This window comes from Pagrus pagrus (genome assembly GCF_965226575.1).
Source record: "Pagrus pagrus genome assembly, chromosome: 17".
Lineage (NCBI taxonomy): Eukaryota > Metazoa > Chordata > Actinopteri > Spariformes > Sparidae > Pagrus > Pagrus pagrus.
In genome coordinates this window covers 13,318,582-13,600,193 of record NC_140201.1, presented here as the reverse complement: position 1 = coordinate 13,600,193, position 281,612 = coordinate 13,318,582, and the positions used below count along the sequence as shown (strand labels likewise).

Genomic DNA, 281,612 nt, shown 5'->3' with positions numbered 1-281,612 from the left:
GAGTGTACTTCAAATGCGAACAGCCTTCGATTCACCTTGTTATGACTGAGCAGATTTCCGACGGTTAATATCTCCCCACAGCCCCAAGCAGTTCATTAGTTACTGCATAATCTGGAACTATTTTTGACAGGGAGGTCTGCATTTCCCTGTTGGGGAGATCCTGAAACCAGATGAGGAGGGTTGCAGCAGGGTGGGGCAACAGGGTGGTAAGAGCTCCGAAAACCACAGTTTCCTCTCCCACGCCACCCAACTCATCCCCCCTGTCCTCCTGTTCACATCGCAGCCAACACCTGCTGGCTACAGAAAGAGGAACTTTCAAAGACTAGAAAACACAGGCAACTGATGCAATATGTGCTCCAGATCCGAATTATTAACTGCTGTCATGAGCTTCACTGTTATTCTTTGAGCTGTGAAACTCAAAGTGTGACATGATGGTCAACAGATCCACTTCAACCATCAACCACAAACATTTGTTTTCAGAGGATAGAGCGAGCAGGCAGAGCTGTGATGCCTTTAAAGAAATGCTACCAAGCCAACAGGAAGGGAGGATATCACAACACAGCTTCTGAGAAACAGGGTGTGGACCTGGAAGGAAGGTTGAGCAATAGTGTGTAAAATACCATTAGGTGTCTATTGCAGCTGTATTTCTCTGACAGTACAACAGACGTGTGCCACAGTAGCCAGGAAGGGTGTCACAGTTAGGAAGTGAGTCGAGGATGTTTTCAGAGTTGAGGACGACACAACTGGTCACTCAAAGTGTTACACATGTAAGTTTTCTGCCCCGGTGGTCAGAGGGACAGGGGCAGAGGGAGCTGGGCTGGAAACTGTAGTGACAGCTCATCATCACGCATGAGGGCGTCTACGAAATACCATGTATGTGTGTATGTGTGTGTGCGTTAAGTCACTCCAGAATGATGACATCTGCCGTGACTACACATCTGTCCTCCCTGGAGTGTGAGGATGTGCTAGTTACACCAACCATATATGACCTACATACATCCACTTTTTTGGCAATTAGCAACTTGTTCCTCAGGCTCAAATTATACATTTGATAACCATCCAAAGATGCAGCTATGTCAGATATTTCATACAAATCCTTACATTAAATCATGCGGCATCACGCTTAGATTAAAAAAATAATAATTCTCCGTTCAAACTCCACACCCACAGTTTGTAATGTAGTTCAAGCTGAGATAACCCTCATGATATAATTATAGATATTTTGTCAGATGTTAGAAGTGAAGTGCTGCAGAGCCACTGAGGTTATTATATAACTGTTTACAAAGGTCGAGCGGTACTCCCTATGACGAGCAAACTGACCTTTAAAAGTAAACCAAACTTAACTCAAAGCAGCCATAGAGGAACCTTATTTTCATAAAAGAAATAGAGTTCAGCTGAGAGAGACAGACCGAGACTCTACCGCAGCATTAGAGAGTCGAATCAAGGCCTTCTTTCCGGTTCATCAGCATTTGAATGTTTCTCCTCATCTGCGAAGCCAGCATGGGTTTAACGAAGTCCAGCCACGCAAGAGCACACACACACACACACACACACACACACACACACACACACACACACACACACACACACACACACACACACACACACACACACACAATTATGTTAGTCTGGCATCTTCCTGAGGGGAATGGACACTCAATGAAGCCACATCCTGACCACCATGAAAACCCAGGAGTTCTACTGAGAAGCACAAAGAAGAAACTGGCAGCTCAGTGACACGGGAACCATGAGCTCATGAGCCATGAGTGTTGCCATACACTCAGGGGATGCCAAATCTTCCAGCCTTGGCCTTCAGACGCTGAGACTTGCATCAAGTTTGATCAGTCGACCTTGTGTTTTTCAGCGAGAGCTTCTCATGTGTGTCCCAGTGAATTGAGTGAAACGATGGGGTGGCGGGAGGCGGTTCTGTCGTCTATGCAGTGTGTTTGGTGTGTGATGACAACATGAGTATAATTTGGCAAGTGCACTATAAATCCTGAGACAAGAATCTGGACACACATTGAAAAGAGGAGGAGACGGAGCCAACAGATTTATACAAAAGAAAGAGGACAGTGGATCGAGTTCTTTCGCTGTATGTGAGAAGAAATGTTTGGAAGATGGACATTTTCTCAAACTATGAATCAGCTCGTCTTTATAATCCTGCTGCAGTGGGACATTAAAGCAAAAGAAATAACAGCCTCATCTGCTCATCGATACGACACTCATTACTGATATTTCTGAGCATTTGCTGGTATTGACTGTGTAGTGTTTTTCCCTCGTGATGTCTCTTTCAGAGTGTGTTTTCTTTCAAATATTGAACCTTGTGAGTCATCATGAACGAGAACAAAACAGCAGGTAGACAAGGTCGCCCTGAACTCTATAATTATCTCTGGATTGTTAAAACAACAACAACAACATGCTACTTCATCCAGTCTATTTACTCTTTCCATTATAAAGGTCAGGCTTAGATATATACATTTAGATAACGCAGTCCCCTGCTGCTGTTCATTGGTGCGCCGTGTCAATGCAGCCGCCATATTGGTACAGGGAAGCAGTTCATGTATGTCTATTGGTGCAGAAGGTCTATCCACAATTAAAGGATATACAGGATATTTGGTTGAATTAAAAATCTGTGTTTTCATGCCAAAATGCTTGTAGATAGTAACAGAAACATTAAATTCAATTTTAGTAATATAATATTTAATATTACATTATTCCTAGCCCACAATATCTTGCACAAATTATTTTTGCCACATCCTGTCATTTGTCAATCCTCTTTCTTGGAGCGTTTGGTAAGGGGTATCACTCATTCGTGTAGATCTAGGTTAGCGACTATCAATGAATACTAATAAAAGTAGCATCAGTAGTATTAGTGTTTAGCCCAGTTAGCTTACACTTCAAAAGCTTTGAAAGTGCCGACAGTGTGTCAGTTATAATGATACTGTCTTACGTAGTCCAGTTCTGCCGAGCACCGTAAGTAGCACCCATAATCCTTTTCCCCAATAACTTCTTGAGGAAACTTGTGGACACAGATTTAGTGTCTGAGTATTGTTTCTTTTCATACTGCGTTGTAAAATTGCTGCCATGATCAATTTAGATCAATTTAGCAACTAGCTGGTAAACATAGCTGAGCATAGCAGCTGAAGAGCCAGATACTTGGAGTGAATATTGCACTTTGATTAATTAGTCGACCAACAACACGACTCCAAATGAATGATAACGTTGCTCCATGTCTGCTTGATGTGTTAGTAGGCAAGTATTTGCTAACTTGGCTGAAAGGTGGTCAGATGTGTGTAGTGTGTATGCGGCTTGTTTCCTCTGCCCTCAAGAGGCCAATAAAAAAACAATAATCGCAGCTTTAAAGTCCGTTCATTAAAATTACAAAAGCATTTTCTCATGTGGATAGTTTTGGCTTTATTTGTTCTTCCTTATGTGGCTCTTGAGATTTCTCTGAAGTTGAATAAGTAGCACAGTTATTTTGGAGTATGGGGATGAAAGGTCGATGGTTGGGTCAAACAAGTACGGGACAAAAGTCGACCGGTGAGTTATTTTAACTTAGTAACAATGTTGATTTACATCCTGTAGATTATCTAACTGAAGCAACTTACCAAACATAGTTATTGTAAGTCAAACCACAATGTTTTCCTAAAGCTGACACAACTGTGAGCGCACGATAAAGGTCCACACCTCTCGATGGTGCGCTGCAAAGATGGTAATGGCAATATGTGTTTTTGGGAGTCACTGGCAACCGACATCGTTAGGTATGAGGATGTGTTGTCTTTTGTTGTTTGGATGAACAGTTTATCATCTACAAGAGTTTATAAGCGTATATGGAAGCGCTGCTGTTAAACCCAAATGGAAATCAGAGCTACAACCGAGATAAACAAGCACAACACGCTCCCTTCTTCTTCTCCTGACTGTTTTATTTTGTTCTCTCCTCCCTCCGTCTCTCACACTCTCCTCTTGTCTTCCTCTCTCTCCATTAGTCTTTCTCTGTGTTCACAAGCAGCCCACGCAGCGGCCCCGCTCGGTGACTTTATTGTGTGAAATTACAGAGAGAGGGCCGACATGATTTTACACTCGCATGTGCCCTGAAAGCCTGTGGATTGAATTATTATTCTAGTTCTGGAGAGGGCCGGAGAAACGTACAGATAAGCAGGAGACAAAGAAGAAATAAAGGAGAGGAGGGAAGAAGGGAGGCAGAGGGTGTGAGTGAGCAGCGAGAGAGAGTCGTTTCCAGCCACAGCTGACAACTGGAAAATGAGCCGAGGCAATATGTAATCTCCTCTGATGTAGTTTCACATCCCGACGCCGCCTCCTGCATCAGTGGCAGCAGAGGCTACAGTAGTGAGGAGGCGCGTTGCTATGGAGTGGGAAGATTTTCAGAGAGCGAGCACCATTACAAATCTGGTTGGAGAGGGGAGAGGAGAGGGGAGGAGAAGGGAGGCAGGGGGGGATAATGAAGATCTGGAGGGAGGCAGGGGGGGAGGTCGCAGGGCACGAGGACGATAAGTGAAGAGTGAGGCTGAAGACAGAAAGAAAGCAATAAAGCAAATGCAACGAGGGCAGAGGTGAGGGACAGGAAAGAGGCGAGATGACAACAACAGAATGATGTAGAAGACAAATGTGCGTAAGTCAGACGGGTCAGAGAAACAGAACGGTGACAATCTGGCAAAGTGTTTTATCTAAATCACCTCCATTAAAGCTTCAGCTCCACTTACAGTAACACAACGACAGGCTGACAGATAATGAGCTCAGAGAGAGGTTTGGATGTGTTTTTGTGCATCTCCTCTCTTCTCTATGTTTTATTCATTAAATCAGTCAGATGATCCTTGTCAGTAGCACTTTGCCCTCCGCCTGGTACCAGAAACAGGAAGAATAGATTTAAATCTTAAGAGGAAGAAGAAAGTCTTTTCTGTTTTAAACCCACATTACGACATCGCCGAGTGGAGCAAAAGTGTACTCTTGGTGTTGCTTCACTTCCCTCTGAGCTAAGAAGAGGAACATGAGGTACATTACTGTAAGTGTGTCCTGTATGTTTGTGTTGAACTGAAATGAAGGCAGTCATTATATTATTAAACTGTGGAGGCCCCCTACTGGTGACTACTGGGAACACAAAGATGGAAAAAGATGGAAAAAGATACAACACTTGCATGGTGGCCAGGTGGTAAGATGTTGGTCACATAAATTAGAAATCATGGGTTCAATCCCCACCTGGGGCCTCATTTATAAAGGTGTTCTGAGGCTAAGTCTTCAGATGTTTTCCGACAGTGTGCTTTCATTTATAAAAGCTGCTGCTGAACACAAAAACTAACTTGCTTATGCAGCTTCTAAGAATCCCATTTGTAACTTTCACACCAAATATCAAATCTCACTTACACTTATATAATGCCAACACAGAGAAAGACACCAGAGAGATGGACCAAAAGAGAAAATCAAGCTTTTTAGAGAATAGGATCACAGTGATAGTGGAGCAGATTGAAGCCAGACAAAGCGTATTAATCAGTGGACTTGACAAACGAAGCCAAGCGTGCAGGTTGGGAGTTTGTTGCCGCTGCACATTCTTCATAAAACTCATGCATGTTTTCTGCTAAAGTCATCGCAAGTCCTTTTATAAATGAGGCCCCAGCTGTGCCCAGACTTCTTCCCTTGGAGGGCCAGAACTTAAACTCACTGGTCGGCCAAAAGCAAACACCTACTGTGTCGGATGCAAAGTGGTACTATGATCCCAGTTCCCCTAAATGACAGACTTCCTGCACAAAGTGTCCCTCGGCCCACCATGCTCAGAGTATGAAGAATAATTAATGATGAGGGATCCTGCATATTTAAAATAAAACAGTTGTGTGCTGTGGAACACAAGCATGCAGAAAGGGCACTGGAAGAGCACTTCATGATGTTTTAGCTGTAACAGAGGCATCCACTTCTGCAGTGCTTTGTTAACATGAGCACATCGCCTGAGTCGGTCAGTGGTTGCCGTAAAGTCTGGGTCACAATGTATGCATTCAAACCTACAGTAGGTACCAGTGAATACAGAGAATGGATGGCAAGCTAAAGACATGTTCATAAAGCCAAATATGTCTCCGCTTGAACGGTCTTTCAGCAATAATCACAATATCAGAGACAGTGACAAGATGAAAATATAAGTCCAACTGTCTTTCACAGTTATGAGCTGTCTTCACAAATACATACACACCAAGGGCATGGTGGCCAAGTGGTAAGGCGTTGGTCTCGTAAACCAAAGATCATGGGTTCAATCCCCATCCGTGCCTTTGAAAACAATGGATAGCAAACTAAAACAATGTTCATGAAGCCAAATGTGTTGCTCTGATGACAACACCCTAAAGTCTTTCTGTAAGACATCACAAACCTGGAGGACTTAGGAGTTCACTTCCTCTTTCAGGACACTTGCACATGCCTGAGATGAACCACTGTCCCTGCGTTGTTATTTTTATCATAGATTGGTGTAGATACAACTTTGATAAAGTCATCCTATCTGTTGTGCTTGGCAGAGCAGTTCATACCAAAGTGTTTCTATTTTTGCTTAGATGTGCTCTAAAAATATAAAATGTTCTTACGACACGTTCAAGGTCTCGTCTCTGTGGTCGCCGCTGGTTAAAACAAACTACCAGCTCAATTCTCCTATAAATGAATACTGAGATAATCAGCAGGGGACAAGGCTCTACAAAGACTTCTCCTGAGGAAATAATCTACAACCTTCTACCTCTGCTCTCTGAAGTGATGCTGCTGCTGACAGTCAGATTACAAAGAGCGGAGAATGAGATTAACATGCAGTTGTGACAATGTAAAATAAGTCTTCTTATGCCTGTAATAGTTTCTCAGGACTTGTTGTTTAATATTTAGTTTGTCAGCATTTTGACTGACTTGTGTCTTTGTAATGGCTGGCACTGTAAAAAAAAAAAATGTAATGTAACAGCTCAATGTAACAGGGCGGCCGTGGCTCAGGAGGTAGAGCGGGTCGTTAAGTAATCAGGGGGTCTCTGGTTCAATTGCCCGGCTTCCCCGCCAACACGTTGGAGAATCCTTGAGCAAGATACTGAACCCCAAATTGCTCCTGATGTGCAGGTTTTGCATGGCAGCTTCAGCCATCAGTGAATTTCCACTTTCCAAGCACTGTGAGTGGTCAGTAGTATTGCAAGTGTTCAGCCGGTCGATCAGCAGTTGAGCACAGAGTTAGCGAGTCCATCACAAACACTCTCTGGACAAATACAAAGCTTTAATGCTCTTTGAAGAAAGAGAGGTGTTTATGGCCCCCAAGAGATATAAACTGAATAGTTTAGCGTGCAGAGAAACAATTTTCTGTCTCACTGTCTTCATCTCTGCTTCAAACATTTCATCATACAAGCTGACAGGATGTGGGCTGCAGACAAAACTGCACTTTGCTCAACACAGAAGTTTTATAGCTACTAAATTAAACAGTGTGCACTCAGTTTCAATCGATCCACACTGCTAATGTACCATTAACACTGTGTGCCATTTTTTGTTGTTGTTGTTTGTGTATTTCATATATTTTTTAAACAAATAAAAATGCACAACACCAGATCCAAATAATAAACCACTGGACCCACTTGGAACGACCACACGAGTGCTGTAATCCACTCTCCCTACAATCTGATCTTACACAATCAACACAGATGCTGTTTCAATTAAGCATTCACTGATCGAATAGACCCGCAGTGTCAACTGACCACCACCTGTATGTGTGTGTGTGTGGGTGAGCCACAGGATTCATAATAAAAGCTCCTAGCTAACATGTAAGCGTGAGTCTTAATCATGCAGACGTGTCTCAGTAAGTGTTTAACATTTACCTCCATATTATTTGACCCTGCTCGTTAAAATTGCCTCGAGATGTGCGATTTGAAAATGGAGGTTGGTCTGGGGATGATTCCAGATTTATGATTAATGCAGAGAGAAGCTATTAGAGAGAGTTTATGTTATGAAACTGTATGCAGCCTCCAAAAACGGAGATATTCCCCAGGCAACGCCACGCTTAACATCAATCTCATCTGACAACCAGTCCACTGTGGGGGGTGTTCGTGGTTCCTGCTTGGTGGGAAAGAGACAGAACAACTCACTGAGTCACATCACTAATTCAAAACACATAATCTGGAGGATTTTTCAGTATATTGACCTGCTTAAAATCATGAATTAACATTAGAAACATTAGATAACAGTGTCTATTATCCACAGCATGCAGCATATAAGGACTTTCAGCACACAGTCAGCAGGAGTCACTAACAACGCTTCACTTGACAAGACAGAGATGACTTCACCGGGAGCTTCTCAGGTTCACAGCAGCACTCAGACAATTAAAAGTAGAACCAGAAGACAGACACAAAGTATGAGGACAGAGAAAAGTCCAACTAGCCTCTGTGGTGATCTCAGTGATCAAAATCAGCACACAACCACTAATCCTCTCATTCAACCCACTTACGGTTGAAGTGCCTGCGTCTGACATGAGGCCTCCAGGGTCGGCTTCGTATCCAGTTCAGGCGTCGAGGCAGCTCCATGATGCCAAGCTGGTGCCAGTGTGTAATGTCCAGTCACCCATCAAAGAGCAGCACATCGGTGCGTCTGCCCATCCCCAGGAAAGATGCTCCCTCCAGAGCATCAGTGGTGCAAAGCAGCCCGCACTTGTTTCAAGCAAATACCTTGTCCTCAGCCTGTCCTGCACTCTCTGGGAGACAAACCTTACAGTAGCTGTTGTGCTGCTCAGCTACATTTCCCCTCCGCTGCTTTATCTTTTATGCATGAGACAGTGGAACCCAACTCCCTTGGTCCCGGGGAGGGACGGAGCCAGGCCTCTCCCCAGGAACGAGCACCTATCGACGGGCAGAGTGCACACCCAGCTGAAATGTGATGCCCCCCAGGGAGGTAAGGTGGATGGATGGATGGGAGGAGGTGGGACTTGGACAGCCACCTGAGGAGGCTGGAGGGAAGACGGTGAGTCAAAGACAGGGACAGTTTCTGTGTGTGTGTGCAGATATCTTTGGGTTTTTTAACTATGATTCAGAACACTGAGGTGAAACATTATTTTGCCCACAAACAAAGCGATATAAATGCAAAATCTACATAGTATAGATGTCACAAAGTGGCTCGGGGAATGTGAGTTTTCTTCTCTCTTTGTTAAGTTGTGAGTTACATAACAGCACTTCTCCTCTCTGAGGCAGTTAGTAATGTGAACTGCAAGCCCAACACTTTTCCCTGCATGTTGATGATAAATGACATACAAGATACCAATTCGCCTGACTGCAGATGAACCCCCTTGGCACAGTAAATTTTATATATATATATATATATATATATATATATATATATATATATATATATATATAACCATCATACATTGAGAGCCTGAAGTGAAATATTTAAGTTGCTTGTTTCGTCAAAAACAATTCAACACCTTAACATATTCTGTTTGCTGTGACAGAAGAAAATCTCACATTTACAAAGCTCAATAAAGTGAATGTTTGGCATATTTGGTTGGATGATGACTCAAACGGTTAAGTGATCAGAAAAGTAACCCCAGATACATTTTCTATCAACAGACAAATCGCTTAAATTTCTCCAGTTGTCTAATTTAATTTGGAAAAAGCTATCCAATTTTATTATGGTAGAAAAACAAAACAAAACCTTCATGAACAGCAGACTGAAGTTTGCTCCAAAGCTTTGATGCAGTGTTTAGTAACACATTTACAAAAATGAAGGTACCTGGAGCAGTTTGACAGCGCTGAATGAAGTGTTTACAGACCCTGACCTCTAGTGGCTGTGAGCTGCCCACTGCATCACGTCTGCGTCCAGTTCAGGTCGAAGACGCAGTAAAAAAAATACAAGTGAAAGTCACATTCTGTACTCGTCTTTATTCAATACAACAGTACCTTCCTGCCTCAGTCTGGGCAAGACTTCCGCCACTGAAATCAGCCGATATGAGCTTGATATTTGGTTTGTCCCAATCCCCCACAAAACAAATAAAAACAAACAAAAAAAGCAAGTACTTTTAAAACAAGTCAGACACACAACACAGCATTGTCAAACACAACCCAAACGGTACACACATATGTTCAGAACCCAATGAAACACATGAAATATAAGTTACACTGCAACATTCAAGTTTTCTGAGTATATAAGTTCATTACATGACAATATAGGGAAGTACACTAAAATATTTTGTTTACTGCAGATATATTGTGGTTTGCTTCTGAACAACACTCAAAACTGAGTAGTTTAAATGACCACAGTGAACTAAACATTTAACAAATATCTGTGTGCTTCTGTTGGCTGGTGTTGTGGAAGTGCTCGTGTCAAGACACTTAAAATGGTTCAATCTAAGGCCAGAAGATTTCTAAAATCTGAAGCTGCTTTATTCATTTCTTTTTTAAAACTGACCACCTGAAAAACATTTGTCGAACCCCAAAGCAGCATGATGATGATTGTGCTCACTGTACACAAAAGCTACAATATCAAAAATAGACAGGGCCTTTGGCAGATCACACTCACAGAAGGCACAAACAGTTCATAAGGACCAGCGTACACTGCAAACACCACGGTTGGACTCATTTCTACACTACAGCTATGACTGTCTCACTAGACAGCAGAGACACTTTGCTACAGGCTCACTGCACTCTGAGCAGACAGATGGACCACCAGCCTGTTTCAGACCTTTGGTTATGAATAAATGGTCCAAGTACGTCATATATCAAAAAGGCAACATTACAGTAAATCTCCCATCTGTGATACAAACTGTTAAGACAAGAGAGGGTAAAAAAAAGAAAGAAAAAAAGATAAATAACGGCAACAGCGTGTGCACATCAGCATGGTTGATCCTGAGGTTTGTCTCTATCCCACTGAGGAGTACCTAATGTACAAACATCACGAGCTTAAACTTAAAAAACCTTTTAGTTACCCACAACATTTTAGTAACATTCCTCGTACCAGTCTGTGTTTGTAGATGGCTGAAAACTGAGCATAACCAGGTGACGGTAATGGCATAAACAAAATCACACAAGTTATGGCTGGACATTTGTAGTTTTGACCACTAGGAGGCTCCAGAAATCAAAAATTGCCCTGAAGATGCATTTAAAGCAGTGTTCTTCAACCCTGGTCCTTCACGGTGGAGATGTTTCCCCGCCCCAACACACCTGATCCAAATGAAGGGCTTCAGAGGAGCCTGGTAACGAGCTGATCATTTGAATCAGGTGTGTTGGGACTGGGAAACATCTAAAAACAGACCAGGATGGAAGAACACTGCTAAAAAATAAATAATGTACATGCATCACTGACAGATTTATGATCATATTCATAGTAGTATTACCACCTGTACAATAAAACCATTTAAAGCCAATGGACACATCACAACCGGCTAAACATCTCTTCTTTCTAAACTAGCTAATTATTATCCGTACCTGTCCGTTTGGTCCTTCACGTCGGTAACATATTAGAGTAAAGCTTTTCTAAAAAGAAGATGCTGTAAAACTAACTGAAAACACAAGATGTGCAAATGTGCAGCAGTTTACTGAGGTCAATGAGTCCAGGGAAATGTTGGAAACTTACTGAATGCCAAACTCATAGTTTTTACATTTATACGAGTACCACACACTTGCACATCACCTTTCCCATTTAAACCTTTATACTGCAGCGGAAAGGACCCGCCCACTGACTCAATTGAAAATTAGGGTTATTCTTCCGACATTTTGCTTTTTGCTCATGAATTACTGAGTAGCTTTAGGATCGTACACGCCCTATGAGTGTTGAATTAAATAGGAAAAATTATAAAAATGGTTACCTGTAAAGGTTCATTTCAAAGTCTAAACCACTGGTTTGAAAGCACACAGGTTCATCTCTCACACATTCAAATGAGAGTCGTGATCCAGCGCATGTAAGGCATTCAAACATTTTTCCACAACAACCTCCTGTTTGTGAATGACTCACTGGAGCCGCCTTTGCAGAGTTGATTCCCTCTGGATCGGGTTGTTGGTTTCCATTTGTTGCAGTGTCACCTCGAGGCTTTCACTCAGCTTATGTGTGAGTTGCAGTGTGTGGGCACGTATGGAAGAAACGCACAAACACTGCTTTGTGCAATAGCATGTGGACATGCATTTGAGTTAATCTATACAGTGCTATTGTTGGTTTAAAAAATGTCAGTCCTGCGTCTTCAGTTCGATGGCTCATGTGTGAGTTAAGAGGAGGAGAAAGATTGTTGACCTCATCTCTCAAGTCTCCCCATCATTCTTCCTTTAATCGATCAAGCTGTGCTCATCTAAACGCTGATTGTCTGCTGCTCGCGGCTTCCTTTGTGTCCGTTCTTCCTCTTCCATTCACAATTTCACCCGTTTCATCCGTTAATCCATCTTTTCTGGGTCTATATTGTCCAGGTCAATATCAGGGGAGGCCACACAGCACATGCACAGTTTTTGTGTGTACAGCGAGATCTTATCTGCGGTGAGAGAGAAAAAAAAAAAAGGTTTGTGCTTATCTTAGAAATGCAGCGAACTGGTGTTTTCTTTAGAATAACAGCCTAAAGCATTACTAGTCAAATGATTTTAGCCTAAAGCTTATAAGATCAGGATGAGGTACTACTCGACTGCAGAACTATAGAGCCCTTTACAGTATGTGCACTCTCTTATACTGTACACTGAACTTTGAAACAGTAATCTCAATCACTCTTCAGCTCTTAAAACTAAGAAGAGGAGTGTTTACATGTGCCTATAGTAGCTGGTTTACATGCAACTTAAAACTAGTAAGCTACTTTCAGAGGTTATCCATAATTACCTCACACAACCACGTTCATTGTCCTGGAAAATGTAGCTTTGTAGTTCTGTACTTATAACATATCCCACACACAAACGGTGTTTTACAACCAGACAAAGATATTTGTGTGTCAATTCTCTGTATGATGACATACAATTTTAATTATTTTCCTCTACTCATAGTTTAACAAATTACATTATTTATCCTTTTTCTTACTCACCATCTCCCACAGAACACTATGGTTAAATTTCAGTCTGCAAGCACAATTTTTCAGCCCAATATTGTTGAAACAGAGCAGCCAATACTGCTGTAAACTGTGACTCAGACATGTCAAGAGAAATTTAAAATAAAGGCGTAACTGAAAGATAATGATGATAATATGGATCGATGTTTTCCACTGGATCGTTAATCACTGAATCAACGTATCAGTCAAGATCGATGGATAATTTCACCCCTAATGACCAGAAATGCTGGATGCTGACAGAACCACTGCAGCATCAGTTGAAGCCTCTTACCGATAATTTTTCCGAGGAAGGCTGGTCTTGAGCTGGACGGCAGGTGGATGCAAATGAAGTAGACTGGTGCACCAGACAACGCCACTGCAATTCCCACCAGAGAGTTGATGGTGTCACTGAAGAGGGGAACCACTACGAGGAAAATGCTGCACACGCAGTAGACGATAGGGAAGAACAAAGACAGCTGCAGGGAGAGGAGACAGGGAGATGACAAGGGCAGAGTGAGAAAAAGGCGGAGGCAGAAAAGTGGAACGAGAGTGGGGCAAGCAATGGGAAGAAAAAAAAAGCAGGAAGGTTAAAACTTAACAATCACATTAACAAATACCCAATTAGATCAACCCATACTGCTGATGATTTAATTGTGGCTGTAATGGCCCTTAAATTGCTCGGCCAGTATGCAGGACAGTCAATGTTGGGGCTAGAGAATCTAATTAACCAATATATCAGATTCAAAACATCATCGGCTTTTTAACATCGTTAGAACTCATGACTAAAGCCGTTGCTGATGGTGGTGAGGCCTACCATTTAGATGCTGTTGAAACAAACCCATCAAATCTAAGCTTGACAGCAAAGAGCAGCTTTTTGCATCCTCTTACTTGTTATGTTCACCGTTAATAGTTTTCTGTTCCGCTGCAGCATCTAATGAGTGTTGTGGATGGTGATGATTTATTAAAAATCACTGCAATGTTGGCAGTATATGCAAATAAACAGTGTTAAACTTCTCTCAATTTTGCCGTTTCTCCATTTCACGTCTCTGCACGTTTATACAACACTGTACAGAGACACGCTAATGTGTCTGAAAGGCAGAGTCACTGTGGTCGGTAAACAAGCATGTCAGCATTCATAACGGATCGGTTTTTTACCTTAACAGGTCTGTGCAGATCCGGAGCTTTGACACGAAGGTAGATCTGGCTGGCTATTGACAAGCCAATAAACAGCCAGTAATTAAAACTGAAGTAGTTGATCAACTGGAAAACATCGGGCACAGCCAAGTAGAACAGAGACATGGCACCCTGAAAAGAGAAGAAATACACACAGAAAAAAACATTGTTTGAGTTTGGTGAGAGGCCAGCATCAGGGACACAAGGCTCTGGATAGATAAGTTTATTGTCCACCTCACTGGAAATGTTCCTTCTTCCAAGCAAACAGAGAGAGAAGCACAGGGTCAGCAGGCAGGCTGTGCCCCCAGCTGTATATTTGATGTTTAAAACAATCAAATAAAAAAAGTTTATTTTAAATAACAGAAATGTTTGATACTAACATTGAAGAGCAGGGCAGGAATTGGGGTGAAACGCTTAATGTGGATCATGCACAGGACATTAGGTAGGTGGCCTTCTCTGGAACCAACGAAAAACAACCTGCAGCAGAAAAAGTATGTGAACAAACAGTTAAAACCTGATTTTAAAAAAGGATTTTGTAAAATTGGTAGCCTAGTCTCAGCTGTGCTTGTATTTACTGACCTGGAGGCAGCGATGATGGAGGAGTTGAGGCCACCGTAGCAGGAAATGGCCACAGACAGAGGGATCAGCCATCGGCCCCAGCCCAGGACTTCATCTGCAAATGTCTGAGGAGACATTCAACAAAGTGCTTACTGCTCACATTAATCTATTGGTTAGATACCACTGCACAACACCCATCTTGTCTTGTGTTGTTTATTTACCACACTCTGTATGTGTGATGTTTTAGCCCTATGGGTACTAAGCTTGATGGTGTCACTTTGGGTCTGCCTGAATGTGCTTTGGATACAACTGATCCTGTAAAATCTTTCAGAGTTAAATGTACTGCCCCAATAGAAATTGTCAAGTCATGGCAAGATGAAAAGTTTCTAACACTTTCATTTACATTCTGCATCCTCAAAATCTGATTATTTTCTAGATTTGAGTGACAATTTTCAGAGGTTTCCAATCCTCACTGTATATATTCAAGTAACTGCTCTTCTATTCATCAAAGTGACAAACAGTACGAAGCACGAGGTTTTTCCACATCAAGGATTCAGCGGTAGACTTGCCAGCTGGGTGACTAGAGAGGCGGTGCCAGAAACTCTCTCAATGCTGATATGCCATCATACGATCTAATTACACAAAAAGCTAATAAACTCTGTTCTCTGGGTATAAAGTCCAAGCAGTGCTCAATGACAGTTTTTGACACCACTCCAAAATCACACAAATCAACTCATGGTTACATTGAGTAACTATTTGCTGTGTCTCTTGGCTTAAATTAAAGAAGCACACAGGCCATGGCTTGTTGGACCATTAGTATGACTATAAAAACAATTATCAAATACCATTCTCAACAAGCCTTCCTCCTCCAAGGCACTAATCACATCATCAATTTCTCCATGTTCCTGTGCGGGGCGCTAACCTCTTTAGCTAAATGAGGTTCCTGTCATCATCCCACTCGTAAAATCACAGATAACCAAAAGGCAGCACCAAACCAGATACTGGTGCCAGTGGCTGCCAGCCAGGCTGAAAGCGACGACGGGAAGGAAAGATGAAAACCTGCAGCCCCTGTGAGGCTGAGCAGCTGCTGTCAATTTGAGTAAGTCCTGTGATGTCCTAATAGAGTTACTGGGTAGACTTGAGTATGTGCACAGTCAGACTGATCATATAAAGCTTCTTTAGCACACAAGGGGCCCACATTGATCTGCAGATACTCACCACGGCAACAGCGTCACTGTTGAGCACTTTGTCGGCATCCATGACGACGTAGTAAGCCACATTGGTCAAGATGTAGATCACTGTGACAATGGGCATGGAAATAGCGATGGACAAGGGCAGATTCCTACATCGGCAAATGACAATGACATTAACTTAAAGCTCAATAAGAAATGCTACAGCACATGCACATGAAGACTTGATGACTTCAAATTCACAAGTAAGATTACTGAGTTTTAAGTCAGACAGTATTACATTTACATTATGTAAAAGGTACATAGTAAAAAAAGGAAAAGTATTTTATGAAAGACCTCGTACCTCTCTGGGTTTTTGATCTCCTCTGTGATGAAGTTAAGTGTGTCCCAGCCAGAGTAGGAATAGAGTGCTGAATAGAGGGCCAGGGCCATGTCACCAGGGTTCACCTTGGAGCCTTTGAACGAGTCCTCAAAGTTCTGGTCAAAACCTATGTCAACACAGTGTTGTTAGCCTGCATTTTCTATACGCTGAAAGGTCAAGTTTAAACATACACAGGTAATACCAGTATACTGGGCATGTGCATACTGGTGTTAACAGGTAGCAGATTGCATACTGTTGTTGATGGCTTTGTTGCAAAAAATACTACGAATAATTTTTACTTTTACGGACTGAATTGCTTATTTTAACTAAGTTTTGATTATAAAAGGTTACCAGTATACAGGCTGGTAGCATTAAAGCAACAGATGTGTTAACTAGTGCAGTTATTCTCTCAAATTTCAGCAAAGTCAGAGCAGTGGTAACAAAATAATGTGTGACAAAGAGGTCACCCCACCTTGTGCCAGCTTAACCAGGCCAGTAATGATGATGACGATAAGCGCTAGGACCTTGGCTACAGTGGAGATGACCTGAAGAATAGCACCCCATTTCACTTTCATACAGTTCACACAAGTCAGCAGACCTGATGGAGAGAACGTCAGAAAAGAGCAGTTAACCAATATCAAATCTACAGAGTGTATATTGAATGATGGACACAGGCAGAGAGGGGTAGATGAGCAGGGGTTAAAATGTACAGTCAGCAACTGAGAAATTCTAACTCATTTTTTATAATAAAATCAATTAAAAAGAGGTCTAGAAGAATATTTGATTTACTGAAGTTGTGAGTGTCCATTTATATATCATCTTGTAAATCTGTTGAGCACTTTACATGGGGTGAGAGGAAATAACTCCGACCCGAGGTGTTACATCTGGGCCTTTAAGGACTGACAGAGGGATTTCCACCTTAAGCTAGCTCACAGATTGTCCTGTTGTTAAGGTGACATTCCTACAGAGTTTGAAACTGCTCAGTCACAAAATTCAAACAGGCCTAACAGGTTTAGGCTTGAACAGCAGTTGTATTTGCACAGCCTTGTACTTCTTAAATGCCCTTAATCTCATAGCATAACAAACCTTAAGTGTTGCAACTTCCTAAGCTCAGTAGACCGAAGAGGAAATCAACATGTGCAGTTACACACGTATCCCTTTAAGCGCAAAGGAAACAGACTAAAGAAACAGACTAAGTCAAGCAGCTATTTGGAGTCCCAAAGTGTAACCACAATAAAGTGTCTCATCCAATTAAATGGATCATGCATGGTTTATCATGGATCAGAAAAGCTGCCAACAATAACTACAAAGACCAATTTAATACAGTGCTTCCTTAAAAAAATGTGACTTGTCACTGTGACTGTCCCTTTCAGCGATCATGAGAGATTCTTCTATACTCTTCCTCATTCAAGAGTAGAGGAGCAACGATTAGTCGATCGTATTCATTCGATTCAAATAATGATATCCACGCTGAGCAAGCGATGACAGCAGAGCCACTCTGGGTTGCAAAAACAGCTGCATTGTGTCTATTTGGTGCAGTGGAGTCTTTCAAAGTGATGCTTTTGGTTAAAATTACATTTCAAGATCAGTATTTTGTTCATGATCAGGATGAGGACAGACTGTCCCGATTCTGACACAGCCGCTCCACTATGGATTCTCTTACTATGGATGGTATGCAAAACACTATACTATACTAACAGATACAGCAGGTTAAGTAGAGCATGAAGTCTGTTAAGTAAAGGAAGAGCCTTACCTATGATGACAGCAGCAATGAGGCGGACAGCCACATAGGGGGCAGAGCAGGTGGGGTAGAAAGGTTGGACCAGGTAGTTGGAGAAGGTCAGAGCTATCACTGCCTGACAAGCTGGCTCAACTATCAGCAGTGATGTCCACAGTCTACGGCAGAATGAATAAGTCTTAATTATTGTAATGCATATACATAACATTTTGTGTTAACCTCAAGTAAAATAACGACAAATAATATAAGCTTGAATATGTCAATTAAGTCTTCATTAAGTGACCAGACAGGATTACAGTGTGCTAAACCTGATGCTCCTCTGTCCAACCCTGTACTTCATGCGCCATTTATACGAGCCAATTGACTAAATCTTACTTTACCCACACTATACATGATGTCTGGTGGACTTGAAAGAAATAACGTGTTATAAGTATTGATTCTCTGTTTTGTTGTTTACAGGATAATGTGTTAAAATAAGGTGTTTACAGACAGCGACAGTAAAACAAATATATACCGGATAAAAGCCAAGAAACCTCCAAAGGCCTCCAGGATGTAGGCATAGGAGGCTCCAGATTTGCGGATGGTGGTACCCAGCTCGGCATAGCATAACGCACCAAACACAGAAAATATTCCTCCAATGGCCCACACCACCAGGGACAGGCCAAATGAGCCCGTGTACATGAGAACCCCCTGCAAGTACACAATTCAGAGTAGAGTATTGCGTTAAAAATAACTACTTCATTTGTGTGTTTCAGTTTGGTTAGGATGACGTGTAAGATGACATTTAATCTCTGGTGCAGACAAAACAAACAATGATCGGTGATCTAACCAGAGCTGCAACGATTCGTTGACAACTATTACATGAATCATCTACTATTTCAACTATTTTGAAAATCAATAAATCAGTTAGAATAATATTTTAAAGAATGGCCAGAATTCTGATTGCAGCTTCTTAAATGTGAATATTTCCAGTTTCTGTCATCTTCGATGGCAGTAAACTGAATATATTTTGGTTGTGGACATTTTATAGACCAAACAACTAATTGATTAATCAACAATGAAAAGACTCATTAGTTGCAGCCCTAGTTCTTACACAATGATAGGACGAATCGGAAAATATACAGTAGATGTGTGTGAACACTTAACAGTAAAAATATAATATAAACACTTGAAATTACCTGATAAATCAGGTTTAATAATGTTTAAATAACGGTATACATCTTACATTTTTCAAAACCGAAAGAGCAAGAAACAATTGTAATTTTAGGTGGTCTTAAAAGAAATTTAAATCAAGGCTAACTATTCCCCGTCCTGACAAAGCAGAGATTCTTACCTTGGGTGAGACAAAGATGCCAGAGCCTATCATATTCCCTACGATGAGACAGACGCCGTGAAGGAGGGAAATCTCCTGCTTCAGCCGCACAGCGCTGCCCTGAGATGTCGTGTCTTCCTCAGCAACCATTCTGAGCAATGTACAGCCTCAACTCAGAGGAGAAAACAGCGGCGAGACGGGGAGAGAGAAAGAGGAAAGACTGGTTCCAGGCAGCGGCAGAAGAAACAGAGACGGGGTGAAAGAACGGAACAAAATGAAAAGAGGGGTGTTGACCAAGTCGAGAGAAAAGGGAGGTGGGAGTGTCACTGGAAGACTAAGACTGTGTCTGTCTCACATAGCCATTGTTTAATCCAAGGAGTAGCTCTCCACTGGGATAATCTATAAGAAAAACAAGGAGACACTGTCACAGAAATGCTCGATACATCTCAGTAGACTGTCTACTCGCTCACTCACTGAATCAGGATCATTACTCGAGAAGACGAGTAAATGATCCTGATTCAGTGAGTCATTGGTATATACACAAAAAGGTACAAGTACAAGGTTAATTTGTCATTTTTTAAACAAGGGTTTAAAAATAAGACTTTGTTTGAGTCCATCTTAGAAAATGGAGTGCTGATGATGAATGAAACTGCTCTGTAGTCTGGTGGTACAGCAGCAGATACTTCTGTATCTTTTGCCAGGTGGCAGCAGGGTGAACGGACTGTGGCTGGGGTTGGCGTTGTCGTTGTCAACATTTACCTATATGAGGGCTGTACTGATTAGCTTGAGGCTTAATTCATAATGTTGAGATTTTAAAAATCTTTTACCTTCATGTATCTATTAATTCTGTTCAGAGGCAGGCAGAGTCGGCCTGTCTGCTCTACTTAACGGGCCCAGAGACACTGAGGCAGCGAAGAGGGACACAGAGACGAGACGTGATCACCATGTGCTTTCATGTTGGTTTGCACTTCATGCATACACATGAAACTACTGGACATTTGATGGAACTATTTTCTTATTGCTATCAAAGACATGTCTATCGCCGCTATATATTGCTATTGATTTAGTGCCCAGGCCTATTATCAGTATCACATTATTAGTAGAATTGGATTCCAGTAGTGGCTGGGTAGGATTGTTTCAGACTTGTGATCTGCTTCAATCCCCTTTTGCTGGCGCTTAGCCTTTAAAGATATTTCACTGCAGTCAAACAACTGCCTTTATTTGCTGATATGCTGTAACCGCAACTTAACCACAGTCAACTTGTTCCAGCTCTGGCTCTGGGTTCACTGTCACTTTCCAGACACCTGCTCTCTCACTTCCTTAACCACACCTTAGAAAGGAGCTGCACTACTCTTATAACAGCCCTAACACTTTTAAAATAAGTTACTGAAAGCGGAAACACAACAACCCAACTTCCCTCCAAGAGTTCAATTTCATACCTACGTTGTATCTGTCAATCCTGTACTTCACTGGTAGTCAGTGCAGAGAGGCCAGAAGAGGGGAGACATGGTCTCATTTCCTGGTACCAGTGAGAAGTCTCAGAAAGCTGCAGACATGATAAGGCGGACTGACTGATTCATACATAAAGAAAACTGTAGTAATTGAGGTGAGAGGAAAGTATGAACCAGAATTTTGCAAATGTTTTGAGTACTGCATCAGAGTTTGTAATTGAATTGCATTAAAGCAATTCGTACGCAGTCCATACAGAAGCTGTGGTCATACTTGGCAAGAAAATGCATCTTTACAAATCTGAAGTGTGAAGTCTGCAGAAAAAAACATGTGATGTGAAAATGCTCTGACTAGCATTTGCTGCACCAGACACAATCATCATCATCATTATATATTAATTTATTTGAACTTGTTCAGCGTGGTCAGTAAGTATTAGGTCTAAAAATAAAATGTTCAGTGCAGACACAGTGCCTAAACTTAAGCTCAACTGTCTCAAAAATATAGTTTAAAGCATGATGTCAACTTCCTGTCGCATTACGAGCATGCACAGTAGTAAGAGGTCTGATGGACAGGCACCATGTGTCCCATTACTTGGCCAATGAAATTAGCGAGCATCACTTCTGCCTGTTAAAACCAACAACATGGCTGCTGCTCTCCTATTCACAAGCTCATCCAACATCTGAGTGGAGGAACTGACTTTATCCTACATCACTCTGAGCGACATTTGCCTCTTACATACCCTGCGTTCATAAAGAAAACATGTATATATACGCTGACAAAAGTTATTCAACTTTACGGTCCACGGCTTAATAAGTCACACACAAAGAAGCATCGTCCACTCGCGTGTCAGAGCAAAGTTTTCCGCTCTGCTGTCAGAGGCGTGGACTATTTTGCGGTCGCAACGTTAACTAGAAAAACAAGTTAATACTAATGAATCCAGCCGGCCATGTATCTCTGAAAACACCCGCTCCTGCTCCTGTTATTCCGCTCTACCACCCCAAAAACACCATGGTTAATGATTTAGCATCAGATTGATTGATTGATCCCCTTGTTAGCACTGGTCTGACGCACGCGCGACAAGAGGTGAAGGGGGGGGACCAATTAATAATTAAACGATATTAATGTTAACTCACGAGCTGACATCGGTACTCATCCTATACTCAACGTGCTGCTATGTGGCACATAGCTAACAGAGCTAGCTCAGCACGTCACAGAGCAACCGTTAGTGATGCTACACATGTTCATGCTAACATTAGTATGTGATTTACGCTGGCGCGTTGGTTTGAGGGGAAACGCCTCGACTAGGTGTCATTTAATGGCTCAGGATAGGATCCGGAAGTAAAATATTAGAGTAAAATAATTACCTGAGTGTTGCCGGCCGTTTTCTGGTGGAGAGGGCTGCACATGTGCTGTGTTTGAGCTTCATGAGATCAACTTCAGCCAGTCAACATCTGCAGCTAGCTGAGCTCCTCCTCATCACCAACCGTTGAAGGATGGTTGGCACCACCCGCCGGCAGACAGAGGGGGGGCCGCGGCGTGCAGATGATCAAACAACCGGTAAAAAAACAAAAAAAACAACATAAATGTTTATCAGATACTTTATCTTTAATCAATTGCAGCGATTTTAACGTCGCCTCCATCTCTCAGCACTGTACAATTCAGATACACGCACGAATATTAGTGGTATTACCTTTGTGCCAGCGCATTGATTTGAGTGTGATGCGGTCCCACAGGTGTGCCGCTGTGAGATGGCTGTTGATGATATGGCCGAGTAATGCTTTATATACGGTGTTGTGAGAGAAAATAGTACCCAAAAGTCACTGTGAGTAGAAATAAAGGTAGTGTTTTGAAATATTACTTTAGTAGAAGTAATTTTGGAGACAAACTTAAAACTCAGAATTTTAACATTAATGAGGTAATAATACAAAATCTAATATGTATCTTTAAGGTCCCAAGCACACTGTTTGAAGCTAGACAGGTGGCAGGGTCCGCCACATATAAACAAAGTAAAACAGTATGACATTGTGTTGTCCTTCAAGGTCAGTTTGTTTATTTAGTTTATTCAGTCATGAAAAAGAGAGAGTTTGAAGAAATGTTCTTCCCCAAAACTACATAGTGCACCTTAATTTAAAAATGTACTTAAGAACAGCACTGAAAATGTGGCCTACTTAGTTACTGTTTATTTACAGATGATTTGCTAACTCCCTGTATTTAGGATTTTTCCCCCTTAAAACACATTATTTTAGCTTTTTTACAGCATTGCTTCCTTTAGTTTCGGTGTATTGTAATCTTTTTAATTTATATTCATACAACATGATCTGGCTGTCTTTTTTTGTTTGTTTTTTGAAAGCTGCTATATAATAAATCGTTGTTATCTTATACCCCAACTTGAATTTTTCATGCACTTATTCTTTAAATGTGCACAGCAGAACTACAGCTTTATCACAAACCACAACTAAAACTCTGCTCTGGTTAATCAGTGACCACTCACGAGGTCCCACTCTTGACTTTTGTATATTAACTAAACAGAAGCAATGTTACGTTGCTTTATTGTCTTTGCAAACATGTGCTTATTGATAAGGAACCTGCCGGTTGAGGTGGTGGTACTTTGTTTTGTACACATACTCTTGGAGTTGGATCTCATGCAGCTGTTAGTAAAACTAGTGGGCCAGTAACTGCAACAATTGGTGAATTAAACTGGACATCTCTCACTGAATGAAGCAGGATATAGGATGAATTATTCTATAAGGTCCTTAAGGATAAGTGTTGTAGAATAAATTCCTTCAAGATCATATAATTTGAGATTTGCTGCCACCTAGTGATCGTTGTTTTAATTATTCCACCCATTTATTTAGTAAGCTATGATTTCACCATCAGTATTTTCTGCAGTTAGCCTACAAAGAAGACATCACTGGTATGATTCAGCTGGTTGACCCTGTGCGTGGATTATAAAGGATGTTTTAGGCTTTGGGTGTCAACAAATAGGCCAGATGAAGCCTGTGCAACTACTTGTAATTCATCTTCTAATGCATCACACACATGGTTTGTCTTTCCAAAAACCAGCCATAAAATCTGAATTTTATGAAAATTATATATAAACATTAAAAAAAGTATCCTAAATCTAAATCTTATCCTTTCTAGAGTCTTCCTCTTCCAGCACCATGGACAGAGAGTGTGTCTGTCCTGCTCATTAGCACAGAAACAAAGGGGGAAACACCCACATTGTTGAGGGCCTGAACTCTGCATCACAAGGGGACATTGGATTTGTCAGGCCTTTGGTTAGAAGAGGCGCGTCAAGGGAGTGTGGTAGCCAATATGCTCTAGAAGGCACATAAACGCTCATTACTGGCCCAGTGTCAAGCCAGTCAGATTGTATATTAGGACTTCCTGACTGTAATTTCAAAATAAAGCGTTTTAAAGTCTTGTGCATAATGTAATGTGTGGGTGTGTGCAGTTTTTTTCCTTAGGCTGTGTGACTCCTCGATTCATCCTCTGCATGCCACCATATGATTTTATTGATTTTTTTATGTAGCATAAGTTTAATTCTACAAACCAGGTGTAAAAATAACTCATGAAAAACTTGTAACTTTTTTAACCTCATGTTTTACCATAGCCGTCACTGTGTACCCCTGTGCAGCCTAATTAATGATTATTTTATTTATCAATTAATGGGCTGATTATTTTCTCAATTGATGGTTTGGTCGAGGGCTTTCACAATATCAGATTTTCACCACACAATTATCATAAGCAGACAAATTCATGATGACGATATTATCGTGATAGCTATAGACATTTTGGGGGAAATTGCTAGCAATCAAATATATCTATAACTTTGTTTACTGTGTGCTTTGTCTCTCTTTTTGGCAAATGAATCACCTCAAAATATGTGGGAAGGTGGCGAGATAACCATAACCGTAAAAAAATAAGTGTACAAAATGAACAATTACTATCAACTACTCAACTACCAGTGAAAAGCAAACCCGATGAACCCATAAAAAAAGCTGAACACCTTTGCTGGATTATTCAGAAAATATTATGTGTATTGAAAGCATGATATCAATATATCAATTTTTTAGTTTCACGGTTATCGTGAATATCACAATAGTGCGACACCCCTTTAAATGTCAGAAAATAGTGAAAAATACCAGTTGAAGTGAAGTAAATACAGCTTATAATAGTCGACCAAATGCCCAAAAATCAAAGATAGAAAACATTATTACATTAGTACCCGCACATTTGAGAAGCGTGGAGCAGGAAATTGGTTTGTTTGCTTGAAAAATGACTAAAATGATTAATCAATAAAGCCATCAAGATGGTTTGCTGATTAATATCGATTAACCGACACATTGTTGCTGCTCTCTGTCATGCCAGGGTAGGTAACGACCTCATGAAACTGTGTGAATCCACGTCGTTCGTGTCTTTTATTCTGAAGGATGCGCCTCCACACTTCCGGCGGTGTTCTAGTTATTTCCCGCCGACCTGACGCAGCTCATTACAGACCACCAGGCGCACCGGCAGCCCCCGTCTCTGCTGACTCAGTGCCTTACCAGCATTCCCTTCACCCCGAGATACAGCATCCAGCAACCGACGCACACTCCTCCGGCCAACCCGCCCCGGCACCACCACCACCACCGTACAGAGATGGCTAAGACCGCAATCGGTGAGTTTTACTTTTTAATTTTCTTTTCATTTATTATTGTAAGATTTTCCTGAGACGAGAGCGGCTTCGCAGTTTTGAAGGATGCAGGGAGGCTGTGGCGACACCCATGGCACAAAAGGATGCTGAGGGTTGATGACAGGGAGCGGCCAAACTCCCCTGCAAGTCTTTAAATTCATTACATTTGCACAATCGTCTGTTTTTCTTTCAGCTAATAAAAGTCTAATATTTTATTATTATTATTATTATTTTAAAAAAGATCCTAAATAGTGCGGATCAAAACGAGCCAGTTTTGGATCCAGCTTGCCATATCAGTGACGCATATTTAAAAAAAATCATTTTAAAGCTGCAAAATTATCAACAATTGGTACATATCGACACGAGAAATGCGTTTTTTCTCCCCTCACGCATCAGACATTTAGTCGATGCCTTGCCTGCCGCACCTGCCCCTCACCGCCTGACTCAGAGCCGTGCGGCATAATGCAGCGCAGGCGACCCCACCCAACATCTCCGGTCCCCTTCAAAGCCAGCTCAGCCTCAGCTCTCCAGGGTGTGGAGTGTGTCTCACCTCACCGTGACGAAATCTCCTCATGAAAACTGGGTCATGTTAGTGTAGAAAAGGGCTGTGGCGAAGCTATTTTGTGGGGTGACCGCTAAAAGGCGTGGATGAGGGAGGGAGAGAGAGAGAGAGAGGGAGGAAAAAAAGGAGCATCCTTTTCTAGACTGGCTCTGCAGTCGAGGGATGAATTTACGACTGGCGATGAAAAGGAGAAGATCAGACTCCAATCCTATTAGGGAGGTTATAGACTGTGAATGTGGCTCTTTATGTGGATTATTATTATTATTATCAGGCCTTTGAAAGAAATATAATAAGATTGCATGTTATGGCCTTGTGTGTGTGTGCCAGCCTGATGATCTGCATATGAAGGCCTGGTGTTTTTATTACATTTGATCTCTTTGTGAGGCCTGTAAACACTGGATGTGACCTGCAGAGACACACCTGACATTAAAGGGATGGTGTGGGTGCTGAAAAGTGCGATGCGTGTGTGGCCGGTCGAGGGGATAGTGTGTTTGTTTTCTGCTTGACTAGACACTTGATGGATGGAGGGGCATGCAGACAGACAGCGGCGAGGGTCCTGGACGCCTGCGACTAAACCCTGACTGTTATATTTATTCCCCTCTCCTCCTCCTCCTCCTCCTCCTCCTCCTCTGGAGGACTGGCAGAATGGGATGGGCAGGGAGCAGACACATCATGCCAGTCAGCACCCGGCGGGTCATTGAGTTCATGTTGGCGCCTCGTATTTTAGGTGGTTCACGTGAAGACGCAGCAGCTATCTCACACACAAACCGCTCCTCTGTGCATTCGGCCCTCTGAGCCTTATCCTGCACACTTGTCATATCCAATTAGGTGTGGTCATTCAGCCAGCACCCTTAAAATCAATCCCTTTGTGCACAGAAACACAAGCAGGAAATTGTACCGAGCAACTAAATCCAGCGGTGGGTCTCATCTTCATCATCTGCATCGCTAATGCAGTCATGTGCACACAGCTCCAAAGTCTCCCCGACTCATAATTCATCCTGATTTATCACCGGGTCCCGTCATCGATCAATGCAGCACACTCCCATTACTGCTTCGTGTGACTGTTGCTCTTAAAGGAAGAGGTGACATCAATCCGATTGGTGATGGTATGCCATACGCTTGTGATCTGTTCATCATCCTCCGGGTGAGACGGTTCAGACATTTTAAGCGCCCTAGTCTGGCAGAATTGAGATCCACACAGTTAACTGCACTTTTTATATTCAACAAACAACTGTAAGATTAATCAATTAATCGCCTGACAGGAACTTAATAAGCCGCCGTGATGATGATCGATCATTTTGTTCATTTTTCAGGCAAGAATGCCAAAAAAATCTCTTGTTTCAGCTCTTTTTCTTGGTTTTTTATGACAAAAAACTGGGAATCTTTGGGTTTTTGATTGATCCTCAGACACAACAAGACATTTGAAGGCATCACTGTTGTATTCAGGAAACTGAGATGTGCACGTTTACAGTTATCTGACCAAAGACTCATTGATTAATTGAAAACGATCACGTAAGGGTGTGGTTTAGCCCATCCCTCCTTCCTCAAACGACCAGAGCGACTCTTGGTCATCTGGGAGCCATATTGTTTTCTTTTAATAGCCAATTTTGCCGCTGTAATACCTTCACAATTTTGCCATTATATGGCTGCCGGGTGGCTTTGCTGTAAAGGGGCCTGAACGTGCCGAAGACAGACGCCAGGCTCATTCTGTTGCTGGGTTATAGGAGCCAGGAGGGCAGAAAACACTCTGATACACCGGGTCACATTAATGGTCTTGCTGATCTTTATACTTGGATCACACTGCAGTGTTCAGTCCTACCGATACTGAGCTATTTTCATTTGTATATTTTGTGGTTGTTATGGGGGAAGAAGCTAATGGGATCTGATAAAGAATAAAGAATAAAGCCTCGTCGACGGTATCTTCGATGTTTTTCACTTTAAGCAGAAAGACAGAGTCTGGGAGAGATGAAGGCACAGAGGAGGAGTGTGGCTGAGAGAGGCGAAGGCAGAAAAGTACCCAAAAAAAGAGGTGTGGTGGTTTGCGCTAACGCAGAATTATAGCTCCTGGGAGAAAACGGGATGGAGATGGAGAGGGAGGATACGCCAGCAACAGATGAAACGGAGGGTGCTGGTAAAGAGGGATGCGTGCGGGGGAGGAGGAGGTACAGTAGATATTGATGATCTGTGCTCTTTGGCTGATGGATTGAAAGAGGAAGTGCAGCGTGCTGGCTGTGCTGGCTGTGTGTCTGTGGTGGGGACGGGAGGAGCAGCAGCTCTCTGAGAGGATGCAGAGCTGACTGGTTGAAACCAGCCTGCTGGCGAGGACTGGAGTGGAGTGGGAGCATTGAAGTGGTGTCAGCTCCGTCTGAAATTATTTTGTCTCGTCTCAGATTGACAGACTGACCCAGCGTGATTGAAACGCAGCCCGGTGCTGGTGTTTGGACACTTCCTGCTGTGGAGTGACACGATCATTTGTCATGTGCCTGATCCCCCGGGAATCAGTTTATTATCACAGGAGCTATATTCTCTCTTTTTTGCACGATAGAGAATCTCATATATTTCTGATTAGGGATATGAAAGACAAATCGACACGGCTCTGAGTTAGAGAGCTGGTTCAACTTACACAGAGCGCTTATCTCCCAAGATAACAGAGACACGAGACGTTCTTTGATGCATTCATAGTCAGATAAAACTAAACAAAGTAGAGCAGAGCTGCAAGGATTTGTCTTTTGTTTTTGTGGAAAAATGCCAAATATTTGATGATTCCAGCTCTTCAAATGTGAAGATTTGCTGCTTTTTATGTCATTTTAAAGGGAAGAGAAGAAATTCAAACTCAGAATTTTAATATTTACAATATTAACGAGGCGATAATACAAACTCAGAGATATTTATATTTTCCAAAACTGAATAAACAAGCTGTCCTCAGAAGAAAACACTGTTTGGATGAGAAAGGTGGCAGGGTCCGCCACATATAAACAAAGTGACACAGTATGAATGAGAGTTTGTTTATTTAGTTTGTTTAGTCATTAAAAAAGAAATCGAATGAAGATGTTTCTCTTCTGATTCAAATGTTTTTTTAAAACTACATACTGCTCCTTTATATGTAACATGTTTGGTTTTTAATGATCCCTGAGGAAAATTGGTATATTACAGTTGCTCCTCAGAATAAATAAAGAATAACCAGATATAAATAGAGAAGACAATAACAAATAAGAGTAAGTAAAAACAGAATATATAAAGTAATAAAATATAAATAAAATTTAAAAAAAAAAAATCTTTAAGCTGCCGCCCAAAACCAGAACTCTAGATCTACTGAGCCCAGAAAAGGCCTCATCCACAACTTGGCAACCACTAACCATGAGCCTCTGCTGATGTGCTCCATGAGCACTTAACCCAAATTACCTGCTCCACTGGAGTGTTAACTGTTTGAGTCTTCAGCTGTCAAGTGCTCCTGTGTGTGGGAGAAAATGGCTGCTGGGGTCTTGACATATACACAGCACCTAATGAGCCCCTGACAACCCGACAACCCTCCAAAAGCTCTTCTCCCCCCCTCATGTCAGCAGAAATGGTGCGGTCCACTAATTACGAATTAAAGTGCCATCCACCTGAGGTGGCTGCTTCCATTAGGCTGTCCTGGGGGCAGATGATGGCGGCTGCAGGTCCCACTGGGAGCTGCCCCCGCTGCTGCTTTTAAATCCCCCTGTCTGCCTGGTTATATGAGGAAGGTGTTAAGCCCCACCCGAACATTTTCCCCATCTTTCCCCATCATTTTTTTTATTTTCTGCTTCTCTACCCAGCTCCACCTTTATCTTCATTCCTTCCCTTTCTTTCTGTACTTCTGACTTCTGCACCCCCTTTGCTATGCTCCCCTCCCTCTCCCACTTCCTCCTCAGGGAAGGGGTTAACAAGGCCATCAGAGAGTAGTGAGAGCTACATCTGAGAGTTGATCACATTACCGTGGCGTCTGCCAGTCTGCAGGGCAGAAAGCGAGACACAGAGACAACAAGAAGAAGAAGAGAGAAAGGGAGTGGGCAGGGAATATGAGCGAGGAAGAGGATTTGGATTAATCATACTGTACACCGCACCCCACCATGGAGAAGCTCTTTCACAGTAAATCTCATTTCTGGCTCTGCAACTGTAGCCTGCTGCAAATCATGAATCAATGTGGCACAGTTCAGCCCCGCAGGCCTCGCGCTCTGAGTGATAAATGACGCCACGATATGACAGTCGGCATGCAAATCTTCCGCTATGGGGCAGTGCACCTGAACACAGCAGCCATGTGCTAAACGCAGAGTATTTCACAAACTGCAGTGGGATGCAGATATTTTTGCCGTTCTCCCTGCAGGGACTGCTGCTGAACTCAGGGCTCACATTACAAAGCAGTAGGTGCCAAAAACACAGGAATAAAAAGAAATCAAGGTTAGAGAAGGTTGCCTGTTCTTTTCTTTTCAGTTTTTTCTCCATCTGCCCTTTGAAGCGCTTCGTCGCTCTCTGTTGAGGAGGGTGCCAAATGCAGCCAGTGTGATTTGATGCCAGTGTTGCTCCAGTGCTATTAACTTTTTGGATCATAGCTGGACCCGGGGTGGAAAGTCATTTTGCTGTGTTATACTGATAAGCTAAACCCTCGTCTGCTATCTACAAGCCACAGACAAAAGCAGATAAGAAACAACCCAAAGATTATCTACATATCTGTCGTTCTTTGCTTTCTAAATTACCTGAAATGCTCTAAGCTAATCTTTGTTGTTTTCTTGGCGAACGGCTCAAAGGCTGTAGGGCGTTGGTCTGGCAATGGTAATAAATAATACACCAAAATGAAATGCATAGCTAATGATGTGTGGAGAATCCTGTGGGGACGGCAGCGTCTTGGCTGTTGGGGAAATTAGGCCAAGAAAGGACACATCCCTCCTGCTCCCCTCGCGGCTCGCTGGAAACAAAGGCTGCAAAATGCCGACGAAACCCAGAGCAGTTCGGCTCCACGACACTTCCTTTGAAGAGGGTTTCTTCTTGGAAGACTTGATGAATAAATATTCCTCTAAAAACATCTGGAAATTTACATGAAGGCCCTCCTGTGGAGTCAGAAATGGGTTAATGATGCTTCACATTTTTGTGTGTTAGTAGGCTAATGATATGTTGTCTGTGTGCATGTGTGTTTTAGCAGTGCAGTGTAACACACGGTCCTGTTTGCCTCCACAGCTTACAAAGAGAAGATGAAGGAGATCTCAGTTCTCTCGCTCATCTGCTCTTGTCTGTACCCCGAGACTCGCAAAAACATCATGGGGGACTTTGAAGGTACGATTTTCTATCTTCTTCCTCAAACATACTTAAATGAAAAGTCACACAGAGACAACAAAGGATTTTTCTGTCTGTTTCTCTTTCTCATTAATTCACACACACGCAGACATGGACATCAAGCCCATTAACAAGCGAGCCTCAGGCCAGGCCTTTGAGGTCATCCTGAAGCCGACCTCCCCCGTGTCCGATGCTGCCCACTGCGTCACCAACCCCCCAAAGAGGGACCTTTCCCTGGAGGACATCCAGAAGAAACTGGAGGCAGCTGAGGACCGGAGGAGAGTAAGGATGCGTCCAATCAATATTGCACCGAGCTACCACAAAGCACTTTGTTTCAAGAGCCACAAAAAGCTGCAATAAAGCTTATTGTGACAACAAACTTAACAAATTCTGACCCAAAACAAAAACATAATTTTACTGGTGTGCTGAATTAACTGCTTGACTTTCCTTGACATCTAATCTGAAGTCTGGTTGTTTGGTCAATAGTGCATCACATTGACTAACGCAGCTGCAAAATTGCCGTGAAAAATCTAATCTGACATCGGCTAATTCCTGCAACTCATTGATTCGAACGTCAATACAGTCAGCCGAGCAGCTGATGAATCCAGCGACCCGCCAACAAATCAATCACGTGATCAATAACACAGTTTGACAGATGTTTTTTTAACACCAGATGTTCAATACTGTAGGTCAAACATACATTATATCAAATTATCCTAAACGCCAGGCGAAGGTGGAAAGAAAAAAAATTCTCTTACATCCAGACGTTGACACGCTGAGTCTGATTAGTTGCACCAGCTCTGACTCACGCTTAAATTTTTAGAAAAATCGATGGGTGCTCTTCAGTAAATCAACGCCTCGCTGTGTGACTCATCTGACTCATGCTTTCTCCTCCAGTCCCACGAGGCACAGGTACTCCGGGCCCTGGCTGAGAAGCGGGACCATGAGCGCGACGTGCTAATGAAGGCCATGGAGGAGAACAGCAACTTCAGCCGCATGGCCGAGGAGAAGCTCCAGCTGAAGATGGAGCAAAACGAGGAGAACCGGATGGCTTACATAGCCGCCATGATGGAGCGCCTGCAGGAGAGGGTGAGGAGCAGAGGTGTACATATAGTGAAGTTATAAACCCAAATCTAAAAATGTCAAAGCTTAAGACTTCAGTAATGTATAAACCTGTTGCGAAAAACCTGTCTTTAGAGGCATCCTATCAAAAGCAAACAACCATGTAAACAGGAAGTCACTGTAGCATCACAAGCCATAACTTAACTGCTATGCTACGAACTAATAACCGATTATGCTAACGTAACTGACGCTATTTAGCTCGTCCTTTAGTCTGATGTTTTGTCATTTGAGGTATATAATGTTATCTATGAAATATAATTTGTTATAAATAATAATTTCACCAGTATTTCAAGGTAAAACAACATATCTGATAACCTATAGGCTAACATTAGCATTCAGCCGCTTCCTAGCTAACATTACTGTTTATTTACGTCCAGTGTGTTTCACTGCCAGGTTTAAATAAATGTGTCCAAGATGCGCGTGATATTTTAGGATTGATTTACGCCTTTCCTTTCATATTGTGTAACTCTATCAAACAGTAATGTTAGCTAGGAAGTGGTTGATTGCTAATGTTAGCTGTTGTCTACTGAAAGCTAATAGGTCATCAAATATGTTGTTTTATCTTGAAATATGTCCTGATGTGAGGCAGTATCAGGCTCTCTTGGCTAAGCTTACACGACTTTCAACCTAGGAGAAAGCAGTATGCTACGCCACCCTGACTGTGACGTCAGAGGAAAATGGCCGCCATGTTAATACGGTCTATTTAACTCAGAAGTTGGAAGTCAGAGCTGGGAATGTTCCAGTACAACAAGTCGGAAAACCAAGATGGAGGCCTCCAGGAAACTATGCTGTAACTAGCTTGTTGGGGGGGGGGGGGGGGGGGGGGGGGGGGTACATCTGTTGACAAAGACAAAGACGCATTGTCACTCCAAAGGCAGAGAAAGTAGAGAAAGAAAAATGTCCGGAAAGACAAAAACATGACCTCCTCAATCTGCGTTTGTGTTTCCTCCAGGAGAGGCATGCTCAGGAGGTGCGCAGGAACAAGGAGTTGAGAGAAGAAGTGACAGCGTGAGCAGCCCCAACAGGTTCTACGTCCCACCCTCAGACCCCCAGCCACCACCCCCGACCCTGAGGAACACCCCTCTCCCCACCTTTTTCCCACATGTCCCCACCTTTCCACCCCCCTGCCATACTCCCCCATACTACTATGAAACTACCACAGCCTGAGACGCCACCCCGAGACAGTGGGAGGTTCAAATGGGGTTGGGGGTGGACAAAAAAAAAAAGCAAAAATAATTTAAAAAAAGAAAGATTAATGTCTCCCGCCCACTCTTCCCAAAAAAAGAATGTTTTTGCTTCATTTCAAATGAGAAGAAAAGAAAAAAAAATCAAATTGACAAGCGACAGTGGGTATTGGTTTTTGTAAATACTTCTTTTTTTGTTATATACAGTACGATACAAGCAGCAAAAGTATTGATTGCAGTGTGCCATTTTTTCTATATAAGTTTCCTCTCCTTGCATATATATGGATGTAATGATTTGTTCATTTTCATGTTTGTTCATTTCAGCCTGGGAATCATCTCAGGCGTAGGTGTTTGTTGTGAGTTTGCCAGCTAGCTGATATTGTGCTGCGACGGGCTGCGTCCTCACAAGACCCGCATCCTGGCTCCGCTCCCTCGTCACTTGTTTGACCCTGCAGATCTGGAAACAAAAATCGGATCTGTGTTCTGTCGGGGTGATTTTCCATCCAGTTTTTTGCCAATGTTCCAATTAGCGAGGGACATGCGCAGGGAAGTTGGCAGAAGGAAAGGGGGCAGTTTGCTTCCTGTGGGGACTGCAAGCCATCGCTGCACAGCCACTCCTGTGAGGTAGATGGTGACTGTGCCGCAGGAGAACACTATAGCATTTAATGAGCCCATCCCCATCCTCCTCCCCTCTGTCTGCAACCTCTCCATCTCCACATACATGAATACATACTGTAGAAGCACTCGCTCACACGCTCTCCACATGGGCAGGCATTTGGCCAATCATAGCACAGAGCTCAGCAGGAGCTCGCTAGATTCTGTCCATCTGGCACCGGAAAAGCTCACATTAACATCCCCCGATCAATGGCGGGCCCCTTGTACTCTTCAGAAAACAAGCTTCCAATCACATTTCCGATCACACTTTACTGTAATATACAACACAACTGAGGTTAAGAACTCCACCTGAGATCAGACTGTGAATCTTACACCGGAGAAACGACAAATAAATCCCACCTTTCTCCTTTTTCATAGAGGCTAGAGTAGTGCTCAACATCATCAGCGCCTACTGGAATCATTACACTTCACTCCACTACGAAGGCTGGCACGAGAAAGATATTGAAGCCATAACAGGTATCGCTGCAACAATGATCCATGAACACAGTATTGCCATCTGTAAAGGTGTATATGAGTGTATTAAAGTACCCAAATAGTTTGTAACCAGGGGTGTCGAAGCCTGAGGTTGAACCCTGTCGGTCACACACACACACGCTAAGGCCCGTGGATGTGTGTGAGTGTGTGTGTGAGTGTGCGAAATTTCAGAAAGGGCGGGTAGATAAGCGAATGTTTGTGCCATGTGATTTTGAAGTATAAACCAACACCACTACAGTGTGTAACGGCTGTCACGAGTACATCACAGACAGTGACGGTGATCCTACCTGCCTCTCTCTCTCTCTTTCTCTCCTCTGTCCATTTGTGTGTTTCCCCCTCTCCACATATATCTTTGTGAGCAAGCAGTGGTTAATAAAGATTTGGGGTTCAGTGAATGAAACTGGCTTCGAGACTGACTTCTTTCAGAGGCTTTTACACAGATTGCGCCGGGTCGAATTTTACTTTCGGAAACATTTGAAAATTAACCAAAATCATCAACAGAGTGTGAAGAAATAGCAGTTCTGATGTAATGATGTCTGCTGAAGTTAGCGTGCTAACCTGTTAGCCCTGTTCCGTGCTAGTATAGTGCACAGTCTGGACCACTACATGCACAGCTAAACGGGCTAAATAGCTAACGGTAACTCTGGCGATATGCTGACTCCCATTTGTTTTTGATAATTGAATTCAACAGGTGGCCATTTTTTTTAGACATATTGCATCTTTAAACAAGAAATCAAATTAAGCAGATAAATACTTTATTGATCCCTGAAAGGGAGATCAGGTTACATTACAGTTGCTCCTTATTTAATTTAATTTAATTTAATTTTAATTTAATTGTACTATTGTAATCCCACAAGGGAAATAATTTTTTCTCACATTACACACAGACACACACACACGCACAGTGTATAGAGGAGATGAGTGAAGGGGCTGCCACATGCACAGCGCCCAACGAGCAGTGTTAGGGGTCGGTGCCTTGCTCAAGGGCACCTCGGCAGAAATGTCACAGCATGGAGAAATCAAAAGTATAAAGAGAAATGAAATAGATATAAACAAATGAGATGTAAAAGCAAAAGAAAAATGTAAAAATATGTGCATTAAATACGATATGAGACTACTATATATACAGATATAGACACATGTCAAGATATATGCCTCATACTTCACTGTAGGTGATATATTGAAATAGATATTAACAGTTAGATTATTGTTCAGTTAGTCAGTAGAACAATGTGTTGAGACATAAATTACTATCATGTTATGAGGGTTGTTTTCCCTGTGGATTGATCCGTCTATTATTATAACAATTAATCATGTATTCATTTGGTCTGTGAAAGTCTATGAAGTCATCATTTCCCAGGGAGCTAGTTGCCGTGCCAACCCACAGTGGAGTTCTGCTGATTTCATCACAGCAGAAAGTATCAGCTGAGCTAAGCACAAAAGTAAGAAGCTCGAAGTAAGAGGTGACAGTGCAACTTTTTCTTAATATCCATTTATGTTTTTGTTATTTTTAAATGTGAGTAAAAGTGAGTAACTTCATGTGACTAACGACTAAATATAGTGGGATGCAGAAATGGCTTACAGAGTTACGTCAAACGCTGAGAACCACTGGATTCTGATCAACTTCAGTTCAATTTATTTTCAATAAAACGTGCTTTGATGCAGTGTAAATCAGATATTTAGCATGTAAAATGAATGTTAAACTTGCTTTTTTGACTTTCCTGCGTTTTAAAAGAAAACAAGGCATGATAAATATGTGAAATCAAACATGTAAACAGGAAATGCTATACCTTTTATTCCACTACATTTATGCAACAACTGAATTTAACACACAGAGAAGCACAGTAAGTTCTTATCATGTTTTAATCAAACAAAACAGTCTGGTCTCTGGAGAGCTTCAACTCCAAAGCAGTGCATGCTGGGAATACTGCTGTAGTGCTGATTATATAATGTGATGAGCTGAGTGGACTGAGTGGTACATTTGCTCGTTTCATAATTTCAAGCACTAAGATTTCAAGTCAGGTGAATTCATGTTGACATGGTCTGAAAATTGTATTTTAAACGGGTGGCGACATTACCCACAATGCAACCAGCAGAGCCACTGAGTGACATCATCGGAGGGACTTTATCAGATTACATGCAGCCTCCTCTGGAGCCACAAAAGGCTTTATACTAGTTTTTCACATACGCAGTAGTAAGACCTGTAAACACACTTTAATGTGCCGGTGGAGTTATCCTTTAAGTACACTACTTGAGTAAATCTACTTAGTTACATTTAATTACTGATTAATATACAGCTTGCTTATAGGTGAAAGCATCAGTAATGATAATGTAATAATGCAATATACCATTGTCAAAGGTTTAAAGGTGTCGCTCTGTATTACTTAAATATGAATGCAGCACTTTGAATTGTAACAGATTATTGTTATATTGTGAATATTAAGTATAAATGTCTCAGCTCTGCACTCACACTGTCTCTGGACCATCATCCATGTTCCTGTTCCAGGCTCTCAGTTGATGAAGTACCATGTATGACCAGCTGGGGGAGACAAAAGACAAGCTGTCTCCACTATAAATCTCACTGACCTTGTGGTTTTGGCTGCAGTCAGGCTTACATCATTACCTGGCCTTGCATCATCCTCAGTAATAAAGGAAAAAAAGGTAAAGAATGGGGATGACGAGAGACATTAAATAGGGAAAAAGGGAGAGTGGACATTTGAGAGAAAACAGGGATATTTTGGCGAGTAGGTAAACGTTGGGGACGGCGTGCAGAGCCGAGAACAGAAGGTGCAGCTGGTGCGAGGCTGAAACGATGGCAAAGAGACAAATCTGTTCCCTGCACACTTCCTTTCTCACAGTTTTTGCTCCCTCTCTCCTGCTCTCTCTCCTTTGATGCCCCTGTTGCGTTCCTTTCTTCCCCCCTTTCAGTCCATCCCTCCTTCCTTTCCTTCTTCATCCTCTTCCAACCTTCCCTCCCTCCTTCTTCCCTCCTCCTCTAGTTCCCACGCAGCACATGGGGCCAGCCGGGCTGCTATTGTCCAGGATATCCCCTCCTTGTTAATGGTTTCCTGTGCACACACAGAGGGCTGCTGAGAGAAACAAGCAGCCTCATCTGATACCAGGCGTCGCCACGTACTGTTGGCGGCACACACACAGGCATCAATAAGCAAACACACAAACACACACACACACACATGCACTATCTCGAACTCTCTTGAACAAACACATGCAAATGCACACACTCACACATTAAAAGACGCTGATAAAGCCACAGGTGATTTATCTGAACTCTTTTATTACAGGGAAGTTGTCATTACCACCAGCAACAACTCTGGAAAAGCGGAGAAATCTGATTTGTCCGTGCTCGCTTGTGCTTTTTTTTTTCTTTTTCTTTTTTTTTTTTTACAACCATAAAATGTACAAACTCACAGTGAGGTTTACAAGGAGAGCAGGAGTCTTGGTCTTTCTACACGAAGAACTAAAAAACAAAATTAGCTGACTGATAGCGCTGCAACTTTGAGCAGGAACAAGATAAAATAACTTTGCTGACAAGGTGACGAAAACAATCACCGAAGCGTCAGTTACATGCGGAAAAAGCTGGTAAACATATGTGAATTCTCAACTGTTAAAGGGGCGCTACGTAGTTTAGGAGACAAGATTCAAACTCAGAATTTTAATTTTTTCAATATTAAAGAGGTAACAACACAAACAAATATGCATCTTTTCCATAACTGAATAAACAAGCTGCTCACAGAGGAAAACAAGGTCCCCAGAACACTGTTTGAAGCTAGAAAGGTGGCAGGGTCCGCCACATATAAACAGAGTAAAACAGTATGTAACTGTGTTGTCCTTTAAGGTCAGTTTGTTTATTCAGTTTATTCAGTCAGGAAAACAAAGAGAGTTTCTCTTCTTCCCCAAAACTACATACTGGACCTTTAAGGACAAGATTTACTGTAACATAACATGAGGAAGGCGAGCTTAAACAATGGCTTGTGGGTAAATCACGGCCTCAGTTTATTTCAACCAAGCTGGTAGATAACTTCTGTTCCCAGTATTTAGTCAAACAAACACCTGGTTTCGGTTATTCCACCCCATAAAATGCTGTAAAAAGGGGGTGACTCTGAACTCTCCACCGCCCCACCCGCCCCTCCATCCTCTCCGTATGTAACCAGGGCACCGACACCGGGTGGAAAACAAAGGGGGGGACAGTTTCGCTCAGGAACTTTGACGGGCGGCGACTGCTTGACCATCTGGAAAAGCCATTCCTGATAGGCTGAGAAGAGTGGGTGAGACTTCTAAAGGGGTGGGCAGGAACAGAGATCAATCACTATAAATCACTCGTGTTGCTTTTTAGTCACGGTCTCCCTCCTCACTGCTCTTTTTTTCTCCTTCTATACAAAACACATTAGCAAGAAAATAAAAATCCTACAGCTATAGGTGTATCCTCTGTCAACATCATAGAAAAAATAGCACTTTCTTAAAGAGTCTTGTCCTTGAAAGTCCGGCTCAAAGCGAGTCACTTCAGTCAGAACGCTCCTATCTCCATCCCCCAGGGTCTGTAGGGTTTGCCCACGCTGGACGTCGGAGCTGGTGGGCTGATGGCGGTGGTGGGGGAGATGAGGGGGAAGGCGCTGAAGGGGAAGGGGAATGCCGAGAGGGAGGAGATGAGAGGAGGGGAGAGCTTGGACGCTGATGAGGACACCAAGGCGGGGTGGACGGTGGTAGGGGCGGCGGTGGAAGGAGGAACCCGGATCGGGCCTTGATCCGAGTGAGGGGTGGCGCTGCCGCTGCGCCTGCCTGGGACGTGAGAATCAGATGAGGATGATGAAGAAGAAGAGGAAGAAGAGGTGGTTGAAGTGGATGCGGACGACAGAGGAGTCTGTGGGCTGCTGGTGGCGCTGCGGGGTAAAGGTGCCAAAGGTTGGTGTTGGTGTTGGTGCTGCTGGTGCTGCAGGAGGAGGGGGTGGGTGAGGTGGGCAGGAGGGGATCCGAACGCAGAGCCCCAGGCCAGGTGGCTCAGCCCAGAGTGAGCCTCTCTTTGACTGGCGTAGTTGTTGAGGTGGGAGACCAGGCGGAGACGCAGAGGGTCCGTGCTGTCCAGGCCTTCGATGATGCTCAGGTAGCGGGCCGTCTCAGCCAGACACTCCCTGAAACCCAAACCACGGTAGTCCATCGCCAGGGCATGGGCGTCAAAATAACCTGAGGGGACGGGAGGAAGAGGGAAGATCAGTTAAAACTGTCAACCGCAGAACAAGTTTGTCCAGAAGTGAAGGAGTCTGGCTGACATGAATCAATATGCCCCTGGCTTTGGGGCTAATCACTCAAAACAAGACACATATGAATGGGAAACCTGACGGACCAGTTTTGAGTCATTTTAATTACTTTATTATACTTTTTTCTTCTTCTTTTTTTATGGTTCAGCATTCAACGTCCAGTTTCCCCTCTCCAGCATATAAATACAGTTTGACTCTTTAATCAATGAAAGATGTTTCCCTGTAAAGTTTACACACCTTTGCCTCCAGCAGCGTGAAGCATCTTCAGATGGTCAACAGTCATCTGCAAAATCTCTGCTTTCTCCAGTTTGGCTGAACCCTTCAGAGAGACACAAATGAGACAATTTAAGAACATGGAAAATGACATAAATGAACAAAATACTTCTACATTTCTGGACTTGAATGTTCACTCTGCATTAGTGAAATTAAAGTCTGGTTGCCTGTTGCTCACCTGTTTCTCAAAGGCGCTGGGGACCAGCCTGCGCAGCTCGCTCAGGCTGTTGTTGATCCTGTCACGGCGCCGTTTCTCGATGATCTGAGCAGAGACACCACATGTGTTATTTGGCTGTTTTCAGAAATTCATGCACAAAAAAAAAAAAAAAAGTCCTTTAAATATAAAAGTATCTACTTACTCCTCGACGCCTCTTCCTCGCCTGCACCTGAGTGGACGTGGTGGGAGACATGGACCCGAGAGGAGAGCTCATGTTCCTTAAAACAGAAGAAAACGAGAAGATTCATAAATATTTTTGTCCTGTTGGGCTTCCCGTTATTTTTTAATTAACTTCACAAGAGGAGTAAATAACTTACCCATTCTCATCCGCGCTCTCCTTCTCCACCTCTATAGTCTCATCCAGCTCGCTGTCCGAGGAGCTGAAGTCGTGATTCCTCTTCATGTTCAATCCTCGACAATAAAGTCCTTCAGTGTGTCTGTGTCTGTGTGTTGTGTCTGTGTCTGACGTGCGTCTGCCCAGGTTTGCCCGGAGCGCCTCCGTTTGAAGCGCTCGGCTTTCCCACGGTGTCATTTCAACTGTGGTGCCGGCCAGCAGGGGCGGGGCCTCCGGGCGGAGCAGCCAATCCCAGAGCGGCGGTGGGTTTGAGTGACAGCGCAGTTGGTCCAAGCGCATCCCAGTGCGCGTCGACGAGTCAGAGAGGAGGGAAGAAAGTGAAGACATCTCACTCTGTGGGTGTTACTGGAAGCTGTCAGTGAGAGCTGACCCTTGGTGTCAGATCATGTAACTTATTTAACACAATAAAACAAGATCTCAGGTTTGAATTAACATATTAACACATTGGTCGACATATTGTTTATCATGAAGGTCTATATGTATACATCGCTGTTTTTATTTCCTGGCACTTGTCGTCCATTGTAGTTTTCAAATTTGAGATCTAAAGTTATCTTTCGACCTTTGAAACAGTAGTTTGGCAACTCTCCCACAGAGACTGTGTGATATGATCAAGGAAATATCCTGAAAGTAAAAGAGCTTGTGAATGATTTATTTTGTTAGCTCGCTTCCAAGATCAACAATGAACTTTCATTCTTTGTCTTTTGGTAATACCTGAAGAAAGATCTGGTCCCTCTATGTGAGCTGAGCCACTGATAACTGTGCAACAATGACCCTCCTCCAAACCTCAAGTGAAACTGACCTTTTAAAGTAAAGCTAATGGCTTTCTGTTGCAGCTGTTTCACACCGTCCATCTTTGTAGTCTTGTCATTACTTCTAAAGTGATGGATACTATGATTGACTTTAGCTGAGGTTAGGAAAAGATCCTTCTTATGGCATTAAAAATCAGTTTGTCAAATACTGACTAGGTTTTAGTCTTCAGGATTAATGTACACAGACACAAATTTTACATTTTAAACTTGGGTGTCACAACAAAAATTTAAAACTTGTGCCCATGTACACAAATACTATAGACTATTTCACAAACTGCTGTGATGCTGGTTTGGTTGCAGGCATATTGAGTATTAAGGCATCCAAGCCATGTCTTCATTGGTTAAGTCAAACCACACCAGTTTAATTATATACCCGCTAATTACGCATCACAACTTTGCCTCAAAGGGCTCTATCCTTAAACCCTGCTTTTTGAATACTTTCAAGGTTTTGTTCATTTTTAAAGGGGCACTGCGTAATTTTAGAGAAGAAACTCAAACTCAGAATCTTAGCATTTACGATATTAACGAGGTGACGATACAAACTATGAAACATTTATTTTTTCCATAAGTGAATAACAGTATGAACATGTGTTGTCCTTTAAGTTCAGTTTATTCAAAATGTTAAATTTCTTCCCCAAAATCTACATAGTGCACCTTTAATTCATCACATCTCTATATGATGTCACGCTCTTGTCACCTGGGCCTCGCTCTCTGCTGCCACTCACTGAGTGTTTGTGCACAAACGTAGTGATCCATCTTCAGGAACATAGAGGATCTTTGGAGAAACTTTGACAGCGGCCCAATGGACTTTCGGTCCGTGACTGGCCCTCCCTCCCTCCCCCTCCTCCCCCGTGTGTGTCCCGGTGGTGATGAGGAGTGGCTGGCCGGCTGTCAGCACGCGCTGGCCGTGGGAAAGTTCCCTAACCGGCGCTGATAACCAATCAGAGGCCGGCGGCCGTCTCCGGCGCTGGAATGAATGGAGCAATTGGTCGGGGCGACGGGCGGTCTGCGAGCGAGCGTGTGAACCTGTAATCCAATACTAACTCAGCCTGGGAGGAGAGACAGGGAGCACCGCCGCAACCAGAGGAAGCCACCAAGTCTAATCTTACCCCACAGAGAGACCTCATGCACGGCAGAGACGCTGTGGGGACTTCAAGGACTCTTGTGTGCTCACTCAACAAAAGAGCATAATGCAATCAAAGCCCGGTTTCCACATCAGCAGCACCACCACAAGACTGGTGGCTCCTATAATGGTCACACTCCCCAAATAATTTGACAGAGCTGCTGGTGTGTGTTTGTATACAGGGAGAGCTCGTGTTACTGCATGTGGAGCTGGAGCTCTTCAGTGGAGGGTCTCCTGCAGGGGCCTGCGCCATTTAAATGACACACTGTCAGTCAGGAAGGGATGATATTATATAAGACAGGCTGTTGTACAACTGCAGTTGTTTTACATCAACATGAAAGCACATTGTTATTTTACAGTGCCTTGTAATTATTATTATCTGAGGGATTTATTGGAGTAATATAATAGATTGTAGTTATTGGTCATGTTATTGTTAGGCCTAGCTAATAAAGATTGTGTATCCGCTGTGAGTCAGGTGTTTATTAGTTTGTTTGCAGCGTGGTGAAGAGATGAAGGGACACCGCTCTCTGTAGGCTACAGTAAATATGAAGCTGATGAAAGCTTAGCTTGAAGTTACTTTACGGACGAGAAGAAGAGCTTTTGGCAATTACAGCCAGCAGCTGATTAGCTTAGCATAAAGACTGAAAACAGGGAGGGAAAACAGCTAGTCTGTTAGGCCACAGTCGGGCCTACAAAATATGTCTACCAGCACCTCTAGAGCTCACTAATTAACATGTTATATCTAGTTGATTTAACCTGTAGCCTACAAAAACGAAGGCAATTCGCTGTTTTACGGGATCTGTTAGCAAGACTGTTTCTTAAAGGGGCATTATGTAGATTTGGAGAAGAAATCCAAACTGAATTTCAACATTTACATTATTAATGGTAATAATACAAACTCAGAAATATTTTTTTTCCCCATAACTGAATAAACAAGCTGTTCTCAGAGGAAAATAAGGTCCCCAGAACACTGTTTGAAGCGATAAAGGTGGCAGGGTCTGCCACATATAAACCAAGTAGTAACAGTATGAAAATGTGTTGTCCTTTAAAGTGAAACTCTCGCCAAAAAGCAACCGAGGCTTTATTTATGATTGGGTATGAGTCAAACCTTCACGTACAAGCACACTCATGACCAAAGAGGCACTTTTAAGATTTACCGTAGTTTCGTTTTGGGGCAAGCTCATTTTGAACGGGAGTACATAGGGCATACCACGACGGCATCAAAATGTCTATTTTTAGACCACTAAGAAGGCTCCACACATCATGAAACTTTACTGGTAGCATCACCAGGGTCTCTACTCATGACACGAGCAGTAAGAACATTGTTTGTGTACACAAAGTGTGTGAAAAAGACGGTTTTGAACTACTTACGCTTAGCTACTGGGACTCCGGCGCGCCGCCGCCATTCCAGGCAAAAAGTGTCGATCTCCGGTTACGTGACATCACCGGCTGTTGATGCCGTACTGTTTGTAATATGTGGCTCCCTTGTCAACATGGACGTCAGTGTTGCTTTTGACTAACGACAGAACAACGAATTATCCGCGAATTCATCTGGAAATAAGCCCGAGGAGCGTCCCACCGTTACTCTCCGTCATGATGGCCGCACTCGGAGATCGACACTTTTTGCCTGGAATGGCGGCGGCGCGCCGGAGTCCCAGTAGCTAAGCGTAAGTAGTTCAAAACCGTCTTTTTCACACACTTTGTGTACACAAACAATGTTCTTACTGCTCGTGTCATGAGTAGAGACCCTGGTGATGCTACCAGTAAAGTTTCATGATGTGTGGAGCCTTCTTAGTGGTCTAAAAATAGACATTTTGATGCCGTCGTGGTATGCCCCATGTACTCCCGTTCAAAATGAGCTTGCCCCAAAACGAAACTACGGTAAATCTTAAAAGTGCCTCTTTGGTCATGAGTGTGCTTGTACGTGAAGGTTTGACTCATACCCAATCATAAATAAAGCCTCGGTTGCTTTTTGGCGAGAGTTTCACTTTAAGGTCAGTTTGTTTATCCAGTTTTTTCAGTCATGACAACAAAGATAGTTTGTTTATTTAGTTTGTTTAAGTAAAAACACTTTCACCAAAACTACATAGTGCACCTTTAATTATTGAGCCTTAGAGGGCAAATTTTGTCACCATCACTTTTAATTCAACACCACCACTAACACTTTTCAGTTTCTCAAACTCATTAACATTTTTAGCCAGCCACAATGAGGCCAGTGCATATGTGCTGCGCTCTTCCAGCCTGTTTTTTTTCGAAATGTCACTTTAAAGGTCACTTTGTATTAATAAAGCTCCTCAGAAACGTCCCCCTGCAGGCAACGAGACTGAAAAGCAGCGAGGAAACAGAACCGTGATTCATCGGACATGAACGCAATAAAGCAATATGAATTAGAAACACCAGCGTTCATTCTCTGAGGGAATGTACTGTTACTGCGCTGATACAGATCAGCAGAAAACACTAAATCAAAAAAAAAAAAAATGGATCACACACACACACAGACTCACACACAAACACATATGCAGTACTATGGTGATCCTTATCAGTGGGAAGCAACCAAAGGCGTAATGGTCATCACAGAGAGAGGAGGCTGCCTTGTTTGGTTTATATGAATGAGAGGAAGCACTTAGAGCTGTTTTCATCTTATTGTTGTCGTACAAGGCTGCGCTTATAGCCGGACAGACACACAGATGCACTCCCACATTCATCGAAGTGATTATTGGCGAGCTGCGTGCGTGTCGGGAAGTGGGAGTTGCGTTCACATGTGTCCGAGTTCATGCAACCTGAAGCCTTTGTCACAATAAACACAGGTGTGCGTCCACATTAGTTGCTGAGTGTGTGTGTGTGTGTGTGTGTGTGTGTGTGACTGGGGGGAGTGGGAGGAGGGGGAGGAGGGGAGGGAGAGGAGGTGGGGGTGAGCCCTCTTGTTGTATTTCAAGTTCACCCAGAGTTCCCACGCTGTTATTTTCTGCACGGCTGTCTTTGTTCTACCGGTCTCATCACATGTTGTGATTAGTAGGGCCTTTCAGGGGCCGCCCTTTGAAGGTGAGGGCCCGCAACACGACATCATCAAATCCTCCTCCTCCTCCCCCTCCTCCTCCCCTCTCCTCCCGCTGCAAATCAGGCCACCAAACCGACTCAAACTCTGGGGCCAAAATAATCAGGGCTGCAGTGACGGTTCACCTCCACTGCTCCCTCCACTCTCGTATTCATTTCTGTTTTCTTTCACGTCTGATTTCCTGTTTTCACATATTTTCTCTTCATCTTTTCCCCCTCTCGGTCTGTACTGTTGCTGTCAGATTAAGCTTGAAAGAAGTTTTGTCTCTCCAAACCTTCTCTCTGGCTTCTGAACACTGATAGGGACGTTAGGGTCAGTCAATGATATGACATTAAAGGTGCAATATGTAAGAACTGGCCACCTGTTGAATTCATACTCCAAACAAACAGGGGGCTGCATATCACTAAGGTCACCGCTAACTGCTGCTAACTGTAGCTGCTTTTAGCTAGTTGGCACAGTTAGCATATCACCAAAGTAACCGCTAACTAATGCTAAATGTAGCTGCTTTTAGCTAGTGAGCACGGCTAGCATATCACCAAGGTAACCATTAACTGCTGCTAACAAGTGTGTTGGCATTGTTTTGGCGAGGGGCTAGCTGGTTAGCATGCTATCGTCAAAAGATATTTCTACAACACAGTACAGAGACGTCTTAGAGGTAATGTCAAAACTAGTATTTCTTCACATTCTGTTGATAATTTTAGTCGATTCTTGAATGTTTTAAACAAAACAATATTGCACCTTTTAAAACATTTTTTTTTTTGAATCAAATTTGAGATTTTCCTGAAATTTTGGCCAGAAAACGAGACGTTTCGCTGTCCTTTTTTTCCCTTCTGTCCTGTTTCACACTGTACAGTCAAAAAAGGGATTTAAATTCAGCTTATTCATAAGCCACAAGTAAATTTTCTTCAGCACTAGCTTGTCATCAGCGCCGACATAAATGGAGTCTAGACTGTCTTACCAGAAGGAAATGGTTGGAGTTGTGTGTGCACACTCACGCTTTGAAGTTTTAAAGACGGATTCCACCAATAAATTCACTCGGCTGCAGCACACAGTCCATATTTTTGTGTTATGTGTAACTACATCTGCTGCTGATATTTGTACAGTGGCCCACATGTCATTAGGTGTGTACTGTTTGGTTTAGATTTGATTTCCTGCAGAGAGCTTACGTGGATCTACACGACTTCACAAGTGTAAATTAAGCTGAGCTGCAGCGACGACAGAGTGACGTTGATGAATGATGTTGATATCGTGTTCAGGAACTCTCAGTTACTCCTTAACCAAACAAAGTCCCGCTGAACTGTTAAACGTGGGCTGGCTTCTAATGAGACGACATTTATCAACACAAGGGAAACGTTTCATTTCACGTCAACTGTGTCTGTAATAAAAATATTACTCATTAATGAGGTTGATTGTACAGAATGACACAATAATTGTAGTCGTCTGGGTCAAAATGAGGGCAAACTGTAATTAAAGTACCAAGGAAATACATTTGGCCATGTGAACCAGCTGTGGATGATAACAACAACACTAATAATAAAGAAATCATCACTTAAAGCATCCGTTAAACCTGCTCACCACATCCTCTGCTTTGGTCCAATGAATCACATCCTGACTGACTCAGCTGACGACTGACATTAATTAAAAGTTAACGCTGACGTTTTCTCTCTCCGCCTCATGTTCTCACTCAGCGCGTTGTATAATACCGTACAAACCGAACTACCTACAACGACCTGCATTCATTCTTTGAAGCTTTCTTTGGAAAAACAATTGTGGTTCATCATTTTGAGGTCTATAGAGCAACATTATGTAACTTTTTACCTTGAAATAACAGCTTCAAAATCATTTTGATGGTACAGTGTCACTTAAGATGCAAACTTATGCTTTTGTTCCAACAATGACCTACTTCCTGTGCAAGGTATCTGCCAGGATGATCAAAACTAATTAATAACTGGGGATCCTACATATTTAAAAAGTTAAAAAATATATATCATTTTGCCTGCAACATCTCACGCGGCGCCCTGACAGCTCGACTGGACCAGCAGGCGACCCGGGTACTGGAGGCCCCAGCAGCAGCAGCAGCAGCAGCAGCAGCAGCAGACCGGGTTCAAATGCTGCGTGTCTTATACCTCTCCCTCTCCTGTTTCCTGACACTCTCTCCTGCCAAGCAAAGGCTAAAAAGCCCCAAAATAACCTTTATATAAAAAAAGGAGCATCTCACAGGCTAAATTGAACCTCATGGCGGGCCAACTGTGGCCTGCGGGTGCCACTTTGGGCAGCCCTGGACGAGAGGAATTTAAAAGTGATGACAGATAAATCATGTTGTTATTGTAATTGCAATATGAACATCCGCAATAAACACACTGCAAAAGGATCGTTTGACTTATATGTGCCTCTCACACTCAGCAAACGTTGTTGCTCTGCATACAGCAGCCCCCAGCAGCCCTCAGATTACTCTATGTCAACAGTGTACCTGTGTATTAAAGCATAGGACCTGCATAGCTAATATTTAATATTTGTTTTTTGTACCGCAAGTCATATCGTCATGGCAATACTGAACAATGCTATCACACATTACAGATTTTACAAATATGGTGCAGGCCCGATACAAACTAGACAGAAATCATAGAAAAAGTGCAGCAGACGTCTGATAAGGTTTTAAATACATATTTGATCTCTGAGTGAAAAACTCATAATGGAGGAACATGAATTTATCAGACACAAGACCACATTATTCTTAAGTTACACTTAAAGAAGTTGCATATTGGACCATGATGGTTAACCAGTCGTGAGGTCACAAAAACACGCTTCTACAAACACGTCTAAAAATCAGATTTAACGTAAGCAGAGAGAAATCTAATATCTTCAGCTGATGAAAGCAGAAACGGTCTTCTCGTGCATCTATCTGCAGTGAAGCTCAAACAAACAAGAGAAGTAACAATAAGCAAACAGACGTTTGAGTGGAGGCGCTCTTTAAATATTTGCTACGGCCAAACACTACAGCTTTTGAAGGTGAGTCACGGTCAACCACAGAGAGCCGCGGCGTCTGCAGGTCAGCCGCAGACAGATGTTCGTCCGCTCCAAACAATACGCCGAGCAGCTCTCTGGTGAAACCCTGCGGAGGGCGAGCCTTGTTGTTGTTTATAAATAGAGCTGCGTGGAGCCCTGAGGAAGGCCAACTTTGTTTCCCCTGACAGGGAGAGGAAGCAACGGCTAATTCTGCCCCAGACGTGTGTGACACCCGACCATTGTGCCTCAGAGAGAGAGAGAGAGAGACATTGTTCATGAATGTAAGTAGCTGTAGGAGGGTGTGCTGTTTGTGAGGCAGGGGTGAGGCCTGTGTGTGTGTGTGAGAGAGAGACACCCTATATTGTCCTTCAGGAGGGTGGGAGTCTGAACGTGGTTTCATTGTTTGCTGTTGTCTATCGCTGACAGTTCCCCTGTGAGTTTTGTTAACAGGGTCCTGAGTGTGTGTGTGTGTGTGTGTGTGTATTGAGGAAGTGAACGACGTGTCAAAGTTGACCCACTGACACTCATCTCTGTCTTGTCCCCCCCATGGGAAGTGTTGGAGGGCCTCCCTCTGTCTCACACACAGAAACAGAGCGAACGAGGCAGAAACTCAAACGTCTCGATGACACAAGACAAACGTTTTCTTTTGAAGATGCTGATTTTTTGCAGCTGCTTTTTTTTTTCTCCTGTTGCGCTCTTAATTATTATTTTAAGAGGATCTTGTTCTATTCAAGCACATTTTTAGCAGTTGTTAAAATCTGTCCTTAAACAGTGCTTGGCCGTTTTAGGCCTTAATAGGATATAAGGCCCTAAATTCTTTCAGATTATCAGGTTCAGCAACAATGTTGTCGTGAAATGCTTTGAAAACAACTCGTAGTGCAGCCCTGTCTCAGAGAAATTACTCTTTTGCAACATTAAATGCTTTTTAGGACAAATGTAACGACATCTGATTTATGTTTATTATTAAATGATGAGGTAATGATTCATTGCCTGGTGCTTTCAACCATGAAGATACTACACGAAAATTGAGAAAGTCATGTGAGTCCACAAAATTCATCATATAAGCAAACTGAGAGATAGAGAGAGGTTTTATTGTTTTTACACAAAAAATATGTAATAATAAGTTAATAAATAAAGGTGCAAAAATACATTTTTAAACATGATGGCTGGTAGGGCAACTATGAAAGCAGCTTATTACAACCCATATATGCAAAACAAGCGCAGCACTTAGTGTTTTGTTATGCACATAACTTAACGTAAGCTCTTACATAACATACGTAGGTGTGTGATTGAACTTACAGAAGTAACACAAATCATTTTAATCCAAACCACAATGTTTTCCTAAACCTAACCAAGTAGTTCATCAGTCTAAACCCAACCGATCTGTGAACATACTGTAAGATGAAGGTCCGGTTCAGTCGTTGTTCTTCCTTCCCTGTCTGGGCCACTCAGCCTCAAGCCCACTGGGTTCTGTTGAAGATGTAAATCTTTAAAAATGACTCACAACAACATACAGTGTCATTGTTTAGAAGAGGCTCCTCACATTGTTTGCTTGTTGGGGGACTATTTTCAGCTGCGGATTTATACACATTTGGTGCCCAGAGGGAATATCAGCACCAAGACAGTGTTTGTGGGATTGTCTGAGAATAATTGTCATTGTTCATGTTTATGTTTATGCGATGAAGAAACACAGTCACCCAGTGCAACAGTGTGACTCATGTATATGTTTTTAATAGATTTGGACAACAATGAAGGCCTATTTTTTGGCTGCACCTGAATTGGATCCATTAATGTTTTGTTTTTTGTTGTGGCAAGACAAGAAGGAAACACAGAATATCACCAGACTTATTCTTTAAAACAGAATAATAACACAATTTTAATATCCTACATATAAAGTATGTTGTTAGCATTAGCATAACTGAGTTCAGCTGAACAGCTTGAGGGCTAAACCCGCTCCGCTCCCTCAGACACCTGTAGCACTTCCCAGACAGCAGGCTTGATGGACATATGTTGCAGGGATCATGTCTGTGATTCATTTTTGGCTACAGGAAACTCAGACGACCTGAACTCAGCCCCCTTCATCTTCTAAATGGTCTTCTAATCCTCAGTCTGGTACATATGATATCTGAATTCGACAGGTGGATGGGAGGCAGACCTTAGTCGACTCCCATCCAGAAGTACCTGCTGGTGAATATTCACAGGATGTCATCCTGAGCGCTGTCTGGGAGCGGAGCGGCTGGTTTTTGTGGGGGTTTGGGTGTGACTCATGTCTGGAGTCAGCGAAACTCCTGGTGGGTGGTCACTGCGAGGAGAGAGTGAGAGAAAGTCATGGAGAACAAAGGCGCTGATTTAACTTTCATCTCAGCTCGAGGTAATTATCGCTTTGAGTTTGACCCAGTCACACTTTCAAACTGGCCTTGTGCCCCTGGAAAACTGTGGACTTTGTCCTGTTTTGACATTTCACATAACGAAGAGCATATAGGACAGGAGTGGCAGCTTAGATCCAAGAAAGGATAACCTGCTGGCATGCGACAGAAGTCACGAGTAGTGTAAGAAGTTCACGCTCTGTGCCTCAAGACTGACTGAGATTGCCTTAAATTTGATCCTTTGATACGGCTGCAGTGTGATCTCTGCGCCTGGCATGAAGGTATGTCAGCTGTGAGGCGAAAAACAACATTGGTTTCATGCATTTGTCGAATGTGCACACACACACACACACACTCCCAATGCACACAAACTCCTAATCGCTCATCTTTACCCACTAATTCGATAACGAGCCTGAACAGTCGAAACATGTTTTAACGTTTGACTTTTGGCCTCGAGAAAAAAACGAAAGGAGAACCAAACGAGCCTCCCTTCAGTATCTTTGCAGTCTTGGGATCGAGCAGCCCCCCCCTCCTCCTCCTCCTGCAGCGAGGGGTTGCCGGTCCTCTGACCCCGGTAATGATGGAGGGTCAGGAGTCAGGTTGTGTGAGGGAACCGTCTACGTCTGCAGAGCGCGTGAGGAGCGCCTGGGAACCAGAGCTCGCCGTGTGATCCCGTGAAATTGATCTCTCCAGAGGGGACCAGTGGTGTGTATTTATTTTATGTGTGGTGGTTGTGTGTGAGTGTGTGTAGGAGGGGAGCGACCGCGACAGGAGACACACCAGCGGAAATGGCAGATCCCAGTGGTCGGGCTGTCGTGCCGTGACCAGGGTGCCCTGTCTGCCTGCTTGTCTACAGCAGGGATGACAGGAGACAGTGGAGGGAAAAACTGAAAGCTTTATTGTTTCCTGAGAAACCGAAAAAGAAACAAATAAAAACCCCAAATTAGCATTTTCTTCTTGAAATAGCTAAATGCTGCACAAGGCTACCAATCTCACACAGCCAACAGAGAATGAAAGGAATAGGTTGACATTTTGGGAGATACGTTGACTTTCCTGCAGAGAGTTAGATGAGAACTCACTCTCATGTTTGTAAGGTAAATACTGTATGTAGCTGGAGTCAGCAGCTGGTTAGCTTAGCCTAGCATACAGATTGGGAAAGCAGGCCTATCCAGCTGTAGTGACGGCCCATTGCTCCAAAGAACCTGGCTGGTTAGCGTGCTAACTTCAGTTGGACATTTCTGCAACATAATACATAGACGTCTGTGCCATAATGTCAACACTGTTGTTCCTTTAAAAAGTAAGTTCGGAGGCCTTTTTATGCAGGCAGTTGTTTCTATTTCAGCTGTTTTTCGAGGATGAGAACTTAATCTGTTGAGGAAGATGAAGGGATGTAATTTAACATTTTTACTGAAGCCAATAATCTGACTTCCTCCTCTTCCACCGTCCTGTGTGCACAAGTTTAATAACGCATGTTGTTTTTCCTCGCGCTCCGGCCGCGTAAATGCATCGACTAATACCATTTCACGAAGAGTGTATCCTAAAGAGAGCAACACGCGAGAAGAGGTTGTTTTGATGTGTGAGTGTGTGTCAGTATCTGTGAGACAGACCCCTCCAGTGAAGGCCGCGGCTGCTCTTTCATCTTCAGCATCTGCTATTCTTCTTAGAGCTCTCGGGCCGATCCTCCCCTGTCTGTCTGCTCTGCCTATTTAGATGCGACCACTTCAGTCGTATCTGCAGGCTCGTTATGGCAGCTACAAAACCAATCCCTCCTTGTGCTTATTCAATCACAGAGGGATCTCGTGAGCTTTCTTGTCTGTCTGCTCCCTCTCAGAGGCTTTGCACAGACATTTCGAAACAATCAGATCTATTAGTTGGGACTTGTGATGTCTGATCCCTCCGCTGTACATGGGGCCGCCGTGGAAATGCGGCACACCCCGCTCAGAAATTCCTTGAGGTTTGAGAAAAAATGAGAGAGAGAAAGTTGGTGAAGTATCCAGTCGGAGTTTACCATATCTTTGAAGCAATGCCAGGAATGTCTTTATGAATTGATATCAACTGTTTTATTATGTGAAGGATGGCGAGGGAAACGGAAGGTGTCACATCAAACATCAAGCACTTTTTCAACAATGAGATGAGAAATAAGAAGAAATACAACAATGTGTTTTCCTTATGCACAATTTAATACAATGTACCTCATACCAACCATACTGTAAAACAGCAATTAGGAGGTTATTGAGGAAAAACTCTTAAAGGTGAAATGAAAATATTCAAAAATGTATTAAAATTATCAACAGAATGTGAAGAAATAACAGTTTTGATGTTATGACTTCATGTGTTGTGTTGCAGAGATGATACTGGAGTTAGCATGCTAACCAGGCAGCCTGTCCTGCTCAGGTCCAAAGCTCCTGTGTTAACTGTGAATACACAAACACTCCCAGTGCAGACCACTAGCTGTACAGCTAACGGAGCTAGTTAGTTAATGGCAGCTAATGTTAGCAGCAGTTAGCGGTTACTCTGGTGGTATGTTGCCCCCTATTTTGCTTAAAGTATGAATTCGACAGGAAATTCTTTTGTATTGCACCTTTAATGGAAGAGTAGTTGTACAGTAGAAACTTTCTAATTACTCATATTAAATGGATGTGGTGAGGTACAATAATAGGTTTGGGATTAACTTTATTTTTGTTATTTATTGTTTTGATTCTACTTGTACCACCACTTTTTAAATGATGTTGTTTTACTTGTGGTTATATGAGTCAATTTATTGTCGTTCAACTTCATATCGTCCATTAAAGGTGCCTGTAGTTTTTGATGAATCGTCTTTCTGAGAATTAACACAAACATTATCAAATAAGAACCTGTATACGATTTTTTATCATTTTTTTAATGTATTTTATTGATATTCGGTGCTAAAAAACTCTCCGGACTGAGATTGGCTCCTATTTTTAGAGCAGAGTGCTCATTGGCTCCTACTGTAACTTTGACATCGTTGCAATTTCATATAAAAAGATCACCTCTAAACCTCCAATTAATGAACATCACACACAACATAATGTAAAACAGTTGAGAATATAACAGAATGAAAAAATAGTTTTCGCTTTGTGCCCACACAAGTCAAATCCAGGTTTGTGGGAAGTCACACACTCACCAGGCTGAGAGAGAGTCGGTCTTACGTGTTGTCATTACATCACTCAGAAACAAGACTCAAAACATTAATTAGACAGACTTCCCCGGACTGTTTAGACTTGTGAGTGACGTGTGTGTGTGCATTTGTGTGCATGCATGCATGTGTGTACTTGTGTGTGCGCACACATACATGCTCTTCAGTGCATTGTGAGCAAACGCTATGATTTGAGTCGGGCTCACCAAGCTTTGGCTCTGCTGTGTGTGTGTGTGTGTGTGTGTGTGTGTGTGTGTGTTGTCACGGAGTGGTTAGCGCAGCGCTGATTGCTGTTTATTTGGTCTGTGGGTTGACACAGAGCCTAGCAGTGAGGAGCACTACTGACAGCTCTGTTTTCATTGGGTCCCTGTGGCCGTACCAACACTAACACTGGGGTCGCGCTCTTCCCTCTGTCCCCCGCACCCTGAAACTCCCACACTGGGCTTCCTGTCTGAGCTTCGAAATAACACACAGTAAATCATCATGATTACAACAAGATATTCTCAAAATTGTAGAGGACAATACTGAGAAAAATGCTGTTTCAAAAAAGCTCAATAAACTGAATCGTGGAGACAAAACGTGGCTGATTTTTAAGAATGTCATAAGAAGGAAAGTCGAGACATGATGATGTAAAGTCATGTAAATGGCTAATCGCTTATTTACTATCTTGCTGAAAGTTAGAAGATTTATACCACTGTTATGTCTGTACAGAAAGTATCATCCTACAGCCAGCTGCTGGTTAGCTTAGCTTAGCTTAGCATAAATACTAGTAACAGAGAGGACCAGCTAGCCTGCTATCAATAGGTGTACATCCACCTAAGACCACTTCTATGATTTTTTTTTTATCTGCACAAAAACCAACCCAGGCTAGCTATTTCCATTGTTTCCAGTCTTTTTGCTATGCTAAGCTAAGCTAAGCTAAGCGGCTGCCAGCTGTACAGACGCATGTGAGGTATCAATCGTCTCATCTAACACTTGGCAATAAAGGATTAAACATCTGTTTTGACCATGGATGTGGGAAGTAGGGGTGCTGAGTGTCCACACGATATGAAGACTTGAAATGAAATGCAGATCCTTGTTATATACCCTCCTCTCCTCTATCTAACATTTGTACCCTCACATAATAACAAACTGTGAGGCTGTTTATCCCTGGTATTAACATGCTTCGGTGATCTGATCAGAAGTGGACAGCTCAGTGTCCGTCAGTTTACACCTGGTATTATGTGTCTCGAGTGACCACTTGTGATCAGAGCTCCTGTTCACATCAGTGGGACATTAAACAGGATGTTTTTACACAAAGAAAGGAAGAACTTGTAGAGAGTGTAACATCAGCCGAATTTTCAAGAAGGGCTGAGTAATTAATAATTTGTCATAGACAACGTTTCATTAAGTTCATAAAGTTTCCCCTGACTCAACAACTTACAAAATTGAATGATTTTTTAAGGGAGTCTGGGGAATTTGTCCTCATCTCCTTGTTAACTCTGTAGCTGCAGTGGCTGCTTTGTAAATTGTTTTTTATCACTATTAATATTGTGTTATCCTGACAATTTAAATTATTACAAAACATGAATGTGGGCCCACAATTTACTTTGACGTCATTATGCAGGACACACTGACCTCTCGCAACCCCCGACTGTGACTGACGACCAGCATCCCTGGCTTTGACCTGCTTGTGATGTAAGGGGCACCGATCGATTGACGGATTGACTGAAACCTTTTTCATACAGGGGACAGCAAGCTCTCTAAACTGAAGTGTACGTGTCGATATTTCATGATACAACACAATATTGCAGCTAAATATGTCACTGACATGGCCACAAAAACATGACAGCTACATGAAAAATAAATGGCAATGTAACCAGGAAAACAGCCACAGCTGTAAAAATATCATGAGTTTTCCTTTAACATTTTTTGTTTTTTTCACAGTCTGCAAGTTTTGAATCAAGCAGATTAGTTCCTTGATTTTCTGGCCGAACTTTCTGAATACTGTGAACCACCTTCGCTCATGACTTGTCATGGTTCAGCCCCTACACACACAGACGTAAGACAAACACACACACACTCGCACACACACTGACACATGCTGACATGCTCAAGATGGTATATGGTACATGAACACCTAGTCAACCATGTAATGTGACCTTGTCTCAGCCAGCACACACACACACACACACACACACACACACACACACACACACACACACACACACTGGTAAAGAGGTCATCGCTTTACCATCTGGTGGTCAGACCCCCACCACACACACACACACACACACACACACACACTGCGTCACACATAATGATATAATAACCTGTACTGTCCAACGCACTGGACTGCCATGTCTGTCTATTCACCCAACCTAACCACACACACACACACACACACACACACACACACACACACACACACACACACAGCTGACATCTTCCTCTACTGTGAAGAAGTGATGAGAGTGCTGGTGAAGGAGAGGGGTGGGGTGGGATGGGATGCCGAGATGGGCCGGCTGTGTGTATATGTGTGTGCATGTGTGTGTGTCCCTGCTGTAACGGCTGCTCCCGGCCGTCCACACAGCTGTCTGCTAGACACACTCACACACACAAACACACACACACACACTGAGCGGCTGTGAGAGATCCCCCCCACGACTGCTTCCCAGGCCTGTGACGGAGCGAAAGGAAAGGAGGGGAAACGGCTGGAAGGGATTACACACACAAACACACACACTTACACACCAGCAACCACACGTGAAACGTCATGCATACAAACACACACGCACACACGCACAAACGTGTTATCTTGAAACAGTTTTGGTGCGAGACAGCTGACGAGCAGATTAATGTTGTTCTCCACCTGCTTCTGTACGAGCATGTGAGGTAAAGTAAGACTTAAATATGTTTTTTGAACGTCAACAGAGAAGTTTGTCTTCTGCACTTCGAATAAACTTAATCACTGACGTCTGTGAAATACAAACAAATACAGGAAATACAACCAAATATGGAAATGCATTGATTTATTTGATTTTTTTAAGGACAGCGACAAACAGCATTCTGGTTTAGGTGAAAGGAATCGTTGGCGTATTGATAATACCACGACACTTAATAACTTCATCAGATGTCAACACAGAGGCATCGGGCTCTCTAACACTTTGTCACCAGGAAATTGTTCATAGTTAACAGGAAACAGGACCCCAGTCTCAACAGGAAGCAACGTGCAGCCACTTTGGTGAAACTTTTAAGAAGGATGTGTCCATTTAACACATCTCCTCTTCATCGCGTTGCGTTAAAATGTCATTCACAAGTGTGTGTTGTCCGAACAGGGCCGTCAGATTTATTACGTGAATGCTCACATCCTCTCATAGAGTGTAGGTTTCACTTCTGGAAATGTTTTGATTGCAGAAACTCTGCTATTTTAGTTATTTGTTGAGGGCCTCATGGTATTTTGGACATGCCATGTGAAAACATGCAGCAGACTCAGGAATATTCCCCGTGTTTATGTTTGTATCGGGCGCTTTACGCTGTGTTTGTTATCCCTGCAGATGGAAATAGACAGAGGCTGGAGTTTCACAGGCACAGGAAAGGCTTTGTTGGCCGTCCGAGCTGTCACTGCAGGCGTCAGAATCGGCATTGATATGCTGTAGCCCGAGTCCTTGATGGCGATCAGGTTCAGTCCGGAGGTATTGTGTGCATTCAGTGGGTTTTTAATGAGAGACTATGCAAAAAAACAAAGAAAGACGAAGAGAAATAATCAAAGTCACTTGACAGGATGAGGCTCCGTGAAAATCAAAGTTGTGACATCGCGGCTATGATTCCCGACCCCAGATTTAATGCCTGGTGTTCACCACACATATTTGCTTTGTAGCTTTTGTGCGATTCTCATGAATATTTGGGAGCATGTTGTTTGGGCGACAGCGGGTTCCTCTCTGTGTATGTTTGCGTGAGTGTGGCCGGTGTGGTGCGTTGAGTGAGGACTGTTGTGGTTATCGATGAATGCTTCTTATGAGGGACGGTATAACGAGCTGGGCAGAAGTTAAGAGGGTGGTGGTGTGTTTGTTGTGTGTGTTGAGAGTGTGGGAGCGAGACAGAGAGGAGAGACAAAGACACTGAGACAGCGGGAAAATAAGGAAGCAAGAAATACACAGAGAGCAGAGTCAACGGTTAGACAGAGAGAGACGCTCAGGCCAAACCATAAGGAGCGCTGGTGTGTGATTAAGACGGCAGTCAGAGACAGGAAGACAGAAAGTGAGTCTACCTAGTGTGTGTGTTTGTGTGTGTGTGTGTGTGTGTGTGTGTGTGTGTGATACGTTGGCAACCTGATCTAGTGGGAACGTGGAGTCAACGTGGGCCGTAAGGAGCCACAATCATAACAACAGGAAACCGTGAGCACAACCCGGACTGTTCGACACATTCACTAACACATGTATGAAGAGTTCATACACACATGCACATAGATGATCATCATTTGGTATTGACATTATGCTCACATACTAGTAACAGTTATGTTATATGTTAGTCATATACTGGAACCACAAATGAAACCACCAATTTCCGTGAACCAGACGATCCTGAACAGCGGCTGGCGCTGGCTCTGAATAGCCAAACGATCTGTTCGGAAAAAATATAATGATTCACAAGTCATTGTGTAAACAAGATGAACACAACATGTATTTATTTTTCAACATGTGGCAATGTCAGATGGAGAAAACAGACTTGGTGTGCAAAGGCTTTATTACCAAGCCACCAAAGCTGTTATAGCTGCAGGATTACGTGTAACCTCGGTGTGTAAACGGTACGTTAGCAAAAAAAAAACACAACCCTGTTCCACCATCATCACATTGCAGTTATTAATCTTCCATGACCACAAACAGATACATGACCTCATGACTATGCATCCTGCAAACAGCTGTTTAAAAAAGGTTACCAGTATTGAAAATATGTTTCTTTCACTCACTTCCAAAATAAAAGCATGTGTGCCAGCCAGATGGAGATCTCTCAACAAAATCAACAAAGAAGTCCCACTTTATCATGTTTTATCATGCACAAATAAAATAAACAAACAAATAAGAAGATAAAACAAGAAAAAGTTGAAGAGGTGCTCAAACTCAGCAGCCGTCCCTCTATGTCCATCCGTCTTCTCTTGATATGATGATTAAACGACAGTATTCACATTCAAGACATCATAAATAAACAGTTTGACCCTGAATTCTAATTATTGATATTTCACTTGTTGTTAGTTATAATCCTATTTTATTTGCTTTATTTTGGGTTAAATATCCATGTTAGCTATTAGCTAATCGGTTCCAGCCTTAAACTTGTGTGCTCTGACCCAGAAAGACATCTGCATTAAGATGAGATTAAGATGGGGACCTATAAACAAGTGTCCCTGCTCACACAATAATGGAGGAGGAGACACTTTCCCACATTGCAGATGATACAAAACTAACGATCTTGTATTTTTTTTTGTCTATAAACAATCATTTGAGCCATCAGTTAAGTCATCCCACTGATTTATAGCAATTCCTCAAAGTGTGTGAGCGTGTGTGTGTGTGTGGGTGTGTGTGTGTGTGTGCACGCTCATGGGTGTGGGATCAGCAGCAGCAGCAGCTGGTGGATTATACAGGGCTGATGCGTCCCTCACGTCCTTCAGAAGTTGTCGTCATGCTTCCTGTATTTTGGCCAGTAGTACATGATGTCACTTCCTGTGCTGGATAACGTGGGTGTGTGTTTGTGTGTGTGTGTGTGTGTGTGTGTGTGTGTGTGTGTGTGTGTGTGTGTGTGAGAGGGTGTGGACCATGCCGGGACCCAGCTGCAGTGGGCTCCCAACTGTCTGTCCTGAATGAATGTAACTAACACACTCACACAGAACAAAGGACAAACATCATTACAGGAATCTCGACGTTTCTTAAAAGCAGATAAAAACGTTCGCACGCTGAGTCAGTGTTCATTCTTAGGTGGTGACAGCAGAAGGTGGAGGATGAGGCCTCATTAGTGAGGACTTTTCCCCCTTTAATGCCAGCTATGTCACGTCCTAAACGTGAAACTTCATCCGTTTTCTTTGGTAAATGACTGGACTCACAATTTATGTGGTGTCTGTCTGGTTTGGCAGTGATACAATTATGAAAAAATGCTGTACTGAATGTGATGTTAGTTCATAAGACTCATTTTCTGCTTCTTAACAAGAACAATAAATACCTAGAAAACCAAAAACCACTTCCACAAGCTGTGCTGCTTTTGATCTGTGACATTTCTCATAATAACACATAATAAGTTTATTCACCCGACTTTAAGTGGTGAGTTGAGGACACATTATAGATTTGTCCTTCTCATCCACATCAGAGGTAAAAACTGACTCTAAATACTTATTGTGAAGTTCAAAGTCATAATAAAACAATCCTCTCACTCTCGGCTGAATGTAGATGATCCACGCGCTGCTTCTCCACACAGGGGGAGCTGGCGTTCGTCTACTGCAGGTAAAACACTGACTAGGAATAAGTACCTCATACAACCCCGCATCAAAAGACCTGAACTATCCCTTTAAGTAAAAGTAACAATAACCTACTATACTTTATGTTGTGTTATACTTCACGTTCTGTAAGATCATCACGTGTTTGCAGTGTCGCTGTCCTGTGAGATCCACATATCTCTAAAAAGTCAACTTTTCATGAGCTCAGAAAAACAGCCTGTTTTCAGCTTTGTTATGACGATTTTTCCAGCTAATCCAAGAGGGTTTTTAAGAGTTTATTTAGCTGAGAAGTAGGAACATTTTCTCAACTCATACAGGGGAAGTTCATCCAGAAAAGTTCATCTAAAAGTAAGTCGTGACTAAAGATATGAGACAAACACAGTGGAGTAAAAAGTATTTGTTGTGGAGTAAAGTTACATAAAATGGAAATACTTAAAGTACAAGTACTGCTGATCCCGTCCTAAGGCCCTGTGGTCGGTCACATTTATCGTTGACTGGAAAGCCCCGATATTTCACATGAAAATATCATCTGTGCATGTTTACAGTCTGCTTCATGACAGAGCCTTTCCTCCAAAAAATAGCTCCCTTCATCTTCTCCTCCATCAGTCTATCCATCCTTCCATCTGTCCATTCCTTCATCTCCCTCCTCTTCTCCCCTCGTCTATCCGTTCTTGTTAGTGTGACCCCGTTTCAGAGTCTATGGTGGCAGTCGGGGCTGCTGGGACACGTGGTTCATTGACTGGGAAGGTCTGGCAACACACTCTTTCCTCTCACACCATTTATTATCTGGACTGAGGAGACTCCCAGGACCCAGGAGCTTGTGCTCACACGGACACACAATCACACACACAGAGGAATATAAGCAACAGTCAGTGTGAGAACTTCGCCGAGGTCTCTTCACCCGAGTCACACAGATGTTCCTCTTGGCACCTCAGCAGGTTGTGGTGGGGCTGCTCAGGGGGGCTTTCTGGGGTCTGGGGGGCCGCCGAGGGCCAAACAGGGCCCCAGAGCCTGAATGAGAGCTTCCTTTGTGGGACACAAAGCATTGTCTGTGCTGGGAAAGGCCATGAGGATGGGAACACCGCCCAGAGCTGGACACTGAGCAGCGATTCTAGCTCTGTGAGTGTGTGTGTGTTTATTTGAGTCCGAGAGACGAGGAGAGTCAGTCAGAGTGTGGGAGAGAGAAAGTGTGTCCTCGCTTATGACACACAGAGACGACTGCTGTGTGTGTGTGTGTGTGTGTGTGTGTGTGTGTTTGAGATACTCCAGACTGCTCCGTGTCCTATTCAGAGACTTACAGTGAAGTTGTGTGAAAATCTGTCCGGGAGTGTGAGAGAGCAGCTGGAACCAAATTCCTAACCAGTTAGCCAGCATGCTAACGGCGAAGATGCTAGCTAGCCGGGAACATGCTAGCACTTTGTCGCAACAACTCCCCTTCTTTAGTTCACTCTGAGCTGTTTGCTCCCTCATTTTGGCATGTTGTTTGTCAGGATCGAACAACATTTCGGTTAATACTTTGTCAAAGGAGGATTAAAAGCTCTTTAAGCAAGCAAACCTGCTAACTGTGAGTCAGCAAAAACATTAGCTTGAATGCTTAAGTTCAAGCATTTTATTCAAAAGTCATATTCCTATCATCAGCGCCAGTCTTAAAGCTATCTGTCAATCATTCCTTTTTTAGCACACAGCTAATAAGCTAGCATAATTTCCTCCATTTTCAAAAATCTATGGATGCCTATTTGGACACCAATAGAGAGCCATGAATGATGTATGTTTCTGAGCTAACATGGAAGTTAGGGCTGCCCTGGTTGCCTCAACAAAAAGCCTATGGGATTTTTCAAACGGACCAGTGGTTCCCTTTTGCCCCTTCCATGAAGCATTCCTGGGGGGTACATATCGATCAGTAGTAACTCTCACCCGCATCAGAAATATTTACCACACGGACAGGCAATACTCATGTAGCTCTCTGGTATGTCCATGTTTCTTTAGCTCAGAGCTGCCAAAGTATGGCCAGTGGACCAGATGTGGCCAACCATGTGGTTCGATTGGGCCGCATGTCTCTAGGAAAATAGATTGCTGTTTATACTGTTTCACATTTCGTGGGTTAAAATCTTCTTTAAACTGAAGCTGATCCCAAATTATTAATTATTTTGTAATATTCTGAGCACAGCCGACAGAGTGAGAGTCATACATTACAAAAAAAGGTGTTGTTTTTGGCTCGTGGCCGACCTTTAAGTTTCAGTTTCAGCCCTCCAAGGGATAAAGTTTGGGTACCCCAGCTTTATCTGATCACGAAATCTTTGTTCAATCTCAACTTTAGTTTCTCATGTTAACATGAAAGCTTTTTTTTGTAACCTGTCTTGCTGATGGGAACTTAGCAGAGAGTACAACAGCAGATCTGTTACTTCATAGAGCTCATTTTTCCTGAGGGCCTTAAACATTACTGTATTGTCCCAAAGCTGCCACGAAATCATTTATACTTTTACTGCCCTATGAGCTTCACCACACTGAGGATAAAAAAAATTGGTACCTTGAGAAATATGAGAGCAAAAATATTTTTTTCAACAGAAGCAAAAGTCAACACCAAATTAGCCCTAGGATAAATTTGTTACCATAGCAACAGACGGTCGAACAAGCAGTCCCACCCAGCTTTTCTTTCAAATATGATAAGATATGGTGCTGATGAAGGACCAGGAAGCATGGTGGCTATTTTAAGCCAAAGAGTGAACTTGCATGTGTGCGTGAGCGTGAGTAACGGGCCAGAGTGGGGGTTTCGGGGACGGTGGGAATGGATGAGGAATGTCAGAAAGCCAAAGAAGGGGAAAGAATGAAGACAAAAAAGCAAAGAAGTGGTTTATGCCCGCAGAACAAAGATGGAGAGAGGGGTTTTTTTTATAATTGGCCTTTTCCTTCGGGTCCCAGACTCCCTGGCTGAGAGGAGGAGACAGGGGGACAGAGGAGTGTATGAAGTCTCTCTCCAACACACACACATTCACACACACAGAGACCACAAAGATGGTCCAGACTGCAGAGGACTCCAGGAACACATTATGAGTTTGGGACCGAGGTGATGTGGAAACCTCGATAAACCATCACCGTCTAATTACTGTCGCCACTGCTCTTTTACTGGCCGAGCACATTATACCAAAACAAAACACACGCACACACACAATCGCTCCCAAAGCACCACACACTCACAAGAGCTTACAAAAACTTCTGAAAACACACACACACACACACACACACACACACACACACACACACACACAGCACTCTACTACAGCACATGTGAACATCAGAGCAGGTTGGCCCCGGGCCCTGAAGCTCTCTGTGGGTAGCTGTGTTTTACATAAGACAAGCGTGACCCTCATGCACCATATAGTTTATTTGTGTGTGTGTGTGTGTGTGTGTGTGTGTGTGTGTGTGTCCACTCTACAAACCACCCTGGAAAGCCCCGCTCCTTAAAAGCCATGTGGGTCTGCAAACCCTGCAGAGCTGCTGTCTCATAGTTTATTCAGCTATTTCTGGGCGCCCCGCTCATTTCAGCATTTAAGAAAGCAGGAAACCTGAGAGAGTTTGTGTGGAGGTTTACTCTCTCACAGGGAGGTTCAGGAAAGTTGAATGTTTGGGTTGTGCGTCTGGTATTGTTTTCTGGCAGCGTTGCCAGCGACAAGCCTCATGCACCCCGGAGTGTAAGAGAGAAAGGGCACCAATTATCTTACTCTCGTGATGCATTCACAGACATCTCGGTGTGTTTATCCACAGCAGTGCTGATCTTATCTTTATTTTTTATTTTTTTTAAAAGGCTAATTCATTGAGTGAAGAAGCAGGACACACAGTAGTCTGTCACAAATATTTCTCAAACAGAAGTAATGTGTAGATTTGGTGGCATATGTGGGATTGAAAAAAAAAACTACAGTGCCCATGTTCCTGTGACCTGGTGCAACAATGTGGCAAGCAAGATGTGTTTTTTATAGTTTTTGCACAGAGGAATAACATAAATCAGGTTTTATGCTGCAGCTCTGGCCATTTTGGTGTGAATCCACTCATTTTAAACTCATGTACTCATCGCGAGGAGTTGTGGCACTGAATGCAGCTTCCTATGAGAAAATAAGCCTAATGATGTCATCAGGGTTACTTTCAGGGAAACTAGATCAGTAAAACATTGAAACCAAATGTCTGAATTTTTAATGTTCAACTTTAATGTTTTGTATCCACTGAGTGCAAAGTGTAAGTGAGGAGCAATAGAAAGCATCCTGACTGGAAGTTTCCAAACTGGCACGGTTCATCACGGCCCAGGAACACATGAAGGCTCTACAGCGGAGGATTCAAACCGCCCAGAACATCACTGGTACCATCTCCAGAGCATCAGTGACACTGGTGAAGTGAGATGTTTGCACAGAGCCCAAAGGATACTAAAAGTTGACACCCAGCCCAGCCACAGTCCGTCACCCTGCTGCCATCTGGGAAAAGATACAGAAGTATCTGCTGCCGCACCACCAGACTGCACAGCAGCAAGATGTAGCACTATTGTTGTTTTCTACCAAATACACCTTGTGGTGCCTTAGTTTGGTTTGTTTTTAAGCATGTAAATATAGAGAAAATACACAGACGACTGCCAGTATGCGTACACACACACACACACACACACACACACACAGGCAGCCTGTACAGTAGCGGGCTGCAGTAGCTCCGGTGGCGGTGTCTAGTTTCCACATGATGAGAGTGTAATCCTCGCAGGTTCCTGCCTGCTGCTTTGTTTTCCTCGCCGTCTGACTCATCCCTCCAACCTGTGGGAAGGAGGGAGAGATGGACTGTGTCACTGTCATAACATGGGATTACTGTCGACAATACACTTTCTCAAAGGGATGGGAAAGATGCCCTGGAGTTTCTGTCGTCTCCTCTGTCTTTGTCCTCTCGCTTCTCTCAGATTGCACTTTTTGTTTGTCGGCCATTATCGCCTTTCCCTTTTCCTTCTCTATACCCTCCTGTCTTCCAGAGTTTCCTGGTTTACATTCATTTTCTAAATTACACACAATAAATTAAGACTATCATCCAAAAACCTGTTTGGCATAGACATAATACTTCCCCAAATCCATCTGATGGTAAGGACAACTTGTATCTTCAGTTTTTTTTTATTCTGATACACTCTGAACTCACTCAGTTCCAGTTCAGTTTCACCTCTCAACATATTTTCATTCTCACTCACAACAAAGACGTGCCCTCTTTGTTTTTAATCCAATTATCTCCCTTTGTTATAGCTTGCATCAAAGACTTTCAACAAGCGGAGATGATCACATCCTCTAATTTAACACTTAAGATTATATCTCGAAATTCTTTGCAAGAATGTTGTGTTGTGTTGCAGTAATGTCAGAGATTCAAAGCCTGTGTGACGTGTGCGGATCATTGTGAGATATAAAACCTTTGCTCGTATAAATATTCTTGAAAGTCTCTTTAAAGCTTTGTGTTTCTGCCCCCTGAGGAGTTTTCTGTCAGGGTTTTTTTTTTGTTCCTTTTGAAATAAAAGTGATTTATTTGATGCTGAACAACCTTTTCACAACAAGCGTCAGTATAATTACTAACATTATTGGATTATGATTAAAATACCTGGGATTTAAATGATGAAACCGACGGTTACACTGCAAGAAGGCTCCGATGAACCAACTTAGGAAGAAAAAAATCTTTGGTTGAGTGTAATTTCACTTTTAATGTTACTTACAGCAAATTGTAAGAGCAAGTGATCTTGAGCTTTTTATGTTTTAAGGAGGAATAAAGGATTTACTTACTACCTCACATTTTATGCAGCGGTATATAATTCAGCAGAAATGTGTGATTTGTATTTTCAAAATAAATACATCGATTTAAAAATTAAATGAAATTTCTGCAAATGAATTTTTAACTGGTTATGAAACAGTATTAATTTAATGCCTCTACAAGCCCTTACTCACCAGTCCGTTTTTTTGTGCAAGGCTTCCTGTCAAACACTTCTGCCCACGATTTGCTAACTCACTTTTCACCACAGCAGCTAAAACAAAAAGTCTTTGTAAAACTAAACTTCGAGGAAACCCTTAATTGTTTCCGTCAGGGGCTGTCAAAATAACTGCTACAAACAAAAAGTCTACTTGGAGTGTTTTGGAACATCCAATGTGGATGTGAGGCGCCCAACGATCTTCATCCTCCGCAGGAGTATCAGGAATCCCATCGCCTGTGGTTCAAAGTTTTAAATTTGAAGAAACCACTGAAGCAACTGTATATTTACTTCTTTCTACCTCGTTGACAGAAGATCCACGGAGGACCACCCAATACCGGAGAAGTGGCAGCGCTACGAAGGCCCGATAAAGATTCTGAGGCTGTGTCTTGTGAGAAGATCAGCAGCTGCAGGTAAAGGACGTTTAAATGGCTAATTTTTCTAAGTTATGACCGATGATTTGGTCATATCCAAAATATGTCACAGAGGGCCTGTGCTCAAGTGCTTCTGATGTCTTGATAAATAGCTTTTTAGTTTTTAATTTTCAATTTACTAAAAGAATAAACTAAAAGTGCAGAATCTTTATTGTTAATATTAGCAGTTTGACACTATCGGTCTTGATAATGAACTCTTGAATGTAACTTTTCTCTCGAGTCACAAAGACGAGCCTGTTGTTTCGCTCGTCCCCCAACTTTCTGACTCTCCGTGTGAATCCCAGGTCTTATCAGCTGGCACCTGCGCCACTGCTCAGCCCGAGCAGACTAAATCCAGCCGGATCACAGCTAAACACTGTGGGATTACAACACAGTTTAACACTGAAGCATTGAGACTAAGGCCTGACAGCCGTCTTGAAGCTGCCGCCCAACACGTTAACAATCAAACCATTTTACACCCGTTCGGTTTGATGTGCGGTGCGGCTTCGCTGCCAAAAGCCGCTCGTCTCTCAAAGTTTGACACCCTTACGTTTTTTTTTTTTATCAAAGTGTATCCTATAGGCTTATAAAGAATATTTATTTAGTTAGTAATAAACAAAAACGCTGCCTGCAGCGATATTTACGTTTTTATCAGCTCCAAAGAAAACAGTTTGCCCCTGACTCTCAAGATCCTACATGTACATGCAGCCACTGAGCTCTTAGGTCGTGCTAGTTTGCCCTTTGGGTGGAGTGGCAACATCAAAAGCTCCACACACACACCCGCTTCTTTCCTGGGTGCCAAAAGAGCTTAACAAAATACACAGCGAGGCTTATAACTCACCTTATACAGCACGAACACGGTGCTGTCCACCTGGCAGGAAACGCAGCGGCAGTAACGAAACCTCACCTGCACCTGCGCTGATTATCCGCCCTCTTTGTTTCAAAATCTTCCCCAACGGATCGGCAGGAAAAGAGTTCAAGTGCGCCGTGTCAAGTCTGACTTTGACGTGTGTTTTTGAACTTTGAAACCGTTCTTTCGCCCCAGGAGTGGAGATGTGGCCACCTAAACAAGGCTGGTAAGGAAAACAAATGAAGGTCGGCGTATTTTCATGTGGAAGAAAAGCAGGAAGCCTTGAATGCCGAATGCCAACAGTTCAAAGAGGGTACAGGGAAGGTGGACACACACACACACAAAAACACACATGCGTACATATACACACAGTATGTCATTCACTTTAAACAAACACGAGGCCTCACGGACCCTCACAAGGCCCTGTTCGCTGTCACTGAGGCTACCATTTGCCGTGCACACACACATTAGTGTTCGAACAACCCTGGCAGGCCTGGTTTGAGCGAGTCATTGTTGTGTCACACTCACACACACACACACACGCCTCTCCCGTTTCAGCCGCATGCAACTAGTAATGCGTACAGCCACACAGGGGAGGCCTTGTGTGCGAGGGGTCCTAACAACTGCGGCAGTAGCTGCACGGCGACCTTTGACCCCTGACAGCATGGGAAAGTGGGCACACTCAGCTGTCAGGACTCCGGTGGGGCCAGTTACCCCCCTCGGTAATGGTTAAACGATAATTAGACATCGATGTGAAGACACCCACAATGCTCAGCGAGGAATGTCTTTAGCATGTTTTTTGTCACACACACATACACACACACACACACACACACACACACACACACACACACTTCATTAGGTCGTTGTCCTGCCCTCTACTGTAATGATGAGTTAGTGTTGAATATGAAAAGAGACAAAAAGGGAAAAAGACACTCATTAGTCTAATTGACCTTCCGCTCCAGCCTTACTAGACCGTCCAATAATAGATTAGCGACCGTAACGAGGCCGGTCAGCCACTGAAATTGTGAGCGTGTTGTAAGAACTACTGCATGTCATTTAATGAGTTTGGAGAGTGGTGACTTTAACATTTTTAAAAGACAAAAACTGGAGCAAAAGTGTGAAGAATGGATCAAACAGGTCTTTTATCTGCGTAACCATGAGCTAATATCATTAGCATGTAACGTTAGCTTACTGCCCACAGTCATTGATTTGAACAAATCAATAACTGCATTTGTTTAAACTAGACCTGCAATTCAAAGTATAAAGTCTTAGTTATTGTTTGGTCTAGGTCGGACAAGCTTGACATTCAGAAACATGACGACATCAGTCCGGTTTAGCCGGGTGTCGCAGTGTTTATTAGGTTAGTTATAAGATCATTAATTAATAACTTTTAAAAAGACGTCAGTAACCAACCTATCTGCCCTTTTCCAAATCTTTTTAATGTTACGCCTACACCAGAAGGAAGCAAACCTAGCTGACAGTGGTGATCTGACATGAGGCTAACTCCTCCTCATATAACATTATCTACCCGTTATACGTTAGCTAGCTGTTGGAGTGGAGTTCGAACATTAGCTAACCTAAGATGTGACTGTGTAAGATGTGATGTACCTGTGAAGATTGGAGAATCAATATAATGTGATTTTCACGCGGTTTCACGTGTTTTAATGTAAAATAGTGTCGGTTCTAGCCTGGTGTACGTTGGAATATTAATTTTTTTATGTATTAATATGACTGTGTAGGTGTCCTTGATGATGGTGTTGATGTTTGTCTTCAGTGTTGGGTAGATGAACAAAATGTTTTCCACACGGCCAGGGTATGGAGGTACAGGTACAGGTCCACCAGCATCACCTTTCAATCTACTGAACTTGAAAATGGGTTAGTTGGTTGGGTACTTGTACATGCGCACAGCGGTCGACTGAATGGCTGCTTGTGAAGAAGTACACATAAAATGTAGCCACAGCGCTTCACACAAACTATCAATTATGCACTCGCTGCGTGCAGGCAAACATGTAAGGATATCACACTTGAAATGCATCTACACACACTGAGTCCGTTTTTTCCATCAAGACCTAAGAATATTTCTGCCCGTGTCTTTTGGTTCTCACAGTCCTCAGTCACTGCAGGAATGCCAAGTATCCAAGAACCCACCCCCCCGGCTGAGCAGCCAGTGGTTAGGCCCGTGATTTAAAACAGCTCTGGTTGTTCCCATGTCACACGCTGTGAAAGGGGGCATGCGGAGGTACAATATATGCCACGGCCCTCTGCAGTCCGCTCTCCATGTGGCTTCACATAACTCTGAATGTGTTTCCTTTCTTTTTTTTTGTTAGGTGGAGCAGAGCCGGTCACCTAGGGTAGCTCCACGCCGCTTCAAGGGACCGTGACAGTATGTTTAATGTTTTAGCCCATTAACTGCAAATTGCGAACATTACTGTAAACCAAAGTGTAGCGTAGGCTCTGGACAAATGTGTTTTTCCTACCTTCCAGTCAGTGCAAGTTTCAGTTCGTCAGCACTTTTGTAAAGCCATCGTGCACAAGCTTCTTGTTAAAACCATTAAACTTGATGTGAGAACTATTGAATTCATATCATCCGTATTTAAATGTCCATGTTCGCCTGCAGTTTGGCTGCTTTGTTTGATTTTGTGTCAACACAACCAGTGAATGTGAGCTTTTTGTACCTGTCAACATGTAGCCAACATTAATCTAGGCTGTTAGAGCTTCTTCAACATCACCAAGGAGGTTATGTTTCCTGCCTGTTTGATGGTTGGTTGGTTGGTTTGTCAGCAAGATTACACAAAAACTACTGAACAAATTTCCACCGAATTGGATGGCGGATGAGTCTCGGCCCAGAATAGACACCATTAACTTTCCATGTGGATCCTGATGAAAGGACAGATCTAGGATTTCTGCAATGAACTATTAATTTCCATCTTCTAATATAAGCAAAATGAAACTACAGTATGGTAAAGGTGAGGCCAAGCTAAGGAAATATCAGGGTTCTTCAAAACGCAAACTTAAAAACAAATTGTTAATTGGAGGTTGAGACGTTAAACAGAGGTAGGAGATGCTACACACCCAAACCACCGACAAGATCTCCACACCCTCCACACTTTGCTGCATTGGAGGTAAATCGAAGTCTGGGCTCACTCCAACCGGTAATTAATACGGTAAAACTACACCTGATTTAAGTGATGTACTGAAAGTATCTTTCACAAAAGAATTTAAATGTTGATGGACTAAATGTGATGGATTGATGATCTCAAGCATGTTTCAAGTCTCTGCAAGTTGATTTTCGTACCAGTGGCCCCCAGCAAGACGGGGAAAAAAGCCTTTATGGCTTTAAAACACGCACACACGTTATGGTTAAATAAATAATCAGCACTGACTTCTGAGTGAAAAAACACGGCCCCTTCCTTTAAAGCAGAGCTGAGTTTAGATTTGACGGGGCGGAGCAGTGCTGTTCTACAGTGAAGAAATAAATATATGTCTTTACTCTCATCAGGCTAGTTATAACGGGTCAGTGAACACACTACCCTCAAGGATCATCCTTCGATTGTTGTAATCCCTCAGACAGCTGCGACCCACAGACTCACAGATGCCCAGGCGAGAGGAGCTGAGGCTGATAAGGAATGGTGTGTGTGTGTGTGTGTGTGTGTGTGTGTGTGTGTGTGGTGAAGAACCTGTTACTGATATGCATGTGAATGTGTACATGTCTGTGTGATGCAGGTTTGTGTGCGTGCGTGTGGCGGAGAAGGTTTCATGCCCTGCATCCTTTCCTTGTCAGGTTGGCAGCTGACTGTGATTAATATTTCACAGCTAACAAATGGAAAGCACAGGCAGGCCTGTGTGTGTGTGTGTGTGTGTGTGTGTGTGTGTGTGTGTGTGTGTGTGTGTGTGTGTGTGTGTAACCTCGCCATGACAGCAGCATAATTGACATAATTACCCACCCTCCCTAAACATCACACACACCCTGTCAGACACACACACACACACACACACACACACACACACACACGGGGACAGCGCTCTACACCTTTCACTGTGTATGTCTACATGTCTAAACTGATATATGTGCAACAGTCACATGCAGAGGAGTGACTACATTATCCCACCCAGTGCCCGGACCAAACACACACACACACACACACACACACACACACACACACACACACACACACACACACAAACACACGCCACTGTTTCATCATGTCACTGTGCAAGTTTTACAAATGGTGCTTCAAGTTACTGTGTAATAGATCACCAGATCTGATCATGTAAAAGCAGAATACAGTCATAAAAATGTACCATTATTTACAGGTACATATGATGATGTGAAGTGAAGTTAATATTCGTTGATTTAACTGGTTTTAGTAGATTATCAATCTTTGGTATTTTATCACATTTGATAAGTTATTTTTCTGCCCTATGTTACTTCAGTGAGAGGGTAGGATCACAGGGTTACATACATGTTTACTTCAACATACAAGTTTTCAACACATAACTTTGTTATGATGTAATGACTTTTGTTCGTAGTAAGCACCTACATCACGTCTGACAAGTTGCTACAGACCTGGGATTTGTGTTTACGGCAGTGGTGTTGCCCTCAGACTCGGTGGGGGGTAGAGTAAACTGAAAACATCACACTCTGGAAATTATGATCGTGCGTTTTGATTGTTTCCTGTCAACGTTCTGCTATTATGTCTTATGTGTTGGATTGATACTACTGCTATGTTAATGTTGTAGTTCACTAGTTTCAGTTTTCATATGCTCAGAAAAACATCCTATTTATTATGCAACAATGCGTTTTCCAGATCATCAAAGATGGTCTAGCCTAGAAAGTAGGAGAACTTTCTCAACCCATAAAGGAACACAAAAAAATCACATTAAAACTCACCAAGTTTGGAGATTTCACTTGGCAAAGCTGTCAGACAGATGTAGTGAAGTAAGAAGTCTAATATTTGCCTCTGAGATGTTTTGAAGTACACGCGTAAAGTTGCATTAAATGGAAATACTCAAGTTAAGTACAACTATTAAAATGTACTTGTTACAATCCACCACTGATGTTGTTAGCACCACAGCACAGCCTCGCAGGCTTTTGACCCAAGGATGTGTGATACAAAACAAAACTTTATTGCTGTGGGGAACAAAAACACATTTTTCCACAAAGTGTAGGAGTAAAAAGTTCTTGAATGTAAATGTTGACTTCATCGAAGAAGTTGGACAAGAACTTAAAACTGGCAAAATTATAATTTAATATTAATAACTTAATAACTGTCTAATCAAAGAGTGAGTAAACTGACCAGCCGTCTGATGCTATCACTACATAACATCATATACCAAATGCACTATTTCACAAAGGTGTATACACATTTATAAATACCTCTCAGTTGTGTGACATATTAAAGCACGTTTAACTTTCAAGTCTCTTTCTTCTCTTAATCTCCTACAAAACGAGGGCGTCACATGTTTCAAACAGCAGATAACTGACAAAAATAATGCCAAAGTTAAAACAGCTATCTTTGTTGTTTGCTGTTTTTGTACGTGGAAACATCAAAATAAAATCTGTATCCCATGTGAAAGTTTCTCCCTGATGAGACGGCTTTGATGAGGCCTTTGAAGTGGAGGAGTCGTGGTAATAATGGCGATGATGGTAATTGATAACGGTGAGCTGAATGGTAAATGGCTGTTCATCGGGGATAGGAAGTCCTGAATGGAAGCCAGACTGGACGCAGCCGAGCCCCGGGCTGTGTGATAATAAACGGGAGGGGTTGGAAAGGCCGTGATAAGAAACAATTGTTTGTGTGTGAGAGAGAGAGTGTGTGTGAGTGTGTGTCTCTGGGTGTACACACTTCCAGTAGTACACGCTGTGCGCTTGAGTGTGTTTTGTGCATGTGGTGTGTGCTGGTGGCTGTGCAGCGCTGTGTGAAGGTCAAAGTGCGTGTGTCTGTGTGTGCGAGTGATTCGGGGGTGGTAGCAGGTGGCTGAATGGTAGCAAACCAGCACACACTGTCACTCTGATTACAAAGAGGGAGGATCGGGGGGAGACGAGAGGGTGAGAGTGAGAAAGAGAAACAAGAGCGAGATTAAAGGAGAAAAACTTAACTGGGGCAATTAATAAAAATGGATTTGATTGCCAGAAACAGATGGATTGCTTCAGGATGAAATGGAGCAATGACCTTGAGGGGTTGTGGCCACCGAGGGGACAATACATGGGCCTGTCCAAATCTTCAGGTTACTGGGAGGATGTTAAATAGGGAACAGAACTAGAACCCAAAACCCAAATTATTCATCCTAGGGATCCCTTTAGGAAATCAAATGTATTTATTAAAGACCTTACTTTTCATTGCCAAGAAACTCTTACGATGGTTGCAGCCCAGATCTACAGTAAATAACAATGGCAACAAAAGGTGAATGAGGTGTAACAGAGTAGAAGATCTTGAAAGTTAAAAAGGTCAAAGTCAGAAGCTCCTCCATCCCACAGAAAACACTGCTCCTCCTCGTCAGTAGTCCCGCCTTTAACTCCGTGACTTTGTGACATCACACTATGTCACCATGTCACACGTTCGCATAATTTATGCCTAGCAGCAAGGCTTGGCGCGTGAGAATTGCTTTAGCACAGCTGCCGTGTTAGCAGTGCTGGCTCTGGCATGTGTGAGCAGACCAATCAGAGGAGACGGGGTATTCACTAGTAGTGAAAACTATGAACCTGAAAATGAGCACAATATGTCTCCTTTGAATCAGGATTGCGGTTGTTGTTTTTTGCCTTTGTTTCTTATTCATGTCTCTGTTCCATGAAGTTCACATGTAAAGCTAATAACATAATGAAGAGAATGATAAAATATTTGCATGTTGTGGAAAAAAGAAAGAAACCCCCCTACTTAGTGAGTCTCAAGGAGATTACCTCCATGCCTTTAAGTAAATAATGTAGTCGAGGTGATCATCAGGAGTTACAACATCTCTGGTTCTGCATCCAGCTGGGAACCTTTATTGTGCGTCGTTCTCTCTCTCCTCTCATTTCCTGTCATCTATCTACTGTTGTCTGACTAATATAGACAAATATTTAACTTCAAGAGAAAACACAGTAGATTGGATTCACATTTTTGACGAACAGTAGATTAACCTAAAACCAAAGTCTAAGAATAGCTGGCGTGGATGTACATGAAATAAAACATTAATTTAAATTTCCACAGCCTGACAGTGGTGCTAATTGATATTTTCAAGTGCTGTGTAAAAAAAAAAAAAAAAAAAAAAAGGAGGCGTCCGGACGAATGGATTCTGAGAAAGACAGAGACAAACAGGCAGAGAAAAAACAAACAAAGTTATAAAAGGCAGAGGCGGCATGACGAATAGGAGGAGAGCACGTCTGGGCAGCCTTTATCTCGCCCTGTGTGTGTGTGTGTGTGTATCTGTGTGTGTTTGTGTGTGTGTGTGAGACTGTGCTGCAAACTAATGGAGCTGGCAGGGCGGAATCAATTACTGACCAGCGAGGATTTTCCCACAAGCTGGAGCTGGTGGGAAAACAGGAGCTCCTCCGCATGCATCTGTATGTGTGTGTGTGAGTGTGTGTGAGTGCGTTGGTGCACCTGTGTCTGAGCACGTGGACGTGTGTTTGTGTCTGCATATGCAAATTGTTTAGGTGCTTTTACTTTTGCATGTATGTGTATGTGTGTGTGTGTGTGTGTGGAAAGGCAGCTGGCGTGGAGCAGCAGACACTGGGAAAGGAGCCGACGGGCCTTCAGAAGAGAAACAAGTTGACTTATAAACGAGTGACTCAGCGTTCAGAACAAACCTTGTTATGTTTTCTGTCTCCCCTGACGCTCCCAGAGGGGAAAAAAAGAGAAGAAAAAAAAACAAATTTCATTACATGTGGCTTTTGATTTCACCCAAGACTTTCTAACATAAATCCTCCTCCTGTCAGCGTAATTGTCTGGCAGACTGAAACGAGTGAATGTGAGAGTGTTTTCCAAAACAACACGTAGAGACACAAAAAAAAAAAAGTTAGTTCGAGTGAGTCAGTGTTTTCCCGTAATCATGTTGTGCTTTCTCAGAAATGTTGTAAGCAAACATTTGTCCTGATATGGAGTCACATTTTACATGCTTTTTATTGGCGTGTCTGTGGGTTTGGGAGTGTGTTCGTGCTATTCACAAGGATTTTTATTAAAACGACCGTAACAATCGTTTCCCAGAATTAAACTTCTCCCGAGACTCTTTGTTGACTCTGTCACGAGCACACGTTCATAACCTCATGTGAGATGTTAGCGAGTGCTGGGAAATCAGTTTAACCTTGAAGCGTGTGACGATGACAAACACAGCTGACATTAATTGTGATATGAGAGAAAAATAGAAAGAGAAAACTTATTTCAATAAGTATTTCTTTGCCTTTGTCACCTTTTCATACCTGTGACATAGCAGCCTGTCACCATGGCAGCGCAAGCCACTAGTCCTTTTCCAGTCCAGTCACCAAAATAAAATGTGTCATATCACATTACGTGTTTATGAGGGGATGTTAGACACATACAGATAAAGACAGATATATTTATTTCTCCTGTTGTGATGTGGCTACAAAAACAGGTATTTTAAGCCAAAACATGATCTTTTCCTAACCCTAACCATGTGTTTTTTATGCATAAACCTAACCAGAGCATTGTCACAACATAAAAATTGAAAATTGAGCCTAAAGAAAAAATGTCCAGGGTTTGAAACGTACATTGCCAACATTTATTCTGCCGATCCTATCGGACTTTACTGAGCTTAACCAGGAAATAACAGAATATGATGTTTTAATAAGCTCTCGTTCTTATTATGCTTTTCTTCCCCAGCATGCAACTCAATCAGACTTACTCACTGCAACCAATCTGATGTTGCCACAACTTCTGGACTGGACTATTATCCACGGTCCAGTGAGCTCCTCAGGTAACTTTCTCCAGGTCACATTCATCCACATCTTCAGGTGAAGCCTGAATCTTCACAGCTTTTTTCTTTCTATACTGTGCAACCTTCAAAATAAATTCATTCTTTCTATTTTTTTCAGTTTGTTCCTGTTTGTATGAACTTCTGTAGAAGGAGGTGTATCTGCTCCAACGGTCCTGTTCTTACTCAGAGGGAAAAGAACAACAGCAAAGTCTTCACATTATTGTTTAGCCATGCTTCGTGTGTGTGTGTGTGTGTGTGTGTGTGTGTGTGTGTGTGTGTGTGTGTGTGTGTGTGTGTGTGTCTCAGCCACATGCGTGCATGTTGTCGGCCTTTCATTTGTCTGATTGTTCTGTTCAATAATCGACTCTGTATTGAGTGGCTGCTGCTCTGTAGTGAACAACTGCAGCAGGAAGCAGACCCATACAGGATAACATTGGCCTGGATTTAGGGCTCGGTGACCCAGGGGATACTGGGCCTGGCAAGAAACACACTCACACACACACACACACACACACACACAATTGGGAGCCAATAGGGCTGGACAACAGTCTCTTGGGTGGGTCTTTTAAAAACCAATCAAGCAGACATCTTGGCTCTTGTCATTGTTGGGTGTTACAGTAACGCCGCCTCTGTGAGCAGATACAAGTACAAGTAAAGTCTTTATACACACACACTCAGACACACACACACACACACATGCAGCACATACACACACACTTGCAGTCCAGTTTTAAGCTGGCCAGTGTATCTCAGGATGTAGGGTGTTGTTTCAAAGCTGCACTGCATTCACACACTTCTATCAGAGGAAATACATTGGAGCTAACACACAAATATTCAAAAAGGTTCTTGTATAGTTTCTATTTTATTCTCCCTTTATCTTTACTTTACACACTTTTGATGATTTTTCTTTAAGTTTTCCTTCTATCTGTTCTGATGTCCGTCCTTGTGCTGCTGTAACACATGACTTTCCCCTCTGGCAGATCAATAAGCTGTCCTTTCCTATCTGATCTTTAAGGAGACACCAGGCAACTTTTGCTGAACAACAGCGGCCACTGTGGCCACAAGTGGTAATTACAGGATCATGGCTCAATGAATTTGCCTTCAGAAAGACAGTATTGAACTGGTGCTCCTCAAATGAATTATCTGTTAATTGCAAGTCTAACTAGAGAGTGTTTCAGTGAGTGCAGGCCAGGTCAGCTGCTCACACCATACAATTACTCAATGAAAATGAAAAATACGTTTTTTTCTAATGAATATTGAGTATTCGCTTCCTTTCCAGGAACCTTCTTAGAAAATTATTTGGAAATTATCAAAATTTCAGCCACATTTATTAAGTTAAAAATCATATTGAGACAACTTTGAGATTTTTTTCAGATTAAATAATGAATATTTGTAGACAACAGAGTTCAGTCAGGCATGAAAGTTAAATGAAACAAGACCAGATGAGCAAAGTTTTAATGTTCAATGTTACAATTCACAGGTCTCTTTTTCTGCGTACAGTGTGTGTGAGCGTGCGCGTGTGCATGTGTGCGTGTAGGTGTGTGTTCAGGGAGGTGGCGAAGGCGGATGAGTTGTTTAACAAGAACAACAACACCTTTAGCTACAGTAGCAACCCGAACTACATGGCTGAGAGCACACACACACACACACACTCGCAGTTAACAAGCATTCCTCTTGCCTGGTGTACCGCATGCTTTTGAATCAGCAAACAATACACACACACACACACACACACACACACACACACACAGACTTGCATGACTACAACAATAACAAAGGACTGAATGCACACCAGTGACCGTATAAACACTTGAACGTTAAAACTCACAAGCACCAGCATTTGCATGAACAGCACACACAAACACACACACACACACACACACACAAACTTATTTTCACACAAACACTCCCACATGCTCTCAGCTGCTCTCTCACACACACGCACACACACCCTCCTGGCCTGTCTGATCCCTCAAGATGTTTTTTTTTTTTATGTTTATTTTCTGTCCTCCAAACACACTCACACTCTCTCTCTTTCACACACACACACACACACACACACACACACACACACACCAGCGCTCCCACACTCGCTCACATCTGTTTGGATTTGTTTTCTGTCTGAAGCAGCTTTCTCTGTCCTTCACCCCCTCCCTCCCCCTCTCTCCCTCCCTCCCTCCTTGCCTCCTTGCTTCCTTTCCTCAGTAGTCACAGCAGACCAAAGGAAGCTTTAAACGCACCTGCTCTCAAAGTTGTTGTCACACGTCAAAGTCCTGAGACTGAACACAGCCTCAATTTCTTATTTATGTAGGTCGAGTTTGAAAAAAGTGTTTTGATGATGAGTTAACGAGGCAATTAAGCTCTTCTTAGTTCAGTAAAAGAGAGAAACTTCAGTTCAGACGGTTGTTTTTTTTCTGTTAAGTAAGGAAAATAGGTATAAAAATAGGACCTCTCCTGACCTTTGACCTTTGTTTACTTACTAGACTGAGATGCAAACTCACTGCTGGAACTACGGGGGCTATCAGACCATCGCCTCTTGAGGTACAGGGTGTCATTACGAGACAGGACAGGCCGCGGCTAGCTGGTTAGCAACTTCGGCAGACATCTCTGTAATGCAACACATAGTATGTGATGTAACCTCAACACTGTGTTTCTTCGCAGCTCTGTACTCTGTTCACATGACGCTGCTTTACTCCTCTCAGCTTTTCATCCTGTTCGGCTGGATCATGTTTTGCTCTCTCCTGTCCTAGTTTCACATATTGTGTGTTTTAGTGTCGTTTTAATGGACGATTTAACGTCTGGCTGAGGGATGATTCGTTGAAAAATCAGCCATCAATCAACAAACAAACATGATGGTGTTGTAGAGCTGCAGCGGTGGAGGCAGGCGGCTCTGTTAGTGATCAGAAGAACCCGAAATTGGCTGTGAATTTTATCGGAAGCCACCGGAGAGAAATCATGAGATAATCACATGAGAGCGTTTGGAGGACCTGTTCTCAAGCTTAGCCACAACATTGTTGGTCCACTTGTACACAACGAGAGGCACACTCACAGATAAGTGTGTCCGTTCGTGAAGGATCTTTGCTGAAAGTAACTAAATGTCAGTTCGACACCTCTTTATCTCGGCTTTGCTCTCAGCTAGCTGGAAGGATGTGCATCATGTCATGTCTCATCGCCTCGGAAAAACCACACACACACACACACATCTATGCATATACACAAACAAACACACACACATCACCAGATGAATGGTAGGTATAGGGTGTCCCACTTGTATATATGAGTGTGTGTTTGTGTGTGTGTGTGAACGTGGCTGCTGCTGCTGCTGTCAAGCTCCTGGCGTTGACACAGTAAACTGATACTGAGGGGTCTGAGCGGGGAAATGTCTCCCCGCCACACACACACACACACGTATATACGCTCACACACACACACACACACTCCAGAGGGAGAGGAGAGCACTGGAGGAGCGGCACTCACACGGAGATTGAGTTACAGCTGAATTAGATCTGAGCTGTGGGAACCAGCACCTTCCCTTAGACACACACACGCACACACACACACACGTGTTGTCACTTCTTGACACCATAGACGCGCTGGGACACACGTTGAGATGATATGGTATGCACACACACACACACACACACACACACACACACACACACAAACATGCCCTCTGCACAACTTCTAAACAAATACACGGTCATGAACAGATGCATGCGGACCCTTAGGAACACACACACACACACACACACACACACACACACACACACAAATTATGACATCAAAGGAAAAACAATGTGATCCCACCAATAAAAAGCAAGTATGAACGCATGACTGTGTGTGTGTGTGTGTGTGTGTGTGTGTGTGTGTGTGTGTGTGTGTGTGGCTGGATTAACAGACATAATCATAAACACAGATACTCATGTGCAAACAGAAAGGATTAAAAATATAAACACACTTTTCCTTTGACACCAGAGAGAGAGAGGGGAAGCCTGAGGCGGTGGTGTTTATGCCTGGCAGAAACACCGCCACGCACAATGTGTGTGTGTTACCTTGTGTGCGTGTGTGTGTGTGTGTGTATTGATCGTGTTGGCCTTGACTTGGAGATGGTGGCCCTAAATAAAGCGAGGCTGAAAAGAAAAGCGGACAGAAGAGAGGCCACCACACCACAAGCCAGTAAACTCTCCACATCTTAATTGCCCTTTCGTTTTCACATGGTAATGCCTTTCCTCGTGTGTGTGTGTGTGTGTGTGTGTGTTTATTTGTGTGCCCCTGCCAGGTTCACACAGCAAAGCCCGCCAGCCCAACACACACTGTGTGAGTGTGTGCGTCTCCCTCTGCCATAAACACACACACACACATTCACTCCGCTGCCCCCGAGCTCCATTGTACACGCAGCCGGATGGAGGGATGGATGGATGGAGCGTTTCCACCCCCACATACACCCATTTTATTTCATCAACTGATGTTTCCCATCACCCTCCTCCGCTCAGCCACTCCTTCATGAAGAGGTCTGACATTTAAGTGAGTACAGAACCTCTCTGTGGCGACTCTTATTGGCAGATGATCTATTTGATTCTGATTCAAATAGGCCAGCGTTGGCAAAACCTCGATATTTAAATTTGTATCATCATCATCATGATATCACACATATAATAATATTGTGTGAATAATCTTCGTTGCTTGCCATAGAACAGAAAAGAGAAGATGAAGAGGAGGAGGAGGAAGAAGGAGAACAAGAAAAAGAAGAAGAGGAAGGAGAGGAACATGCCCTATGTTCGAGAAAAAACGGCATGACAGTGCCCCCTTAGATGCCCTCTAAGGAAGATAAAACATGATAAAGTGCCCTCTAGGGTATAAATATATCATGACTTTCTGTGCACTGTGTCCCACTGCATAAAGCTGGTACAATCTCTATTTTCACTAAATATAAAATTTGGGGAAAGCAAAAAATACATTTACCTTCCGATTTTAACCATTTTGCTTTATTTTGATTAAATACAAACAATACTTTGATGAGACTTTCAACAGCTTTTTTTCCCTGCACAATAAAGTTGTGACAATATTTAAGAAATCCATCAACTGTGCAAGTTTGAATTGACTTTAAAAGTGTTTTCTTTGATGTTATAGTAGAAATGAAACCGCAAACAAATCATGTGTCACGCAAACAAACAAATGTGTTTCATGTAATTATTTATTTATTTGGTTTGTTTTCCTCTATCTTCAACAAGTCACTGGTCTCAAGTAAATTGCATCTGTATCTGAACACTTTAAAAAAAAACAGTCAAAGTTATTGTTGAGTTATCCTTCACCTTTAGTCCCTATTATGGGTCCAGCTCCAGAAACAGTGTATCCTACGTTTCCCATCATGCAACACAAAGCCAGAGAGTCTCAAATGTCTTTACCAAACTTTATGAGAGCGACAGAAGACGTTATCCGACTGTTTTCATAATGATCTGCATTTCAGATGAACTAACAACAAACATTTATGTGTAAAATCAGTGGAGTGCCCCTTTGAATGTAGAGCAATGAGGACGAGTAGTCAGAAAGACAAAAACAGAAAGTCAGTTCTCTGTTTTCAGTCGTACAAACTGCTGCTTTCTCACTTCAAAGTGTGTTTTAAAGTGGCGGTGTAAATGCGGGCCACGTGCAGCGCGGTATTAAGCCGTCCTGCTGGGAACACTTTACGCATGAGAACCAGATTTGTCTCAACACCAGTGCGAGGTCACAGCAGGTCACACAGGAGATAATAGTGAGCAGAGAATAATCTTCTCCATTAATGTTTGCTCTCCCTTTGACCTCCGAGTGCCTCGCTGTGAGGGATCGAGCCTTTACAGAGGACGGCAAAGGGCCGGTAGGTCAAAACCGCACACACATACGCACACTTCATACCCGTACAATGGGGTGGACCCGGGGTTCCCCTGTTGACAGCTGCAGCTGTGACCACATGATTACCTCTTCCCACCTTAGATTCTTAACGTCCAACCCACAAGAGCTCCAGGAGCACCGGGGGAGAGAAAGGGGAGTGCAAACAAACTCTCCCCAGGTCCGGGGCTCCGGTTTCAGCCTTCCGTCCGCTGTGGCTGGGGGGCCATGGGAACACGAAGCGCCAGGGGCCCTGTGTCAATAAGGAGCAGTGGTTCAACACAATGGGGGCCTGCCTGCAGACAACACCGCTGACAGACACCCACACAAAAGGGCCTGTGAATGGGGAAGGAGGCTCACGCACACACACATGCACGTGAACGCACGCACACACATTAACAGGAAAGAATAGAGCAGTGTGTGGCTGCCCACAAGGCCAATGTTTGATGACTGCCCCGTGTGTGTGTGTGTGTGTGTGTACACTCAAACACACACAGCAGCGCTCATGCCCACGAGGAAATAAACACAGTACAATAAACTGAGGCTGCCGCGCACAGTCTGGCCGCACAGGACAGCGTGTACCACGGAGAATCAGTGTGACAAACACACATCAGTAGATTGTACTCTTAATGCATTCTTTGCATTTGTTTCAGTCTGTTTTCAGTCGAGTTGCTGGAGTTTGCTGCAGTCAGCCGCTCAGATAACATCAGAGGAGTTGTCACAGAGGCGACCTGTTGGAGAAACCTGCACGCTGAAAGGTTTTACTTCTGCTTTTCGTGCGTGCTTCAGAACAGGGAGATTTAATCTGTTGACGCAGATTTTATGCCTTACATGTGTTTACACGACCACCTGAGGAGCACAGAGGTCTTACCTCTTCTGAATAAAAGGATGCACGGCAAATGTTTAGCTTTTTGCCTTACACAGTGATTTGTGTTACATTTGGTCGTCTCCAGCTCGTTGATATCGTAACTCATTCACCAGCCAATAAGATTGAACCTAAATATGAACCATCATCAAATCACTGCTCTGTGCACCACCACAGTCACCAGGCCCACAACCCATGTTCATCAATGCATCGATCAACTCTTCCAACAACTGGAGCAGCACAGGCAGAAATGTAAAGAGAAGTGCTGCCACCTGGTGTCGGCTGAGACAAAAAGACAAGTGATGTTTTAATCCAGGATCTTAACAGCAGGTGGCAGCATGTTGGCTTTTAGGGTGGTGGTGGTGGTGAGTTAATGGTTTACAAAACCATTCACCCCAGTCCACCCTGTGATAAGAGAGAACACATTCCCAGGCAGGACTGTGTAGAGGGAAAAAATCTGACTTAACACGATTAGCTGATGATTCACGAGGCTGTTGAGTCTCGTCCTCCAGAGGTTTATTTGTAGATGTGTAAATCTGACGAAACCACTAACTACACTGTGAGTCGCCCTGATTTGAAGCTGTCAGTCTGAAAATATCATCTCATCACCAGGAATGAGCGAGTTGCCAGGGCCGTCTGCTGCACGTCACCCTGTTGTTATCCTTTAACCACAGGTGTGTCACCGTGCTGACGGAGGGTTTACAGTATGTGGACACGCTGACAGTTTCAGTTTCTTTGAGGACGTTTTCTAAAAAGACTGGGGAAGTTCTCAAAACACTACAGAAGTCCCCTCGTATCACATCATCGTCTCATATTTGCTTTTCAAACATGCAAAGATCTCCACTGTGACATCCTCACAGGCAGGATGTCGTCTACATGCACATTTTGTTACTGTCGTCCCTTTTTTGAGGTGCTTTTACCTTTGATGCTGCATTAGAGAGTTTTAATTTAACTTAATTTCATGGCAGTCGAATAAAAAAAACCATTTATTCTGATAATCAGAAATATGCTGAATATTGGAGCTGATATTGGTTGACAAATGGTATTCAGTAGATGCAATTATACGCATTATTTACTTTTACTCATAACTTTGATACTTGAGTACATTACCTGCCAGAAAATATGACTTTTGATACTTACGTACGTTTATTATGAGATACTTTAAGACTTTTACTCAAGTGCTATCTGTATGGGAGTATTACTTTCACACAATATCTTTACTTTTACTCAAGATAATGCACAATGATGCCCCAAAATGAGTGTACAGCTATAGTTTTATACATGCAATATGTAAAGGTAATCAGAAACTGGTTTGTAGTCTAAACGGTCTATCGGTTATTGATTGATCCAAAGATAATTTTTTGATGAATCGATTAGTTGTTTGTTGTTGTTTTTTTCCACAACCCAAAGACATTCAGTTTACTGTCATAGAGAAGTAAAGAAACAAGAAGATAAAAAAGAAAAATGTATGAAACCCAGGATCATAATAATCCCACATTCACACATTTTAAACATGACAGGGTGAAGATTTCTTCTACTCATCAGTTTATCCTGTTTCTTAACAGAAAATCAGTGTTGCTGGATAAGATCTGGATCAGAGGATATTATACGATATGTTTCATGGTCGGGAATGTTCAATATATGCCTTTATGAATTTGTGCCCTATGGGTACAGATCAATAAGTGGACAAAAAGGTTAAAGCAATATCAAAGTTTTATTCTTAAAATGTAGTATAGAGAGGAACAGTAGTACAATTCAGACAGAAAAAAGGAGAAATGTAGTTCCATCTTTGAAAACCTTTGATAAAAACGTAAAAAGAGTAACCTGAATCTGCTTTGTGTTCGGTGGGCACTGAGGCGCGGCCCGAGTTTTGCATCACTGTTAAAGTTCGAGAGAAGTTGAAAAATACAACCTTTTGCGACAGCGTAAAAAAATACAGCTGGGGAAAAAAAACCTCTGCTTTACATCTGTAGTGTTTTTGCTTCGTTTTTCGTGTTTTTTTTTTTTTCTTGTCCATATAACAAATACAGCATAAAATCTAAAATGATACATCGTAAGTTTTGAGTTTCATTCATTACAGTAAAATCAGTAGGATGGTAAATAGTATCAAAAGAACAAACAAGACAACAGGATGGTGTGATGAACAAGCACACAGCGTGAACAGAGACAGAGAGAGAAAGCGGAAGGTTAAAGTTCACGGAAATAAACCAACACGTCAGGAGGTCTGGAGCTGACTGTCAATGTGTTCCATTACACAAATCCACTAGTTAAATAATATCTTCTTCATATATATATATATTTATCTTATATATATATTCTCAACATATATATATATATATATATATCCGTAATATAACCCCTCCCACAGTGATTTGAAGGTAAAAGTGACACGAAGAGGTTGAATATCTCTATGACTTTAAATATATCTTCTTCCACAGAGTAAAGGGAAGTTACACATCTTCTGTATCATTAGCACTTCAGTATATACTGTATATTCCACTGCATATGAACAGATACTGCTGTTCCAAGGTTTCAACCCGCAAACAATCCGTGTTTCTTTAGAAAATATGTGCTTAATGAAATAACAAAAGGAGAAAAAGGAAACATCCGTGGAAAGGACAAAAATTAAACAAAATATGTATCTAGGGTAAAGTGAATGATTCTGTAGCATAAAAACATTTAAAAATCTCAACAATTACAGACACGAGCAAGGATTTCTCTACACTAAGCAAGTTTTCACCTGGCTTTTCTCATACATTATAATTCAACAATAATTAAAAACAACAATTTTGGTTGGACAAATAGAAATTAACAGTCTTGATTGCATTTTGGAGTCAATATATATAATATTAAATAACAAAAAAAAAGAAAAAAAAAAAAAGAAGAACAAAATGTCTAATAAAAAAAAGTTGCTCATTGGAAGAAAAGACACAACAGTTTTTATATAGTTCCATTCAGACCCGCTTTTGGGGGAAGCGAAGAAACATAAAGCAAATTATTTTCATGAACACAAACGTAAGTGCATGTCTATGAGGCGCCATAGAGCTTCACTTTTTGTGGAACAAAGTGTTTTTCTACCTGGCAGACCTAAAAATAATAAAAACAAACTTACATCAAATTAAACCGATGACATCTTTTATACCTTCTACACGTGAAAAATGGAGTTCTTTCGGACTTTAAACATCACACATCATGATTTTCTGCACACTTCCTCCCCCTCACGACCAAGGTTCAAGTGATTCAAAATATATATACTGTATTTACTATACTATAACTCAGTACCAAATATAAACAAACGTATACAGGTGTTGATGTCCACTTAGGTCCTCAAAACGTCAATTACAAGTACTGCCGGTAGTTCTACAAAATGGTATGTGTGTGTGTGCATTAAATAAAAGCTTAAAAACGATGGCAAAGCATACCTGATAGTCGCCGTAGCACAACAGTGTTCTATAGTTTGAGCTGATTACATATGTATAACTGAGTCAGTTTAAGCTTTATGATTATAAACATCATATATAGCCTGTAGGTCCAGTATTCTGCGACAAGCATTACAGCACCAAACGTTTCATCATTTGGCAAAATTCAAGCTTTAAGTGAAAGTCAAATGCTTCTGTTTAATAATAATAAAGTGTTACTGTGACGCCGTGATTTGTATAAAGCTAGCAATAACATTTCCCCTCGTCCTTTTTTTTAAAAATTCATCTTTTTTTCCCCGCTTAACATAAAACCTCACGTTGTCTTTTTTTTTTTTTTTTTTTAAAGCGTATTCAGTAGTTTTTGTTTCCTGCTAAATCTTGGTGTGCGGTCTGTTTGGCACAATATCGCAGCCCTCTTAAATTAATCATAAATATGGCTGTGATACATTAGAGTCACAAAACAGATTTTTTGGTTCCAAGATTTGTGCAGGGAAAAGAAAAAAAAAAAACATTAGAAAAGAATAATATAATAATATTTAGCGCATCTAAACAAGATCTACAGAGCAAGTTAAAAATCTTCCTGTGGACAATAATGCTCTTCTTCTGTGTACTTCTACAAGCACCAAGCAATATACTTTCAGATTGTGCAGAAAGCAACAGCCATTACTGCGCCTCTGCCTGCAGACAAAAACAACAGAAATAAAAATTATAGACTTTGATAAGACCATAATAACCTCTCTTCATAAATTAAATAATTAACATTTCGCTCTTTTAGATGATTGGCCTACCCCAACTCTACATCACCACCCTGCCCGACTCGCCCCCGAAAAACAGGAAATAAAAATACATCACCAAAAACCTGATTTATCATATTATTCGTCGTTATTAATCTTTCTCTTGCGGTCTCTGGGCCCAGACTTGGGACACATTTTCACAATAATAAAATCTTTACATCTTGGAGTTCCCATTCTACCAAAGCTTTTTTGTTTTAAATCCATCTCTTTGTCATATACTTGCACAATTAAGTAACCTCATGGTTTGATAGCACTTTGGAGTTGATTGTTTACCAGCTAAGTTTTTGTATACATATATATTAAACATCAACCTTTTTTTATTTTGTTTCTCAAGCTTGTTAAGATTCTTAGTCCTCTTCCGGGGCAGCACCGGCATTGCCCTCACCCCAATTTGATTGGTCGTTGTCGGTGGGTTCTTCCCCCTCCAGGTCCTCTCCGTCCTCGCCTTCGAAGTCTTCGTCGCGAGGAAACTCCATGCCCTCCATGGCCTCCAGGCCCTCCTGAGTGGCCTGGTGTGAGTCGGCGCAGTCCGCACACACGCCGTAGCGCCGCGAGCCGTGACGGATACCGACGCTGGCCGCGAGCATGAAGATCTTCTTGCACACCATGCACTTGTACTTCTTGTCCTTCTTGTGCACCTGTTGGAGGGAGAGGTGTGGAGAGTGGTGAGGAGATGAGATGAGTCAGGTCACTGATAATTCGTCAATATGACATTGAAAGGAACAGCTGGAATTTTGGGAAATAAGCTGTTTTACTTTTGCAGCCAGTTAGCTTAGCTTAACAAGAAGACTGGAAACAGAGAGGAACAACAAATCCTGTTGTTTTGTTCACTTAAATCTTTAGCACACACGGCTTTATTGGTTATTTTACTCTTAACGGGACCCAAATTTACCAAATGAACATCAGGCTGTGTTGAAGAAGACTTGAAACTAGAGATTGAGACATCGCCTGCATGCTGTTTTAAGTTTTGCTGCAAGGACAAGGATACAGACCACTGATTTCAAAAATCCATTTGTCTTGTACCACTTTGAGAGAGACTCTAAGATACTCCCTACATTAGAAAGAGCTATCAGAGCCCAAACATTTCTGCGTTTAAAAATATCTTGTTGCACTCACTCCCTTGAGCAGAGAGCTGCCAGACATGAGGTGGAGTGCAAAGATGTGAGGGTGGACAGAGCGCTGCAGTGTTTGGCAGAATATGGAGGGTGGTGAAAGAGAGGAGAGGATCCTGTGCATTCGCCAACTCACCAGGGAATGTCTCTTTACGTGCTCGCGGCGGGTGAACAGCTTGCCACAGATGTCACAGCTGAAGGAGCGCACGCCCGAGTGGATGATCAGGTGCCTCTTGAGCGTGCGCCGGTGCTTGGCGATGTAGTTACAGTGGGGGCACTTGAGCTTATTGAGGGCTAGGTGAGAGGACTCGCCTGGAGAGAGACACAGAGAGACACAAGGTCAGATTTAGTAACATCTAAACATCTGAAAACAACTACGATTTGATCTCTGAGGGAAGCTGACTAAGAGTTGCTTCCATGAACTGGAGATAGAACGAGACAATGACCGTAAAAGCTACATTTGCATCTATAGATCCCTTAATGAGAGAGGGGTGTGTCAGGAACCAATATCCTGTTTATCAGATCACTGAGTTATAATGAGGCAACCATTAGAGAGAATAAGAAACCACAAACTGATGCATCTCAAGAAGCTCCTTTAGTGAAAGTTTGCTACAGAAGTTTTTAAGCAGATCGCTAAAGCTAAAAATGAGAACAACACAAGAACAACACCATCAAACCTTGCTATCATATCATTCGTTATAGTGCCTTTTTATTATTTCAGAGTGCAAAAGACAGAAATCAAGATGTTTTCACGCCAGCACCGTCTTCATTGCGCTAACAAGCTCCTGACGACAGCTGGGCTTACAAATAAATAAGCAAATCGACTGATTTTGTGAAGGCTTCAAACGGAGTGCAGGTCTTCAGCGAGTCTTCAGAGAGTGGGGTGCCTTTTGTTTGAGCCAGGGAGCGCACAACAGAGGCGTTGTCAGGGCAGGTTGCTAGGGGGGAGGAGGGAGGAGGGGAGTGGGGGCTGGGGGGGTTGATGAGAAGCAGGTCACCTGTGTATTCCCGGTGTGAGTGTGTGTGTCGCACACAGAAGAGCAGAACCTCGCACGAGTGTAACAAGCTGTTAATTTAGGCTTTGGAGATGTAGGAAAGAAACGCACCTCTTTTCAAGTTTAAGTCAACTTGTAACCTCGCTGGCCTGGGACTTTATCTGACTAGAGCCTCCTTTTTACTTGTCTTTAAAGCCGACGTCTCCACCCACAACACCACCCGTCCAAAGGGACCAATGCATGTCAATCAAACCGCGACTTAATGCCAGAAACCTTACTGTTATTTGTTTTTTTCTTCAATTGGTTGTATTATTTTTTTGTCCCAGCAGCTGTCAGTAGCAGGGTTGGGAGCCAAACTGAAACTGTGATGGCAAGATAGTAAGCAAAGGAAAAAAACACTACAAACAGGAACAGAAGTGCGAAACATTGGGAGAATATTTCGAGCGGCCTGCTGAGATTTTGGCCTACGTAAATGAGACTGACTTTACCCATTTATTCCCTGACGCTGGGGTTAATGAAGATCTTCATTTGAGGGTCATGCACATCAACAATGCAGTTAAATGCCGTTTTAACATGAGCCCTTTAGGAGACATACTGACTGGACTGCCCACACTCATCGGAGAAAATGCATTTTTAGTTAAATATTTCAAGTTTCATTCCTGTTCTAGCGAGTGCGGCGTCTTACCATTCTCCCAGGACTCCCCTTGCTGTAAGTCCTGGATGATGCTATACTGGATCTGATTGGCCAGCTCTGGGAAAGGGGGGGAGGGGGGGAAGGGACAAGAGAAGCGAGAGGGAGAAAGAGAGATGAGAGGTGGTTGAAAGCCTGGTGGGGTGCACGCACACCTCGCGACGCCTCGTGTACATAAACTAACCACCCCCCACGTGAAACAATGCAAGTTTCAGTTGACAACACACACAAACACACACACACACACAGCCCACTATTATATGTAAAGCAGTGTGCTCCCCAGGCCAGAGCAACAAACTGTTGGTGTAACCAGGGCTCCAGCAGGGACGGGGTTAATTAGAGAATAGTAGTCGAGCCCTCACACCGGCTCAGCTTACACTCGGCTTTTGTAAGCACTTGTGTGTGAGCACCTGTGTGTGTGTGTGTGTCCGGTTCCTCCAGCATCAGCGCTTAGAGGCCATTAAAGACACACCCCAGCGAGTGAGAGTGTGTGTGTGTGTGTGTGTGTGTGTGTGTGTGTGTGTGTGTGTGTGTGTGTGTGTGTGTGTGTGTGTGTGTGTGTGTGTGTGCGTGCGTGCGTGCGTGTGTGCGTGTGTGCGTGCGTGTGTTTGTGTCCATTCTCCCTGGGTCAATATTTGGAATAGTGAGGACAGCCCCGCTGCATTAGAGTGGATTAGGGAGGGAAGGAACTGCCCCTGCTGGCTTTGCACCTCGCAAGGGATTGGGGGAAGTTTTTGCGTGCGTGAGCATGGGTGTGTGTTTGTGTGCACGATTAAACAGGGACTGGTGTGTATGCAAATGTTCCTCACCTGCTCTGTGCGTCTGCGTGCAGCACCCACCCTTTAAACAATCCAACAGTCTTGTTTGGAGAAGACCCAAGAATTTATTGGCTACGAGTGTTGGCTCTGGGCTCAGCAATGGCAAAGTGCTTATATCTCTGAAAGCTACCATCACTTTCAACTGTTATGTTCCACAACACATCTCGAGTCTGTTCAACACCGGCTGCCTCTACAGTCATATCTATCACCGCTTTGTCTTCTTTTTTGGCAAACAGTTACAGATAATTTTAAAAAGAGATAACCAGCCTTTGGAGATCAGAATTTTCATATTTTATGGTTATAAAGCTTCTAAAGATGTAAAAATAACATTTAATAGCCAAAACAATTGATTGTTTAGTTGAGCAACAGAAAGTTCATCTGCAACTATTTGATAATGACCTAATACGAGCTGCGACGATTAATAGATTAGTTGTCAACTATGAAACAAACCACCAACTATTTAGTAATCAATCATTTTTATTTTTCCAGAAAACGATGCTGTACATTTGATTGTTTCCAGCCGCTAAAATGTGAGATTTTTCTTTTACTTTTCTCTGCTTTATAAAATTGGGAACAGAATATGTTTGGACCTATGGAAACCAGTATTTAAAAGACTAGATTAACCGGAGAAAATAATCAGCGGATGAATCCATAACAATACCGATTGTTGGTGGCAGCCTTAAACATTTTAGTTGTTAAACAGCCTCTTAAAAAACCAAAAAGAGAAAAAAACAAGCACATATTATGAAAGGGGATGACCGCAGAGATCAAAGTGCAGGAAAAAAATGAAAGCCAAATGTGTGTGTGATGTGTGACATCACTGTGAGAAACTGGGACAGCTAATATTGGTGGATGACGGCTCATAGGCTCAAACAGAAATATGCAAGTAAACGCCGACTCATGGTGCAAGAGAGCCGTCTAGCTCTAGTCTGAGCAGCTCGCAACGAAAAGATGAGGCTTTGTTGCCTCGTAAGACAAATGAGCAAATTGATCCACCATTCCTTAAACCTTAATGCACAGTAGACAATTGTACAAACTCAATTTTGCTTTGTAAAGCAATATTTCAATAAAGCGTAACCGACACGTCAGACATCATGTGACACGCATATCCAGAGCGAGTCCCAACAAATGAGCACTGTATGCAACACGAGGCTTATCAAGCCTCGACAGCAGAGAGAGACTGTGGGAAACACTGTCACAAACTGAAACCTTTGAGACAAGTGACTGTCTGTCCATAAATGGCACTCGACCATTTTTCCATGTGCAATCCACAAGCTGAGGAGTGAAAAAGGATTAAATAAAATGGTTTTGAGTGATCTGACGCTACAAATACATTACATTCTCATCTATCCAGAAGTAAACAGTTGTAAAGTATTACCACACGCCACTGGATCTTCATATAAAGTATTATTTGTTACTGACAGATTAAAACACTAGTCAACGTCAGCCCATCCACATGACGCAGATTTTGAAAGGTTAGGAGGTCAGCTAGATTATTTGGGGGGAAAAACAACAAAGATCTTGCTTCAACACCACTTCTACATTTAAGAAAGTATTCAAAGAACATTTGTCTGAAAAGGGAACTGTGAAACGTCTAGGAAAACACCTTTCTGTCAAAACACTACAATGTGAGAAACCCACAGAAATGAATGCAACTTTTACAAACATGCCTACTCCAATCTGTAGAAGATTAGTCTGGAGCCTTGATCTGTTAGATTTGGACTTTTATTTTGATCTGCATTAAATTATTCTCACTCATAGATACCAGTCACCTAAATATGCCTGATTGTTTTCATTAAGGTCCATGCATTAACATGAGAAATTAACAAAAACGCCTTAATTTGTCTCTTTTATCAGGATCTGCACTGTAATTTGATGGGGTCTACTCTGGGCCGAGACACATCCTCCATCCAAGTTTAGAGGAAATCTGTTCAGCAGTTTTTGTGTAATCCTTCTGACAAACCAACCAACCAACAGAAACGGGTGAAAACCATCCCGGCAGAGGTAAAAATGCCATTTTCTCACCCTGACATCAAACAACATCTGGATGAAGCGTTTCTGCCTCACAGTCTCTCAAAACCATCTTTCACACATGTTAAACAATTGGACGTCCATCAGCCGCAGGCCTTTAATGTTCATGGCTACAGCAATAAATAATTTGACTGTCAAAACTGGGGTTGGGAGAGGCTTATTTTTGGTGATCCTGTCTACACGGACGTACTGCATCTGTACAATTTTAATGCCTTACAGAGTCTGAATATTCACAGATCTATATTCAAACTGTAAACATACTCTACATTGTATGAATTAATTCCACGGTTTGGAGGTAAATGAACTGTTGAACACAAAACTATAATTTAGAGGGTAAACAGTTGCCTTGAAACCTTTTACTGTGACTAACAGCCTTCTTCAAGTGTTCACCATATCTCTGTTTGGTAACACAGTGTACATTAGATAGAGACATGGAGCTAAACAACAGAGATGAACAGAAGAAGGTTGGAGAGTTTGCACACAAGCAGACAAACTCAGTCTTAAATTGAGCGTCTCCCTCTTGGCTATTACAACACCCTGGATCACTTTGTGCACACATTAAAAAGAGCCCTACGAGGAGTCGGAGGCACTAAGAGCATTCAAGTGCATTTAGGGAGGCCTGGGGGAAGAAATGTTTCCCCTGCTTTCTTCATTTGCCTGCATTAGGGATGGCTTCTCTCGCTCTCTCTGACACATACACACAAAATGTAGTTCTCTCTCTCTTTCTAAACACACTTTGGCCTCACACAACCCCCCCCTTCACCCACCCTCCATACCACTCCACTTAATATGTGATATCATTATGGTTACAGCGCCATGCTTAATGGGGCCAACAGAAGGAGAAGGCTGGAGCTGAGAGAACAGATTACTAAGAGGAGGCTTGTGCCAGTTGCCATCAGATCATATATGTACGATTGCAGAGATGATCACTGATGTTAAAGTGATTTTAACCGACTTATAAAACAGTTTGTGTCTTTTTCATGAATCTGACAAATGGGTCTGTTCTGAACATGGCGGTTTATGTTGGTGTCCATAACAATTCTTCAACTCTCGTCGTCCATACTACTTTTTCCTTTGGCGACTCGGCGAATTTTCGGTGATCTCACGATTGGAGGACGTGAAAATGGAAACAAACAATCGGCCAATCCTAACTAAGAGCGCTTTGCTGTGTGTGGGTAGGACGGACAAGGCGATTGATAGATTAAAGTGAAATGCCCGTATTTTTACACCCGGGTCCTGTATTGACATGATTGTGTGTGTTTAAATGATTCATGCTTACAAATCGCAAGATTTCAGAGTGAGACTTCTCCTTGAATGAGACTTGCGTTTGTGGTTAGAAAAAAGATCTTACACTTACACAAAAAGTCTGAATCTGTAGTAATTGTTTCTGTAATGTTGTCGGCCACTGTTGTTGAGCAACAATCTGTCAGTGACAAAAGAAGCACTTTCGGTGGTAATTTTGACAGTCGCATTTGCCCCAAAGGATTACGTTTCAGCCATAGCAGCGATTTTGTGGGTGACAGCTTCTGCTAGACCGCTTCCTAAACTTTTGGTAAGTATGAATCATGTACACATTAAAACACTGAAAAACATACAGCCCTGGTTTTAAAATACTGGAATTCCCCTTTAAAGTACAGAAAGAGGAAGTTATCAGAGGGTACAGAGAAAGAGAGAAGATGAGTGGAAAATGTCTTTCAAGCAAGATTGAAATCTTGATTAAATGAGTGAAAGCAGCTTAAAAAGGTCGAAGGGATTCAAAGTTTTTGCCGAACGCAGAATACAGCGTGGGTTTAACATGTAATGAAGAATAGGACAAATGATCTATTCTTATCTCCAACCCAATTTAAAGTATTGTCACGTTATTATTTTTTACTAAAAAACAATATAAACTCATACGACTCATTGAATTCAAATGATTGACTTGAACCTTATAACACATCTCATCTTTCCTTTTCAACAAGTCTCAGCAGTGATGTGGCAACACGTCTCTGTGCAGGTGGGCGTAACTTTCGTAAGCCCCCTGCTCCGGAGTGATTAGTGAAGATCACAGCCGGGAGTGGTGACTCACATGTTGGCTATGCACAGCAGGTTAAGAGCTTGACAACCAAACATCTCTGCTGTTAGGTGCAACAGCAGGACATTGATCGAAAAAGCTGAAAATTGATTCCTATTAAAAGGTGTGATCTTGAACAGTGGAGGAGGATCAACTACTGACCACGTGACCTGTAACTGTTATCCTCCACTGACCCCTGGGTGCATAAATCATTACAGGTGCATGGTGTAGGCACAGGCATTGATCAAACCAAAAAAATTAAATTCAAAACACTTTTCAATGCAGATGTCTTCTAAAAGATATTAAATATGACAAGCTAAATTTTGGGGACAAATATGTAAAATGATGTAGAAAACATCAGAATTGAAAATGCCGCGTCCAGGTTTGTGTGTGCATCATTTGGCTTCAAATGTTTGAACAGTAGGAAGCAGAGAGGCGCCAGTCTAGCTAATGATGCTACCTGACTGACCCAACTGGTTATTGTTTCATAAACAGTAGCTTTGGGCCAAGTTTGCAGACACAATGTCAAAAGCAGCACATAGATGCACAGTTACATCGAGTGCAGAGGGCCAAACATGTCCTTCACCCTGGCAATACTGTTGAGCTTTGTACACTAGAGGCTACTTAAACATGGAAAACATGTTTGACTGAACACTCTACATTGGTGTAAAAGATGTAATCCAGAGGCCTGTAGGAAAATATGTTTCTCCATATCATAAAGATGTTTAATTTAGGTGATCAAAATACTACATGCATATCTCTTCCTTGAAAACAGAGCCTCTTCCTTGCACTTGGAGTGAGTGTAAGGCGTAATATTACTAATAAGACTACTAGGAATAAGAAATTCATGATTTAAATGTGAACGCAATAGAGGAGAAGGATTTTGGTGGGGAGTGTGTGAGGTATGTTTACAGGTACAAATGTGTGTCATACCAGCGTTTTCAGAGAGGGAGGAGAAGTCCTCTCTGGGGTAGGAGGCTGAAGGCTGGACGAACATCCCCTCGTCGAATCCCTCTTCAGGCTCTGGTGGAAAGTTGTACACAAAACGCCGCGTGGTGGTTTGTTTTTTCCTCCGTCCGCTTCCAGCTGCAGCGTCCGGTGCTTCTCTCTTTATTGCCGCAGGTGCTGCTGCAGCGCCACCTGTGGTCGGTTCGTTCCAGACGAACACCTGACCTTTGCCGCTTGTCGGCCGTGTTTCATTGGTCTCTGCTGAATCAGACGAGTTGTCGTTGTGGTGGGCCCAGTTGCCGGAGGCTCCAGGGGTCACCAGGGCACAGCCCTCACTCCCAACCACCGTTACCTCTATATCACTGGTCTCCTCTTTCACCCTGCCGCCTTCGTCTTCGTCTTCCACTGCTTCCTTTCCTTGGTTGTTACTGGCCTTGATCGACAGCTTTGACAGGATGCTCGTGGCCCAGAAGTTGCTTGGCTTCCGGTCTGACCCTCTCTGTCCGTCTTTGGTCACCGTCTGCCTCTTGTTGTAGTCCACCACCACTGAGTCAGGAGCCTCCTGCTTGATGCTGATATTCAGGGCATCCTTTATAAAAGCCCTACACGTGTGGACAACTTCTGTCATCTGGAGGTAACTCGCAACAGACATCACCTCAATGGCATTTTGGCTAGTGAGCAGCAGATTCCCGGAGTAGAGAAAGTCGAGGATAACTGAGAAGCCCTGCACAGCAGCGACATCCAGGTGCGTGACTGTGGCCTGGTCTTGGGCCTCGCCCTTGGTCAGACAGTAGAGGGTTTTGAAGTAGCGGCTGCCTGCCACCAGGATGTTCTTGTGTGCACGGAACACCTGGCCCGAGACGACTATGTTGACATCACAGAGGATGCCACTTTTGCGTTGCTTGTCCAGCTCCTGGAGAAGCTGGTAACAGTAGGAGTTCTCATTGGGCTTGCTGCGGTAGTCTTCCCCTGAGCAGTTAGTGGAGGGGCTGGTGTTGTCTGAGGGCCTCACCATCTCCTTTTACATGAAAGAGAGAAAGATAAATTATTGTGGTGGATTCCATGCATGCAAATCATTTGCAAAAGCAAGCACAAATGTACTTATACACAAATATATTTTCCCTTCCTGTAACTCTGTCTTTAAAAGCCACACACATTTACACCCTCGGGGTTCGTAGTGTGACACTGACACACCTGCCCTAGGGGTGAAACTGGTTTGACAGGCTTCTGTGTTATGAAGGAGGTGGGAAAGAGGCAAAGAAAGGCGTGTTATTTTCAGCCTAGGTAGTATTACACAGCCCTATAACTCCTGTCCTCCATCAAACTTAAACTTCACAACTCCTAACACAAAAAATATGATGTGAGGTCCAATCACAGATGAAAAAAAGACTACAATTTGACATATAAAAGGCTAGATTGCAATGTTCAGTGCTTTCCTCAAGCTACTTTTGTTAAATTGCTGTAGACTTTCCTGCAAGTTGGCACACTAACTTACTTAACTTACTTATTAATTTGAATTAATAATTTACTACATTTTGACATCAGAGAGCCTGTCCAAACTTTTTGCATGTTTTTGTTTTTCCGATGGGTAGAGAAATTACCATCACTGCTTGCTTGATCTGACTGACTTTTACTTCTAGGACTGCTGAAAAACAAAATGAAACAGTGGGCCTGGAAAGAAGCCTTTGTTCAAGAGGGCTGCTGCAAAAAAACGTATACTTATTCCTGTTTTTCTACATCTTTTATAAATCCGAGGCAATACAAAAAATATTTATCACCAAACAAAAAAAAACGACATCATATTTGCCTATTCTTAAAGATTTCTGAGACCACGGTCCATCAAGATTCCCCTTTTAATGAGTTGAAAATATGATTTTAGTTTTAATTTTCTTTAAAGCAACCATGAGGAATCAATTTACCAGGGCCATAATATGGATTTAATTTGTAGTAATACTAGATGAAGCCCTCTTGACCGAGACAGATGTTTATTTCTTCATGACTATGAATACACTTTCAACTTTGGCTTTGGTTGTCACCTCCAAAGCCATGTTGAAAAGTAGATTTGCAAAATTAAAAAGACTTAACACACATAAGCTATTGTATATTAATATGATGTCTCCCTTTGACTTGGAAACTAGATGTAAAACGCGCCAGAATTAGACCAGGAGGAGGGCCGACAAGTGTCCAAAGCAGGACACACAACGTGGCTGTAGGATGGGAACTGGCAGAAGCATAGAACTACCCTGTACCAGCCCCACTCCCCCTCCCCGGCTCCCCTTTACCAGGGCAAAGGGCCAGCCTTGTACAAAGCTGAAGAGAGGGGAGCACATAAGTGTGTATGCATACAGTTTTTTATGCAAAAATACATGGTTGGACTTGAATGCACACATGCACATAGAAAAAAATATATAGCCTATTAAGAAAATGCATATACACCCTGTGTTTGTCGAAGGCTACATTATAGTTTTTACACTCGGACACACACACACATGCAGCAGCATACATCTCCAGCTCATTTTAGATTGCACAGCAGATGTCCTAATCCAGAATAATTCACATTGCTCGAGCCCTGCATTTTTGCCCCCACCCACCACCATCTCTTCTGCGCACACATGCATGTGCACACACACAAACCAAGCTGCCTACACATACACACAGCTGGGGTTTCAGCTCGAGTAATTCAGATTAAATCCATTTCTCTGGAGGTCCCCACCCAGCCCCCACCCCCACCCCTACTCCCTCCACACTGCAGCTCTTGTCCAGGGCAGCCTGGGCACACAGGATAGTATAGGGGGGCTTATCATCCTCTGCCACAGCTGGAGGGGGAGAGAGATGGAGAGAGAGATGGGATGGGATGAAATGAGAGGCAGACAGGGGGAGAGGGAGACAGAGGGGGAAAGTCGACGTACTTTGCGAGCTAAAAGACATAAAAGGAGACTGGAAGGACAGAGAATAATGGTGGATGAGACAGCAGAATGGTTCTGATGGAGAGAAAAAAAGTAGAAACAAAGCTGATAGAATTAAGTGTGGAAAGAAGATGAGAAATGTTCAGAGCATAAAAGAAAAAAGCCTGATAACACATGCACAAAGAGTGAGAGCATGAGGCAGAGATTGAGAGAGCCAGACCTTGAGCCTCGACAAAAAGGGCGGAGGAGAAAATGTGGAGCAGAGGGAGCCGGAAAGCCAGCGCGGTAGAGAGAAGGAGTTGGGTCACCCCATTTTAGCCTTTACAATAGCCCGCGTTCTCCCCGAGGCTCATTGTCCACTCACTGTGGGCCTTTGTGAAAGGGCTCTGCACTCACTCTCTTATTACACACTATCTCCCACTTGCGAGCATAGAAAAGGAGCCAGGGTGCATGTGGGTGAGGCGGAGAGGATGGGGAGAGAGGAGAAAAATTATTCCATGATATACACATCAAAGCCTCTGGAGGGGCATGGTCATCATGTTGAGTACTGTGGTGGAATATATTGGTGTGGTGAAGGGCAGGTGGACTATAACAACAAGAGGAGTTGGATATAGAGTGGGATTGTCAGTGTTCGCATACACTTTTTGCTGCTTTGTTTTCTCCTCTTTTGATATGATTAAACCCAATTTTAGAACTAAAGCCTGACGGATAAAGCAGCTGATATTCGCCTATCACAGATGTATCATATCGGCATATATGTTGTCTTTCGGCTGATCTTTAAAAGGCAGATATCTGCATACGCATGCAGATAAATTTTCAAAAAAAGATCATAACAGTCTAAATGGTGGTCAGATGATAGCTGATGGGTTCTGACCTTCCAGACTGGATTTCAATCAATGCATTTTGCCTCTTTTGCTCTCCACAAGCACTGTTTACCTGCAGGCAACCAGCCCAAATGTGCTTTGTCACTATTCGACTACAAATGGACTAAAAACTGAAATCAGAATGTTCAGTACTACATTGCATTGCATCTCTCATTAATTAGAATTCAAACAGCTTACAAACTAGCTGATGCTACTGTGGCAAGCTAGCAAAAGTCTGCAACCCGCTATCTAACATAAATAGTGACTTGTATTTTTCCCAGGATGAAGGGGTCAGAGTTAAACACAAAAATGAAGCAATGTGTTGAAAAAATGCCATAAATAAAACAAGCGCTCTATTGCTCCTAGCACCTGGGAATCAGTAGACCCATTTTATCATTTTGACTAACCAGCCATCCCTACCCCTGAACCCCATGACTCCCCACAGCTTTTATCCATTACACATAGCAAGGCAACAGGCCAGAGAGGTAAGACTTGGCCTGGCAGTTCTGATATGAGTTGTGTGTGCATGTGTGTGTATTAAGTCAGGCTAGGACAGCCTGGTACTGGATAAGTTGCTCCATACTGGCCTCATCAGCAGCATCATCCTTTCTCCAGATGTGCCACGTGTGAGCTGGGAGCCTGGAGAACCAGCAGACCAACCCTGCACGGCAGATGCTGGAGGCAAAAACCAGCCTGAGCCAACAGAGAATGTGGGGACAATATCAGCCTCCCCCAGTCATGACGTGGCTCGGCTTTTATTCGAGCCAGAGATGGAAGGAGTGGAAGAATGAAAGGGAAGAAAGAGAGTGCAGTGCAAGGGAATCCAAGAGAGTGCCGGGGAAGAAGAATCCTTTGATCTGGGTCTAACATTGATGCTTTAAAATCTGGAGTCAACGGCCAATAAGAATTGATTTACAGGTGGATTAAACAAACCAATGTGGCCATAAATTGGAGCTTACTGAAGCTCTGGCCACAGTCAGACCCACTTCACAGATCAGGAGATACAGCACTGTCCCCATGCAACATAATGACCCACTGGAGCCAGTTTTTGTTTACCTTTTACACATGTTTGCCTACACCCCCTCACTCATCTGCCCCCACCCATCATCAAGCCAGCCCCATGACCAGCCCAACCCTGAGGCCATCTCCACCGGTCCCTCAACGACTCCCTACATCTACTGTATCCTTGCCTCAATCCCCCCCTCCTCACCAAACCCGTCTGTCCCCAGATGCTAGAACAATACCGCAGTGTGCGTTTGGCCCAAGGTGTGGGAGGGCTGCGCTGAGTGTCTCCCGGCTTCCTAACAATGCTCTGACAGAAGAGGCAGAAAGAGGGGGGCAGAGAAAACGAGGGGAGGGTAGAGTCACTGACGGATTCAACAAGAAGAATTCTCCCTTTGGCTCCACCCAACCCCACCCCATTCCCCTGACCTGTGGCCCCCAATAAACATCTCATATATCTGGCAGACACCAGACCGCAATGGGTGGGTCCCCTTTCCCATTCGGGGAGACGTACTCTTAACAATGAGTGTGGTGTTTATCTTAACTGAAATGAGGGGGTGAAAAGGACCTGTATAGGTCCCCCATATCTGATTGCGAGGGTTATCTCATCTTACACCCCATTTAGATCAACACAGTGATGCAGGTAAAACATTTGTTTTGCCCTCAAACAGAATGGAGCATCATGGGTCGTCTGACCTGGCTTTATAAGCCTCACCCTGGCCTGGGTTTTTGTTGCAGTTTGGATATTGCAGGGGTTTGGAGAACAGTTGGCTGTATTATGGATGTAAATTATATTTTTACTGACATTCAATTCTAACAATTGGACGACAAAGAAAAAAGACAGCGGTGGTGGGTGAGAGAGACAGACAGAGGAAGTGTATGGAGAGGCTGGATGTGGCGAGAACTGAAACTAACTTAACTATGCAATGAATGCAATGTGAGTTTTGACATATGGATATACAGTTATAGCGACTCTATATATGGTGAAGACAAGGGACACACTGTGACAAAGAATATCAGTTTGACACATAACATTTACCAATCTGTGATTATAGAGAGAGTAAAAATGATTTCTATACGTCCGATATGTGATCTCATGTTTGATCTAAGGGAACCAATGGTCTACTTTTGCCGTGTCTTAACCTTATACCAGCGAGCATAGGGAACAATCAGAGCACAAGACAGAGTCTAGAGAATTAAGGACAACGGCCCCCTTCTCCAAGGAGACCCACATTCACCACAGCTGCCCTGGTGTGCTAGGGCTAATTGAGTTAGCTTTAACGAATGCAGCAGAGGCCTGACTAACGTCAGGAATGGGTGAATAGAACAAGACGTTGCCTCGTAACACCATAATTCCCCTTTAATGTACTGCCTCACAATGCCGCCTTGCTTTACATACACTACTGCTCATTATCTCAACAGTGGTGCATATATGAAGATTGTAGCTCTATTCAAAAGGCAATTGTAAGAGAAAAACCTAATCTCATGAACATCAAAACAGTAAAGTGATTTGATTTTCATTTCAAGAAGTGCAGCAATGGGACGTGATCTTCCCAGCTCTATTCTGAACAAGAAAATGACCTGGATAACCTCTCCGTATAGTGTCTGGGGTCCTTGTTGCTAGGGAGAAGCCATACCAAGCCCCTAATCCACTCCTACTGCTCTCCTTACCAATTAGAGATGTACACAAGTTAGTGGATCACTTTAAGTCATTCTGATTAGTGATTGCGTGTGCAAAGGAAGGGAACTAAATGTAGTAGTGCAATCCTCTTCACTCACAAATTAGAGTCAAATAGCACCCCGCTCTTAATTCCCCTGACAGCTCAGACCATTGTCAGCACAGGAGGTCGAGTGTGGCAGTGCACAAGGAACAGTAAGAAGCAGTAGTGAGGTTTTTCTTTTTCACATATAGGACTGATGGGAGAAATGCCCTTTGACACCAGATTGTTCGGGGAAAGATGCACTCCCTGTTTTTATGAGGTCTCTGAGACAGTATCGTAGAAATGTTGCCTACACCGCAATAAAAATAATGAACCAATAAAAAGATCTCACGCACATCAATAAAGACAGGGTTCACCAAATATAAAACTGGCTTCAGTGTTTTGAATTAAAGCCAATACTGGCGATAAGTTTGAACCTACCTCAAGCGAAGGCTAAAGCGACCTAGTATTTATAAGCCAACAAAATAATTTTCAGGTTAGCATGGTTTCAGTCTTGTGCATGCAGAAGAGGACATGCCCCAAAATTATAACACTAGAGCCCATTAATCCATAAATATGTGGATGACGGGGTCAGGTGATGCCATGTCATTCTATTTACTGACATCTATTTCACTCATTCATGCCTCTTCACACAGGGTGCCTGTGGGCCAGGCAGGCTGTCAGGCTCCAGGCGACATGATTTACTCCTCTCCTCTTGTCCAGCCCCGCAAGTGACACCATCTATGGATTTTGGGGGGTCATTCTAGCACAATGCCTCTAATTTAGCTCCCCAAAGGGAGGAGGAGGTGGAGGAGGAAGAAATGCGCCAGAGGTCACCCGGGACTGCGAGCCAGCAGAGCTGCAAGAGAGGCCAAGAGGCGGGGGGTGGGGAAGGGGTGCGGTTCCCCAAAGGCTGCTAGGGTCGAGCCCTTGCCATTGTGTGACCTCTAGCAAGCTAGCAATTAAGAAGACTGCTGATGCAACAAAGGGAGTGCTGTACAGTGTGCAGCTTTAAAATAAAACAAAACCTACAACGCAACAACTGGCCATCATGTGTTTTTACTTTCTGGACAGGTTCACAGTCATTTGTGACAGCCTCCGGTGTGAGAGTAGCTAGCAGGTGTCACACTGGAGCAGGTTTGACAGATGAGTGGACGGACCCTCACATTTGAGACATCAGCCGAATCAGATTCATGTCACTCTCATTGTAACACCAGTCAGTGCGTTTTGCCGTTCAGTAACTCAGTTAGTCGACATTAGCCTCGCTAGGGGCTTTCCACTGCCGTCAGTGGCCATCTACCTCCGGGTACACAGCGAAGCTACTGGGGCTAGTTGGCTAAGCTAGCTGTTAGCTCAGGTTAGCAGGCTGATGCTAGCTAATCAGCCAGGAGAGGGGATTGTGAAGCTTAAGTAATGGCCTATTTTCGCCTTCCTTGTGTTTTTAAGTTGTAAAAACTGTCGCCAACAGTGACAAAACAGAGCAGAAACTGACATACGGTGTGACAAATGCGTGACAGGTACATTAAGCTACGTAAGAAGCGAAGCGAAATCGTCATGGACTCGAGCTAACGTTACCTGTTTGGTGGGGTCATTTCTCCCGTGCTCAGAAGACAGGTGATGTCTCAGCAGCAAGGCCCGCTTGTAGTTGCGACTACCTTTGACAAGCTCGTCGCTGTTTTTAGTGGCAATGTTGTGACACCAGGAGCAGGACATGAGTCCCGTCTCCTGGCAAAATTTGAGCCATGGAAAATCTTGCAACCACGAAGCATGGAATAGTGAGTGTTTCTGAAGCAACGTCTGCGGTCTCATCTCTACCCCAGATTTCCTGGATCCTGTCTCGCCTCCCGTCGCACCGCTTCCCGTCTCCTGCCCGTCGGCGTTGTTGGGACCGTTCCCCGCTGTCAAACCGTTCCCCTCTCTGGACCCGTCGTCCCCTTCCCCGGAGCCGTCTCGATCGTCGCCGTCCGCGGCTGCAAAGCTGCCCCCTTCCGGGTCCTCTTCTTCCTCCGCCTCGGGTTCCGTGCTATCGCTGACAGACCCAGCGCCCTCCACTCTCTTCTGCGATGATCCGTTTGCCCCCAGATCCCTGTCCTCCTCTTGATCCGGCCTGTTCCCGTTAAATTGTCGGTCTTGACAGGCCGGGGCCTCCCAGCTGTTACAGTTCCCCCCACCGAGACCGCTGGAACCCGTTAACCCAGCTAATCCACCTCCTCGGAAAGCCAGCGACCTGCGGTTTCTCTCACCGGACATTTTTCTTAATATATATTAGAATCTTCACTTTCTCAACAGTATCCCCCTCCGAAAGAAATAATGTCTCTGTACAGGATGTATTTTCCGAAAGAGATGGACCGTCGTCGTTTCTTTTCTCCGCTTTGGCCCTCCCGGTGAGAGTATGTAGGTTATGCGGAAATAAATAAAGGTTTTAAACGCATAATGAATTTCAGGGTTCTCGCTGCGTCCGCGCAGGCCCCGCAGAGGTCGAATGGCAACGACTTTCCTCCCCACAATGCACCTCGACCAGAGAAAGGGGGGTTGGAGAGGGAGGGGGCGGCTTTTAAAGGAAGATGGGGGTGCTGTTTATCAGCAAGGGGTCTTTTGTGTTTGGAGGCTGCACCCATTTTCCGCATGCTTTTCATCTTTTGACTTTGCTTGTAATCTCTGCACATAAACGCTGCCTCGCGTGCCCCACTTTAGCCTTTTGCTAAACAGGGTTACCATAATATCCCTATAAGATTCCTATAGAAATTCCATTATAACTCGTAGTCTGTTTATAATACTTTCTTTTTAAAAAAAACATTTTTATTGTATTTATAAAAAATAAATACAATGCTATAGTAAATCAATATTTGTATTAAAGTGTGATTATAAAGATCTATAAATCAGCTTATACACATATATACAGTGTATGTATAAACATACAGCTGTGTGAATTAATTGTGATATTTAATTAAAATCAAAAATTGCTTATTAATCTTCCATTACATCAATATTACCACTCCATTACAATAATACAATTTTCTTTTTGTCCCAAGCATGCAAGCATAATAGTACGTCACCATGATATCAAAGTTTATAATATGTTTGCTGTTTTTATTTCTTATCTAAGTTAATATATGCTATGCTAAATGATAAATTGATTGCAATTGCTTTATTATTAATATGTTTGTTTAATAAAGGCATTGGCTGTGTGATCATTTGGATGTGAAATTGGCATCCTGCAGAGATAATTAAGATGTTATAGCCTAGAGTGAAATATTCCAACATATCAACATGTGTCTCAAGTCTGAATATATTTCAGTTCCCTGTCATCAAGTTCAGGTCCAGCAGGTGGCACTCTTTCATGTTAACATCTATCTGGCTTTCTTTCTCAGTTGTGTGTGTGATGCTTGGCATTCTTGGGTGTATAGTTTCAGTTATGTCCAATTAAGAGCTTTGCACAAAGCGTGCGAACAAGAGTGGGATTTAACCCAGGTTTTTATTACAGTTAGGTAGGGGCTGTATATCCCACCGTAATGGTTAAATTCTCAAGGGGTTAATAAGGCATGCCATGTATGATTAGTGTATCTATTTATTGCTCCAGCTCATACAAGCATGGGCTGTCAACATGACGTAACCACCAGAATGAATTAGACAAGTTTAACTGCCCTGCAGTGATCAGGACAGTGTATGTCAAAACTATTCTCTCAGGTATTACATTAATGAGTAATCCTCGCAGGTTTCGGTGCTTCAGCTCCTGCCACTGTCATGCCTCCAGCTATAGCTAATAAATCATTGACTATACTCCTACTGGTATTATTTTTTTTAAATGGTGAGGATTTCACCATAAGTGCAGGAATAAAACCTGATAGTCCAGTTCAGTGTGAACCCCCAGAGATTTCCCTTCAAGTTCCAAAGTAATTTGAAGGAAATTTTACATTAAAAAATGTACACGACTGCTTTTACACTTGTGATTTATCTGTGAATTTGTTGGTCTGTTCTGTACACTCAACATCTATAACATCCTTAGTTTTCTATCATTTCCCCCCCCTTCTTAGTGTTTTTTTTGAGGGGGGGTGTTTAATTTCTCCTTACACAAATTGAGGGTCTAAGGATAGAGGATGTTGTACACTATACAGATTGTAAAGCCCACTGAGGCAATGTGATTTGTGATTTTGGGCTATGTATATCTATATCTATATCTATATATATAGATATAGATATATAGATTATAAAAAATGACTTGACTGACTACATAGCCCCTTGTGTAACTTTAATCCAGAGGTATGTTACCTGCAAATGCTTAATAATAAATAAAAAATGAGACATACCCAGGTAATAAGCATGCTCATGTGACAAAAAAGTATATAATCATATCAATTATATCAATATATCCTTATATCAAGGCATATATCAGTTATAATTCAAGTATTATTTCCACTGATATTATATCCTCTGTATTTTATCTATATATATGGAACACGTGTGTAGATAATGTGTTTTTATTTAATTTTAGGCTAATGTAAAGGATACGTGGATTTTAATTTAAGAAGACATATTTTCATACCAGTAGATATACTGCAAAATCCTGTCCCTGCCTCTCCTTGGGATCAGAAGCATCCATCTTTATCACTTAAGTTGTATTTGCGTGTCAAACGTGGATAAAAAGTGAAGCATTTCACTACCGATCTTCACAACAACGTATAACTGAGGTTTGACGGATTTGCATGTTGAAGTTCGTATTGTACGGTACAAAAAAACCCAAGCCAAACAATGACGTGTCGTTGACACGCAGCTGTGCCTTGTTGATGGTGTAAAACTTGATCCACGTGCTCGCCTCTGTTTACACTGCTGCGTCATGACGTCACGGAGAACCCCACCCCGCACGGCGAGCTGCCTGGCAACATGAGAGAGGGAGCAGGAAGATCTGCAGCAGCCAACTGAACAACCTGCACACCAGTTAGGACAGAAAAACCACAGAAAACAACGCTCAGCGATACAATGGAGGACGCAGATAACGGTAAATGATTTTGCTGGAAAGTCTCTGAGTGAGTGTGTTGTTAGCAAAACTGTCATTACTCTTGTCTCACGTGAAAGTTAGCAAACTAGTTAGCTAACTTTGCGCAGTGACCAAAGTTAACGTTCGTTCGGTGGAAACATATGCTAACTTTAAAACCCAAAAAAGTGCATTTTTGTCACAGAGATAACAGCGTTTAACAAAATTTAGACTTCGAAAGAAAATACATTTTTTAAAAATCAAAAAAATGCCAAAAATATCACGGAAGTTGAATATTACACAGCATTTGTCAACCAACCAACCAAGTTCCAACCGTTGAGCTACAACCGTTGGAACTTAAACGAGGAAGTTGTCATTTCAAAATAAATGTCATATTAAAAGCTGGACAAGCTCTGAAAGGTACATTTGGCGTAGAGTTGGTCAGATTAAAGACTTATTCATAGATATGTTGAAAACTCACATGTTCTTAACTGATAACTTCACACGTACGTCACACCCGTTTGACAGCTTATCACATGTCCTCTAATGTGCCTACTATACCTGTTTTCGCCATGTCACACTCCCTTTTGAACACAACCATGAGTGTATACCTTTAGTTTGAAGGCAGCACAGTCCTACTGTGTGTCAGTCTGTGTTTGAAGGCTGTGAGTGAGGTCAGACAGGCCTAAGCACACGTGTAGGACTGCTAGGTATTTTAATATAAAGAGAGGAGGTGAGTGTCTGAACCACAGGTATTCTGTGAATGTATTAGTCCTGCTTCCTTTCCTCTCCTACACATACCTGGACGTTTCCGCCCTGCTCGGCAGACATCTGCTCTCTCATACCTCTACACCACTTGCTTGTCTTTACCTATCCTCATGGTTTGCTTATTGCGACAGCTGCTTCTGAGGCTATTGCATGTGGTTCTGCCGCAATACAAGGAAATAAAGCTGGTATGAGAGACTCATTTTAGTCGATAAAAACTCATTTTTCTTGTATTTCATTTGCACATAACTAGAGCTTGTATTTCTTGTGGAAATGGGCAAAAAGCGACGATTTTTTGCTAACCTCAAGGGGATGCCCCGTAGACAAGACACAGCCCTGACCTCATTTCCCTTCAGCAAAACCAGTCTTCACCCCCCTGCTTGAATATAATTTCCTGATGTCTGCATGTTTTGTTTTTTGGCATCAATATAGTGTTAACGGGAATGGTGCAGCATATTGTGTGCATTGACAAATGTAATCTGTCACTGGTTGATAAATCATGCTTACTAATATCAGACCTATTGACCAAATGTCTATCAGACAATAAGAGATAAGATAAGTAGTAATTCTGATGGAAATTGTTTGTCATAGAACTCAAAATTACAGCAAAAATACAACAGAATAATAATAAGAAGAAGTAAATGCAAACATAAGGGTCTGATAAATGTAAACTATTTAGGTAAACAACAATAAATACTAAAATAGAAAACATTGTGTGTGTATATATATATATATATATATATATATATGTATATATAATGACTTTACAGTACAGAACAGACTGTTACAGTACAGTTGCCCTGGATTAAATGCTAAGTTGTTGAAGCTCATGATGTTTGATTTCATATGGTTGAGAAGTGTTCCAGAAATGCAACAAATAATCAGTTAGTTGACAACTGTTAAATAAATCAACTATGATCAATTGATCAGTTTGACATTTTTTTTAAGTAAAAAAATATTTTCTGCTTTCTTTTCTTTAAACTGTATTTTTTAGGTTTTGAACGATACAAGACACTTGAAGACTATATCTTGGAAAGACTGGCTTTTTTTAGCCATTACAGATTAATCAATAATGAAAGTATTTGTAAGGTGCAGCTCCAGAATTCCATCCTCATGATATTTTTGAGAAAATTGTCTCTTAGTCATCTTTTGTTTGGGACTACTTGTCTTGTGACCACTCTTCCTCTTTTGTAGTGGAGGTTTCCTGTGCTTGGCATATGCTTTTACGGTTTACTTTTACCATATTACAGAATTTCCTCAGAAGTGCTTTGACTGATATTCATCAAAATCATGATATGACTCTTCTTGTGCTGCCTTTCTCATTTGTTGTTTGGTTGTTGCTCATGTAAAACAGCAAAATTGTGAAATAATTGTTTTATGCTAAAGAATTAAAATTGTCAGACAAAAACCTTCACTAAACTGTCCTTTACTGCAGGGCTCAGGTGGAGGTTTATTCACTTCGTCTGCCTGCAGAAGTAGATTTTCATTCTTCCTAGTTGTCATTGTCTCCATTTTAAACTTCATCATAGGAACTGATGAGTTCTCTTTTTTTAATAGTCACGCTCTCATGGCGACAGACAGTTAAGTCCATTTTACTGTCACTCTTTCATGCATTAATTTATGGTAGCTGCATCCTGGAACCATCTGTACCTGCATCCTTGACAATGTTTTTCCTCACTAAGTCACCAGTATTTGAGACTAAATGACACTTTGAAGCATCTCATTACAGATCTCCCCTTTCACAGTCTGCCTTTTCTGTATTGTTGGCATATCAGGTGATATTATGGAGCTAGCTTAGCAGGTTTTATTAGGAGTGTTCTGACTCCTGGGTGGAGTGGAGTCTGCCGAGATTACCTTTTTGATAACAGACATCTCTTTCTTTGTGCTTGCTTTTCCCTGGAGAGCTTCCAGTAGTGACTTTAGATCATATGGGTCGATCCTTTTAATGCTTGATAGGAATTTCTTTGCCTCAGTAGTTCTCTCGTTTTAGTACAATGCCTGGAATTTGAGGTTGTCTTTGGGGACTAGCACAGTTTGGCCACGTGATATATTGTGGGAAACCTAATATGATTTGTTCGCATTTGTGATATTTTTATTTCTGATGAATTTATTCCATGAGCATTTTTGCAATTTCCTTAAAATACTTCAGAGCCTGACAAGATCTAGATAACTTTAGATTGTTGTTTGGATGTAGTCTGTGTCTGGTATTTGCTGCTTCCTTGATACCGGCTTATGGTCTCGACTCAAATCAGATGTTCAAAAATGAGACAGTCAGGCCTACCGATCTGACTTGTTTTTCAACTCACTTGGCTAATGAGATTGATCATCTGCAGCGGCCAACATTTTAGCACTTATTAGATTTCAATTAGGCACAACTGGATGTTTTCAGCTGTGGGGCCAGAGGAAGTCTGTTACAGATAACATCCTCTCCAGTCATGTACAGCAGACTTGCTGGAGTTGGAATTGTATTTTACTCGAACAAAATGTATATGCATGTGTTTTCAAGTGTTTCAGATCATGTTGTGACTAATTTCGATCAGTGCAAACTGGGGCTGCACGATTTTTAAAAAAAATGAGTGCTATAGGGTGCAACTGTGTTGGTCACACATGCACCCCAAATAAGTGCAACTAAACATTTTCATTGGTTGCACCAGTATGCCTGATATTTAGCAGATTATTTTTTAAACAGCTTAGGTTATTATGATTTTTTGTTGCGTGTACTGTGATTTCAATGAATTTGCACCATTATTCCTGTTAACATCATTAACATAATGTGTTGAGGCATTATGTGCTGGCATTATCTGCTGGTCCCTGAATGAGGCGCACCAGTGCAACCAGTGTGAGAAGTTAGAAACAATAAATTGTGCAGAGTAAACATTTTTAACTTAAAACTCTAAGATTAAATAAAGCTCAGCAACAGTCTTTGTGTACATTTACCAGGTAGGTAGAACCGGATGTTTGTCAAAACTGTCACTTCAAAGTGCATCTCTTTCTGCACATTAGTCATGACTGCTAGTAGTTTAAAAAGCTCCCGAAGGGTTTGATTTGAGCCGCTAAAGATGCTACACAAACCTCTGCACCTAACCAAAAAACCTGCAGGTTCACTGGTGTCAGCACATTTGCATTTCATCTCAAAGATTAAAAGGGAAATCCCCGGCTGTTCTTTGATCTTTGAGCTGATGGTTGCATGGATGAAAGTTAGAAAATGTGGTATATGATTAAAATGTTCCCATGTTCTTTATAATGGACTGAATAGTCCTGCTCTTTAAAGGCTCTGCTCTTTGCTATGGTTACTGGAGCACTGAGAGACAGTAATGGAAATCACAGCATCCATAACAAGACAAGTTCAGACAAAAATAATCCAAATATAGATGTCACATCTGTGTAAATTATTAAAAGTGGCTTAAAATTCAGTCTTTCTACAATACTAGGCAATACAAGGAAGAAACTGTAGAATTTCTAAACACTTGTGTTGTACACAGTGTTGTAACTTAACCTAAGATTTTATTTGTTATTAAACCCTTTTTTGGAACCACCAATTTCATCAGACCTGCAAAGAAGGGAACAAACTTGATTGCATTTCTTAAAATCAACTACAGTCTTCTTGGGTGGCGCCATAGTCAAGATGCAACAACAGTGCCTCTGAAAAATAGTGACAGGGGAACTTGTTTTGCATATGGGGAGGCAGGTCATTGCATTAAAATGGCTAAATCTCTGCAAGGAAAGGGTGAGAGCTGCTAGCTTGTTTAGGTATGTACCATTAGTGAGGTTAGGGTGTGGGTAATTTGTTGTTGTTTCCCGTAGTGGTGGGGATTTTGAAAACTGTGTGTGGCCTGGTAGACTGAAACCAACAGCCTACATCCAGTGGTTCAGACTACAAATCTATTTTTTGTCAAATTAAATCAATAAGCCTTTTTCCCAAAATGTCAAACAATTCCTTTAAACAGCTATTCTGAAGATGTTTGTCTGCAAAACTGTCACAGAAAGTCCATTTTATATTAGACTAATCTGTGAGATGTCTGAGATACAGTACTGAGATGAAGCTATGGCACTTTCCTTTTGCTACAATCAAGGTGTTGGTTTTAAAAATTCATTCAGTTGTTTATTGCAGCACAGTACATGAACAGCATCTGTGTTTTCCGTCGGAGATGTAGCCCCTTGTTGCCCTTCTTGCTGTTCCCATGACATGTGCATCATGGGAACTTTGTGGGCACTCTCGCTGCATCCCCAGTCATCCATGTCTCATGACTCTTGTTGTAGGTTAATCATGTGACAGGGTGTGCCACGAATAGTAATGTAATTGATCTCATGCTGTGCTTCATTAACCACTTGAAAATGGCCGTTTGTTTCTGGCTACAGTCTGAGTGGATGGGTGCCATGGGCTGTTTCAGTGAATAGATCGAAAAATGTCAAAGAATACAATCCATGATCACACTGAAGTTGTTTGGTTATAGTAAATTTGTGACTTTGATGGAAATTATTTGTAATGTTTAATCATTTATCCAATTCAGGCATTGTGACATGCTGACAAATGTCACATGAATCGAGTGTTACTCATGAATCTGTTGCTCCGCTTGTCAAGATGGCTGAAGAGTGGAATTATGAAGAGTATAAATTAAGATTCAAAAAGCACCAGTTTCATTTACCTCCCCATTGATAAATATTTTGCTGCTTTATTAATCTCAGAATAATGCAGTCTAAGATTGTTTCATTTTCGGCTTTCTACTATGTAAAGGAGACCTATGGATGAAGTAGGTTTGAGTATTGTTAAATATGTCAATCAAAGACTTTAAGTAGCAGTAGTTATACAAAATTTGGTTTCTTCTTGACAGAACTGACAAAAAATAACAAAAATGAGAAGCAAGAGAGGAAGGATGTTGACGAGGATTGATTGTCCTTGATGTGGGCTTATTTTTGTGCATGTGCATGTGTGCGTGTTGATACTTGATAGTTTGGGGTGAGTGACTGTATGTGTGTCACTTGCTGGGCTGACCTTGTGCAGTGCAGTGAAGCCTGACTCTGCAGATCATGGGCACAGCACAGTTAAAGGAGTTTGCCTCGCACGTTAGCATTGCTTGAGCCGAGTGATTTATATAGAACACAAACACTTCTATCATTATGTGTATGAAAATAGTTAAACTAGTATACACAGCTTAAGTTAACAGTTGAAAACTCCAGTCTCTTCATTTTGACCTAGTCCATGCTTCAATAGCTCCAGAATAGCTCCAGGACAGCACCCAGTCCCTCTGACTTAATGCAAAGAATTTCCTGAAGATCACACAAACATGCTCGTCTGGCTCATAACCACAGGGAATGGGTGGTGGATGGGAACTATGTACACAGTGTGCATTTTTGTACAGATCAGATGATTTTCAGGCATTTTCTTTTGTGAGGATGAGCTGCTCTCATTGGCCTTAGTCCAACGTTCCAAGTCAAAATGCAGTTGTTTCAAATGAAGGTTACTGATAGAGATGCACCGATCCACCTTTTTTCAGTTACGATCTGATTCCAATACCTGAATTTGGATATTCACCAGTACCGATACTAATACACCAGAGCTGTTTTTGCTTGAATATTATTATTTCTACTAATAATATGGTTGTTCTTGTTGGTCTTACGTGTAAGGTCACACAAGGCTGTAGTCAGCCACAAAGCATTAACTTATTAAAAGAGCAAAAAATACACAAAAATGCATTACATGTAAATGTTTTCCAGAGCATTTTATTTAAACTGTAGGTCATAGTCTTCAACAGTATGTATCAACCAGATGTATGAGAGCAAATTGCTATGGCAACTACTTTAATCTTTTAAAAACTTGACCAAATTAAGTGCACAGCAAAGCATTATCAACTAATAAGTAGATTTCTACCCAAGTTCACAAGTAGTAAGAGTATTTCAAAGAGTGCAATGGGAAATGAACAATAATCAATAGGACCATGGAATCTGGATCGACACATGGATCAGTAATGTAAGCTCGATGTCCGATAAGTAAATTAAATCACCCAATATCAAATCGGTCAAAACACCATTTACTGACATAGACTTTGTGTGGGTGCTTGCTTTGCTCTGATTTCAACCAGAGCTTATTTCTGTCTTCATTTTGGCACCTAGTGGTCTGTCAAAAGGTTTACTAGAACAGTCTTAGAGCAAATTTACATGTGAATTCCAACTAGATATTGTAATCTCACAATAATCCTGATTCTATAGCTCCTCTACACTCACTTGTTCTCACTGGCTTTCTACCTCCCTCCAAACTTCATGCTGTTTAAAGAGCTTCTCTAAATCTTTGATAGCGTCTACATCCTCTGTCATAAAATTAGTGCTGGAATGTCACCAGGCTGCTTTTCCACTTTCCTGCAGCCATAGAGTATCAGCAGGTGCGTGCACACACTGAGATGCCCTCTTTCTATTGAAACTGCATGAATGTCTTTGAATGAAATGAGACATGAGACCTATTCATGCATGTTGGCTCTCTTTATGCATCTTGAATTCCTGCCTGAAATTATTGGATTGGTGTTGTATGTGGTTTGGTGGTCATGTGACTAGGGTGGCAACTAAAGATTATTTTCATTGGGGATTAATCTGTAGATTTTGTTGTAGAGTTGTTTGGTCTATAAAATGGTCAAAAATGTTCATCATGGTTTCCCAAAGCCCAAGATGACCTCAAACATCTTGTTTTGTTCACAACACAAAGATATTCAGTTTGGTGTCAGAGGAGTAAATAAACCAGAAGATATTTGCATTTCGGAAACTGGATTCAGGAAATTTAGATTTTTGTTCTTAATACACTACCCAAAACAATTAATTGATTATCAAAATAGTTTACGATAATATGATAGTTGAAAAATAATCGATTAATTGTAGCAGCTCTAAGTGTATAATGATGCTAATAATAGCATGTATGAACCAGAGGTAAAACTATTAATAATGAATATATTCAAAGGTGCAATATGTCAAAATTTCAGTTTCAAACATTTGGAAATTAGCTAAAATTATGAACAGAATGTGAAGAAACAACATTGTTGATGTCATGTCAAACACGTCTTGTGCTCCCGTGCTCCCCTCTGGTAGTACAACTAACTGAGCTAACAAGCTAACAGTAGCTAAGTCATGGGTGTATAAACAGGAAACAGTCAGCAGCAGTTAGGTTTTGTTAGGAGTATGAATTCATGGTGGCTGATTCTTATGTATTGCACCTTCAACAGAAAATTAATTGGCAACTATTGAAATAATCCATTGATAATTTAACCCTTTGTTAAGCAAAAACACCCCTATTTTATTGGATCCAGCTTTTTTGTTGAATATTTGTTGGTTTTCTTTGTTTCCTTCTATCATATAATAATTATCATATTTGGGTTATTGGACTGTTGTACAGGCATATTTATTTTTTCCTTTCTTTTGGTTATGTTTCATGCACCAATCGACAAAGTAATCTGATTGATAGTTGCAGCCCTACTTTGAAAACGCAAGCACACAGTAGCGCATGAAATGTACACGTACATGCTTAACACACAGAGAGCACTTTCTCTTAAGAACACACAATACCAAGTGTAGCCTCTGGCATCCTCTCCCCTAATAGCTGACTAGCATTACTGCTGCTCCAAGCTGGACCGGCCACCCTGGATTAGAGCTTCGCTGTAATCTGGGACACTGCAGATTATGCTTTTCATCCAATTCCCCCCCTCACACACACATATCACGTGACCAGCCCACACAAATGGGACCTCTTTTATTTCCTCCTTGGATGACAGGCTTGGTGATGGAAAGTGAGGGAGGGAGAGAATTGACAGAGAGACCTGAGAGTATCGACACCGGAGTGTCGCTACAGCGCTAGCTCTGCTAACAGTGGAGAGCACCTGACAACAGCACTGATTGCGCAAATGGATGTGTGAAGGATGGACTGAGAATTGACCTGTGGGATTACATTCAAGACGAGGAGGGAGGGTGTGTGTGGAGAGTGTGTGTACCTAATGCAACAGCTGCTTGAAGGAACAGGTAACTTATTAACAGCAAGAAAGGAGCAGAGGGTTCACAGCGTCTTGGCCTGCTGCAGAAACAAAAGGCAATGCGGCGTCACTATACTCTCATTTTAACCTTCTGACTACCTGAAAGCCAATACAAAACCTCCTCCCACCTTCACACACACACTCGGATATTGTGTCTCTCTCTCTGTCACACACACACCACAAAAGTCCAGGACGCTGCAGAGAGGACTCACAGAGGCAGCACGCGCCAGGATCACATGCAGTCAATCAGCACTTGGCTGTTTGTGCGTAGGTAGTGGTGGAGGTCGTAGGGAGTTGGTGGTCACTCCAACCAACAACACACTACAAGCTGTAAACATGGAGCCCCTGGAGGAGTACCACTCTCCATTTGACTTTGAACAAGGAGTCAACACCAACTACCTCTACCTCTCGCCGGCCTACAGCGACACGCCGCCCAGCTCGCCAGCTGTCAAAACCAGAGGTAAACACAAGGAGGAAAGGGAGAGGCTGGGTGGAGGATGTGAAGAGTGTGTGTGGGGGTGGGTGTGCTTGCGTGTGTGTGCGCATGCAGGACAAAAAGACAAAACATGGCTTTGGTTCATTTGACGGGAAGAATCTGGGGGAACACAAAGCTCTGCGTGTGAAAGCAGCATTTACCACTTTCCATTTTACTTTAATTCAGTTTTCACACTTCTTAAGTATTATTATTATTATTTCATTTTTTGATTATTTTTATTTTTAGAAAATCTTAATCTAAATGAGATTCAGTTTATGTTGCTTTGGTTATGACTATCATCGCACAACTCACCTCGCACAATCTACTACACAGTTGTGTGTATAATAGTACTTTTGATCACATTTTGATATGTTGAATAAGTCAAGATTATATTGTACTGTACGTCGGGACCAGCTGATGTGATGTATCCACCCTTGTTGTCTACAAACAAAATGTAATTATCCTACTAGTCCAGTGAATCAGGGAGAACTTATTATCGTCAGCTGAGTTTGGATTGGAGAGAGACACAAATGCCTTCATAACAAATCCAGTGTGACTTGGCATGAGCTGACTGTTTTGTTTGTGTCTTTTCACACTGTATCAGAAAAATATAAAACTGTCTTTTTTTTTATGGTTTACAGAAGCATGGATGATTGTATTTTAACACAGAAAACATGCTTTGTTTGTGGGTCAGCCTTTTCGTTTTTTTACTTTTATAAAGTAAGACTGTATCATACTTACAAAACTGAAATCAGCCTCCAGACTAGAGAAAGTCATCTATCCATGCCATATTTCCTGGTCCTGCTTTTAGATATCAAAAGTGGCTTATTCCTAATAACAAAGTAGTAATTGTGATTCAGCTGTCAAATGATTAGGCTACATTAGACAAGGCAAGTTAGTTTATACAGCACCATTTAGACACAAGGCGATTGAAATGGTTTACAGGGGCATAGAAATCGTTGGAAACTAGAATAGCACTCAGTAGAGCGCATACCTCCGTACCATACAGCTATAAATCCTGCAATGTTGAACAAAGTAGAAAGAATTTCTGGATCTGTCTCTTTTGCTTTTGACTAGTTATTACAAAAGAAATCATACACAGGCAGTTAAAGTTTCCTTGTTTCAGGCATGCTTCAGCTTTACAGCCTTGCCTTTTCCACACTCCACTGTATAAAATAGCTTCCTTTGATGTAGCATGAAGGCACTCAAAATGAAAGTGTTGTAAAATGATAAATCAATGAACCTCGAACCCTTTACAGTTAGGGTAGTTTGAGTAACGTGGTCATGGAGAAGACCATATCTAGCTCTTAGTCTAAGAGGAAATGAGCTGAAGCACAGGGGTAGGGCAGTGCTGTGGGTGGGTATGCAGTTCGGCGTAGCAGGCCAAACTTCTGGCTACACCCACATTCAAACTTCTCTCTTTCTCTCTCTCCCTCTGTGTCTGTGTGTCTCTTAGCCCAGGGTCTTACTCATAGACACACACCTCCATGGCATACACTCACTGCATACAAAGCTACATCCACACTCACACACAACTCACACTGCTGCCTGCAGGAACGTATAATAAAACTTTACATGGCCTAATAACAAAACTCCTGAGCAGCATACTGTAGGTTATAAAAAATGAAATGTAAAAGCAAGTTTTAATAAAGAGAGGGATTTTCTTCCTGGTGGCGACAAGGGGAAGTGTCCATTTCACAATTCTGTCACTATAAGCAGGTGCATATCTCTATTATTCTGTGTGTGTCTGTGTGAGTCAGTTCTTTCAGTGCTGTATCACCAGTAATGTGAGGAGAGGGTGATACAAGACGAGAAAGAGCGATATGAGAGGAAAACAAGCCTGAGGGCAGATGAAGTGTAACGCTTCAGAGGAACAGTGGGGGTGGTTTCAAGGCTGAAGGCTGTAAGAAGAATTTCCACTATGTCTTCACACTTAATTACTGTAAAGCCCCGCCTCTATTTCCTCTGTTAAATGATGTTCTGATTTTTAGTTTAATCTCGTCAGTCTTCTTGACATATAAATATTTCCACTTGAGATTTATCCAATCAGATCTTCTTATTCCCTCAGTATTAATTAATGTGAGTCCAGTCCTGAGTGTATGTTAACACTGTGTGATTGGAAGGCTGAGAAATGTTGTCATCCCACGAGCAGCTCTCCAGACAGCGAGGATATTCCACGGTGGTCTTTGTGGGAGTAATGTTGCTAGATTCTTGTGATGTTGGTATCTCTGTCCAGGACAAGCAGCATGTCTTAGTTAAAATATTTTTAAAGTATTGGGAGTATTGGGTTGTGACATGAGAGAGTGTTAGGAATGAGGTGGGAGGAGAGGATGTGCAGTTCGCTGAGGGGAAAAAAGATATTTAAGGGTGCAGCATCTTGGTATGGAAAGACTCGATTCTGACCACATCCATCAGTGATGTTGGGTGTGGTCAGAGGTGAAACAGACTTAAAACTTTAAACTAGACTTTATGAACAAAGAGATGTAAGTATGGGTTAAATCAATGACTGAAAATGCCTACTTCAATTTTGTGTGTGTTTGATGTTCAGCAATGAGTAGATCTAGCTAATGTAATCAGAAAATAAGTTATTTTATTATTATATTGAAGTTCCACACCAGCAAATGTAGAGGAAGATTAACAGCCTTCGGTTTTAAACCGCTTATCATTCAGCTTAATATCGCCACCACAACCACAGTGTTGTTCGACGTCATATTTCAGCTGGTTCAATGTGAAAGATACAGTTGTGAGACCTGTGTCTGTGGCAATGTCTAGACATTTGTTTCCTAATCTGAATGTGACTCAATGAATAGTTGCTTTGGGGAAAAACACTTAATTTGCTTTCTTGCAGTGAATAATATTTGGAGTTATGGTAGCGATCTTTTGTCTGGGTGTTATTGACCTACAGCCAGCTGCCAGTTAGCCTAGCTTAACATAAATATTGAAAACGGGGGAGAAAAGGCTAGCTTTGCTCTGTCCAGGTAACAACATCCACTTACTAGATCCTTTGAAGCTAAGTAATTAACACAGTGTCATTTGTTTGATCGGTACAAAAAAGTGTGAAAATTAAAAGTTGTTGGTGATGGTTACCTAGCAACCTCACGTTTAGTTTTATTTATTTGTACCGTTTAAACCAATGAGATATAACTTACTGAGCTTTAGAGATGCTGGTAGGCAGAGTTGTTACCATTTCCCCCAGTTTGGAGTCTTTATGCTAAGCTAATGAGTTGCTGGCGATAGCCTCATATTTTACAGACAGGCATGAGCGTATTATCAATCTTGTCATCCAACTTTAGGCAAGAAAGCAAATAAGCACTTTTTTTTTTATTCAACTCCTGGGTTCATCTTTTTTTTTTATACCACCATGTCTTTGTCTTTGTTTCTGTTTTTTTTACTTTCACTATGAATCCTTAAAAATTCTTGGAAAGACCAGACAGTAAGAAAAACTACCTCAGAGGCTCAGCTCGGCTCAGTTGTGGCCCAGAACATCCTCACCCGCTGTTGTCCTTTTGACTGACAGATCCTAACAACCCCTTTGCTCTTGTGTTCTCTCACGCTGTCTGAGCCCAGGATGTCTCCATCTAGAAAGTTCTTTGTATTATTGATGCATATTATTGATTGTTTGTGTGTGGAGTGAAAGTATGACTGTGTGTGAGAGGGAGAAGGTACAGTAGGAATAAAAGCTTGTGTTTTAGATCATGAAAAGATTTTCCCTCTTGGCTACTACAAACATTCATCAAACAGCATATTTAGCACCCTTAATTCTCGTAGTCTTACTCTTTGATTCCTCCACTACCAGCTTCCTCTCTTCTCCTCATCCTCCAGAGTAACAGCATATCAGCTCGACTTTGACAACCAACATCAGCTTCCTCTCTCAACACCACCTGTTCACTATCACACAGCAGACATGGGCACCTACAGTATATGTCTTTAAAATGACAAAAGATTAGACGGATATCCTGCAGCGTCAAAGCAGATGCACATGACTTGCCAAGTGGGAGGATGTATGGATGTGGCTCAGCATTCTTTTAATTTTACTTCACAGGTTCCCAGCAGCATCCATCCGACTCAGTCCCAGAGATGGGAGAAGATGCAGTGACGTCTGTCGGTCCATCTCCCCCTCCCCCCACCATGACAGATGAGGAGCGGCAGGAGCTACAGGAAGAGTTGGTCAAGGTCAGGAGACAGATCAGGGATCTTTCAATGATGGTTCAAAGAGTTTTTAAAGTTTTTTTTTGACTAATACAATATGCATGCACCACTTTAGTTGCTGGTTTTGAGACTGCAGTTACCTCGTACATGTATAATGTATGATTTGAATTTCAAACAAGGCCAGGCTGTCTTCACATATAGTGCTTTTTGCATTTAAAAAGCAATGCCTTCCAAAACAACAACATGCTCATTTCAGGTCCCTCGTTGAACCTGTAGCTGATCGCTTTCCCTTCTTTCCAATATTTACCTATACCTATGATTTGATTAGGTTTATGCACAAAAACTGCTAGGTTAGGGTTAGGAAAAGATCATGTTTTGGCTAAAAATACCTATTTTTGGTCACCACAAACACAGCTGGAAATGTCCAGAGGTCTCTAAAAATATCCAGTAGTTTCACTCACACACGTGTACTGAATGTATCAGTGATTTGCAGAAATGTTCACAGACAATACTTTATCCCGGCAGGTGGGCTGGATTGTGTCACTTGTATTTTCATCATCAATCCAAAGATTATTATTACTTTTTTTTAGATGGCTTAAGACAAGACAAGGTTTAACACTCCACATTTACATTTAAAGCCTCAAAACTTTCAATAGATGTCCTAACTATATATGTGTGTTTGTGTGTATGTGCAGGTTGTGGATGAGATCCAGACTCTCACCCAGGTGCTGGCAGCCAAGGAGAAGCAGTTGGCGGACATTAAGAGGAAGCTGGGCATCACAACGCTCAATGAGCTGAAACAAAACTTCAGCAAAACCTGGCAGGATGTCACCACCTCCACCGCGTAAGCCTCATAATAAGCCAACAGCTTTATCATCCACCATTTTTCCAACATATGCATCATGGCTGTGTGCTGATTCTCTGCTCGTTTGATTTTGACTGTCAGCACTGTTGAGATGTGGTTTCTCCTCTGAACAGCGAGGAAAAGAGATGTCAGTGGTCGTGACAATCCGTCTGTGTGAGACAGTTTGATGTTTTCATGTAGAGGAAATAGGCAGCATTCTGATGCTTTCAGGCTTTTTAAAATGAAAGACAGTGAATTGTTTAGCTGTGACCTCGGTGCCTCTCTGCAGTCTTTGATCTCTGATTCTTTTCATCACTCTTATATCCTCTCTGTCTGCTGCCCATTACTTCTCCCTCACTCATTGTCTCTCCTTCTCTCTTTCAGCTATAGAAGGACCTCTGAAACACTGTCTCAGGCGAGTCTGAAGGCCACAGCAGCATTCTCCAATGTGGGCTCAGCCATCAGTAAGAAGCTGGAGGATGTCAGGTCAGTCAGACAGGAGACCTCAGCCTGACAGCATATACAGTAACTTTAAAATATTCTACTGCTTAACTGAGTTACCTCAACATTTATTTCCTACAAATTGTCCAGAGATCTTAAAATGGTCATTAGGAAGGAGGGTGGGTGTATGTGAGGAGCAGTGACTTCCATAATCTCCAGGAAGAGAGCGTAAACGATAAGAGAGATTGGTACTGATGTTACCATCAAAACCAATTTCAAACTATTCCTTTAATGTACATATGTGCACACACACACTGGAAGTACCAGTGACTTGACATAACTAAAAACACAGGGTGAAATGAAATTGAAATTGAATGAAATTCATAGTTCCTTCATACTACACAAACATAGAAGATACATATACAGTACACATGGACACAAATAGACCCAGGAAATTGTTCTGTAGTGCATTTGTTGAATTTGTGTCTGGGTGAATGTAAACAGCAGTAACGTGATAGTGATGATAATATGATTTTCAACCTCACATCAAAAGTTCAGCATCTGGGAAACAGATATCCATCCACTCTGACTACGCCCAGGCACCAAGCATCGAATGTAAACACGGTTCCACTGTAGTAGTCCTGCGCCCTTTGGGCTCGGAAAACGGTCCCGTTGTGTTGGAGCCAGGTCTCTGTTAAGATGTGGCCACAACAGTCTCCGGCCTGAGTCCAGTTTTGTTAATTTAATTGTCTGCGACCAGACATTAGCCAGGAGCAGCCTTTAATCCAAGCTGGGCTAGCGTGGTTTCCATCCTGGATCTCTTCCCTCTTCTCCCAGAGGGTCCAGGTGGTCTGGCTAAACGGGCAGTGGGCAGTGATTGTCTCAAAGTCTGCTGCTCTTAATCCAAAACTTTCTCCTCCAATGCTATTGAATTCATTTATTTCAGAGGTAATGTATGTTTTATGCAGTAAAGCTAAAAAAAAATTACAGATTAAAAATAAAAGTAGTCGAATTTGAAGGAGCAATCGTCTTTTATATGTAATATATGGCTGCTGTCGTCTGTGCATCTCCTCAATATTTCCAATTTCTGTCCAACTTCATTACCTCCTGTCTATTTCATTTTGCATGATGACATTGTATTGCGTGTTATTTAGCAAATTGTGTTTTGTGTCCTTGTTTTTGTTTCCTATCTAATATGATAACACCATTTGGTTCCTCCATTAATCACCAGTTTTACCACTTCCGATCTTTAAATGTCCATCCTAATCACATTACAGTGAACAGCTGCCAGCTGTCTCTGTTGTCTTCTCCTTATTCATGGAAGTTGTTTAATGTGGCAGCTATAGATCTAATGGATTGACTTTCTGTCTTGCTTTTGAAGTCTCCTCTAATATCTAACAATGGATTATTGTTAGTATTTCCTGCTTAAATAAGGCTTAAATTACCAACAACAGATTGTTCCAGTTGTGATATAGCTTCAGTTGACACCCCCGTCCAGGTCTTAATCCGTCTTCTCCCCCGTCATCCTTCTTCTCTCTGGATTACTGAGCTGCAAACAAGATTATTAGGCCCCTCAAAGCACCAGTGTGCTGAGAAATGCAGCCTCGCGGATGAGCCTCAACACGGAGCCGGTTTGGGGGTGGGGTAGTGAAGAGCGACCTCACAGGGGTCAATGTGTGTGCCTCTGTGAGTGTGTGTGTGTATCTGCGTGCCTTGTGGGCGTTTTGTGTGTGTGTGTGTTTAATGACGAGATACCCCCCCTTTACATACAGGATTAGCACACACCCACTGTGTTAATACACAATCGATCTTAATTGGATAAAGCAGGATTTATAGGATTTATGCACTTAGAGTACCCATTCATTGAACATATAGTAAAAGAAACAAAGGTTTGTGCTGAATGTGCCTCGTTCTCTTCTTCTCTCTGTGTAAAACTGTCTCTACTATTCTAAGATGACCACTAATGCCCCTTTCTTCTCCATAACGCTGTCGGATAGCATGCGCTCAGTGCCACACTCGGCTAGCATGCCGGTCCTAAGGTAAGGAGACCCAAACCAGTGGTGCCCTCTGACCTGCCATTAAAATATGGCAAAGCTGGAGAAAAGAGACACTTGTTTGGTTTCAGAGATGTTTTTTCATGTTATAGGATTGTATGAAAAGGTCAAAAGTTTCAACCTTGAGGTTGCCAAGACCAACCACCGCTAAGAGCTACTTAAAAAGCTGTTAGTGAAGCTGCAGCTTTAATCATGTTGCCTCGACAGACCTCCGTTTTGTCGAAGCTTACAGAGGTCAAGAACAAATCTTGAAAAATAATATAGAGATAACAAATATCTTTGAAACGAGAGGTGATTAGCTTCAAAAACAGCTCCGCTGGTTGGTTTTCTAGAAAAGCTCATTGAAGTCCTGTCCATTGATAAGAGATTAAATAATCCATTGTTTGGACTAAATGTCAAATGAGCATGAAAAATGTTTCCTAGAATTTAAAATGATGACAAACAATGAAAAGGGATTTAGTTAGTCAACACTGAAGGTTAGGTGAACCTGAAAATGTTGATATTTTATGCTAAAACCACTGATTTTTTAATTATTTTTTGCTGATTCATTGTCTGTCGACAGGCTAAAATATTAATAATTTCAGCTCTGTGTGAAGTTACAACTTCAAAACATGAAAAATCATGTTAAAGCAAACCAGTCTGACCTATATCCAACAAAAATATCACAAAATGTAAGAATCTGTTTCTGGGGAATCAAAAAGGCGCTGCAGCTCTCTTTAAATGTAGCATTTAATATTTCTTTAAGTCTGTATTCTGGTATTTTACAGAAATATGTCGACTGTTGCTTCCTGTAACACTGATCATTCTGCATGCTCATGAAAATCAACACCTCTCAGCACCTTTTCAGTAGAACAGAATAGAATGAGGTCACCTAAAAAACACCTTCATTGTCTGTTTTGAGTATCCGATAGCAGTGACCTTTTTAAAGGTGTGAATACAGCGAGTCTCCTGCTCCTTGTTCCTGTTGAAGGGACGACTTGTTGTCTGCATCTCCACTTACCCAAACTTGTAGCAGAGTTTATAAGCACGTCAGATATATTCAAACCCTGTTGGTTGCTCTCTGATCTGGTCTTTTGTCTTTTTCTTTCACAGGAATGCACCAACTTTCAAGTCATTTGAGGAGAGAGTGGAGACTTTGAAGGTAACTTAATAAAAACAGGACAAGTGGCCGCACTTTCTGGTAGTGTGTTAAAGAACGTGCCTATGATCCTGAACTAATACTTATAAGGACTTAAATAAGCTTTCAATCAGTAATATGTGACATTTCCATTCATAGCTTTATCCAATAAACCTAGAGGTCACAGACAGTTCTCTGTCTCAGTGGTGGTAAAAACAGGAATACATCTTTAAATAATGATTTAATCAACATTTAAAGTGGGACATTTGTTGAACGATGACCACTAGTGGCCACAAGTGGTAACTACAGAATAATGGCACAGAAACTGTCAACATTTTTTGACATTTTCTAGTCTTCAGAAGCATCATTTTTAGGCGACATGGCTGAGATAATGTGTGTAACAGTAGCACAAATAGAGCAAAGTCTTAAAGATGAACATTGGTCATAGGAGTCAATAATTAGATTATTTTCCCCTCATGCTCATCCTGCTCCTTCAGACCAAGATAAGTCCATCACCATCCACCACTAACCCTGGAGACCAGGAGGAAGGCAGTCCGACCACCAGCGAGACTTTGCTGAATCAGCCTGAAGGCTCGCCCACCCAGGAGATGAACTGAGACCTGCCTAACCCCTCCTGACCTCCCCGCCGCCCCTCCTCACTTGACCCTCTAACCCCTGGACCGTCAACACTCGCCCCCTAAACTTTTGTGTGCCAGTCTCCCTTTATTGGAAACAAACGACTTACCCCACCCTTCTTTGTGATCTAATTGTCCGGTCTTTTTGTCTGACACGCGCACTCACGTGTTAACTGGTGTGGAAATGAAAGCATGGGACGGCGGGCATGTGGTCTCGTGCCGATTGAATATTTTTTGAGTCTGTTCTGGCTCGCTGTGGGAGAAATCTCCCCCCACCGTATGGCTTTCCTCTTCCTCTTCGCTCCTTATCTCTCTGCCTTTGTCTAACCAGCAAAGCTCAGATGCCAAATGTGCTCCTAGTTTATTTGTTCTTCATCATATTAACACTGTTTCACACGTAGTGTTTGTTCGAGTGTAGAAAATTGCACTAATACAGAACGACTTACACTTATGAAGTTCATTAGAGAAAGATTTACACTTTAAAAGCTTTTTTCTTTCTGTGTTAGCCAGGGAGATGTTGGCTTATTGCTTCTGCATGGCCCTTATTGTATACTGGAGTTATTATTATTATTATTATAAGCACTTGTTTTGCCTCCGTTTTGGGGCACTGTTGGTTTACTATGGGTTCACATTGTGGGGCCAATCTGATGTCCGTGTTCTTCATTATATTAATTTCAGGACGCCACACAATGATAAAATAGTCTAACACTGTGTTCAGAACATGAATGTATGCCTTTTCTGTCTCACGTATGTACAACACTTTAGTGAACTACTGATTCAGAGTCTCACGACTCCAGAGCTGGTATTTCAAAACACACTTGAGAATAAAAACCATCCCCTGCTCCATTGTTAAAGAGTCTGTCAGAAAATGATCTGCACGCTTAGACAGTTACAGGAAAACGGCCAAGATCAGCAGAACAGAGGCAGAGCAAACACACAGTCAAGGTTCAGCCTTGACCCGAGGTGAGAGTGAAATAGATGTGTCTCTTCCAGAGCCAGAGTCAATATTTAAACACTTGTTCATTGTTTCTGCGTGGGAGGTAACACCTAGCCTCCGCCACCCACTGCTGTAACACAGATAAAAGCAAGGCAAGAGCCTCCACCGGGTGTTATTTTGTAAAGTGGTACAGAATAATTATATTAAAGAGTAGGTTTACTTACATTTCTTATAATTTATCATTTTGACACCTACCTGTGTTAGCCATGCTAGCATCCTGGCTCTGTACTCGGCCATCCTGGTTCGTTGTTTGCCCACGAGGATGAATTGTAACAACTTGGTGTTAACTTGTCCTCGTTGCACAATCATCAGGTCTAAATTTCAATTTCTCTTAATTTGTGATTAAATAATCGTAAAGCTGATAACATTCCCACCGGTGTCAGCTTGAGGTCTGCTTGTTGTTAGTGCTAATTAAGCAAGCTAACATGCTAAAGTGAGATGGTGAACATGGTTAACTTAACTGAATACAGCCTCACAGAGCTGCGAGCATGTCCGAGACTGAGAAGTTTTTTGGAAATCAGTTAAAATGATCAAAATCTGCTTATTGTTACAGAGTCCTGGCAAACTGCAGGATCTGATACAGTATTTACTGAAGATGCCGCTTTTAAATACACCAACAACCTTCTCTAACAGTCATTTATTCTCCTGCGTCGGCTTTACAGCTTCTTATGTTTATATCTTCACATCTGTTAAACCACTGGACAGTTACTCTCACCAGACATTTGTTTCTTAGCTGATTAATATGCACAGGGCTACCGGTGGTGGTTTAAATAAAACTTGAAGGGCAAATGGAGCCAATCTGAACACAGACAGCGTTTCCTCTGGTACACAAACAGGACGGGCCTGGTACAAATGATCCCCTGCTGGTGGACAACAGGCATGAACATCAATGTAATGGATTTTGAACAGTTCTGCAGCAGCTCGTGTCCTCATGTAACATCACTTTCCAGCCATGACCTGGTTCAGTGGGAGAATTCATTACAGCCTTTTATCTGAGACATGAGGGTTTTATTTGTGTTCACACACACACACACACACACACACAGGATTTGTTTGTTCGTTAATTGGAGCCATGGAGAGAAGAAATGTACTCTAATTAAAAATACCTCTGAAGTAACCTGATTATGAGTCTTTATGTAACAACGTGGGGCGGTAATGGGAATCCTGTTTGACTGCGAGGGGGAGTTTCCTCAAGTGTAGCCGACCACTGAAGGTAAGAAAATAAAATCAGTGTCAGTCACTGGTTAAAACTGAGACTGGACGAGGACAAAACCAAACCTTCTCCAGCTGTAGTTACCTGGTTTGAACACAAGAGGGCAGCCAAGAACAGAAGCAACACCTGCTGGCTTTATTTTCCTCAATCCAGACTGACTCATAGTTAATACTGAGGCCTGTTGGATGTAGTAGATCAGTTTCAGAGGGAAATAAGTAACGACATGTTGCTATGAGAAGTCTGATGCCAAACAGTTTTGGATATTTCACAGGAGAAATGTCTGTTTGTAGTTACGTCTTCATCATGACTGGGAAGAGGTGATGTCATGTGTGTTTCTGAGCACAAATCTAGGATACAAATCTAAACTTGATAGTTGGGGTGTTTGCAAATGATTTCAACAGATGTAAGTAAAGCGACATTTGAGATGAAGCTGTCAGGGGCTTTCACAACTTCTACTGTAAAGCCTGTAGAGAAATGCCAACTCCCCCGTCTAAAGCAAAAGCAGAAGAACAAGTTTAGTTTCAGTGGTAATTCGGTTACTCACAGTCCAACGGGGGTTTTTTATAGTCTTTTGTTAATCCAACACGTGATGTAGCGAAAGAGAGCAAGCAACAACTGAGAACTTCTTGCTGCTCACCCTCAGGACGATGGAAAGTCGAGGGAAGTTTTCTCACAAGTCCACGAAACATTTCTGGAGCTTCACAGCAAAGACAGCGTTGCAGCGTTTTCCCCTAATCAACTGAAGTCGATGGGGACTTGTTTCAAAATGTATTTTTCATCGCTGTCTTTGCTGTGAAGCTCGAGAAATGTTTTGTGGACTTGTAAGAAAACTTCCCTCGACTTTCCATCGACGTGAGGGCGAGCAGATGATGACAGAGTTTTCATTTTTGGGTGAACTTTTCCTTTAAGGCATGAATTACATCCATATTGAGCTGAGATGATGCTCCATTTAAAGTTTGCTCTGAGGCTGTTTGGCTTTGTGAGGTAACGTCTAATTAAGTGTTCTGATAACGAGCACACAGCCGCCATTTTGGAGAGTTTACGGCGCGAGGGAGGGAAAAGTTCACATGTTTAACTCAAGTGAAAGCAGCAGCTCTGTAACTGACTGATGTGTCTTTGAACTGAAGGAAGACGCAGCGACAGTGGCTAACAAACAGCTGCCAAAAAATCTTTATTCAGTTACAACCAGATGCCCCCAGAGTCGGTTCATCACTCTGGAGACGGTCTAAACTGCACAAACAACAACAGCACCAGAACGCAACTCGTAATCAGGAAAACACCATTTACAACAAGAACCAAGGCAGATTTCTACACACAGAGATCAGATAAGAAAAGAAAAGAAACAATAGTACAGGAGTTAACAGTCAGTGTGTGTCGATTTCCCTCGCTTGAGAAAAATCATATATTCATAGAATTCATTTGATTATATCGTGGAAAACAATATAAGAAAACATCGTCGGTGCGACAGAGAACAAACATATTGCAGCTGCTTCGCGTGTTAATAAACAATCTCATGTACAGACTGAACGTGTGATACTGACGACTGTCTCTGTGTAACATGATGAAGCAGGCTTTGTGTTAATGTGCAGGAGAACATTCAGTTCAAATGGCTTGAGTCGAGTCTGTGTGTGAAGGAAAAACACCTTCAGAAACTGTCCCACATGGCTTCCCGCCATCCCCGACAGCGACGTTGTGGGAAATCCAGTTTTTCTTTTCGCTTTCTTGCCGCTCTCTCAACCACCAGATGCTTAGCTTAGCTTAGCTTAGCATTAAGACTTAAAGCCTAGTCTGGCTCTGTCCTACTACCACCGCTAAAGCTAAGCTACATTATAATCCACTTGTTTAAATCACTACAAAAGTGTAAAAAAACAAACATGTTTATGTGGTTTTATGTGCCTAGGCTAGGCTAAGCTAAGCTAGGCTAAGCTAAGCTGCTGGTTGTAGCTTCGTTGCTTAACTCAAGATACGGGAGCGCGGTGTCCGTTAAGAGCAGCTGTTAGAAGAATTTTCCGTTACCTTACGCCGTTTTCAGCGCAATGCTAACGTTAGCTACATACGGCTGCTGGCCTGGCTGTAGCTTCATATTTAGGCTAACGCCCAGAACTTTGTGTCAAAAATTTAAATAGTCCAATCCAACTTCTTGTACACCAATTTTTGTTACCTTTGGACGGAGCGAGGCAGTTTGCCCCTGTATGCTAGCATTAGCTAAACAGCTGCTAACACCCAAACATGTGTGTTTGGTGTCAATTTCCTCAACGAACTAACTTTCTGACTCTTGTGAACAAGCCAATTTCCCAAAGATTGAAACTGTTAATTTAAGCTTTGAACTCCAATGAGTCATTCGAGGTTTCATCTACAACACTGACACAAAACGAGGATCGCTGCATTTTTCTATCATCCGTCCTGATCACTTCTTATGTGGAACAATGAACTATGGCTTGGAGATATTTCTGATCCTCCAGTCACGACAAAACAAATCCCTGTGTGTTTTAAACCCTTCAGATGTGAGAAGCTGTATGGCTTGTATTTAAAACGGATCCTGATGTGCCTCCTTCTTCCTCTTCCCCACCCTCCCCCCTGCCATGAGCCTCACAGTGAAGGGAAGCTACCGACTCCTTTGGACGGCAGCGATTCTTATCAGCTGAGGGGGGTCACAGATGGAGCCCGAGCACATGTGCCGTTTTATCATCGCCCTCATCAATTATTCAACGACTCGGACACACGTAAACAAGCTCCCCGTGCTCCACCAGGACCCCGAAACATCCTGTGTGAGCTCACTGCTGCTCCAGACAAGGATGAGCATCAGTGCGATCACTGCATCGTGTGACAATGTCAGTGAGCTTGAACAAGATGTAACGTGACCTCTCGTTTAACCTCATCAACATGTGAAGTCCCTCCACTGTGGGCTCCTCACATCTCACTTTGGTCATCAGGCTTTGGTTGGTGTGAATAAGCAGCAGGTGGAGGTTTGTTATGCTTTGAACTGGTTGATAATGCACGAGGTATGACAGCTTGCACAATGAAACGTGTGCAGTTATGGCCGCAGGAATGGCTTGATCAGGGAGTAGAGGTGCACACACACACACACACACACACACACACACACACACACACACATGCACACTCTCACAGTGAACACAGTCAGCTCACACTTTCGTCACACAAACACACAGACAAACAGGAGGAGGTGTCAATGCTACATTGAGCAGATGGGACGTACCTCAGGCGGTCATTTGAAACACACACTCCATCATCTCACCCTACACACACACACACACACACACACACACATACACACACTTAGATGGTAACAGCTCCTTGGCGGTGCTGTGCGTTAGGACCAGCGGCCCGGCGAGACGCGAGCAGCTTCCACCAGCGAGCTCTTCACATCATCACAGGATGAGACCTGAAGCCACAGGGACATATGTCGAGCAGCGTGGGCACATATTGCCTCCACGACGTGAGCTTGGCTTTCACACCTCTTTCACTTATGATGCTCCTGTGTGTGTGTGTGTGTGTGTGTGTGTGTGTGTGTGTGTGTGTGCGGAGGGGGGTCATGGTTGTGTAATATCAGCTTGTCCTGCCCAAAAGGTATTTATGAAAAATAAAACACAGGCGAAAAAAGAGTTTCCAGCTGAGATATTTAGTTGCATATTCAAATGCTTCCTTGATAGATTCTGCTTGATGAGTGATGCAGACTGATGTGGATGTTGGTAGTTAGCTTGGAGAAGTGGGGGACGGCCTCGCCACTTCTGGCAACGCACCGTCCCCCAAAACCCTCCCAGAGCAGAATGATAAATGTCGTCTCATTCGTCCTGCGGTCCTGAAAACACACTGTTACTCCTGATGACCCAGAGGAAGTACACATGTGGGACTCGTACCGGTTGTAAAACAGCTCCCACACTTCTTTTCTCCACATAAACGTAACAAACAAGCCGCTTGGTGAGCAGAGGGACGAGCATTGCTGCAAGAGCTGACAGTGTTTGAGATATCAGAGCGCTCTGGTGTCGTCGATAATGCCGTGAAAATGTAGCTGGAGCTAGCAACCATTAGCTTAGCACACACAGTGGAAAGGAGGGGGAGAACATTTGCATCATCTAACTCTCAGCATGAAAGCTAATACGCATTTTCCCAAAATGTCCGTCTGTTTCTTGAAATTTCGTCAGTACTTGTGAAATGACATCCTGAGCGTGTCGTCAGCTCGGCACAGAAATACCGTCCCCCGGACCATCAGCCCTGTTTACGTCAGACAACATCTCAACCTATTGCACCGTCCATGAACAGATCTGGAGAAAATAATGTGTTGCATCTACGATTTAGTGTACAGTCTGGAAACACATATCAAACATTTACATTTAGAGGCTTCAAAAGGATATAAAACGCAACATACTGAGGCGGCCATGTCAGGGAGGAGAGCAGCCAGCGGAGGTCTTTCACGGGGATTTCTTTTTCTCCACCGATCTTAAAGGAGCACTATGTAGTTTTGTGGCGGACCCTGCCACCTTTCTAGCTTCAGAACGGTGTTCTGGGGACCTTATTTACCCCAGATTCTGTTATGGAAAACACAAACATTTCATTAATCTCATTAATATTGTAAATATCAAAATTCTACATACTGCCCCTTTAAAGTTTTGAAACCACAAACATGACGTAAACTGAGGCTGCTCCCGACTCCTGTCATGGACGCCAAAGCACAAATAGAGCACATTTATATAAATCTCATTAATTCCTTATTTGCATGCACATGCAGTATTAAAAATACAGTAAGACCAGAGCATATAGTTCATATACTGTTTGAAAAAAGAGTGTAAAAATCCAGTGCGACAGTCGTTGAGTTCTTGAGGTCTACATGATTGTAATCGGATTAAAACAGCCGGCGAGATGATCCGGTTCAAAGAGGAAGGCGGGTCGGCCCTCTCTGTGTTGCATATCAAAGTTTAAAACCGTAGGAGCTGAGGCAGAAACACCTCCAATGTTTAGTTTATTCTGAATAATCCAATCCATGAACAGATTTCAGGCTCATGAGTGTTTTTTTCCTTCAGGTTCGAGGCTCCTGTGGGAGTCATTTAGCGGATCATCTCGCCCGACTGTTTCACGTGCTGCTTTGCTGAGTGAGGCTTCCTTGATTTCCCAAACATTTCGTAGATTTTGCACCACAACAGCGATTTTTTTTTTCTTCACATCGACACACATTTATCTACAAGCCCTTGCGCAAAAGGGAAAGTGAAAGAGAGAGAGAGAGAGAGAGAGAGAGAGAGAGAGAGAGAGAGAGAGGAGTCATGTTTGGGAAAACAAAGAGACGGAGATATATCAAGACGAGGAAAAAACCCAACATTGAAACATCATCGAGAAAATAGTTATACAAGTCACAGCAAAGAGTAGAAAAGTCACTCTTGGACCTTGCGGTGTCTTTCCGAGAACCAAGAACGCGGCCAAAAGGGCCTCCGAACTGAACACGACTCACAGGACACTTTTCTTTGTATCACAAATCTTTGAATCACAGGTATAGAAAGCAGAACTCAGACTAGCCAGCACCAGAAACATTCCTTCATCGTCGCTGTGGCCCTGCACATCACAGCAACACACCTCCACGCGAGAGTTTCTCCACGGGAACGTGACGACTGCTGAGCTCCTACTCTAGAAACTCTACGCTCATCAAGGCACATTCAGGACTCCTATGATCCTCCACAGAAAACCAGAACAGGTGGTGAAGCAGCTCCTGGAAACACTTCTTGCTGGAGAAGGTGTTTGCAGAAGCCGCTTCATCCACTCCTCCACCCTCCTCCAATTAAAAACCTGCCGTCAGCATCTTTGAGGACACGCTGCTACTCGATCTGTGCGTAGGGGGTCATGCAAGGCAACGCTACGACTGCTCGGGTGCGCTCGGCTGCGCGCGTAAGTCTCAAAATAATTGCATTTTTCAGCCGTTTTCTCCGCAGAGCGCCCCCTGCTGCCAGACCGTCGTCGAGCGGCGTCACTGCAGAACGCAGGAGGGTCTGTCGCGAAGGAGCTGCAGGCCGGAGGGGGCGGATAACAAAACCCTGCGAGCGTCCGGCTAATCTGCGACCGCAGAGCTGAGGGGCAAACCGCTCTGACTTCTAGATCTGAGAGTGCGGATAAAAAACGGAAACGAGTAGGAAATTTGAGAGTATTTAAAGTCAGGGATATCACATAAACACACCGATACACACCGATACTGTAGCTTAGATATACTGCAGCTTAATCTGTATACATTGTAGCATATATTGACCTATACTTGGATGATATAAGGTATAATAAGTGTCAGCTCCTTGTCACAAACAAGTCTTGTCATGTGTATGAAATATTGATCTCGGTCGGGATCACATACATAAACCAGGAATGCTTATAAAACTGTCAGCTGCTGCTCAGTAGCTAAGCTGGACAACCGTGCATGGACGTGTGTGTGTGTGCGCGTGAGGACATATACACGGAGGGTCCCTCGTAACTCACAAGAGTAGATTTTTATACCGTCCGTAAGCAGAATAATGCCATCTTGTTTTATTCAGCTTATAAATCACGGCTGAACGCTCAGCTGTTTAATAGGCAGCAGTAGCAGTGGAGGAGGGGGTAAACACACCAGAGAACAAAAGCCAGAACAGCCGCTGCCGCTCCGTGTGAGGGGAGAAAAAAAGTCCTCATAAGTATTCATATCACTCTCAGCAGAGCAACAAACAAGACCGCCTATTGTGGCTCTTTGATACCGCGATCGTTCTGCTGTGCGAACACATGTTTGTGGCGGCGGCGACCATTTCTGAGCTCGTGTTCGGCGGCTCGCTCCCCCTCCTCGCACCGGGCTGCGGGACCGGGAGCTAACTTCTGATCTCGTATGATTAAGTTGGATGATCGCATCAGGTGGGTGAGGACATATGGCGTGTTGGGCTCATTAGGGTTTTAGATTCAGGAGTAAAAAGAAAATGAGTCATCATCAACAGCCCAAACATGTCTGTTCTTCAGCTGGGTACGGATTTAAATTTGAAACCACTACGACTCTTTGATGTCGTGTAAAATGACCACGTCTTCCTCAGATTGTGGCTACGAATGACTTTAATTTGTAAAGATGTTTCAAAAAGGTGCAGTATGTAGGAATTGGCCACCTGTTGAATTCACAATAGAGGGCAGCATGTCCTCAGCGTACCCGCTAACTGTAGCTGGTTAGCATGCTAACTTCAGTCGATATCTCTGTAACACAGTATAAAGACATAATAATGTCAAAGCTGTTATTTCTTCACATTCTGTTGATACTATTAGATTTTATCAATGTTTTGCAGCTAAAATTCCTACATATTGCTCCTTTAATGTACAACATGGAAAATAAATTTGAAATAAATCTCAACTCGAGGCTCATTTACTGACTCCTTCTGAAGCTCTTGACTGAATTACATGGTCGTCCTCTGTAGATGTTATGAAACAAACAGGTACAGGTGAACATCAGACAGAAAAATCAATAAAAATTCATCAATACGAGGTGTTTATTGCTCTTAATAAGTAAAAAATCTGCAAATGAAATCAGACTCAAAACAAACGGGCAGCATGTCACCAGAGTCATCGCTAACTGCTGCTAACTGTTGCTGCCATTAGCTAGTTAGCAAAAATGTCAATTTCCTCACTTTCTATTGATAATTATAGTTAATTTTTGAATGTTTTCAACTGTTTTTTGTTGCATTTGGCACCTTTAAGGTTTCTTGAAAGTAAGTTGTGATGTCTAAAAACAAAGATCACTAGATTTTACTTGAATGTTACTTGTTCGGTGTTTTATATTCAGTGTAATTAGATATTTTGACAAGAAATAAGACAAACGTAGCAACAATTGTTTGAGTTTTTGTGATGCAGTTTTGAGACGACTGAACTGATACGACTCATCTCTTCATGAAGACTCTGTGAGACGGTCAAAAGCTCCAGAACAAGCAAATGAATCAAAAGATCAAGAATGAACCGATTAGTTTTAGCATTGAACGTTATTTATGGCTCACATATAATGTTATATTCGAGGGCTCAGTCTGACAGATGAGAGACAGTAATGACAAACAAAATAAACTGATGAGGAAGCAGGAGAGAGAGCAGAGGTCTTCGGGGCGATGCCACTCACTAACTGGTGTCTGGACACTTGGTAGACTTGAGGCAGGTGTTTTTATTTTCATGTTCTACAGCATAACAATGTGTACAAAATGGAGTTTATATGATCAGAGGACACATGAGAGAAACACGGGAATATAAGTACCTCCCTTTCTCCCCCGCCGACGCCGCAGCACCAGAGCGTACAGTATGCAAAGACAGACCTGGGCTGAGTGTCTTTGTGCCACTGGCAGTGAATGAGACCGAGATGTTGTCACTACAACGATGCAGACCAGGACACCGTCCACAAACAAATCCCAGAGTGAGAAATATGGCAGCAGATATCCTTCAGAGGTCATCTGGATGAACCCTGAACGAGGGAGTGACGTTAGCTTATTTTGGCCGAATCTTACTACGAGCCGTGTGATCGACACAACGCTGAACGAGAATCAGCACGAAGAGAGAACTTCTTTTAAAATTAGCTGCCTGGAGATGCTGCCACTGAAAATATACGGTCCTGCCAGAACCTCTGAATGGTCTGAACTGCTGTAGGGACACAATCTGATTGGCTGCCAGATATTTTTTTCCACATGCCAATGGAGGAAAACACAAACATGAAGCACCACAATGATGGAGAAAGGGCAGTGGGAAGTGCATGGAGTAAAAATAAAGACAAAAACATCAGCCACATCCAGCCGCAGAGGTCTGAAGCAACAAAAACATCCTTGACCCCCTCAGAGCGTGTTCGTCAGGAGCCTCGCAGTAGACTCGACCCGCACACCCTGACAGGGGAACGCCACAGGCCGTTTGATAAAGGTGTGTCGCTCCTTGGGAGGAGCGAGTAACACTGGGGGGGGGGAGCAGAGCACCGTGCTTCAGCGGCGGCCCGCATACTTTGCCGGGGGCTCCTTCACGTTTGCGTACAGATGTGTGTGACCGAGCACAAACACACGGAGATGTCAATCAAACTAATTGAAAGTGTGAGAGGAGAATTGGAAATAAGATAAAGGTTTTAATCAACTGTGGTTTTCCCACCGCTTAGCATCGTGACGTGAAGGAGCTCCGGGCGGCAGCGTGCGGGTCACGCTCACTGGAAAAAAAGCATAACAAGCTTGGCTTGATTATTCCTGGACTCCCTCCGACAGTTACAAAAGCGACAAAAAACATTTCCTTCAGCAGAACATGAAAACAAAATTCATAAACAGATTATATATTCATATATATGAAAAAAATAAAAACAGCCAAATCAATATCTTTTTTTTTTTTTGCTTTGAATCTAAAAACTCCGACAAGTTTCTTCTTTCTTTGCGTATATATAGATTTATCTTTTCTTAAACAATAATACGTTCACATAATACAATGGCAAATCAGTTTCGAGATAATCTAAATATTTCTTACTGAAACATCGATGTAATGACATGAAAGAAGAAGCACAATGATCTTTTTTTAAAGAGTGACTTTAAGGCTATCTCTATATTCCAAACAATAGTAGCCCAACAGGTCGAACGGTACATTATCTCCTCACCTGCCTCGTTCGTAAGGTGGCGGATGTAATGACCGAGCTAACTGCTCATAAACATGGAGCTCAGAGAAAATACAAGAACTACATATATACATGAACAGTCGGAAAGAAAAAAATAGACAAAATAGAAACATTTTGAGCAAACATGGCAGAGCTACAGGTGCGGAAGTACTGAATATTGAACGGGGGGAGCGCGTGAGTTTATTAGCTGGTGTTGGTTCTGGTGTAAGATGATCCTGCGCGTGACACGAAAGCGCTTGAATGCAAACATCATAATGCAGAAACAGAGTCACACTGTGCCCGTTGGTTGGTCTGGACTCGAACACTTGTATCAATGCGAGTACATAAATGCAATAAAGTCGGACGCAGCTCCAGGTGACAAAAAAGTTGCTCCGTTCATCACGACAAAGTGAACATCTGTAAACTGTTTGGCCTTGGTGATTTTGTTTCCCGCCTTTGAGCCGACAACAAGGCTGGAACACATTCAAATGACAAATAAGGAAACCGCATTATTTAGACCAATGCTGCTCTTTACCTCCTTTTTACCTCGTGACAAGTTTACATGTACGAGAGCCCGAGGAAAAGCTTACGTTAAACAACAAAAGGAGCGACCTAATCAAGTGCTTGTAACTTATTCCACCCACCTACAAAACTCTTGGAGCGAACAGAAAAGCAGCCACGTCTGGGTGGTCAAACATTTGCTCTGTTTTGTCAGTTGTAAATGAAGAGGGCTGGTGAAACAGGAACATTTTCAACCCTCTAGCAGTTACCACAAATGTACCAAGTGCTCCGTCGCACACATACAGTGCAAGTGCCTCACTTTTGGTTTTCAGCCCTCCCCCTTTGGTTAACAGACCATCATGTACCATGTAAACACATATTTAGTTCCCTTTGGGAAGGTGTAAAAGTTGAGGAGGAGGGCAGTCTGTCTCTCTGTATGTTGTGGAAGATGTTCCAGGATCTCGCTCGCTGCTGACTTCATGCTTCCAGTGCTGTCAGGAAGGTCTTTCAACACGCTTTCTTTAGCAGGTGGTAAGTAAACAGTCTTGGTTTTGTCAAAACAAAACAAAAAAAAAAGGAAAGAAAGAACTGCATCAACAACAGTAAACATGGCACCTTAACAATAACCAAAAACAGAAAGAAGATAAAGTAGTTTTTGGTTGCGAAGTTGTCATGTGAAATGAGAGAGAGAAACTATTGAGATAGTGCTGTATATAGTATAACCTCTAGTTTTTAGCTGCTGGTTTTTGCTTTCTTTGAATCACATCCCTGATAAAACAAAGAAAATGAATCAACTGGATAAAAAAGTGAGATAGAAAACAGTTCCTGTCTTCTGCTTTGATTGTGTGTGTGTGTGTGTGTGTGTGTGTGTGTGTGTGTGTGTGAATGCTGTTTTTATGTGGTAAATCACCGGCATGGTCCATCTGCTTTCCCTGACTGTAAATTGTATCTTTTTTGCATGAATCATTCACCGTCCTTCCTCCCTTTCTGTCTAGGTGTCAACCTGCCCTTCCCGGCTCTGCCGTACATTCCCTCGGGGCTGTCAGGAGTGAAGAGCAGGTGAGGAACCGGGAGAGGCTGTGATGTCGGTGAAAAAAGAAAGAAAAATCACCTCCAGAAATAAAACAAGAGATTAACAAGTGGAAGGAACAGAAACTGCGAGCTCCACCGCCATGCTTTCTCATAATAATGTTCTTCAAAACGGCAGCAAAGAGGCCCGTTCTTCTTTTGGATAAAAAAAGTTTTCTTTTCTTTTAACAAAACACACAAAAAAAGCTTTTGGCCTTTGTTCTGGACCCTTTCTTTGACAAGACTTTCCATTTAAAAACCAGAGCTTTACAAAACATAGAAAGATGCAACACTGAACCAAACCAAAAAAAAAACAGGAGAAATCTTGAGATCTATTTTATCTTTACACTGTTTAGCTGCACTGGAGTTTCCCAAAACAGGGAACGATGGGAATGGCGAGGCAGTACTGGGAATCCTGGACGGCAATGTAAAAGGTGGCTCCGCTGTCCTTTGGTTCCCTCCACAGCTGGAATGGTTCAGTGGAGCTGAGGGGGGGTCGGGGCGGAGCCGGAGCTTAACGGACAAGTTGCGACTTTGAGCTGAAGAAAACCAAATGCATGCAAAATGATGCCCCTCCCCCTGATCTCTGGTGAAAGGCAGCAGTGCCTTGACGTTGGCGTGGAGACGCTCAGTCGGTAAATCTCTGGCAGGCCTTTTTCCAGCGGCAGGCGGTGCACCACATGTCGCGGTTCTCCATCCCGTACACCTTACGGCACTTCTTCCCTTCGCCACGCACCTTCCGGCTGGAGAGGAGAGAATAACAGATCAGGACGGAGAAGCTGTCTTAACTTAAAGGAAAAGTTCACTTAAAAATGAAAATTCAGTAACTAAATACACTTGTTTGCTGTCTTGCCGAGTTAGATGAGAAGATTGATACATTTGGATGGAGACAGGCTAACTGTTTACACCTGTTTCCAGTCATTATGCTAAGCTAAGCTAACCTACTTCTCATCTAACTCAAGAAATCATGCAGATGTCTTTCTCTAAATGTCAGACTATTCCTTTAAGTTTTGGCCCTGGTGTTTTTAGTCTTTTCTAGTTGAAGCTAAACAATCATCAACAGACAACAGCGACCTTTTCAAACTACAATGATTATTTGTGTCTGTATCTGGTAACCAGGAGACACCACAGAAACCTTAAACAGCCTTGCTCCTTATTGAAGGGGATTAGGCAAATCAGAGGCTGAACTGAGCGACTAATCACAACTTTTTAATTAAGAGTCCTTCAGTTTGATTTGTGAGAGTCAATATTTTGCCTTTTATCGTTTTCTCTCAGTGAGGTTCAAGTAGAAAATTAAAAGCATGTCTCTGATCTTAATTAAAGCTGAACATTAAATGTCAGGAAAGACTCCAGTACCTGAGGGCGGTGGTGGCTCTGGGAGGGGATGAGAGGACGGCGATGGTCTGGGAGCGCTGTTCACCGAAGCCCTGGCTTTTACTGGGGGAAACCTGAGGAGGGCAAACAGGTGTGTGATTATCAGAATCCAAACAGAACAACGTTTGTTTGGTCTTTGCATTAAAGTCGCCTCACCGTGTTCCCAGTGAAAGTGACGGGCGGTGACTGCCAGGAGATGCTAAAGCTGGAGCTGTTGGTGGGAGTGAAGCTGGTGGAGGCTGAGCCGGCTGAGTTACTGCTGCTGGACGGGATGGACACTGGAGCCGTGGCCTGAGGGCGGAGGTCAAAGGTCAGAGCAGTAGTATTTCTCTTCAAAGCCCTGATTTCCAAGTCACATTCTTTTATCTGCCACAGTTTCAAATTTTAGCACGTTTTCACCTTTTTCATTTAATAAAAAGTGTTTTTCAAATAAAATGTGTTATTTCTAACTCTGGTCCCCGAACTCCCAGTCCTAGCTGAACGGCTAACTGAACTAACTAGCTAAGGACAGCTAAAGTAAGCAGCAATCAGCGGTTACTCTGGTGATATGCTGCCCCCTATTTGTTTTGAGCATGAATTTGACAAGTGGCCACTTCTTAGATATTGCACCTTTTAAAATTGATTCATCGTGGGATTATCCTTCCTACAATTAGCTGCTCCATGTGTGTCAAAACACCACAACTGTTAGCGCAGATGCTGACGGGAGCGAGGGACCACAAGTCACTGTGACATCATTAGTTTTTCTGCAAACACATAATCAGGATAATGAGGAGCCTGATAGCGGTGTGTGTGCGAGAAATATGTGCCTTAAGTGTGTTGTGGTGTGTGTATTGATCCAGAGAGTGCATTGATCCTTTTATCTTCACGTTGAGTATGAGGGTGTGTGTTGTACATCGATCTTAATCTCACCACTGTGTGTGTTTACCTGGTAGGCGTGGTCCGTGTGGATGAGGTAGAGTGCGCTGGGCGCAGAGCGGCTGAGCGGGGTGGTGCCGCCGCCGTGAGGCTCCTTGGTGTCAGAGGACTGCGGAGGTCTGTGGGAGTCCGGCAGCTGGCTGAGAGAAGGGAGAGGAGACGGGGGAGGAGGAGGGGGAGAGAGGATGGACGGAGACACTGGGGAGAGGCTGCTCAGCCCGTCGGCCACAGAGTCCGTGTTCAGCTTGATCTCCGTGTAGTAGAAGTCCTCCTCGCCGTCGCTGCAGTCTGAGTCACAGTTGCGCCTAAAAGCAGATGAAAGAGAAACAAGGAACTGAATGATTATTTGTGTCCCCCTGCCCGCCTTTCAACAGCAATGTAGCTCCTCCACCCGACTAAACGCCGTCATCTGCAGTTAATCAGTGTGGTGCAGAGTGGCCTGAGCTTAATTGAATGTCAGTATGAATGTGTGATATCATTGTTCTCCGCCACGCTCACTTTCCCTTCACCTGTCACCTCCCCGCCCTCACCCAGAGCAGAAAGTGTTACCGTGGCGATAATCCATCAGCCGTTAATCTGCTGTTTTGACAACGAAGCTGGTTGGAGGGGTCAGAGAGGAAGTGACAAAGAGGCTTTGAGTGGACTGTAGCTAAAGTATGCAGTGTGTGTGTGTGTGTGTGCATGTTCGTGTCTCACCCCAGGTGGATGGTGCGGATGTGTCTCTGGATGCCGGCAGCGGTACTCAGCACCTTGCCACAGTTCTTCCACAGGCACTTGAACATCACCTTCATGGAGTTCTGTGAGAAACACAGTGTACAGCTACAGTCAGACAGTCTAATTCATCTTTAACTGCACCAGCAGGGGAGGAAAAATACTGTTGGATGGACAAAGAGTTGTTGATCCCAAGCCAGGACCTACAAATCATACTCTGACAAATGAGACTCTACCAGTTGTGTCATCCCTAACTGCTGCACAACATACACTAACCACCACACTGCTTGATTTTACACCCTTGTAGTCGATGTAATCCTTTCACTCATATGTTAATGTTGAGTTAATGACATAACTTCTGTAGATTTAAGTGCTCCTCACTTTGATGCGAGATGTCATGAAAGGTTAGAATTAAGGATTTTTAGTGGTTATAAATGCAGATCAGGTTTGTCGTGTCATTCAGCCAACTAGAGCTGCAACGATTAGCCAATTGAAAGACAATTTATAGCCTACTATTGAAATATTCAATAGTATATTCAATTTTCAAGCAAAGACGTCAAACATTTGCTTGTTCCAGCTTCTTAAATGTGAGGATTTGCTGCCTTTCTTTGTTATTTACGACAGTAAATAAGAGTCTTTGGGTTTTGGGCTGTTGGTCAAACAAAGAAGCTACTTGAAGTTACACTTGTGAAGTGAAGAACACTTTGGGCTCTGGGAAAATGTAAGCATTATGAGATGCTCTGAGATTTTGGGATGACATGGAACAAAGGATAAAATGATGAATTTTTAAAGAGGTTATTCTGATATTGAAAAATATGAATCACTGTACTCGCTGTATACTGACAGCAAAGGAATAAAACAACTCCTCGCAACATGCTCCTTCATCTTTGTTGTATTTGGAGAGTGCACACGGCTCGACTGTGACAGCGTTCCTGTTTATCTCGGAGCTGAATGAGGCCAATAACAGTAAATTTATCCCTGGATGTGAGCCAGCGAGGCTCCTGTATCTTTTATCCGTCTACTGTAATTACATTGCTGGCCTCCTATAGAGACTGTACATTGTTTTTCAGGGAGAGAAAAGCCCTGTGAGCGTTCTCCCTGCCCTCCTGCCTCCCTGCTCGGAGCCATTATAAACGGTTTTACAGGCCTGTCTATCAAACTATTGTTGAGGGGGCTGATTTAATTTTGACAAACAAGTTGTTTTTTTAAATTCTCCACCTCCTTTCAGAAACGCACACAACAATCATCTGTCCCCCTTGCATTGTTTTGTCTTTGGGTAACAAAAGCCTGTTCTGTGTGTTAGTGTGTGTGTGTGTTTTTTCTTTTAAAGGAAGCATTTCACAGTTAATTAAATGGTGAGCTCCAAACAGTATTGTCTTGCCAAGAGAGAAGCGAAAGCACAAGGGGAGTGTGTAGATAATTTTATGTGAAACCTTGGCATCGCACACATTGCACGTGTGTGTGTGTGTGTTTATGTAAGTTCATTGTTATCCAAGCTATTACAGAGTCTGTTTTTGTTTCTGCTCTCTCTTTCTTTTCCCTGTAATTCCTCTTAGTCCCCCTTTAATTCTTCATCCATAACCTCTTTCACACTTCTAAATGTTTCGCTCTCCCTCTCCATGCCCTTCTTTGAGATAAGTCCCCAATTAATGCAGTTTGGTGCGCCGATGTGGAGCTCACCCAAGAGTCTCTATCGATCTTTTGAGGATCTTTATGTTTGCTGGAGCCCGTATTAAAATCATTACTGCTGTTGCGGAGCGGCTGCTGGTGAAGGCTGGGAAGTAATTATGAAGGGCAAATGTCTGGGGAGGACACTCACATTCATGCAGAGCGAGGGGAGAAAGGAGACTGGAAGGAAGAAAGAAGGGGAGAAAGGAGGGATGGATGGATGACAGACAAACCAGTGAGGAGAAGCACTGAAAAGACGAGCGAGCGAGCAAAGCAATATACATCTAAAGAAATAATGAGAGTGACACTGAGCTGTGGATGTGATGAGCTGTCAGTGGTGTGTAGAAATGAGACCGGCTGAAATGATGAAACTGTGTGTGTGTGTGTGTGTGTGTGTGTGTGTGTGTGTGTGTGTGTAAAGAGCTCATAACAGGCGGACAGCGAAGACAAAACTCCCGTTAGAGCAAAAAGCCTTGTGTCCTTTCCTATCGCATTTTTATCTCCGCCAATCAGTCAGTCCGAGCCAGAACTCCACCCATAACCTCACTGGTTAATATCACAGTGTGTTGAAGAAGTGGAACCAACCAGCTCGTGCGCATCTGACAGCGTATTGAAGACAAGCTCCTGACCCATTTGCTGTCGAGATATCCGCTTGTTAACAAAAGAACTGCTTTAATATGTGACTCTATGAAACCTCACACTGAAATAAAAGTCTGAAATCCTTCTACCTAAAACTCCCAACACTCAGGGCCACATATGTTCATGATCACAAAACATTTCTATTTGTTTTAAGAGTGAGGATTGAGATGGTAACTATTTAACTGGAACTTGCAAAGCAGAGAGAAAATAGCTTTTGAAAATAACTCTGTGCATGTTTATTATTCTGAGAGCTGTTTAGACCTTGTCAACACGAAGACTATTCAATCTAAAAAATACATCTTTTTCTCTCCACTTTAACCTTCTCTCTAATCTAAACCACTGCTCGCACAGCATTTTAACACCGCAAAACAAATCTTTTTTAAAAATACCGTGAGAAGGTAAATCAGCCTTGTATTTCACTTTGAAACTTTTGAATTACTTTTTTTCCTGAAAGTAAAAGATCTGGACTTCATCACTATTTAGACTGAATCTGTGTCATTTTGTTTGTTCGGTATTTACTTTTACTTTACTTGAATTTTTATGCATGTAAAAGGTCTGCAAAGTGAAAAAGTTACTCTCTCCCACAGAAAACACTGCTCCTGCACTTCCTGAAACGCCTGGTTTGGAGTCGAAACAACGTATGTGCGTCACTACGTAACAGGCGTTATATAAATATATATTTTATTATATTTATTATAGAATATATACACTCCAGTCAGCTGGCAGACATACAGTTGCTACTGCTGTAGCGTCGTTATTTTGGATCACACTACCTTGCTCGGCATGACCCGCCTTACTCTGCCTCTGATTGGCTACATCCTGCCCGTTGAGTAATACGCATGTGCAACTCTCACCAAAGATCGAACAGAGGCAAGATGTCTGTATAGTATTCACCTTGCGCTTGCGAGGGATGGGCTCATCGAAGAGCAGGCTGCTGCCGTCCTGCTCATCCAGGCTGGGGTCCTCTGGCCCCGCAGGGCCGGGTCCCACGCCGCCCAGACTGGGCACGCGGAAGGGCTTGAAGCTGTCGGCGGAGAGTGGCGGAGAAGGTGTAGAAGGGTTAGACTGGTCACTGGGAGCAGACCAGCTCCAGTAGCCTCCTGAAGAGCTGTTGCTAGATGGGGTGAAGGGGCCAGCTGAGCCGTTGTCCTTCCACGAGCCGCTCAGACCTTCTATGAGGATGGAGGTGAACAGAAAGGGGGGAGGACAGGGAGGGAAAAAGAGAAAGGGAAGGTGGAGTGTGAGAGTAAATCTAACAACTTCTTCAGTCATATTTGTAGATGACACAACCACAACAAAACGTGGGTGTTCCTCTGTCAGTGATGGGAGATCAACACATTCAATTAGGTTCAGACAGCTTTATTTGCACTTCAGACAAGAGAGCCTCCGGCACTGCTTTTTGCGTGTGACACGAGAAAATAAAGGTTACTTTCTTGTTCAGTGATTCCGCTGAGACACTTTCAAGGGCTTGTTGTTTTTTTGGTTTTTTTTTTAGATCAAAGAGATGTTTCTTTTGAATATCGACTACAAAAGACCTCTCACTTTGTGAAGGTTGAGGCTGGGGAAAACTTTGCAGTGTGTACACGAGCGCGTATGACAAAGTTTACGAGTGTGTGTGTGTGAAGCACAGTGAGTGAGTCAGAGAGAGTTAGGAGAAGACTTATTTGCTTTTTGGTGTCTTCTTTACCACATTTCACAGAAAAGAGGAAGTGGCTCACCGACAATAAGAAAGCTGCTCTGATATGCAGTTGGTTTGTGGGACAGATAAGCAAATATTATGATAGAATGAATTCAAGTAATATCACGATAAGAAAACACCTTTTGATGAGAGTTTGAGCTCATCCCCTGCTGCAGATTAAGAGAAATACATGTCAGCTTCAACGCTTGGCTTGACTACAACCTCTATGCATGTGAATCCACTGTGTGTACTAATGCAAATACACACTGTATGATCTCCAACATGTGTAGACACATCTGTACGACTTCATTGAGATAAAACTGTACGTGGTATTTAAAACCCACTTTGTGCACATGTGCGTGATGTATGTACATTTAACATCTGACTGCGTGTGTGACTGCGATAAACGCATGCACGGTGGTTTGAGGCTTGGCCGCTTGCTTGAATGGGCAGTCGGCTGGTTGCACTGATGATTGCTCGCACGTGATTGCAGTAACGTGGGGGCACTTTGGATTTCCGCCACCGTGACGAGTGGCAGAGATCCAGACTCATTGTGCTTTTCTGCGGATATGCAGAAGTCACTGATGAGAGAATCCTAAAGCACGGCAGGTGGTGGTAATTTATCAGCCTGAGCTTCCACATGCAATCACAAGATAACAGCTGTGAGGGAATGAAAAGTAAAGCAGAACATACAAATTACAGGCTTAACTGAGCTGTTTAAAGCATATTGTATCTGTCAAATAGTCGTGATACTGACCGTTGACTTTGACAGGTGGACTCCTGACCAGCGGGCTGGTGGAGAGACTTGTCAGCACCATGGCAGCCGTCACCTTGTCCATGTCCACTTCCTCCTCCGACCGTCTGTGGAAACAGAAAAATAGGAGAATTTCACTGAGCATCTTCTGCTACCAATATATCATCGCACATTGAGAAAGATTTTGACACACACAATAAACACATATACCAATGTCTGGAATTGAACATGAAAAGGGCGAGCCAGTTGTTTTCAGACAGATATCGAGCCTTCTGGTGTTAGCCTCACTCCACTGCAATGTCTGCAACATAAGCTGCTAATTACATACACTTTTTTTTTTTTTGTCCTTCATGGGTGATGCAATCGCCCAGACACCATTAGAAAAATCAACAGCGAACAGCTGAAATGCTACTGTACAAAATAAAAATTAAGCTGGACTGATCTGGGTCTTGTATTCAATCCCTAAAGCGCTTTTTTTTAATCAACATAAGCTGTACAGTGCACACACTAGCCAATCCATACAACAGACTGAAACCACACACAACACACGTATTGTCTAATTGGTACACAGAAAAGCAGACAGTCATCTTAATCCTCTCTCCTGTATTCCTCAGAGGGAGACAATCCCAGTGATCAAAGAGATGTCAATAGCTTTATTACTGACGCTACACCTACTGTATGGTACGTGCTCACTATTAACAAGCTGTGTGTGTGTGTGTTTTGTTCCTGAGCAAGCAAGACTTTGACGTGTACGTGCAGAAACCAAATGATCAAAGCCAATTCTATTACAATGATGAAATCTGCTGCCGCCTCGGAAAAAACATGACATCAGCCATCACGAGATCTCAGAGCCGCTCGGATCAGATGGGAGTTTAGACTGCATCTTAGTTGGTTTGTTGGCAGTAATGCAACAAACTGTTGAGATAAATAATCCATCTTTTACTTTCTTAATACCTGTCAACAACATAATCCAACTTAGAGGTGAGCGAATAGAGACGATGCAACATACAGTATATTAGCCTCCATCAGCACGTGTGTCTGTACTTAACACTCATCTTATCAATACTTTTTTAATGGATCATGGCAGCTTTTAATTAGATCACTTTGTTTTTTTTAATTATTACAGAAAGTGTGTTAGACTCCCATTTCTTCAACTATGTTCTGGCTGAGTGTGATGAAATAATGATTGACACAAATGGGTTAAAAACAATCAACTGAGAAAAGACAAATGGGTGAGGATTTGCTCCACCTGCTTTAAACTACGGCAAGGACTCATCTACTGTTGAAAAAAATGTTTTAACTTGAGAAAAAAATCTATATTTATTCTGAGGTGTTAGTCAAGTTTATTCATTTTTAATGAACATAGCAGCAGCAGCAGATATATTTAGTGTTTGTAGTGTCACACTAATTTACAACACCTGTCCAAAGGGGGCCTCTTTTAAAAAAGCGATAGAAGAATAGAAAGAATTTAATAGAAGAGATGTGTGAGCTCCTGAAAAATGAATAAACATCTCTATTGTCCAGTGAACCACTGAGATTAAACAATCTGAAACTGAATAATCTAAAACAGTGATCCCCACTCCCTGGCCCATGAAGGTACTGCAGGTGGACCACAAGAGGTATTTTGCAATAAACAAATATCATCTTAACAAATTAGATGATTGTCAATTTTGTCAGTAAGTTTGAAATCACCGTAAACTAATTATATATAATTAAATTAATAAAATGATATACAAATTCAGGAAAGTAAGCACAATGCCAAGAACCACAGGAGACATGTAGAGACTTTCACTGACTCTTCAACTGTGGCAACAATTTTCATCCCAACACGACCTAAAGAAAACTGTACAACCAGAGGCAGCAGTGGACAAGGTCGAAGAACAACAACAGTGTTAAACCTGTTGAGCGGCCCAGTCGAGGCCCAGACGTGGCTCTCCATGTTTATTTTAAGAATGGCTTTAAGGCACAGATGCTCCACATCCAACTTGACCGAGCTCAAGCAAATCTTGAAAAAAGAAAAAAAGTCCCAAAATCCAGATGTGCTGAACTAACACAGATCTGTTTAAGATGACTTGGAGGACTCTGCGTATATGAAGCCCCACATTTTTTTTGTTTTCCACAACGCTCCTTGGCACAAGTTTACACTTTTCCCATATTATTTATATATTTTTGACCTTTTTCCACCAAAAATCCCCATTTTTTTCAGAGCAAATGTAAATTGTATCCTCAAAGGTCCTGTTTTTGTGCTGACGATGACACAACTGAACATAATGAATGATCGTAATGAGTCTGATCTCCACTACACAGGTGTCTTCACTCCATGTATCTGTGCAGCTCCACACAGTCTTGGATGGTGTTGTTGACCGTAGTGCAGCTGTTCCTCCTGATCCAATGAGTAAGGCCTTATTTTTGGCTGCTAGTTCCTTGTATGTGCTCACGGCCTGCATTAGCAACCGAGTTAAAATAGTGAACTGACCGAAAGGGGATTTCCAAGTTCTTTTCTAAACGAGAGCAGACTTTTGGAGGGTTGTCACAGTTTCATAAAACTGAATCAAAACGTGTGGGAATTGCATCAGTACATTTATATAATTGTAATTTTTATAAGATTGAGCTTTGTAATCAGTTCTGTTTACTTAAACTGACCCCGAGGTCCCAAATCTACAAAAACATCAAAGAAAACCAATAAAGAAAGTTAACTTGAATATATTCATAAATTTAAGTAATCTGTAACAGAACAGTGATCCAATAGATAACGTTAATTAAATATATCACTAGACTACAGATATAAAATAGCAAAACATTCATATATTACAACATTAATCAAGATGACCAGAGCCATGGAAGCAATTAGTTTCATTAGTGCACAAGAGCTGCAGTTAAAGTTATGGACAGACTCTTAAAAGTTAGTGTTATCAATCATTTTCTGAATATATTACAGCTTTAACATAAATGTGAGAGGTGAGGTGAGGTGAGGTGAGGTGAGCAGAGAAGAGAAGAGAAGAGAAGAGAAGAGAAGGAAACAAAGAAAAGCCTCAGCCTCCATTAGCTGATGTCTAATTTATTACCCTTTGCACTGTTGAATATGATGTCATTACAGCCCTCACATAAATCAAGAAATGAAGCAGCGCACACAACTGACACTTTTACCCATAACCCCCCATCCTGCGTCGCCATAAAACCACTTCCTGGTCACCTTGGGACGCCATCATGTGACTGTAGATATTATCTCCGTAGCAACAGTGACAGACAATAATTACAGGGTGCTTTTGTCTTTCTTCAAACGTGAAGTAAATCTCAGAAAAACACATTAGGAGGAATAATAATTAAGATGTGATGTATGAGAGGGAGAGAAACAGAGAGTGGGAAGGGGAACGTCCCAAATCACATTTGCCATTAGGGGCCTTATCAAACTTAGTTTTCGTCCAAGTGCTTAGTATGGCTTTAATTAACACACACGGGAGCATGTATGTGTGTGTGTGTGTGTGTGTGTGTGTGTAAGAGACAGACATGTTAAAATGAATGATACATGTGACACAGGAGACGCAGTGGGATGGTTAATGGATCGGTAAGTGAATTCTGATAAATGAGTTTCATATGTTGCCGTGTTTGTGTGTGCGTGTGTGTGTTTTAATATTCTTACTTCACTAACTTGCAATAAAGCATTTTCCAATATCTGATCCCTGAGGCTTCCTAAAAGCACCAATATCATGGAGGTGCAGCGGGAAAGTAAACAGCATGTTTACTAATGCAGATTACATGAAACAGCTCCATGTAATGTTATCTTGCTGCAGGCTATTCATAAATGGAAAATGAGACTTTATCTTCAGGGGCAAAACAAACATATTACTGTAGGTACTGCTGATGTTGTTTATACCTTTAAAGACTGTCAAGGTTTCTGACCTGAAATAGGGACACTGACTCTTTAATTGATGTATATTTTATTGAGCTGGCATCGTCATACTGAAGGAATTATCTGTATCCTATTTAGACCTGTATCACTGTGTTACAAGATCATTTTACAGATACATAAAGAGACACATTTTAAAGGTAGTTATAATGTTGCATGTTGTTTTCTTCATTCCTGAAAACATGAGAAAAAAGCTCCAGATTAAAATGCTCCAATTGGCGATTAGGAAAATAGAGTTTTAATTACAAAACAAAAGATAAATACAAATGGCAAAACTATTTTCACTGTTGATTTATTTTTCTGTTGTCTTCTTGAACTGCAACAGTATGACATTTTCATGGGTCACCGGTTCACTGTATCATAGTATACAATATTATACAATAATTCATATTTAGTTTACAATAACCTTTAATAGCATGAAAACAGAGAAATGAATAAACGTGTCGATAAATGCCCTATCCTGCAATGTTAAAGAAAGTGAGATAAAAATTCCTGGATCCGTCCCTTTATCTGGATCCGCACCAACAGTATGGGGTCTACTCTGGTCTGAGACCCATCCTCTATCCAAGTTTTGTGGAAATCCGTGAAGCAGTTCTGGTGTTACCAATAAACCAACCAACCAATCAACTGAGACAGGTGAGGTGGAGGTAAAAATACTTCTCAGACTTCTCAACCATGACCAGCAAATCACCACAGTGTGATAATCATCAATTTTCATACCTCGGCACCACTTGAAAACAATGTATTGCTACTACTTCTCTGCAAAATGTAAGAAAACAGCTGAAAAAGCCATTTCCCAGAAGTGACATCATAAAATGATGTGTTTTGTTTTACCAACAGCCTGAAAACTCAGAGCGACTCTGTTTAGTATCAGACAAGACGAAGAAAACCAGCTGAAACCAGCGAATGTTGGAAGAAGACTAATTGACTAACTGATTAATCAACTAATTGTTTCAGCTCTAACCAATCAATTAGAGGAGACAATCCACTCTACTATGTATTTAAACTGCATTCATTATAGAGTTAATACGACCTGGTGTTTCAGGCCACTCAGCATCTGGTGTGGATGAGCACTCTTTATTTCTGTGTCTTAAACTGTTAATGCTGAAGAAGATTTCTGTATCAACAAAAGAAACCTATATTTATTTTATATTTACATCTAGACCGAACCTGACTTAGAAGATTTGAAACTAGATCACAGTGCAAGCTTAAGCTTTTGGACCCGAGAGCATGAAAACAGATGAGGTACAAAGTAAAGGAGTTAAAATTAGACACGTGGATGAGATGGGATTCCTCCCTGTGAGGGTATGAAGATAGAAATAAAACAACAGCTCCCTCTTCAGGGGTTCTGACGAGCTTGGCAAGAGATTTAGCTGTTTGCCAATCTGCCAACTGGCTGTGTGTGTGTGTGTGTGTGTGTGTGTCATGTCCTGAAGCTTGTTTAACTTCCCCGGACAGCTGTGCCAACTCCTTTTTTAAGGTACCACAAGTGGATTGAACTAAACAAAAGGCCTGCACTGGAACAAGTACGATGGGAGGGAGTCGGGGTGAGGGTGTCGGTGTGTGAGGCCAAGTCTCCACCATTATGGGGGACAAGCAGTGTCCAGTTTCAGACAAAACACTGGGCAGGCAGAGAGACAATAACAGGGGCTCAAGTTACTGTGGCCATCTTAGTTTGACAGGTAGATGTGAGCCTGTTTTTTGTTTTTCATCACGTTTGAGTTTAGTTCGATGTTCAGGACGGACAGAGGACAAGAAGCTTCTGTCAACCTCTTTCTTTTTAAAACAACACTTAATTTAAGGAGTTGCCATTTTACCTGGATGGTGGATAGTAAATGCACAAACACTTTGGCTTCTGTCTGTTTCCTTGCGTGCCACTAAGAATTCAAACAGATATTTCTAGGCCTGTCATGATTATTGCGTTATCGGCTTATTGAACATACAGTATCTCCTAGAGCTGAGCGATATGGCCTTAAAAATATATCCATATCTTTTAGGCTACATTATAATACATGACAGATATCTTGACATTTTTTAAATCTCATAAAAAGCCCCTCATAAATACTAGAACTTCAAATCAAATCATGAAATTTCTGAGGAAATACCTCGATGCTGATATGACACAAAATATTAACACAATGAGATTTTTGATAAATAATCAGAAGTAATGTGGACATATTGATTAAGTGGTTAAAGGCATGTATCAGAACAAGTGGAACAGTCGGAAGGTTCAGAAAATTACACCACTTTACTGTAATACAAGTGTTTGATAACTACATTTGAGGGATCATTGCAAAAAATGTGTGTATATCAGCCAATATATCGATACTGGAAGTTTTTTACTGCCTAATTTCAGCATTAGCATCAATTCAAAAATGGCGGTTCTGCTGAGCTCTTGCTACTATTCGCTTTTCTCTCTCAGAAACAAGTCAGAGCAGCCCGTGGAGCAGTTTAGAGTGAGGTCAATGACCAAAACATACCTCAACAGTATACAAGACTTTTATTCTCCTAATGAGGGAAAACTTTCCAGAGTCAATGAACTTATCGCAGGTCACATTCTTGACAAGCTCAGATACGAAACAGTTGATGTTTCACATGTAGCCACAGTCAACTAGTTTAAATTGTAATCTTTTAAACAAACTCCCTCTCCAAACTAATTCAGACTAAATGGGCCAAGGTCATTCTTGATACACAGACACACACAAATCCCTTGTAGCTTAAGTTTTTATATGGTTTACAGGAATTCCCCTGAAACAAAGGCCAGTGCTGCCAAGCACACTCCTCACTCCTACACTCTGCTGCCAGCCTGTACTTCGTCCTGTCTCTCCTCTTCCTCCCTTCACCCCTGCTGGACTGACTTTAAACTCTCTGTGCCTCTTGCTCACTTTCCCTCCCACACTTCTTCGACTTTTGTTGCCGCGAGTCACACTGTGAGCGAAGTCAGCGAGCAAGAAAAACAAATGTGTGTTTGTGTGTGCACATATATATCTATATGTGTGTGCCTGTCAGGGTTGGCATGTCTCTTTGATGCTTAGCAGCTCAGGGAGGTCTTCTCGTTTATTACAGCCACTGGACTATGACGCCTATTTCCTCCCCAATAATCTCCTATAAATCAGAAAGCCCCTCCTCGTTCTTATCTGATCTCATTCCTCTCCTCACACACACACAACATCAAAACCACAAAGGGAATCTGCATATGACACAGGACTAACATGCATGAAGGGCACAGGTTTTGATTGGCAGATGTGTATAAAAGGGACAGGCTCAGGAATTTTCCTCCACATGCATCGTGTGCATCATTCAGGCTCTAGAGATGTTACAGATAATGGTCCTTTGTTTGAAAACACACATCTTCAAAAAAACACAATTTCAATAAAACCTGAGAAATATACAAAGGGGCATATTATCGCATTGTGTTGCTTACTCAATTTCCTGTGAAGAGGCATGTATGCGTGAGGCCTACACCTATAACACATGAGGGTGTATGCAAGGTTTGGACAGGTGCTGCCAACAGCTGCAGGCTGGCGTTTGTCTGACTGTAGAGCTAAGTACATGGGTTATAAGAGGGATACATTTTTATGCACGCAGTAGGAGTTTAACTACACTCAGAGGTGAGGTCCAAAAGAAATAATCTTGCTATGCTGTCATCTGTTGGTTTCAACTGAATACACGCACAAACTGGCTGCCAATGGTGGCACTAGATGGTAAACATGGACTGCTAGAAAATATGGGACTTTCATCTATGGCGCAAAATTGTTTAATATCCTCCGATCAGGAGGAGCATTGTCAGAGAATGCTCATTTGTAGTGTCCACTTCATCGAAAGAAACTAGTTATTGTGGGGTTTTTTTCTTCCTTTTGCTGGAGTTTGCACCCCTGTAACTGAACAAGGTTACGTAGCATTGATAACCAACTTTCCTTCATCTTGTCCATTCTGCTTTTCACCTCTGCCCTCCATCTGAATTTCACACGTCATCCGAATCACGTGGCTGCTAACAACCTAGAAAGGACCAATCTCAATTCAACAGATTGAGATTATTTGGTGTGTTTGTGTTCTTTAATTGGCTTACAATCGAAACCTGTATGATCATATAATTCTCAAGGTTCTCATGCTTTTTCATTTTACTTTAAGTTCTGGTTGGTTATCAATCTGTCAACACCATACTGTCAAAGTTTTAAAAAAGTTAGCATTTAAGATGGCCCTTGTATCAAAATCTAAATCTGTTACTTACACACTGGTTTTTCAGGGTTTCCAAACGGCACATCTGCTCTAGCAACCACTCACGTGCATGCACACACGCACGCGCGACATATAATCAAAGGACCAAGTGATCTTCCTTGCCATAACAACATATGCACTGGTCTGGCAGCCAGCTTCTTGAAATAGGAGCCAAGGGCATCTTTCCCTTTACACCGACTTCAGCTCTGACAGGAGAAGCGCCAAACCTCCATCTGATTCACTGAAACTTGAGCTTTGCAGTGAACTGTAGCCTGGATCAGTGTTCACCCCCTTTTCTTAGAAACGTCAAGATACCCTCATTTCAGTGTTGATTTATTGTTGATACATCACATCAGAAACATTTAAAAAGAAGACAGTGTTGGATTACAACACATAATGTGATTCTGGGACTGAAAGGTGGAGTGTTATATAACCGGAAAATAAGGTTATCTCTGCATGGAGAATCCATTTTACAATCATTTAATAACTTTCTGGTGTCTAGATTTGGAGAAACATGATCATAATGAAAAGCCTGGACTACACTGCCAGACATAACTGGAGCAGGATACATAAAGCTTTCTTTTAGGGGGAAGTCTACCTCTAGCCTCATAATAAATCACACACTTAGTGAGACAGGGATTTTAACACTGCACTCAAACTGCCACTATAAAATGCCATGATTTGAATTTTGTGTTGTTGTACTCAGACACAAATGCAATTGTGTAGAAGATAATCCCTCTTTAATCTTGCACTGAAAAGCTGTCTCGTGTTGCACATATTTGTAAAGACAGTCTTGGTTGTGTGGTTGACGTTGATACGAACATGATGAAGCTTTTGGTTAATAAAAAAAGCAAGCTTGTATCGATTTTCCTTCCAAAACTGTAAGCTGGTAACATGAAATTAAATGAAAAACTCTGAGCTCTCTATTGATTTATATTGATGATATGTTTGCATGAAGTTCACGACAAATACAAACGTCTAACAGCATGTCGCTTATATTTCAATAATGGAGCTTAACGGGATAACGGGCGAACTACAAAAGCTAGAAGAGAGGATGAGACAACTTCTGGGTGTCCTCTCTGATTTAGAAATTAAAAACGACAGTGGAGCCTCAGAAGATTTCTGTGTTGCGAAGCTGCTGGAGCTGACTTCATTAGTGAAGGGAGGGCAATGAAGACATCATTATGGGTGGTAGCTGGCTTTCAAAGCTTTCGTGATCAAAGGCGGAAACAGAGTTGTGTTGAGAAATAGCTTTGTACCATTTATAGCAATCAAACCAGGAGAATACGGACTGTTCTGCAGACATGAAAAAAACATCATCGCTTCCTGATGGGCAGAGGTGATTTTTGTTTTCATTGAGGGGTTTGTGAAATATTTAACAGATTTGTGTCAAAAGTTGACTTTTTTCCTATGTTTTCCCTTCACACAGTCTTCTATAATGCTAACTGAATGTATAAGGTCATGTATAGCACAGAGGAGATGATGAAGTCATTAACACTCAACAATATTATTGCTGAGAGCCACACTGTGTCTAATCATCTACATTTGCTAGCGGCTAATTAGCTGATTACGTATTAGCATGTTTTCCTTGTCTGCCTCTCTTTCTTTCTGTTCTCCAAACACACACACTTAGGGTAAAAGGATACGGTGCTATATACAGACACATTTTTATACAGGAGTAAGCGACGGTTCGCACAGATGGAAATAGCGTTTGCAAGTTCCCCTTCTTTTGAACAACACTCTCAGACAGACACACACTTTGTAGTGAACACCCTCTGGTGAGAGCAAAACAGGGAGTGGCGGACATTAGCTGGGCATGGAGCCAAAGACCCTCTGTGTGTGTAATGTGTGTTACTTCTTCATGCATCTGCAGACAGACAGTTACAGCTGCACGGTAGTAACACTGGACTATGTGCAGATCGACACATCCATCCATGTTTTGCTTTGCTTTTGTCCTTTTCTGCCTCCAACAAGTCAAGACTGGATGAGATGTTTCATGCTGTGAATGGATAAAATAAGTCCACGCTGGCTTGCCGATACACTCGACCTCTCGCTCACATGTGATTCTCTCATAGTACAATTCATTACAGCTGGAGTGCTTGTCAGTCGTTCTTCCTCGCTCTAACTTGGAGTAAACGAGATCTTCAGCATCGGGGAAAAACAACAGTCTCCCTTCTCTATGTTGCTCTTTAGCCTAGTTATCCATGACACCGCTGGGAGACCAGAGCGTGCGCACACACACACACACACACACACACACACACACACACACACACACACACACACACACACACACACACTTAAGGGACAAGACTTGTAGCCGTGCCCACATAAAATAGTAAATTAGATCATACATGTAAACAGAGACACATGCACAGGGGAGAAACAAATACTTCCACTTAGATGTAACAAACGCACAAATAAATGTGTTTTAAAAAAGCCCTTAGGCTTACTCTGTTTACATCTTAAACATAATGTTTTATCATCATCTGGACCATTATATCTTTGATAGACTGAAACATGTCATTGTGGCTAAAAAGAAGGTATATTCATGTATTTTTAGATGACCAAACCTTGTGAAGGGTGCTGCTAATCGTTGTCTTATAGGCTGCAAGAGTATCCTCCACCTCTGCATCAGTTTTATTTTGATTTCTGCCAAAAACTCCCAGCTTGCTATAGTCAATAATCCTCATCAGTCCCTACTTCTCCTTTCACTTTTCTAATAAAATAAAGGATATAAAAAGAGGCACACAGAGCTGTTTTGTTCATGACACAGTGGTAACCTATTCTGCACTAACGGATAACCTTTGCACCTGAAGGTAAACTATCACGACAAAGGGTGTAGATAGCAACATGTTAATGGCTGTGATGCAAAGATGGGTAAGTGTATGCAGTCTCCAGGTAGCGTGTGCATTTGTTTATATAGGAAAACAGCCGCAGGGTAAAGAACCAGGTCTTCAGCGAGTGTGTGTGTGTGTCAGGTTGATGTATATAACTCCTGATTTCTTCCCATTTCACATCCATAAAGAGCCCTTGAGCGACAGAGATGAGGGAAAATGATCATCCGCTCCCTCCGCTGCACTTTACCTTTTAATACGCCTTTTGATTGACACGCACACGCATGCTGCAGTAGTGTGCCCTAGATTTGCACTATAGGTCGGGGTTCCTACATACAGTATATCCTACCCTTTGGGCTTGGGGCGAACACACACATGCATCTTTGGTGGTTGTGCCCTAGATTGGTGCTATAGGTTGGAGGTCCCACTTATGTACCAGCCTCTGGGCCAGACACACACATGCACATACACAACTAACAAGGTTCCTGTTAATCTAATATTCCAGTAGCAGGTGAGGAGAACGGCAGAGCGAGATGCAGAGAGATGATGGAGAGTGAGGTAGATAAGATAGGTGGTTACTTCAGTCTCTTTTGCTCAAACTTTCAGATGTAATCGTTTAATATTTCTCCCCATGAAGCTTACACCTTACGTATGCAACACTGATTATATAATCAAACACCCGGGTTGTTTTTGCACTCTTCTGGTTGAATATATTTTTTGTTTCTACCTCTTGACGTACTGAACTAATCCCCTGTGACGGCGCTATCGTCGCATCTCAGCGTGCTTTTCTCAGAACTGAATCCTCCAAAATAAGCACCTTGACAAACAAGTTTTATTATACAGTGAAAACATGAACAACAAATGCACTCTTGTCTCCTCCTTTCAGGATAAAGTGCACCCAGCCAATCTGTTTCAGCAGCTTTAAAAAACAGAGATTTGTATCTCTTTGCTACTTGAACTTGTGCACTCATTTTTTTTTTCTCTACGGAAACGAAAGCGGAGACTGAGCTCTCTATAATACTGCATGTCACATTACCTTCTATCTGCCAGGTCTGCCACAATTCAGCACAATAAAAAGAACAACTCAAAACCACCACATATCAGAAAAACGTTTTAAAAACTGTATAACCACCACATGAAAACAACAACAAAGTACAAACTTGAAAGTCAACAATGTCGCAAAAACAAATGTGATGCTGCCAAAACCCTGAGGCGCTGCTCCAAAAATAGACGCTCATATTTCTAAAGATACACATACACAACAATGGGTGTAATAGGTGTAATGATGGAGACACATTTATTATGCAAAGCGTGATGATGAGGGAGAGAAGAGAGAGAGGTAGGAGCTGGGATAAGTCATCTTGACACACACACACACACACACACACACACACACACACACACACACACACAGACACAGACACACACACACACAGACACAGACACACACACACACGGTGATGGGCTTTCCCTGAATTGATGTTGCTGTATGCCCTAATGAGCAGAGGGAATACACAGGATCTCACTGCTCCAAGCTACTCATTTGGCCTCATGTGCGTGCATGTGACAGCACGCGCGCGTGTGTGTGTGTGTGTGTGTGTGTGTGTGTGTGTGTGTGTGTGTGTGTGTGTGTGTGTGTGAGTAAATGTGTCACTTTCTGTGAGATGTTTATGTTTCTGCTTGCAAGTTCCTAAGTGTATGGACGCCTGAGCGCTTGCCGGCAAATGTGAACGTATATGATTGTGAGAGAGAGAGTGAGAGAGTGAGTATGAGCGGCGAGGGGGTCGATCACTGGTGCGAACAAAGGCAGCAGCTATGAGAGTCATGACGACCTTTAGAGTGCCTGGCTGGTAAATACCCCCACCACCACCGCCACCCTTCATCTCTCTTTCCTCTCTTCTCCCCCACCTCTCTTTCACCTGTCTTTCTCCATCCCCATCCACCTCCATCTCTCTCTCATGTTGGATCAACAGCTCCATCCATAAGATGCAGCGCTAGAGTAAACAAAAGGAAGTGGCTGGAGGAATGAAGTAGCTGAGCCGTGTGTCAGAAATGGAGTAAATGAAGAGTCTGAGAGTGTCGAGCTGACATGAGAGGATGTTTTTCTCCTGCGTGGTATAGCATTATTTATTTGTGCTCTGGCACAAGTACTCTGGCCTCTGTCACAGAGCTGGCTCTGGGAACATACTGAACTCGCTAACTGAATCGAGAGTCGGATATATGGCTCAAAAGAAGCTGCAAAATCAAACCTATATTTGCTGTATATGCCTCGAAACAAAACAGCTTTCAATGTTGAATTATATTTAACATTAATGAAGTATTCGTCAGACCTTGGCAATGCATATCTATAAAAGATTTCTAATCAGTTCATACACAAAATTAGCTTATTTGTCTCAGTGACAGTAATCATAACAAGTCATCTCAGTCAGTCAACATGTAAGCAATAATAAATGTTTTTTTGTTCACTCGTTTCATCAAAAAAATCTAAACTAAGAAAGATTTGATGAAGGAAAATGACCTTCTGGTTAAACGTAGGTTAGTGAAATGCCACCTCGGCCTGAGTTGGAGCAGACACCTCTCGACAAAGGTCTCGTCCATCTGTCCATATCCACATTTCTTGTCCCTGTCTTCCTTTAAGGATCGGGGGGAACATGCTCCTCCAGCTACCTTTCACCTCATCAGAGTGTGTGTGTTTGTGTGTTCATTAGTGTTTAGTGGCCAGTGCAGTGGTGATAATGGAGGGTCGTAAGAGCAGCACGAGTGCTCTTTTCTCTCCACCTGCCCTCCGGACCAACACACACACACACACACACACACACACACACACACACACACACACACACACACACGACCTGCCAATAAGTGCCATAAACCACACAGACATAAACACACACAAGCACCCTTTTATCACTGCTGAGTTTGATTATAAACACAGCGCCCTTAACCGCAGCAGACAGACACACACCCACACTTCCACACACACCTCCAGCCCCTCGGCTCCCAGGAGAGCGATACACACACTGGAGGAAGGGGCCTCTTTCCCAATTACACCTCGAAGAACGAAGGAGGGGGGTGGATGTGTGTATCAGCGTGCATGTGTGTGTGTGTGTGTGTTTGCTGAAGGTGCTCATAAAAGCCCCGGAGATTGAGCTGATGGAGGGCATTATAAAAGGCCTATCAGCTGGTCCAATCGCCTCACACAGCCCCGAGGCAGGACAAAGGATCTGCCCGCCACTTCAACATTTACCTAAAGGCCTTTTACTTACACCCCTCCCCCTTTTCCCTCACCCCCTCTCTCCACGTCTCATTCTTCCTTCCCAGTTTATTCACCATTTGTGCGATTGTTAACCTTGACTTGACCAGGGAAAGTGAACCGACGCGCAGCTTTCTCCGTCTTGCCCGTTGGCACCTTAACAGTTGTAGGTAATGGAAAGAGAGAATCACTCATTAGTGGTCAGATAATCAATACGAGTCACAAAGCATGTTTGGCTGACCTTTATGGACAGTCTTACTTTGGTGATGAAAATTGTATTGGAGAGGAAAACATGACAAAACAGAGACAGAAGGGGGGAGTGAGAGGGAGAGAGAGAGAGAAGAGGGGAAGGGTGCGTTTTGGGGGGAAGGTCTCCATCAGGCGAGCATTATCTCTGATTAATTTACTGCCGTGTGGTATGAGGATGTGACACTGAGCGTGAAGAGACAGCCGTGACAAAAAAAATGAAAACACCAGAGAGAGGGGAGAGAGGGGAGAGAGGGGAGAGGGGGGAGAGAGAGCCCACCCCTTCCCGCTTCCCTCTCAACCATGTCAACAAGTCCACACAAAGACTCCTCCGCTCCATTATCCCATTAAAATCTATACTGATGCATCCATACAAGACAAATGCTCTTATAAAGAGCAGCATCTTCAACTGTACGAACTTTTGTCTACGTACATTTCTGCTGGAGAGTGACAAGGGGTATTTCATCAAATGTGACACTCTGGGACAAAGAGGCATAAAGCGCTCAGTGCTGTTCAGTTGCCCTCTGTGCAGGGAAAAAGGCAACTTCAGTAACCAGGTTACTCAGAGAAACCAGGTTAAGCAGGTAATCTGAGAACCCGTTTACATCTACTGCACTAACCTGGTTACTGTAAATCCACGTATACGCAGCAGATCAGAAACCAGATTTCTCCACTGATCTTATTTTAGAAGAAAGAAAAGGCTCCCATTCACCATTTTTCTTTCTTCCTTTCTTTTGTTTGCGTGTGTTGGGGCAGATAACTTGTCTGTTTTAATCAACTCAGAGTAAGGGTCAGTAAGATGACACCACTGGAACAAAGTTTAACAATTCAGTTGAAATCTTAGCTGCGGGCAAAGACAAAAAAAATTATTTTATCCCCTTTTCTCATAGAGTAATACACCTGACCTCACAAAACACTGCAGTGCACACCATTGACTTTTAAAACATATTATGGCACAAAAGAACAAAGAGGCACGGGGATGCGGACAGAAATTGCGCGTGTCCCAATAGTCAAAAGTTTCCACAAACAGAATCATCTATTATTATTTATTGTGCCGGTTTTCAGGATTCTTCAAAGCACAGCCAGCACCTCAGTGTGCAGCATGATTTCAACCTACAAAGAAGTATTTCAATGTGCCTCCAATTACGAGCGTTAACACAAAACACAACAGGAAACCGCGCAAATAAAACCCTTAAGCCAACATAAACATATATGCACTCCCACCACCTGCATGTCTGTGTGTGTCAGTATGCCGCGCACGTCTTCTGTGCAAACGCTCCGAGCAGCCGCAGGCGAAGCAGCAAATTGACGGACGGTTCCAGCCAGCCAACGTGCCAATCGTCACTTAGGATTTGGGTCAATGCTTACAACTGCCTGCAATCAAAATGTAAACAAAACTTGGATAGTAAATAACATCAAGCACAGCGGATGTATTTTTGCTGTCTGTGACATCATAATCACTCGGAAATGTGTGATTGCGGGCCCAACATTAATCATTAACCCTTCCTGTGGGGGTTAACTGCAAATGATTGGCATATTTGCATACATAATTAGGAATGTGCATGTGTGGGTGCAGTTTGTGGGTATATAATCTGTATGCCTGTTCAGTAAACTACATGTTAATTTCCGTGTAGATTATTAATTACAGCTTTTTTCTCCATAACTAAATTTCCCCCGTGAAAACAGACAACTGGAAGCAATTAGACAACAGTGGATTGTACAGTGTGTGCATGCAGGTTTCACATTTTGAGAGTGCTTGTTTGTCTTGTAAGTCTGTTTGTCAGAGAACGCTCAGACAAACAACATGCGCTCGCCTAACTGTGGTTGTTGCTACTGATTTTTTGTTTAAGTTAGCCACACTGCCTATTCTACAGCTCAGCAGTGGGCTAACATCTCTCTCTGTCAGTCAGAGGAAAAAACAGCCACACACACACACACACACACACACACACACACACACACACACACACACACACACACACACACACACACACACACACACACACACACACACACACAAAAAGCAGGCAGCGGGGAGAGGAGACAAAGGAAGAGAGGGAGGGCTGGAGAGTGGGAGAGACACCGATCGTGAGGGAGCGAAGGGGGGGAAATGAGCGGGAAAGCAGAGATGGAGAAAGCGAGATAGAATAGAGCGAGTCAGGGGAGGTGAAAGCAGCAGAGGGAGTGAGAGAGGAAGGGAGAAAAAGGACGGGAGGGGAGTTAGGAAAAAAGGCAAAGTGGGCGATGAGAGAGAGAGAGAAAAAAAAGTGGACAGAGACAGAAAAGGGTACTGTAAGTGAGAGAAACAGACAAAAAGGGGGAGAAGAGAAGGAGTTTTTCAGTTTGCTCTTTGTTTTAGTGAAGAAGCATTATTTCTTATCACAGTGAGACTAATCCAATATATTACACTAGCAATCAAATCTAACTTTTACCTGAGTTACACAGCTTTCCAAATAAAATCCTAATATCATTTTGACGTATTCTGCAGGCTGAATAAAAACTGCACAACTGTGCTCAGACAAGTGAAAGTCGTGGTTTTAACTATGCAATATGGCACAAGTCAGAAGAGGAAATAAAAACAGTGACTTCCTTGAGATAAGTTGTTGCTAGAAGAAAACAAGTGTGTAACTAGGTTGAGCAAAGTAGGATCCGACAAAGACCAACTGCAGAGCAGCTGAAGGAAGCCCCCGTGTTTACATAGATGTCAATGGGAGGTCATAAATTATGCATGCTATATGAGAAGTGCAACATGGTGTGTGTGTGTGTGTGTGTGCATATGTGTGCATTTTATGTTTGCAGGCCTAAACTGTAGAAAATGCTTTTATGTCACTAATGGGGGAGGTTATGTTTCCCTCCACCAAGCCTCAAACGCCTGCAAGAGAGAAAATAAGAAAGGGAGAGAGAGAGAAGACCCTGGTAAACATGTCCATTTGCAGCTCATAGTGAGGTAATGCTGCCAAAGCTACCACGATCCTCACTTGCACACACACATACACACACACAAAGTTGTTCAGTTTGGCAGAACATTGCAGTCCCACCCAGCCCAAACCCCTAAAATGATCACACACGCAGTCCCGCTCACATGGGAGTCGAGTACGGCATGTGGAACCCAAATCAAAACAATAACAACCTCGTCTGCAGATGCTGGTAGCCCATGTGACCAACAACTAGCTCCCATTGTTTACAGGGAGAGTGGGGAGGGAGGGAGGGAGGGAGGGAGGGAGGTGACAAATCTGTAGTTCTGGCAAACTGCTGCCTTGTTGATATTAAGAGCTCTATGATGGTGGGGGTGGTGTGTGTGTGTGTGTGTGTGTGAGGAAAACAGGAGATGGTCTGAACAACATCTCCGAATGGGGGTTGAGGGGGCAACTGTACCAGCTGTCTTCTGGATTCCAACACCACTCAATCCACACACACACACTATATCAGCGCCCAGAGCTGAAAGTGCCACGACTGACAGTTTACCCCGATACAAGCTGTTCTGTACAGAGACAAGGGACAACCTGAAGATAAGCAAAACAGTGAAAAATTAACCTTTACCTTCAGGGGTTTCTCTGTGTGCATATGTGCATATGTGCAGTAACCATGCCACTGCAGGCCAGCTTGCAGGTGAAGCCAGTGAAGCTAATGACAAATGTCTTTGAAGAACAAAGGATGGCAGAGAGACAGAGACAAAGAGAAAGTGGGTGAGTGTAAAAGAGAGGGAGAGGATATTACACAGGACCCCCACAGAGAAGAGAAACAACAATCGAGGCTTTATCTTATTTGAAAGGTTGGGTGGGTTGTGGCAAGGGCCAATTATGATTTTGAATGTTTATGAAGCAGCTGGGGGTCCTCCGTTTTAAGTTTGACAATTTTAGCACCACAGAAAGGAGGTTTATGCATCTCAAGGCTTTTAAATGTCATGATGATTTCTGAGGGAAAGAAGTCACAAGAGCCTCAGCAACAATAATAAAACTGAAACGCAAAGTTGAGAGAAGCTCAGATCAAGATGACTTTTTTTCCCCCTTTCCCTTGAAGTACCAGGCATCTTATTTACAGATCTGGTCTGCTGCCCACACGCAGCTTTAGATCTTACTAGAGACACCACAGACCACGGAGACACCTTATTGGATTATGAAGTAAGAGGATATTCCACTGTTGTCCTATTCGGGAACAATTTATGTAGATCGGCTCCAGCAGATGGCTGTTAGATGTTGGACTAACGAATGGCTAACTTTCAATTAACTTTATCGCTCCCTCCTCACAACAGAAGGTCTTTCTGTTGAGGAAGACATCTGTGGGATAGTTTGTCTGGCTTATTTTACTGAGCAGTGGATTCAACCGTACTGAGCAACGTTCAGAGGATGCCAACTGTTAAGATGCTGCATTTCAAATGGCTTTATCGCTTCTTGTAGCCTTCATGTTATTCCTGTCATTAAACACGATGCTGGCAAAGAATTAACATTAAATCAAGCGAATCTGTGCACAAAGGCCCTCTGATGCACGTCCCACTATCACCAATTCTTGTGTGAGAGATTATGTTTTTGCTCTCTTGGAGCTGAAATTACATGCCACTGCACTAAACACATTATAGCTTCATCCACGGTGTAAATATCTTTTCTACATCTGTTAGTCCAGAAGGTGAATTCCACATCTGGGAATTAAAACTAGTGCAGACAGCTGGTTTTGATTCATTACACAGGTTGGGATCATATGAAGGCACGGTTTAGTCTACAAATCTGTTACACCACTTTTAGGTTTCTGTGGTTATGAATGTAAAACGTACGAGAATATGTTTTCATTGACTACCTTTGAAGGGGCGCTATGTCATTTTGGAGAAGAAATTCAAACTCAGAATTTCATTATTTACAATAATTATGAGGTAATAATACAAACTCAGAGATATTTTTTTTCCATAACTGAATAAAGAAGCTGCTCTCAGAGGAAAAAAAGGTCCCCAGAAAACTGTTTGAAGCTAGAAAGAAATTGTGTTGTCCTTTAAGGTCAGTTTGTTTATTAAATTTATTTAGTCTCTCTTTGATTAAATTGTCTTCCCCAAAACTTCATAGTGCACCTTTCAACATTTAAAAGGAACCCCGACACCAGTTAATGTTAACTTACTGCTTTTAACACAGATCCTTTTGAAAATGTTGAAGGGCGTCTGGGGGATTCAAGGTCAATTCTCCACCACTACATCCTGTCCTCCCAAGCAGCTAATTGGCAGGTAATGGGTGTCCTTTCTTTGTCAATGACTCGACTGTGGTTACACCAGTGCAGGCGCTTATTGACAGGATCGAAGGTGGTCAAAAAACACTGCTTGAGGGACAGCGAAGGCACGTGGGAAGATGTAAGATTTGTTTGAGTGGCTGCACAGCAGACACACCTGTGTTCTGACCTGGTATGACTCAGAGGGGGGGGGGGGGGCTCTCAGCATGTGAGACAAAGAGAGACGCCACTACTGAGTCTGAGATATTAATCATATGATATAAGACTAGATCCCTCAAACACATAGTCAGATTAAATGAACACACACACACACACACACACACACACACACACACACACACACACACACACACACACACACACACACACACACACACACACACACACACACACACACGTACACGCACACACGCACAGACACACACGCGAGAGTACTCTGATAAACAGATGTACTGAATGGCATTAAACAAGCGATACTAAACTGTTTGGCAGTCACAGTACTTCACAGCATTTTTCCACTTTTCATTCCAAGCCCAGAAAACAGACTCTCATCTGAGGGACCCTTTGGAAGGAATTACTAAAACGTACAAATTCTGCTATTTTAGATCATTTCTTTGGAAAAAACATTCCACCGACTCAATCAATTAAAAGTACATCTAACTGGCCCCCACATTACAAATATGTGTCGAGCAGCTCATGGGAGGGACTGATATGCCCAAGGATGGGCCTGCCTTTGAATTTAATTTGCACTTATCTCCTCGGATTATGACAAAGAATAATTAATGTTCTCATGCAAACTGTCATGCACAAAGAAAGGAAGTCATTTCAACATCTGCTCTTTAAAGCAGGCGGTGCTGCTGACAATCTTAAAAGTGGAGTGGTATCAAATGATGGCGAGCGCACGTATACGGAAACACACGCACGCATGCAATCACACAAATGTCACATGAGGGCACCTTCGCCCACCCCTCTGTCACGCCGCGCCCACTCTGCTAAAGCGCGATAAAATTGATGAGCGACACTCAAATTAAAACGGGGCTACAATTATGACACCCTCATGCCGTGCTCTTAATTAGTACATCTCCATTTTAATTAATAAAGCCTGTCAGCCTGACAGATATCAATAATTCAAAGCAGACAGGTCAATGGAGCTTCAAAATTGATGACCATAATTAGAAATAATGTGGGGATTTGGGAGAAGGTACTTCTGCAGGGCTGGGTTTGTTTTTTAATAGGTTATACTTGTCGCCTCCCCACTGTGTCACAATGTCTTTGCCCCAAACCACAACTTTGCAAGGCTCAGTACTAGTAGTAATATTCATACTGAATTATGTCGGGAGACGCACAATTATTCAACGGGCGATGCTTATGCTGTACATGCTCTGCTCATGATTTGCTTTTCCATGTGCACTTTTGTGCTTCTCTTTGTTATTTATTGTGCACAAAACACACAAGAACTGATTGTTTTTCTCATTTCTAGTCATTTGGGAAAAAGCTAACCAGAAAAAAAATGTTTTGATTACAAGTCTGGAATAAAAACAGATGGCTAATTTGCCGTTGCTTTATAGGAAAACAAAGAGGGCTGCACTATTTTTTGATAAAGGTAAAATGTGTGACTGAACAGCATTATAATGAAGTGCTGTAGAGATGCCCTGGCAACATGGAAAACACGTTTGTTTGGTACAGACTCCAACAAATGTCACATAATCATGATTTTAATTTGTTTTTTTTCGATGAAAATAAAATCTGTTATGTAATTCATCATTCCCACTAATTGTGAATCATATCTGTCAAAATGATTGCGAACAGTAATCTATACGCAGCACATACATAAAATCATGAAACAGTCAATAATGCTAAACAGTGGCTTTCCTGCTGGTGTCTATAACCAGTCAGTTAACATTGTTGGAGTTTTCAAACTTTTCAAATTTGACGAGAATATTGTCGATAGCCTTATAGTGCCACTCAGGTATTTTCAGGTTATGTATGATTGTGTTATAATAGGACGTAACCCAGTGTTTCCCAAAGTCAAAGTCTAATTTGCCAAGACACAGTCTCATAATGATCCGAAAACAAGCAATAGTGCAGCTCTTGGTTTGTTTAATTTAACAATGAATCTTGAGATTTCCAGCAGCAACCTCAACCGACAATATCGACAGTATACAGTTAAGATTGCACTCACAGGCGCTCGTAATTTTGAAACGAGACAATGATTATCTGGTCTCTCAGTCAAGGTTTAGTTACAACTCTGGACTTATACAAGATTGAAAGGAGTGGATTGGTATTGACTATTGATTGACCATAGCCTATAGACTTGTGTTAAAATTGTAGGCCTATCGCCAAAGCTGTAAAGTGAATTGTGATGACTGGACTAATCGGGGAGCAGAGCCAAAGCTCATTGTTGTATTTTTCTGCACCACATTGATGCATGATTCACCTTTAAAATGTGCGAAATTGTCTTCAGGAGGAGCATGCCGATGAGCTTCCCTAGAGGGTCTGAGGTCCACCCACCATAGTCTCATGAAATCCTGTGGGAAACACTACGTAACCTTGTAAAAGTAATGCTCAAATTATCTCTGTACAGTTCGTCATCATCTAAGGAGCTGGCTTTACAATAAATATCTGCTGATTAAACTTTCCATTCCTGGTAAAATTCACACTTTATACCTAAAAGGATGGATTTTCAGTTGAAGACAAATTCCACCTCCCAATTAGTGCTTCTGTTTGTACACACTGTCTGACACTGCCGTCAATTAGCACCACCTCGTATATGTACCGCAGATGACCATAATGCATGTCTGTCGATAGAATCAATTAGAGCTGTTTTTCCTTCCGTAGCACTCTGTGCTGTCAGTCCATTAAAGCTGGGGACAATGGATTAGTCTGAAGCAGCAGAGGGCCCACGGAGCCTTCTGTCACATAAACATAGGCTTGGAGGCTCTGCACTATGCATTATAGATAGCAGGCAGGGGATGATTGAGCACAAAACTACCTTACAGACACAACAACGGCAATGTTGGACAAATTAGCATACTAGTGACATCTTCTGTGAGGCTTTAGATTGATTTGTCTGTTGATTCATGACATTTTGCCACGCTCCCTTGACAGCCATGAAGAGTGTTCGAACTCCTAAGAAGCTGCGTTGTGTTTATTTACGACTTCAATAACTTGCAAATAGATTTTTGCTGATGTCTCCAAAATAGATGTCACACATGATGAGTCAATTCCAAGGCCAGCGTCAAAGTAATCAGTGTACGACTTTTAGAGTGTCAGGGGCATTATGTAGATAGATTGTGGACGCTGTGGATTTAATTTAAACTGCATGGAGTTAGCCTTCAGTGTAAAACGTGGTACAGATGTTATGACGTCCTTTCTGCTCTCAATAACTGATGTTGTAATTAGCCTGCCAGACGTACTCCGATGAACTTGAAGTCTTCTTAAAGTGAATGTAAATCTTGGATTGAGCAGATGCCTGTTAATGCTTACTACCATCCAGCACTTTGGCAAAAGATCACAGTGAGTTTGGACTGACCGTCTCCTAATCCACAGTTAACTATTCCCCCACTCACACACTCACATGCTTAATTAAAGAGCCAATTTGCATATAAATTTAAACTCACAATCCACTCCTGCGACATCACAGGTGGCCGTTTTCTCAGGAGCAAGAACCTGTCCAACGAGCCGGCACACAACTCAATGCGGCTCTCACCAGTGAGCCACAGGTATTGACAAAGAGCGAGGGCTTTGCCTTTGATTAGTCTATGTGCAATAAATCTAAAAGTGGAGTTAGCAGCAGGATGAGGTTTGAGATTCAGTGTGAAGCGGTTCAGCCTTGAACACAGCAAACTCGAGTGAATCTTGTAATTTACACACATATTCACGTTTTAATAAGATGCTGCCCCAAGGAAATCCTTCATACTAGAAAATCTCAATGACAATCTACGCCACACAAGGTGCTTCTTTATCTCATCTGGTTTTCTCCTGTGCATTTATTCTTCTCCTCGACAGAGAAGATCTCATTTTGTCCTATTATACAGAGTTATATTATACTGAGACACTAAAGATGAGAAGTGGGAGGTTGGAGAATGGTGCACATGATGGTTAATGTGTAGCTCTGACTCAAATGAGATCATATCACTCTAATTTTAGCATGTTCGCACTGGTTATTTGATACCCTCAGAATTGATTTAGGAGATTTTGCAAATCCCCTTTCAAATATGAACCCACCTTGTACTAAGATATGATCACAGACATTTTAACCTCATGTGAGCCAGACTTAGGACCCTGGCTTTGGTCCCTACTGGCTGTACTAAAGCCCAGATTAAAAACAACAGCAGGCTTTTCCCATAAGGTATCCTAGACAATGAAACAACCTGTTGTGATGAGCTCATATTGGTGAAATCTGTACATTCATGTAATCCCTTGTTAAGACCTGTTTTTATTGTGGTTTCACTCAAACTGTTGACTTTATTTTCTACATTGTGAAGTGCTTTTTAAAGTTGTTCAGGTTTTGCACACTGCACCACAATGAACAGTGTATTGCAGGGAGGGTTTTAAAGCGATTTATTTGCCATTTTTTTGTGCAAAATGCGGCAAAAGCAACTTTCTCCACAAAACAGTGCCTGCTGAAGTTGTCATTGTGACAAATCCCATAACATCTGGAATTTTGGGAACCATTACTGTGGCTAAAAAATAAAAACCCCTCTATTAGACATGTTGAGCAATGTCTGTTTTTTATTTAAGTACAAGCACATTTCTGTTTGATATTTTTAGCTGTGTGTTGTTGGGCCAATCTGATACAGTTTAGCAGCATATTTGAGTCAACACACTGGGTTTGGTCAAGTAAATTGTTATAGGAAAAAAACCTCAGCACTCAATCAGATAATAGTACATTGAGTGTGGGAGAGTGAGACCATGAATGAGCGAGAAGGAGTGAGAGAGAGTCTTTTCAGATGGTAATCGCATGGTTTCTGAACTCCACTGGCATCCAAACCAGGAAAACTGTTTTCTTTGGCAAATGCTGAGTATCTCTCTCACTCTTTCTCTCTGTCACTCACTCTCTGGAGAACCCGCACTGCTCTCATGCACACGCCCCGCCCCCCCCGTTCTTTCTCCCGTTTCGAAACTCAGACGCCTTCCTTCGCCACAAACACAAAAACACATTGTGCAAAAGGAGTAAAACTGGTAACAGAGTTCCACAAAGGTAAAGAAGTGACCATAAAGACGATAAAAAGCATGAGCAGAAGGAAAACAAGCGGATTAAAAAGCCATGGTAGTTTATCAAAAGATAATTTGACAGTCCTTCTGGGCTTCTTCCTGCACAGGATGGGGAGTCTCTGGCACCGTTCCATATCTGAGCTGGCTGATGCACCAGGCACCGAGTGTGGAACACATGGTTGGCTCAGCGCGGTGAACTGCAAGCAGGCTGATCAACAATAAAAATGATCAACAATAACAAACAGTTTTGATTTGGCACTGACTTGAGTTCTGAAGTCAGTTTGATCCCACCAGCTTCCTTGCTTTAAATAATTGGAATTGGTAACCATGACTCAAACTAAATGGGATCATTTTGTTGGACTATGAACAAGAAGTTACAACATCTTAGTGGGCCAGCAAGGGGTCTTGAGAAGCGTGAGTAACCTCAGTTCATACTAGAAAGGGAGTGCTGACTGTTGGCGGCCTGAAGAGAAGCTTTGAGCCCTCAGATCTGTTGTTTTTGGGTTTTGCAATAACAAGCCGAGCACCCTCTTGATTTCCCCTTCAACTAAGGTTATACTTCGCTTCCCCTGCTAGCAATTAGTCTCCAGAATGCTATTTGTCAAAAGCCAAGCCATTCGTTTCCACTGGTCTGCCCCCGCCAGCTCTTGTTACAATTGACTGTTTCCTGCATAGAGAAAACATAAGCCCTTGGAGGAAGGAGAAGGCCCAGCAGCTGGCTGAGACTGCAGTCTGACACTGCGTAGAGATGTCTGAAGGCTCAGTTAAGAGAGACTCGGACCATAAATATGGCGTAAACAAATCGGAAATCTGCCACAGTGAGCAATTTCTGCTTCTGTATTTTGAGACACAGCATATTTAAAAAAAAGGATTTCATGAAGGAAACCATTTCTTTGGGCATTTGGGAGTTGGGGCAACGCAGAAAATAGGTCAATCATGGAATGACACCTATTGATTTTTGGAGCAAGATCTGACAAAATGCGGGCAAGGTAAATGTGCTGTTAACAAATACGATGAAGGAGGCTACTCGATAAAGTAATGAGAGCCAGACCGGTTGACAGAAACATAAAATGTAGCTACACAAAACCCCCCGAGGTCTAACATCTATATGACACAATGTCATTTTTCCTCTATTTTCCCAATGATTGCAGACGAGGAATCGGGGTACTTCAGCGACTCCCAGCGAGGTAGGGAACCTATTCTATCTGGGTTACAAGGGACCTGGAGAGCCATCAAACAGCCAGACATTTTCTTGGTAAATCACCAGCAGAGAGGGAACTTTTGAGAGTGCAATTAACAACCTCAAGGTCAGACTTCTCTGGAGAGTTCGCTTGGAGAAAAAAATCCTCAGGCATTCTCTCTCTTCACTTTTCTGCTACACTCTCTTCATCTCCTTTACCCTCTTATCCTCCTCTTCATGCACATACATTTCCTTCACCCTTTTTCCTTGTTGGTCCCTCGTCCCCTTTCCACCATCCCTCCAAGCCTCCCTCCTTCCTCCCCTCTTGTCTCCATTACAGATAGACTTTGTGGTCGATGGCGACACCATTTCGTTCCCCGTGCCAGAGCAGGACTGAAAATCGGTTGCAGGTGTGCAGAGGATGAGAACCATGGATCTTAATCTTAAGGCAATAATGGTGCTGTGCACCGGAGAGATCGGGCTCATACCTGCTCCTATAATGTGGCAAGAAAGAACTTTTCATATTCTTTATTGTGTGAGCACACTTTATAAACTGTACTAGCACTTGACAAGCACAATAGATCTTTATATTTTGAGTACCAGGCTTTGAAGTGCTATACACAAAATAATTGGATGTCAAGTCCATGCTGTTAAAGAAACTGGACGTTTCATAAGGGATGAACTGACTGAACTTTAACTATGACGATATTTTAAAGCAAGAATCATGTAATAAAAGAGTTCATTTTTTATCTCAGTGACTGAAACAAGATTATGGAGCACACTTATTAAAAAAGGGAGAAAAGGGAGTCAAAACAGAGATACGCACACCATCCAAGGTTTCTTTGTTTGTTCCTCCCTACACATGGCCTTCACATGGCAACAGTTCCTGTTTTTCTAAATTAGCGGTAGTGGTAAAGAAAAAGAAAGCTGAGGTCAAAGTGGTGTCAGCAGAGTACACTACTGAAAGTAGGGATGGGACAATAAAATATTTTATTGCAGATTGTGATAAAGAAAAGACTCACAATCGTGAATATCCTCACATTAATGTTTTTAAAAGGCTCTCGAGCTCCGTGATGTACAGTCCTTTATTGGTTTCCTGATTTATTTTGAACTGCCTCAGCCTGTTAACATGGCTGTCACCAAGTTCAATCAGATGTGTGAACTAAAGAACTAAAGATTCAGAACTAAAGAATGACAGTGAGATGAGGTTACCACCACTCATTTATCCTTTATTTGTGCAGGAAAACCTTGTGATTTATGATAACTTATTTAAGATTCTTTGATTGTTTGAAGTGTGTCCTCTCTGTGATGTATATATGTATTTTGGCTAGGGAGACAACTTGACTGGTTATTGGATTGTTCTCTGTGTGTGTCCACACTCATAGCTGTAAAGATGTAAAGCTTTTAAAAAGGTTGTGGTTGGTCTTAACAATTATATCAGGATTATTGTATGCTGAGAGTAAATCCAGATTCATAAGACATCCCCTGTGGCTTTCTTGTTGTCATATGGCCTCATTAGGAGGATAAACAGGACCTTGGTTTATGAAGTCATCTTCCCAGAGATGAGACGACATGCTGAACTTGTGCAAAGGCAGTCAGATGATCAATAAGCCATTCCACAATAACCATATACACATCAATATTATGGCAATCCCTATGCAAGGAGGTAATTATAGTGGGACAGGTGTAAAACTTCAGTCTAATCCATGGGATGGATTCAATTCAAAAAGAGATTTTTCCTCTTAATGGGCGACATGAGAGCGTTAAATCAATGATTCATCAGCAGATAACTATTAGATTTAAAGCAGGGGCTCGGGATGCAGTGATAAAGCTGCTCAAAGGGGCGACTTTTACTGTACTTTTCAGGAAGTTGCTATCGATTGGACTCCTCTGGCAGCATGAGGACAAGTAATGGGGAGTGATGCTCGATAACGGTGTAGTGCTTTACAAGGTATTAGTGTTCCATATTTAATAGTGACGAGAGTGTTGTTTCTTTATTGGATGGCTCTTTACTGCCGTGCACTGCCGCCTATTACTGTTTAATTGCCCCATTGTGGACTAGCTTCAGTGGAGGATTATGCTGACCATCTTAAAATGATATTTGTATGTATATGCTGAATATGTGAGGGAACATCTCATGAATCATAACATAATAATGGTTTTAATTTGTATAGGGCTCTATACTGCAGGATCACATGGATTATGTCCACCATATTCAATAAAAAAGACTGATAGGTAGTCTCCAGCACTAATATCAAAGAGAATTAATCTTTTGTCTGTCTTGCTATAAGGCTACCCTATGTCTAAGTCCATTCATCTTTGCTTTGGCGCAGGGAACACGTGCAAGAGGGTAACTGATGCGATTTACTATGTTAGTTGACTCTCATGGCCTTGAGTCCGTGTTGCACCACTTTTACAATTTGGGAAACCACCAGAGGCATGCCATTTAAACAACCATAACCATAATTGCTCCAGCAAGTTAAGGCAACAGCATGGGATATTTCCAAAAACGACATTTTGCACACAAGCCTTCAATATGTAGACGGAGATAGATTCATTCCAACATGCTGGCATCACTGGTATGCAGGGTAACATGCATGATGGCATGTGATAAAATATATATGTGTAATGGAATAATGATGGACTCCTGTCAAATTACATTGAATTCAGTGGTCTGCCAAAAAGGCTTTAAGGATCGGATGAAAAAAATAGGATTTCAGCTTATATAAACTCTGTCCTATTTATGAGATGACAGATCTATGTCATAAACCTTCAGTGAACTTTGCATGTATGAACCTAAGCCAAACTCCCTCTAGTACAGGAATCAGACCATCACTGTCAAAGAACTGGCAAGCTTTTATACACACACATGCGCACACACACACACACACACACACACACACACACACACACACACACACACACACACACACACACAATGCCCTACCTGGCATGAGGGACGTCGATGCTGGAGGAGACCACTTTGCGTTTCTGCTCTAGCAGGGACACTGATCGGGTGTCGGGGTCTCGGCCAACACGCTTGCCGTCCGCCACCCGCTGCTCCTCCACCGCCTCCGGGCTGAGGGAGCCGCCTTCCACCTTATGGCTCTCTGGAGCTCCGTTACTGGAACTGTGCTGTAGAGGGATGCAAAGATAAATAAGTCAATGCTGGGGTCGAGAACAATGTATGAGGTTGTACCAATGCAGATATATGAATGGGTCTTGAGAAATGTGATGCAAAGTGCAGATACAAGCCTCCTTTTGTGAAAGTATATGGTGTATTTCTGCTGCCGTTTAAATACTTACAACATTTAGTTTAGTTTATTCATTTAGTACTTGCTGAAATATCACAGATGTTACTAATGTGTACTAACAAAATGTATGTAGTTTTTTAACACAGCAGCAGATATAAAGTTCTGCTCTGCATGTCGAAAGCGTGTAACCCAATTTTCGTTTTAATGTTTACATTTCAAATGAAGGAGTACACGGTCCAATATGGTTTAAGAACATTTTCCAGCCTCTTCAGCTTAAAAAAGCCTTTTCAAAACAGTGGTCAGTCACAAAACAAGGCTGTTTTTCTCACTTCCTGTAGACATTTTGGAGAAATTTAAGGTTTTCAAACCAAAAACCGCAAAATACTGTTGACAGTTCTACTAAAACTGCCTTCGCATGAACAAAAATAAATGAAATGTTACACAAAACTATGCAACGTAATACAAGGCCTTTTATTCTAAGTTTAAAAGACTGGTCAAATAAAATCCTTCGTATCACAACTTGTGTTTCTAAGGACACAAGACCTTATCAGAAGAATATCCTGTTCATTACTCAGAGGTACCATGTAGAGCTTTTGGACTAATGGTAATTCTATGGAGCTTTGTCTTGGTTGTATAGTGCATGAACATGTGGGTGCTGCAATACACAGCATGTGATACGCACAAGCCGCTGGTTTCACACTATTCTTTTGATCAACAATGTGCGGCAGTAACACAGACAGGAGTGTAGCGATGAGGGCTATGCGATATGGTCAAAAAATCATATTGTGATTCTTCTGACAGATAATATTATTGCAATAGGAATCACAAATTGTGGGAGAGCTTTTTTTTGGATCACAATTTTAATTTTCACTTACAAAGCTTTTAAAATCATGATTATGTGACAATTGTTTGGTTCTGTGCCAAACAAACATGTTTCTTACACCTGGAGAACTAGATTTGTAGTCCAGATTATCTCTGCAGCACTAAAGTTCCTTACCAGTACTTTACCTTAATCAAAAAAATGTAGCTTTTTGTGATTTGGATTTTGCATTTGATTTGATTTTGATTAGATTTTTGATAAACTGTAATTGTATTTGTCATTAATTGTGCAACCCTTGTAGCAAAATGCTAGCTAGCAAACACTGATGTTAACATTGGAAATATTTCTAAAAATTCACCTCTACAGGCAAAACCACTGCTTAAAAGAAAACTCCACTGGCCACACATTCATGTAGACAACATGTTGCGTCATGAACGTAGTTGTTCACATACTTGCCTATATACAACGCGTGTTACTGGAGGATACCACTAGATGACACGTTAGCTTGTTGTTCCTGCTGCTGATGTGCTTACTGACCTCTGACCTGTCACATCCCCGTTCGTTATTGTTCATGTGCATATTGCAGACATGTAGAGTTAATTTCTGAGGACACGCACAACCATCGCTTCAAACGGACGCATGATATGCGGGGCAGCCATCATGTGTACACGTGTTAAAAACAAGTATATCTACGACCTAAATGGGAATTATAATCCCATTACTGCATGTTTTCATACATTGTTAATCTGAAAAAAGGGGAAAAAACTCACTTTTCCCTTAATTTTAGAGGATTTTTCAGAACTTAAAATACAAAATTTCATGTTGACCTTTGGTATATCATTTCACACCGTGTTGCCAAAACTTTCGGTAATCTTTAACAGATGTGTGGTACAAATATAATGGCTCTTATTTTATTGATTTAGCATTACATTTTTGACAACAATACAGTTGAATGAAGATGAAGTTGAAGTTGTCAAAGTGGGGGAACCAGAAGTTGTGGCTCTCTTTGGATGTTTGAGTGAGTCATCCCACAAAATAATCACAGACAGCTCTGCTTCCCTGATGACCAAATGCTACAACACACACAAAGTAAACATAGAATTTCTCCATACAGCACGACTGCATTACACAAGACAGCGGTTTCTGTGTCACACACTTTCCCTGACATAACTACTCACTGACACTCACACGATCACAAAAGAAAAGCAACTCTACTATCCCAATGCTCTGAAAACGCCTACCTGTAGCAATGTAAAAAAAAAAAAAAAACACATCATCTCTTACACAACAGCAACGAATGGCATCCTTCTTCACATGAATACCTGCATGTACCTACGCACACACCAACACACACACATCTCTGCAGGTAACTAACACCATCAGGCTCTTAGAAACACACGGAGGAAACGGCAAAACATGCACAGAGTGACACGCATGGCTTCCCACACCAACGGAGGAATGAGGAGTATGACATGCAGGCCAGTGTGTATGTGTGTGTGACTGTGTGTGTGTGTGTGTGATCTAGATCATTATCTCAAAGCACTGTAACACGATTAGGCTTGACTATGGAAAAGGCAGTGGCACCCTAGTCAATCACTCACTCACACACACACACACACACACACACACACACACACACACACACACACACACACACACACACACACACATAAACACAAGAGAACAATTTACTTAGATTAATGAGGTAAAGAAACACATGAGAAATGAGTATCTAGTATCGCTTATGACGGAGGCTGGCAGCACAAAGACTCGCTGGTGCGCAAAACACTCTGTGAAAACACAGACTTGAGTAAAACAACAAGATGGATTACAGTGGCCCGCGAAGATTAGGTGTTGTGTGTAGGATGAGTACTCCTCGGATAAAACAAACGGTGATTCTGTCCTTTTCGCCAGGCTTATGAATGATGGCATTTCGCGGAGCCAGGAAATTGTGAAGCATGCCAAATTGGTTGTGAAATTTGAGTTGCATGTGTCAAGGCTGGTGTTTATGTGTGTGCGTGTGCATGTGCACAGGAACAAATACCCCAAGTGTCCCCTCATATACCCCCTCCCTTCATCTCTCATTCTCCTTCTCTCTCCCACTCACAGACAAACTCATAACCTACTTGCTTTGGGCAGTTTGTCAAGCGTAAAGATTCTTGAACCTTTATGGGTCAAAGGTCATAATAAAGCAAGCTGACACAGACTATAAATTGAATCCCATGGACCGAATGTCATAAAACTCCAGCCAACTGTGTCTTTTGTTACAATGGTTCTTTGTTGCTGGGAAGTATGTACCTACTGAGAATGGTCCGGATTAGGAATGGTAATTATTAATCGGTGGTGTCACACTGCACTGACAGACTAACAGTAGACTTTCTAACATAACACACGACTTAAGGCTGCAGATGAATAATGTTTTTTATATTAAAATCGCAATTATCTCAGCTGTAAGCTAATACGTTGATGCCATTAACCTGAAACTCATGTACTCTAGGCATCATTAAATTTGAAAACTAGGGCTGGAAATCAGATTACCTTATGATACTATGAAGATATTAGAGCCTGACCGAAACAGGAGTTTTGGTGTTGATGCCAACCCCGATTTTAGTGAGAAAAAAAAAAATTCTGATACTGATACATTGGTCGATATTCTTGTATAAACAGAATATATACATAAACACATATATTTTGCAATGAACCTTGCTTATCAGAAACAATGTCTGTGTCAAGGACGTTTAATTATATGTGGACACAGCCATGAAGACAGCGTTGCGTTCATTCCTATGAAAGCTGCTCAGTGGCGCATGAAGCCAAAATGGCTCGATAAAAATACCCGTAGAGCATACGCACTAGAGACTTCTGTGGACCGAGGTGGCTAACTACCTGTTTAGCACCCGGCTAACTTGAATGGGAATAAAATAATTTAATCGTGCAGCTCTTCTAGACTTTCCAAATTTTATTGAACCTAATGGCTCAAATTATGACAGTTAAACAAGCCATTTCGCGGGGGTTGTGATGCTCAAAAATGTATCCACTGTTTTACAGACGCTTCTTTCACGATGTTAGCTTATGGGGAAAAAGTCTTTTTGGGGGTGCAGTGCATCAGGTGTAGTGACTCTGGTAAGTTAAATTGGCAGGAGAATCGGTTTAGAAAGGCTCCATGTTTACTTGGCGCCAGTTCAATAACGTAACGTAAGAGGAAGTATGATATATTCCCAAATCGACATTGTGTCCTAACCCTCTTGAATGCTAATGAGTAATATCAAGTATTCTACTAATGTAATACCTCACTGGATATAAGCTAATTTGATATAAACAAATCTTTAAACAAATAGCAAATTTTACAAACAAAATAACTAACTTAATAAAAGAATAAAAGACCCCTGCAAGATCTCAACATCATTCTGCATTCTTTCCATGTGATTGTTTTAATGAATAAAAAACAAGATACATTTGTGATTGTTTGTTAGAAGCAATTTGTCTGAAACTATATACTATTTCATAGAAATTACACAGGATTTAAATTTCAATCGCAAAAAGAGTCACAATTACCTGGTCCTCACCTGGTCTTTCTTTGTGTGATGATGCGAGTTACTCTGCATGCCGAACTGCAATCTGTGATTAAATTCTGGTGTATATTTGACACATGAACACTTTTGCAGGACTCACAGAAGAACAAAACTGAGAAAAGTGGATTAAAAACGTGTGTGTTAAACCTGTGTTTTTGTATTCATAGCACACATAACACAAGCATACACAAACACCTCCTCTACTCTAAGAAATTACTCATACATCCTCACAGGCTGAGAGGGAGGGGGGAGCGGCATCCAGACTTGACCCTGTGGTCACTGTGCTTCATGCTGATGCTGCTCAGCCAACCAATAAGGACAGCCGACGCCGGCCTGCCTGGGATCGGCGCTTCAGAACAAAGAGTCACTCAGCTTCTGTCAACAAGCTTGCTTCATTGACTCCCACGTCGGCGTACGATCAACACAAACAGCAACAACAGCGATGACAACTAAAGCGCCGGAAAAACAAAAACAAGCGATGCCTTTTTGTTAGCAACTAGAAATGTGTGTAACATTGCTCACACAAACCAACGAGTCAACAAGTGGTCTCCCGCACCCCCCCTCCTCTCTCTCCAGAACAGGGGGGCATTCGTTTGCCATTCTGGGCAATGTGCCAAGCATCCAGATTCTTTGGAGCATGCCACCCATTGCCAACCTGGGGGTGCCCACTTTGTTGGCTGTACAGCTGCTGCTCAAAAGGGGCAGCATGCCCTCAAAAACAACCCCCACTCCAAAATGTAAAGTAGTCAGATCTAACTCATCAAACATACAAATACACATGTGCGAGAAGACACATCCATGCACATAAAAAGCATGCAAGATGCGCACAAACACACACGGCAGACCCCTCCTCCTCATTTTATGGCTTGTTTTCGACCTCACTGGGAATTGAGAGCTGAAAGAGACTTGACCATTGTTGCTGACAGGACTGCACTCTCAGCCCCAGCTGCACCACTCCAGCCTGCACCGGTGACTGTAGCGGTATTGTGCAACAGCTTTTGTGAGTGCGGCACCGCATACACAAAATGTGCAAATGCAAAACAAGGGAGCCCAAGTTTACATTGCTATTCCCATCAATCAAAGCTCTGACAACTCTCCACAGAGATGCTGCATTGCTCTTTGTTGGGGTCTGACGTGTCTGTGTGAAGTTTAAAAGAATATGGTACAACTTTGAGTGTCGCAGCTGTATCTGTAAATGTGCACGCATTTACATAAAGGAAATGTGAGGAGCAGTCCAGCGTATGTGGTAACAAACAGCGGCTCAACTCTTCCGTTTTGGTTGCAGCCTGTTAAGTGACTTCATCAATAACATTTGAAAACATAACACACATGAATGCAAGGAGGCACACCGATTAAAATAAACCAAAATCAGGACGTAAACAAGTCGTCAGTCAGTCACATGCATTCCTCAGTCACTCCCTCACTATAAAAAGGACACTACACACACACACACACACACACACACACACACACACACTTCCCCAATGCCAGAAACAGTGTTTTCATCTAAAAGCAGGATTGGCTTCCTCTAACAATCTTTATCTGAGGCCATGCGACACCAAAGCATACAAGTTGGATATGAAAGCAATTAGGTCACTGCTAATTGGGCCAAAATCAGGACTACACATTTGGACATCATCGAAACTTCCTACTTTGCACCTGGAAGCACACACTGTATATTTCTGACTGTTGTTAAGCAATAATACCCTTGTTGTGCAGACTGACTCCCCATAAAGCAATGCAATATTCCAACTAGGCGACAAAGCTGCATTATGTATCAATGAAAATGTCCAAAATGCAATCTATTCTTTGAGTGCAAATGTGCAATTGAAAGGCAGGGTGCACAGAGATATCTGCAATAAATGTGATGCATACATTATGTAAGCCTATGTGCAATAACCTCGGACCGGCTCTTTACATCAATCCAAAACGCTGCAGTCAGAGCGTGTTTGTTTGCCTCGGCTTACCCACCCACTAGCCCACATAAACATTGCGCAGGCCCTATCAAGCCCTTTGTCCCATATATCTGGTGTCGCCAAATGTCATGACAGCCCGTTATTTGATGCGATGTGCAACCGAATTTGCATTGTGTATCATCTAAATAGTGCTATTTTTGTCCAGGGCTGGTTAAATTTGCCCTCAGTGGCGGCGGCGGCGGCGGTGACACCGTTAAATCCGCTGCGTGCAGGAAGCGGTTAAACGCTGCAAAACACCGCACAACAAAAACAGTGAAGCGCTGCCTACCGGCCGGGGCGCTTTACCACACACACATACACACATACACACCTTCAAGCTGGACTTGAGCGGTCCTTTGGCTGCAGTGTGGTTGATCCCAGCGGCTATCTCCTCCTCGGAGAACTCCTTGAGGCTCCCGTCTTGCATGAGCACGGTGTAGACGCTGCGCCGAGCTCCTGCGGCCGAGACGTCTCTGTTTTCCTGCTTGACAGCCTGGACCACTCCTGTCACCGGGGCACCGTCCCCCGTCGGACTCGGCGCATAAACGCGGCTGCCGAGGATCGACCGCTTCACTAAACGCCTCGTATGCATGTCTGAAAGTGTGTCGCTGAACTCAGAGCCGGCGAACCGGTGGATTTAGATTACTAACCGTCGAATTATAGCCGGTAAACAACGTCGTGAAAAACACAAAACCGCAGCGGGTAGACTACGCGCTCCAACAGCCCTGGTAAAATGTTAGAAAGCGGCAACATACTCGGAAGGAGAAAACTCCGAACAGCGTCCTAAATGCACCGCACTCAAAAGCACCGAAAAAAAAAGGGGAACTTTGGAATTAGCGCCCGACAAACACCGACTCATTCGCCGCTAAACAACCTCCACATCCAACCGGCTACCAATTCTCCTCCGTTCGACCTGTTTGTTTTCCCCACTGCTCCCTGCGAGCTGAGCGGGCGGCGGGAAAACGCGGACGAGCGGCCGCCTCCGTGAACCGAGATGACATTTGTACACGATTATACAAAATGGCGGCTTATATGTGGATAAACGGCTCGGACGTCCGAGAGCGGAAGCAAACACGTCGAGTTATTTCACTTCTCTCGACTGCACACGTCGTCACCCCGCAGCAGAGGAGGAACACGGTTGGAAATAAGACCGTTAGGTGACTCCAGCTCCGGCTACTGCGAGCTCCAGTCCGCGGTTGGCTCCGGCCGAGCAGAGCCTCTACCGGCGGAATGCTGCCTGTAAACATGTGCGGTCCGGCGGCCGACGGGAGCTCCGATTGGTCGGCGCAGCACACGCCTCCACAAGCCCCCACCGCTCCCCCTGCTCCTCCGACAGAAGGTAATGCAAGCCGGGAGGATGCTCCATTCAAAACAATGACGCAAGGATGGAGAGGAAACGAGAGGGGAGGGGGTATGTTAGAGGGAAAGAAAGGGAAAAAGGGGAATTTAGGCTAAGGAAAGAAAACTTCTACCAGACAGACAGGCTTTTTGCTATAACCTAGTTGTTAGAGGCCTGTAGCCTACTTTTCAGGTGCCATGGGACCTCTAAATTACTATGGTCTGCTTCTGAAATGGAAGTAATGGACTGCACTGGTCTGTTTTTGTGAATGTAAACACAACAGGTTAAACAGAAATTGAAATCGGCTTCATTAAAATGCCGATTTTAATTTCTGTTTAGTTTAGACTGGGGAGACATTTTAATCAGAAGGGAAATATCTTTATTGACTGATTTTTTATGCCTAAACAAACTTCTGAATCAACACACTTTAATGTTTTACTTTGTTTATATTTGGCGGACCCTGCCACCTTTATGGCTTCAAAAAGTGTTCCGAGGGCCTTATTTTCCATTAAGAACCGCTTGTTTATTCAGTTTTGGAAAACTGAGTCTGGCTTATTACCTCATTAATATTGTTAATATCAGAATTAGAGTTTGAATTTCTTCCTGAACTATATAGTGCCTCTTTAAATGCTACTGAGTGTTCCAACATCTGCCCAGGCAGGAGCCAGCACCATCAGATAATTCAAGCAAACAATTCTATAAAGAGTTTAATGTGCAAATAATACAATTAGATTTAAACAAATAAAAAGATTTGTGCAAATGTATCATGCTCAACCTACAGGCCGGCCTCGCCAGAAGTATGCTACAGTGATTGTATCTGATGTAATGATAACAATGAGCCAACATTACTTTTCATTACAACACTGCAGAGAACAGCACTCACAGGCGGCTAACACTCTCATGAAGGCTACATCCTGTTCTAAATAAGAACGTGTGATCTCACAACGTGACACGAGTTGTTGCTTTCTGAGAAAGTATAGCGGTTTCTTTATTCATTACAAAGTTCACAGTGCTTTGTTAATTCAAGTTCAATTAACTCATGCCGATTATCATCAAGTATGGCAGAGAGAACATACCAGCTAATGTTATCGCAGTAAAAAATAGCCTATTTAATGTCAAACTTAATGTTTTTGCAAAATCATACGCAGCTTACAATCTTTCTACATGACAGCACCCCATGTGAATAAAAGACACAATGACACAATTTATTATATATATATTTTAATAGAACAATTCATGTCATAAAATATTTACATGCAGAGAATGGAAATTGGACAGAGCGGAGTGACAGATGTGGCCATAACGTCCAAAACGGGCTTTGCCCTGTGATCAAAGGCAGGTGTCACCGCGGAGTTGTCTGCTGGTCGTAGGGGGAACAAATGGTCTCATTACGGGAGGAGTGGAGCTGAGGGAGGGCCAGCGTCTCCAAACCTATACCGCACCCCCATTCCCTGAAGGGGGTTGTGTGTGTGTGTGTGTGTGTGTGTGTGTGTGTGTTTATATGACCAAGATAGACAGCTAGAGAGAATAAGTGATTTTCGGTAAGTGTCTATTAACTGTGTGTGTGTGTGTGTTGTCCTGATTAGATTTGGCACTAAAACACCCCCCTATGACAGATAATTTCCTTAGAGGTCATTTATAGCACTCGGTGAACACCATTATATCTAAATGATGGCATCACCATGATACATAGGCGCATCACTTGGGAGAACAATGCTTTTTTGGGAACGTAAACAACGATGATAATTACCTCTTTGCAGAAATGATCATAATTTTCACCCATTTTCTTTCCTTAAATACTGGGAGTGTTTTGAATTTAAAATCCTCTTTCGCTGTGGCATCGCTGGGAGATGCAAAAGCATTTCAAATGTCTGATATCATTTATGAATCTAATAACAGTCAGCGCGGTCTAGCTGTGTTTGTCTGAAGCTGCAACAAGCTCCTGCATGTCTAATAAAACATGAAGCGAGGCCAGAGATACTGTAATATTTCGATGTGGGTGGAAACAGATGACACCATTTCTTGTGCAAAGAGATACTGTAGCAGTGAAAGAGATAATTACAGCAAGAAGCGTTGGCCCGGTTAATCTGAAAACAAACATCCAACAACAGTATTGAGACATTAATTAAGTTTCTTTTAAATAAAAGTACCACACTCACTGTTGTGTACCAAAACGTTGTACCTTATTTCTGACATTTTCTGACCTCCGAGGCTATTTGACAACTTGGAGTAACAATACAAGGTAAAGAGCAAGGTTTCCTTAAAACAAAGCAGACATACATCAGTGCTCTAACAGGCGGCTTATTCTAAAATTATACCACTCTGGACATTGTACAAATAAGTAAAAGCTTACGTAAAACTTCCAGCGAGTAACAGTTGGTTAAAATAGTGCTCTAACTATATACAAGCCTTGGTTGGCATGTCGTCAATACAGGCTACAAACAGACAGATATGTTTTTTCTCAGAGTGCTTCTATAAGGTTAAAAAGCATTTTCAAATTGTGCAGAGGTGTAACTGGATGGTGATGATATAAATGCAGTACCTTGATATCAACCTTGTGCTTTTAAATCATCCGGGACGCCAACTGAAGACTGTATACTGTACCAAGAGTAGGCTCAAAAAACATGACAATAAAAAAAATACAGCTGATCATTACATTTGCATTAATAATGCAAGTTTGTATATGACATGTCTTTTGAATTTGTTTCGTCCCCTGTGCAAAATGACAAAAAAAGATAATATGGTCTCATCATGTGTCTCTTTTTTAAGTATGACACCACCAATTTAACACATTCAAGTGTGTTTACAGGACTCGGGGAGTACTACTGCGTATGTGAAAAATGTAGTATAAAGCCTTTTGTGGCTCCAGAGGAAGTTGAACTGCCTCCAGTGATGTCACTCAGTGGCTAAAATGCATTGTGGGTAATGTAGGCGCTTTTGAAAAGGAAGGAAAATTCCTGGAATAAAGGAAAAGGTGATATCTCTGGTTCGATTTTGATAATTTGTTGTTAAACTTTCCACGAGTCCAACAGTGTTAAAGGAGTGCAAGACCAGTGGACTGCTTTTGGTGCCGACATTACCCACAATGCAACTTAGCCACTGAGTGACATCACTGGAGGCAATTTATCCGATTACACAGAGCTTCCTCTGGAGCCACAAAATGCTTTATACTACTTTTTTCACACATGCAGTAGTACTCCCGAAGACATGTTAACACACTTTAATGTGTAAAAGTGGTGGAGTTACCCTTTAAACAATGAACAAAAAAGTCAGGGGAAAATGTACCTTTACAACTGTCATTATTTTGCAGCTCACTTTCATACAGTATCTTGATAAAAATGCTAGAAACTTCTAAAAAATCCTATTAACTTTGCTCTCACAGACACACTCTAACATTTCACAAGTTCACAACAATATGCATCTTCAAATAAATATGAATTTCACAAAAAACACTGACATGGGACTGTAAAACGTCTAAAAACACTTTCAAAATGCACTGTGAAACTGCCAAGCCTTCGCCATCCCTGGTTTCCGTTTTGGTTCCTCTGACGACTAGTTTCACATGTTGAACCCTTACGTTTGCAGTAATCTATTGAAAGCTAAGCCTGTTTCTACTAAGCATTTGGCCATTTGTTTTCCGTGCCTTGAAAAAACCCCATTCGCAGGGTTTTCAAGCGGAATGCACAGTGGAGACACTGGACAAAGAAATACACCGTCTGACCTTCAATAAAACATGACATTGGAGGAAGCTAGAGAGTTACTAGCAGCTGCAGAAGGAGCATACAAATATTGTTACCTTCATATGTACAGTAAGTGCATGAATTTCATGATTATATGGCACTGAATTCTTTTTTTTTATATCACAGGCACTGATAGTGTCCTCACTCAGCTAACCCTTAAAGTCCTGCATGTGTGCTGTGACTGGATATTTATGATAGTTTATTTATTTGATCTTCTTCACAATCAAGTGTTGTTAAATGTGTCCATGATACGCACGTGTCAAAAAGACAAAAGAGGAGTTTAACGATGATCCAAAGTGCACTCTTCCACATTACTAATGCCCAATGACTGAGGTACTACAGTTCATTTCCTAGCAGTACCAATGACATTCACCCTGCTTGATAAATTAAAAGTTCAGATATGATGAACCGTACCCAAGCTGCAAAGAAGACACTCATGCGTTGATGACGGATGCTTGTGGCGAGCCTGCCACCAAAGTCATGCACCAAAAGCATGCTCGGTAGCAGGTTCAAAGCACAGAGGAAGCTTCTCCCTGAACGCCACAGATGAAGATGCCAAGCAAGAGAAGCTCAGAGGCGGGACGTTTCCCGGCTCAGACCCAACTCTCCGACACTCTCGTAGTCTGGCTCCGCCTTGGCAGCATCCGACCCCTCCGCCCTGTGCTCATCGTCCGGGCTACCAGTCTTTGGGATGCGGATGGTTTCGTAACCCGGATCTGTGCTGTCCAAGGCGGGGTCCTCGCCCGGCTGGGGCTCGTCGGGCTGGCTGTAGATGTCTCGGACGGTGGCGTAGAGGTCGCTGGAGGAGGAGGCCGTGACGAGGCCTTTGATCTCTGCGATGCTGCTGTAGTCGTGCTCTTTGTCGTCCTCGTTCACAGCATCGTCACAGTTTGTTTTGTTGACTGTAGAGTACACTGCCGACTGAAGGACAGAGAAGACATATATTTTTCATTATTTTGGTTATCACTTGTAGAAAATTATCAGAAACAAAACCACATTTACTGAGATAACAAGAGTGTGAACACAAAATGAAATTGATGCGATGCGTTTGTGCCAAAAGACCCCTGCTGGGATCCGCCCTGCAGCGCATTTTCTGATTTTGTACGACTGCTTTACCTTTGGAGGTTGGAGCGTTTGGCATTCAAAGAGTAAAGTGCTGCTGTCTCGGGAGTGGAAACGCCAGTTTTGGGAATAAGGGAGTTTAACACACACTTACCTCATTGTCTGACAGAATGTGGTTGTCGAACCCTGGTGCAGGAGACAGAGGGGAGTGTAACTGGAGGAGAAAAGAACAAAAAGACACATTTAGATGCAGCAGAAAGAAAAGACTGAGCACGGGATCAGATGTTTAAAGCACTTCCAAGTCTACAAAGTGGATGTGTTACTTCTCCTTGAACATTTGAGGGGTTTTCACACATTTCTCAACGGTTTTAAGAATATCCTGTTGTAAAAAAGTGCATAGAGGTTAAACAGTTTCTCTTATAATCAAGCAGTAGCAACTCGGCAGGACTGAAATTAAGATATGGCAGCAGTTCTTATCGATCTGCATTACTTAAACATGCTAGTAAACCATCGACTCTGTCTTAAAAGAGTGCTCGGTAACCGATCGATAAAGTGAACTATTCCCAAAAGCTGGAGTGAAACAAGCTCTGCATTTTAAGTTTTTCCGGTGATAAATATGAAGCTAATGTTGTATATAACCACCCGTTCATTAAGAAAATTATTGAGTGAAAGTCAATAGGCAGTGACAGAGAGCGTGATGTTTTTGCTGCACAGCCTCTGTCCGCCTTATGATCGATGAGGGAGCCATTAATCAACAAAGCACATCTGACAGCAGCGGCAAACACCCCGGGAGACTAACAAGAACTTCAATATCGCTGCCTGTGTCGACTAAATAGTTCATATCACGTGAAATTTTTACACACTTGTCCGAGGGGAAAACAACACACAATGCTTTTTGTGTTATTGTTCTGACTGGATGGAAGAAGTAAAGATTTACGAAGGCTCCTGGAAGCTCCAAGAAGGAGGGGAAACTCTTCACATGTCGAGCAAAGTACTTGGTGCTCGTCAGTGGCACATCGACACACGAGCTACACTCTCATATTCTGAATGAAAAGCTGTGCAGAGAGATCATCCATCAAGGTGTGGTGTAGCATCTTCATGCAGGTACATGTTTCTCTGGCATTGTCTCAAAGAGCATCAATCAATGTGACTACTTTATGGATAACGCATGTTTGGAGACATGATTACTTTTATAGATCCGACACGCGCTCCGTAGTGCAGCAGATGCCTTTTTCATTCCGCTTTAATTAGCCGACCAATTAAGCAGAGTGCCCCGGAGGAGTCCTCGTATGAAATATGGATAAAGGTGACTTGACCCAGTCGCCGCACCTTCGAGTGTGTCGCACAATATTTGTTCATCTAATTTGCAGCCTCCTTAGTATCGCTGCTAATTAATCAAGTGGAATTTTCATTAAGTCAGTCACACAGTCAGCACTAAACACAGTAATTAACCTGGTTTTGACGCATATGGGCATTCAATTTGAGTCATAAAACTTTATTGTATGCATATTAAAGTATAAATTAACTCAAAAAGGAAAATTATCAGTCATTTTCTACTCAGTTAGGTGAAGTTACATAGTCCACAAAACATTTCTGGAGCATAAAACATAAAACTTAAAAACATAAAATACAGCATGTACAGCTTAATCCAAGTCTCTGAAAGCCTCGAACACGCAGCTGAGCTCAAGCACCCACTTCAGACAGGGTGTGCAGCCACAGTGAAGATTTCTGCTTAAAGGAGCAATATGTAAGAATTTGCCACCTTTTTGTTGGTCGTATTTAACATTTTAAAACAAGTCCCCATCTACTTCAGTTGTTTAGGAGAATGCTGCAACGCTGTTTTGCCGTGAAGCTCCAGAAATGTTTTCTGGGCAACAAAACTTCACCTGACTTTCCGTCAGCATGGGGGTCAATAGAAAATGACTACATTTTAATTTTTGCATGAACTTATCCTTTAAACTAACATAAAGACCTGTAACAGTATATGGACGGGTGTTTGTGTTGCGTCAATACACACAAGACATTATACTTGTGAGATTATTATTTTCAACGGGTTGCAATAAGACGTTTGCATGTGTGTATGAGAGATTATGGGAATGCGTTTATGTTCAGGCAGGAGATACAATGACACGCAGGACATGCAAGTATGACAGTAAGCTGATTACAGCGGCCTCGGAAGATGGACGACTCAGGTGTCAGTGTGTCAGTCATACTGACGTGCGTGTTGACATGCGCACATATAAATCAGTATGAATACATCAGCTCAGATTATCTCGCACAAGTTCATAAACAACTCCAAACAAACTGTAGATGTGCAAAATATATAAACCACATCAACACCAACTCACATTATAACCTATAACACACGTATTAAATAGTCAGTCCTCTCTCTAACAACAGTGATTCCCTTCAGCAACTCAACAGTGCTGACCAGCAGTTTACCTATACCGTGTCCCCCTGTGTATATCCCAGAAGCCCACTGGCCGGGTCAAATTCATTTCCTGCATTTCACATGAAAAGCCCAGAGGCGACACGCAGGCAAACGACTGCAAACAAGTGTTACTGCTGTTAAAACGGTTCAATAACTGTACAGGATCAAAGAAGCTGTGAATGAAAGGTCACACAAACACTGTGCGAGTGTGTGTGTCTGTGTGTGTCTGCATCTGTCTGCAGTGGAAGTTTAAGTAGAATCCAGGTATGTTAAAGCCAGTGATGGAATGTAACTAAGTACATTTACTCAAGTAGTGTATTTATGTACAATTTCATGTACTTTTATGCTACTTGAGTATTTCCATTTTCTGATACCTAAGTCAGGCGGATAATTGGTCGATCCATAGTATACAGTATATACATAGAGAAAATTACCTTTAATACTTAAGTACATTTAATATCAGATACTTTAGGACTGATAGAGATACTCTTACTCAAGTACAATCTGAATGGGTGACTTTCACTTTTTCCAAAGTAATAATTTAACATGGTATCTGTGACTTTTGGGTACTTTTTACAACACTGGTTGTATGAAGTTATGTATGGAAAAATGTGCGTTAATGAGAAAACCTGCCTCCGTGTGTGTATGTGTGTGTGAGCAGCGTTTACTGAGCTGCTACCTAAGAGGAATCATCTCAGGCATTTACATACAGGCACGCCAGCGTTTGCACATATGAGTGTGTGTGTGCGTGTGTGTGAGAGAGAGAGAGACAAGAGAGAGTGAGTTTCTATAGCTTGTATCATCCATCATGAAGCCAGACTAACTGTCATAGTGATGGTGGCCAGCTGGCGCTCACTAGGCTCACACACACACACACAGACGCTCGCAACACACACTTGGTTTGACAAGACAAATCACCGACTGCTCCTGGTCATACACGAGCGGAAACCACGGGGAGCCGGCAACATTCAGGGTTAAACTTAAATCAGCCCCGGGGAGTCTGTGTGTAGCCGAATGTATGTAAACACACACGTGTCATAGTGTCTTGTGTGTGTGTGTGTAATGTGGGGGGTGGGGAGAAATAACAGAATTAATGCTGACTCGACATGCCAACAAGATACATGTGGGTGTGTCGATAAATGAGTAGATTTTTGAGTGTGTGGAGATATATTGTAGCTCAGGAGAGCAGGATTTCATCATGGATACGGGGTCACATGAGGCGAGACTCGCCTGCTGTCCAAATGTGCAGCAGTGATTAACTAATTGGCAACAACAGCCGAGACAAAGGGATAGAGAGATGTGACTAAGAGAAGAGAGGAGGAATAAAGAGAGGGGGAGGAGACGAAGAGAGGAAAGGAAGACCGAGGAGGCAGAGGTATTGTTGTGGGTTATTACAAGATGGAGGTTTGAAGCGTTCAGACAGTCAGACAGGTTGTAAACAAAGTCGTCGACCAGAGGATCTAAACCGCTTTATCTGAGGGTAAAACCAAAAGTGAGAGCGACATGTGAAATCTTGATAATAATTAAAGTTGAACCACAAAGCCAGCCTGTGGGCTGAGATAAATATCTCACATAGCAAAAATGTTCTGGCCCAGTGACAGGCCAAACAGCCCATTTACGCCCCGGCCCAAATACAGCAATGAATTACGGTCCACAGGTGGTCCAGGTGTGATAGCCAGGAGACACGTGCCTAATACATAGAAATATCTGCCGACAGTACGACTAGAGATGGTCCTACTCCAGCCCAGAGCCCAGGCCTACAGTATATAATGGGCACCTGTGTTGTGGCTACCAGTTCTAGACCGCCTCTGGACCAGAATTAATCACTGTATGGCAACGATAGACAGTTTGGGGTAATGATTTTACAGTTCCCTCTGAGCCGGGCCATCGCACTGTTAAATATGTAATGTTATAATAAACCATAATTACTCTTTGAAAAAGGAGAAAGGAGAGCGATGCAGAGGGCAGTAAATATGAACAGAAGTGAGTCGAGAAGAAGAGAAGTTGCTTCTTCACGCAGCTTTATGACAGATGTGATGTGTGTGTGCTTGACAACAGTCTGATGCAATTCTCCTCCAAGAGTGTGTTAGTTTGTTCGTGTGTGTGTGTGTGTGTGTGTTTCTCTGATAGATCTCTACACGAGGAAGGCGGCACGCTGAGCACAGCAGCTCTTCTCCGTTCAGAGCACGACACTGAACTGCTTTTCTTCTCCTCGCCACTCCTTTAACTCTCCTTCTCCCTCTTCTCCTTCACATCTCTCACCAGTGCTTCAATTCCAGTGTGTCGTCTTTATCATCCTCATCTCCTCTCTCCCCCTCCTCTCTGCTACAGATGGCTCTATTTGTATGCTGCTGGGTTTCACTTTTTTTTTCTTCTCTCTCTCTATCTCACTGTCTCTCACTCTTGACTCTCTTTCTCTCTCACCCTTTACGCCTCCCGGTCCTCTCAGCTCTTTTTTTGAGTCAATCTCCCATCATCTCTCCGTCACTATCTCTGTTTCATCTATTACTCCCTCCTGCTCTTCTCACTCCAGCTCCCATTTCCAGTCTTCTCTTCTCTTCTCATTGCCTCTTTCTCTTTCTCCCTCTCAGCCTGTCACTCTCCCTAAAGCAGCACTGAGCTGGCAGCTTCGCGGTTGATAATTGTAGTGGCGACACATCGTCCCCTTTTTTCTTTGTTCTCTCAGGTCTCTTCCTCAAGCCAGCAACATTAACTCTTTCTCACAGTGTTGCCGAGCAGATGGACCACCTCAGGTTTACATGGGGATAAACTGTGTTATTAGGTCGGGGATGAGAAGGAGAGACAGGATACCCAGCGCGACCTTGGAGTTATAGTGTTCTGCCCGACGTTTTTGTAAAATATGACTCAGTCACAGGGTAATAATCTTTTACAACTTATTAATTAGACTTGTGTTAACAGCTCTGCAATAATCTTCAAAACTGATCGCTTTACTTTGTTCTCTAACTGTTCTGCTGTACCACCAATCAGTGCTAAGAGTGTACACAAGAGAACCAATCAGGTTCTGCTTCTTCACTGTGTCTACTCACACGATCTCAAGAGATCATTTGCTCAGTCAGTCAAAGTTTTGAAGCCTCCGACTAAGTATTAGCAGACAAAACAGGTAGCTTGCAAATATATACTACATGCTGCTGACATCCTCACCTCTCCATTGTGCAGCCCAGCCCCCGCCAGCCCATTCATCACCACCGGCTGGTTGTCATTCTCATCCAGAACCTTCTCCGGTACCGGCGGAGGTAAGTCCTCCTCAGGTTCCTCCAGAGGCCTTTGGGAGGGAACGCTGGCATTATCAGAGCGCCTTCTGGCCTCCATGTCGGCGCTGTGGCGGCTCTTCTTATTCAGGTCGATGGAGGCGTACTCCACCCCTGTGCACAGGGGCCCCCGCTCAGGTGTGCAGGGGCTGAGGTGGCCGTTGAGAAGGGCAGGGGGGTGATGGGGTGGTTCATCGGGGCTCAGCTGGATGGTACCGTTGGGGAGGCCGAGCTGCGACGGGGGGTCTTTGAGTTCCTTGACCGTCTCGTACAGGGAGTCTTCGGCGCTGACGTCACGTGACGCCGCCGCAATCTCCTTCACCACCTGGACATCGGACACATACATGGGATTCTTTAAGATGCCTCTAAATGAGCAAAATACATTAAATGCTTCGATTTTCTCGCTATAACCTCAACCTCTTGGGGAAAAGAACTCTCATTGTTTCTCGCTATATTGAGCTCAATCAATCACCAGCTCCGCCAATCAAAGCTTTAATATCCTTCAGTGAGAGTGAAGACATCATCCGGCTGACTTTAAACACTGACCTCATAGGTGCTGTCCCCTGAGGGCGGGGGTCCGTCTCCAATAAGGGCGTTGTTGGGTGGAATGCTGGGAAGCTCGCGGTCCTGAGGACATTTGGAGGACCTGAGCTCTGATTGGCTGGAGAGCAGCTCCTCTGACGGCTGGGGACTGGTGTCCTGTGTGTCCGTGAGGACTGGTGGAGCAGAAAAAAAACAGTTTCAAGGGGAGCAATGAAGCTTCTCATTTGGTGACTTTCAAAGGTCTTTATGAGAGGAAGATGTCTTATTTTTTATGATTTACTTCGAAGTGGTTTTGCAATGAGTCATATTTTCCTTGTTTGCCACAGTGGAGAGTTTTTTGTTATTGATATTTAGTTCCCACCCAGGTACAATGACTAAGAACGTTACAGAGATTACAGCTGACGTTTTAAATGAACTGTTGAAAGGCAACAAAGATGTTGCATAACACCAGCTGCAAAGATTATGTTCTCATGTAGCTGAAATATAAAAGTAAACAACAGGAGAAACATGCCGCAGCACAGGCTTACAGCGGTTCACTGCATCCACAACAAACACATGACATGCTAAGCTAAGGCTAACTAGTTGACTGGCTTACCTGTACCGCTGGTAAGAGGACCGTTGTGAGAGGTGCTGACGGCCGCATCAGTCGCTGGACTGTCTGCTGATTGGCTGATCGTCTCTCTCTCTGACACCTGCACGACAAAAGAGAAGATGTTTGTTACTGCTGAGTGCTGACGCATTCTAAGGGGCTCTATGTGACAATTTGTAGCAGTTTCACATAATAATCACATTTTTATTCGCCATATGTGAGCAGATTGTAATGTGACATGAATACTGAGACCTTTCACGTCTTTTATATTTTAGTAGCATGTGGATGATTTGTTTGAAGGGGCACTTTGTAGTTTTGGAGAAGCAATTCAGGAACTCTGAAAGGTAATATTTACAATATCGATAAGGAAGTATGCACAAACTATCCATAACTGAATAAATAAGCCTTCCTCAGGGGACACTAAGGCTCCCAGAACGCTGTTTGTAGCTAGAAAGGTGGCAGGGTCCGCCAAATATAAACACTGACAGAGAGCAACAGTTGTTAACGTTGAGAAATGCAGCCAGCTAACATAAACAAACAAGAGTCTTCAAGCAAACAAAAGCTCCACAGAACCTCTTTAATGCATATTTAAAAATATCCATTATATTATTGTTATTTCAATTACAAACCAGAGTCAGACCCAAAACTATCACAGTATTCTGAGAAGGGAACAGAAATCAATCTGACTTTCACACCTTGGATGTGCTCCAGTATCCACCGTCAGCAGATGTGTCTGGAAAATTACTTTTCATGATCCTCACGATTTTGGGGGATATGACTCATATATGCAGCACTGATTACAATTTCCACGCGTCCCTGTTCTTTATCTCTGCTTTTCTTAGCTTCTCCAATCACATTACTGATTACTTCAAGCTCATTAGCAGGATGTTACGCATGCTTAATTAAATGTGGCGTATTTTTCACCCACTGACAAATATATCCAGAGATAGATCGCAAAAACAAAAAAAACAAAGCTGTTCTTTTTACTGATTTATGCCTAATGAAGATAGAATACTTTTTATTATTTGATCGTAAATGAGTTTACGACATGAAATGAGGCGATCCTCACATGAACATGTCTCACTTTTTGTTTTTAATGTCACTTGGGTTCAATAAGGAGAGACACTATATAACAGCACAGCACGGCTGAGGAGGTTGAAGTGACAGGCATTAGTGGCGTCGCATGAATAAAAATGAACAGCATAGAAGATGATACTTTACAGATACCCACAGGGAAATTCGCCTCTCTCCCTCCTTCTCTGGTGAAGTCAAAGCCTACAGATCGACAAACCTCACAGCTGCCGGGGATTCGGTATTGCTCAAGGACCCTTCAGCATCGCAGTGATTCTCACACTGAATCTTTACTCAAGGCTGTTTCCATATCTGCTACATCACAGGGCAAAATCAGCACAGACTCTCAAATCAACACTCCCAATGACAGAACAGAAACAGTACTAATTAACACCGCATGTGCCGAGCACCTGCAGCATCGAGACACGATTTATCAAAACACACTTTGAGCATAAACGGTCTTGTGTCTGTAAGCGAAGATATGGCTTCGTCACTCACTACTAAGAGCTCAGAAAACACTGTGACGATATATGAACTGCAGCAAGTGAAGAGTCTCTTTGTTTAGGTTTGTTGTTTTGCTCCTGTGTGAGCGGGAGTCTGTGTATGAGAAGCTCCACAGCCCCACCTAGTGGTCGATTACTCAAATAACTATTGGTGACTATGATGTAATCTTTAACTATTTTGTGACCCAAATATCTCTTATGTAACTCCATTGTTTGGTTTTCTCCACCAAGGTGGGAAACAGATTCAAGATGAAGAAGACTCAGCATCTCGGCATCATTAAGAGCGACATCATGTAACTTTTTAACATTAAAATAAGAGCTGCAAAATCATTTCGATGGTTCAGTGTCTTGTAACAGGGGGAACGGTGTCTCTGCCTCAGCCACTCCGCCACCCAATGAGTGATTATGACGTAATGAGTTTTGCTTGTGGTTAGCACCTACATCACGTCTGACAAACTGTTGCAGACCTCGGGTTTGTATTCACAACATTGGTGTTGCCAGTCACAGAGCCGGCACTTCCAACATTTTTTTTTTTACTTTATCGGGTTGCAAAATAGCTCACACGCTCCTTTATCTGGCTGGATCTCATAAAAAACACGAGCCGTGCTGTTTTGATGAGTCTAGTTCCACACTGAACGAAAGAGAGGTTTAAACAATTAGGCTAAAAATGTCGTTAAAAAGATAAATGGTGGAGTCGAGGGAGAGACAGACTGGTTTCCTCACGGGGTCACATTTCTCCTGTATTTCTCCAGATTTATGACAAATTTTCACACTTTTATCACAACCTGTTTCTGGCACTGTTCAGTGTGAGGTCTGCTGTACTGTTTTGCCTCGTCCTCCTCAGCGAGCGAGAGATGGACAGGAAATTTACGAAAACTTTTCAAGGAAAGGGGCTACAAAACCTGCTTCATTGATTTATTTCTCAATCATGGGGGTCACATCACGTCAATCCACGTCGACAGGCTGGCAAACAGGGCACAGACTCTCTAAGGGGCAAAAAATGAATGAATGAATGAAGTTTACACTAGAGGGTGAATTATTCCCTTTCAAATTGAAATGACTTGACATAAAAATGCTGCTTCATTCATTCATACGTATTATTTTGTTATTCCAATTCTTTAAATGGCGTCTGAAGAGGGTCTCCAGGATGGCAAATATGGGGAGAGAGTTCCTTCACTGTGAACGACAGCCAGACTGATTGCGGGTGAGGGACGAGAGCCAATCTCCACATCCGCAAAGACAAAGACCCCCACTTAACCTATCAGTCATTTAAATGGGCCCCTTCTGCACACGACTTGACCACCTGGCAATTGCGGGTTACAGCGAAGATATCCATCAGATGCAAGAAGGCTCCGAGGAAACGTGTGTGCATATGGGAGCATGTAGGCTGACACACACTCTCTCACACACACACACACACACACACACACACACACACACACAAAGCCCCAGAGGGAGTGACAGGATAAGAGAGTAAGTGGATGTCACTTAGTCTGTGAAAGCCAAGCATTTGTCACGCTTAAACGTTGCTTGGTTACAGACGCATCTGTATTATGGGAGTCTGCAATTACTATCTGCACCCATGATATGATGTTCAAGAGCATATAGTGTCATTATGAGGAGCACATACCTAGAGAGCACAAAGGTCAGCTGTGTGAATCGTGAATATTCAGGGTTTTTATTTCATTTAATTGACTTCTTTCTTTTAATTGACTCGAGAAAAATGCTGCGACAATATTATAATGATGTGTGAACAGCAATCAATACAGTTCCCCGCATGTGTTTCTCAGTAGGAACACTAAGTGGCTGCTGACAATCTCTCCCACAACCGCTGTCAATCAGTTGTGTGCAGGGAGGTTTTGTTTTGTGTACGTTTCTGTGTCAGTGTGAAGGAAGTGGGTTAGGAGACGAATGTCACAGTGTGTGTCTGTGTGTCATAGGATATCAGGGTGAAGATGTGTGTGTGTGTGTGTGTGTTGTTCAGGCATGCAGCCAATGTGGAAGCTCAATCCCCGGCCTCATTTACAAGTGGTTACACTGGCTGATTACAGACGTGTCACTCACACACGCCGGGACTAATGAGGACTGTATGCGAGAGAGCGTGCATGATTTGGTTTGTAACACGGTGTGGGTGCTTCTGTTTAAGGGAGAGAATGAATCGGAGTAAATATTTTTCCAAGATGTTATTGAACCCCGACCTCACCTCTCCTTAAAATACATCTGCCGTTACACACGACTGCTTGAGAGAGCAAATGTGTATAAAGTGTGTACGTTCACACACGTGTAGTTATTAATCTTCCTGACACAGTGTGACGAGCTGATTCAGAACCAACAGTTGTTCCCCTCCACATCGAATGTAACACGGACACACGCACAAAAACGCATCAGACACAAAGGCTCAAGGCTCAATCCCATTTCCAATGTTCCCATCTGGACTTTAGTTAAATTTGGGGCATCATATACCATAAAACTGGTGGAGGAATGCAACATTATAGGCCTATGTCGAAACGTGGGCTTTCATTCACAAATCAGCATTAAGAATGTAACGTTAGCTACAGTAGTTAGCTATTTAACTACCGAGACGACAGCAAACTAGTGCTGATTGATGCAACAACAGAGATTTCTCATAACCCTTGGTTTGAAGTGCCTCTGAGTAACCTCTGTTTGGAGGGTCGTGTAGCCCGAAGATGTCGCCCTACTTCTCTATCCCAACAAGAATCAGGACAGCCTACTCCTAGAGAACAAAAAAAATGGAGGCATAGGGCTCAGTGGTATGAGCAAGGGGTGTACTGGGATTGAAATTAATCCTAAGGCCGAGAAATAGGGACAACTTCTTCATAAATACTGACCTCTGAGATACTATATGAAATAGTCCAACCCTCAACCTCTGATAAAACCATAAAGCGGTGTCTTCCAACATTTTTTTAATGGACTATAGTCTACAAATGAGTAATAACGTGAGCTTCAGAGGTGCTGGTTGGCCCATTTTGTTCCCTTCACACAGAACCAGGCTTGCTGTTCCCCTTCCTCTTCAGTCTTTACGCTAAGCTAAGCAAAGCTAACCGACAGTGTATTTCTCAAAATGTCAACAGTTCCTTCTGAATTTCTTTCACGTCTACTATTATTGCTATTGCAAGAAATCCCCTGACGTCCTACTCACTCCATTCATGAGGTTCTCATTGTCTCCTGCTGGATGTCCATTGGCTGCCTTCTTCTGCCTGGAGAGAGAGAGGAATGGAGAGGGTGGTGGGGGTTAAAGGTGGATGATTTCAGAGCAGAGGACACCAGACAGCACTCATTTTGCAGTTTGTTGTGTCAGCGTCTTGTGTGAGGCCAAAAGGAAAATGAAGCTGTTGTTATTCATCGCGAGGTTAGAGTGCGGCTGCTCTGATTTAATAGTGTCTGAGGCCGCTCCAGTCCGCCCAGGTGCAGCGGGTCTTTTATTCCATCAGCTTCTGGCTTTTCAAATCAAAATGTAATTAGCTGAAATAGTTAGATGTCACAGGGTTATCTGCTGATTTCCAATTTTCGCTGATGACTATAACCACAACAGCGTTGGCATTAACTTGTGTACTTTGTTGTATTGTAAGTGGTTTTATTCGTTGCTGTGCTTTTTTTATTGACCGCAGGCTGTAAGCCAAATTAGCCATTAGGGACATTAGAGCTCTATAAACTCTTGGGGGTAAATATAAAAACAGTTACACAAGACTACACTTTCTACATGCTAGCCCATTTTGACAGCACACATTCATAATTGCTATATTAAAGGCATATTATCCCCGAGGACGTTCTTTATTGCCGCTCAGCAGAACTGTTCCTCGTTGCTGCTGCACCTTTAATTACTGTAGCTCAGAATGCCCTCTCAGGTATTTGTGCTATTATCAACACCACTATGCAGAGCCGGCATTTCCAGCAGGAGTGGATTCTGTTTCGATTCTTGGCTGCAGGATAAATAAACAGTGGAGAGAGTAGTACTCTGATCCTTTACTTGAGGTAAAGTAGAGATACAGCAGTCTAAAAATACTCTGTTATATTCTTTATGCTTTACTGGATCCCTATTAGCTTCCACTAAATGGTTGCTAGTATGTACAGCTGATGTTTTCCTACCAAATACACACGTGTATTTTCTCTTAATTCTCAAATATCTAAAGTAAAAGTACTCATTCTGCAGATTGGCTCCTTTTACAGTGTTGTCTTGTTAGAGAATATTATAATATTCTCTTTTTATCACTAATCAATACACGTGAGGGCATTTCAAGTACAATTTGAATGAATATTAAAACATTACATCTGCATTTTTGTAGCCAATAAGGCTGCCTGATGACAAACAGGCCAATGAAAACCCTGACATACGAACAAAAGACACAAAACAGCTGCAGGTCTGCAGAGGTGACCGTTAACAACTGAGCAGAACAGAGCAGGAAAGAACTAACTTATACTCTGAGTAGTGTTTTACTTGCAATTTAGTAACTGTACCGCAACTCCACCACTGTAGTACAATATTTACAGAAGTATTACAGCAGTACATAAATGTATTGTGTGTGTGTGATGCTGCTCACCCCTGGCAGCCTGCACACAGCAGCAGCAGCACAGAGAGCAGCAGCAGGCCGGTGAGGGTGCTGAGGGTGACGGCCAGGACCAGCTGCCCGCTGCCCAGCCACGACGCCACCCCGGTAGCAGCTGCCGCCCCCGACCCGACGACACCCGCCTCCGGCCCCCACCACACTCCACTCAGCACCGGAGCCATGACGCATCACACTGTGGGCGGAGAGGACATCGGACAGGTACCGGCTGCGGAAACACAAGGGAAAATAAAGACACTGTAAATTCTCCGCAGATTGAAAACAGACAAACAAATTAAATATTTACCAGTAATGATTTTCTTCTTTGGACGGAGACACTAACAGATAAGTAAGAATAAATATGTAATGGAAGAATCTGCATGTTTTCTCTTCCTCAGCACATCCTAAATGATCATTGTCGGTCGAGGATCAGGACATTATTTACCGAGAAACTGGGCAAACTGTCTCTTATTTGTCAAGCAAACATGCTGGATTGAGTTGATTGTGGTGCAGCTGCTTCGTCGCAGTTAGACATCCACAAATTCTACTATGAAACAGAATCAACAGGCGCACTTTGCCGTCTTTAATAAAACACGCATCACTGATCTGACACCTGAAATCTTACTTTAATGCAGGTCCTGTAATGCCCTTGATCACTTTACTCGTTCACATGCATTAATAAAGATCTAAAGGTGTAATAATCCAGCGTCTTAGCTGCACACTGTGGCCAGCAGGTGGCAGCAGAGTCAGACTGCAGTGCAGACAGAGGAGTCTGCTGCAGTAGCCCCTCACACCAGAGCCTCCACAACTGGTGTCTGGGCTCTGCGCACAGCATAAGCAACCTCATCACGTCTCCGTCTAACAGCCAAAGTTGGGTTTCGCTGAACTGATGGAACCCCTGATGTTATCTCGGGTGATTTATGGCGCTGCACGCGTGGCATTGCGGGTGGAGGGGGTGCAGTGGCGGGGACGAGCTTGCGTGCTACTCAGAAAAACTCTGAAATAAAACAAATAAATGTGAAGCAGAGGGTTTGTGCGGGCAGGTGAGGACGGGAATGAAAAGGTGATTGAAAAGAGAGCGAGGCAGACGACTGACAGTGAGGAGGGAGGGGAAAAAAGCACACAAGTCAGGAGGGTTTTCTCTCTGGTTATCTATCTATCTGCCTCTCTTTTGTTTGTCCTTCTCTTTTCAATCAGCACACGAGACAGCTCCAGCAGGATCGGGAGACAGTAACAAAAACATGTCAATCTATCTCACCTCATCTCTCTAACTGCCGTCTGCGGCGATGTGAGCGCTCGTCTAGATGGAATAAGTGTATTTTGTGCTGGCGGTGAAAAACTCCATTGTGTCTCTTTTCTCGCCTATGCTAATGCGACCGGGGAGTGTGGGAGTTGGGGGGAAGCAGCGCCGAGCTCCTCCGTCTTCGAGAGGCGAAGGGAAGTTTTCGTGGCGCATCAGATGGAAGCCAATTTTAACTTCTTCTTCAAAGGGGACGCTGAGGAATTCCTGTTTTTGTTGGGTTGGTGCTTTCCCGGATGAAAAACACAACCGGGGCTCGTGTTGCGATCAGTGTGAGTGTGTGGTGAGAGGCAAACACAACCTTACCTTGACACCTCGGATGATTAGTCAGGTTGGCCTCGCCTGGAAGAGAGGAGATAAAAAATGAGAAGGGGGAGGAAGTGAAGCACCGAGTTGAATATTATCCTTGGAGGGCATGCGTGTGTGTGTGTGTGTGTGTGTGTGTGTGTGTCTGTGTGTGTGGATACATGAACTGGGCAAGTGTATGTGTGGGAGAGCAGCAAGGGAGTTGTGAGTATGTTTGTGCTTATATCAAATACATGCTGGACAACAGGCTGCCTGCAACCTCTCTCTCTCACACACACACACACTCACTCACACACACACACACACATCTTCGACCATGTGCACACAATGTCCACTTTATTGACCACTCTGCCCATGTAACTGAGAGGATCGATGTATCGTACATCATGATGTCCGCATGGAAACACACACTCATCTCTCGTCTTTCAAACTTGCAGAGGTTTTGACCTTGATTTCCAGATTTTTTGAGTCCGCGTTAGTCAAGACGTCCAACCCTTTAACGTGACTGACGCCCAACCCGATAAATTCCTCTACCACGTCTCGTCTGAGAGGCTCGTGTGTGTCCAGGTGTCACTATCAGCCGCTGTGTGCCAGCTCGTGTGTCTCTGCTGGCACTTAAACCAGAATAATTACCGGCTGCCACAGCTCTGTGTCACCATGGCAACATTCCCTTCTTCCCATCAGAGCTATTTATGGTGGTAGGAGGGAGAGAAAAAAATAAAAAATCCACAGAAATGTTTTAAAACCAACTCGTACACCGTGGAGGGGTATTAAGCTGCAGGTGTGTGTGTTGAGTTGATTGTATTTGTTGTCTTTACACGCAACGTAAAGAGTCCAGGGTCAGTGAGACGGTTTGGTTGTTATCATGTGAGTGTGGAAGTTAGGTGACGTGACAACAGGTGGTCGCACTGTATATGGGTGTATATCTTAGTATGGTCACTAACGTCAAACGGAGGCAATCTTCATGACAGCTGAGCAACTTCACCTGCTGAGGAAGGACACGAGACAAGTTGGACACTTTTTTTGTCAAGATGATGTTTTCAGGGTCTACAATGAACCTACTGTCTGTATTGTGTGTAGTTTAGTTTAGTTCATAAATGACAAACTAAACAATTCAGTTGTTCTTTCGTTAAATCTCAACAGACATCTGAAATGACCTTGACTTGTCGAAGCTGGAAAGATGAGTTTTAATGATTAATCGAGGGAAATTCCAATCTGACTCTCCCAATGAATCCTAAACTCACTTAATTACTTTTAGGTAACTTTGATGATCTATTTGGACAAAAAAACATCCTGAGGTACCATAAAAGCATAACAAATCCTACTGTTATCTAAGTTTTTTCACACTTGCCATTATCCTGTAATCACTCTGTTTAGTAAATATAGTGTTAAATTTGCCCTCCGAGGCGAACAGCTCCGGCACATTCTTCGCAGCTGTATTCATCCCCAGTCCTCCCTGTCTCCTACTCTAACATACCACATTTGATGTCATGTTTCCGCCATCTTAACTCAAATGGTATGAAGAACCTGTTAAGTACAAACACAGATCCAGCTCTGGATAACATTGCTGACATATTTCCATGCTGTGTGGAGTAAACCATTCCGTCTTTCCTCTGAGGACTCACTTCATTCCTAAATACTTGATGAATACCATGCATAAAAACTCTGAGAGTCTTCCTCCCAGACCACCGCCATGTGATACAAGACGCCGAGCCAAGGCCTACAACTGTACGCCTTTCATGCTGTCATTCTCTTTCTCGCGGTGCAGTCGGGCTTTTAATGAAAGAAAACAGAAGCCTTGGAAGAGCGACGATCGGCGTGGCCGTCTTCTGTTTCATGCCATAGAAAATAACCGACTGGAAAAGCCATTTGAAAAGGAATGTGTTATGGGAACCGGAGGCAGAAATCCAAAATCTACCCTCGCACAGCTGTACACACACAAACACACACACACACACACACACACACACACACACACACACACACACACACACACACAGAGAGAAAGAGAGACCTGCGACCAATCAAAAGCCCCATCAAGGCATAACCTTCCATGCAAGAAACTTGAGTCGAGGAATCCAATCGGAGTCCTGCTGAGACACTACCTGACATCGCAGTGAGGTTTACCAGCCATGCAGACTGTGTGTGTGTGTGTGTAAGTTTCATCTGTTAGACAAGCTGTTGGACGGCAGCGAAAGACAGAGGGAGGAAACAGAGAATTAACGACCGCAGGCAGAGCAGTGCGTCTCTTTCTGTGTGACACCTCCCTCTGCAGGGTCCTCTGGGTGCAACACAGACGGGGAAGGTTTACAGCTGGATGGCTGCTGAGAAATGAGCCCCAGGAAGCTTCTCAGAGGAGAGCCAGAGGCATTTCCACAATAATAAATAATCCAGTTTTTAGGGGAGAAAGAGCCTCAACTTTCTCTAAGAAGCCGTGCTTGTGCGGCACACTGCAGGAAGCTGGAAGCATATTTCTAAAATTATAAAGACAAAAAAAAGAAAGGAGTTCGCGGAGGAAAGATGAGGAGTTTATTCCAGACAATTAGAATTTGTGCTTCATTTGCAGGAAATTAACCAGGAGGTATTGTTACAGAAGCTGTGTATCCAAAAGCGCTACTTCGTCTAATTTCTGTGATCTTTCTAGGCGGCGGAAATGTGAATTCATGCATACAAACGATGCAGCCGCTGACACTCGTTCTGCAGTTCCACGGGGAGTAAACACAACCCAAAGACCTCATGCTCATGAACAACAACACAGATCCCTGCAGGGTCTCTCTGTACTGTTGCACACACTCTGCACCAAATTTCAAAATAAAACCACCCCATTTGAATTGAAAAGAAGACATCAAAGCCTCGTCTAACAGCCTCCATCTCCCCCTGTCGTCTCAATTTCTCACCCCCAGCATGCAGCATTGTTAGATTGCTAGTGGTTGTCCTTTGCTGATGTCGTAATATCACCGAGGTTAACTGAGGACCTGCTAATAAGCACAAGTGGCATGTGCATACACACAAAATACACAGAACAATTGATTTTTTTTAAGCCTAAACAAACTGAATAAACACATTGACCTTAAAGGACAACAAAATGTGATACTTTGTTATATTTGGCGGACCCTGCCACCTCTGAAAACAGCTTGCGTATGAGATAAATATTTCTGAGTTTCTATTATTACCTCATTAATATTGTAAATATTAAAATTCTCCAAAACTACATACTGCCCCTTTAAATCAAATCTAGAAATAGTCATTTTTAAGGGCTCCTGGGGGGATTTTTGTCTCCATAAGGCCAGAAACACTACGAAGCACATAACACACACACCACTGACCATCTTGTGTCCTGACCGGAGGGCCATTTGGACAGTGGGGGTGGAGAACAATGGGGGAGGGGAGACAAGAAGGATAGGGGGCTGCTGCCAAGGGTGGAGAGAACAGAAGATGAAGAGAGAAAAAGGGGGTGGAGGTGTGTGGGAGGAGGGTCATCAAGATGAACAGAGAGCATAATGCAAACAGAAGAAAACAGAGTACAGAGAGACTAACAAGTAAAGAAAAACGGAGTGTGTGCATAGTCATAGTGACACAAATAGGTACACACACACCCATCCCAAGGGAGGCTTGATGAAATACAACTCCCAACAGGCTGCAGGGCGAGAGGGACCCTGACTGAGACAATGCAATTAAGAGACACAGACGTATCTGTTGACTCAAATGCATCATTACGAATAAATGAAATCCTCAAGTGTAACTTCATAACTGAGGCCACCGTATTTCAATGCTAGTCAGTCGTCCACAGTCTGATTTACTAATCGCTGTCTGCTATGTGAGCGCCCGCGAGCTTGTACGAGCATGAAAACAGGTGCTTCTGATCAGGGGACGTAATTCATGTTGCCATGGCGACGCTGCCCATCCTAAGGGTTAATGGTTTTTAGCATGAGAAATTGATCTATCCTCCCTAAATGGGGAAATTGAAACTGCATAATTTAGCGAGGCTCCCCCCGTTTTCTCCCTCCTCTCCCTCTCTCATATTACAGATGTTGTATCTTCATCACTACACAGGACCGCGCTCCTCTCTCTCGCAAGACACCGTGGCTGTGTCTGCTGGCAGCAGCATTTATATCGATCTCCCACTGGGGGACACATAAACGAAATATGAAGCTTTTTTTTTTTTTCCCTCTCGGAGCAGATAAACGTTTCACTCCCTGAAGATTCAAAGAGACGCAGCAACCATTCTGTAAAGCACACCGAGCATTTGCACGTTTGTTTGTTTCTTTTCTCCTTCTCCTCTCTTTGTTTTCCTGCACCACAATGAAAACATTTGGCGAGAGGTGGACTCCATCTCGACCACATTTTACAGGACGGCGGGGTGGTCTCGTGGTTGACTGAAGAATCTGGTTGCAACAATTCTTCTCTTCTATTGAATCCCTCCCAGCTGCACAGACGCAGCAACATGTGTCTTATGTCTTCACCAAAAATGACAACGTGAGCGTTTCTATGTCCGGTCCACAGAGGCTCTGTGTACTGTACATGCTCAGATTTTGTGTCAACATGTGTGCGTGCTTGTAAAATCGGCCTCTAGTTAATGTCACGCAGCCCCACGGGAAAGAACCACTTCCTGTCTGCCGTTGTGTTTTCGAGGACACTGATGACCATGAAGTCCTGGAAAGGCCTGCAGATGTTTTTGTGCTCGGACTCAGAGACACTGCTGAAGCGGAAATTACTGTATTTTAATTGGATGACCGTGAAGATGTAACTCAATTGAGGCCGGAGCTCCTCAGGCGTTTTGCTTATCTGACTACTGGTTGTAAAACTGAATTTCAGGGTAGTTTTGTGACAAATAGAGCATGGTGAACTCACTTTAAAAACAAAAGGCTTATATTTGGGATATAAATTACCCTAATGTTCTGCATAATTCACCATTTTTGCATCTCCAATCGGCTTTTCCCCCCCTTTCTCAAACTTTATCTAACCTACGATCGTTGTTTTTGCCAGTGGCTGAGGCCGCTGCTTTGCATTTAAATTGTTTGGACTTGTTTCTGTGAGCCTTCATTCAGCTGTGTGTGACTGTGTTAGGGTCCAACGGAAAGAACGCTCACGCTCTCACACTCGGACACCTTTCAATTTCACTTCCACATTACTCATTCCCTCCCTTCTTTCACTGAAAAACAGCTTTCTCAGGCTTGCTTCGGCGTGTCTTTTACATGATAAATCTTTCGATTTCAATTCTTTCTTGCACACTCCCTCCGCTCCTCGAAAAAAGGGGAAGTGGACTCTGACAAGAACCTCACCCATCAGTAAAAACATGACTGTCGATGACAAGCAATAACTTTGTCGGCGCAGCGTTTTTTGCGTGGGTTGTTTAAGCAAACGAGCACACGTTAAAATTTTAATTTAATTAGGTATTATGTAGTTTTGGAGAATGTTTACAATATTAATCAAATGATAATACACTTAGAAATATTATTTTTTTTCCCATTACTGAATCAACAAGCTTTTCTCAGAGGAAAATAAGGTCCCCAGAACACTGTTTGAAGCTAGAAAGGTGGCAGGGTCCGCCAAATATACACAAAGTAAAACAGATTGTGTTGTCCTTTAAGGTCAGTTTGTTTATTCAGTTGCTTCAGCCATTAAAAGGAAGAGCGTTTGTTAATGATGTCAATCTGATTAAAATTTCTTCCCCAAAACTACAGACTGCACCTTTATTGAACTGAGCCAAATTCCACATGAGCCATTTGTTTCCCCCCGACGGAGCACTTTTGTTCCCTTCGCTCCGGCAGAAAGAAAAAAGCGCTCTTCTGTCATTGTCTCGAATTGATTAGCTTTGTGACAGCGCCGCCGCACAGCTAATAATAAAAAACACTAAAAACAAAAGCGGCGTCGGTAATTGTGCGGCGGAGCAATTCTTGGTGATTAAACAAACCAGCCAGGCGTGTCATCCAAATATGTAGATGGAAGCGCCGAGCATGAACAAAAAAGAGAGACGGATTGTTGTAATAATTTCAGGGATTGTCACTCACGTTGTAAGTGACCTTCGAACGCTAATGGAGGGGTTGGGTAGGGGGGGTGAGAGGGGAGGTCGTTGAACTGTTGAACTCTGGGAGTTTGAGGAATGAGCGTGGACGAGGCTTGTTTGTGAAAATTGATACTGAACTCGGAAACACGGACCTTTAACTTCGCCCATGCTTACACACGCACCTCTTGATTAGGAAGCAGAAGATTTATTCAGCGCTGAACGACTGCGTGCATAAAATTTCTCTATCATTGTCACCTTGAGATGAAGATTAGCATGAGAGTGAATGAGGAGCAGATACGACCACATCATTATTCAGTGGCATCGGCCTTTATGTGCTGAATAGCCGCCAAGATAAAGGGATTATCAGGGTGGATGGAATAGGATGAAGGACGGTGTGTGTGTGTGTGTGTGAGGTAATACATTCGAAAAGCTGTTAATGAGATGCAACAGATGCCCGGAGACGCATGATCTCACACATACACACACACACTATCAAAGATGCATTAACAAGCTCTGATATCTTTCTACTTCCAAGTCTCGCAGACACACACCCCGACGCTGTGGAGGCTGCACACTGCTGAAAAAGTGCCACGCAGCACTCCATTTATCTCCTCCTGTGACACCAGCCTTTTGGACAAAAAGCACAGGGCAATAAGGGGAATTAATAGAAGGTGTGTGTCTGTATATGTGCGTGTGAGCAGATGAGCATCTGAAATGGAAATGCGATCCGTCTTTAGAAGGATCTAAACGCAGCAGGGGTGGGTTTATTAGACGACCCAGACGGGGAAAATGGCAGGGGGTCGGACCCTTTCAACCCCTCTGTAGTGTCGGGCTGTAACACATTGTGGCTGCGCTGGAGAGGGAACACAAGTCTGCCGCGCTAATGGGAGTGTGTGTGTGTGTGCATTTATGAGGAGAGGTTAAGGAGGGAGGATGGGGAAGAGTTGAGGAGGAAGGAGGGAGGTTTAGGCGTGCTGATGCAGCTTGTGACCTTTCAGTGTGAGACATTTTTCAGACATACTTGTACGGGCTGGGATTGTTTAATATCAGCCCACTTCCTCCCTTTCTGGCTCTGCTGATGCACCTCTCCCATGTCCTCCACCTCACATAAAACACCAGCTCTATCACCCTGTTCCTTAATCTGTATCTCCGTTCTCATCCTCCATCTCTTTGTCTCTGTCTAATCTGTTTCCCTCCATCTCTCTCTTCATCCTCCTGCATCCTGCACCTCTCCTCTCACCTCTCCCTCCGTCCCTCTCCGTCCAGACCATAGCATATTCAACAGTGTCTGCTAGCCCATAAAGATATGGTAAAATATGGAAGCCTGCAGGGACTCAAAGGGCATATATACAATCAGAAACAGCAGCTGGGGGTGGGGTGGACGACGGCTGGGGTGGCCGTGGGGGGTTGCAGCCAAACATACTTGGCAACCTCTATAAGGAGGAGAGGGGGTTGGGGGGGTGCAAGACATGGCAACCCTCAGACAGCAATCTTCAGATTTCTGGTTTAATCCACACGCCTGAGCAACTCCGGGTGATTGCGAAAGTCAGATACGGTTCCGCCTCCACCTTTTTCACAAATTCCATTTGATTTCTCATTTCACAAGCCGAAAGCTTATTCCATATTTCATGGCGGTAAGTAGGAGAGGTGTTCAGGGAGGAAGAGGCACTCCAGGTCAGAGAGGAGGAATCAAAACTGGCAGCAACTTCATAGAGTATGTGACCAAATTTGAGCCTTTTTCACATTTTAAAAGCAGAGTTCACTCTCATGCCTGTACGGTAAATATGATGCTACATCCAGCAGCTGGATAGCTTAGCTTAGCATAAAGACTGGTAACAGGGGGAAACAACTAGCCTTTGTCAAAAGTTAACTAAATCTGCCAAGTTGTGGTCATTGGACTATTTCATGGCCGAGCACGGTAACCTCCTTCCTGGTGGCCCTGCGGAGACTCGAGGAAGTCACTGCACCTCGCCAAGAACAAGTCGGCACATGTAAAGCCACGATGTGTCACTTTTACTTTCGGATTAAACAAACTAGAAATAACATGTTAACTAGTGAGCTTCAGAGCTGTTGGTAGGCAGATTTTGTTACCTTCAGAGAGATCCAGGCTAGCTGTTTCCACTTGCTTCCAGTCTTTGTGCTAAACTAAGCTAAGCTAGGCTAAGATAAGTGACTGCTAGAGGTAGCTTCATATATAGTGTATAAAGATGAAGGTGGCGTCAATCTTCTCATCAAACTCTCGGGAAGAAGGCTGATATTTTAGAAAATGTCAAACTTTCACCCCCTTCCTTGTCACTGTGAGGTTGCCAGATGGAGAATCCAGGAAGTCACTGCACCCCGCCAAGGAAAGATCTGGCACATATTAAACCATAGTATGTAATTTTTACACTTCGATAAAAGAAACTAGACATAAAATGTTTGATAAGAAGATTTTTACTACCTTCAGACAGAGCCACGCGAGCGCTTTCCTCTTGTTTCCAGTCTTTGTGCTAAGCTAAGCTAAATGACTGCTGGCGGTGGCTTCATATTGATTGTAGAAATACGAGAGTGTGTCAATCTTCTCACCTAATGCTCAGAGTAATTCTCAAAATGTCAAACTTCTTTAAAGCAACATTATGTAGGAATTTTGTGCGACTGGCGCCCCCACAGTCTCTGAGTGGAACACCACTGTCGAGGAATCCCAGGCTACTGTAACAATATCATCAGATGAGCTAATGGCAGCTACAGTTCGCAGCAGTTAACGTTTACTTTAGCAACAACTGAAGCCAACTTTCCTTCAAGGAGCTATGAAAATCACAGAGGAAATCAGAGGGAGAGCCAGAAAATATTATCTCCAAAAATATGATTCAGTTTCACAGACACGGTTAATGTTGTGTGACATAGTGCCGTACAGCATTATACACTTCTCCTGGGAGATCTTACCCGCCCACCCAAGTTACACAGTGCAAATACATGTGATCTGGGCTCAGAGCGGGGCTGGCAGAGACACCATTCACCCCAATACAAGTCAGTGTTCATTCAAAATGAAGCTGTTATTTGAAGGTCAAATAGTTACAAAATGTTGCTTTAAGTTAACATTCACAGTTTGACCCAGTATAGACCGTATCACTACTACGACCTGTTGTTCGCCACCGCAGAAGTCTTTTTACAAGCAACCGAATAATCACACAGCTGAATCTTTCTACAAAATGGTTTCCATATTCAACAGCAACATGAAGGAAAGGGCCAAATCATGTATAATAAATATATAACACGATAGAATATTTATTTACAAAGCGGCGGTGGCTGCGACATCTCCTCTCAAATCAGTTAATGGGGGCGGCTCAGTGTGTCCCGAGGGAAAGCTGAAAACCAAATGAACTAACTGAATGTGCATCAGAGCAGCAAACAGAACGCCTGCTGGTGGCGGAAAATCTGCCGTCAGTCACACACACACGTCCGCAATTATTTATGCACACACACACACAATTTATACACACAAAAACACGACGAGATGGTCACACATCCGAATAGAGATGAACCAATTAGCAGGTGACAGACATCAGCGTGACAGAGCGAGATGGAGGGAGGTAGAGAGAGCGAGCGGAGTGAGAGAAAACATTAAAGCAACACTCGGTGTGCAGGCAGCGGCCCGAGAGGAAAATGCAACCGAGACACCTTCACACTCTGACACTTTCAAGGAAGCTGAGGTGGCCAGAGGCGAATCCATCCCGACACAGTGGCTGGATAATGTGTGGAGGAGAGAGGGACAGGCAGGGCTGACGCTCACTGATATTATTCACTCTGAGGGGGCAAAGTAGGTGGAGGACGGACCCAGACTTTATAAAGAATAGTGCTGAATAATCAACTGTTTGGATAAAGTTTCGGTTCCTTTTTGTGTGTTTTATAAGGCACATGTTGGCATTTTTTGTTTGAGTTACTGTTGCTTTTTGCTTCATACGTAGAGTTACTTCATTTGTTTTCCGATTTTAATGCATATTTTGGTCTTTTTGACACTGCACAATTTTAACTTGTAGATTTTTGTGGTTGTTATGTTGATAAGGACCTCATGAAGACTAGCAACCACTTCACAGACGCCAATGGGGATCCATTAAAGAATACAGGATAATAAATAATAATTGGTTGATGGTTTAACGCAACACTTTGTAACTTTCTAGGGGATTGTTGAGTATCATTCCATCCATCATCTATCCATCCTGTCGAAACTGAAGTTGTCAACAGCTAACGAGCGCTAATGGCAACATAAGCAGAGCTGCTTATGCGTTCACAGCACCTCCTTACGTTAGCAGCAAAACAGTCAGTAAGTAAGAGGCGGTACATGATGTAAATAGTTTGAGTAAAAGAGTTTTTGCATTATAATTTGCTCCATAGGTGTTCAGCTGGGGTGAAACCTGCTAATGTCATTTGAAGTAACAGAGCCAGGTACCACTGGACCTCGCTGTCTTAACAACCGTGAGGTCGCTTACACAAAATACATCAATCTGATGGGCCATTACAAATTGTAATTTGTCGTTTAATCTTGAGCACTCTTTGGTTTCTCCACCATTTCGCCCTTTAACTTGTTTGTCCTTTACACACCACTGTGCACCCCTCAGCAAACACACACACATCTGAACTCTAACCAAACACACACTCTTCCGGAGTGCCCCTCCACATCAAGAGCCATTACGCTGCAGCGTTTGTAAATTACCTCTCACTGCTCCTGACCGCACACTCATATTTTGCCATTAGCGAAGCCCTGGACACTTAACACACCTCGGCACAACATACACACTCCACGCCGCTCCGACCTCTCGAGGGCTGCCCGTGGTGATTTTTCCTGCCGATATCATCCTGGGTGAAATGTGTAATGCAACATATGACATCGTGTTACAGTGATAATGACTCGTGTTTATGGTTCGGTTACTTAAGAACCTCCTGACTGTCTATCAGCGTCATATCAATTACTGTGAAGCAGGCGATCGGAGCAGACGGGATGTTGCTCGGTGTAAATGCAGAGGATTTCTCCAAGGAGGAAGTCGATTAAAGGAAAACGGACATGGAGTCTTTAAATAGATGTAAACCACCTCTTTTTCTTTGTAGCATGCAATCCCCTCTATTGGTTGTCCTTACAGTCGTTCCCTGCTGTGTGATAGGCAACACAACTTAAGCTTTTCAAAAACTTGTGTGATTTTTGCTTCTAAAGATTAATGGGAGATAGAAAAAAAAAAAGGCAACCAGCAAGGAGCATAACAACATCTCTTGAAGGAGGACTTAACAGTGTGAACAGAGCCAAAGAAGATTGCAGATTTGTCTTAAGCTGCTTGGGCACAAAAATGGCATCTGCAATCCCCTCGCTCCCTACGACAAATGTGCAAGATTCCCTAGAAAAGCACAACAAAGTTTGAAAACTTTCATTCGAAAATGCCCCTACGATGCATTTAGGCGCACACCGTACACATGAGCGTCGTCGCATTCCCACAACATTCAACTCCAACAGGAGTCCAATCAAGGTTAAAGAGTCCACCAGGATGTGTGTGTTTGTGAGGGAGTGAAGTTTGACCGGGGATAAGCTCTGGTGTGAGGACGGTTGCCAATTGTATTCCAGTGAGAAGTCTAAAAATATCCTGCACACATACGCGCACACACGCGTACCTTCCCAGGCAAATAAGCTGGGGAACACAGAGAGCGGGAATCCCGTGAGGAATCAGTGGAATGTAAACAGGCCACCCACACACACACACACACACACACACACACACACACACACACTCAGAATGCTTAATCAGAGGCCGTGAGACGACGGCCTCATCTGGAAAAAGATGCCCCAGAGAACGGCGCGGTTTGTTGGGATTGTCCCCTTGGTTTACCCCCTATGTCCTTGCACCGTCCTCAAAAAGGGCCCCATGAGAGGCTTCAGGAACGAGCTGCATGCTGGGAAATATGTCAACCTTCACCTTTTTGTTTTGCACTTAACATCCTGTGTCAGATGATGCTGCAAATAATGTCGCAGCTGCAGCTAGCGTTGAGGCTAAAGCTAAACCAGGGACCAGATGTACAAATAATGTGGATGTTTTCCCACACGTACACTGGCATTCACAAAGAATGTGTGGTGAGAAGTTAAAAAGCAGAAGAAGAACATGTTTTCCTACAGATGGTGAATCTAACATGAAATATAAGATGAGAGACTTAACATCAGACAGTATTATCCCTGTCACAAACACACACACGCACACAATACTTCAACCTAATCCTATGCATCGGATAAATGACATCATCCTCTCTGGGTCACACACAACAGTCCTGAGTGAGTGTGTGTGTTTGTGTGTGTGCTCAAGATGCACTTCAGCTTCTCTGAGACGATTTTAATCACTTACACTTGTTGCAGAGTGAAACTTCTGGGTATAGTGTGGTGGGGAGTGGCATGAATTGAACATGTTGCTTTTTAATAATGCACACCAAGTTGCCAAACCCCTGCTGTCTTTTACACTTTCTCAGCCATATGACGCCATTGTTGTGTTATTAGGCCTATGGCCCACATAACCAGCTGCTCTAGAAATGACTTTCTGGGTCGTGGGGGGATTACTGTAGGGCTAACACCGCAGCACACAGTCCTGGGGGCCACAAATGGGTCAAACACTGCCTCATTTTAAAAGCAGCGCTAACAATGCAACACCAGCAGTAACCTTGAAGGTTCATTCCTCAGAGATCAGAAATTCACAAGGGGGCTCTTTGCACCTAATGAGTAGGAACAAGTCTAGACGAGCGAAAGTAAACAACAGCTAATTTCCTGTGTTTTGGCTTCTCCCGGGCCTTGTCCTGTGGTTAGTCCTGCTGCTTAGCTTAGCAGAGTTAGCCTTCCTTCTGCTCGGGGCAACTGCAGCTATTGTTCTGCTGACAGGCCGCTAATAAACAGCCGGTGTCGCCCTGCGTCTCTGTGGCTGAACTCGCCACAAGTGCTCCAAATAAAAGGACCCGAGGAGTTTGAAGTCGTCTGCCTTTGAAAGGGTGGATTCCCATTGTTTCCAGTGGGAGATTCTTTCTTTAGCAGGGAGAGAAATTGTGGTCATTGCAGCTTTCAAGTCCTTTTATAGTGTCGTTTTGTTTGCAAAAATCGGCTGACACATTTGCTTAGAAAAACCTCAAGGGTGGAGGAAAAGAAACACATCAGAGGAAATATAAAAGCCACAGAAGATCACAGTATTTTTTGATAGCTAGCAGGAAAAGATGAAGGTATTTTTAGCCTTTAATAGTGAATTCCCTCTCAGTTACTCAGGAGTCTTAAAAGGTGCACTGTGTAGTTTTGGGGAGGAAATTTTAATCAGATGAGAAAGATGACTTCCCGGACCGATTTTGAAAATACTTAATAATGTAAATATTAAATATTAAAATTCTGAGTGACACTCAAAAAAATATATCCTGCGTTGTACAGGTGCTTCTTTCACAATGTAAGCTTATGTGAAAAAGTCTGGAGCTAACGCCAGCGACAATTAGCAGTTAGTGGTTACTCTGATAATAAGCTGCCCCCTATTTGTTTGGAGTATGAGTTCAACAGTTGGCCAATTATTACATATTGCACCTTTAAATACGAGAAGATGTAGAGAAAAAAATGCTTCAGGATCTGAAGAAAAAAGGAGAAACTTGCTATGACTGGAAGGTTCATTTCATCATTACCAACAACTTTCCCTCATTACTGTGTCTGAAGTATCACCTAGCTTCAAAAAGCACTTTCCCTATTGATCCCCTCGCTTCATTAATTTAAAAGGAGAGAAGACAGACAGTCAATGTAATAAAAGAACACACTATATGTGGTTATACCGGCCTTATGTTTCCCTGTATGGTCATTAAATTACCCAGACTGCAACAGTAAAGCGTCAAGCTGAGAGCCCTTTCATGTGCAGATCCATAAAGGTAAAGAAAGTTATGGCAGATGTTTGGAGTCGGTCCAAAAAAGCCCCCACCTCATCCTCTAAGACGCGTACAGGAAATGAAAGAGATAGAGAGAAAGGGAAGTGGAAAAAGACATGAATCGACTTCTGAAGCACAACAAGCTGCTTGGAGACTCGATTCAGCCCCCTGAGAAAAACCTCTGGGAGGCTAAAAACCCCCTAATAGAAAGTTATTGACCTTAAATCTCTAGTGTAAGTGTGTTACAAACAGTCCTAACTGAGCAAAGAAGCACTTATTATTCACCTCAGAGAGATTCCTCTGAATAATTAATCAACGCGTGGAGCTGTTGATCCATATGATGATACAATAATGAGCGCCGTAGCCTCATCCTGGGATTTGTTGAGTGGAGCGTCCCGCAGTCTCTCGGGGGAATATAGATTTTATTGGTTGTACTGCTAGAAGCAACAGCGAGGACAGGATGTGCATAAAGGTGTGATATGTGACATATGTTAGAACCTGGACTCGAACCCGCTAAACGCACATGGTGTTCATTAGTGCGCTGACCCGTACGGAGCAGAGGAAGTGCTGACAGTGCAGCCAGGCTGACGGTCCTGCAGCGTTTCAATGCAGCTTCCTGGCCCTTAAAATGACAGGGACATTGATTCGGGAGGACAACCATTCGGATGTTAAAGATTGTTTTCATGGCTTTTATTTTGGATAGTTTCGATAGTAGAGAGTGATAAGAAGTAGTGAGAAAAAGAGAGAGGTAATATAAACATCGATTTTGACTTCATGGGAACTTTAAAGGCATCACTTTTGGCTTTGATGATTGACCCTATATTAATTATTAATCAATAAATTGAATAAATCAAGAGATGAATACATAATGAAGTTGCCTGGAGCCCTTAAAACAGCACAACACGGTCAAAGATGTTGGACCACAGTGAATCCACGGCTGAGTGCCCTCCAGTCAGCTGTGAATGAATCCTGAATTGTTTGTCTATATTGCTCCGTCCACAACTAATTTATGCCGTCATGTGAGAGTCAGTGAGTGTGTGTGTGTGTGTGTGTGTGTGTGTGTGTGTGTGTGTGTTGTAAGACAAACACCCGGGGATATCAAAAAAGCTTGTTAACAAGCCCCCCCTGATGTTCAGAGGTCGGACGCCTTTTCCCAGCTCTTGTTATCGCTCGGCAGGCCGCGTCGCACCAGAGCGGCGACTCCCAATAACAGGCTGTAAAAATGACGATGCATAGCGGCGGCCTCAGAGGCACTCGGCGATACCTCGACGCGTGTCGGACAACCTTGTGAGTGTGGCGTAACGAGCGGATGAGGGATGACACAAAGACAGACACATTACACACCGATTATCCCTGATGACTGGACTGTGTTGTGTGTGTTTGTGTCTACATGGGTTTGGCCTCATGACAAGTTCATGCAAGAACACATTCTGCACTCACGTGTCACTGAGATGGAAACGAGCAGAACGGAGGGTCGAGAGGGCTAGAAGCCACTGTCAATATCTGATATGGCGTTAAGATAATCCTATCACAATCGTACAGTAATCCTGTCGTTATTACAAGCCAGAAAACCTGTGTTTACCTTTCATATCTCGCAGGCTTATCTAAAGTAAACAATCCTTTTACACCCGTTTGTCGCCTTTCTTTGCAAAGCTCAGCTGAGGAGCGGCTCTTATCCTTTTCATCTTCGAAATAAATACTTGAATAAATAAAAAGCCACTGTGTTTTGACTTCATTTGGTGTGACACGGCTTCATGTCAGCGTGAGTGTTTACAGGAAGTCGCAGGTAGACTGTGACTAAAGCACTGCCAGCTGCTGTGAATGCCACAGTAGCGAGTCACTGGCAGCAAATGAGCAATGAACGTACAGTACACACAGTCTCACTCTTACTAACACACACACACACACACACACAATGTAGAGGGAAAGTTGTGTGTGTGTGTGTGTGTGTGTGTGTGGGTCCTCCCGCTCATTCGTTGTAATTCTCCCATAATCCTTTACTCCACGAAATGACACAGCTGCCAGACATATCCTCTTTGCTGGCGCCTCAAACCTCCACTCCTTTCCTTTCCTCTCTTTCTCCCTCTCACACACACACACACACACACACACCCTCTACAACCACTACACATCTTTAAAACAACATCCATGCCGCCGCTGTTGCATCATGATTACTAATGAAACAGTAATAATAAATGACTTGTCTATTAACAGGACTCAATCGACTGCAGCGCTCGAACGTGAGCATTCATCACCATGACAACTCGATAATTGGACACAAACAGGAAGTCCATTCATAACGTGGGATTTGTCGTCTGCTAATTGTGACAGAATGTAAATCACACCGCTGGTTCGGACGGGCGGGGGAAGATGAAACCACGCGCACGCTTCCTGTTTGCCGGGACCGAACACGCCCTGTTTATGCAGCGGGTTTTTATTTAACAGACAGACAAATCATCACAAGAGCAGAAACTTTGCTTCCTAATCCCCAAATCGCCTGGTATTAGACTGTATTATTGTTGGCGGCGTGCCTTTTTTTGAGTCGCACCTACTGAGTAAAACTGACTCGTTCATGATAATCTCAGCTCTGCAAAAGCTCCTTTATTGCATCGCTGCTTTTGTGCGGAAAAACCAATTGAATTTTAAACTCAAAATCCAACGCAGGCGTTTTGAATAACAAGATGAAGGGGAGGAGAGTGAGGAAGAAGAGCAGGACGTCAGGATACAGAGCGCCCACATGCCTAGCTGGCACTTTGGTGATGCCAGCCTGTCCATCCATCACCTAGCAACCCTGTAACCAGGTCTGCGTGATCAGCTTCTTGTTGCCAGGAGAAGGCTTTATAACGCAGACCTTTCAGATCCGCACACATGCAGAGACAGGCACATAAAAGGCGAAAGAAAAACTTGCTTGCGTGCATGAAAATACAATTTATAGACATGGATTGTCGCCTCCTGCATACATATTCATGGTACACACATGCTTGCATACCTGCCAACATTAGGCTGTGAAGACGGGGATAATAGAGTAAATACAAGGACGTGAGGGTAAAATAACTTTATATTCGTCTTAAATTCACAGCTCACGGTGACGTAAAATGTGACAAATAACAAATCAAACGTCAACAGTTCGAACACAGCGTGTTGAGAGAGAGTGTGTGAGAAACCATAACCCCCAAAAAGAACAAGAGGGAGGATGAAAGAGGGAGGAAAGAAGATGAGCGAGAGCGACAGGAAGCAAATGTCAGTTAAGGGGAACGTCTCGCACCGAGATGAATTGTTATTTTAGCACACACAAACTGACTCGCACACATACATGCGGTGCGAGGAGAGAATTTTGGAAACGTCTTTCTTCTTTTTGACACCCGTTTCATCTATTTTCAGCAGTGACACACGTCAGGCAGGGTAGTTTTGTGCACGCTCACCTCCACCTCTGCCTCCAGGGTCGGGGTTGCCAGGTACCACGACACACATGAACCCACAAGGAACTGAGACATTGCCATTTGATTTGAAGTCGGGAGATTAACGGGAGCACGGTGGGAGAAAGGGTCAGAAATAGGTGTACTCACAAAATGTCAAGCGCAAGCCTGTTTGCACTAATATACAGGCGCACGCACGTTCCTCTGTGCTACTACCCCGAGTGATTGAGTTACCGAGACAGTCAATGTGCTACCTCACATCGAGAATAGAGAAATCAATGCCGTTACACTCGTTCACATTCATCACCAGCTAACGGCACCAGACAATTTAAAATGACGGTCTGTTTGGGGCCAGTCGGTAAACAAGAGCCAACAGACGGAGCACACAGAGTGGGGACGCACGTCTGTCATTGACGTGTGCTGAGGAATGCGATGTCCAGATCAATTTGTACAAAAGAAATCTTTGTATTTGAATATTTGCAGAGTGCTCCGCTAAAGGAGAAACAGATAATGCTGACAAGGATTCAACAGCACTGAGATCCGCCTCCCTGCAAATTCCTCTTGATTGAATCCGTGCATGCTCTGCTGACAATGTCAAGTTTGTGAAGCGCAACCCCGCTAACTCCGCTAGAGCAAATGAGCGGGCTATATGCTAACTTCCAGCCGTCAGCGGATGCAAGATGACAGTGTGGAAAAAACAAGCGCTCAAAACGTCTCTGCGGCCCCGACGTCGGGACAAATGGGATGTGAAGTTTCTGGAACAGTTGATGGTATTGTTGGAGGAGGGCACGGCACGGGGCTTTAGGTTAAAATCCCTGAACACAAAAGCACGCACATTCTCACAAACAGCCTGGCAGGAGTGTCGTCTGTCCGTCCGTCCGTCTGTGGAGTCTGTGTGGTTTAAGCGTACTATTATGGCATTAAAGCCTGAGAGTATTGTGTGTGTAACAAGCAATGCAGAGTCATTAGCGGTGTTGCTTTCAGCATACAGCATGCTTAATGAGAGGGCACGGCCACGCTGTCTGAGTGATTAGTTACTGTGGAGGCTGAGGGCCAACACCGATTTCTGTGTGTTTGTGCGCGAGGCAGGGGGTTTGGATTTATTCCAACCTGTTCTTAATCCTGGAAATGTATGAAAAATTAGCCTAAAGACACCCATCCCAGTCTCGCCCAACGTAAACTCAAAGCTGTTGTTGAACCGTTCGGAGCACAGGCGTGGGTTTGGGCTCTTTTGAAAGGTTATACGCGGGGTTTTTTTCCCTAAGCTGTCAGAAGCTCTGTAAATTCCTCTCACAATAATCTATAGGAGTTTGAACACATTGAATTACGCATTTATTTTTCGCGCCAAAAATAAGCCGGCAGATGACCTGTAACTGCCCGTTAGCTGGAAAACACAAGTTCAAATTCATAACTCAACACTTAACAATTGCTTTTCTGAAGAAATATCCAGGGGTCTGGCAAAAAAATGTCTTTTTATGACCTCAAAATACCCCTGACACGGGCAAAATCTCAGTGTAGTTCCTTATTCCCACTAACTTTATGCATTTAAAATAGTCAAAAACAAGTGCTTAGGTGGAAAAACAGCCTATTCTATGAGCAAAATGCATAAAACGACATAAACCTGCATAATTTCCAAGTTTGTGGCTTTAAAAACTATAATTAACTACATATTACCGGACTTGAAATCTCATTGGATACATGATGCATCAGTCATCTGGAGGCTGGTGTGTAAGTGGCTCAGGAGGGAGGAGAAAGAAGAGAGAGTGGGTCACCTGTCTGCACAATCACTCATTGGCTGTTTCAGGCTTTAGGACGGGCTTATAAGCTGAGGTTAAATACTCCTCCTATATAAATAGATCAGGCACTTTCCATGTGTATGTCATAATAAACTCCCTTTTACATCATGTGAATTGCCTCAAAGCAACATTTACTGGAAGTCAAAATCAATGAGTAACCACTAAAACCTGACACAGAGCCAGAGATCTGTGTTTGAAAGCCAAACCCTGCCCGCTTTGTTTTTTTTATGAGCATTGTGTGGCTCAGAGGAGCCTAAAAATAACCTTCATAACATGGTTGAAAAGAAGCTAATCCCCCAGCCCCATTTGTTGCTCTGACTCAGGCTTTTAATTTACCGCTTTATGACCGAGTGTGTTTATTGCCGGGAGTCGGTGTGTATGTGTGCGGAAAAAGGAAAAGGTGATTGTGTGGCGATGGGAGAGGAACAAACTGAGAAGTAATGTACAGTGAGAGCGGTTTGTCGAATTCCCCCCCATCCTGCGTCTCTCCTGCTCCAGCACTGCAGCAGCCACTGCAGCCTGTTTTTATCAAACGCGACACAGGAGCACTGAATAGGCACTATTTACTGGGAGATAAAAACGGGCTTCACCAGACCATCCTTTATTGCCCCCGACAACTTGAGAGGGAGCAATTCTCTCAACATTTATTCAAATCAGAGCGAGAGTGCAGCAGCAGAGCTCACAAAGAAAAGAGCAACACCCACAAACAACCACATCCGTAGGCACACATCCGTAATCAGCTTATATATCTTCAGTTTACGTCTGATTGCACTGAATGAGTTGATTAATCAAATAGTTGATCAACAGAAAAGGAATCAGGTTATACTTTGATTATTGATTAATGATTTCAGTGCCCTTTTATTGTCTTATTTTTTATTAAATCTGCCGAAATCCACTCACATAAGGCAAATAAAGTGATTAATACATGTAAACAGCTACAGATTATTACATAGAGCCTCTTTAACCCATTATGTTAACAGATAGTTGCAGCCGTAGCAGGTAAACAATGATTACGACAAAAAATCTTGAAACGCAGCAATGCTTTTAGCTACGTGCTAACGCCAGTATGCTAACATACTCAGAAAGCAGGAGTGATATTTACCATGTGCATCATCTTAGTTAACAGTGTCAGCAAGCGAATGTTTGCTAAATTGTACGAAACAAAGTAAATTTAATAGCAATCTGTCCAATCGTTGTTGGGATTGAGCTTGATTTCAGTCGGGACCGAAGCGACGGTCCGACAGCCGTCCCACAGAGCCAAACACAAGGATCCAATCTTCTAATCAGACACTCATTCACTGCCAGAGACGTTTCATTTATGCTTTCATCTGAATTCCCTTCAGGATTAGGAAAATGATCCAGAAGGATATCATTAAGATTGGAGCATTTCACATCTGAATACTAACAACGTTTCGTCTGTTGTGTCTCGCAAATCAGCAACAAGTAGGTCTAATTACAACTTGGATTTCCTGCCATCACTTCCTAGTCTGTCTGAGAGTTACCACTGGCTCGTTCCCCCAAATTCCTCCTCCTCCTCTCCGTTTCTTCCTCTATCCTCAGCTCCATCCTTTCCAATCTTACATTCCTCTGGATCCAGAGACACTCCTGAATGAGTCATACCCAAACCTCAGAGTTTTACTGTTATCCCCTCACACCCTTTAAGAAAAGGCTTCCTGTTCTCATTTCCCCTGAAAATAAAAAAGAAATGCAGTTGATAAGAGAAGGACAGCATCCCAGAGAGTTAAAACCCTTCATCAGAAATCAGTCATCTATACCACGCTTCATCCGAAACGTCACCCGTCAACTTGAAAGAACTCACTGGAAAGATCCTTTCTTCACTTCACTACACAGGGTTCCACTTTTATCTCCTCTCCCCTGTCCTTTCCCATTTTCCTCCTCTCTTCTCGACTCCTTGCTCCTCTTTTCATCTCCACCCCTCCCTTCTAATCCTCCATTTTCTCCAACTTTTCTGTCCTCCCATCACTTCCTCTCCTTTTTTTCCGCTCTCCTCGGTCCCTCGGCATTCGTAGAAAGCTCAGGGGCCTGGTTCAGGTTCAAAACCTTTTTATGTCGCTTTTCACTGCAGCTCAGCAGAGCTCCCTGCTGTGGTGGGTCTTTAGCCGGTCCATCTCTCCCTCTCTCTTTCTTTCTCCCTCCCTCTCTCTCTCTCTCTCTCTGGCACTGAGAGGTAAACCACTTTCATCTTCCCCTCCCTCTTTTTTTCTTCCTCTTGTCAAAACTCCCATTCGTGCTATCCGAGAAGAGGTGCAACTTCCGCCATGCAACTTAAGCGTTTAAGCTTTGTAGGCATTTTTCAAAAACGCTCTACTCCCTGGGCCAAGTGTGTACTCTTCACAACCTCACTGAGCCGTGGAAAAAAATAAAAAAGATTATAAAAGTCACAGATAAGCATTTGACAGCAGTCAGTTTGCAGCAGTCAGCAGCAGCTGTATTTCTGCATGACAACCACTTACTTTGATCATCTGCAGATGCTTGTTGGTCTGACGTCTGTTATTGTTGTCCAAAAGCCCAAATATGTTCAGGTTGCTCTGAGAAGACAAAGAAGCCTCCACTGGAGGCTCGAACCAGGAAGATTTGGGGGCATTTTGACTTGAAAAATGACTGAAACGATCAATCGATTATCAAAATGATTGCTGATTATTCAACAAGTGGTTTCAGCTCCACTCTATTTAAAAGCTAACTTTGTTTGTTTTCCAACCTGGACCTTATTTCCCTATGTCTCTGTGGCTAATCATCTAATAGGAACAAAAATGTTTGGAATTGTTCCAATATTAAGAAACTGCTGCAGTCAGCTGCCGCGAACTGGGCTGCAATGTAATCCCTGTCACCGTCAAAGTACGTCCTCTAAAAGTGCTTATTTATTCACCGACAGGCTCATTTTATTATTCTGCCTGTCCGACAACTTTATGGAAAACATCCCTAAAGAGACAGATCCTCACATCAAATGATTGATGCGAACCAGAATTGAACCAGAAACAGCCGCTATCGCTCGCGCCAAAGCCACCACAGTCAATTTGCAGAAACAGTAATTTTACTGTCAAAAAAACACACATTTAACAACACGACAGAAAAAACACAATCAAACTCACCAGAATCAGTCTCCGAGTCTGGTTTGGTCAAAATAAACCCGTAACTCACTGTCTCACGGGCAGACATGAGAGACGCAGCTGGTGCAGAGCCAGAATATTTCCACAGGTTGTTTGAAAATGTTTTATACGAGTGCTGATGCACGAGTTCCTATACCAAAAACAATACGGCTTTGTATGCCTTCCTTTTAGGAACATATTTGCTTCCTTTTATTCATTTCTTTTTTTTTTTTAAAAGCCACAGTTCCTAAAAATTTTGCTGTGTAAACAAACGCAGACAGACACCAACTGTGACAAACAGCCAAAATATTTAAGCAAAAAACTGATGACGAATACCAAATAACCAAAAAGACAAATCTGAAAAATTATTCAAAGGCCATATCTCATTACACATTTTGATTGGCACCAATTAAAATGTTTAAATGAACCAAAATGATCCATTAAAAAGTTCTTTCAATAAATAAAACTGTACCCTTTCTTGAAGGACAGCATGAAGTTAAACTGTTAGCACAGTTAACATGCCAAACCCTCCGACTTTTCATCAGGCAATCTAAGAAAAACATCAGGGACCGACTGTCCGGGAACTGAAAGGCCCCTAAACTCACCTCGACAATCACCTCTTTGTTCTCCCACTTGGCTCAAACATCTTTTCTCCAAATCTATTTACTCATTCATTCAGAACTCTCTCTGTCTGTGTCACTCTCTCTTCGTATCTCTCTCTCTCTCGTTTTTCCCTCCTTCCTTTACGTTTTGGCATTGGCATTGTCTGCTCCTGGATAGTGGAGCATATTTACCAGCAGCCAGCGGAGGCAAACAAGCAGCCTATTCAAAGATCTCGGCAGCGACATAGACGTAGAAAGGAAGGAGGAGGAAGGAGTGGGGGGGGAAACAGAGGGAGACGGAGAGTAAATTCCCGGGATGACTTTCGGATATCAAGCAATCCCCCTCATTTCAGAGATCACACAGCATGTGCAAACAGTCCTAATGGCTGCAATTGCATCACCATCAAGATCTGCTTCAAATCTCATGTTGCAGGTTATTGCATTCAGACTCAATAGTGCAAACACACACACTCTGTCCTCCTCCCACACACACACATCACGCTCCCTGGTGACATAATGCCCTATAGTCCATTAACAAAGTACTGTCCCCTACAGTAAACAGTCATTTTCAATTATGATAAAAGCCACTCTTCAGAGACAAATTGATAAAACCAGCCGCTCATTTCCTCTGTACCAGCCAGATAATAGCTTCAAACAATCATCTCTGAGGCTAGACAGAAATCAAAACCGGTCACTTCCTTTATGTTGAAGTGAGGGCAGAGGCAGAAGCTCAACGATCAAAGAGATAACTGAACAGAAAAAAAGGAGAAGCTACTTTCATAGTCACTGGCACTTCAATAAGGAACTTGATGGTTCCTGATTAAGCAAAGTTTAGATTAGTAGCTTTAAAAAACCCCTCACATGTTTCCCGCGGTAAGGAAGTGTTCGCCAATATAAACACACAAAGACAAGAAATTTAATACACGATACTTTCGGAGCTGTGATAGCTTGACCTCTGGATTACACACAAAAAAATTCAACTTCCTGGAAAAAAGAAAGTTAATCATCCCCAGATCACTTTGGGTCGGTAGCTCACGACGCTACAGATGAATTACTAATGAAAAAAACCCATCACGTAGCTTTATTCTTACTATAATAAACTGTCTCATACATGCAATCCTGTATTTATAACAGAGCGAGCTTGTTTCTGTGCATCACGCTGTCCACTCCACACTCGGCTCTCTAAACTCGACACAATAAAAAGGAAAAACAACCTTAAAAAACGTTGTTTGACCCTTGAGAGCTCAATCTTTCGCGTCATTCTCGCTTTTCTCACCTGTCTGTTCTTCACCGTCCTTCACCACGGTACTACACTGACGCGTACAGATCACTTGGGAAAAACAGTTTGAAATAGCTGCCCGTGTAATTTTGGCCTTTTTATCAGAGCGCACACATAGCAGAGCACGTACCCACACCTTGTTTGTCTACGGCTTATATTAATACGCTGGTGCCCGTAGAGATAACGGGGGCATTTCCTATTATGAGCCTGCTTGGGAAAAGGGAAGAGGGAGGTACGCTTTAATTGTAAGCAGCACAGACTGTCTTTCTGTGTGTGTGTGTGTGTGTGTGTGTGTGTGTGTGTGTGTGTGTGTGTGTGTGTGTGTGTGTGTGTGTGTGTGTGTGTGTCCAAGTGCCTCTGCTCAGGATTGATGCCAGTAAAAGGGATGCAGGATTTCAGACACTAAGAGACAGAGAAAGAAGAAAGTGGTATGAGAGTGCAAGGATAGAGGGCAGAGGAGAGAGCGGTGACAAATATAAAAAGAGGAATGGAAAGGAGACAAATAAAGGGGAAATGTGAATAAGTATGAGACATGGTGGCAGAAGATTAGTTGGGCGGGGGACTGGAATGCAAGACGAGATGAAGAAAGAAAAGGAGGTGGGAGGGCGGCGAAGAAAAACAAGGTGGAGTGTAGAGAAGACGGAAGAAACCGATAAAAAATAGGCCTAGGGACAGAAAGAAGGGGGAAAGGGAAATGGGGCGATGGCAGCTCAGATAGACAGTGAGAAAAGGTGTGAAATGGTGTCGGCTAGCCTGAGGTCCTCGGTGATGGATGGAAGCCAATCCACCGGCCGTCCCATCCTTCATGTGCACTGAGACAGACAAACAACCACCCTGTAGAGCACAAAACCTCACCACAGTATCACCTGATAAGTGTGTGCCTCGCCACCATGTCTGATTTAGATGGAATGAACTTAAAAATGGACCAAATTCAAACTGAAAAGGGGACCAGCTGTATAAGATGGGGCACCAGTGTGCCGAGGGCACTTTATCATGTTTTATCTAGCGTAGGGCATCCAAGAGGGCACTTTCACAGTGTTTTTTCGATAATGGGGGCACCTTCCCCCTCCTTGAGTCCACGAGGCGTTGCTGTATTGTTATTTTTGTCCTTTTCCCCCCCAGAGTCGCAAAGCTGTGACATTACAAAAACGTGACTCAGCTGAAGTGATGGTCCTGAAGCACCATTAATTAAAATGTTCCAGGAACGACACCAACACGGCGCTATCAGATCCTGCGACCAAACACACGCATGAGAAAAATGCTAAATATACACACAGAGAGACATCAGATGGCCAACCAACAATCATCTCTTTGTCTTTTCATCACGTCCCCAATGACCCTCTTTCAGCTCCAGTTATAAACTGTTCATGAACAGATATTTCCCTGCAAACACATGATGTCAAACACCCGACCCCCATAAACACATGATAAACCTATTAACACAGACAGAACACTGCCTTACTGTGTTGTGCATTTCGCACATAACAAAAACAAAATTATTACTTGCTAGCTGTTTTTTTTCACTGATGGCTTTTGTCGCTGAATGCACCCGGAGAGAAATACCCAGACAGAGATGCAGACAAGGACACAGGTGAATTGAACAGAAAAGGTAGCCAGATCTTACACAAAGAAATAGATATTCTCACAAAAACAACTGCAGGGACTACAAATGAGGCTCAGGACATGCATAAATGTGTCAGCAGACCTTTGCGTGTCGGATGTGCATGTATGCGTGTGAACCCTCCCCGCAGTGCTTTAGCCAGCAGAGTGTGAGATGAGGATCCTCCCCGTAGGTGACATTATAGCATCCCACCCCTGCAGTGTGTGACTGTGTGTGAACGTCTGCTGCATCAGCAGCACTTTACACCGGGGAGAAGGGACAGCCTATACCCACTCTGTTCACTCACCCATGTCTCCTGTCCATCACCTCACCTCACCCCTCCTCTACACTCTGCACGCCGCTGATCATTTGACCACCGTGAGCTCACAGCGCGACGCATGCAAGCCACATTTGGGGAACTTAAAGGTGTTACAAGTATTTCTGGCGTGCATCAAGAATAAAAACAACACTTCCCATAAACTGTTACAGGGAGGGTGTTGCTACGTGTCCCCTCCCAGTCCTTGGCATCGCTCCATTTGACTTGAAGAGCCAGAGGCAACAATAGCAGTAGATAGCAGCCCATGATAGCAGGGAACAGGCAGTCCTACGCCAGAGTAAAACTCAAATAAAGACATGTGGGCTTGAATGGTTTTCCTCTTAACTCCAAACAGGTGGCACACAATGTAAAATCAGTCCATTAGAGGCTGCCGGCTGAAAACGCTCTTTAATGTTTCCTAGGAATACTCACAATAGTGTCACCTAGCCAAAATTACTGAACTCATATTACTACTACAGACAATATGTGCAGAAACAGATGTTCCTGATGATTGTTTGTTTTGAAGGTCTCGACAAAAATTCCATTCGCCTCTTTTGTATTCGGTTGGCAACATCTCGGACACAGATCTCAGCAGATGGACCAGATACGTGAGAAAATATTCTAAGCATTTATGTTTACCATAAACATTATCAGCTCACCATCACAGCTCAAGGTCTTCTTACTACCTTCCTGGGCTTATAACTGCATCATAACTGTTTTCATTATGGATGCTCAGCTGTTGAGCCAGAGCTCTGATGTGTCTTGTATGGTTGTTTTGGAAATCATACACTTAAATGAGCAAAGTAAACCAGAAATGAATGAATGAATGAATGATGATAATATTGATACCACTCATGTCTGTAAAGCAAGTATGAAGCTGCAGCCTGGAGCTAGTTACCCTAGCTACTGGAAACATGGAGAAACAGCTAGCCTGACACTTGTAACCTCTTTCACAGCAAAATTAGTGTGTATATATATTCTTAAACGCAGGTAAACCCACTAAGATGACTGACTCCTTTCCCATTGTCAGTACGAGATAGCCTCTTTGTTTTTTCTGTCAACTGTGATGTCACAAACAGAAAAAAGGTAAAAGTAGAAAGGCACTACTTTCTCCATCTTTTAAGAAAGTCTCTGTTTCAAACTAAATTTTTAGCGGGTTTATGCACTTTTAAAAAAATATATACCATATACATTCTAATTTTGGTGTTAAAGTGGCGTTGCAGAGTTTTTTGATCTGGGAAGACAAAATCCAGATGTTAGTGTTGCTGGGTTTTTTGTCCGGTGTCAAAGAGTATTAGCATGCTTTAGAAATGCTAGTAGGATTTTGTTACTTTGGACAAAGCCGGGCTAGCTGTTTCCCACTGTTTCGAGTCATTATGCTAAGCTAAGCTAACTGTTTATTGCCTGTGGCTTCATATTTAGTGTACAGATATGAGAGTGGTATCAACTTTTTTATCCAATTCTTGGCAAGACGGCAATTATGTGCAAGAACTTCATAAAAAGGACTGTTCCTTCAAGCACGAAAGTTCATCCCTACTCAAGAGTGATACTTGCTCGCCATTTCTGTCACGATGCATCTTCCTGACAACTGAGCTAACTCCATTCGTAAATGAAGACGGTGTGATACAGTTGAGTGCTCTGAAAAGCAATTTAATCTTTTCCTGCATAGCATGCAATGACAGCGCACCAGAGTACAAGTCATTTCAAATCCCTCCACCCTGTCCCCTCCCTCGAAGCAGAATCTAACATCAGGGGGTGAATACCTAACAACTTGTGTTACCCGCAATTCCTGGGAAGAGGGACTGTGATTTCCCATTAGAGCTTCCCCAGGGCAATCTCAGTTAATCGCATCCGCAGTGTTTACTTGCCTAGAACACGCCACACACTCCCTCAACCCCTCTCTCTCTCTCTTTCTCTGTCTCTCTCTGTCTCTTTCTCTTGCTCCGTCACGCAGCAGCACAGAGCTGAGGTTTGTTCCTGCGCTCAGAGTCTGAACACAGCACAAACACAGAGCTGCAGAACCGCCAAACACGAGCTGAAACACCCTGTTATCCTTGAGAAAATTGCTAAGGGCCACCTTGAGGTGATAACAGTGTGTGTGGGTCTACGCGCTGCATGTATGAAAGTGGTAAACAATCGTGTAATATGTTTTTGAGATTGGATAAACTAGGTTATGCATGTGTGTGTGTGTGTGTGTGTGTGTGTGTGTGTGTGTGTGTGTGTGTGTAACCTGAGAGTGCATGGGTGCTGTCTATCTGATAGCACATTGTGTGTTTTGGCTGGTGTGTGTGTGTGTTTCTGGGCAGGATCAGGCAGGATTCCAACTACTGTACGTCAAGACAAACAAGTCTGGCTTTAACAATGTGTGACATGTTGGATACAAGGACCCAAACACACACACACACACACACACACGTGAGAGTTTGCATTCCTGAGCTTGGCTTACTTACATAATGAGATCAGCTGTTTCTTGCCGCAAAGTTGTTGCGTCTTGCTATTACAAGTGAAGTATGAAAACACACCCTTTCACATGCGTATGCGTGGTTGACAAATAACGCAACAACAGATGTTACGTCCTTCAACGTCACGTCAAATGTTTTAGGTTCTTGTGCAAGTAAAATATTTTGAAATTTAGAAAAGCCCACTGGAGCTCCTCTCTCCCACGGAAAAACACCGCTCCCGAAACGCCTCATCAGTAGTCCCGCCTTTAATTCAGCGACTTTCTGACATCGCACTATGTCACCATGTCACATATATATGTCTCCTTTATAGAAGATGTAATGAAAGCGATATGATCCGACACTGCTTTCTCTGCTGGAATGAAATGTATTCAATAACATCAGTGATGAAGCTGTAAAAAGACAATCACCACCACAACATCTCCCACTGGATGATAAATCTCTCCAAAGTGCGAAGCTCCAGATTTTGCCGAAGAAGAGATTCATCATGATTCAACATGTCGATCTATCATTGATCAACTAGTGCGACACATTAACTCGGCAGAGCATTGGGGAGTTTCCCCGCCTGAAATAAACAGCTAGGTGCATTTCCTAATCTTACAGAGGTGCGAAAAAAAACAAATTTGTCACCTATCTTTTTTTTGACATGTGCTTGTTTCACCGTGGGAATTTGCATTTCTGAGCCGAACGCGGCTCCAACCCCGCCGAGGATCCATAAACTCTGTCAAGTGCACCCTTTGAAGATAGTGTAGAGGCACTTTGGGTACTCTAATAACAACCACAAATGGGATTTCAAACAGCATAACAAGTGTCCTTTTCTCTGTACAGAACAAATGAAAAATCAATCCTGCGAGGGTCAGTGGTGTTGAGGAGACTGAGAGGAGCCCCAGTGACCCAACTGATGCACTGTAGATCAATATCCTCTTTTTATTATTAGAGCTGCTCTTCTTCCTCCTCTTCTGTTATAACCTCCATCTAATCGTCTTTCTTCTTCTTTTTCTTCCCATTTGTCACTGAACTCTCTAAAGTTAATTATCATTTCTCCGAAAGCAGCGAGGTTCCTCTCGCGTTCTACAACGACAGACCTCGTGCAGAGAAATGACGGATTAGAGATAAAAGAGCATCACTCCCTGCAGTCACACTAAATCTAAAAGATGCCAAATCAAGCTAATGACTTCTTACACTGCAGCTTGATGAGGCCTTACAATAAAAGCACTTTGAATATACAACGTTGGCTTTCACGCAGTGGTGGGAATGGAAACTGAAACCCTGTCCACTCAGCCCATTAACCTGCGTTTTCAATATAAGTACAAAGGGTGTTTCCTTCACAGTTTGCAGCTAGCCCGCAGAGGCATCCCACGACCACAGTGTTGTTCACTGCTATTTTGGCTATGACACGTGGTTCCTCTTTCTTAGCGAGGAAACAAAAAAACAAAATGCAAGGTGAGAACACACAAGTTCAAAACAACATTAAGCTTAGCAATGTGCAAAAATAAGGCAGAGGTCAACTTGGAACATGTTTGGTTTCATGTCCATGAAAGATGATGTTTCATTGATGTTTTGGTAGATAAAAACATATAAATTCAAATCTGTAAGGAAAATAATTATACTAAAGAAGACGTTATGCTCATTTTCAGGTTCATATTTTATTTTGGGTTACTACTAGAATAGGTTTACATGCTTTAATGCTTAAAAAACATCAGTTTTCTCATTATGTCCTGTACTGCAGCACTGTATTCCACCTCTGTCTTTGCTCTGTTTTAGCTCCTGTCTCTTTAAGGCCCTGACCCTCCTGAATGCCAAGTCTGCTCTGATTGGTCAGCTCACACACGCCTGAGCCAGCACCGCTCACCTTGTCTCAGGTTGGATTGTCGTGTTTTCAGCCTTAAGTTAGCATCACTTCTACCAGGATTATAAGCGTAGATTATGCGATTGTTTGACGTGGCGATGTCGTGTGAAGTCACAAGATCACGGAAAACAAAGCGGGACTACTGACGACAACTTTAAAGACCTTTTACATGCACAAGAACCAATATAACACACTGAGGGAAAGGAAAAAAAAGAAAAAGCACAATAGGTCTCCTTTAAGCTTCTCTATTTTGCTCCGTCCAAGCTCAATGAAAGAAAAAATACTCTTCCCAACAACAGCACGTAACAGTATTTCCCTTTTTCACCTGCTCAATCCAAAGCAAGCTTGACATTTAACAAAAAATCTTTGGTAGTCACAGCAACACGCGTCTCCTCCGTACTCAATCCTCGGTCCAATCCCCGGAGGTGTGCGTCTCAGATGGACAGGGGTGTCAAACAGGGCGTGCAGGGTAATTGCAAAACCTGGGGTGCAGAGCCGAACGCTCTGCTGTTTGCCTACCAATGATGGGGATGAGGCTTCTTTGCTTGTTAAAGCCTAAGTGAGTGTGAAATGTGTATAGTCTGCTAAGCGACAATCTTGACAGCCTATGATGAAACTCTACTTTCACAGCAGTCGGACAGAGTGCGATTATACTTTCTCCTTTCTGCCGCAAGACGTCGGGGCCCAGCACAGCAACATCACTGTGTTCTCCATCAGTCCAGGCACATTAGGAGCCGTTTTAACGAGCGCAGAATTAGAGGCAGCTGTTCAGCCTCGCCCCTCCTGAACAGGGAACAGTTCAGATCATGCAAATGACTTTCTACAAAGTAATTTTACCACAAGGTGATGTGACTCAAAAGCCGACATCGGGGATTTAACAGGCCTGCTGAGGTTAAAAAAAGCAGATTTGAATGATTCTGCTCTGAAGTATTTCCCTAAAGCAACGGACAAACACAGAAAGGCATAGTCTGATACTCTGGGATACAGTTAATTCCTTTTTACCCAGAGTTCGATGAGCAGACTGTAGAAATGGAAATCGTAAATCAGAGGGCCACAACGCAGTTATCAAACGTTTGTTGATGTATCTTGATGCCTCAAAAATGTGTTACTCACTCAGCCATCTTCACCAAAACTCGTGAGGTAGCATAGCTCAGAACGTAAACACAACACACGTCTACGTCCGTTATGTTTCACCTTCCAGTTTGTTCAGCTGTAGAGAAACGTACGGCAGGCTTTTACAGAAGGTAAAGGCGAACATAATGTCAAGAACAGGATTTGACGTTTCTGTATCAAGACATGACGTCTGCATTGTCTACCGAATTGACATCCGACAATGTCTGCATTGAAACGTCACTGGGTTGAGGGACGGACATTATGCGTCTGTGAATTCGAGGCAGTGTGTCCCCAAGGCAGGAGTCGCTTACTAGCAAGCCACTGTAGTCAACACTGTTTACCACTGTTGTTCTGACAGCAACCTCCACCCAGCCGGGGAAAAAAAAACATCTCTTGTCACCAGCGGAGGAAGTCAGCTCTCAGACATGCAGACGTAACGTTAGCGCATTGAGCGGCGACAAACTTCTTGTTATTTCCTCTCCCACATGTCACAAACACCGACAACTCCTGACTTACGGCAACTCTGAGGGGACGCACTACTTTTTTGTGCTCTCTGCTGGGGGGGCCTTTTATATCATGATGCTACGATGCTACAGGGCTCGGTAGTCGTCCATCGGCTCGACCCTAATCTCTTCTGTCTTATCTGTCCAAAAACTGGAGTATAAAAATGACAAGTGGTGATTTTCGGAGGGGGTTGTGCGCCAGACGGTTTTGTTGGCCAGGAGCAGTGACTTCCTGGAGTTTCGGCTGCTGGTTGCTCGGCAATAAACGCAACTTGACATTTTCTAGCTTTGGGCTCTGTACCAATAAACAAACAAGATACATTGTGTTAATATCTAGAACGTGTCAAAGGTGCTGCTAGGCTTTGGACAGTGCCAGTCGAGCTGTTCCTCCCCATTTCCAGTCTTTAAGCTAAGCTAAGCTGACCGGCTGCTGACTCCAGCTTCCCACTGAAAACTAGAAACAGAGCAGACAAAAAACTCGAAAGCTGCGCAGTGTGGATAGTCTGAGGAAAATGTTTGGACAGCTTGAGTGCCGATCTTTTCAATTAAGGGGCGGTTGAACAAAAGGCTCCCCAAAGAGACAAACTCTGTCGCTGGTGAACGCTCTCTTGGCCCTTTTGGCTCCTCACTCATCTCCCTTCTTACGTGCAACAGCTGCACGTCCCCGGCCTCGTCTCCATCCAAATACCAGCATTAGCAGCGTGCTATGAATACTCTGAAGTTAAAATTGTCACAAAGCATTTGGCGTGCTGCTGTCCTCTCACTCTGGCATCTGTGAGAGAGTGACAAGAGATTCAGTCACATATTGACATCCAGCTCTGACCCTGACATGTGGCTGTTCTGAGCTGCAAAAGACTGTCAGCGACACAATACAATGACAACAAAGCATTGGTGAGCATTTGGGGGATTTTTCAGGGGATCGTTTGAATCCCGTGGCCGTCGTGCGATGTTTGCACAAGGAACCCTGCGCTCGTTTCAGGCTCGGTTACACATTTAGGATTCAAATCACAACCGCTGCCAGTTTCGGGCCGAGCGGCGGCTGTTTATTTACCGTGTTCCTATTAAGAGATGTCAGGGAAATACCAAATTCATTAATGTTTAAGCGTAAAACAGGAGGAAGTGCAGAGAAAGCAAAGGGAAGCTTATAAAACAAAGCGCAAACTGTGTTTGCTGAAGTGAATGTCAACTTCTGTGAAAGCCAGTCCGCTGCAGGGTAGATGGGCTGCCAACAGTTCCTATTCAACAACATCAGCACAGACTGAGGGAGGAGAGAGAGGGGGGGTTTCTATTGGTGGCATTTGGCGCTGTGTGCCCATGGGTGTGTGTGTGAGTGTGTGTGTGTGTGTGTGTCTGTGTGTGTGTGTGATGGGGGGGGGGCAACTCAAGGAGAACTGACAGAGTGTGAAAAAAGGGGTGTTTATTTATTTGGCAGGTCAGCAGAGATGAAATTCACAATTACAGAGGGAGACGGGTGGAGAATACGTGTGTGTGTGCTTCATCGCGCATCACACATGTTGGTGTGTGCATGGACTTACAGAAGGAGATGTCATGTACTTGTCAGTGTCGGCGAGGACGGTGCTGTTTAAGCACGTCTGAGGTTAACCAGAGGGCTGTGCAACACACACACGACCATCATTCATACAGTATATGGTGGTAGCCCACATGCGTGTGTGTGTGTGTGTGTGTGTGTGTGTATGTGTGGGTGTGGGTGCCTGTCTGCGATTAAAACCTGTCTATCTGTCTGTCACTGTGGGGAAGTTGATTTGCATCCGACCAACAAGTACAGGCCTATCTCACTTTAACGACGATGATCAGATATTTTCCCAGAAAGGTTGTGGTGAGCAAATGAGGAAGAAAACACAAAAATTCACACGTGAAAACAAAGATGAGACGATAATACAGACATTTTATCCTCAAGTGTGAGTCCATTAATATCACTGAAAGTCATAATCTCTGTTCTCGGCCCTTAAAGGTGCAATATGTAAGAATTGTAGTTGAAAACGTTCAAAAATTAACGACAATTATCAACCAAAGCTCCTGTGCTAGCGGTGTAAACACCAACACACACCTGGTGCTCCCAGTCTAGACCGCTAGATGCACGGCTAAATGAGCTAACGGCGGCTACAGTTAGGGGATACTTTGGTGCAATGTTTGTTTTGAGTATGAATTTGACAGGCGGCCTGTTCTTACATTTTGCATGGACACTAGTTTTGGACAAAGAAATTCAAGCTCAAAATTTGAATATCTATAATTCATATTTTTTCCATGGGTGAATAAAGAAGCTGTTCTCAGAGGAAAATAAGGTCCCCAGAACACTGTTTGAAGCTAGAGAAGGTGGCAGGGTCCGCCACATATAAACAAAGTGAAACGTGCCATCATTTAAGGTCGGTTTGTTTAATCGGTTTATTCAGTTGTGAAAACAAAGAGTTGTTTGTTTAGCTGAGGAAGCTCTTTCCGACAAAAAAAAAAAAATTACATATTGCACCTTTAAGACAAATGAACCTAATGCAGCAGCCTTGACCAAATGAAGAGAGAGAGAGAGAGAGAGAGAGAGAGAGAGAGAGAGGGCTGATATCAGGGTCATTTCTCTGTTTTACATTAACAGGAAACACAAAGGTTCAAGTGGAAGGCAACAAGTCGACTGTCACCGCTTCTCACATTAGGCTTCACATTGCGACCACCGAGGCTGCCGCAGTCTCAACTACTACACACACTGTCAGTGAAGTTTCCCTCCGCGCGCGCACACACACACACACACACACACTAACACACACCCTCAGCAGTGCAGCAGTGGCAGGATGGATAAAGAAGACGACAACTTTCACACACACAGCTGTAAAAAAAAAAACGAGCTCCTACCAGAGAGAGACGACTCTCCGCAGCCGTCGGCAGTCACACAAAGTGGTTGTTGGGTTTGTTTCTTCTCCTCCGTCTGAAGCTTCCTCCTCCTCCTCCTCCGCTGCTGCATGAAACAAGTCAGAGCGATGTTTGGCGCGTGTGACCGGAGATGAGACTCCTTCTTCAGCCTGCGCACATTTTCTGGACGTGACGGAGACGCGGAGCTGCTCATCAGTCTGCCGCTCCGCTCTGAGCTCCGGCAGCCTGGACGCTGCTGGGAGGAGGAGGAGGAGGAGTGCTGGAGAGCTGCCGCGCAAAGCTTCCTGGGAGATGTAGTCCGCGGTGGCTCTAACTTTACTGAGAAGTCCCAGAAGTGCTGAAATACAAAGGTGGCCACTGGCTAGGGATGAGGGGACTTTTAGAGACAGTTAATTTTCTTTAAAAGATAAATGTTTGGGGGTTTTTTTGTCTCCAGTGGACTACATGTAGAAAAAAATAAGAGATATTTGCGTAAAAGTGAAGATGTGTTGAAATATTTAAAGTAAAAGTCACCCACGGGAAGCACTTCAGTAAAAGTGTATCTCATATTAAATGTTAAGCAAGTAAAAGTAAATTATACATATGTTTACTTCTATTTATAAATATAAAATATACATTTTTTTCATCACCAAAATGTGTGTTTTCTCTAAATGTCAATAAAGTAAATCAATTCATTGCTTAATTCATTATCAGGGCTTTTTCATATTTTTTGTTTTGTCTGTTTATTCCTTTGTTTTTATCACCTCTTTTTTCCTCTTTCCTAAATTGTGCTGTCTTCAACTGGGATGTAACTCTTTGACCATATGTAATTTAAAAAAATAAAAGTTTTAACTTTGGCTTTAATGCAGCATGCAATCTGCAAAGTAACTAGTAACTAAAGTATTCAAATAAACGCAGTGGAGTAAAAAGTATTTCCCTGAGACTCCTCATTTCCTCCTTCACAAACCCAAAAAGCTTTATTGAGGCTTGTTGTTTACAACACAGGCACTTGAAACCAGCACAGTTTGCCTCGCGGGGCTCAACACACAAAAATACTTTGTCTGATAATGACCTTATGATTTATGGGTAACATGTTCAGTTACAGCTCACATGCAGAGAGAAGCATAAAACTAGTGCACTCCTGTTTATTACGATCAGTCTTAGTCAGTGATGCTGTGAATTCATGTTCTTCACACCCCCGGGGGGAAACCCTGAGGACTTCTGGGAGCTCCTCAGAGAGCCAGATTCTGAATACTGACTGGTGTAATGAATGCTGTGCTGCTCTCGAGGGGGAAATACCTTTCCTGCAACTGCACTGGTATTTCCCATCTCACATACATTGTTATAATGTCTCCCGGTGCAACTCCATGTTTAACACTCTCATAACACGAGCAGCACTAAGTTTTCAAAAGGTCACAGGCAGAACATGCTAAACACCAGAGTTGCATTGGAAGATCATTTCTTAACTTATTATCGTGCACAGGAACAGAACTTGATAGATGAAATCCCTTTCACCAGGACAATACTCATGTTTTCTTTGAGGTCAACAGTCCCCTTGAGCTTTCATTGTTTCTGAGCGCCCTCCTCCCCACTTTCTTATTCCTGGACTTACAGTGCGGCTACTTAATAAGTATCTTTGTGTGTTGTAGTGGGTGTGGGGAGTTTATAGGAAATGCTTCTGCCTCTCAGTATCCGTGTGTCTAAATTTGGAGCCCCGTGCCTCCACTGTCAAACTGTCACAGGCTGGGTCGGACTGTCGGTCGCTCAGGAAAGAGACTTGAGGCGTGCTGAAGTTAGGATAAATTGTGCAAGCTCTGGGGTGTGCTGATCCGAGAAAAACACGTTTGTTCTTCACACGCCCTGAAAACAGGGTGTCTATAAATACCCAGCGTCGCTGACCAGAGGACAGGGAAGTAAGAACACAATGCTTAAGTTTTGTTTTTTTAACAAGATTAGTATGCAGTGTAATATCTTTTTTTTAAAAAAAAGACAGTTAATGCAACTTAAAGGATCACTCCACCAAAAAAAAGTAGTACAAAGCATTTTGCGGCTCCAGAGGAAGCTGCGTGTGATCTGCCACGAAAGGCTTTATACTACTTTTTTCATGCAGTAAAACTTACAAGACCTGTAAATTCACTTTAATATGCAAAATTTGGGGAGTTACCCTTTAAGTTTAGGTAGTTTAGTTTAAGTGCATTGTGGGTAATGTAGGCAGCAGGTTTTGAAAAAAGGAAGAAGAAAGCCTGGAATAAAAGAGTTAATATCTCTGCGTCTGCCGTATTGATTTTGAGCATTTGTTTTTAAACTTTCTATACTCCAACAGTGTGATAGGAGTGCAATGTTTCCTGACGCCTACATTACCCACAATACATATGAGCTTCTCAATGACATCACTGGAGGCATTTTATCAGAATACATACAGCTTCCACTGGGGCCACAAAAGGCTTTACACTACTTTTTTCACATATGCAGTGATACTCCTCAAGACCTGTAAACAGATTTTAATGTGTAAAATAGGTGGAGTTACCCTTTAATTATAAGTTTATTGAGAAAATATACTGGAACTGCTGACGAAACACAGGCACGAGGTTCTACCTTCAACTATGAAAATCAAATTTGACAGCCTTCATTGCAAGAAGTGCATAATTGTTGTTTTGATTTCATGCTGCGAGAACTCCTCCATTACTGAAGCAATTCATGCCCTAATTACACACGACTGAAGCGCTAACACAGTCAAAATTCAAATGCATTTCCATTTCTGACATGTTTTTATACCCTGACAGGCTTTTGACCTTTTTTTTTTTCATCTGCTGAGTGCAGGAAGCAGCAGTAGCTGGGGACCATTTTCCCCATCCTGGTCTATTTGATTATGAGATGTGTCTGTTTGATTGTCTATTTGGAGAGCAGCACCTCCTTTATTGACTTAGTGCCTGACAGACCCCTCTGCTCGTCCTCTCCTAACGTAATTCTGCCCTGTGACATCGTTTGTCAGATGATTACAGGGAGGTGCCACAGTCACTTTCCCTGCGAGCTGGCTTTAATGAGCTCTGTCATGCCATTATGAGCGAGTTGTTGCTGTTTAGGCTGCATATCTCTACTTGTGTTGCATTTAAAACCCCCCATATAAAGACTGTTAATCTCACTACTACTGTTATTTATTAACTATCTCTGTGAGCTTGCAGAGACACCTGACATTACAGGAGAGAGCAGGAATGCAGTTGAACAACACGACACCTGCAGAAGCCGATACTCAACGCCCAAACGACCGATCTCACTATAAATAACACCTTCTCTGGACCCCATGTTGGAAATGCATTTACACATAAGACACACAGCGTTGCAGCCAATAAATTCAACGCCTCACCTCACAAATGTTAATGCGCCCACTCTCGGAGAGCAGATACAAGACAGTTTTGAGGGATTGTAAGGCAGGAAAACACATTTTTGACTTTCATGAGCCTGCAGGTTAAGGGAACTGTGGAGGTGGAGGTTGAAAATATGACAAGTGGCAGAGGATGAGGTCTAAATACAGACTGAACTAATGAACAGGTTTAAAAATATAACCTGAATCATCATTATCACTATCGTTATAACCAGATAAAGCTAAATGTATGAGGTAGGCATGGCTCAAATAAAATCCACTGGCAGTTTGTGACATTTTGTGCCTTATTTCTACCAGTTTCCCTCTCAGCCACCTGACACTGGTGAGCGCTTTATCCTCTGGCGCCCCCTAGTGGCTCACACGAGAGGCGCCATTCTACGTCACCGCGGAGGTCACAATATCAAACATGGCGGCTCCCAGAAAGGCGACCGTGGTTTTGAAGGCTGTGAAGAAAATAGCGATTCAGTTTTCTCCGTTTGAGTCTAATGTCCGGTCCACACGGTAAGAAGTGTGTGTTTTAATGTGCTGCTGTGTGGGGAAAGTCACGGAGACTGTGGATAAACCGTTTCCAAACGGCAGTCGCTGCTACAAGATGAGCTAGCTATGTTAGCTAACTAGCCGCTACAGTCTTCAGGCTGTATTTTAGTTAGCTAGCTAATATCTTGTTATTGTGTAGTGGGATGATTGAAGCCTGGGATGTGGCTGTAGACAGTTTGTGTTGTCGTCCCAGGATTTTGTCTTACCTATTTGTCTTTGATAACGCTACCTGCTGCTTGAAAAGACTCAACTGTGTTTTAATACAGCCAAATCACGTTTATATTTACCTGCCATGCTGACCTGCACAGTATAAGAAGTGATTTATTAAGATTAAATGGTGTAAAATGTATCTGCACACCAACACAGCTGTTTTATATTGGAATTATAGGACATCTTAAAATTTTGGGGTACCCTCTTCCACCCACAGTCATCATATCAGGTCTAATAAAGCACAACAAATGAAAACACCTGTTTTGGTAGGCCCTTTAACCTTTGCACAACTTTAATAGAATCCAAAATAAAACCTGTTTTAGTTTTGTGTTTAGTATGATGCAAGATGTAAGCCCTATATGTGAGCAACCATTGTCTCTACAGGGTTCAACATTAATGTATTGTTTTACTCACGCAGTTGGGTAGAAATCTCCTTTTCTGAAGTCAATTTTTACGTTATTATATGTTAGTGACAATCAAGTAACAACAAGGACTGAAGACACAGTGTTGAATCGAAAATGGTATGACACTCCCCGCTCCTTCTCCACAGACATAGATGCGTTAACAGTGAGTGAGTGAAAGTACAGGCTACAGCAGATGCTTCACAACTTAAAACCTAATTAAATCATACCAATTCAAATCTTAATTACGTCCGACGTGCTCTCTGCCCTGCTGACAGTCACCTTTGCACAACACACTCCGCATCAAAATTGGCAACTGCTGCTCCCTCAATGCTAATGTACTGCACTTTCCACAGCAGTGTTCAACAGAGATGAGAAAGAAACGAGATGGCACACTCCTTTGCTACATTATCATTAGCTTTGGAAAATACAATGCATTTAGTTCTTTCATTAACCACTGACTGATTCTGGAGTGCGAGTTGCTCATTTTACTTGCCCCATGTTGCATCTTATTTGCACCGGTCGCACCAATCGGGCAATCGTTATTGTTGAGCTCCGGTCTACTATCATATCATTAAAGCAGCAGAGGAAGAGCTGTTCTGATCCATTACTCAAGTAAATGTTGCAATACCACATTGTAAAAATACTCCATTTCAAACTGAAGTGTAAAGTAGACAAAAATGGTACCTCAAAATTCTACTAAAGTGAAGTACTTTGATAAATGTACTTAATGTAAATAGTCTGTCGTATGCTCTCGTTGCCCCACAGGGAGTTCCTGGCCATGGTGGGCTCAGAGAAGGCCAGATCGACCAACATGAACTGTGAAGTGGTAACCACCGTGAAACACGACAACGCTGAACCTGTCGTGGATATTACTTATTGTAAGTATTACTTTACCACATTCAAATCTGTGTAAGAAGATATAGTAGATTTTTATGGCAAAATTTCTCGAATTGTTCTCACACGTGTAAGGTGGAGTGTTGAATGTGTGGAGAATGTTGAATTTTGCATCTGTAAAACCTCATGCGGATGATATTAAAGGTGCGAAAAGCAATTCTGAAGGAAGAAAGGTTATCGTTGAGTCTCATTCAAAGGTCACCAAGTACTCATGATTTGGTGTTGGTTGGTCGGGCCGGCCACCAGCCCAAAGCGTCAGTGATTTGACGACCTTTGAGCGAGACTAGACAATCAACTATCTTACAAATTGCACCTTTAACTTAATTTTAACACTAACACATTTTGGAAGTTTTGGCTGAGAGAGAGAGAGAGAGACAGAGTTAGAGAGAGATGGTCACAAGAAAAACTAAAACTAAAGGCATCGCAATGTTTCTGGAGAAACCAGAAATTACATTCTGACATATTGATCTCCTCAGACTTGCCATTGATTGATTATTTGATTATTATTTTAATGTTAAAGGAGCGAGAAGATACTGCAGACCCTTTAGGAGTTATCCACTTCACTTCAAGCTCAACGTATTGACCTGTTTTAATTTTGAGTTACAGTGGGTCCATGTGGGCTCTGGATTTAAAAAGTCCCCTGACGTATGTCTGTGTTGTGAGGTGATATACTGTATATATAAATGAACTTGATCCAGTGAAACCACTGTGGTGTACTGGTGGGTGTAATTGGGAAAAGGCTGTAAAAATGTGGCTCTCTACATGCATCACAACACGTTGGATATACTCAGGACTGTGTGACCTGGTCTTGGAATTTCATGTTGCTGTTGTTGCTGCCTGATATTACGTAGTATGTACCACCCACGCACATGAGTCAAGTATTTACCAAAAGTAAAAATGTCTGCCATAGTTCAGCAGAACATTATAAGGATGTGGTCCATTGTGTGCCCCTTCACTTTTGCACAGAGTTAACTTTTCACCTTTTTCCTTCTTGTACTCCCTTTTACACAGAGATCAGTCATTGTGGCTTTCTGAGTCATCTCATTGTGTCTTTGTCGTTCTCCTCTACAGTGGATGGAGACAGGCTGGTGATGAAGGGGGCAAAGTTGACCAGCAGGGAAATGCTGAGTGCATTTCAGTCCCGGTGCACATCCAAGGATCCACAGGCAAAAACTGCAGCAAAGAAATGATGAGCCTCATGTTACATGTGTGAATTTATCTGTATTTATGTGTATATTCTTGGATGTTTATAATTAAAGATTTTCATTTAAGTATGTTGGTCCTGATGTGAATTGACCTTTGACTTACTGAAGCTACTCCTTGAGTAATGTGATGTAATTTCAACGGCGTGATATTGAGTCAGTTACTACTCGGATGACACATTTTAGATTCCTCAGCCATTTAAAGACCAGATGTTCTTTGCTGTCACCAGATGTTTCTACTGTTAAAGTGAAAAAGCGTTGCACTCTCATGTTAGGGGGAAATAGTTTCACCAGGAGCCCCATCAGCTTATGCATCATGCTTATTTCCTCCTTGTTAAATACATCAGTTGAAACGCTGTAAGAACGTGCTGTGATCAGTACCGGTTCATGGTGTGTCCTTGCATAATGTGACATTTTCCTGATAAAAGAGACCATTCCAGCGTTTGAGAGAACATTATGCAAGCTCCAACCTTTGACACAGCAGGCCTGAATGTAATTTGGCACAGAGTCTCAGATGCACTGAAAAGAAAAAAACCTTTCACCCAGTTATAGATAACTGAAATCCAGTCCTCTCTGTTTGCTACCCTCTGTTTCATTAGCATCTGTAGCTTCACTGGTTTTCTCCATGGATGCACTGTAATTACAGCCATGTTTTTTTAAATGGGGCTTGCCGTTCAGAAGCTAAATAACTTAAATGTTTTCTACTATACTGGGAACTAAAATACCTACCACGGCCTAATGTGAAACGTTTCACAAGTTGTAACTAATGGCCTAATTAGTTAATAATTGATTCAGGCTTTACAGATCAGTTGTAGCCATTAATAATTCTACATTAACAGATATGAATGTTACTAATCCATCATGAAATGCTAATGGGTTTATTCACTGTCTAACAAACCATTAAGTCTGCAACATGCATGTTAGTAAATCATTCAAAGGGTTTTTAATCATTTAGTTTGCAGTTTGTAAATGTTGAGTTGTTAAAATATGCCTTTTGGTCTGGGATTGTCTGCAAAAGTGGTTAAAACAGAGGGATTTTTCCCAACCTGGCAACCCAGATGTGTTTAATGTGTTATAATTGACAGTGTGCTACTTGCTTAAGGCTCATTGGATGTGTTGTTGCTGCATGCTAACAAAATAATCATATTATTATTACATTTTTAATAATAATTGACATTTAATGATGCAGAGTGGTGAAACACACACATTCAGCTTAAAATATTAATTAAAAGCGCATGAAGATGTGACGTTTTTTGGGGAAAAATGACAATCTAACTGCTCATTTATGAGAAAACTCATTAAGTCAGGGATGCTAGCAGCTAGTGAGGCTGGAGGCGGGATCTCCACGTTCCGTCATGTGACGTAGCGGGCTGTGATTGGCTCCCGCCGCGTCGCTGGACGTCGGGCTGGCCCTTTAAAAACGAGTCTGTTCCCACAGTGGAGGAGAGTTGAACCCAGAGTCACTCCGCTGCTTGTTCTTGTCGTTGTTGAGGATATCACACCAGAAAAACCTGCAAAAATGGTCGAGAAGTTTGTCGGGACGTGGAAGATGATTTCCAGCGAGAACTTTGACGACTACATGAAGGCAATTGGTAGGAGGGTGTGCAGTTTGAGCTAGCTTGACAGTTGCTAATTGTTTAATTCATGATAACTTTTTTTTTTTTTTTTTTTTTTTTTTGTGTGACGTCTAACATGTTGATTTCATGTCGGATATGCTGCTTTTTGATACGCATAGCATCTGACATGTATTATAGGAATCATCTGCAGTCATGTTGATAAAGTGCAGTTGTATTACTCTATGTGTTTTTCTGCAGGTGTGGGATTTGCGACCCGGCAGGTGGGCAACAGGACCAAACCCAATCTGGTGGTGACCGTGGACGATCAGGGGATTGTATGCATGAAGACCCAGAGCACCTTCAAAACTACTGAAATCAAGTTCAAGCTCAACGAACCATTTGAAGAGACCACCGCCGACGACAGGAAGACAAGGGTTAGTGTGGTCTGAGAGCAGAAACAAATAAAAGAGAGAGGGAGAGAGAGAGAGAGAGAGAGAGAGAGAGAGATGTCATGTCACAGTCAGGGGCTCTGCCTGCTTTTCTGTGCTGGGATTAACAGCTTGTCTGTGTTGTGTTGCCCTGCAGACCGTGGTGACTCTGGAGAACGGCAAACTCGTGCAGAAACAGAGCTGGGATGGCAAAGAAACAAATATCGAGAGGGAGGTCACTGATGGGAAGTTGATAGCGGTAAGGTGTTTTACATCTCATGACTTTTTTTTTTTCTGGGTAGGAAAACCAGGAGCGACTGGCTGTATAACTTTGAAATTAGTTTGTGCAAAAGAACCTCATCGCTTGCATCCTCCATCATTTCCCCTGAAGTCACAGCCTCCTTTTTCTGTCAGATTTGATGCTTACGTTGTAATAAACATGCTGCCGATGCAAATGTGACATGTTCGTGACCACTTATTCCCACCATTAATGTGTTTTCACTCTACCTGAGAGAGCAATCATGCACCTTAGGATGAAAATAATTAATTAAAATGACATTACACTACAAAAAAGTCTTATGTTATGTGAGGAGAACAAAATAATTAAGTACTGTAAGGACAAACGCCTTATCTCATCTCATAAGAAACAAACACAGACACTCCAATAGGAATGTACTGTAAGATTAACTGTATATAAATCAAACACACATCATAGAAACTTGTGTAAAAAGAGCCTCTGCACACTGAATTCTTCCCTAAACTGCAAACATATGCAGGAATCCATCACCTCGCCTCACCTGATCTCCCTCTTCTCCCCACAGAAATGCATAATGGGAGACGTGATCGCGGTGAGGATGTACGTGAAGGAGGCATGATGGGAGTCCACTCCGACCCCCCTCATCGTCGAAGGACGCATCGCAGGATGACAGGCTCAGTTCAATGAGCGTAATACCAAACTAAAGTAATGGCGTGTTCTGCTCCTCCTATTCTTTATCTTCGCTGTGTTGCCAAAAATTGAAATTTCTGTGCCTCTGTTTCTCCAACATGACACATTCGGGTTCATTTGGAATTGTTGTGGTGATTTGAATAAAAATAAGAATTTGTCGAAACGTCGTCTCTGTGAGTTTATTGAATGTCTGTCGCTGGTTTTTGCTGTTTATTTAAATGGTGTCACGTCCAATTATTCTCGAAAAAGCGTGCCGAGGAATGCTGCAGTTAAAAAAAGTGCTCTAATGGGAACATACCACCTAATCTGACAGGGCTGACTCCCCTGGCTTCAGCTTTACTCCCATGCTTGGTGAACATCACAGTAATTATTCCACATGCTGTCACTCTTTCCAGCTACTTTAGCTTGCACAGTTCCCTCATGCTTCCTCATTTTTGTCAGAGGACAAAAGCAAAACATATTCCCTATTTAAAGGTCAAAACTGTCAGCCGTCCTGATGATGTACGATGTGTGTTGGCAGGGACCCCTGAAGGAATGTGAACTCTTTTTAGAACTATTGAGAGCATCATGTAGCGAGGTCAGCGAGGAAATGTATCCCCTCTTCCTTCTTGGGGAGGTCAAACATTTCCCATTGCACATGTTTTTGGCAGCTGTACGTACGCGGAGAAACTAAGAAAGCATTATAGGTCGTCCCCATAGACGTCCCCACCCTTTGGCCACTGGTCAAGTGTTGGTGGGTGGGGGTGGGGGATTGTTCCAGAGGCAACGCCACTTTCCCATGACAGGAAAGGGAGACGATAGCACTGATTGGACCTAATAGCCCAAACAGCTGAAACAGGTGGAATCGTGGGCCAGCACTCTCGTTCCCCTCTGCGTGGACAATGGTGCTGGCAGAGGTCGAGGATGTTCAGCGCTTGAACTTTTGGGGAGATGCCAAGTGGATGAGAATATCAGAGCGGGCGGCAAGCAAAGGTCACCAGTGTAGAGTTGGATCAGTGTGTCAGTGGACATGTTTTTAATGCCTGAAAGACATTTCGCCAAATCCGTTAGAGGAGATGGAATTTCCTTTGTTGCGCTGCTCCTATCTGATAAAAAAAAGAAAGGCAACTTGGCATTCAAATGATGGCAACTACTGCCAGGGAGACATGTGGTTGTTTTCTTGCAAGTGCACTCTGTTTGCTCAGCTGTTCCTCTGTTTCATTGTGGATGTTTGCTCATCATGCTGCCTTTTAATACGAGGAAAAAGAGGATAGGTTCCTCTGTGTAGTACAATGTAGATTAAAAGAACTGTGCCGGGCGCTCCTGGAAAACCGGAAAAAAAGTGCTTCAAAACCAGAAGGCAATCCAGGTGCTCGGAAACCAGCCAATCAGAGGCGAGGATTGCCACCGACTGATCTGGCCACATTCCTTTTACTTGTTGTATTGAGCCCTGATGACGACCTAGTGGCTGAAACATGTGGCTTTTTTAAATTTATTTATTTCTTTTAATGATTTTGCAGCTTTAATAAAGACTTTAAAACTCTATATTAATATTACTTTCCACCAGTATGATGGCTTTTAATTCATACCATGCTAACTGATAAAGACATGGTGGCTATAAAGTTTACTTGTTGTAAACTCTGCATCTTTCCCACATGCTGTGAATACTCTGCAGTCCATCTTGATCAAAATGATCTAAGGAGCTGCTGCTTCTGTCTTCTTCTAATGCCTGTACGTACTATTCAAAATGATGGGTGTTCTGTATGCACATGATAACTGTACTCTCCTTTTTCTCACAGCCAGAGAGAGAAAAGATCACATCTGCTCCGGATTGACTTACAGGTGCAGTGCTTGTGCTCCACGGGCATCTCCGTCACTTTGTTTGGATAACTGCGGGGAATGAGGCAGATCTCCACCTCCCTGTTTCATCTCAGACATCTTGATTTGATGAGTCCTCTGTGTTTCTTAATTATTCAAAATAGAGCAGGGAACCGGAGCTGGAAACTGGGAGACAATTGAACGAGATTTTAGACTCATTATGCAAGTAGCTCTCAGTGATGATGTATAGCATCTCTAATATTTGAAAAGAAGGAACATACGACCGTACACATTAACAGTGTGCATCCGAAGACCATCTGAAATAATACTCTATTAGCTGAAGGCCAAACAGGATAGAAAGGGAGGCGGGAGGTATTCCACTGCAGAGGAAAGGTCCTGACGGAGGCAGACCTTACATCAGCAGAGTGGTTTCAGAGTCACAATTAGGAAACTGTTCAGGAAGGAGCTGATAGTGAGAGGCCTGCTGAGAGTTAACTGGGAGAGAAGGACGGTGGAAAACAAAGGGACAACAAGATGAACTGGAGTTGTGACGTTCAGTGTTGTCCTCCTTGAGGTCAGACGTGTTTTTTAATGTCATCGGTATGACTTTCCTTAAATAATAGTAATAACACCACTCTTTAAACAATATGGACAAAGTAAAGCTCTCAGGCAGTGGCGGACTCAGGATGTTTGAGGGGCCCGGGGTGAAAAAAATAAAAAGGGGCACCACATGAATGCGAGGGGGCTCCAGCACACCGAAAGTTGTGATATATTTATAGTGAAGAGAGGGCACTTCACCATGTTTCGTCCACTTGAAGGGCACCGCAGAGGGCACTTTATCATGTTTTACCTACCATACGGGCTTCCAAGAGGGCACTTTTTTTTTTGCACATGGGGGGACCGTGGGGGTCCACCAGTGAAACGTACCATATTTTCCTCTGAAATGTAGTGGAGTCGAAGAAAGTAATGGAAAATTGCATGAGAAAACGACGTACCTACAATCTGTAAATAAGTTCTCCAGTACTTAGTTATATTCCACCCCTGAATATAACTTCGATATATAAATAATGAGGCATATATGTACGTTATCTCCCTGAAAGTGGCTCATATACTACTCAGATAATAAAAAGTGCTGATTTCCCCCCTTATTGCCTGCTGTTTGTCCACGTATGTGTGTGTGTGTGTGTGTGTTTCTCGTGATAGGCAAAGGTATCTTGTTGACACTGAGGTTGTTCTGTGTCAAGGAAGATTGTCTTGGACTTTAAGAAGAATGGACTCACATCCTTTGCAAAACATCTGGAAAGCTCCACTTGAGCTGCAGCGTTGACACCCTTCCTCCGCTTGTCCTCTGCTTGTCCTTAACTTAAACTCTGTCAAACACAAACACCTTTCATGTTCAAGTGGACAGGACGGGGCTAGAGATACGTACATGATGTGCGGTACGTGCTTTAATTCCCACGCCATTGCAGACTTCTTATATATTTACCTGCCATGGATTGTAGAGGGGCTGAGTTCAAGGTCAGACACTTGCTAATTCCAGCCACTCACTCATTTTTTAATTCAGGGATGCTGAGCGGTGGCAGAGTGAGCGAACACGATGTGTCGACCACAGTGTGTGAGGCTGTAAATTCTCAGTCACAACAATCTAATCTATAAGCAGGTCTGGAGAACAGAAGTTGGGGATCACAGGAAACATAAAACCGCAGGAAATGTAGGAGCAAACTCAGGGACAAACTGTTTCCACATCTGAAGGAGTGTGAAGATTAGTTTGGTTATACAGTCAACTGTTTGTAGAAAGTGACAGATCGTTTCCTCGCATGATGGGACAACTTTATAATTCAGCTGTGATTGATGTACAGTATATGTCAGCATTAAAGCAATGACACAAAAAAACAGCTTTCACGAGAACTTTACGTCAGCTTTTTTCATCGTGGTTTGATGTTGTGTCTGAACGACTTCGGTTTCAAGGAAAAAGACGGACAACAGCACAATTCCCACTCCCACTCTTTTTGTTTTTCGGACTTCGGTTTCTCCTACAGGGTGGGGACGACCTGCTGCTGTGAACTATATGCCTCCACTTTAACTCAAAACCACTGAGCGCACATTGATTTTACCTCAACCCTCTCCACAGGAACTATGGCACCTATTCTGACCCAGGATCAGTCACCGAGGGCAACCAAACAGCTGGGCAGAAACTATGTCAGTTGAGGCCCCACCGAACCGTAGGGGAGGCTTTCTTTCCACTGAACCCCGCAATCCAGTTATGCTTTAGAGTGAACTCTGATTTCACCAACGAGTCCCTGAATGTTATGCAAGCTGTGCCCCGTCTGGTCGGTCGCACAGAGGCAGGCCGCTCTATTATCTCCCCCAAACGCCAGGAGAGACATGCCTGGGATTCCACTAAGGGACATTCTTTAGGATTAGAGATCGCAGTCGAACCAATCAGTCCAAAACTGTATTTTCAGTCGTCATATATTAGCAGCATTTAGCAACCCAATCGCTATAATAAATGTGGGCGATGTCCATTTCTGCAGACCACCACTGATATGTCGAAACTTTAGATTTCCTTGGGTTTATATTTCAGTTTCATGTTGTGACAACGCTGTGCGTGCAGTCTGGTTAGGTTCAGGCACAAACACCACTTGGTTAGGGTTAGGAAGAGATCATATTTTAGTTTACCTGGTTCTGTTGCCACAAACAGGGCTGGAGCAGGTCCTGACGTCTCAATAATAAAAGTGGTTTCACGCTTACAAATGTTGAAACGCTGCTCAAACAGTGGTCTCTCATTAAAGACGTCCAGTGGCTTAGCGCTCACAAATTCAGAAACGCAGGCTTGAAGAAACATGAAATGCTTAATTCTGCATCTGACAGCCACATTTCTCACTTCCCATCAGGATTAAAGTCAATTTCAGTGACTCTGAAATTAAAAAAAAAAAAAAATCTCCTCGGGCTCCCAGACAGAGAGGTCAGAGGCTCAGCTGAGGAATGTGTACAGGAGGCCACCTAGTATGAAACATATTAATATGTATTTCTGGGATTGAGATGGAGCTCAACGTGAAATGACGTACTCAAATAATATAGGGCCAGCTCAAAATATAACTTCTAAGGGCCTCTGCACTGTATATGAGGAAATACATTTCTGCCTTTGAGGACAACACAAAGAATCGCTGTTTTTTCAAGTCTTCCCACCAGGAGTTCCTGCCAAAGCTAAGTGTAGAGCGAGACCCCTTTGAGCGATTGTAAAGCTCAGAGGAAGGATGATGGAAATCTTTAAAGTGAGGCCATACAAACCAGATCCTAAACAATAGTTTCCCCAGGAGAGCACTGCAACTGGCTCTGACTTTCATTCATACACAAGCGTGATCAGCTGCCTGCTATTTTTTGTCCATGTGTTTGTGCTTGTGCATTTCTGTTGAAGAAAGGGGTGATAAAAGTCAGGAAGTGTTTTCTGCTCTGGATACGCCACAAGTTGTCACAGTGCCGGCTTTAAATCCGCTCCTCCTCCTCCTGTGACTACTGTGTGACGGGACATGTGATCCGTAATCTGGATGGGGTGATGCCGATGGGGGAGTGAGGAATGGGGTGATCCTGTGAGTCTCAGCTTGAATATACGGCTGTGTGTGTTAAACCAGATGGGAAACAGCATACTGTAGATCTCTGTTTGTTCACATCAAGCGTTCTTTGTGCTCAACCCTCAGACAGAGCTCAGCGACTTTGTAACATGCAGAGCAGTTTATTTTATGGCCGCAGCACGAAGAGCGCGCACGGAAGTCAGCAGAATGGACTGGAAACACTAAATTATTACATAATTAAATCAGTGGAACTGTGAGATGCATTCATTTTACATGCTCAGCCCTAAGACAGAATAAATGCATATTAAACTTGAAAATCATGCAAACCCAAGTTAATGTTAATACTCTTATGTGTGTATCGATATTTTCTTTTCCACCGCGTTTTTTTAATCAACATCATTATTATCATTAAATTGATTGTTTACTTATTTTTCCTCCCCATGTGTGTAATGGTTTGGGTTTTTTGTTTTGTTGATATCCTGTTTTATTTTGTAGCTAACTCCTCTTGTATCTTGTTGTCACGCTCTGGTTCCTGCTCACCTGTGTTCTCAGTGCTCGGACAATCAGCTTCATTAAAGCTCGCTTGTTGTTGTACTACCTGCCTGCTTGTGTGTCTTGCGTTTGGGTCCTTTCTGTGTAACCATGACAGCGTACACACCTAACACACTCTTCCACTTCTGCATATATGAATACATGACACCCTTTAATACGTGCTAGCAAACACACACAATGCTTCCTCTAAAAAACAATGTTCAAATTGTTACCAAATCCAAATGTTAAGCCTCATACCATCTGTTTGTTACGTCCTACTGTTGTGTGTTAGTGTTGTTATATTCTGTTACATCTAAACAAAATGCCACGCACCTTCTTGAGCCAGACGATACAACACACTGTCTGGCTCACTCCTTATGGTAGTGCACAGTAAGACTTCAAGGAAACTAAATGGATAAAGCGGTGGAAAGGAAATGCTTTGTTGTGGTTCTAAGTCTTAAGTATGCACACAGACACACTGACCTTCTTCTGCAGGTGGTATGGCTGAATGGTGTTGATGTTATAAAGGCCAGGCTATGGTATTTGTCTGCCCTGGTGTATGTTTTGAGGGTTTATTTAGAGTTTATATTAGCTGTGTAGAGTTTAAAAGGGGCAAAACCAAAAAATATTCATATAATTAAAACCAAATACGCCCTCTTGCTTTAACCACAGAAAATAAAAGCTAGCAATGCAGCATGCTCAATGTGAATTGATTGTAAGAACAAAAGTATCTACAGTTAGTGTGTCACTTCTGCTGTGTGTGTATATATAGCACATTATGTAATCAATGTCTCATTCAGTCATTCTGGCGCAGACAGTATGAACTTGGCTCTGGAAACTTTTATAAAAAGAAAAAAAACAATAGGTCATTAGGAGAGTTGGCCTGATAGACACTTTGAGACGTGCTGAACCCAACAGGCACTTCCCCACAATGCACTAGAGAGATAACAACAGCCTCTGATAGGCAGGAGGAAAACGGAAGCTATTACTGACAGGTTGACCTTTCTCCGAGTCAACAGCAGCAAAGCGCTTCGGGTGAGATTTATTAAACCACCATTAAGTTTTCTTTTTATCTGTAACATCTACCGGCATCGTCATCATTGTCTCGATACTGTAAGCACTCTGTCAGTTTAAAGTAACAGCATCCCCCTTAAAAGCTACAAAGCAGCCATATTTGTCAGACAGGACTGTATTTCTTTATGAAGCTTAAGCGTACGACCATAAATCTGAGGTCTATGGGTTTACAGCTGTTTGAGTCGATGCCCGTGTGAAAGGCACTGGGAAAGAACTCAGCTGCCTTCCCTGCAACGCACAGCTGCACGTTAAACACACAAGCACCTTCTGTGGGTCGACGCTTGTTGTTAGATTTTTGTCTATTCAGGCACTATTGAGGGGGAGGAAGCAGAAGCGAAAGTGGAGCATGTGACTTTAAGTTGAGATCCTGACACCAGCAACAGTGGGATTAGATGAAGCATCCAGAGCAACTCATCATTTGGACTGCAGAATATGCGGCAAAGGCTTTTTCAAAGGTGCTCTGCTGCCCGAGAGGGAGCAGTACTCTGATGATGATCATCCAATAGGCAAAAAGTTGAGCCCCTGAAACACTTTGAATGACAGCCTTCTTATTAAGAAGTCATTAAGAAATGCAAAAAGAAAATACAGAAATCAAAGAAAGAAAGAAAGAAGAAAGAAAGAAAGAAAGAAAGAAAGAAAGAAAGAGGAAGTTAAGCCTAATCCAATATCAAACTTGATAGCTCTGTATCACTCTAAATTTTAAACCACCTACCAGCCACCGAAATATGCCTGATTTTTTTCATCCATGCATTATTCCCTGATAAATTACCAAAAAAGAAAAAACACCGGATCCACTCCAAATCTTAATGGGGTCTATTCTTGGCCGAGACAAATCCTAAATCCAGATTTCGTGGAAAACTGTTTCGTAGATTTTGTGTAATCCTGCTGACAAACCAACAAACCAACAGCCAAACTGACATGGGTGAAAACATAACCTCCTTGGTGGATTTAATTAAAAAAGGAATATTAATTAATTGATGAATGCCTACATTTGTTTTTAATGCTTTGTTTTTTGTATTTAATTACATATTAGACATATATATTGAATCATTTCTTTCCTTCTTTCTTTCTTTCTTTCTTTCTTTCTTTCTTTCTTCTTTCCTTTGGCAGCAGGAAGAAGAAATTATGGCTTCATTAAATAAAATAACTTAACCGTCAACATATGTTCTGTTGGACTGGCTGAAGTAATCTTGGAAACCAATTTAATCCAATTTAAGCTTGTGAACTACTGGTGCACATCTTTTCCCTTGGACCTGCATTAAAAACAAGATTTGATCACCTTATAAAGTTGATATGGCGGTGGATGTCAAGAGGAAGGAAAGGAACAGGGTTTTTTAAAGGAAGAGGACTGTAAGTCTTCTTGAACAACCCTCTCACCTCCTCACCACGGTGTGCCAGGGGAAAGGTGAGCAAGACGTTGAAGGTACAGGAAATAAAGAGGATTAGGTGGAGGATGAAGGGACGAGGAGGGGGACGAGGGGAAATTCGCTTGAAGCAGGAGAGCAGTCTCACTCTCCCCTTGGGTGTTCCTGTCAGGGCTCCAGGGAAGCAGACATAATTCACTTAATTGGTTCTCACTGTTACACGTCGAAGACAAAGCAGCAGAATCTCAGAGGGATTTTTCTCTTCTCTGGGTCAAAGGTAGCAAGGACTTCCCTCTGCTGTCTCAGCAAAGGCAGTTGTTTTTCCTCTCAGTGCTTTGCTCCAGTCACATATACACTGTTTAAAGCAGCATTCATCTGCACATTACTTGTTAATTTGATCAAAGCTAATTTGAAAAGGTTCGAGCACGAATCACAGTGAAGCACTGACTGTGTAAACACTCTTTGATCTCTGCATGAAATCAATGAATTAAAGAGATTAATCCTATTTGAGACAGTAAAGAATGACATGAAACATGAACATGCCAAAGTCACAATCCTCTAGTATATGCCCTGTTGCTCTCATTATAGCCTGTTCCAGCCCATTAATGGATTTACACCATTACATAAACAGTCTCAGTAATTTATACATAAATCACATGACAGCTCCCCTCCCCACTCTCTCAAAACAGGACGTGAGTGACCCCTTTCCCCAAGTTCTCCAGATGACTGACGAGTGCTTTGTTCATTTCTTTAACCCGCGACCTACTGGACACATTCTCACTGGGCTGAATCACTTGTGTGCACTCCAAGGCTAAACCAGTGCATGGTTGTACAAGGCTACATGCCAGTACGAAAACCCCACGAGCACAGCAGCCAAATCTAGAAACCTATGTCTTGACATGACTAAGTCTGCGATATTTCTCCCACTGGGCTCTCTGGCAAACTTGTGTGAATGATGAGTTCGAGGATCAAGAGTCACTGCTTTTTGGAGAGAGCTCCAAATCACTGTTGGCTAAGAGCTGCGATATGCTGTTATCTATGGAGATTTTACTGTATTTCACAACTGTGGGAGTCACTGTAAATGGACAGGACTGATGGTAAGCCTGCTAAAAGGCAAGTACCACTTCATTTTAAAATTCATGTGCACCAGTTGTATAATGCACAAGACAGTTCACTTAAAAAGATCTATTTCCCTTAATAGCGTTGTTTCAAAGTCCTCAGGTTGTTAGCAACCTGATTTGACATTTTGGAAAATATCCATATTCACGTTTTTGGAAAGAGTTAGATGAAAAGTTGATGCCACTCTGATGTTTGTCCATCAATTATAAGGCTAAAGCCTGGGGCCAGTTCGCTTAGCTTATTGGAAATAGGGGGAAACAGTGGGCCTACTAAGTCTGCCTGCGATAGGCTATAAAAGTAAAGCAACTTCCTGGATTCTTGTCATCTCTGTGAGGCTGAAGGAAACCAACGAAGCAGTTTCCACTTCGTTTCCAGTCTTTATTCTAAGCTAAACTAGCTGCCTGCTGACATATTTAGCATACTGGCATGAGAGAAGTATCAAAGTCCCTTTAGGCAAGTCTTGCCGCTTGGAAGCCATCTTGGCAATGCCCCAGGGCAGTTCCTCAGGGCTAATAAGATCCGGCCCATAAATAAATGAATGGGGAGAGAGAGCCAGAGCTTCACTCTCAATTTCAACAATCAACTTTTAATATCATACGTTTAAATAACCTCACCTTTCTTGGTAATCCTGTGCATCAGTGTGAAATCCTTATATTCCATGTCTATCAGAAGTCCGGTCGGCTGAAACTGTTGTGATTTTCAACTGTGCGCTCAGATCAGCGCAACAAAACTATCGGCTGATATGTTTCTTGATTTGGCTGTCGTTTAAGCAGACGATTGGCTTTTGGGGGGGAAAGGGCGGGATGTGTGTCATACAACCGCCATCTCTGTCTTTTCTATTCAAATCTTATAAGTGGTTTGTCTCCTCTCTTATAAAGTCTGTCGGTATTAATCCTCTGGTATCGTACTCATAAAGGAAAATGTTCCTTTAGCACAAGTTATTTGATTGAAGCAATCAAGGTCATGTCTGCTGCCACCAGCCAGCAGCCACCTGTGCTCATCCCTTGTAAAAAGCAAATACAGTTTCTCGTTCAAGGTCTCCACTCTTATGTAAGATCTTGTAACAAACCTTAAAACCAACACAGAAAGATTTTGTTCTCAAACTGTCTTTCTGAGCAATTATTTGGTGACCTTGTTCCCGTAGTGTATGTCTAGGAGCATGGTACACGTCCTGTATAGACACAGCAACATTTTTTCACAAGAGCTGTATGAACTGTGTGAACCTCACTCGTGTCTGTCTCACATCAGTGGCGTGCACAAACTTTATGAGAGCAGAAATCCAATAAATCAAAAGACGGGCCTGTCTTCCACACACACTGTAAGCATGTGCACTGTGTGTGCAAGCATCTGCGATGTAATCAGGCTGCAGCCGCGGTGAAAAGGGACATTTTCCTTGCGACATTAAGAAAAGATTGAGCGTGCAAATGTCCTATCACGAAGCTGCTACAGATGAAAAAAAGGAATGGTGTCGTGTGCCTCTACAGTAAACTTGACCGTACCAGAAGAGCATGTGAGTTAAAGTGAAGCACAAAAGTGTGCCGTTAGGGCAAACAAATCCAAGTTTCAAATGTTGCTCTCAGGGCACTGCCAGTGCTTACACCTTACTCAAAGATGGCCTTCTCCTGGGGATCAACTGTATTGACCTTAAAAAAGCAAAGATAGATTATATAAGTTATGATTTCGGCCAATAAGGTACACACTGTGAGCTCTGTTGATATGCAACGGTACGCTCAATGTTTGCTGAAGATAGCCTTATCTCATGGGGATTTTGGCATATAATATCGGCCCACTGTGGTTCTTATTTGCTACTTTTACAAACTTGTATTTAACTACATCATGACAATTTTCAGCACGTACCTTTTCAAAGAGTAAAAACTGAAATGTAGGTTGAACAACAATTAAATTCACGTTATTTAAGACTGTTAGTCCAATCAACGGTGAAACTATCAGCACAGGTGGATAATATTTAGAGTATGCTGATAAGTTCAGCTGATTTAAAGAGTGACAATACATCGTATTTTATGTAGAGCGAGAGAGATAAATACTGTATGTAATAATACAATTTTAAGCACAAAGCCAAAATGTTGTGGCGTTCCAGTTGAAATTGCAGCTCTGATTTCATGACCTCATCATGCATTTTACATACAAACGCATTCAAAGCCGTCAGATGTGATGGAGTATTTGTGTTATGGAAATAAATGTCAGCAAAAGTAATGAATCTTTCAAAATAAAATAGACTGACTGCTACTTTAAAACCACGCTGCAGAACTTGAGTAAATGTACTCAGTTACACTCCACTCACCCAAACTCCCCTATTCCCTCACCCCTCTCCCAGCATATACACTCCCTCTTCAGACACACAAACACACACACAAACACACACCTCCCTCACATTAATCCCACCAGGTTGTTGGGTTCTATGGGGGTCAGCGTTTGCCGGACGCAGCTTTTATTTGGGCCCGATTACTTTTGGGCACAGTCATCGTATGGCCTCTGTCGACAGGGATAACGCGCATTGGGGTCGGATTGGCGTCCGCCTCACTGGCTCCATTCACTGGGCCAGGCACAATCATTTAGAACTGGCAGACCTAACACCTAACCCACAGAGCCGGGCCAGCCCAGTCAGCAAATACAAACCCCCTCATCCCCCTCCCCCCCCCTCCTCACCCTTTTAGTAATCAGAGAGGAGGGGAGTAAAATGATAGAAAAAGTCAGACAAAGAAAACGACTGAGAAAAAAGGTCGATGTGGGACGGAGGAGAGAGTGGGAGACATGAATGAGCAACTCCTGCATATATTGGGTTGTAGGGAAAGAGTAGCATAGAGAAAAAGAGAGACAATGTGTGTGTGTGTGTGTGTGTGTGTGTGCGTGCATGCGTGTGTGTGTGTGTGACAGAGAGTAAAACATAGCTTTTCATCAGCTGACTGGCCGGCCACTCTCTTGAATCAAAGCCGTTTCCGCAGCAGCTTTTACAGAGTTTGGAGGTTTTGACCCCGATGCCCTCTGTGGCAGGCTACTGATTTGTCACTGAACTCTGATGTCTGGGGTCCCTAAATGTGGCTGCAGGTTGAAACTCCCCCCCTCTCACCCTATGTAACCTGGGATGTACAGCTAAATAGGCGAAAATGTCACGTGCATGTGCATTAAAAAATACATATTATCTGCCTGAAGATACAAAATGCAGCTGTAAGATGTTTTCACATTTACGCACATGATGTGACACCACTGTACAATATGTATATTGTTAATAGAAATAATGTAGTTAATTCTGATTGTATGTATGGTATGAAATGTATCAGTTGGCCTCTGCTGCTCTCTTGTGGTGCATCTGAAATAATGTTTCTTTCAGTGAGGACTAAGAGGAAGACCATTTATCTTTATGATGCTGTATATTCAGTGTACCCAAAAGCCATACTTGAGTAAAAGTGCAGATATCGTGTTAAATATTACTTTGAAATGGTGAATAGTATTCAAGTAAATCTTTAATGGTGCAATATGTAAGGATTTTGGTTGAAAAAATTCAAAGCCAGACTAAATGTAACAACAGAATGTGAAGGAATACGACTTTTGTCATTATGACCTCTATGTATTGTGTTGCAAAGCATGTTTAGCATGCTAACCAACTAGCCCCATCCCGATCCAAGTCCTGTGTCAGCCGTGTAAACACCAACACTTCCTTGGTGCTCCAAGCTCCCAGTATGGACTGCTAGCTTCACGGCTAACTGAGCTAACATGCTGTTGTCAGCATTTAGCAGTTACTCTGGTGATATGCTGCCCCACATTTGTTTTAAGCATAAATTCAACATGTGGCCAAGTCCTACATATTGCACCTTTAAGTGTCTGATATTAAATCAAGTTAAGTATCAATAATAATTTTTTTAGCAATAATTATTCTTAAGTATCAAAGAATTATACATATATACATGTATGTATACACTGTATACAATGAGTTGACTGATTATTTATTATATATCTGATAATTAGCATTTTTCAGATTTTTGGGGTCAGTGTCTTCATTATGTGTATTAAGCCAAGGTAAATAAGCTCTCATTCATATGATACTGAACCTGTTCAAACCCTGACAGCTGGTATATTTCTGTTCACTAATTATACAGGTTACAATGATGTAAATAAAACATTTTAAGGTGATGTATAGCATTATCTAAATCAGACACGAGACATTTTGGTCAGGGTGAAATGAGAAGATGTTGACAGTATACATCAGACCTATTCAACTGAATTTGCGAGAATCAACTTGACAGCCCACTGCTAAAATTTAAACTAATAAACATAGCAGAGAAAAAAAAATAGTGAATACATTTTTAATGTCAAGATTTGCATGTCAGACATAAGGAATATAAAAGTTTAGCCCTTTGGCACTTCACTTTTTGTCAAATCTGATAAAATTGTTCTGTCTTATATTTAGGGCTGACATGAAGAGGGCAATAACAGCTTAATTTCTTTTAATAAATATGTTTTTCTTCACTTATTGTGCATAAATAACCGTAATCACTCCAAGCTCCTGTGAGAAAGTGGTTTCAGTGCCTGATGATGGAGCTGTTGAAAATGAGGAAAAAGCTCCTTTAAATGGCTCATACCATTTTTGACAGCGGGGGGGAGGCGACATTAGCTATTTCCGAAAATGATCTTAATCCGCTGATATCTGCTCCACATTTAAGATGGCCACTGTCATTATAATCTACACATTATTGTTTTATTTAGATACCGAAATATTATACAATGACACCAGTCTGGGGAGTCACGTCTGGCGTTGAGCGGTTCCGGATATCCCTGTATTTACAAAACACAGTTAGCTTAGCTAGCGGTGGCCGTACCCTCCTGCAGAGGGCTAATGAGCGGAGCAAAGCGAACATTTAAGACGTTTTTAAAGGATTTTCACGTTAAACAAGGTGAGACTGTGAGGTGGGTCGGACATGTTTGCGACTACCGGCAGTGACAACCGCCGTGACGGCCCTGAAGGCGACGCCAAGCCGCCTCACACCACCGCAACAACGGAATACTGCGCAAAGTTGCAGCAGTGGATGTGGCAGTATTACTGGGGGTATGCCAGCTGGCAGAGCTGGCTGGCTCTGTCAGCCTTCCCGCCGCCGTGCGGGTTCCCTCCGCCGGGGGCAGGCGCTCACACACCGGGGACACCTGCCTCGACCTCCGGTGGCGGCGGGCAGCAGGGGTTTGATACGGGAAACTGGTACAGCTACCCGTATCCGCTCAGCTTCCCAGCATCCTTCCCTCATCCAGCCCAGACCGAGCAGAGCTCAGCCGCAGCACCAGCCTCAGCTGCTGATGCCCGGCCAGCACAGCACCAGAACGGGAATCCAGCTCAGGCAGGTAGGGCTCAGTTTGACAGTGAGGTCTGCAGCAGTGTGTGGGTTTCATTTTGTATAAGCTGGGTCACGAGTGTGGTGGAAAGCAGGATTAAGTGAAGAAAACAAGCTTATATGCTTAGAGGTGTAGTGCTCTGTTAACCTACAGCAGCTATATGTAGTCAGTGAGTCAGGGGGATTTATTTGACTGTATACATGCAGAAATGTGTGAATAATAATAAAAAACAACATTCTCAGTGCACTTGTCTTCTCATCCACCTCATACAGGACGGGAGTACACCATCCCCTCTCCTCTCCAGAGGTTCCTGGCTGAGACAGTGGACTTCTTCATCCTGTTCTGTGTGAAGGCCACCATCGTGCTGTGGATCATGCATCTGAGTGGGATGAAGTGAGTGAAACTATTGAACCCAGACAGATAAAGCAGAGCCTAAACTGGGGATTCACACGTCACACTCCTCATCAAGCTGACCAGCCAGCGGTTATGCAAAAACACATTTGCATGACCAAAGAGTTGACTGCTTTAATGAGATCTTAAAGCTGTTTCAACATTCTCACACATGCATCTGTCTCTCCTCTGTAAAGGGACATTGCCAAATTTATCACCCACTTCATTGTGGAGGAGATCGATGAGAACACGTCCATGGAGGACCTGCAGAAGATGATGGCTGTAGCTCTGGTCTACAGGGTGCTAGTGTGCGTCTACGAGGTGAGTCATGTGTTTGGTGATGTTGCAAGCTCTAAGCTGTCGATAAATCGCGTGTAAAGTTGAGAATATCATGTTTATTGGCTTAAAATGGTGTTTGTATTGTATTGTGTTTGCACTTTAAAATGTCTGCTTACTGTAAGTGTAACTTGAGTATTTAAAACCAATGTTTTCATGTCATGCTGCATACAGGTTTTTCCAGCTAAATGTAAAGACTTTCAACACACTGTTTGTTTTCATAGTTAAACATTCCTTCCCCATTTTGTCCCTCACTGCCACATGCTCCTGTTTAATGAGAGGAGTCACTGTTCCTCTGCAACACAACATTATTTCCCACAGAGGACAGTGATGCAACGTTGCACTCGTAGTTGCTTGAGGTGAAGTCATGTACCACGTCTCTTGTTCGACCTGTGCATTAGTGGCTAGGTGTTCCCAGGTGGGACGCAGCACAGGGACACTCAGGCTCCTCCTCTTAGACTAACACCATCTGGCATGTTTCCTTACGTCAAAGTGTTTGACCTTGTTTGTGTGAACCTGAAAATTAATTTCTTGCAGTTTTGAACAATAAAGAATAAAACCATGCATCCTATCAGCATGGTCAGAAGCCCACGGGGTTATGAGCAATATGCATCTCACACAATTGGATTCAGTGATGACCTGTGTACGTTTTGTCCTTGTTGTCCAATCAGACGATCTGTATTTGGGGCGCTGGTGGTGCCACACCAGGGAAGTTCCTGCTTGGCCTGCGAGTGGTGACCTGTGACACGTCCACTCTGGTCCGACCCAACCGAGTCCTCGTAGTCCCTGCATCTAATGTCTCCCTCTCTGCGTGAGTGATCACAGACTGGAAACATCACATTTTGATTGGGAAGAAGAAGAATTTTGTCTCGTATCTGTAGAGCATCAGTGTGGCAACTCTTAATCTAACCTTTGTTTTGTTTTGTCTCCTTTGTCTTTCACAGCTCTACAGTGCGGGCGCTTAATAAGAACTTCTCCATTGCCTTCCTCTTTCCCGTCTTCATCACTCTCCTCTTCTTCCAGCACAACAGGACTGTGTATGACATCGTGGCGGGGACCATTGTGGTCCAGCGCAGAGGGGGCAGATAGCCTCTCCTCCAGCTGCAGACTCTGATATACTCGACAAAAGTACTTCAGGACCACGTGTGCTGAAAAAAGCGTGTCCAATCTCCTCAGTGGATCAAAGAAGGACCCAAACTGCACTGGATGCATACTGAATCAGACCTGGTACGTTGGAAACAGAAGACTCCAGCCATACATTTTTTGGTGCAAGGTTGCTTTTTGAACCATTGACTCAACAAATAAGCTATCAGGAAACCCTCTGAAGTATTGTGATGATTGATAATCGCAAAGTATGGTCAGGTGCTTTCAAATGTTTCCAGGATCTCCTGAGAATTTTCTTCATATGATCTTAGTTTGCTTGCTAACTCTTAATATATTTTTTATTTATTTTCCTGAAGTTTAAAACCCGTATGTGCAGGATTTATAGACTTATAGCGACCAACAGTGGCTGGACCAGAAAAAAAAAACCCAAGTAGCGCATCAGTTTTCACGCTGAAGAATTTTTAGAATAATTTGGCACTTTAATCACATTAATTCAACAGTTCAGAAGAGAAGGATTGTAAAAAAAACATTATTAATTTATTGACTTCACTGCTTTTTTTTCTATGCATTGTTCTGTTCTTCAAGGTAATAATGGTGAATCAAATGTTTGTGATTACTCAGACTGAAGAAAAATAACACCTGGCTTATTTGTACCCTTTCTCTGTGCCTCTGGATATTTTAATGAAGAAGTTCTGTTTTATTATCTTTCTGTCACAGTGAAATGTAACATTGACTTTTCTTTCCCAGTGTCAAACCCAAGAAATGCTGTTTGTTCATATTTTCTGTCTTGGACTTCTCTGGACTCAGGGCGGAGCCACTGATTGTCTGAGCTGCATTGTTGAATCCACCGCTTGTGTCAGATTTCCAGGAATGCACAGTGTGAAATTCTGCTGGTATTAAAGATGATAAATGGTTTATTAACACACTTTCATGCTGGTTTAGCAGTGTGTGGCCGCTGGATTATTTTTGTTTTTTGTATGATACTAAGCAATGCCTTTGTCTTTACAAGAACACTCACGTTGAAAGCCAGACAACGCCATTGGCTCGGCAGATGAATTGAAGAAAACGGACACTTATCAATCAAAATATGGTCAAATATTTCAAAAGCAGTTTATGGGGATTTCAGATGACCATTTGATTTTGTGTCATGCCTTTTATATGATGAATGCAAAATGGTAAGAGCTGCAGTCATATTTGACTCATGCTCTCAAAAAATCTGTCTTCACATATGAAAGAAAAACAAATTCAATTATAAGGATAAAACGAACCCTCTTGTGCATCTTGCACATGATATGTAAATCCACTACACTAAAAAGTCACAGGAATTTAGTGGAATCAACTGAATATTTAAGTTTGAATTATATCAAGATAATTAAACTAATTTAAAATCTTCTAGTTTTAATTTTCAGACCACTTCAGAACTGATAAAACACGAGTTTTTTCAAACAAAGTTTGTTGAATACACTGTACAGCAGTCAACCAAACATGAAAACAGGTTTCTAAAGAAACATGATCAGCATATTAGCATACTTCCCAGCATGCAATGTTCAACAGTTGAAGAAAACGTGTGATGAAAACTTGCTGTGTCTGAAATACTTTTAAAGAAAAATCATGGCTGGTTGCTTTCACAATAATTAAAACATTGTTAGCATTGACTTCAGTCTCGCCCCTCACACTTTCTCTTTCTGGTAGTGGTTAACTGGTAGTGGTTGAACCTTTGTATCTTTGCTGCACCAAAGTATCTCCAATAGTGGCAGCTACTCCGGATGTTTACAGTCATAAAGTTGCCATAACAACGTTAGGTGAACTAGATATTTTAGGTAGTACAACTGATTTATTATCAAAATTACACGAGTTGAAAAGTTTATTTATTGTGAATCATCACAAAATTAACTTATATTCTCAAATTTCTAGAAATTTAAAGCTGCTTCGACACTTAACAAATAGTTGAGAAAGCAAATTGCTAACACCGAACCGAAATGACTAGCTGCTGACTTAGCATTTACAAACTGACACTGAACACTGCTGAGGAGGTCGCTGTAGAGGATTACAATAAAGATGCCATACAAGCTTCGTCATTTAGATTCTCGTTTAATGAGTTCTGTCCTCCTGCTTAAATTAAAATGTAACTGTTGTCCTTGATTGGTCCAAAGAGAGCGGTGCATCATTAGAGTGTCTCTCTGCCTGGTTCCTTACAGCTCTTTGGGGGGAAAGCAAAGTCCTGCAGCTGAGCACAGAGGGAGCATTTGAATGCAGCGTGGACGTGTTGGAGAGGAACATTTGAGTGTGATCGCACTGCAGCGGCCATTTAAAACGTAAAAGCAGGTATAAGCGAAGGGCCTATAATTACCCGTGGGACAAAAGTTCAAACAGTAAGAAAAGAGCCGATTCAGCTACACAAAGCTTGAACATGATTGACAGGATTTTCAGAATATATTAAGAAATCAATTTTCTTTGTCTCATGCCTGAGAATGTGACTGATGGAGCTACTGTGCTATAGGAATATAGGATTAAAGGGATTAGTTTATACTTAAAGACCTGTAAAAGACATTACACGCTCTGGTACAACAGGCACGTGGTGTGCACCTTAATGTCAGTATCGGTTCTTTAAACTGAAGTACAGAACAACTTCCAACTACTTCATCCAGACACTATTATCAGGAAGTCATCAAATCTACAGTTGGGATCATGTTGAGTTCATAGTTTGTCTGTCTTTCATATAAACCTCCATGTAACAGTTTTGCTTTCTTCATGTTGAAAAGAGAAAACCATGAGTTGCTACAGCATGCTTCGCCACATGGGGGCGACATTAGACAACACAGATCAGTGCATGTTGTGGCCCAGATACAGTCGATGGAAATAGACTGTAGTTTCTGGATGTTGGCATTATTTCTTGCGCACAATCTTTCCCGAGTGGTAAAAAGCACAGCCCGTGTTTTCATAACTGATAAAGCAATAACCTGATTATAGCTGAAGAACCACATGCTGACATGCAACAAAAAAAATTCTGCTTGCACCTGCCTTTCTGCCCTTTCACCTGTAACAGCTGTCAGGTGTATGTCACGCTCGGGTCTGAGAACTTAATGATGTGAACACATTGTATACAAACATCGCTGACAGACTTCCTTCTTAATTTTCAGACAGCGTTTGTTTTCTTCGCTGACATCTCCAGCCATCACCGGGTTGCTGACATCTGCAAACTCTCTGCTGAAGCGAAAGTATAAGTGCATGAGAAATCTTAAGGCCACAGGCCATGCAAGGTAGCCTGCTGGATAAACAATGATGCAACAGTGCCTTACCAGTGTGAGCATTTTGCTTTATGTTAACTTAGTATTGCACTGGCATTGTGGGACTGTTGCAGTCTTGCAGTGGGGTCGTGCCATGCCGTGTGTGCCTTCAGACATTTGGAAAAGTTGATTTTACATTTGAGCTTGGGTACCATCAAAACAGTTTCTCCGAAACATTAATTTTTTATGATGAATTCAGCTGCATCAAACTTGAAGAAGAGACCAAACGTCCCTCGTTATTAAGAAAATTAAAATCAAGAGTCAGATTCTATTTGATAGAGACCAAAAATCCCACCCGTGACTACAAGATTCTGGTTGAATTGGTGCTAAATAATTTTGGTTCACACAAGTTTTTTGTATGAAGTCTTGCCCCTTTAAAACCAGTGAGAAGTGATCAGAGAGAAAATAAAATAACCGAAACTGCTCTAACTTCAGCGGAAAATGGTGCGTTTATAACACTATATCATTAGTGTTTAATTACCGGAAAATAAGAATTGTTGCGTTGAGTCCACCATGTTGCACTGCACCACGTTTCTACTATAACCCAGAACAGAAAAACAAACACTGACTCAAGAGCGGGTCTTTTCTTTTCTTTAGTTATTACTGGATGTTTTTTTATGTTGCAACTTTACGTTCCTTCGGGTTGAATTTTCTATTTCTATTTTGTCACAACGTTGTCCTTATGCTCTGTTTAGGTTTAGGCACAAAAACTGCTGAAAATTTCTCCACGGTTCCTCAAAAAAACACCTGTTTTTGATGCCACTAAAACGGCTGTAAATGTCCCCAGGCGGTGTGACTTAAACTTGGATCTGCTGTGTGGCAGCCTTGTTGGCTTGTAATTATGCCACCACCTTCTTCTCCACCTCCTGCTGCGACAGGTGGCTAATAAGCATATATTGCAAACCTGATATGCCTCGTTTGGTTCACTTGTCAACCTCGGACATTACCGTGCTTTGCAAAAATGTTGACTAACATTGTATCCTTTTCACTCACCTAGATGCCACTAAACCCTACACACTGTGTCCTTAGGAAGTTTTATTATTGTGTATTATATTGTATGGTAGCACAGTTTTTTCATGATGCTACAAAATCATTGGACTGTTGAGTCCTATTGTCCCAGGTCATAAGATAATACCTGAGACTCCCAATTCTCACTGCTGATGAGAGGCCAAACGCCTTCAAGTAACCTACCGCTACAGCCCTTTGGCACCTTTAGACGTAGGATGGTAAAATTGACCTTACATGTCATATTTGATGGTAATCCCTACTGTGCCAACTCCTCTCACAGGTTTGGTGTTTGATTTAAAGGTCTAAGATTATAAATAAAGTTATTCATATGTCCTTTAGAAACAGTTTATTTAGGTGACACAAACTAAAGCACAACTTCAGTTTGAATTTTCTTTTTTTAATTTCTGGTGCCAAAGTGCTGTGGAGTTGAATTTTCATGAGCCGTGTTCATGTAAGATTAGCCAGGGGCATATTTTGTCTTAAGGTCCCAGTAGGAAGACACAACGTTCGCTCAGCCCTCCTCAGAATGGTGGGTTTTTAAATAGCAACCATTAATCCTTATGAATTAGTAATTATCACCAGACTCTCGCCAACTTTCTCACTCCAACATACGCACAAATCATAGCCACCATTCAAGGTTTTTTGTTACACGTTTTTTCTTTGAGTTTCGTTCTTTTGAGCCGTTTCTTTCGTGTCTCCCTTTCTCTAATCTAAATCATCTCGGAGCTTGCATCTTCACCCGTGTGTGGCCTGATCTGAGGAGTGGTAGAACATGTAAATGCGGCGTCTGAATTATAAATGTGTAACATCGTCCATAATTTCCAGCCTTGTACGTGTTAAAAAAGTACAAAACTCCTTAAATGGCTTTGAGGCAGAGAGAAAATGAGCTTTCTGTTGTATAATCTCTGTGCGTAGAGGAAACTATCCAAACATTTTGTCAGCCATTGTGCCCGATTTTAAAAGTTCATCACAGCATTTTGTCCTTCAGTAGCAAGTTTTTGTGCTGAGAGTCATGAGTTGTTCTCTGTGCCAGGGAACTGAGAGAGGCTTAGCAATAATTACGCCTCGAGTGGCTCTAATACAAATTTCACAGGGAGGCAGAGTGGAGAGAGAAACCAACAGAAAGTGTGAGACACAGAAAGGGATTAAGAGAGAGACAAAAGCCCAAGAGGAAGGAAAGGATTGGAAAATGGAGTTCAAAATGGGAAGAGAAGCGGAGGAGAAAAAGAGAGGAAAGGAGAGAGAATGAGAGGGAGTGAGTATGAGAGGCTGAGGGACACCATGCTTGAAAATTCTCTCTGATCTTTGAGCCGTGGGACCAGAGGCGATGGAATACCCCGCAGAACTCTATTAAAATTCATCCAGCCTCGCTAAAGCGCTCAGTTATTATACAAGAGATGCCCTGCACAGCTCAGCTTTCTCTGTTTGCTCTCTGTCGCATGCAAACAGTACATAGACACGCACACCAAAGACAAACAGACGCATACACTCCCATCAAACACACACAAGCAAAAGTTGTCTCACTTATATGACAAAGAGAGAAACTTGTGGACAATGCTTTTGAACTTTACTTAGCACGGTATACATACTGTAAAATATATGACTGTAACTAACACCAGAGCTGGCGCGTTGAAGGTATGTTGGCTTGGTTTTTAGTGAGTATCGCTCTGAGGGTAGTAACATTTTTTGAAGGAATATTGTGTTGTATGAGAATTAAAGCCGCACAAACTTTTTAGGGGGCTGCAGAAACAAGCTGTAAACACAACAATGACAATAATGATTCTTATTTACATACACAGCACTTATAAAGCAACATTATCATTCAATATTCACTCTCTTTTAGCTCTGTTTTTGGTCACCACCCACTTCTGAGGGAAATGTATGAGTCATTAGCTGCTAAATGCTCGACTATGTTCACCAGCTAGTTGCTAACTGTGTCTTTCAGCTGTTGGATACTGAGCTGGTATAGTACAGAGGAGGGTTTTTAGAGATCTTTCACTGAAAATAGTCTGCTGCAGCAATAACCACAGCGCACAAACAGTACATTGGTGGACTGAAGAGGGAAACAATGAGCTGAAACTCTGAAGCTTTGAAGTTTAGGGGAGCTGCAGATTTGGGTGATAATTATCTGTCGTTTCATCACTACAAGCGTGGCTTTCCACATTGTCACATTACCATTTGACACATTGTTGTTCAAGCTGAGTATTGTTTAGTGTGAAATTTAAAGCAGCACCATTTTTGGCCACTTGGAGGCAGCAAACCCAGCAATGACATATTTTCTGAGGTTGTAATGGTGTTGGCAAACTTGTGGAGCATCATTTGAAATCGTTTGGGAATAGTTGATAATTGTGTCTGCTGTTGGGGAGTGGATTCATTAGTTCATTAGTTTCTTTTGAAAATAGCTGCCCATGTCCGGAAATGGGCGTCAATTGTGAACTGTCTAAATGAAGCTACACTGAGCCCACATCGTATCATACGTATCGTATTGTATCATATCGTATGGTATCGTATCATATTGTATTGTATCGCTTTGTATCGTATCTTTTAACTTTAACTAACTTTTAACAATTAAAGCCTTTATAATAAAGTTTAAAAACAAACATCTGACTTAATAACCGTATAAATGTTTGGTGTGAGTGTTTTATCAGATTAAAAATCAGTGTTGGAGCTATTTAACCAGGCTCCTTCACTGACATCATCTTTACTATCTACATTAACTGCCTCAACCTACATACTATACATAATATTTTACCAGGGAGCGAAAACTAGGACCGCTTAAGGAAAAAATCAGTAGATTAAATGATTTGATTCTGACTCAAAGTTCGTGACTCACCATTTACAGCTCAGTCACAACTGGACTTTCCATCTGACGCAATAGATTTCATGAGGATTTTAATAGAAGGAGACACTCCCTCTGATACTTCATAGAACCTCATTCCAGGCCTTTGGATGCTCTCCTAGACCGCACAGGGTGCAGCAACAGCAGGTCAACTATGCTTGAACCAGTGTTTTTTGCTGCAGGACTGCTCTCTGATAGTGAGAGAGAATGAGTAGAATTGAGTAAAAGGATGGATCCGCCGAGCGAAAGAGTAAAGAAGGAAAATTGCCTGTGCATAAATTCATGTAAGGTAGGAAGAATGATGCAAAAACTTGAGTAAAAGCAAAGAGACTGTGGAGAAAGGAGAGGAAGATGGAGCTAGGGAAGGTAACACAGCGAGTAGGAGAGCGTATATAAAAGATCTAATAGGAGTACGAGCAAATAGGAAACAAGCGTAACCTCCCCTGTGAAGTGAATATCAGATTACATTCCATTAACAGGCAGTTGTGTCTGTGTTTAGACTAACTCAGGCGTTCTCTGTATTACCCAGCAGAGGGAGTTCCCTTTGAATCCACTGTCTGTCTCCTCAGCTCCCCAGAGCAGGCTGTTCATTGGCTCTCAAAAGCCCCAGTGTCGGAGGCGGCTCAGCCAATCGGCACGCTTCTGGGCCACAAACATCTGAAGTAGTAATAATGTGGAATGTGCTGGCTCGGCATGAGCTGTCAACTGGAGCATGTAGTACTATACTATATGTGGATAGAGGGAGGAGACGAGTGGAGCGGAGGAGGAAGTGGTAAGCACTCGATGACGGAGCAGCAGTCTTATTGTGCTGTGTGTTAATGTGTGTGTGCGTGTGTGCAAAGAAGTACTGTCAGCTGTTCCAAGTTGCCAAACATCCATAAAGGCGCCCCACCCTCTGTGCCTCTCCCTCTTGTGAATTCACAAACACATTATTTGCTCACATGTACTCTGTTGCACAACTTCTGTCCAGATACACTCATGAACAATTACACCAAACATTCATCTTTATAAATATGTGCTAATGTGTGTGTGTGTGTGTGTGTGTGTGTGTGTGTGTGTGTGTGTGTGAGAGAGAGAGCATTCTGAACATACAGTCCTGAGTGTATTTAATCCCTCGGCTGTCTGACTCTTTGGAGCATTTGTGTCCTCTATGAGCCCGTGTTGACGCACGGCAGCGGGTTACATACTTGACACAGAAGTTTCAGGCTCCAGGCTCCGACAGCCAGCAGTGACCCAGGATTAGTGCCTCTCCAGTGGGGGGCCTCAGCAGACTCACCAACCGGTTCCCCCTGGTGGAGGTATGTACTGTATGCCAGTGAGTCTCTCAGACACGGGACGAAAATAATCCTTGAGAGGCTGCTGGTGTAGGCGTACTGTATGTCCATATGTGTAGATGTGTAAGTCTGTGGACAGATAGTGTTTAAGTGTGTGTGTTTAGTGATTTGTAGAGGTATAAAAGAATGAATGGGGACAATGGAGGTGGGATTTTTATTAAGAATTTGTCATTTTTGACATGGACTCCAGTCAACTTGAGTAACTGTTTTGATGACTTGCAACTTGACCCAACAGAAATAAATATCTTCAGACTTGACTTGGATGTTTTTTTCCTTCAGTGTGTATATCAATTCTCGTGCACGTAAAATATCCTGAAAGTTAAAAAGGTCATAGTCTGCACCAACAGGAGCTGCTCTCTCCCACAGAAAACACTGCTCCTGAAACGCCTCGTCAGTAGTCCCGCCTTTAATTCTGTGACCTCCTGACATCACATCATGTCACCATGTCACACATTTGCATGATTTATGCCTTTATTCGCGGTAGAAGTGAAGCCAACTGGAAGTTAAAAACATGGCAGAGCCGATTAGAGACACGGTGAGCAGTGCTGGCTCCGGCCTGTATGACCTGACCAATCAGAGTAGACTGGATATTCAGGGGGAGGGGCCTTAAAGAGACAGGAGCTAATGTGTTCTAGTGTTCATTTTCTGATTTCTGTGTAAATATTAGATATAATCCACATTATTTTCAGGTTCATGATTTTATTTTGGGTTACTATTCAAATAGGTTTACATGCTTTAATGCTCAATAAACACGCTCTGTTTAAGCCTCTGTCTCTTTAAGGCTCCTCCTCCTGAATACCCAATCTCATCTGATTGGTCAGCTCACACAAACCTGAGCCTGCTAACAACAACAGAGCTGTGTTAAATCATTTTTTACATGCCAAACTAGCTGCTAGGCATTACTTATGTGAATGTGTGACGTGGTGATGCAGTGTAATGTCACCAAAGTCACAGAATTAAAGGCGGGACCACTGACGGGGTGTTTCAGGAGCAGTGTTTTCTGTGGGAGAGAGGAGCTTCTGTTGGTATAGACTTTGTTTCTTAACTTCCAAGATCTTTCTACATGCACAAGAACATACTATATATAAAACACTGAAGGAAAGGATAACAATTTAAAAAGCACAAGAAGTCCCCTGTAACCAAGGACTTGACTTACCCAAGAAAAATTGACTTAAAGCCGATAACTATCTTAAGTCACTGTTACATGATGTGACATAAACATCTTTGCATTCTTGCTCCTCCGGCACAGACTGAAATTTTCTGGGTTGGTATTATTTTACCATAAAATATACACACACACACATACGTACGTTTAAAAACACAGAAAGTCTCCTTCTCTTCATATGTGGTACTTTAATAGTAATGTACAGTCATGCATGGTGTGTTTTCATGTCTGTGTGTGTGAGTCTGAGAAATCCCGTCCCAGATGGCAGCGTAACAAACTGATGGGTCATAATCTGGCCTGCTGACTGACAACATGTGTTATAGCAGGGTCAGCTACTGGAGGTCTGCTATTAATAGAACGGAAAGCAAGCACACAGGCACAAACACACACACACAGAGACATGACACATGCACACATATATAACAACACAGAATAATTATTGTATTATTCAGTTTTCTGCTCAATCTTGTTCACGGGTTGTGTGATTGATCCGGATCCATTTTTTAAAAGTGGCATATAGTGAACATGAGGTAGGTAACACTAGCACATCAGCTGTCAGTAAAGCCACAGAGCTGGGAATAGTGATGATGACAGATGAAACGTGTATGCAGGTTTTCAAGGGTTGTCCTTGATGGAAGAGTTGTTTCACTATTGGAAGGCAGTGTGTGTCTGAACACTTCCATCTGAATTAACTCTGCTCTTCATCATTCCTCGCTGGTTTGATCACCCTCACCTTATCGCCCAGCCCATTCCCACCACACACCTCTTTCTTTTGGAGCAAATATTCTCACTACTGCCGCATTATATTTCGCCATTTCCTGTTTGCCCTTTTGCACAGGAGTCTATCCTTCCCTACATGTTGCAGTAATTCCCTTTAAACTAATAAAGATTAGCGTTCTGTCAACCAGAGTTTTGGCTTTTCCCCACCTCTCTTAGTCACACATAATTTATTTCGGGCCACTTCTTATACAACGCTGAGAGAAGACTTCACAATCCATAACTTGGGAAATCATTTCATAATCAGCTGTTGTGCAAGGACGATGTTGAGTGTGCGCTGAACTTTTGCGTTACATGTGATAATTTAGCCATGTTTGCACGCAACATGCATGGAGCACACTGCCAAAGATATTTATAGCATTTGGAAAACCCTTCCTTTTCCACTGTAAATGACTCATCCAGCATGCCTCAGCACACTCAAACACACACACACACACACACACACACACACACACACACACACACACACACACACACACACACACACACACACACACAGAAGAGGATTTGACTCAAATACGCATGCTGTTTGGCAAGCCAGCGACTGTTAGTTTCTGTAAAGTTTTGGGGGCATTTGCAGGACAAAGTGTGGCCTGTTTTTTTGTACTTTCAGCCATATAGCAAATAAAGCCTGAAACCACTAACTGAATCCCGCTAATGATCCATGGTCAGGCCTGAGATGTGTTATACAACTGCAGCTAGTGTACTTAAAAGAGTCTGCATAACTGAAAAACTGAGAACTGAGCAATTAAAGAGGAAGTGATCTATAAATAAGATTAAAGGTTGTTTGAATAGAAGAAGAGAGCAGACAGAAAAAACACTGCCAAAATAGCCAACCCTCTTGAAGCTGTTCTTTCTTTCTTATATCTCTTTGAAATCTTCTTTTGTATAAATATTCTCCTACAAATATCGTCTGTGTGTATTAATTAACTCAGTGCCCCTGTATGAAGAAAATCCTTTATAGTTCATTAATTCATTCATGCAGGGCCACAGTAGGTCAACAATCAAGCGAGCAAGTCGTGTGAAATTAAATGTGGAGAGATTGTGTATTTTGCCACTCGTGGCTGTTTTACATTGCTGTTAAAAAGAGGTAATGGTTTTGCTTCTCTGTGAAGACGAGCCTCTGGATAATCGTTGGAGTAGCTTTGTGTTCTAATTCCTGCAGATTTGATCTGACAGTGGTGCAGTGTTACACCCAGATCTCAATTTACAGCAGAACCTGATGCAAAGATGTACTGTATGTAAATAAATACCATGCAGCAAAGAGCAGTTACAGGCTTCTGTGCATGTGTTACACTGAAATTACAACCCAATCACCAGAAAGTACTTTTCTGCACAACTTTGGTTAGGTTTAGGGACAAAAACCTCTTGGTTAGAGTTAGGAAAACATCATGTTGTGGCTTAAAATACCTGTTTTGGTCGCCACAAATGCGGCTATACTCAGTGCTTTACTCAGGATGTTTGCAGGCCAGGAGTTAAAAGCATTAAAAGGGCACCAGCATGCAAAAAGGGCACTTTATTGTGGTATATCTACCATCAGGGCATCCAGGAGGGCGCTTCCACAGCGAATCAGCAAATGTTTACATTTACAAACTTGGGCGATGATTATCACAACAGAAATAATTGGAAACATTTTCGTACATTTACTGTAATACAGTAAGCCCACACACACAGCCGCCTCATCCCTGGACTCTCCCTCGCTGAGAGAGCTCTCCTCCGCTTATGACAACGACTACACATGCAGGGGGATGATAAAGATTAATTGACGATGTTGCTGAGTTTGTACGAGCACAATGTTATCGGGGCCTCTTGTGGCCTGCCGTCTGGGGAAGCAGTGTGTTGATGAGACAGAGAGTTTATTGATTTGAGTTTTTTAAAAGGCCTTTGAAATCGAGCGTCTAGACGAATTGGCCGGGCGGATGTTTATGTCCAATTGCACTTGAAGAAGAGAGTAGCAGTCAGATAACTTTCATGGCAGAATGAAAGGCTGAGGGAGATTACATAACAGATACAGTGGCTTGTTTTTTAACAAGTTTACATCACAGACACTGAAACTGAATAGTACACCATAATTGTATATGATGTTGCCTTGTCACGGTATCTTCGCTTTCTTTACATGAACACAATAATAATGCAAATTCATAAAAGTGCATGCTTCTCCAATATTCCTCTCATAATGTTAAATAAACTAAGCTTTACTAGAGATTTGATCTTTGAATGTATCCCCTCAAACACGTTTAAGGCTGTTCCTCAAGTACCACTCGAGGAAAAGGCCAGCCCTCCAATGGACCAACACATATCTCAGTGAGGGCTGTGAAGAGGCAAAATTAACCTCAACATTCAGGGGAATGTGGAGAGGAGTCATGGGAGGAGAAAGGCGAAGACAGGGAGAGGTGGCACTGGGGACACAGAGGTGGGTCACAGCGGAAGGTGCTAATGATGGCGGACAGAGGGTGAAGCCGCAGAAGCAGTATTGATCGATGACTACGACGCATTGTAATCAATGCATGTGGTAAGACAGGGCGTTTGCACCAGTCTGCCGTCCTCCTGCTCCACTTGTCCTCTAACAGCATTTGCAATAATAGGTGGTTTCAACTGAATGGCTGCTGAAGAAGAAGAAGATTTTAGATCCATTTGAGAGGATGGACCCAAAAAGTTTGAGCTTTTTCCCCTTTGAAAGTTGAAGCAGGGAAGCGCCCATGTTTCTACAGTATGTACCTCCTGTTAATACCTGTCATATCATGTTCACATTACATGTATATGACCTGATGTTCATGTCAGAAGGCAGAGGGGATGATAGTCGCGTGCCAGTTGGGCAAGACGGCTACCAACCCTGTTCGAGATGGTGCAAACCCACTGGATATTTTTGACGAGACGTCGGGGCAATTTGCAGCCATGTTTGTGGCAACAGGAAAACCAGATAAGCCAAAATATGATCTTTTCCCAGCCCTAACCGAGTCATTTTTGTGCCTCGAGCCTAGTTTTGTCACATAATGAAGATCTAAATTGAACCCAAAGAAACGTGATTGCCCCCCTAGTGGCCCCATGTTTGAAAAACACTGCAAAAGTGCCCTCTTGGATGCCCCTATGGTAGATAAAACCCGATACAGTGCCATCTAGGGTGCCCTTCCATTGGACAAAATGCCAAAGCGCCCTCTTTTCACTACAAATATGTCACGATTACTGCGCGCTGGTGCCCCACTGCATACAGCTAGTGCCCTTTTTTCTTATTTTGACCCCTGCCCCTCAAACATCCCGAGTCTGCCGCTGGGAAAAGATCATGTTTGGGCTTAAAGTACCTGTTTCGGTCGCCACAAACATGGCTGGACATTTACCGAGATCACATTAAAAATATATATTTTTTTATGCCACCAGCATTGTCACACTTAAAAAATATTGAAATGAGGTAAAAGTAGTCACTTGTCAAAAATATCTTGCAGTTTCACACTTTTCAAACGTTGAAACACTGTCACTGACCTGTAACTCCACCACCATCACCATCACCTCCACCTCCAGACATGAAAGGTAGCTCATAAACATGTAAAATGAACACATTTTATCTTTCGCAGCCTACGACACGTACAAATGTGACAGCGTCATCAGAACTGTTCATGGATCCTGTCAACTAACTAATCAATGAATTGTTTCTAGAATGATGAATACTAATCTCTTTAGCATGGTTGTTATGTTTGAATCAAACAGGACGAACCCTGTTGAACATATGCTCATCTAAAATTAAGGGGATTTCTTTTGCGGCGCACACTCACACCATATCCACGATAGACCAACGGGACACTCTGCTCTACTTTCCCTTCATCTCCTCCTCTACCTCTGTCTCTGTCATTCTCCCTCTCGCTTGTGTTGCAAAATGTGTCTCCTCAGACTGGCAGCTCCTCTCTCTGTTCCTCTAACACAGTCACACACTGTCACACACAGAAAAGAAAATCAGGCACCCGGGCAGACAGGCAGGGTGTAAGGCGAGTGCTATAGATTTGTCAGCTGCCTCTTTCCAGCTCATCTATTATCCAGCTGACTCCTCGCTGACCCCCACGTTGGTGACTGCTTACTGTAAAAGCTGTCCTGATATCACTCACCACTGTTTGTATGCGTGTGTGTGCGTACACCAGGGTGTTTGTGTGAATATGAAAGTGTGTTGGAGAGCCTCCCTTGCCTGGTCAATAATTAAAGTCACTGGTTAGGAGAGTGGCTTGGGCATATCAGCCATTTTTTCTCTCCCCTTATTAAGCCAGAAAAGATGGCTGAGGAACCATCCTCATTTATGATACATGAGGGGCTGGTGTTTTTATTTTCGGGGATGGAGGGCGGAACAGAGACATCACTTTTAAAGTGGCGCTGACACCAGCGCAGAGAGAATTACAAGAAGGGTGAAAGTGGAATTAAACATTAGCACCGAAATGACTTGAGGTTTAAACAGGGAGTGCAAAAGGCAAAGCAACAGAGTAATAAGTGGAAAAACATTCTGTCTTAGAGTAATATCGCAGTCTCATCTAAAGGCAGCAGCCTAATAATAAGTTCTTGGTCCAGAGCTAAGAGCCAATTATTTTTTCATACAGAGGGAACTCGGCTGCAAGACACCACACACACATTGTGCCTCTCTTTCCGCTCTTCTTTATGTTTCATCAAAAGCAAAGTGTAACATAAAGACGTTCAGGTTTCTCTGTGTCCCTGCGTGTGCAATGACATGTGTAAGAGACAGTAAGAGACAAGTTTCTTCATGTCTGAGTATGTATCGTGCACATCTTTGACTAAGTAATATCTAAGTATATATTTCTTCAGTCCAATTAGGTCTGGACTTTTTAACACATCACGTTAATGCACTCCAGATTACTTCCCAAAATCTGCCTGCCCAAGACAGCCTGATTCAATTGGCTGCTGTTAATACACAGATTAGGGAACTCTCTTTGCATCCTAATCCTCCTCGCCTCGTTCTCCCTTGTCGCGGAGTAGGGAAGGTGTGTGAGAACAGGTTAGCCGATAGCAGGCATTCACTGTAGGATTACACAAGGGCAACTTTAAGCCTTTGTAATTTGGTTGTTAGAGGGGTGGTGTGAAAGTGATGGTTTATAAGCGAGCTTGTGATTGTTACATAGCGATTACAGTGCTGCAGAGGCCGGATTTGAGTTTTTTCATGCTTAGAATTCAATGAAGACATCACACGTGGATGAGATGCGTCAATGTTGCGACAGCACAGTCTGCAGTACGAAAAATGTCGGAAAGCAATTTGGTGCAAGTCCAATTTATTGGTTCTTCTGCAATTTTGGACTAGATTACACATACGTACATAAATAGATAGCGGTGTATACAGAAATCTTTATGCTAGTTGGCAAGTAAAATATAGGCTACCGTACAGTAGCCTATATATGTATTATGATTTAGTGATGAAGTATTTGCAGTTTCTTGTGGATGTTGTGTTGAGGGATTGTCGTGTAGCTCAACATGGCGAACAAAAAAAAAATCATGAATTGGATTAAAAAAAACAAACACCATGTGTTAAAAGAGTGTGTGTGAAAACTAGTAGGTTAAATGAGCCAATGTTAAAACCATTTAGCTTACGTATTAATGGTTAAAATAGATATCTGCAGTTTATGGATAAATGGTTTTAATAGATAGCTAAAGTAATGTGCAAATGGTTAAAAGAGTAAGCTAGCTAATAGCAATGGATAAATAGTTTAAAAGGATAGCTAGCTATGAGGCTAATGATGAGAAAATAGTTAGGAGAGATTGGTTAGGTAGCTATCTTATAGCCACGGGTAGCTAAATGGTTAATGGGAATATTACATCATCAAAAAGCACATTGGTTGATCAGCCAACATGTTGGTAGCATTCAGCTCACAAAAAAATGTTTACCCTGACTCTATCATTATATAACTTCAATTTTGTAGCCTAGAGCTAAAATCTTTAAACCATTTATCCATTACTTTTGGTAATAGTAATGGATAAATGGTAAAAAAAAATAAAAATAAAAAAGCAAGCTAGTGGGCTAGGCTAATGATGGGTATATTTAATAGGGAAATAGGCTAGGCTAGCTGGCTTACAGCAATTGGTAAATGGTTAATGGGAACATGACGTTATCATCAGCAAATTGGGCTCACATTATGTGTTTCTTTTCACTAGATAATGTAGCATTCAGTTAACATAAAATTAGCAAACCCCGAACATTATCATTATGCCTAAAATATGGCTCCATTACCTCTGTAGGGTGCTT

The 281,612-nt window shown here is 42.7% G+C and overlaps 10 protein-coding genes across 13 annotated transcripts; 5 read left to right on the top strand and 5 right to left on the bottom strand.

Moving 5' to 3' along the window:
- Window positions 1-9,858: 9,858 nt before the first annotated feature.
- On the bottom strand, window positions 9,859-22,393 carry LOC311272976 (Y+L amino acid transporter 2). 3 transcript variants are annotated; one of them, XM_084379776.1, is made up of 13 exons: window positions 22,134-22,393; window positions 20,760-20,866; window positions 19,342-19,719; window positions 18,523-18,698; window positions 18,024-18,166; window positions 16,743-16,868; window positions 16,253-16,397; window positions 15,938-16,061; window positions 14,741-14,844; window positions 14,542-14,638; window positions 14,144-14,293; window positions 13,281-13,464; window positions 9,859-12,451 (listed from the first exon to the last, which is right to left on the bottom strand). In XM_084379776.1, the coding sequence occupies exons 3-13, from the start codon at window positions 19,468-19,470 to the stop codon at window positions 12,357-12,359; spliced, it is 1,473 nt and encodes a 490-aa protein (XP_084235902.1). In that variant the 5' UTR covers window positions 19,471-19,719; window positions 20,760-20,866; window positions 22,134-22,393; the 3' UTR covers window positions 9,859-12,356. The 3 variants fall into 3 exon arrangements, with proteins under 3 accessions (XP_084235902.1, XP_084235903.1, XP_084235904.1); XM_084379777.1 differs by having other exon boundaries at window positions 20,764-20,866; XM_084379778.1 differs by lacking the exon at window positions 20,760-20,866.
- A 2,850-nt stretch (window positions 22,394-25,243) lies between these two features.
- Window positions 25,244-35,150, top strand: stmn2b (stathmin 2b). The gene is made up of 5 exons (XM_084379779.1): window positions 25,244-25,429; window positions 31,200-31,295; window positions 31,405-31,577; window positions 32,193-32,384; window positions 33,370-35,150. Exons 1-5 carry the CDS (start codon window positions 25,411-25,413, stop codon window positions 33,427-33,429), a joined length of 540 nt encoding a protein of 179 aa, XP_084235905.1. The 5' UTR covers window positions 25,244-25,410; the 3' UTR covers window positions 33,430-35,150.
- Window positions 35,151-38,025: 2,875 nt separating this feature from the next.
- On the bottom strand, window positions 38,026-41,025 carry hey1 (hes-related family bHLH transcription factor with YRPW motif 1). Its single transcript, XM_084380406.1, has 5 exons — window positions 40,831-41,025; window positions 40,656-40,731; window positions 40,475-40,558; window positions 40,261-40,342; window positions 38,026-39,949 (listed from the first exon to the last, which is right to left on the bottom strand). The coding sequence occupies exons 1-5, from the start codon at window positions 40,914-40,916 to the stop codon at window positions 39,276-39,278; spliced, it is 1,002 nt and encodes a 333-aa protein (XP_084236532.1). The 5' UTR covers window positions 40,917-41,025; the 3' UTR covers window positions 38,026-39,275.
- A 44,385-nt stretch (window positions 41,026-85,410) lies between these two features.
- Window positions 85,411-105,525, bottom strand: zbtb10 (zinc finger and BTB domain containing 10). Of its 2 annotated transcripts, XM_084379747.1 has the most exons (5): window positions 104,623-105,525; window positions 96,562-97,594; window positions 90,721-90,786; window positions 89,177-89,352; window positions 85,411-88,566 (listed from the first exon to the last, which is right to left on the bottom strand). In XM_084379747.1, the coding sequence occupies exons 1-5, from the start codon at window positions 105,295-105,297 to the stop codon at window positions 88,276-88,278; spliced, it is 2,241 nt and encodes a 746-aa protein (XP_084235873.1). In that variant the 5' UTR covers window positions 105,298-105,525; the 3' UTR covers window positions 85,411-88,275. The 2 variants fall into 2 exon arrangements, with proteins under 2 accessions (XP_084235873.1, XP_084235874.1); XM_084379748.1 differs by lacking the exon at window positions 90,721-90,786.
- A 2,382-nt stretch (window positions 105,526-107,907) lies between these two features.
- tpd52 (tumor protein D52) lies at window positions 107,908-126,624 on the top strand. The gene is made up of 6 exons (XM_084379218.1): window positions 107,908-108,043; window positions 121,308-121,438; window positions 122,110-122,258; window positions 122,643-122,744; window positions 125,846-125,894; window positions 126,368-126,624. The coding sequence occupies exons 1-6, from the start codon at window positions 108,025-108,027 to the stop codon at window positions 126,485-126,487; spliced, it is 570 nt and encodes a 189-aa protein (XP_084235344.1). The 5' UTR covers window positions 107,908-108,024; the 3' UTR covers window positions 126,488-126,624.
- A 3,238-nt stretch (window positions 126,625-129,862) lies between these two features.
- znf704 (zinc finger protein 704) lies at window positions 129,863-184,560 on the bottom strand. The gene is made up of 9 exons (XM_084380360.1): window positions 183,617-184,560; window positions 176,632-176,819; window positions 147,622-147,725; window positions 146,081-146,358; window positions 142,865-142,965; window positions 142,179-142,473; window positions 141,410-141,544; window positions 141,236-141,327; window positions 129,863-140,622 (listed from the first exon to the last, which is right to left on the bottom strand). The coding sequence occupies exons 1-9, from the start codon at window positions 183,875-183,877 to the stop codon at window positions 140,508-140,510; spliced, it is 1,569 nt and encodes a 522-aa protein (XP_084236486.1). The 5' UTR covers window positions 183,878-184,560; the 3' UTR covers window positions 129,863-140,507.
- A 1,268-nt stretch (window positions 184,561-185,828) lies between these two features.
- On the bottom strand, window positions 185,829-239,044 carry pag1 (phosphoprotein membrane anchor with glycosphingolipid microdomains 1). Its single transcript, XM_084380387.1, has 9 exons — window positions 238,794-239,044; window positions 204,001-204,036; window positions 202,392-202,623; window positions 200,993-201,050; window positions 196,265-196,361; window positions 195,673-195,842; window positions 195,020-195,451; window positions 189,581-189,640; window positions 185,829-189,285 (listed from the first exon to the last, which is right to left on the bottom strand). Exons 3-9 carry the CDS (start codon window positions 202,577-202,579, stop codon window positions 188,935-188,937), a joined length of 1,356 nt encoding a protein of 451 aa, XP_084236513.1. The 5' UTR covers window positions 202,580-202,623; window positions 204,001-204,036; window positions 238,794-239,044; the 3' UTR covers window positions 185,829-188,934.
- A 3,477-nt stretch (window positions 239,045-242,521) lies between these two features.
- Window positions 242,522-245,488, top strand: mrpl53 (mitochondrial ribosomal protein L53). Its single transcript, XM_084379145.1, has 3 exons — window positions 242,522-242,673; window positions 244,089-244,201; window positions 245,289-245,488. Exons 1-3 carry the CDS (start codon window positions 242,579-242,581, stop codon window positions 245,405-245,407), a joined length of 327 nt encoding a protein of 108 aa, XP_084235271.1. The 5' UTR covers window positions 242,522-242,578; the 3' UTR covers window positions 245,408-245,488.
- A 1,363-nt stretch (window positions 245,489-246,851) lies between these two features.
- On the top strand, window positions 246,852-248,512 carry fabp4a (fatty acid binding protein 4a). Its single transcript, XM_084378940.1, has 4 exons — window positions 246,852-247,011; window positions 247,234-247,409; window positions 247,561-247,662; window positions 248,225-248,512. The coding sequence occupies exons 1-4, from the start codon at window positions 246,939-246,941 to the stop codon at window positions 248,276-248,278; spliced, it is 405 nt and encodes a 134-aa protein (XP_084235066.1). The 5' UTR covers window positions 246,852-246,938; the 3' UTR covers window positions 248,279-248,512.
- A 14,123-nt stretch (window positions 248,513-262,635) lies between these two features.
- fam8a1a (family with sequence similarity 8 member A1a) lies at window positions 262,636-265,917 on the top strand. Its single transcript, XM_084379245.1, has 5 exons — window positions 262,636-263,155; window positions 263,419-263,539; window positions 263,734-263,857; window positions 264,544-264,683; window positions 264,817-265,917. The coding sequence occupies exons 1-5, from the start codon at window positions 262,741-262,743 to the stop codon at window positions 264,959-264,961; spliced, it is 945 nt and encodes a 314-aa protein (XP_084235371.1). The 5' UTR covers window positions 262,636-262,740; the 3' UTR covers window positions 264,962-265,917.
- Window positions 265,918-281,612: the final 15,695 nt, after the last annotated feature.

Excerpts from the sequence above, each read along its gene's own strand:
- LOC311272976 (XM_084379776.1), bottom strand. The coding sequence starts at position 19,470 with ATGGTTGCTGAGGAAGACACGACATCTCAGGGCAGCGCTGTGCGGCTG. Across the intron at positions 16,869-18,023 it reads CATTGCTGCTGTCATCATAG|GTCTGCTGACTTGTGTGAAC; the intron begins GTAAGGCTCTTC and ends TCTCTCCATCAG. Across the intron at positions 16,398-16,742 it reads CCTGGTTAAGCTGGCACAAG|GTTTTGACCAGAACTTTGAG; the intron begins GTGGGGTGACCT and ends GTGTTGACATAG.
- stmn2b (XM_084379779.1), top strand. Across the intron at positions 31,578-32,192 it reads CAGCTGAGGACCGGAGGAGA|TCCCACGAGGCACAGGTACT; the intron begins GTAAGGATGCGT and ends TTTCTCCTCCAG. Across the intron at positions 32,385-33,369 it reads TGGAGCGCCTGCAGGAGAGG|GAGAGGCATGCTCAGGAGGT; the intron begins GTGAGGAGCAGA and ends TGTTTCCTCCAG.
- hey1 (XM_084380406.1), bottom strand. The coding sequence starts at position 40,916 with ATGAAGAGGAATCACGACTTCAGCTCCTCGGACAGCGAGCTGGATGAG. Across the intron at positions 40,559-40,655 it reads CGAGGAAGAGGCGTCGAGGA|ATCATCGAGAAACGGCGCCG; the intron begins GTAAGTAGATAC and ends GTCTCTGCTCAG. Across the intron at positions 40,343-40,474 it reads CCAGCGCCTTTGAGAAACAG|GGTTCAGCCAAACTGGAGAA; the intron begins GTGAGCAACAGG and ends GTCTCTCTGAAG.
- zbtb10 (XM_084379747.1), bottom strand. The coding sequence starts at position 105,297 with ATGTCCGGTGAGAGAAACCGCAGGTCGCTGGCTTTCCGAGGAGGTGGA. Across the intron at positions 97,595-104,622 it reads GAAATGACCCCACCAAACAG|GAGATGGTGAGGCCCTCAGA; the intron begins GTAACGTTAGCT and ends TTCATGTAAAAG. Across the intron at positions 90,787-96,561 it reads CTCCCTCTCTGAAAACGCTG|AGCTGGCCAATCAGATCCAG; the intron begins GTATGACACACA and ends CCCCTTTCCCAG.
- tpd52 (XM_084379218.1), top strand. Across the intron at positions 122,259-122,642 it reads GATGTCACCACCTCCACCGC|CTATAGAAGGACCTCTGAAA; the intron begins GTAAGCCTCATA and ends TCTCTCTTTCAG. Across the intron at positions 125,895-126,367 it reads AGAGAGTGGAGACTTTGAAG|ACCAAGATAAGTCCATCACC; the intron begins GTAACTTAATAA and ends CTGCTCCTTCAG.
- znf704 (XM_084380360.1), bottom strand. The coding sequence starts at position 183,877 with ATGCATACGAGGCGTTTAGTGAAGCGGTCGATCCTCGGCAGCCGCGTT. Across the intron at positions 146,359-147,621 it reads TCCACCTGTCAAAGTCAACG|AAGGTCTGAGCGGCTCGTGG; the intron begins GTCAGTATCACG and ends CCATCCTCATAG. Across the intron at positions 142,966-146,080 it reads CCATCCCTCGCAAGCGCAAG|AACTCCATGAAGGTGATGTT; the intron begins GTGAATACTATA and ends TGTTTCTCACAG.
- pag1 (XM_084380387.1), bottom strand. The coding sequence starts at position 202,579 with ATGGCTCCGGTGCTGAGTGGAGTGTGGTGGGGGCCGGAGGCGGGTGTC. Across the intron at positions 201,051-202,391 it reads CTGTGTGCAGGCTGCCAGGG|GCAGAAGAAGGCAGCCAATG; the intron begins GTGAGCAGCATC and ends CTCTCTCTCCAG. Across the intron at positions 189,641-195,019 it reads CTGGGCTGCACAATGGAGAG|TTACACTCCCCTCTGTCTCC; the intron begins GTGAGGATGTCA and ends TTTCTCCTCCAG.
- mrpl53 (XM_084379145.1), top strand. The coding sequence starts at position 242,579 with ATGGCGGCTCCCAGAAAGGCGACCGTGGTTTTGAAGGCTGTGAAGAAA. Across the intron at positions 242,674-244,088 it reads TCTAATGTCCGGTCCACACG|GGAGTTCCTGGCCATGGTGG; the intron begins GTAAGAAGTGTG and ends GTTGCCCCACAG. Across the intron at positions 244,202-245,288 it reads TGTCGTGGATATTACTTATT|TGGATGGAGACAGGCTGGTG; the intron begins GTAAGTATTACT and ends TCTCCTCTACAG.
- fabp4a (XM_084378940.1), top strand. The coding sequence starts at position 246,939 with ATGGTCGAGAAGTTTGTCGGGACGTGGAAGATGATTTCCAGCGAGAAC. Across the intron at positions 247,410-247,560 it reads CCGACGACAGGAAGACAAGG|ACCGTGGTGACTCTGGAGAA; the intron begins GTTAGTGTGGTC and ends GTTGCCCTGCAG. Across the intron at positions 247,663-248,224 it reads CTGATGGGAAGTTGATAGCG|AAATGCATAATGGGAGACGT; the intron begins GTAAGGTGTTTT and ends TTCTCCCCACAG.
- fam8a1a (XM_084379245.1), top strand. The coding sequence starts at position 262,741 with ATGTTTGCGACTACCGGCAGTGACAACCGCCGTGACGGCCCTGAAGGC. Across the intron at positions 263,156-263,418 it reads CGGGAATCCAGCTCAGGCAG|GACGGGAGTACACCATCCCC; the intron begins GTAGGGCTCAGT and ends CACCTCATACAG. Across the intron at positions 263,540-263,733 it reads ATGCATCTGAGTGGGATGAA|GGACATTGCCAAATTTATCA; the intron begins GTGAGTGAAACT and ends TCCTCTGTAAAG.